Source organism: Stegostoma tigrinum, chromosome 24 (assembly GCF_030684315.1).
Source record: "Stegostoma tigrinum isolate sSteTig4 chromosome 24, sSteTig4.hap1, whole genome shotgun sequence".
NCBI classification, from domain to species: Eukaryota; Metazoa; Chordata; class Chondrichthyes; order Orectolobiformes; family Stegostomatidae; genus Stegostoma; species Stegostoma tigrinum.
This window is the reverse complement of record NC_081377.1, coordinates 38,449,483-38,737,840: the sequence shown is the minus strand read 5'-3', so window position 1 is coordinate 38,737,840 and position 288,358 is coordinate 38,449,483. Positions and strand designations below refer to the sequence as shown.

The 288,358-nt window shown below is 40.6% G+C and overlaps 2 protein-coding genes across 17 annotated transcripts; both read left to right on the top strand.

Moving 5' to 3' along the window:
• Positions 1-41,049: 41,049 nt before the first annotated feature.
• LOC125464831 (CCN family member 2-like) lies at positions 41,050-47,182 on the top strand. The gene is made up of 5 exons (XM_048557652.2): positions 41,050-41,234; positions 41,922-42,144; positions 43,705-43,956; positions 44,306-44,517; positions 45,583-47,182. Exons 1-5 carry the CDS (start codon positions 41,178-41,180, stop codon positions 45,880-45,882), a joined length of 1,044 nt encoding a protein of 347 aa, XP_048413609.1. The 5' UTR covers positions 41,050-41,177; the 3' UTR covers positions 45,883-47,182.
• A 64,601-nt stretch (positions 47,183-111,783) lies between these two features.
• epb41a (erythrocyte membrane protein band 4.1a) lies at positions 111,784-286,966 on the top strand. Of its 16 annotated transcripts, none has more exons than XM_059654380.1 (25): positions 111,784-111,908; positions 116,660-116,755; positions 154,943-154,973; positions 178,549-179,029; positions 182,073-182,288; positions 183,863-183,967; positions 194,973-195,015; positions 199,702-199,777; positions 201,173-201,391; positions 203,612-203,699; positions 208,034-208,186; positions 214,417-214,511; positions 227,502-227,674; positions 231,090-231,179; positions 236,722-236,939; positions 237,944-238,006; positions 238,108-238,149; positions 238,449-238,511; positions 242,747-242,926; positions 256,757-256,807; positions 279,896-280,318; positions 282,415-282,540; positions 285,491-285,592; positions 285,860-285,940; positions 286,862-286,966. In XM_059654380.1, the coding sequence occupies exons 4-25, from the start codon at positions 178,556-178,558 to the stop codon at positions 286,958-286,960; spliced, it is 3,180 nt and encodes a 1,059-aa protein (XP_059510363.1). In that variant the 5' UTR covers positions 111,784-111,908; positions 116,660-116,755; positions 154,943-154,973; positions 178,549-178,555; the 3' UTR covers positions 286,961-286,966. The 16 variants fall into 16 exon arrangements, with proteins under 16 accessions (XP_059510363.1, XP_059510365.1, XP_059510364.1 ...); XM_059654382.1 differs by lacking the exon at positions 111,784-111,908 and adding an exon at positions 112,277-112,401; XM_059654381.1 differs by lacking the exon at positions 111,784-111,908 and adding an exon at positions 112,426-112,642.
• Positions 286,967-288,358: the final 1,392 nt, after the last annotated feature.

The window sequence follows — 288,358 nt, the reverse complement described above, 5'->3', positions numbered from 1 at the left end:
AGGTGGGGCCACTATCCAGAGGAACACAGTCAACATGTGTATGGCAGATAACTCGCATGATATTTTTCTGAAGAAGAGTCCGGACCCGAAACGTCAGCTTTCCTTCTCCTCTGATGCTGCTAGGCCTGCTGTGTGCATCCTGCTCTACACCTTGTTATCTCAGATTCTCCAGCATCTGCAGTTCCTACTATCTCTATTTGGGGAAACTGTTTTGTTTGGGTGGAGGGGATAGATGATAGAGTGTACGCTTGTCCGTCGTGGGTGTGTGCCAACAACACGTGGTTTACAACATCTTATGGGCCTATATTTTATTGATTACTGTCTGCAGCTTCCTGAGAGAAACCTGATGCTGAAAGAAATTGTGGATAATCCTGAAGTAAATAGAAAATGCAGTCAGCATCTGAGGCTATTTTGAATGAGGTAATTTATTAGGCTCTGCAGTATGTAAGTTCAGTTTCGTAGTCAAATTATGTTGCTCCGCAGTGCAAAGGAAAAGCAATATTAATCAGATCCAGACTGGGCCATTACAGCTCATTAATATTGTACAACCCAGTCATCTGCTGTGTCTGGAGATCCCACACTGTGATTCCAGTCGATCCACATCTCCTAGGCATAATGATGTACGGATGGCATGTAGATTCCATGCCAACTCCTGCATGGATCAAAGGCATACGAACCAGCAGCCCTGATGAATATGGCTGAGGTCCACTTTATCCTGTATCAAAAATCTGTGCTGGGGTCTCCGTCCACTGTACGATGAGACAAACAGCAACTCTGCAAGTGTTGGTAGTGCCTTGTCAACTGCCATGTTTCTCACACGATATGTGACATTTTTCCTTATTTATAATTCAAATGATCCGCAGGGTGCTCCAGCAGCAAGGCTTTATCAGGAGGTTCTCCTGGCGGTTGTTCAGTCTCAGATGACGTATTGTCTGGAGTTTTTTACTCAGAAGCTAAATTATGAAGCTCACCATCCACAGCTATGTTGCTGGAGCATGCATTGAATGGAGCATATGTGAATGTTTTCCTGAATTGTGTCCCAGTGCAATTTCACCAACTTTTATATATCCCCATCAATCACTGGGGTGAAACTTTGCAAGAACTCTATCCTTTATGTTTTTACCTGCAGTTGCAGCATTTTGCTTACAGTAAAAATGATAAAAAATATGAACATTGTGCATAATTCTATCATAATACAATACGCCAGTAATTTTTTTTCTAATCATTTGTGGGGCATGGGTGTCGCTGCCTGGCCAGCATTTCTTTCCCATCCCTAGTTGCCCTTGAGTAGGTGGTGGTGACCTGCCTTCTTGAACCGCTGTAGTCCACATGCTGTGGGTATATACCTACAATGCCATTAGGGAAGGAATTCCAGGATTTTGATCCAGAGACAGTGAAGGAATGGCGGTACGTTTCCAAGTCAGGATAGTGAGTGGCTTGGAGGGGAACTTGGAGGTGGTGGTGCTCCCAAATGTCTGCTGCCCGCGTTCTTCTAGATGGGAGTGAATGTGGTGAGGAAGGTGCTATCTGAAGATCTCTGGTGAATTTTTGCAGGGTATCCTGTAGTTAGAACACAATGCTGCTACTGAACATCAGTGGTGGAGGTAGTGGATGCTTGTGGATGTAGTGTCAATCAAGCGGGCTGCTTTGTCCTGGATGGTGTCAAGCTTCTTGAGTGTTGTTGGGGCTGCGCTCATTCAGGAAAGTAGGGAATATTCCATCACACTCCCGACTTGTGCCTTGTAGATGGCAGACAGGCTTTGAAGAGTCAGGAGGTGAGTTACTCGCAACACCATTGAATATCAAGGGACGGTGGTTAGATTGTTTCTTATCAGTGATGGTCATAGCCTGGCATTTGTGGGATGCGAATGTCACTTGCCACTTGTCAGCCCAAATGTGGATATTGCCCATGTCTTGTTGCATTTGAGCATGGACTGCTTCAGTATCTGAGGAGTCACGAATGGTGCTAATATAGTGGAATCTTCGGTGACCATCCCCACTTCTGACCTTATGATGGAGGGAAGGTCATTGATGAAGCAGCTGAAGATGGTTGGGCTGAGGTCATTACCCTGATGAACCCCTGCAGAGATGCCCTGGAGCTGAGATGATTGGTCGCCAATAACTGTGACCATCTTCCAATGTGCCAAGTATGACTCCAACCACTGGAGCATTTGTTCCCTGATACCCCCATTGATTCCAGTTTTGCCGGGGCTCCCTCGTGCCACACTTGTTCAAATGCAGCCTTGATATCAAGGGCTGTCACTCTCACCTCACCTCTGGAATTCAGCTCTTTTGTCCATGTTTGAACCAAGGCTGTAGTGAGGTCAGCAGCTGAGTGGCCCTTGTAGAACCCAAACTGGGCATCGTTGAGCTGGTTATCGCTGAGCAGGCGCTGCTTGATAGCACTGTTGCTGACGCCTTCCATCACTTTACTGATGACCAATGGTAGACTGATATAGCGGTATTTTGCCAGGTTGAATTTGTCCTGCATTTTGGGTACAGGACATACTTGGACAATTTTCCACATTGCCTGGTAGATACCAGTGTTGTAACCGTACTGGAACTGCTTGGCTAGGGGAGTGGCAGGTTCTGGAGCACAAGTCTTCAGTACTATTGCTGTAATGTTGTCAGGGCCCATAACCTTTGCGGAATCCAATGTCTTCACCTGTTTCTTGATATCATGTGGAATTGGCTGAAGACTGGTATCTGTGATGCTGGGGATCACAGGAGGAGGCTGAGATGGATCATCCATTCGACACTTCTGGCTGAAGTTTGCTGCAAATGCTTCAGCCTTATCTTTTGCACTGCTGTGCTGGGCTCTTCCATCATTGAGGATAGGGATATTTGTGGAGGTTCCTCCTCCAGTGAGTTTCTTAATTGTCCACCACCATTCACGACTGGATGTGGCAGGACTGCAGAGCTTAGATCTGATCAGTTGGTTATGGGATCGCTTAGCTCTGTCACTTGCTGCTTTTGCTGTTTGGTGTGCAAGTCGTCCTGTTTGGTGGCTTCACCAGGTTGACACCTCATTTTCAGGTATGCCTGGTGCTGCTCGTGGCATGGTCTCCTGTACTCTTCATTGAACCAGGGTTGATCCCGTGGCTTGATGGCAATGGTTGAGTGGGGGATATACTGGGCTATGAGGTTACAGATTATGCTCAAGTACAATTCTGCTGCTGGTGATGGCCCACAGCGTCTCGTGGATTGAAAATATTTCTGATCCACAAGCTAGAGAAAGAAAGTAAATTAATCATGGCTTTACTTGTAGTTGCAGATCAACTTTTTCAATCTAATCTGTCACTGTAATTTACCTCCATTTGGTTTTGATCTACTGGTTTTGTCATATAAAATGGCAAGATTTAGCAAAATGTGGAAAAATAAATTCAGCCTATCAAAATTAAGTAAATATGACTTGTTTGGGATCTGTTCTTTTTCTGGCTCATGGTGATGTGTAATCCTTTCCAACCAAAGTGCAGCGTAAATATCACAGTCTGCTGCTGAAACTACCTCCAGAGCAAATGTGGAATTAATGAAAAATAAATAAATCAGAAAATCTGCATTTGTGACACCTCCACCCTTTGAAGTATCCCACTGTTCAGTACTATCTGAAAACTCATCAGCCGTGCATTGATATTTCAAATCCAAGTCATTGATACAAAGACAGTAGTGATTCTAACATTTATTGACGGAGCATCTGGCTCAGCATCCCTACTGTCTCTGGCACTAATAAAACTGTGAACAAGTAAGCCTGCATCATTTTCTGCCCCTCACCTGATTTCCATTGCTTTTGCCCTTCCAATGCAGCCTTGTCAGCAACCTAGCAGAATTCAGCATACAATGTCATAGGCCCTCCCTCAATACACATTTGAGAGTTCAAAGTCTTACACAAAGTGCTAACACTATAAAACAATTCTATCCTTATATATCACTCCTCCTTTTCAGCAGGGAAGTAAATCAGTTAAAAACCGAAAGAATTGTGGATGCTGTAAATCAGGAATGAAAACAAAGTTGCTGGAAAAGCTCAGCGGGTCTGGCATAGCATTTGTGAAGGAAAAAACAGATTTAACGTTTCGGGTCTGGAGACCCTTCAAGTAAATCAGTTAACTCTGCTGTATTAATGTGGGAAGAACGCCACAGAGAAGAAAATAAAGACTTGCATTTAAACTTCTACTTTCTTGATCCCAGAATGTCCCAAACTACTTTACTGACTTTTTGAACTCTAGTTGCTATGGTAATGTAGGGATACAGCAGCCATTTTGTGCGCAGCAAGCTCCCAAAATAGCGAAGAGGAAATGATCAACTTTAGTTGAAGCATAAATATTCTATTAGCCTCGCAGACTAATGGGATCTTTTATACCCACCTGAGAGGACAGAAGGAGGGTCTTCCATTGTATAGATGACAACCTGTAAGAGTGCAGCACTCCCTCATACCCTCCCACTATAGTCTCCGTTAGTGCACTCCCTCAATAGTCTCCCTCAGTACACCCCCTCAGTGCATTCTCTCAGTACACCCCCTCAGTGCATTCTCTCTGTACACCCCCTCAGTGCATTCTCTCAGTACACCCCCTCAGTGCATTCTCTCAGTACACCCCCTCAGTGCATTCTCTCAGTACACCCCCTCAGTGCATTCTCTCTGTACACCCCCTCAGTGCATTCTCTCAGTACACCCCCTCAGTGCATTCTCTCTGTACACCCCCTCAGTGCATTCTCTCAGTACACCCCCTCAGTGCATTCTCTCAGTACACCCCCTCAGTGCATTCTCTCAGTACACCCCCTCAGTGCATTCTCTCTGTACACCCCCTCAGTGCATTCTCTCAGTACACCCCCTCAGTGCATTCTCTCTGTACACCCCCTCAGTGCATTCTCTCTGTACACCCCCTCAGTGCATTCTCTCTGTACACCCCCTCAGTGCATTCTCTCAGTACACCCCCTCAGTGCATTCTCTCAGTACACCCCCTCAGTGCATTCTCTCTGTACACTCCGTCAGTGCACTCCGTCAGTACACTCCCTCACTACACCCCCTCAGTACACCCTCTCAGTGCATTCTCTCAGTACACCCCCTCAGTGCATTCTCTCAGTACACCCCCTCAGTGCATTCTCTCTGTACACCCCCTCAGTGCATTCTCTCAGTACACCCCCTCAGTGCATTCTCTCTGTACACTCCGTCAGTGCACTCCGTCAGTACACTCCCTCACTACACCCCCTCAGTACACCCTCTCAGTGCACTCCCTCAGTGCACTCTGTCAGTATACTCCCTCACTACACCCCCTCAGTACACCCTCTCAGTACACTCCCTCAGTACACCCCTTAGCACAACTCCGTCAGTACACTCCCTCAGTGCATTCTCTCAGTACACTCCCTCAGCGCATTCTCTCAGTACACTCCCTCAGCGCATTCTCTCAGTACACTCCCTCAGTACACCCCTTCAGTACACCTCCTCAGTGCATTCTCTCAGTACACTCCCACAGTACACCCCCTCAGTACACCCCTCAGTACACTCCCTCAGTACACTCCGCCAGTAAATTCCCTCAATACACACCCCTAGTACATCCCTTAGTACACCTCCTCAGTGCACTCCCTCAATACACTCCCTCAGTACACTCCTTCAGAACACCCTCTCAGTACACTCCCTCAGTACACTCCCTCAGTGTACTCCGTCAGTACACTCCCTCATTACATCCCCTCAGTGTACTCCCTCAGTACACTCCCTCAATACTTTCCCTCAGTGCACTCCTTCAGCACACTCCCTCAGTGTAATCCCTCAGTGTACTCCACCAGTACACTCCCTCAGTACAGCCCCTCAGTGCATTCTCTCAGTACACTCTCCCAGTACACACCCTCACTACACCCCTCAGTACATTCCCTCAGTACATTCCCTCAGTGCACTTCCTCAGTCTACTCCCTCAGTGCACAGCCTCAGTGTACTCCCTCAACACACTCCCTCAATACTTTCCCTCAGTGCACTCCTTCAGCACACTCCCTCAGTCCACTCCCTCAACACACTACCTCAATACTCTCCCTCAGTGCACTCCCTCAGTCCACTCCCTCAGTGCACTCCGTCAGTACACTCTCTCAGTACAGTTGCTCAGTACAATCCCTCAGTGCATTCTCTCAGTTCACACCGTCACTACACAACCTCAGTACACCCCCCAGTACACTCCCTCAGTACACTCGCTAAGTACACTCCCTCAGTACACCCCCTCAGTGTACTCCCTCAGTGCACTCCATCATTACACCCCCTCAGTACACTCCCTCAGGACACTCCCTCAGTAAATTCCCTCAGTGCACCTCCTCGGTCTACTCCCTTAGTGCACAGCCTCAGTGTACTCCCTCAATACTTTCCCTCGGTGCACTCCTTCAGCACAGTCCCTCAGTCCACTCCCTCAGTGCACTCGGTCAGTATACTCCCTCAGTGCAGCCACTCAGTACACTCCCTCAGTGCATTCTCTCAGTTCACACTGTCAGTACACACCCTCTTTACACCCCCTCAGTACATCCCCTCAGTACACCCCCTCAGTACAGTCCCTCAGGACACTTCGTCAGTACAGTCCCTCAGCGTACTTCCTCAGTCTACTCCCTCAGTGCACAGCCTCAGTGTACTCCCTCAATACACTCCCTCAATACTTTCCTTCAGTGCACTCCTTCAGCACACTCCCTCAGTCCACTCCCTCAACACACTACCTCAATACTCTCCCTCAGTGCACTCCCTCAGTCCATTCCCTCAGTATGCTCCCACAAAATTCTCCCTCAGTGCTGCACTGGAGTGTCTCCCTTGTTTAACAAATGGGGTTCTGGGTTAAGATTTGGGCAAATTGAATATGAAAGTAAAAAGTTTCTGAAAAATCTGTGGAAGACAGTGCCTAGACCAGAGTTGGAGGACTCTGCATTGTTTTGTACCTAAGCAGCGTTTTGGTATTAAAATGGGCATCCTTCACATTGCTGTCTCTATGTGTGATACTGTGTAGTTAAACCATCTGGGATGCCATGGGTAGATTCACTCCATCATTCCTGCTAGTTAGTATTAGTTACTAATACCAAGAGGGGAAGGATGTTCACACCAAGGCTTTGGCAAAAGTTAGGCTCAGTCTAGATAAACTGTAGAAGTTTATTACATTATACTTATTATCTAGCTACATTGCATGTAAGATATATGATGGTCTCTTTTGTGAGATATCAGCCTCAGTTTAACAGTAAGTCTATACCATTGTTAGTTACATTGGCTTAGCACCAAAACATCTCAAACCAAACATCGGTGTAATACAGAACACTTAGGTACTGTTTATCTCCTCCCAGGAATAGTCCTTTATATCTGGATTGATGGAGTTTACTTGCAATATCAGTTAACTCTTTCAGGCACTAATTTCCCTGTAAAATTATTGGCAATAACAATAAAGTTCAAGATGTGTACTGGAGGTGAGTGGATATTATTATGATGAGAGCTTTGAAAAAGAAGGGCAATAGTTACTGAGGTCAAGGAGGTTAATGGAACGTTTAAAAAGGTATTCAAAATTATCCAAAGGGTCGACCACGGTAAACAGCAGAAAATTATTTCCACTGATTGGTGAATTGGTCGGAAGGGAGGTTATTGCTGTAAATGCTAACAGCTAGTTATGATAAGATATCAGGGGCTGGTTTGTTCATTTGGTTGCGGGGATGGTTTGTGATACAAAGTGATGCCTACAGCATGGTTTCACTTCCCTCGCCAGCTGAGGTCACCATGAAGGACTCGCCTTGTCAACCTCTTCCCTCATCTGAGGTATGATGACCCTCAGGTTAAACTACCACCAGTCATCTCTCTCTAATGAAAGAGTAGCCCAATAATCTGGTAAGATGACGGCAGCTCTATCCTCCCTTTATAATATCATATCCTTTTCATATGGGTGCACTATGCCTCCCAATGGATATCCTATTATTGCAAGGCTGGAAAGTACAACTGTGCTGATGCAATTTAGTGCTGGGCAGGTAGAGTACCAGAGCAGGGAAAATCTACCCCGACATATGAGCAAGCAAGCATATGGGTTAGGATCAGGAGAAGGCCACTTGGCCTCTTGAACTTGCTCCATCATTCAATAAGGTCACAGTTCGATGGTCACCTTGAACCTTTCAGGGTCAACTGCATTGGCAACATGTAAAATGAAGGCCAAAAGGACTCAGAATGCTTTCACAATTGGTTACACAACAACAACTTGGATTTATATAGCACCTTTAATGTGGTAAAACTCCCTGGGATGCTTGACAACGGTATTATCAGACAGATTTTGTCTGTTTATGTGGAATTTCATAAAACCTTTGTGGGCCTCAGTTAATGTGGACAATTGTGAATAATTCTGGGTACCATGCTTTCGAGCTTGAGAAAGGGTAGAGGGGAAGTTTATCAGCGAGAAGGGATTCCATTGTGAGGAGAGATGTTAGGATTCTTCTCCTTGGAACAGGGAGCTTTAAGAATTGATCTTATAGAATTTTTTTAAGGCACGGGGATGTTTCGATAGAATAGAAAAGAAAGAAATGGCAAGTAGGTCAACAATTCAAGATGATTGTAAATAAAGATTTGTGGGGAGAAGAAAATAGATGGTTTCACTCAGTCTTCAAGATTTGAGCACTCTATTGCAGAAGATGTGGAGGATCTCTGTGCACTAACTGCTGCCATAGTGGCTTGGCCATAGAGGCCATTACTTATTTCCAATTTTAAGAAGTTGGAGAGTGGCAAGACCTTTCCATGTGAACCTCCTATTGAACCGCTGACTTTGAGAGCCCATACACCTTCCGAGGTATGATGGCCATTAACTGGCTGCTGTTAGGAAAATCCCACGAAGTTTCAGCCTGCTGCAGGATTTCAGGAGCCTGCAGGAAAAATCCTGCCATGGCAATTCGACACTGACACAATGAAGGCAATATCAAGGTGAGCCTTACTTAATTCTAAAAAGTACTGAAACAGTCAGGACACAGTGCTATGGGAAAATGTAACAGAAACAGCGGCAATGTTAAAGATTTATATAGTACTGATGCACATGGCATTGGATAGGTGGTGAGTTTTTTTTAAAACTCATTGATCAGCATTTTGAGTAGATTTGATGTTAATTCTAAGTGAGGGTTGTATTTTGTTGGGTTATTCCAAGTATATGGTACACGTTGCACAAGGGTAGGAAACTGCACAGAGAAATAACTTACTTTTAATGTGAATCACAAGTGCCTTGGTTTGTCAATCGTCCAAGACGCTTTGGGTTTTAAAGATTTAAAACAAAGGCGCATCCCCAAACCACATTTTTTCCTGTCTGGCATCTAAACCTAAATATGTCTATGGGCTCTTCAAACTCCAAAATTGTCCTCGGAGACAATACTTGGTTCATTTGTATTTACTGGAAATGTATAGTGTGGGTATTTGTTGATTATGCCAAGGTACTTATTCTCTAAAATCAGGTCAAAACACTCAAAATGAGAATAAAATTGAGGAAAAATGTATGGAACAGTCTATAAGCTAAAGGGGCCAAAGATTTGGATGTTAAAATGCTGAGATTTCCAGATTACTAACCCGAGAATGCAGTGGAAATTGCAACACCAACTGTGAGGTTAGTCACTAAACAACGAGATTCAAATAAAACTCCAGGCTGTATTTTTCAGATGATCAGGCTGTTACAGACCATGGGTAGTTTCTTTGTAACACAAGATTGCTTTTGTCTACTTTTTGCGATGTGGCAATTTCTAACAAAATCCTCAGGTGAACTGAAAATAATTGGTCAGGTAGACTCAAAGATTGAACATTGTTTTAATCAGAGCAAAAGCAAAGTACTCCAGGTGTGATTGGCTGGGTTTCCTCTCCAGGGGCAAGAAACTGAGGTCAGCACTGTTTCAGGTCCCCATTCCACTCTGGACAGAAACAGTCACTCCCCTGTGGTTTTCTGCTGAGTGGACTACTCAAGGCTGACGGGCAGATACGCCACCCCAACTTAAGGACAGCATTTGCCCTCTCATGGTTGGAAAACCAATCAAATTACTGCCAGTCTGAAAGGAACAGCATGTTGCAAATGGAAGGTAAATAAGAGACTGGATGCTTCACACTGGAGGATTTCACCTCTGACTTTTAAAAACCTTTAATGATAGATGTAGCAGTTACTGCTGTGGGTTGGCTTGGGCTGTTCCTGTACCAAGGCAGAAGTGGGGTTTGGTGGGCAGGGGCGAGTGGTTGGGGACAGTGTCTCTTGGCCTGTCCGCAGGTCTGGCCTCTTGGTCAGTCACCAGGAGGCAGCCGTAAGGCCCCCACCTTCTGCAGGAACCTGAAGGACAAGTGCAAAATTTCTTTTGGCTTCCTCAAATTGGCCTTAAATATGACACCTAATGAAGTTACCTACTGTACACAGGTGAGTAGCCTGCCGTTCCTCAATCCCACTTCTGCAAGAAGGACATGAGGACAGAATGGAGCTGGGAAACCAGTGTGCTGGCTACTCAGGTTATTTTTAGCTCCCGTCCATTTCCAGTTCTCCTGCACCCTGAATATCTGAATATCCTTCCCAGAAACTAAACACATTAGATGTTGGAAGTTCTCATCTGCTTGGGCAGAATCTATAAAAAGAGTTAACACACTTGGTTAATAACCTTTGAATTAGATTTTGCTCAAAGTGTGAGGCATTTAAGTTCAGGTGCTTGAATAGTAACATATGAAAACTCCAACACGGCATGAACTTATTTCGTCCAACACATTGATTGAGGCACCAACCTATTTACAATACAAAATGGCATTAATGTGCTCCAGTTGTTGTTGTCGTTAGTACTTGGCTAAGTTGTGAACTTCAAATTACTTCCTGCATTAAGCTGAGCCACAACCTTCCCAATTTTCCTCAATTCTGCTTGTTTGCTCTTTAAACACAGCCTTGAATTGCTCATGTTTCCTTAATTCCAGTCTCTTTGTTTCACATGTCAGCCTGTTCTCTCAGTCTCCCTCTAATTATTACACTTCTTTCTCAAACTGTCCCACCTTTCTACCCTTTTTATTTCCAACAATGGTTTCATAGAAGTGGACATGACACAAAGCAATTTGTCATTCTAAAGGTCATATTCAGGACAAAACTAAAAAGTATAAGTCACATACAGCAATATCTTAAAATGGACTACAGGTGTGAGGGTGATCTTGTATAGATGTCATTTTGTGGATTGCTATCATGCACTCTTCATTCCTCAATGATGGTTCATTTTTCCTCTCAGTTTACTTTCCTTCCAGCATTGCAGACTGCTCTATCAGCTGTCTAGACTCCTGGCAGAATCCAGACAATTATGTTCTTAAATTCAAGCCATTGACTTTCCCAAGAGTCATTATGACACAGGCACATAGGCTATTCCACCCATCAAGTCCAGGCCAGTTCTTCATAGAGCAAATTATTCTTGTAATCAATACTGAGGATTTTCTCCACTCTTTACTATTCTGAAAGGATTCTCTGATCCCACATCATCTCTCAATGGTGTCCTCTTCACAAATTGGTAGAGACTGGTGAAAAGCTCTGAAGATAGAGTGGTTATTTTTAAAGTGAGAGAAAAATAAATAAATGAAGGTTAAATTTGGAAACACGTGTGAATTTCAGAACTCTGTTCGATTGGAAACAAATCTTCAAGACTCCTCCCTTTGCACATTTCACTTCATACTAGCAGCTGATCACTGACATCTTACAGACATGGGTCAATGCATCACAATCAACAGCAGTTATTTTTAGCTAAAGGTCAGGCTGTTGATAGGTAATGTCAAACAGGATCGTCAGACCAGCAGTCCCAAATGGAAGTGTCATTTCACTGGGGTTCATTGATAAAAGTAGGCAGTGTCAGGCTTAACTGTGTATCTTTTGGAGGAAACGTGACTGCAGGTGTCTGCTGTTGAATGGTCAGACCACCATCGGAGTTAGCATCTGCTCTGCAGTCCTCTCTTGTAAGGAAATAAACAGGAACTTTCTCAACCATGCTGATGAAGCAATCCTTCTCCTTACACAAGATTTGCATTTTGAAATGTTCAGTATAAATGATTAAGCCAGTCAACCATGTGACATTACCATTGCTCAGGCTTGGTATTATCAGCTGTGCTAGCAAGAGAGGCTATGGCTACTCTATAGACTTGAGAACAAAACCAAGGCTAGCCCTCCAGTGCAGTACTGAGGGACTGCTACATGTCTTTCAGAATGAGACATTAATCTAAAGCTGTTTCAGTACTCTCAGGTGGACTTAAAATTGTCCATGGTATTATCCATGGAATAGCGGAGGGGTTATCCCTGGCATCCCGCTCAAAAAATCTTCCCTCAAACAGTACCACTAAAAATAGATGATCTGTTTGTGACCATGTTACTGCCTGAGGGAGCTTGTTCTATGCAAAGTGGCTGTCGAGCTTTCTGCAATTAAACAGTGACTACACTTCAGAAATACTTCATTGGTTATTTCCATTTGTAGGAGGCTGGTTTGGGCCACATCAGTCTCAGCAGCACAGAGCTCAATCCTTGTTCTGGTTGCTGGTGGAGTTGGGTGCCAACCCTGGTGGAAATCTCAGTGCTGTGGACAAAATCGAGAACCTTGCAGTTAAAAAAAAACTTGTCCATCCTAAACAAGAATTCAAACAGCACATAAGTCAATACAAGCTAACCCAAAGAAATACCATCTGTTTCATTTGGAAAGAATGTTACAATCTGGAATTGAATCGAGTTCTAAATTTTGGATTGGGATGATTTGAAAAACAGAGATGCTAGTATTTGGAAAACGCACTCTGTTTCAGCAGAAATCCAAAGTTAAAACCAAATAAATTACTCCACTTTATGACAAGAAATTCTAGCCAACTTCCGTAGATAATATGAGAATTCTTTTGCAGTATTTGTGAAGTGAATCATGTTTAAAACAGCTTACCTGTTCTGCAGTTTGTAATATTGGGTTCCAGCCAGGTCATTTTGACATTGACGTTTTTTTGATCAGTGTTCTGTTTACACGGTGCTGGCAACAAGTCTCAAGAACTAAACTGTCTGGACCTGCCATTCCTCAGCTGGGTGTGTCTTCTATGTCTGACCATGTTTCCTGATACAAGAATTTATAAAGGAGGCCACTTGTAACAATCAAGCCAAATGGTGCTTCTATTCCCCAAGATAGCCTCGTCTAAAAATGGAGTTAGAAAGAAACTGGCTTAAAGGAGCAGAGAGATGGAGGGTCTGGAAATCTGCAGGTCCTGATCACAACACAACTGACCCAAGTGCCCTCTCATGGTGACTGCAAGCTTCTGGAGTCAGTAGGCAACACCTAATAGTCTTTGGGTTGCTGTATGAACGCCTAAACTACCACAAAAACATATTGGGCACCCATCTGCCGGACTCAATCAGAAATTATGACTACTGCCAGCTCTTGTGGGATGCTAACCCAAGGCATCAACACACCCCACCCCTGCCCCCTCACCCTCAATCCTTCCCGAATTGAAGCACTCCCTTTCATTCAGTTGAGATTATTGGCAATAAGGGAACAATTCCAGAACTGTGTGCATAAAAAATAATCACTTGGTTTTTCCATTACAAGGTTTTTTCACAATCCATTCAGTGAGAACCACCAAAGCACACAGTGTTATGCAGCCTCAGGTTGTCGCTCCTAAATGACATATCAGACAATGCCCATTATCCTGCACAGAAGACATTCTTCAATAGGTTGTGAGTAGCAATTAAAATTCCTCACTCCCTAAGAAGAGGCTGTCATGGAGATCATATGCTGGGAGAATATGTGGCACCTGGGTTGTTTGCAAAGAAAACAATGCTTCTGGCTAGTGTTATGATAAATGGGTATGTTGAGTGGGACAATGATTTTCTAAAGCAGTGTTTGTGCTCTGCTGAGAAAGACAGCAACAAACAGTCTTTGATGTGCAATAATTTGACAAGTGGTTAGTGCAGCAGACTTGGAAGGAGCAGTTGATTTTGGGGCTATGCTTCTCAAAGCTCCTCACCACTGGGACCTTTCTCATCCCACATTTGCCAGAAGTGACAAAGGTTTTGGAGTAGATGTGTAGCTCGGGTTGTGGGTGTTGAGTTTGGTTGGCTTGCCGAGCTGGTTTATTGTTCCACAGACATTTTGTTACTGTGCTGGGTAACATCCTCAGTGCAGCCTCTGATGAAGCGTCGGTGTGTCTTCCCGCCTGGCTTTTAAACTCTGGGGTGCGTTGCGATGGATTGCCTCACTTCCGGGTTTCCTCCGTAGTGGAATGTATATGGGATCGAGTTCAATGTGTTTATTAATAGCCTGTTAATAGTCTATTAATAAACATCCAGTTCCATGATTTACCTGGGTGCTCAAAGGATGCCTTCTTCTGCTTTAATACAGATTATATTAATCATTACGGAAAAAAAGGTCCACTTTATAATTGAAGCCAAAGGGAATGTAAAATATATTTTCTGCATTTGACATGATTAGGTTATGTGACTGAATTGATCTCTACCTGTCCTTGGTCACCAGAATAGGTTTCTAATTTAATGAAAGGAAGATAACATAGAAAACGTACAGAATTAAACAGGGAAACGTAAATTGAAAACTGGGGACTAATGATCAATTGTGTTTTTTAAATAGAAAGCCCAGAATCCCTTGGATTATTTCCCCCAATTGTATACCATGCTTGAAGCTTAAATTTACAAAAAAGACATGCAGATGCTGGAAATCTGAAACCAAAACAGAAATTGCAGGAGAAGCTCAGCAGGTCTGGCAGCATCTGTGGAGAGAAAACAGCATTTTGGGTTCAGTAACCCATCTTCAGAACTGTCTGAACAAGGGCCAGTGGACCCAAAATGTTGTCTCCATGGATGCTGCCAGAGCGGCTGAGAATTTTTATGCCTGGATTATTAATTCACAAAGATTATGGTTGCAAGATTTATGGATGAAAGATTAAACTGAGGACCTGGCCGCCAGACACAGGCAATTGGAATAAATGCCTTGGTCACAATAGGTATTTCCTAATCAACCTGTTCAGAGATAACATAACAGAGGAGCAGGTGGGACTTGAATCCTGTTCTCCTGGTTCAGAGGTAGGAACAATATTACAGCACCACAGGAGTCCCAAAATCATCTGCCATCAGTTTATATATTTTCTAATAAACCTGTTCAGAGGTGTTACAGCATTCTGTTGGAGGAGGTAGAATTTGAATTTGAATCAATTCAGAGCAGGGGACACAAGAACCACTCGTCTTGGTCACTGTATCGGATATGTAAATCCCTGAACTCTTTCCTAAAACAGAAGTGCCAATTGTTTATTTACTTATTGCTTGTGGAATTTGCTGTGTGCAAATTTACGGATGTGCTTCCTACATTACAGTGGCTTAACTCATTAGTTGCAAAGTACTTTGAGGTATCTTCAAGTCATGAAAGGAACTATAAATGCAAGTTTTTCTTTAAGTGGTTGTAGTTTTGAACCTGAGAAAAATCAGGTCCATTTATGTAAATAATTTGATGAGATTAGCAGTGGCAATGATCAAATGGTTCTAATCTTTCAGTGTAAATTCAGGAGTGAGATTCTTCAGAGGAGCTTTCAATGCAGTTTCATTGTTTTTGGAAACAAAGAGCTGCAATCTTTTTTGATCAGCCAGACAGAACACAAGCTTCCATGAAAGTGCATTTAAAATCAGCACCCAGGCAAAGACATTGGGAGTTAGAATCATGAGTACTCAATTACAGGAATGCAGGAGTACAGTTAAAAGTGTACAATGTCATTCCTGGTGCCATCTTAAGTACAAAGGTACCTAGATACAAAATCTTAGGTACAAAGTGAAAAAAAGGAAATATAGTCAAAAATTCAGCTTTAAAGTTCTTCATAAGTGATTGCACAATGTTCAGTACCATTCGCAACCCCTCAGAAACGAAAGTAGTTTGTGTTCAAATGCAGCAAGACTGGGAGAAAATCCAGATTTGCACTAATATGTGGCAAGTAACATTTGCATCGAAGAAAGGCAATGAGCGTAGTCAACAGGAGTGAATCTAACTACTGCCCCTTGACATTCAATGTCATTATCATGACCGAATCCACGACTATAAACTTCATGGGATTTTTCTATTGACCAGAAATAGAACTGAACCAACCAAGAAAATAGAGTGACATCAAGAACACTATAGCAGCCAGGAATTCCGTGGTAACTAACTCACTGACTGACTCCCCAGAGCCTGACATCATCTACAAAATAATTTTCCCTTGCCTGGATTGGTGCACTTCCAACAACTTCCAAGAAGTTAACACCATCCAAAATAAAGTAGTCCACTTGACTGGCACTCCATCCCTCAGTTAAAACGTTCCCTCACCACTTATGCACGACAAGATGCACTGCAGTAATTCACCAAGGCTGCTTCAATAATATCTGTCAAACCCATGACCTCTATAATTTAGAAGGACAAGAACAGCAGCACCTGGAGGTACTCCTCCAAGTCACACGCCATCCCAATGTAGAAGTATAACATGGTCCTTTCACTGTCATTGGGTCAAAATCCTGGAACTCCCATCCTAATGGCACTATGGGTCTTTCCATAACACATGTTATCACAGCAATTTAAGAAGGCAGCTCACACCACCTTTCAATGGCATTTAGGGATGGGCAAAAAATATTGGTCCCGTCAATGATACCCACATCACATGAGTGAATTTTCAAAAACATGTTTCCAGACACAAAATGACACCAACTCTTAACTGCCGCCAAATGGTATCAAAAGTCACTCACCTGTCTTCAAGAAGTTGCTCACCACCATCTTCTCAAGGCCATTTAGCAGGTGGGCAAGAAATGCTGGGCCAGCCAGCAATATCCATGTCCCATGAGTGAATATATCTTTGGAGGTGCCACGGAGATCTCACTCTGCCTGAAAAATGAATCCAGAACCAGGAAGAAAGTCAGGATTTAATGTTTCAGATCCCAACTCTTCTCCAATGACAAAGTGCACCCTACTTCAGGTACAGACGTTTTCATTCATTTGTTACTTCATATGATATGAGTGTTGCCCATCCTGAATTGCCACTGAACTAAACTGCTTTGCGAGTTCATTTTAGAGGTTTGTTCATCTGCATGTGACAGAGAGACAGGGGTAAGAAAGACAGTAAAACAGGCAGAACTCGAGAGAGGCCTATGTTTGAGTTGATATTCAAAAGGAATTTTGAACAAATAAAACTTTTGCAAGTTTTGAGGGGTTGAGACTGAGAAAGGTATTTACATATTTCCACTATAATGCACATAAGTCTGCTCACACAGGTTAGTCATGGTATATAGCGCACTGGACTATTACAGGCTCTGGTCCTTTCAAGAATGAATTATTGAGGTGGTGAGGGTGAGGATAGAAATGTTCATCTCCGCTGATACTCTAACATCATCTCCATTGGCAGAGGTGGCATCCTTCAGTTATGTAACTAAACCAAGTTCTATGCCCTCCCCGTAGAGAGTTCTGCACCTGTAGCACCCTGGCTCTTGCCAGTTTTCTGTCCACACTGTCAATGTTTACTTAGCAATCTTTCTGTGGTCACTGTACACCCCTATTACCTATCACATAGTAAACACACACATACACACACACACACACACACACATATTATGACTTTCTGTAGGCCAGAGCAGTCCAATAATTGCTGCTGATTAAGCAAGATGTATTGGCTGTCTTGTTTTATTACCTGCATTAACTTTAGTAGGACACACCTTAAACAAACTCATGCAATATGACTGACTAGACATCTCACATGTACATTTACTCAATAAATATTTACCACCATCTACTAACAAAGGAATCTAAGAAGCTTCAACAGTAAAGAAACTTGCCTGCCCTGAGCACGTTCTCAACAAACACATAAAAAGTTTAAAATTCACATGAATTCGTCTTGAATATTGACATAGCTTATGATAGTTTGAGGGAAACATTTACTCATAAATATGAAATGCAATTAATCACATATGGTTAATAGATTTGGCAGCACTATAGATAAGTGACCCACACATGAACTCTGCTCCTCTAACCATCATAATTTGTTTAATTCATTCAGCCTCCATTCCCCCACCTGTAGCCATTCTTTTAGTCACTGTGTCACTTTTCTTCAAAGTCCCTTGCTTTGACTCATCCAACCTTGATCCTTTGGAAAAAACTGCATCCCGAAAACCCTGTTCTTCAATTATGCTTTTGGGCCTGTTCCAATCCCACTTGAAGCTTGTACCAGACAAGTCAGATCCATGAATAAAACCTGGCTTGATAGATTATGTGCTCACTTTGTTTGTTAAGCTAATTAACATGACATTTTATCACCAAAATGTATTCACACAAAGCTGCTGCTGTTCTTTAACAGAATGTAAGCAGATTCCACAAAAGAAAGAAAACAAACAAACCAAACTACATATATAGATATATTTCATATATATGATAAATTATAAACTTATATTATGTATTATAAATATGCATATATTATAAACACATATATAATTCATTACAGTTAGAAATATCTTAACACAAACATTAAAACAAAGCTTCAACCTTTATCCCAATACTATCAAATGCAGAGACTAAAGGCCAAGGATATTACATTGAAATCACAACTCTTTAAGTTACTAAGACAACAAAATGTGAGGCTGGATGAACACAGCAGGCCAAGCAGCATCTCAGGAGCACAAAAGCTGACGTTTCGGGCCTAGGCCCTTCATCAGAGAGGGGGATGGGGTGAGGGTTCTGGAATAAATAGGGAGAGAGGGAGAGGCGGACCGAAGATGGAGAGAAAAGAAGATAGGTGGAGAGAGTATAGGTGGGGAGGTATGGAGGGGATAGGTCAGTCCAGGGAAGACGGACAGGTCAAGGAGGTGGGATGAGGTTAGTAGGTAGATGGGGGTGCGGCTTGGGGTGGGAGGAAGGGATGGGTGAGAGGAAGAACAGGTTAGGGAGGCGGAGACAGGTTGGACTGGTTTTGGGATGCAGTGGGTGGAGGGGAAGAGCTGGGCTGGTTGTGTGGTGCAGTGGGGGGAGGGGATGAACTGGGCTGGTTTAGGGATGCAGTTGGGGAAGGGGAGATTTTGAAACTGGTGAAGTCCACATTGATACCATTAGGCTGCAGGGTTCCCAGGCGGAATATGAGTTGCTGTTCCTGCAACCTTCGGGTGGCATCATTGTGGCACTGCAGGGGGCCCATGATGGACATGTCATCTAAAGAATGGGAGGGGGAGTGGAAATGGTTTGCGACTGGGAGGTGCAGTAGTTTGTTGCGAACTGAGCGGAGGTGTTCTGCAAAGCGGTCTCCAAGCCTTCGCTTGGTTTCCCCAATGTAGAGGAAGCCACACCGGGTACAGTGGATGCAGTATACCACATTGGCAGATGTGCAGGTGAACCTCTGCTTAATGTGGAATGTCATCTTGGGGCCTGGGGTAGGGGTGAGGGGGGAGGTGTGGGGGCAAGTGTAGCATTTCCTGCGGTTGCAGGGGAAGGTGCCGGGTGTGGTGGGGTTGCAGGGCACTGTGGAGCGAACAAGGGAGTCACGGAGAGAGTGATCTCTCCGGAAAGCCGACAGGGGTGGGGATGGAAAAATGGGCACCCACCCTCCTGCAAAAATTCCATCCCCTATTCCCAATTCCTCCGCCTCCGCCGCATTTGCTCCCACGACAATACATTCCACTCCCGCACATCCCAGATGTCCACGTTCTTCAAGGACCGCAACTTTCCCCCCACAGTGATCGAGAACGCCCTCGACCACGTCTCCCATATTTCCCGCAATATGTCCCTCACACCCCGCCCCCGCCACAACTGCCCAAAGAGGATCCCCCTCGTTCTCACACATCACCCCACCAAACTCCGGATACAACGCATCATCCTCCGACACTTCCGCCATCTACAATCCGACCCCACCACCCAAGACATTTTTCCATCCCCACCCCTGTCGGCTTTCCGGAGAGACCACTCTCTCCGTGACTCCCTTGTTCGCTCCACACTGCCCTCCAACCCCACCACACCCGGCACCTTCCCCTGCAACCGCAGGAAATGCTACACTTGCCCCCACACCTCCCCCCTCACCCCTACCCCAGGCCCCAAGATGACATTCCACATTAAGCAGAGGTTCACCTGCACATCTGCCAATGTGGTATACTGCATCCACTGTACCCGGTGTGGCTTCCTCTACATTGGGGAAACCAAGCGGAGGCTTGGAGACCGCTTTGCAGAACACCTCCGCTCAGTTCGCAACAAACTACTGCACCTCCCAGTCGCAAACCATTTCCACTCCCCCTCCCATTCTTTAGATGACATGTCCATCATGGGCCTCCTGCACTGCCACAATGATGACACCCGAAGGTTGCAGGAACAGCAACTCATATTCCGCCTGGGAACCCTGCAGCCTTATGGTATCAATGTGGACTTCACCAGTTTCAAAATCTCCCCTTCCCCAACTGCATCCCTAAACCAGCCCAGTTCATCCCCTCCCCCCACTGCACCACACAACCAGCCCAGCTCTTCCCCTCCACCCACTGCATCCCAAAACCAGTCCAACCTGTCTCCACCTCCCTAACCTGTTCTTCCTCTCACCCATCCCTTCCTCCCACCCCAAGCCGCACCCCCACCTACCTACTAACCTCATCCCAAATCCTTGACCTGTCCATCTTCCCTGGACTGACCTATCCCCTCCCTACCTCCCCACCTATACTCTCTCCACTTATCTTCTTTTCTCTCCATCTTCGGTCCGCCTCCCCTTCTCTCCCTATTTATTCCAGAACCCTCACCCCATCCCTCTCTCTGATGAAGAGTCTAGGCCCGAAATGTCAGCTTTTGTGCTCCTGAGATGCTGCTTGGCTTGCTGTGTTCATCCAGCCTCACGTTTTGTTGTCTTGGATTCTCCAGCATCTGCAGTTCCCATTATCTCTTTAAGTTACTACTTTACTAGTGTTTTCCAGTTTCTCTTTCTTGAAGTGTAGAATCAGTTTTACAATTCCTCGCTAGGTCTGATGGCATGAACCTTTCTCAATTCTGATGGCCTAAACTTTTTCATTTCTCACAACCTGCAGATTTCGATCCCAAAATCTCCTGGCTTAGAAATTTAGGAAATTAGAGAATATATTGATTTCCTCTAAACTGAACTACACTGAACAAGGACAGAAAGCAAAAACTTCCTTCTGAACTCAACTCTTAATTCTTCTCAACTGAACTGTGGGTTTTCTGCTCTGAAGTCAAAATAAAACCAGAAGTTTTATATGTTCACATCGCCAATCATGTACTCAAAAGTATAATGCTTGGGGTGGGGGTGTTCTCCCAAGCCATTGTTTGCAGTCACATGTTTTCTTGGAACTGATCCACTTAGGTCACTGTTCCAGAATGATTTTCTGACCAATTCTTTAAAAAAAAACCTTTACAGCACTAATCCACATCCATACGTGTCTCCTTTTAAAGCAATCTAAATTACAAAAATGATGAATAATATATTTGGCACATCTTTGACCACACCCCACTCCCATAATCCCTGGTTTTACAATGGAATGAACAGCATACTTGCCTCTAGTCAGCAGCTCCAGGTTCAAGTCACACTCCAGGATTTGATCATCAAAGAAAGATATTTCATAAATGTGTCAAACAGGTTGCGTATTAAGTTGCAAATTCTTCTAATGCACACCAATGGCAATGAGAGGGAGTCCTGGTCAGCAATGTGAAGGAAAAACAGTTGAAGACCACCTTTATCTATAGCTTCAGATGGGAACATGCTTGTAAAAGTGCATGGTGCCCTCACATTTGGACATCTTGAATGAACAGTACACTTTCATCACATTTGTGTTCCCCCATACTACCTGTGGGCAGGCAGCAATCTGAAAGGTATTGTGCAGACCATGCTACATATTAAATCCCATACATTAGATACTCAAAAGAATTTAATGATGCCATTCATTGAAAAACTGGCCACACACAGCACCAACGTTTAAAGGGAATATTGCCTCATACTTAAACCTCTCAGTCCCTTCTCTTTCCATCCTGCAGTTAAATCCAGTTCTTTCCTTCCTCCTGGGACCCATTCAGCGAAGAGATTGCCTGGTGAAACAGTGCAGGTCATTCATGTCCCAAAGATGAATGTGACTTCATTCATGACCATGAATTGATGCACTAAGAGGTCCGATGGCTGTAATATTTTCCAACTGATAAGCCTTGTGGTGTCATTGGTCATATTCTATGAATAGACCCTCTTTTATGTCCAGTGGAGAAATGTCACAGACTGCAGTGTTTACATTTCCAGTGTACAACATGTCACAAGCACCACAGAAAAGCCCTCTGAGAACTATGGAAGGTTTAACAGATGCTCCATCAACCAAAGTTGAACCAAAGCTTTTCAGTTGTCAAAATGACTAAAATCTGCTTGTTTCTGTGGTTTCATGAGTCAGCCCTCTTGGATGTGGCCTCAGATAACCCTTTCTGATTCAGAGTTCAAAGTTTCCTTCATGCACTAGGTGTTAGCAGAAAATTCCACCCAAATTTTTCTCTTCTGTGTTCCATTTCCAAATAAAATCCAAATTTTAGATTAGATCCCCCACAGTGTGGAAACAGGCTCTTTGGCCCAACAAATCCACACCACCCCTTGGAGCATCCCACCCAGACTCATCCCCCTATAACCCACACATCCCTGAACACTACATGCAATTTAGCACGGCCAATCCACCTAGCCTGCACATCTTTGGACTGTGGGAGGAAACCAGAGCACCCAGAGGAAACGCACACAGACACGGGGAAAACGTGCAAACTCCACACAGACAGTCACCCGAGGCAGGAATCGAACCCGGGTCCCTGGTGCTGTGAGGCTGCAGTGCTAACCACTGAGCCACTGTGCCGCTCTCCTTATTTATTTCAGAATTCCCTTCCCCTCCCTCATTCTGGAAGAAGGGTCTAGACCCAAAACGTCAGCCTTCCTGCTCCTGTGATGCTGCTTGGCCTGCTGTGTTCATCCAGCTCTACACCTTGTTATCTCAGATTCTCCAGCCTTTGCAGTTCCTATCTCTGAAACTATTTATGCCTGTATTTTTTTTAACTTTGATCTTTTTGAACTTATTTCTTATTTCTAATATGTGTGTTACATTACTGATTAATAATCTCAATCTTTGTTAACTCAAGAAAGCCTAGTTAATTGATTTCTTACAAATTGTAAGTTAATCTGGGTCCAGCAGTCCAGCAGAAAGGAATCCTTAAATCAACTGACCAAGGGTATAGGTAAATAGAGGCAGGGAGACAGTTCACGACTCCCCATCCGGGAGCTAAATAGTTTGCAGTATCCCATCTGGAACTGTAACAAATTGCAGATCACCTGGGGTCTCGGCATAACAAACTTTATGCCCATGCCGAATAAATAAGTACCAAGGATTTAAAAACTGACTGTAGCCACTGATCTACATGGTTTAGTGGCCTGACACATTAGTATGTAGACAAATGTGCCATGAAGGTCAGTGCTTGAGAACAGGAATTGAACACTTCTGCACTGCAGGTAAAGAAAAGGAATGAAACTCTCTCATTCTGAATGCAGCCAGCCACCATTGGAAGGAAGCAAGACAAAAGAATTTCAATCAACCTACAAGCCAATAATTTCAAATTAAGACTGTTCAACCACCTATGCCAATGCTATTGGTACCGTTCCATTTAACAGTCCATGATCTACTATTCATAAATAACACAGGTACCAATCTGTATCTTTTTAAACCCTTTCATCTTACTTACTTCTTATTCCTAATATGTGTGCATGTGTGTTACTTTATTATTTCATCTTGCATTTACTGAGTAATATTCTCATCATCAGTTAACTCAAAGAAGGCTGATTAAATTGGCTTGGCCAACCAAGGGGGTGCATAAAGAAAGAAGGGGAGCCAGTTCATTGCCCCTTGCCTGAGAGCTAAACGATTTGGGGCATCCCATCTGGAACTGTAACAATTTGGGGAACCATGCACAGAGACTGCTTGCAACGAATTGGGCAACAATTGAGGATTTCAACCCACAATCAAAATGGAAGAATTAGAATGGGCAAGTTGTTACTTCTAAATCAAATTCTTTCAAAAACTGCAAAAGGCTTTTTTGAGTTGTTACAGTATAAGAATAGCCATATTCAATGCCTATGTGTTACTGGTCAAATTAGAGGACATTACATTTGACAAATTAAAAGATCTGTCCCTCAAACAGTGAAAAAAAAGTGAGACATTTAGGATTGGAATTTCAACCAGAAGCCAGCAAACTTGAAAATTTATAGGTGGAAACTGCGGAGAATGAAATGGATATAGGTAGTGGGAGACAAATTGAAGTCAGAACCGAAAAAAGAATAGAAATTCAAGAAGAAAAGGAGCAAAAAAGACAGAGGGAAGAAACAGAAAGAGAGAGAAAAGAAATAGAAAATAAGAAATGAGAGACACAGGAAAGAAAAAGGAGCAAACAGAAAGAATTTGGTGAAAAGTGGCTGAGGAGATTAGCAGTGAACCAAGAAAACTCGAGCTGAGGAGGAGGAATCCTGCTGTGTCCCAGGGAGACACCAGGCTCAGATTTAAAGACAAAGGCAGCTCGAATTGCTCATTTAATTCCCAAGTTTGAGAAGGTGGAGGTAGGGAGATTCTTTGTCTCTTTCTGGTGGATAACACAGCATTTAAAGTGGCCAGTCTAATACTAGTGTTTATCATTGCAGGATAAGCTTTCACAGAAGGCTCAAAAGGTGCCACTTATTATGAAACACCAAAAAAGACTGCTTTAAGTGCATATTAGTTAACACCAGAGGCTTTCCATCAAAAAATTCCATAGTCTCAGGACACGGCCTGTTCAGACATACCTGGCCATTGAAAGGATTAGGCAGCTTTGCTTTTAACCACTGGCACTTAAAACAGAAGCTACTCATGAAAATGTCCATTACATAATTCTCCTCAAGGAGTTTAACGTTTCCACATCCTCCCCAGTAAGAGTACATGTCCAGAAATGGTGCAGTGGCTTGGTGGCTAGCACTGCTGCTGCACAGTGCCAGGAACCTGGGCCCAATACCACCCTCGGGCAACAGTCAGCGTGGAGTTTGCACATTCTGTCCATGTCTCCATGGGTTTACCTTGGCTGATCTGATTTCCTCCTCCTGTCCAAAGATGTGCAGGTTAAGTGGATTGGCCGTACTAAATTGCCTAGTGTCTAGGGATGTGCAGGCTGGTAGGTTAGCAATGGGGAAATGTAGGGTTACAAGGATTGGGTGGGATGCTTTTCGGAGGGTCAGTGTGGACTTGATGGGCTGAGTTCTGTGGACTCTAAGAACAGAGAGTGATTGGCTAAGGCAGGCAGCAGTGAGAGAAATAGGAAACTGAGGGAGAGCTGAAAGTGTAGGGTGCTCTCCTGAGGCCAGAGAGAGTAGTGCTGAGATGAAAGGCGCACCCAAGAGACCTGTGTATTTATTAACCGCCTAAAGGTAGGGAATGTCAGGCCAACTGCTGGAGGCTGCAGGAAAAACCAATGGGATTTACAAGGACACATTCACCCAATGCAGAGAATGGGAGTTAGCCAACAAGGATAGCGGACCCTGCTACAGCTCTGACTGCAGCTGCAAATCCCTGTATGGGCCCTACTGGCTGTAGAGGAGGTTAAACGTATCCCTAGGGGATATCCAAGTTCTTTTATTTAAAGGAAGGGTGGCCACATTCACCAGGGTGAGGTGAGCAAGCCCAGTTAAATCAGGTTGTTTTAAAACGTAAACTGATTAGGTCTAAATGAAAGGCATCCACAAGGGAACTGTTTGTAAAATTGTTGCGACTAACTGAGGGGGCAAAAGGATAAGGACAGGGAGCAAGTTCTTCCCTCCTCACCCGGGAATGCGATGATTTGGAGTATCCCGTCTGGAAATGGAACAAATCGAGGAACCTCACTGAGGTAATGGTCATGACAATAGTGGTCCTCCAACTTCTCTACCCATTCTGCAGACCATTTTGGAGACAGAAGCAGTCCATGCAACCCATCATGTCTATTCTAGCATTCTATAAGAACTTCTAGGTCAATCCCTTCTTGTTGCCTTTTCCTTCCATAACTCTGCAAGTGCTTCTCTCTTCAGATACCTATACAATTCTCTTTTAAAGCCATGATTGAATCTGCCTCCACCAAATCCTCAGACAGCAAATTATAGGTCCTGTGTAAAAATTGCTTTTCCTTACGCTGCCTTTGGTTCTTTTACTAATCAGCGTCCTCTGGTTCTCTGTACTTCTGCCATTGGAAACAGTCTCTCCTAATCGACACTGTCAGATTCCTCGCGCCATATCAGGTGTTAATTTTAAATCTGAGATAGATAATTGGTTTTTAAGCAAAGATATTAAGTGATATCGATCAAAGGCAGATATATGGAGTTAGGCCACAAATCAGTCATGATCTCATTGAATGGTGGAACAGGTTCAATGGGCTGAATGGCCTACTCCTGTTTCTATCTTCCCATTTTCCAAACCTCAATCAAATCTCCTCTAAACTTTCTCTTCACTAAGACAAACAATCCTGGCCGTGGCAATTTTTTCCTCAAACCTGAAACCTTTCATCCCCCGAACAATCCTCATGGCCTTGTTTCCACTGCTTTCATTGTTCCTTTTATCCCATGGGCGTCGACTTTGTGGTCCAGTTTTTAACAACGGGGGTATCACTGCCGGGAGATCCATGTGAGTTAATACAATACTGTACCTGTTAGGAGTCTCAAAGTGTCATTTGTATCTAGTTTTTGGATAGACCCTCATAAACCCTCTCCTGGATTTCCCTTAATCAATCATACCATGGTTGAAGTTTCCAAGCATTCAGTTTTTTCTAATTTAATAGAATTTATGGCCAGGAATGGGAAAGGATTAACTTTTGCAGCAATTATCAATGCTACAGCTAACGGTGGCAGTAGAGTTAATATTCATTGTTAATACAACAAAGTACCACAGATGAAAATATCTGCCAAACCGTGAGATTCATATTGCAATAAGTTCAAGTCTTTGTGGTCTGACAGGCTAAGTTCTAAACAGAAGGTGGGAATAGAAAAAAAGGAACAGTAAACCAACAGAATAAGGAGCAAAATGTGGAATGGAGGGGAAACCAAGTGCTAATTCTGCGGCCACACTACTCTTGTGTACACCCAATGTGTCATCTATATCTTTGCAACCTCTTCCAGTCCCAGAATCCTTCATGATATCTGAGTTCAGTGCCTACAGCTGCCTTGACTCAAAGTTGCAAAATTCCCTCCCTAAACAAACTTCACCACCCCTCCTTTAAAACTGCTCCTTAAAATTAGCCTCTTTGACCTGACCTGTTGCCATTGTCTCCTAATATCTCTTAATGTGGCTCAGTCAAATTTAGTCTGACGATGCACCTGTGAACCAATTTGATTCATTTTTATTACATTAAAGGCACTTTATAAATACAATGTACTGTTGTTGAATGAATATGTGTACGTGAAGCAAACAGAAGTGTGCAGACACATTTCCTACATTGCCAGTAGTAACTTCTTGGAGTCATGCTTTAGTTGAAACTAAATACATGAGAACAGACTGGAGGATAAAATATTCGCTAAGATGTTATTAGCGTCATTGGTACCTCTTCACTGAAATCATTTACAGAGCTGGCATCCATTTTGGATTATTGATCATTTCACTACTTTGCTTTTGTGCATGGATGCTCATGCTCTTTCATTGAAATTTATAGATTGAATAAATGCTATTGACCTGAAACAAATCAGTATTGCAAATCATTGCATCCTTCACAAAATGTTGATTGGACCTCTCTTCTGAATTAATCAAAGCCCAAAGCCTCACAATCTTCCTCCCATTTCAGAAAAATAGGTTACATCCTTTACTATCAGTGCATCTGTAGTGAGCAGTCATTTCATATGGTTTTAAGATGCTGCAAATGGAACAATATCCCCATTCAGGAACTGGGACAAAACTAACAAATGGAATAACAACAAAGATTTGGAACAAAAGGTCTCAAAAGAATCCAATTTCTTTTCAGTGAAAAGGAGAACAGTGTTATTTTCAATGGGCTAAGGTTATTCTTGTAAAGCATTTCATGATTCCCATCAGTATTAGAGCATCCACAATGAACAAAGTACCGTCTGTAAAGAGGAATTTGAGTAACACAATAGTTGCAGGCGGTTAAAGACTTCATGAGTGTGAAAATGGGTACAAATCTCTTTCAGACCCATTCGCCTTCATTGAGTTGCAGACATTCCATGGCAGAAATTGCCTCGTTTGACATCTCTCACATGGATTAGGGAGGCTTTTGTGAGTTTGGCATAGTGTTAAAACAAAGATAAATCTGGAGCTTTGTTCCCTTTGCTAAGAAAGAGAACAATCGGCATGTTTAAAAATCTTGGCTGTGTTGCCCTTTTTTAAAGTCGCTACTGGAAACATTGGTGTAAGAGGGTAAGGGTGGGAAGGTTGAAATTATCCATCATCACCAGTTACTTCGTATCACCCGTGACAATGCTTTACTCTGTGTTTCAGCAGAAATTTTATGAGGCAGTCTTCTACAAACAGCAAGGGATCCTGAGGTCAAACATATTGTATTGAGGATTTTCAGAGTTTACATTCAAGCTGCATCAACTCTTGCAGATCAAAATAATTGATCAGAAATAGCAGTGCAGCAGGAAGCAGCAAAGGTTTTATTATACAGGACAGCGCAAAACATTGCACCCTTCACAAAATGTTGATCGGACCTCTCTTCCACAAAAACTCTACAACACTGCAATGTTGGAGGATCTATCTCTCAGATGAGACATTAAACTAAGATTCCATCTTCTTTCATTAAAACAGAAAGTGCTGGAGAAATTCAGCAGGACTGGCAACGGCAGTGGAGGGAGAAACACAGTTAATATATATATATACAATATGACTCTCCTTCATTCTGCTTCTCAAATGGCGAGAAAAGATCCCTTGGAGATAGTTGGAAGATGAATCTAGGAATTTTCCTGGTGTCCCAGAAATTCACTCCTCAATCTGCCTCACTTAACATAGATTATCTGACTGTTAATTCTCGTGTTGCTCACAGGAGTTGCTATGAACAAATTGGTTGCTACTTTTGTCTACATTACAGTGTGACAATACCATGGCTTTAAGAGGTATAATTTGTTTTGGTGTTTTTTTATGAAGAAAGGTTGAGACAGAGGCACCAAGCAGTCTGCTCCAAGTCCAATAAAGTAAACAGCTCGTGAGGCCTTGGGTTATTTTTTATTAAAGTTGGAACAATAAAAGCAGTCTGAATGGGTGGTTTCAATGTCCAATGGAACCAGGATTTTTAGTTTTAGCCTTCAGTCACAGTAGCTGAGATCTTGCAGCTGGATATGGCAGGTTTTATTCCTCTCTCTGTCACAGGTAAAAGTTGGGGTTCTCTTCCTGTTGTTAGAGTTGTGTGTGAGACAATTGATTTTACTGAATTTGCTTTTCCCAAGTGTGTGTTGATGACATGTTACTATCTTGGAATTTTAATTAGTAGTCGTTAATATGCCTATTATTTTGTTAAGCATTTCAATAGAGTTACAGTTAATTCAATTCTTTTCTTTTTATGATTTTGTCTGTATTTTAATTATAGTCTAAGAATAAAGTGTCTCAGAGATAGTAGGAACTGCCAATGTTGGAGAATCTGAGATAACAAAGTGTGGAGCTGAATGAACACAATGGGCCAAGCAGCATCAGAGGAGCAGGAAAGCTGCTGTTTTGGAAGGGCCCAGACCCAAAAGGTCAGCTTTCCTGCTCCTCTCGTGCTGCGTGGCCAGCTGTGTTCATTCACAGCATATAATCTATGAATAAAATTTGTTTTGTTTCAACCCTGGTAATTTGACCAATTGAACTACATCCAGAACACAATGTCTTGTACTAACCTTTGAAATAAGAAAAAGTTAGGGACTAGACTATCTTTTTAATATCTTGAGGGGGTTTGGTCTGGTCCACAACACAATACTGAATATTTTCTTTGAAAAATATTTTATTGTCTGTAAAACACTTTGAATCATCCTGAGGTAAAGAACACCATATAAATGCAAATTAGTTTTACACCAATCAAACAATAACAGCCAACTCATTGTGTATAAATATACTTTGGCTGGTTTAAATCTGTAAACTACATCTGTAGGAAACATGTAATCTTACTTATTTAATGTCTTGCCTGGGTATATGTAGTGCTAGTTGTTTCAACGCTAATTAAAATATCGTGACTTTTTTTTGTTGAAGCTGATTTAATTTAAAGCCATTCATGACATTTGTCTCCAACATACAATGTGGTTTTCATTCAGGATTCCGAAGTTTTACACAACTATAGCTATGGCTGCCCTTCAAATCTTGTTTGGTGTTTCACTGTAGTTTATTGTCTAGTTCAAAAAACTTATGTTTCATTTAAATAAACATCAGGCCATTGAGCAAAGGGTTTGTTCCATCCAGCTACCTAACAGTGCGCGCTGCCAACTGTGACATTTTGTAATAGGTATTTGTGGTTACTATGTCAACAAGTCAATGAAAAGGGTATTCTGTTACTGAGAAATTGGCTTCATTTTCTGAAGTGATATGTCAGTGTGTGTCTAAGTGATCACTGTGGCCTTGTGCCTTAAGGATAGGCAGTATTCAGAGTGGATGTGATAACATTTTTCTGTCAATGTTAGATGATTTGTTGGGTATTTTTGAGCATGTGCAGTGAAGAATTGAAATGAATTACTGATATCAGTTTCTACAAGCTGCAGAAATTATACATTATGGACTGATATACTGATGGGCTTGTTGTGTCCTAATCTGTTGCTTCCATTGCCCTTGAATAGGGCTTATCTCATAAATCAGTCAAAGTGTTTGGAAGTGACTGATCACTACAGCCATTCCCTTCATTTTTCAAAATTTATTCATTCATCAAATGTGAGTGTTGCTGACACAACCAGCATTGTTTTGCAGTTCGGAGGGGCTTCCGGGATTTTGACTCAGCAACATGGAACAATGATGTAACTCCAGGTCAGTGTGGTTGAGCTTAATAAGACACTTGCACTGACCCCTTCTACATGCTTCCCATTTCCTTCTCAGCGGCAGAGGTCGTGGTTTAGGGAGGTGATGTCAAGGGAGCCTTGGTGCGTTGAGGCAGTGGATCATAGAAAGTGTTGACTGCAATGATGTTGATGTGGTGTACATAAACTGCCAAAAAGCATTTGAGACAATGCTGCACTACACTCTTGTGAGCAATGTTATAGTCCATGGGAAAAAAGCGACAGTAGCTATGTGGATATGGACTTGATTGAGTGACAGGAAACAGACAGCAATGGGAAACGGATGTTCTTCAGGGTGGAAGATTTCTTAGGGGTCAGTACTGGGACATTATTGTTCCTGATGCATCTTAACTATCTAACTTTTAAGCATTGTAAATGCTGAGGAGGTAAGTGTAGAATTTCAAAAGGGCATAGATATGATGGTGGAGTGGTGGACAGGTAGAAAATGAAGTTCAGTACAGAGAAATATGGGATGATTCATTTTCATGAGATACGCATGCAGAGACATTGTAAACTAAAGGAGGAGGTATATGATTAGAGGGACCTGGGTGTTTCTATACATTGACAGTGGTGGGACACATTGAGAGAGCTTTTAATAAAGTTTAATAAAGATAAATATCCCACACTCTATTAAAAGGGAAATACATTACAAGAGCATGGAGATTAAATTGAATTAGTATAAGACAGTACATCAGCTTCAGCTGGAGTACTGCGTTCACTTCCAAGTGTCATGCTTTAGAAAAGATGTGAAGGCATTGGAGTACAGAAAAGATTCACAAGAATGCTCCAAGGATGAGAAACTTCAGTTACAATGAAAGATTGGAGATGTTAGAACTGTTTTCCTTGGAGTAGAGAAGGCTGAGAGGAGATCTTATCAAAGTATGTAAAATCATAAGAGGTTTGAACAGAGAATATAGGGAGAAAATATTTCCATTTGTGAAAGAATTTGGAATAAAGTGGCACACAGATTAAAAGAAATTGGCAAAACAAGCAAAAACAAGATGAGAAAAGCTTTTTCACACAGTGAGCCCTTACAGTTTGGAATGGACTCCAAGAGAGAGTGGTGGAGTCAAGTTCAGTTGAGACATGCCAGAGGAAGTTAAACTGTTCCTTGGAAAGAAGAGCCCATGCACGCATGATGGACTGAATGGCCTCCTAGTGCACTGTATTGATTCTGTGAAATGGTGTCTGTATGAGAGTTGCTGCCAAATAAATGAATATTATAAACAGCATGTTTGCTGCATCCATTTGTTTGGCAGCTATGGAAGGATGGGCAAATGCCATTTTGCTTCCTGGAAATGTCTAATGACATCAGCATGTTATGGGAAATACACTTATGTCCTTCTTTCTAGAATATCTTCAAAGGAATTTGAACTGACGCCTTGACTGGCTTTAAATAAGTCTGTGTCGATGGGCTATACCTTATACAAGACTAGTCAGAGCAATACATTGTAATAAATTATGTTACATATAAAGAAATTGTGTTTCAAGGATCAGTTTTAGTTTCATAGAATCCCTGCAGAGTGGAAACAGGCCATACCGCCCAACAAGTCCACACCACCCCGCTGAAGAGCATTCACCCAGAGCCATACCCTTTCCCTGTAAACCTGCATTTCCTATGTCTAATCCACCTAATTTACATATCCCTGAACACTATGGACAATTTAGCATAGCCAATCCACCTAGCCCACATCTTTGGACTGTGGGAAGAAACCAGAATACCCTGCAGAAACAAAGAGAATATGCAAACACCACACAGACAGTCACCTGAGGGTGGAATTGAACCCAGATGCCTGGCACTACAAGGCAGCAGTGCTAAGCACTGAGCCACCACGCCACCCCATTTCTGAAAAGGGTTATCAGAGACAGCTGTATCTTACACACACTGTTCTGAGGAAGAGTCACCAGACCCTAAATGTAACCTGTTTTTTCCTTCACAGATGCTGTGCGATCTGCTCAGCTTTTCAAGCAACTTTGTTTTTGTTCCTGGCTTACAACGTCCACAGTTTTTTCGGTTTTTATTAGGGCTGCACCTTAGTTGTCGGAGGTGATTACTGGGCGATGATATATTCCATTAAACCACAATACAACCACAATGGTGCAAAGTCATTGTTACTACTGTACAATGCTCATTTATGTAACATTCAGCACTGTATAAATTGAGCCATAAACTGTGAATGTGCAATCACCTGTCTACTCAAAGCAAGGAGATTCCATGAGGAGATGTGGTACAGAACATTGTGAGAACTCTGTTTAATCCCTGGGTTTTATTAATCTACCTACAAATCATCAAATTACAAAATCACAGAACAGAAAAAGAGGTCTTTTGGGTCATTGATCTTCGGCTGGCCCATTGTTAGTGCCAATTAATTTTTCTCATTACCTTGTTTATTTCATCACAGCCAGACAAATCTTTCCCTTCAAGTAGCATCTGGTTCCCCTTTGAATGTTATGATGGAATCTGTTTCTATTCTTCTTTCAGACAGTGCATTCCAGATCACAGTAACTCAGTGCAGCTCCTCATGCTGCCTTTGTTTTTCCATGTGTTCTCTGTTTAATGAGCCTTTACCACATGATATAGTCTCTCTTTCCTTCATTAAAATCATGAAAACCTCCATTTGATCTTCTTCTAACCTTGCTTACTTTAAGGAGAACAACCCCAGCTTCTCCAGTCTCTTCAAAGAACTGAAGTCTCTCGTTGTTGGTATCCATCTTCTAAATCTCTTCTGCACCCTGTCCAAAGTTTTGCAGTGACCGGAACTGAGCTCAAGACCCCAGCAAAACCCAACACTGTCCACTGTCTACAAGGTAAAGTCAGGACTGCAACTGATTGCTCCCTATTTTCCTGGATGAGTGCAGCTCCAACAACATACAAAGGTAAGTACATCATCCAGTCAAAGCAATCTGTTTGATTGGCATACCATCCACCAACTTGAATATTCACTCCCTTCATCATTCATGTACGATAGCAGCTGTGTCTACTATCTACAAGATGGACTGCAGTAACTTACGAAGGCTCCTTAGATAGATCCAAATCCACACCCTCCACCATTTAGAGGACACGGGAAAGCAGATGCATGGGAACACCGCCATCAGCAAATTCCCTTCTGATTAACACACCACCCTGATTTGGAAATATATCACTGTTCCTTTACTGTCGCTGGGTCAACATCCCGGATCTCCCTCCCTAACAGCTCAGTGCTATCCCCACACTACTTGGACTGCAGCAGTTCATGAAGGGAGGGAGCTGCCATCTTCTACAGGGCAATTAGAGCAAGCAGCAGCCATGAACACCCAATACATACTATGAATGCTTAATACTCTGTGAAGGTCTTTAAGATTTAATTGACTGTCTTCTCTTCCTTTCTTAACAAAGCCAAAAGGTTTACACATTTTAAAATTTATTTCTTAACTTGTCCTTTGACCGTCAAGAATCTGGTTAAATGACACCACACTCTAACCCCACTCCAGCAGAATGTTTGCTCCCTGCATCCCGCTTTAATGTTCCACTTCCCACTTCTCCATATTAATTTTCTTTGGCATGTACTATCCATTCTAACCCCTGAGATCTGTTGCTATCCTGCTTTTGGTAGTTACATACCTGAGTTTTATATCATCTGCGCACTTTGACATTATGCCTTGTATGCTCAAGTGCAGGTCATTAAAATTTACAAAAACATTCTGCAGGCATGGCCGCACTGCAAATGATTTATTCTAAAAGATAAGAGTAGGACACAGGTATTGGCACATCACATCCTCCTAAGCTCCAACAATGTCATTCAAACCACTGGGCAGAATTTAATGTAGGCAATAAGGTTCTTGCCTGCTGACTGGAGAGCTGACGAGAGCCCTGTGTTGCCCACTTTCAGGAATTAAGTGCTAATGAGGACCTTCCCTTGAATCAAGGACCCCACAGGCAGAAAACGTGCCCACCCCAACCCAGCCGCTGACAGCCAATTGAAGGTTGGTTACTGTGCATTGTGTAGCAGTGTCAGCTGACAGTAATGCAGCCGTCTAGTCTCAAATAATCGACATATCCAGGCTGCAGATGGGTGAGATGAGGACAGGAGTCATGGCGAAGGTGGTGTTGACAGCAATGGCTAGGAATAGGTCCCAGAAAACACCCACACCCCATTCCTGTCACCTGGTCCTCCAATCAGGTATTGAATGCCTTGAATGAGGGACATCAACCAGATTTGTTTCATTTCAGCTTCCTACATGGCAGGTCCCTAGAGTGTTTCTGGATAAATACCAGTGGCAATAGGATGAGGGTCTGAGATACCAATTTATAAACCTCACAGGGATGAGAAACTCCATATGTCCTTCCATCTCATGGGGTACAGAAGCAGGAAGGTGCAGGAGGCCCCACTCCACACCCTCTAACCCTTGCCATCAAACTTGCCTCAAGCAAGGACATGAAATTCCGCCCACCATTCCCACTCCTTGAAGCCTTGGAGGTTTGACATCAACTTCTGGTGGTACTTCTTCCTCTTCATTCCACCATCGTGGAGACTGTTTGCAGCTTCTACTGATCAGAGCAGCTACATCAAACATCCTGAGTCAAGCCTCCTGTGTTGATCAGATCCACAGTTTAGATGCTTCATGTTATCTGCTGCAAAAAGGACATTGAACATTAAATGCTGTTATCAGGTGAATGGAGCCATCTCTCTGCTTTAGCCTGACCGCAGTTTAGAGGAAGAATGCTATATAGACAGATTAATGCATACAAACTCCAGCGGGAATTAAAATCTTCCCATCCTTGAATCTTTATGCTGACACAGCATAAACAAGGCTGTGGAACAGTTATTGATGTTTACAAATGCTACTTGAATGTGCCCTTGTGTCACCTGAAGCTCTTTTTTGAACAGTTCTGTTGGCATTCTGCAAATGTAGCGAGGCCCACTTCTCCTTGGTCCATCCTGGGGTCAGACATTGCCACAGATCTGAGGGTGAGTTGTAATATTCACAGCTGTGCGGAAAGACCAGACAAGCCGGGATTGTTCTCCTTAGAAGGGCAAAGGTTAAGAAATAATGGACTCTTTCAAGATTATAATAGGCTTTGATTGATTAAATATGAGGAATCTTTTTCTACTGATGGAAGGTCTCTAATCTGAGACAAATAACAAAAGATCCAGAGATCAGAAGAATCTTTGTAATGAATTGTTATAACCTAGGACATACTGCCTGAAAGGATGGTGGAAGCAGACTCAATGATGACTTTCAAAAGCTGATTAGAACAGTTTGCAAGAACAGGGTAGTGTGACAACTAATTCAATAGATCTTCCAGTGGCTATTATTTATTGCCTTGAGAGGGCTGATAGGGCCATGCTGTAACATTGCATTGAAAGACTGCACCTCTGAAGATGTAGCATACCCTCAGTACTGAACCTCTTCTTCAGGCAGAATTCTTCTCTCACAATTTCTACCCTTTTGGGAACTTCCAGGCTAATCTGCCTGTTAAACCATGCCATTACCAGTTTATCCATGGATAAAGTCCAGGAAGGGGCTTGAATGGATATAATCACTTCCACCAGAAGACACTCTCCAATGAGAGAGTAGGCAATGGTCTTCTGGGACTATAGCAACTGTTGCTTTTCGCTACCTGAGTAGCATTGCACTGAAGAGTTCACCTCAAATTAGGTGCAGTTCTCTATGGAGTACAGCTTGATCCTCCAAAAGTATTTTGGTATTTGGAATTTAGTTTACAAAGCATGCTTTAACAGCAAAGACCTAAGGATATAATTCCTCTTTTCTTCATTTATACAAGTGATAAAGATATCAATCGCCTCTGGTCACTTTTTGACTTTCCCTGAAGACGCCGGTTGAAATTCTGATGTTTTGCACAAACAAAAGCTTCTGATAGCTCCCCCAATAAACTTTTCTCATGAGGTCTGTACTCAGGGCCATTCCTCTTCTGAAATAAGGTGCTTCATAGAAGTGATTACCCGGCAAAATTCGGCACCGTGTCCATAAAGAGATAATGTGACTGTTGACCAAAAGACTGACCAAAGGAGATGGTCTAAGAAGCATCTTAAGGGGGTGCAGAGACAGAGAGACGGGGAGAGATTTAGGGACAGAATTCTGGAGCCCAGGTAGCTGAGGGCATGACTGTCAACGGTGGAGCAAAGGGGCAAGTGTGACTCGAAGTGGAGGACCAGACAGAGTTGTAGTATGTGAGGAGGTTACATGGAAGAGCAAGGTCAGGGAGAGATTTGAATGCAAGGATAAGAATTTTTAAGTCAAGATTTTCTCAAGCCAAGATCCAATTGCAAGTCAATATTGACACATGACTGCAACTTAATCGAAGTTAGGATATGGGCAGCAGAGCTTTGAATGGACTCAAGTCAGATAGAAGCTGTAATGTATTTAATAAGGTGGGACATCACAACTTAGCCCAATCCTTTCCCCACCCAATATTTACAATTCATAGGAAGTGTCACTGAATGGAATCAGATACAGGAATCCTGGCTGGAGGGCAACTCCAGCTACTGAGGCCAATTGCCATGAGTTTATAATGGGTCCAATTTTAACCGTGTGAGACAGTTTTGAATAGGCTGAAAACATGCCCTTAAAGCCAAGCAGTTTCTGAAAAAAAATGCATGTACAGCCACATAAAGTCCTAAATACATTATGTTTATGTAAAAAAGAATTTAACTCAGTTAAGGCATTGATTTGTCGCAAATCATATCTATACACCCCCTAGTGGCACTTCAAGCAACATATGGGAAGGAGAGAATAAGACCTTTACCAATTTACCAATTTCAAAATCTCCCATCCCCCGCCTCATCCCATGACCAACCCTCCCTCTCATCTCCACCTCCTCGAACTGACACAACCTGGCCATCTTCTCTCCCACCTATCCGCCACTCCCACCTCACTGACCAATCCCCACCACTCCCTACCTGCACTCAACTATCACCATCCCACCTACCAGCCCCAGCCCCAACCCTCCTCTCTATTTATTCAGTACTCCCTTCCCCCTCCCCCATTTCTGAAGAAGGGTCCCGATCTGAAATGTCAACATTCCTGCTCCTCTGCTGCTACCTGGCCTGCTGTGTTCCTCCAGCTCCACACTGTGTTTTCTCTGGCTCCAGCATCGGCAGTTCTGACTATCTTTGAGAAAATAAGAACTGATGTTTTTATATGTAAACGGGGAAAAACTTCAAGTATACATATTGAGCCTCTGCAAAAATTGCTTCTTCGCAAATAGTGCTGTGTATACAGCTCTGAGTCCAAGGAACCTTGGACAGATTTCTATCATTCACTGGGAACATGCTCAAAACCACAGAGCGATGAGGAATGTTCAGAATGTGTTATGAAAATTAGATTTGCCCCATCAGCAACACCTCTGACATCTCCCCAAAATAACAGCATTCAAACAAACAAATCCGTAAAAACAAACTCATGCACCAGATATAGTTTCATCAACTGGAACATAATGCGAATCACTAATTTCACCAAAGCCTTACTACACCACTTAAGTGGTAATTCCCTACAGAATACTGTCTGTCACCTTAATCTGTTTTCCAAAACATGAAAAGATCTGAAGACGAACTGGAGCTGGTGAGTTCTGGCAATTATTCTGTTGCCTCTGCACTCACTGGTGTGTAGTGGGACAAATATAATCATTTCCTTTATTTCATAGAAAAATTTACATGCTCAGGTGTCTATGTCAATGAATAAACAGAACCCGCCCTTCCTGTAATTACCTTCTCTTTCGCTTTTCAAGATGATAAAATTGTAAGGCAAATAAACAAATTGACTAAATATATCCCTTATCAAACTGAGCAGTATAGACCGGAAAATACTGGCTGCACTTTTTGTTTTCCCTTGTACTAAACTCAAATTGAGTTAAGGGAGAAGAAGTCATTAGCCTGAAACATTATTTCAGTTTCTCTCTCCACAAATGTTGCCAGACCTGCTGAGTTTTTTTCAGAATTCTCAGTTTCGATTTAAAATTTCCAGCATCCACAATATTTTATGTTTTTGTAAATGTCCTTCTTGCTGAGTTTACAATCCCAAATGTGTTCCAGCAACTTGCACTGAAAAAGAAACATGCACATCTGGCGAAGGCAAGACTAAGTTCAACTGTGATGCCACATGCAGGCAAATAGGCTGCATAATGTTTAAAGTTTAGGATGCCACATGAAAAGCTATCATTTTAGTGAGGTATTGGAGGAAGATCAACCAACACCACCAAAATGCTAACCATTCAGAAGAAGAGAAACATGAGAACATTGATGGAAAAAGGAAGAAATCAAAATTTAAAATACCTTAAAGCAATTAAACTCACTGCAGATCGAGGTTAACCTGCTTCAGACATGTAGAAAGTTATATTGAATTTACTGCACAGAGAGAAACCACTCAGCTTCACTGACATTTCTGCTCCACAGGAGCCTCCTCTCTCATCACCTAGCCATAAGATGGAATAAATAATAAATTTTACAAAGGAAATCACTTTAGGCTATATATCAAATTTGAACAATGATATTCAATATGATGTATGCACCCAACCGAACATCAACAATATGAAACACTGAGGTGAGGGATGCAATGTCAAAAACGCTGAGACCGTTAAGGATCTACAGGACCTCTAAATGGTCTGGGTGCCTCTGAATGGTTTTGGGAATTCTTAATTGGCCCAGGACCTTGGATAGAATGGGGACTATTCCCTGATTAGCACAGTGCCCTGTGGCATTTGAAGTGGCACTGAAGCTGCTCCAGTTAGAATGAAGATGAGAATCTGACTGGTCAGTCCAGTCTGTTTTAAATAGAAAAAAGCCTGAGTTTACAAAGCACTTTACAGAGACTGGAATTATGTGTGGAGAAGCTACAATCTGCACAGCAAGTTTCCACAAGTAGCTATGTGATACTGACTAGACAATCTGGGATAATGTGAACTGCAGATGCTGGAGAATCCAAGATAACAAAGTGTGGAGCTGGATGAACACAGCAGGCCAAGCAGCATCTCAGGAGCACAAAAGCTGACGTTTCAGGCCTAGATCCTCTAGGCCCGAAACGACAGCTTTTGTGCTCCTGAGATGCTGCTTGGCCTGCTGTGTTCATCCAGCTTCACACTTTGTCGTTGACTAGATAATCTGTTTTGTTTGAGGATGTTGATTGAAGGGCAATTATTGGCCAGAGCAGGGGGAATAACTTCCCTGATCTTCTTCAGAAATAGAGCCATTGGGTCTTTTACAACCACCTGTGACAAGTGGTGCTAAAGTTTCAACCTCTCAGTCACAGGTGGCACCTCTGACAATGACGCACTCCCCCAGTACTGTCCAGAGAGAGAAACAGGGATTTTTGAGCTCCAGCCCCAGAGTGGGACATGAATCTGGAATCAAAAAGACTGCCAAATAAGCTGACACTCATTTGCATATTTGAATTAAAGTCATATTAGTAGACCATATCAGTAGAGATCTTTAGAGCTAATTAACTGTGAAATAATATGTCCAGTGAAATACGTTTAAACGTATAACCCAGAATTATATCCAAGTTTTAGGTCATTGTACATGATCTTTATGCACTGTTTGTGTGAATGCAATCTCTAATAATCTAAGTCATAGAGAATCTCAAAATGGTTAAGAAACACTCAGTTCAGTTCAGTTCAGATATTTGACAAGCAAAGTGTTATTGCATGATAGGTTGACGTGATCGTACTGCAAAAAAGGAAGACATTTGGCCCATCCACATGTACTGACTCTCCAATACAGTGATCCTTTCAGTCCCATCGCCCCCATACATTTTAAATGGATCTTTTACAAACCTTTACCGGTTTCTCTTTTGAAAACTGTTACCAGTTCTGCTTCCACCACAACAGAGCTTCCTTTTATTTTCTAAAAAAAACGGAAAATCACCGCAGTGTAATCGGTTTTGAAAGGTGAGGTGTGAAGGAAACATTGCGTTGAAGTGGGTTCCTCCTTTTGAAGAAACACCACAAATATTTCAGGTAATGTCTTCTCGGCTGGCGGTTTCATCTGAAACCGCTTTTTGGAAATGAGGAATTGGAAACATCCAAGAGGAATGTGGCCACATGGTGGCCGCTCGGGATGTTGTTGAAACGGCGGTGACCCGCCCTCTGAGCGGCTACATAAAGAGACGCAGTTACTGAGTTGCTGCAGAGTCGGAGGAGCTGGATTGAAATCCATTCGGTCAGTGCTGAAGAAATCAGAAACTACCTCCTGGCTGCAGCAAACCGGGACATCAAACAGAAACACATTAGGTTCCTTTTTAGGGGAAAAAGGCAGTGTCTGGTGAAATGGATTTGACGTTCTGCCGATGTCTAGCGTTGTTTCTTGTCCTCTCTTGGTCTTGGGTAGGTTCAGTTTCCTTTCAGTATCAGCGCTGCCCCGCGGGCGCTCCCTCACTAACCGGCTGATCGACCACGGGTGGCAGCAGCTCACACATTCGGATGTTGCGGAGGGCAATATTGGCGATGATCGCAGCTCCCACTGTACGCCACCGCCCCTGTGTCCAGCACTAGGTTTCCGAGCATTGCGTTAAAAGGGGCTCAAACTCCTCAGATTTTTAACCACCGTTTAGTGTCGCTGTCTCCCAAGTGGGGGGAGCGGGGGGGTGGTGGGGAAGAGGTGGTCAGGTTTGTCAAACAAATTGCCTCTGATTCTTGTAGAGATAGTAGGAACTGCAGATGCTGGATTCTTGTCCCCCTGGTGAACTTGTGCATCTAACTGCCTCAAAGACCGGGATATCGTTTTACACAATGTTTAAAAAGAAATGGTTTGGATGCAGCAATTTTGCAAAATTCATGCAAATAACCAGGTTTTATTAAATGCACACAAAGCCGCGTACTTCCTTTAGATGTCATTATGTTCCATATTTTGTCACTTTAGAGGGGACAAATAATCCAAGTGGGTTTCTGTTTCCGATAATTTGCGTGTCTGTTTGAATAGATGAGAATTTAAGATGTAAAACTTTGTTTCAAATTTTCACCGGCACCATCACACTTTGAACTAAGTGTGTGTGTTGTTTTTATCCTATTCAGGCCGGAGTGGGGGCTGAGGACTGTGAGTTCCCTTGCCGCTGTCCCCCGGGACCCTCCAGCTGCCCTGCTGGGGTGAGTCTACTGACTGATAGCTGCGGCTGTTGTAAGGTCTGCGCCAGGCAACTGGGCGATGTGTGTGACTCCGGGCAGCCGTGTGACCAACACAAAGGGCTGTACTGCCACCCGCCCACACTCTCCAGCAAGCAAGCTGGCATCTGCGTGGGTAAGTTCCTGCCGTACCTGACAACACGCCTGAAGTAAAAGGGCGCTTTCACTCCTTCCCATTAGGAAGTGGTGGCTATTTATAGTGTCTTTTACTTGCTTAGACACCCCAGACGTTTGTGAATTGTTTCAAAGCTAGTAGGATCTGCAGATGCTGGAGAATCCGACATAACAAGGTGTAGAGCTGGATGAACACACCAGGCCCAGCAGCATCATAGGAGCAGGAAAGCTAACGTTTCGGGCCTAGACCCTTCTTCAGAAATAAAATTATAATCACTTTTGTAATGTAGACTCATGAACTAATTTGCCGGCGAAGCACGCTCCCACAAACGGCCATTCAATAATGGATAACCAAACATCATTATAACATTACATCATGGATGGGAAGTGGGATTACAATCGTGAAGTAGTTGTTTTTGCGTGGCACATGCTCAAGAAGGGTCAAAGAGCTTTATTTTCCTTGCTATAGACAGTTTTCTTTTCTCTGAATGTATGGCCCTAAGTGAATGCCATGACTAATTAGCAGGTCTGGCAGCAGAAGAAAGCTATTTTCTGCATTCTGCTGAAGGAGCCACAGACCTGAAAGATTACAAAATTGCAAATAGCTGGAGAAACTCGGCAGGTCTGGCAGCAGCTGTGCTGAGAGGCCAAGTTAATATTTCAGGTCCAGTGATCTTCCTTCAGAACTCTTGAATGATCTGTTTCTCTGACCTGCTGAGTTTCTCTGGCATTGCTTGTTAGAGAAACTGCTGGAGAAACTCAGTGGGCCAGTCAACATCTTTTTCTCCTCATACTTAGATTTTCAGCATTTGTTTTCAAATTAATGGTTGGTTGAGGGATATATTGGCTATGACACTGGAGAGACCACACCCACCTTTCTATGTGTAAGCCTTCTTTTGCACCTGAGGATGGATGGAGGTCTGTGTTTATCCACTTAGTTGATAATCAGTGCCTCTCAAAGTGCAGCTCTTGCTCATTACGTTATTGCAGTGTCAGCTTGGATTGCCTGATGGAGAGCTGCTGTGCTTGTGTAGGGGCCGTGTCCCTACCTCTGGAACAAGAGAGCCAGGGTTCAAGTTCCATCTGCCTTGTGTAATAACATCTGAGCGGTCTGTTTGGAAAATACATAGATTACCTGCTTGTATCAATGAAATTAATGTGAACTTCCTGACTATGCTACCATTTTAAAGTTACAGGCTTTGCTTTGATTCTGCTGAGAGGTAGCAAGTGTTAATGTTTAACATTTCCCTTGGTGTTGCAAGTAGCAGACTAATTATTGAGTTGGCATTGGACTCTGACAGGTTCAAGTGTAATAAACACTTAAAAAATGTTAGGAACATTCTCCACGACCAGCAGCATGAAATGAAAAGGAGTGAATATTGAGTCTGACCTTTATTGCTTCAAGAGGAATTTTGAATGTTAAAGTGTTTTTATGGATCACCTGACTCAAACTGTTAACTATTTCTCTCACCACAAATGCTGCCAGACTTGCTGAGTTTCTCCAGCAAATTCTGTTTGTGTTTGTTCTTTTTCTAATTCCCAGTTTTAATTGTCTTTTTAGCCAGGGAGGGAGCTACCTGTGACCTGGGAGGAGTGATCTACAGGAATGGAGAGACCTTCCAGCCCAGCTGTAAATACCAATGTACCTGCATGGACGGGGCAATTGGCTGCGTCCCTTTTTGTATGGATGATGTACGTCTGCCAAGCCCGGATTGTCCTGCACCCAGACGAGTGAAGATCCCTGGAAAATGCTGTGAGGAGTGGGTTTGTGACCAGCGTCGGGATCACTCTGCCTTCAATGCAGCCATGGCTGGTAAGAGTTAATCCTTCACTAAAATTAGTTCTCACTTTCTCCAGCAATCATTCCCCAGCTGAATCGCTTCCATGGCATCCTTTGTTGTGGAGATATAGCTCTTAATAATATTCACAAGTAAATATTTAATAGACTCAATAGAAATGATGGGGAGAAATAGATTGGTTTACATTAGTGAGCAAACCATCTACTGGAATGTGCTTTGCTTGGATTAGTAGTGATGATTATGTCACTCATTAAAGTCCTTTAATGCAAGGAATCTGTTAAATCATTATTAAGACCTTTTGTTAAAGGTTTGAATGTCCATGAAGTTTCCCTACCTCTTAAATGTTGTTTTTAAACTTTTCAGTTTATAGGCAAGAAGCTATTTTTGGCCCTGATTCAACACAGGTCCGTGATAACTGCATTGTCCAAACCACGGACTGGAGTGCGTGCTCAAGATCATGTGGAATGGGGCTTTCCACCAGAGTAACTAATGACAATAGGAAATGCCGCTTGGAGAAGCAGAGCAGGCTGTGTATGGTCCGGCCCTGTGGCGCCCATCTCGAGAAAAGTATCAAGGTATTCAACTCCTCACAACATGTCAGTTTAACAGTCTACCACGGAGGAACGCCCTCTGCTTTATGTCAGTATTTTAATTGTTGGTTTATTTTGAAACCTGTGCAATAAATACGAGTACAATTTTATATTAAGATCTATAATTTGCTTTCATTCTCCTCTAATTCAAAATTACTGCCTAATATGGCACTAAGTCAGGAAACCTGCAAAGTTCCAAGGGCATTCTTGTCTGTGCAGAATCTAGGAGTAGGCTATTCACTGTTTAATCCCTTGAGTCTGTTACCCCATGCAGTAAAATCACAGCTGATTAGCAACTTTATTCAAATACTCACTTCTGTCCAATATTGCTTTTTTTGGCTGATAAATCCTGTGCTGAATTGTCCGATCTCCACTGGAAATGATGTGGCAGCACTACAATTGAATACAAAACTGAGGAAGAAATTACCAGTTGCTTAGATGTGCTTGTATTCCCTTTTTTTTTATTTTTAGTTTTCACCTGGGTGTTTTACAACCAAATATCAATCTTTGTGCAAAATATGTTGACAGCAGAATCCTAACATCTCCTACTGTGACACGATAAAATGTGCCACAGCTGGATAATTCAGGAAGGGGGGGAATAAAGCAAAGAACTGCAGATGCTAGAAATCAAACAACAGAAATTGCTGGGAAAACTGAACAGGTCTGGCAGCACCTGTGGAGGGACAATACTCAATGTTTCGGGTCCAGTGACCCTTCAGTGGGTCCTGTTCTCTGAAGGGTTACTGGACCTGGAATATTGACTCTACTTTTGATCTTGGTCCTCCCAGCCTGGGGGAGTGGCAAATATATGCCAGGGCTTCAGGTCATTGAAGAGCAAGCAATTTCAGACGAAGAATTGAGGGGGTGGCTGTTGAGCTGATTCACCAGCAGGGGTCAGTACTTTCAGAATTGAAAGGGGAATGATGTGTCTTAGAAACAGGAATGGCTTTGACAATGGAATTTGGTCCAGTTGTCATGAGTTGATGCTCATTGTACTTGCCTTAACATGCCCCCTGGCTATTTCTAATTTGTTTCCTCCTCTTTTTGCAGCAAGGTAAAAAGTGTGTCCGCACTCCAAGGCCAATCAAGTCAATGAAGTTTGAGTTTTCTGGTTGTACCAGCACGAGATCCTATCGACCCAAGTTCTGTGGAGTCTGTACTGATGGGAGATGCTGCACCCCTCACTCCACCAGCACTCTACATGTGGAATTCAAATGTCCAGAGGGAGATCTTATCAAGAAGAAGATGATGTTTATCAAGACCTGTTCCTGTCACTATGACTGTCCCTCTGACAATGACATTTTTATGTCAACATATTACAGGAGAATGATTGGTGACTATGCTGTATAAGAGCAAAGGTTTCCCACAGTTGACTACCTGTAAAAGCACTGTACCATTGTCTTTAGATTCAATTGATATCTGCAGTGATTTACAATACTCTTTCTCCACCAAGGAAAGGTGGATTATAAACCAGCTCATATCCATAAATACTTTGTTCTGAACATTATCCATTTCTGACTAATCAAATGTTTGAAAATGCAGTCTTGCTGAAAGTGAATTTTAAGATTCACCCAATTGCATTGGTCCAAATTGTTTTTGAATTGCTCCCTTCCAGAGCCCTGAAGTGCAGTGATACATTTTGAATATAGGAGTACAAATTACAGGTAAATGCTGAAACTTCACTTGATAAACTCTACTATTATTTTACTATATAACTCTACTATATAAACTATCAATTTTTTCACACAAATAGGTAGCACAGTGGCTCAGTGGTTAGCACTGCAGCCTCACAGCACCAGGGTTCTGTGCGGAGTTTGCACATTCTCCCCGTGTCTGTGTGGGTTTCCTCCGGATGCTCCGGTTTCCTCCCACAGTCCAAAGATGTGCACACTAGGTGGATTGGCCATGCAAAATTGCCCAGAGTGTTCAGGGATGCGTAGATTAGGGGGAGCAGTCTGGGTGGGATGCTCTGAGGGTTGATGTGGACTTGTTGGGCTGAAGGGCCTGTTTCCACACTGTAGGGATTCTATGAAATTGCCTGACCTTAACTGCAATAGAACTACTGAGAAAAAAAGGACTTCATACTGATCTGATTATTGGCATGCTAATGCCCCCAAGCATAGTGCCTAGGTTCATGTAATGAGCCCTAATAATAAATGAACAGCTCAATGTGAGACCAGAGGATTACTTCTACAAAGCTATAGATGAGCTGCTGCATTAGGCAATGGAAAATCATTGAGATGCTCCCCATGATTGTCCATTATGTACAGGCTCATCTCTCTGCTGGTGGTGCACATTCAAAAAATAAAAGAGCTCTAACATCAGTGCTGATCACCTCACAATACAATGGGTTTTATTATATAGAGTAATGCATTAGTGTTCCAGATGGAGTGATAGATAAAAACTTCCCTTTGAATCTGTTTCCATCCTAATCCTTTTGAATAGTGAACCAGCCCAGACACCATCTGATCAATACTGTCTCATGTGAATTCCAAAATATCAATGCAAGAAAGCATCATTTTAACATTCTCATAATCATGTAACTGTAAATATTGTAAATACAAGTGTACAGTTTTATATTATAATATATTGTCACTCACTATTTTTGATTGTAGCAGTTTTTATAGAAGATGCTTCTGTAAGGTGGGCAATGAAGTAAATATTTGTACTTTAGAATAAAAAAATCTATTTTTTATATAAATGGTCTGTATTTATTTTGGATCCTTTTTATTTATAAATGAGTAATAAAGATGTTTTGGGGATGGGTGGTGTTGGTGTGCATGTTAATGACAGTACTTGCTACATATTGAGCCTTCTACCAAACTTCAAGTATAAACACTATTTGCATGGTGACAGAAACAGGAATATGATTTAACCAGATAACGAGAAATGGGATGGTCCCCAATGATATACAGTCTAATTAAACAGGTGTAATCTGCAGAATTCCACTGGTATTCATTCTGGGATCTGTACTTTGACATGCTTTGACTAGTGAATTCCTCACCAGCAACAACATAAAAAGATTGTCTCAAGAGGTGCAACTAAATGTTTGAGAGCAGTGCTACAATTTATGCCCATCCAGCTTCTTAAAGGGACAGTGTCATATTTCATTCACCAGTCCAGCTAATGAACAATGTAGGATCATGATTAAGGCTTACACTGGATTCTTAAGGAGCTGTGTTATAATTCAGAAATCCTTAAGGCAACAGATGGTGATTAAAACTCAGTATAAATCTTTATAGGAACAGCATCACAATTTGCAATCTAGAAGAGCTTGACAATTAAAACCTGTTCCAGCTGCTGAAGAAAAATACTGCCTTTACATGATTATTTTATGACCACGGGATGTTTCAAATCCAATTTATAGTCATTACGGTAATTGTCAAAATATGGCTGCTAATTTACGCACAGCAATGCTTCACACTGAGATAAGCAACTGAGCAGTGTGAACAAGATAAACCAGGAGAAACTCTTCCAATGTGTCAAAAGATCAGGACTGACAGCACATAGATTTCAAGTGATTTCAAAAGAAGTAAGCATGAAAAACAAAACCTTGCTGTTCATCCAGCTCCACACTTTGTTATCTCGGCTTCTCCAGCATCTGCAGTTCCCATTATCTCTGATCACACCTTTCTAAGAAATGAATGGTTTGGCTTTGGAGTGCACTGTCTGGAAGTGCGATGGAGGCAGGTCTAATCAAGGTATTCAAGAAGATATTAAATAATTATTTAAATGTGAAATATGCTCCAGGTTATGAGGATAAAGTAGGTCAATTGCACAAAGTCATGTTGCTCATTCAGACAGATGGTGTGGACATTAATTGGTTAAAGGCTGCCTCCTATACTGTGACAACTTCGTGATAGTGCAGAAACTGCCAAATGTTGTGTTTGTATTTGGTGCAAAACATACAATTTTTACATGGAATATTCTTTAATCTGAATCCACTGTTCAATTAATGGGAGCTATGTTTAGATGGACATAATAGGTAATTAAAACCTTTAATATGTTAAAGAGGGATTGAACAACTAACGAATAAGTGATGGCTACAAAATTTGTTGCTGATGAGCAGAAACCACTTCCACTTTGCACCAATGCAGAACTTGCACAATAATCTAGGCTCAGGATCCAACTGACTGCAAAAAGCCATGTGAGATTCCCTGCAGTACAGCGTCTGATAATGTATAGAGTGTACATTACCCTGAGTACGCGGGAAGGTGCTTAACCCTGCCAATCTTGATTTAAGCGGGTTTCAACAATTAGAGAGCAAAGCATTTACATGTTGCACTGTTGGAGGATTGTTGGCTTAGGCTTGATGAGATAAGTGGCCTCCTTCTGTGTTACATCATTCCATGAGAGCTGTGCTTATGTTTAATTCACAAAAGCATGGAGTTCTCTTAGAGCTAGAGAGAGAGCAATCATTGTCAATCCAGTACAGCCTGATGATGCCTGAATTTTGTACAGCATAAGTATGCTACACAAAGCATTGATGGAGTTATGTCTCAGTTCAGATTTGCCCACCAGATTTACGTAAAGTATACAGTTATATGAACAAAGTATCCTAGGCAATTGTGGTGATTAGTTAATTTAATGGAAATTTAGATTTCTGCTTAATTTTAAAAAAACACACAATTTGCAAAGCTGTTTATCCTGCACTCGACATTTTGCAAGTTTTCCAGCTCAGGGGGTAAGCCAACACTTATATTGCACGAGTAGAAACAAAACTGTTAACTGCCAATCAGCATTAATGAACATATTCTCCACTGCCACTCCCGAGCCAATCAGGGTCCACTTGCCCACAAATCAGCACGCTCTTCCTATGTTATATAAATGGTGGTTTCAACCCTGAATTTGTATTCCGAGCAAAATGTACTGAGCATGATGCAAGACTTCAATAAAATGTCTCTTTTCAACAATAAAGTTCTGTATTACTAAATGATTATTTCTATCTAACAAGGATCGAAGAGATAAACTGAGTGAGAATAGCCTTAATAGACTAATGTCTGCTGTGCATAAGTAACTGGAACTGAGGGGCAGAATGTTAGCAGAGGCAAGCTCTGTGGAGAAGCAATGAAAGCACAACAAGGTAAGTTTAAATCACTTGCCCTAATTTTGCAAATACACACACTGCAATTTCAAAGTATCAGTTTATTATTTGCTCAAGTTTAACACTTCCAGAAAATATCTGCACAACTCATGTATAGTTTTGTTCCCAATTTCTCCTCACTAGAGGTGCTAATTCTTCTTGGGTGGAGAGGAGCTGGGTACTGCCAATTTAGGATTTGAACCTGGGATCTTCAGGACTCTACTGACATAGTAACACACTGAAGAGTGCCTTCACTCATGACAGTGATTATTTGAAACCAGATGAAATAGCACCAGGAGTAGGCAATTTGGCCCCTCAAGGCAGCTTTGCTATTCAATAGGATCATGGCTGATTTGACATTCCTCATGTCCACTTTCCTGCTCTTTCTCCTTAAACCCTGGATTCCCTAATTGATTAAGCATCTTTCTATCTCAGCCTTAAATATACTCAAGGATTCTGGCCCCACAGCTCTCTGGCCAAAGAGTTCCAAAGAGAAACTCTCTGATAGAAGAAATTCCTCTTTAATCCAGTCATAAATTGGCACCGCTTTATTCTGCGACCATGCTCTTTGGTCCTAGACGTCTCCCATGAGGGGAAAAAAATCCTCTCAACATTAGGACATTATTAATGTCAACATATTTGGGTGTGTATATATAAAATCTATCTAAAATCTTCCATATATGTATAAATCCTTTCAATGTATCATCATGTAAATTTCAAAAGCTGCATTTACAATGTAACCAGGGATGAGAAACTTCAGTTAATTGCGGAGAAGAGACAGGCTGGGTTGTTTTCTTTACAGCAGAGAAAGTTAAGCGTTGGTTTAGCAGAGGTGTTCAAAATTAAGAGAGATATTGTTTCATTAAATAAGGAGAAACTTTTTTGTGTGGTACTAAGTCAGTAACCTAAGGACATGGGCATATAGAACTGACAAAAAAAAACAGAAAATCTTGATCTACAATTTTTCTGGATGCTAAGGGTTTGGGGCAGATGGTGGTGTGGTGATGACATCACTGGGCTAAAATTCTGGGAGCTCAGGCTAACATTCTGGGGACATGGGTTTCAATTTTACCCAGGCAGTTGGTGGAACATGAAGCTAAACTTATTGATTGTAAGTATAAAACCACTGTCAACTTTCATAAATATATAATTAATTCATTATGTACTTTAGGGAGGAAGATCTGCTGTTCTTTCCCAGCCTGGGTTATATGCGACTCAAGACACACAGTAATTTGATGGATTCTTAACTGTGCTCTGAAATGGCCTAGCAAGCCATTCAAGCGCAATTAGGGATGGATAACAAATGTTGCCCTTGTTAATCATAGCCTCATCCCCTGCATGAATAAAGACAATAAATAAATGAATAATTGCCACAAGCTGCCATAAAGGTCTCCGTTATAATCACAGTTTACCGTTTTGAGAGTGGCATCTTTGTGATCGGCTATTTATTTATTTTGAAACTCTGGAATTTAAAAAAACATCTTTTGTTACTGACAGGTGCAACTAAAGGTTATGATTTTTAGAAGAGGATTGATAAATGTAATAGATAGTGAAGGTTATGTGGTTTTATGTTCATATTTTGTGTTTTGAGAGAACTGAAAATGAGAAATGTGTTCCTAACGGATGCAGAACTGTTAGAGACTCTCTGTGGTTATTTAATCCCTATTCTAGAAATGAATGATAGTGAGAGGTAGAGATCACTGTACCTCCTATAGGAAGTGATAACAGCTTCTGAGATGTATTTGTGCCTATGTAGTCTTTCTTTTATAATTATCCTTCCTCCCTTCGAGGTTCCCTCAATGCAGTAAATCACAGTAAAGCAGTATTTCTCCTGGTAACAGCAAAGCCAAATATTGTAGAGAATGGAAATTGGAATAAAATCAGAAAGTGATGGAAGTATTCAGCATCTTAAGCAGCATCCGTGGAGCAAGTGTAATGATGACCATGAATTTGATTGTCGGGAAAAACCCATCTGGTTTATTAATGCCCTTTAGGGAAGGAAACTGCTATCCCGGCCTGGTCTGGCCTACATGTGACTCCAGACCCACAGCAATGTGAATGACTCTTATCTTAGGGCTGATAGTTTCAAGTCTGAAACTATCAAGTCTGAAATGACTATTCCTCAGAACTTAAAAGGGTTTGAAAATTTAAACTTTACACAGAAGCACAGGAGAAGCAAACGAAACCAACAGTGCAGGGGCCCAGTTCAAAAGACAAAGGAATTTCTCATTGGGGTAAAACAGAAAATGTAACATGGGTGTAAATTAAGGTATGAAATGGAGAAATGGGTCCTCTCTGTTGAGACCAAAGTAAACAAGACACTTAGAAGACAAGATGTTGGGGTTGTGACACTCTATTTTAATACTATTGTAAAAGGGTGACAAACCACATTGCTTACATTAAACCAGAAGGGCATGTAAAAGAAGTGATAATGGGAACAGTGGTAGTATGGCGCACTGACCTCTGCATCACCGAGGCCAAACGCCAACTCTCCGACACCACCTCCTACCGCCCCCTCGATCATGACCCCACACCCAAGCACCAAACCATCATCTCCAACGCCATTCATGACCTCATCACCTCAGGGGACCTCCCACCCACAGCCTCCAACCTCATTGTTCCCCAGCCCCGCACGGCCCGTTTCTATCTCCTTTCCAAAATCCACAAACCTGCCTGCCCTGGTCGACCCATCGTCTCAGCCTGCTCCTGCCCCACCGAACTCATCTCGACGTATCTGGACTCCATTTTCTCCCCTTTGGTCCAGGAACTCCCTACCTATGTCCATGGCACCACCCACGCCCTCCACCTCCTCCAGGACTTCCAATTCCCTGGCCCCCAACACCTCATTTTCACCATGGACATCCAGTCCCTATACACCTGTATTCCGCATGCAGATGGCCTCAAGGCCCTCCGCTTCTTCCTGTCCCGCAGGCCCGACCAGTCCCCCTTACTGACACCCTCATCCGCCTAGCTGAACTCGTCCTCACCCTCAACAACTTCTCTTTCAATTCCTCCCACTTCCTACAGACTAAGGGGGTGGCCATGGGCACCCGCATGGGCCCCAGCTATGCCTGCCTCTTTGTAGGTTACGTGGAACAGTCCCTCTTCCGCACCTACACAGGCCCCAAACCCCACCTCTTCCTCCGTTACATTGATGACTGTATCAGCGCTGCCTCTTGCTCCCCAGAGGAGCTTGAACAGTTCATCCACTTCACCAACACCTTCCACCCCAACCTTCAGTTCACCTGGGCCATCTCCAGCACATCCCTCACCTTCCTGGACCTCTCAGTCTCCATCTCAGGCAACCAGCTTGTAACTGATGTCCATTTCAAGCCCACCGACTCCCACAGCTACCTAGAATACACCTCCTCCCACCCACCCTACTGCAAAAATTCCATTCCCTATTCCCAATTCTTCCACTTCCGCTCCATCTGCTCCCATGATGAGGCATTCCACTCCTGCACATCCCAGATGTCCAAGTTCTTCAAGGACTGCAACTTTCCCCCCACAGTGGTCGAGAACGCCCTTGACCGCGTCTCCCGTATTTCCCGCAACACATCCCTCACACCCCGCCCCCGCCACAACCGCCCTAAGAGGATTCCCCTCGTTCTCACACACCACCCCACCAACCTCCGGATACAACGCATCATCCTCCGACACTTCCGCCATCTACAATCCGACCCCACCACCCAAGACATTTTTCCATCCCCACACCTGTCTGCCTTCCGGAGAGACCACTCTCTCCGTGACTCCCTTGTTCGCTCCACACTGCCCTCTAACCCCACCACACCCGGCACCTTCCCCTGCAACCGCAGGAAATGCTACACTTGCTCCCACACCTCCTCCCTCACCCCTATCCCAGGCGCCAAGATGACTTTCCACATTAAGCAGAGGTTCACCTGCACATCTGCCAATGTGGTATACTGCATCCATTGTACCCGGTGTGGCTTTCTCTACATTGGGGAAACCAAGCGGAGGCTTGGGGACGGCTTTTCAGAACACCTCCACTCGGTTCGCAATAAACAACTGCACCTCCCAGTCGCAAACCATTTCCACTCCCCCTCCCATTCTTTAGATGACATGTCCATCATGGGCCGCCTGCAGTGCCACAATGATGCCACCCGAAGGTTGCAGGAACAGCAACTCATATTCCGCTTGGGAACCCTGCAGCCCAATAGTATCAATGTGGACTTCACCAGCTTCAAAATCTCCCCTTCCCCCACCGCATCCCAAAACCAGCCCAGTTCGTCCCCTCCCCCCACTGCACCACACAACCAGCCCAGCTCTTCCCCTCCACCCACTGTATCCCAAAACCAGCCCAGCCTGTCTCTGCCTCCCTAACCTGTTCTTCCTCTCACCCATCCCCTCCTCCCACCCCAAGCCGCACCTCCATCTCCTACCTACTAACCTCATCCCACCTCCTTGACCTGTCCGTCTTCCCTGGACTGACCTATCCCCTCCCTACCTCCCCACCTATACTCTCCTCTCCACCTATCTTCTTTTCTCTCCATCTTCGGTCTGCTTCCCCCTCTCTCCCTATTTTTCCAGTTCCCTCTCCCCATCCCCCTCTCTGATGAAGGGTCTAGGCCCGACACATCAGCTTTTGTGCTCCTGAGATGCTACTGGGCCTGCTGTGTTCATCCAGCCTCACATTTCATTATCTGGCATGTAAAAGAAGGTTTGTTTGCGTGTTTTTAGTGTATATGCCTTGTTATGCTGGTGTAATTAATAATGTTTACTGCTTATTTGTATCAACTTCTACCTTTTATATCATTGCTCATTTCTTGAGTGTTTATAACTGTTCCTCCTCTTCACATGCAATTTCTGTACAAAGTTGTGGCTTTCCAATCAAAAGAGTGTATCCAACTCTGATTTAATTGAATGCTGGAATGGTCTCAAGTGGCTGATTGGCCTCCTTCTGTTCCTGTGCTTTTTTAGACCATAAGACCATAAGACATAAGAGTGGAAGTAGGGCCATTCGGCCCATCAAGTCCACTCCGCCATTTAAATCATGGCTGATGGGCATTTCAACTCCACTTCCCTGCACTCTCCCCGTAGCCCTTGATTCCTTCTGAGATCAAGACTTTGTCGATCTCTGCCTTGAAGACATCCAACGTCCCGGTCCCCACTGCGCTCTGTGGCAATGAATTCCACAAGCTCACCACTCTCTGGCTGAAGAAATGTCGTCTCATTTCAGTTTTAAATTTACCCCTTCTAATTTTAAGGCTGTGCCCACGGATCCTAGTCTCTCCGCCTCTCTTCAGCGCAAAAAATATTAAATATTTGATCCTTTCCCTTTTATACAGCACTGTATAGGTGTACTGCTTTTTGAATAAAGGTCCTTGTTTTTTGTATGTTTTACTGTCATGTAAATTTTTTCATTCATTCATGGGATGAGGATGTTGCTGACTAGACCAGCATTTATTGCTCAGCTCTAAGCTAAGATTCAACCACATCGCTGTGGGTCTGGAGTCACATGTAGGCCAGACCAGGCAAGGATGGCAGTTTCCTTTCCTAAAGGGCATTAATAAACCAGATGGGTTTTTCCCTGATAATCAAATTCATGGTCATTGTTACACTCTTAATTCCAGATATTTGTTGAATTCAAATTCCTTCATCTGCTGCAGTAGGATTGGAACCAAGGTACCCGGAACATTTCCTGGATTCCTGGATTAATACCCTAGCAATCGTGCCAGTAGGCCATTGTCTCTCCAGCAGAAAATGACCATCCTTTCTCCTGTTACAGGGATGTTACTTGCATCTGAAGTCTGGTGTTATCGATGTACCCTTGGCTCATTAGCAGTGCCTATTCCCCTCTGAAGGCTTCCAGTCCACTCTATGACCTTAATTACAAAATTGGAATGACGCTCCAGGGCAAAGCTAAACAAAAGTTCCACTTTTAGAGGTGTCATTTTTTGGATGAAAAACTAAGCCAATGCCCTGGCTGCCCTGTCAGATGGACATAGGTCCTATAGTACTGCTTTGAAGAACCTTTCCATGGTTCCCTGGCCTTATGGTTATACCTTAACCAGCATCATTGAAGCAGATTATTTGGTCATTATCTTGTGTCTGTAGGAACTTGGTGTGCACAAACTGGCTGTCACATATATTTTACAGCAGTGATTATACTTCCAAAGTACATAACTTGAGCATTGTGCAGCCACTTATCTCTGCGATTATGGTAGGAATTAATTAATGTGAGTTATTATCTTAAATCTTCCCAGTTTCCTTCTTGCTGGGTTATATTTGTGGCTGCTTTACAAATGGTGTTTCATTAGATGCTGGGAGAAACCAATCAAAATATATTTGTGATGCCTCCACAGGTGAACACCCAGGTGATAGTCCAAACTCCTATACAAAAACAACCAATCAGGCAAAATACTGATAATATCATTGTTTTGCATGCATTTTTAGATGTAGCGGTATAAAGAGAAAAACCCAAGAGAAATTTGTCTTTTTAAATAGTCTTTTGTATAATATTGACATTGTGTTTGTCCTAGGACAATATTTGTCCACCTTCGACTGTTCAGTTACCTCAAAGCATAACCCTCACCAAAACATGGATAGTGCAGCACAGTGGCTCAGTGGTTAGCACCGCTGCCCTATAGCACCAGGGGCCTGCTTTTGACTCCACCCTCAGGTGGCTGTGTGCCCACAGTCCAAAGATGTGTAGGTTAGGTGGATTAGCCATGCTAAATTGCCCGTAGTGTTCAAGGATTGTAGATTAGGTGGGTTATAGGGGGATGTGTCTGGGTGGGATGCTCCAAAGGTCAGTATGGACTTGTTGGGCCTCAGGGCCTGTTTCAAAACTGTAGGGACTCTATGATGACATATTCATCTCTAACAGTTCTAACCTTTAACTGACCCCATCGTTTCACACTGAATTGGTGGCAAAGGGGTGCTATTCACTGTTTTATGATATATGATTCCAAATGGATTGAAAGTTGGGAGCTGTGCTCATTTTCCATTGTCCTGTTGATTTATAGTACTATCTGTTCAGTGGTCTTGGAATTGGCTTAGATGGGCTGAGGAGGCAGCCAGAGGAAGTCAAGGATAAATGAAGACCCGAAATCGTTGATATTACTTTCAGCCCTCACTCACTTATGTGTTGACAATAACAAATGGATGTTTATCTCACCAATAAAGTTTGCCCAGTAGATGGCAGCCTAAACACGCCTGTGATAAACTCACTAACTGGTACAGGGAGGAGTGGGTGTTGAGAGTGTGTCCCTGAAGAAACATGAGCAACCCACAAAACTGCTGCAAGGAAGACTAAATGATGTGGTTGTGGATTGGGCAAATGTTTTTACGACTGGCTGTATATATTTTGAAAAGATACATTCTTTTTTTACCCTGAAAAGCTGTTTGAGTTCGGCCAGTCTGTTCGAGCCTGGAGAATGACAATGAAGCTGAAGGTAGGACACAGCCATGGAGATGGACTAGGGCAGTGCCTCACCACCTCATCACTCTCAATGGAGTGAGCATCAAAGTGAAGTTGCCTCTTGAAGGCACTCTCTCCAGCACACCTAAGCTGGAGGCAGAAGTGGAGTGCTATGTGAGAGATTGTTAATAACATCATCAGTTACAGATGTAGGCCATTCAGCCCATTGAGTCTCATCTGCCATTTGATAAGATGCTTATAACCATGCACCTCCTCCCCCTAGGATATGGGATTGACAGCTCTATGCGAGAAACTAGAGTGCATCATCTGTGATGTCAGATGATACCGGATCTCACAGACCTGAATGAAAAAGGACTTGATGAAGTCCTGCTAAATCAGGTTCTGTAAGTAATGTAAATAAATGTTCATTAGCGTACAACTATATGGTACCTACTCCCCAGCTATTTACTCTCTGCTTTTCGCCCTGATTTCTTAGTTTTTCTTTGGAGTGCTATTAATATCTTTTATGGTGAAGACTGATGCAAAATATTTATTTGGCTCATCTGCCATTTCCTGGTTCTGAAAAGGATTTATATTCTCTTTGGTGTCTCTCTTCTCTTGATAGAAAATTAGAAAGAAACAAACTTTTGAGTGGGGACTACAGATTTCATTGAGGTGACAACTTTGCCACCTTATGTCTCCCACACCTGTCTCTCTACTCCCCGCCCATTACCTATTCTGCTCACACCATCTGTCATGTTGCACCCCTACCCACCCCCCCCCACCCAACCCCAACACTCAATCATGTTACACACTTCTCTCCAAAACATTTCAAAGAGGCTTTAGGATACTTAAATCCTATTCTCAGCAAAATTGTACATGTAATTTTTATAGCATTATTACATGAGACTAGGTAATGACCTGAGTGCATGTTATATAATAAGTGATTTGGAAGGTGATGAAGGAAGAAAACAAAAGGTAACACACCTCCATTTTATACGCTACCCTCATCCACCAATGCCCTACCCCCGATTCACCTGTCACTTTGCGACTGTCACTCTATTTCCTCACTTATCTGATGTCTTAACCCCCCATCATCCTTCTGTTCTCACCAGATGAGACCACATCTAGTGCAACATTGGTTGAGAGAGGGACAAGACAGGCAATGCAGCATTCCAGGATTTAGATGTTTCAGTCGAGATATAGAGGGATGTCAAAGAGGGGAGTTGTGTTACTGATTAGGGAGAATATCACAGCTGTATTGAGAGAGAGCACATTGGAGGGCTCATCCAGCAAGGCCAAATGGGTAGAGCTCAGGAATAGGAACAGTGCAATCACGTTGAGTTTATTACAGCCCTTCTAATAGCTGGTGGGAGGTAGAGAAAAAGATTATATAAAAATGTAAGAACAACAGGGTTGTTGTGGTGCTAGATTCCGACTCCCTCCTGTATTGACTGGCACTCAGTGCCAGGGGCTTGAATTGGGGAGGTTTGGTATTTATTAGGTGCATCCAGGAGGGTTTCTTGAGGCAATATGTAAATTGTCCAACAAAGGAAGAGGCCATTACTGAACCTGGCATTGGGAAAGAGCTCAGTCAGTGGTTAAAGTTTCAGTGGAAGGGAGTATTTCAGAAAGAGTGGCCAAAATTCTGTAAGTTTTAATTTACTTTTCGATAAAGATAAGAATAGTCCTCAGATGAAAGTATTAAACTGGGGGAAGGCTAACTATTACAATATTCGACAAGAAATGAGGAATGTAGGTTGGGGTAGCTGTTTGACAGTAAATCTACGTCTGAAATGTGGGATTCTTTTAAAGGCCAGTTGATTCAACAAAGTCAGAAATCATTCGACACCAGGTTATAGTCCAACAGGGTTATTAAAATCACAAGCTTTCAGAGCATTGTTCCTTCATCACCTGTACATGTGCATGTCCAATGTTTTCAATGTGCTGTCTGTGGTTCAACCTTATATAAAGTTGGCGAATCTGCTACCGTTGCAGGCAAAGCGTTCCATTCCCTTACTACTCTCTGAGTAAAGAAACTACCTCTGACATCTGTCCTATATCTTTCACCCCTCAATTTAAAGCTATGCCCCCTCGTGCTCGCAGTCACCATCCTAGGAAAAAGGCTCTCCCTATCCGCCCTATCTAACCCTCTGATTATTTTATATGTTTCAATTAAGTCACCTCTCAACCTTCTTCTCTCTAATGAAAACAGCCTCAAGTCCCTCAGCCTTTCCTCGTAAGACCTTCCTTCCATACCAGGCAACATCCTAGTAAATCTCCTCTGCACCCTTTCCAAAGCTTCCACATCCTTCTTATAATGCAGTGACCAGAACTGTACACAATACTCCAAGTGCGGCCACACCACAGTTTTGTACAGCTTCACCATAACCTCTTGGTTCCGGAACTCGATCCCTCTATTAATAAAAGCTAAAACACTGTATGCCTTCTGAACAGCCCTGTCAACCTGGGTGGCAACTTTCAAGGATCTGTGTACATGGACACCGAGATCTCTCTGCTCGTCTACACTGGATAAGCATATGGACAACACAGCAGGCCAGGCAGCATCAGAGGAGTAGGAAAGCTGATGTTTCAGGTTTGGACCCTTCATCAGAAATCTGAAGTCCAGAACCGAAACATCAGCTTCCCTGCTCCTCTGATGGCCTGCTGTGTTTATCCAGCTCTACATCTTGTTATCTCAGACTCCAACATCGGCAATTCCTGCTATCTCAGAATCCGGTTGTGACATTTATATATTCCCTGCCTGTCCCCATAATGTTAATTCCCTTCTCAGCCAAAAACCACAATACATAATATCCTTTTATTGTCACATGTGCTCCATTGTGGGAGTACAGCAAAAAATTTTACAATGACTGCTTTCTTCTGGTGACATCTTCGGTACGAGTACTTAGGTACAATTCTTGGATGCAGCAGAGGGATAAAGTAGTTGCTTAATTACATAGTTGAAAATAAGTTAAAACTATAATATATTGAGGGGTTGACATTACAGTGTTCCAAGGTAAGGATTGTCTCCTCACACTGGTCACTATCCAGGACTCGCTGCCTGTGCGCTGCTCCAGGGGCCACTTCCCATGTGCAGCTGCGGGGCTCTTTCTCTGTGCTGCTCTATGTTCGTGGCCCACATGCGGCTCCAGGGCAGTGTGCTGGGGCTCACGGGGCAGGCCTGTAGGCGTCCTAATGCAAGGCCACACTGCTCGCTCTGATCCTCCGTAGGTCCCCATTTGCTCCAGTTCTCCATGGGTCTCAGCCTGTGCTCGCTCCAGTCCTCCACAACTCTGCACCCTGGAATTGAGAGGTAGGGGGTGCAGAAAAGGAAAAAGAGAGGAAAAAAAGGGAAAAGGAGCAAAGTACTTGGCAAGCAGAAGCGCTCTGACTGGAGCATCCTACTCTGCCACCAACTGGGACCTGCTCAGAAGTGACTTTGCTCAGGGATGGATCTCTGGGGAAATTGGGAACTGGTTGGGTCCGTTTCTAGATCCCAAACCCTTGCTCCCTCTTCCTGGCAGAATCTGATTTGAGTCAATGACAAAATTAGAAATTTCTGGAAAAGCTCAGCACCTGAGGAGAGAAATCAGAGATAACATTTTGGTCAAGGAACCCTTCCTCAGAACTGATGGTAGCTAGGGAAATGTTGGTTTATATGCAGAAGATAGGCTGGGGGGAGTGGGTAATGATAACGTTATCTCTGATTTCTCTCCTCAGGTGCTGCCAGACCTGCTGAGCTTTTCCAAAATTTCTATTTTTCTCTCTGATTTACAGCATCTGCAGTTCTCAGTTTTGATTTGTGCCAATGTTGCTGTCACCATGTTACTGCTTTTGGGGACTCAAACCACATTGTTTTATCATCATGGATTCTGCCTACTGTGAAGTCTGGGTGTCGGGTGCCTGTACTGCACTTTTGAGGCTGCTTTATTCAGCTAAACTGTTCCTATTCTGAATCAGCTACATTGCAGACTTTACCTTATCTGAGCGTGGCTATTGCCTGATTCTCAGAATGTTCTGGTTTGTTTTACCTATCTACTAAAATACAGCTGTCAGCTTGCTAATACAGTTCTTCAGTTCTTCTCTTGAAATCTCAATATCATTTGGTATCAGAGTTACATAACTAATAAATTCATTCCCATCATATTACCTAAACAGTTACTTAGTGTGATCTCTCCTAATTGGCCTGAAGATTGGATCTGTGTTCAATTAAGGACAAGCTCTTGAAAGTCAAACAAAGGCCTTTAGAAACATTGAAAATAGGAGCAGGAATAGACCATTTGGCCCTTCGAGCCTGCTCTACCATTCAATAGGATCATGGCCGATCATCCAGCTCAGTTCCCCGTTCCCATTTTCTCCCCATTCCATTTGATTCCTTTTGCCCTAAGAACTATATCGAACTCCTTCTTGAAAATATTCAGTACTTTAGCCTCAGCCACTGGGAAGGGGCAGGAGACTGCTATGAAAGTTTTTTTATTGACTTTGTTAAGCTCACATCAATCCATGAGAGCTCTCCAGTTCTCTGATTTCTCTCCTCAGGTGCTGCCAGACCTGCTGAGCTTTTTTAGCAATTTCCATTTTTGTCTCAGGTTTACAGTTCTTTCCACCAGTTCCCAACGACCAGGCAGTCAAGGACCAGGGGTCACAGTTTAATCATACAAGGTAGGCCTATTAGGGCAGAAATAAGGAAAAATTTCTTCATCCTGAGAGTGAGGACCCTATAAATTCTCTGCCACAGAAAACAGTTGAAGCCAAAACATTTAGTGTTTTGCTGTGATGAGTAACAATATTCAGCTAACTTTCACTTCACAAACATATTTCGAAGATGTAAAAATTTTATCTTCAGTAAAATTGATTAAACTTCTTAATAACCTATTGGCAGGGTACTGAATCAGAGAAATTCTTCACTGCAGAGGGCTGTAGAGACTGGATCATTAAGTATATTCAAGGCTGAGGCAGGCAGGCTTTTTTAAAATCATAAGTGAACTGATGGTTCTGGGAAAAAGGCAGGAAAATGAAGTTCAGGATTATCATATCTGCCATGATCTCATTGAATGGTGGACCAGACTCAATGGGCTGAATGGCCAACTTCTTTTCTTATATTTATGGTCTTATGGCCTTAAATTTGTTTTCAGTATTTGGGTGTCACTCATGAGGCCAGATTTCATAGCCTTAAATAAAATGTTACCATTGAGTAGTCTTCTAAGGTATAATAGAGGACGATTAAAATCAGTCATGTGGAGACAGAACTTCATTTTATTTATATGATATATGAATGTCACTGGAAAGGTCACCATTTATTGCCCATCTCTAATTGCCTTTGAGGACGCTCTAGTGGCCCCCTCGAATACACCAGGATGAATACTGGGCCATTTCAGCCAGTAGTTAAGGGTCAACTACATTGCCATGAGCTTGGTATCACATTTTGGCCAGACGAGGAAAGGACAACTGGGTTCCAGCCCTAAAAGATATTATTAAAGCTGTTTTGTGTTTAACGGTAACATGACATCTTCATGATCATATTTACAGCTAATACTGCAACTTTCTCTACTTGCAGTGCAAGATAGCGGTGCAGTAACAGGGCTGAGTGCAGGTACTTGTCCGAGGCCCATCTGCTTTCCTTCTTTATTTTACTTTTGGTTCTGCTCTTTACTTTCACTTTATTCTCCTTTTGCTTTGGTCTTTTCTTTTCAGCGGTGGGTTGATTGGCAGCACTGGCGCAGCAGCAAAAGAGGGTCACAGGTGGAGCAGTGGATGTGGCTTCTCCCGATAATTGGAGGCAGTGGCAGTGAGGACATTCTCTCTCCAGTCGGGCCCAACAGCGAAGCTCCTCCACCAATTGGGGACAACGATGACGGTGGCAGCGGGCTGTTCAAGAAGGCGGCGCTGGCAAGGCGACATCTGCAGACGAATGGGGTCTCATGTCCCAGCAGTGACCTGGCCTGGCAGTAGAGGCAGGGACTTTTGGCTGCGGGGTGAGTATAGTTTCAGTGGCATCAGCAATGTCGACCCAGCAGCAAAGAGATGGAGCTTAAAGTGGGGCGACTCCCCCATGGGTGGAGATGTCTCCTGGAGCTACTTGCTGGCATGGATGAGGTCAGAATGACCGACTGTGAACTTTTTATTACTTCATTGTTCTAATTTATTCCTATGACCTAAAATGCTGGACTGTTTATTTCTTTAATTTTCAAATTTTTTGTTTCCTAAGATTTCAATCTTAAGTGGCTGTACCGAGGTACCTTTGTACCTAAGACGGTGTTGTAATGCAGCAACTGTAAACTTTTCACTGTATTCATTTGATTACATGTGACAATAAAGCTGATTTGATGCAATTCACATCTGTTGATATTAATTTTTTATTCGTTCCATTTGTTTGTTGTTCTAGATTTGTTTTCGGAATCACAGTGCATGAGACGGCCATTCAGTCCAATGAGCCACATCTGGAATTATTCAGTTAGACCAATTGATTTAGTTTTATTTCCCATAGCCATTCAGCAGAGAGATTTGAATTGGGCTCTTGGGATTAACAGTAACATAACCACTGCACAATCTAGTAACGTAATTATTACACCACCACAGTTCAATAACCGACAACAGTACAGGAATTGACTAATGCAGTAAAACTTCAAAACAAGATTTTGTTTTTCAGACTTAAGTGCAGGGTAGATGATTTTTGCTTGTGGAATGTCTTTTAAACCCAGGGACAGAACTGACCTTTTAGTCTACTGAGACGGAAAATGGCACCAGTCGACATTAAAATAAACTACAATATGGAAAGGAAACCATGGTTTATTTTGAGAAAGAACCCTTTGGGCCTAATGCAAAACTGATCTTGGGAACAAGTGTGGCTCCATGCTGGCTGGAAGTCAGACAGGTTTTTCCCAGTCCCCAGTGTGTGTTTTTGATCCTACACAACATCCCTGGGGCCAGAATACAAGCCTCTTTATCTCCTGGGCTACGCATCACAGACAATGTTACTGGAACAATCAAATCATTTTAATACTTCAGTAATCAACTGAGCTTCATTTTGAAACTCTTAAGGGTTTCATTTCCTCTTGGGATATAATTTTGATTTTAGGTAACAGTGAGTCAGCATCAGCCTATTTTAAACAAACACAGGTTAATGCTGGAGAAATTCAGCAGGTCTGGCGGCATATTAGAGAGAGAGAAACTGAGTTAACATTTCAAGACAGGTATGACTCTTCTTCAGAATCCTATTAAGCCTATTTTACATCACTCCCATACTGTATTTCCAATCAAGAAGGATGGAATAATGTGAGCGACTTGTCTGGTATCACTCACTTTCCACTTTGAAGACAAAATCACCATCCCACCCACCCACTGAATAACTTGTGCTCTTTCATTTCAGTTTGTTCTGTGTTAATTTCTTTACGCCAACAGTTGGATTAAAATAGTACAGACAGAAGTCTAATATAAATGTTTGAACCCAGATTTAAAATTAGAAGTCGGATGAACTTACTTAATTCCACCATGTGAGGGCACACTAACAGCAATACAAACTTTTTAAATTCAGTCACAGATTGCTTTACGCTTTTTAAGATCATTTGAGCTCTTAATTTGGTGAGCTAATTTTTGTTTAGCCCAATTTCCTGCTTTATATGATCTCACCCATTTAGGCCACTATATTAACTTTCATATAGGTACAGCAAGTGATTATAAAGGCAAATGGAATGTTGGCAGTTATTTCACAAGAAAATGCAAATACTTAACTGTCGTTAAGCAGGGTATTGGTGAAATTTCATCTGGAGTACTCCTTTGGTCTCCTTATTTCAAAAAAAGATATATTTACATTAGAACCAGTTCAGAGAAGGCTCATTCAACTCATTCCTGGGAATGATGGGTGTATCTTCTGAAGACAGGTTGGACCTATACCCACTGGAGTTCAGAAGAATGAAAGGTGATCTTATTTAAACTTTTAAGATCTTGTAATGATGGAATAGAGTGGTTATGAGGAGGATGTTTCCTTCTGTTGGGGACAATAGAAGAGTTCAAAATAAATAGAGATACGGCAAATCCTTTTACTTTCAAAAGGTTGTGAGTCTGTGGAATTCCAATCCTAGAAAGAAATGAAAGCTGGGTCATATATTTATTCAAGGGTAGGTGAGATGGAGTTTTGATTGGCAGGATAGTTAAATGGAGGGCAGACAAGAAAGTGGGGTTGCAGCTGGATTAGCCATAGAGTCATATAGCTGTATAGCAGCAAGCAAACCCTTCGGTCTAACCTGTCCGTGTCAACCAGATATCCTAGATTAATCTAGTCCATTTGCCAGCATTTGGCCCACATCCCTCTAAAACCTTCCTATTCGTACACCTATCCAGATACTTTTTAAATGTAATTGTACCAGCCTCCACCATTTCCTCTGGTGCATCACCCTCTGCATGAAAAAGTTGTCCCTTAGGTCCCTTTTAAATATTCCCCTTCTCATCTTAAACCTATGACCTCCAGCTCTGGCCTCCCCTATCCTCAGTCCCTTGAGCCTGCTTTGTCATTCAATTACATCATGCACTCAAAGCCACTGAAGTGCCTTATCCTTTGATACATTTATTTAACAAGAATCTATTGCTTTCTGTCTTGAAAACATCAAATGCACATCTGCATCTGCAAACTTACTGCAAAAAAGATTCCAAACCGTTCCTGCCCTTTGTGTGCTGGGGACAAGGGAATGTGGGGCCTGGTGGGAAAATGCTTTCTGATCGATTTTCTAAACAACACTGCTCTGATTTTTTTACATGTTCTTTATTCCTGCACTAAACAAAGTATTTTCTCTGTATCTACTCTATTAAATCCTTTCAACATTATTAAACCATTAGATCAGATCCTCATGTAACTTATGAAGCACAAAAGAATAAGGAAAGTTTATGCATTCTGTCCTGATAATTTAACATTCCCTTTTTACCCTTTGTATCATTCTGGTGTATCTGCACTGCACCCAATCAGGGCTGTCATATGCTTCCTTGGAGTGCAAAACTGAAAGCAGTTATTCCATACAGGATCTGACCCTGGCTCTTTATAACTCCCTCCTCTTTGTAATTCAGATCTCACTGAGTCATAGATCATTGTTTCATTTGGGTCCTTAGTAAGAGGAGTAAACTGCTAGGGGTCCTCCCAAGACTGGCATCCACCTACTCTTTCTCAAAAGTGTGCTTGCGTACATGTTGAATGAGACACCAATCAGATATAGCAACATTGGGCCTCATAAAAACAGCCTTACACTGTATACATAGGATCACCCCATGAGTGTGGTTTTGGAGAGGGGTCAGGGTCACCAAACTGATCACTGCAGCTGGGAGTTTGCCCAAAATTGTCCCCAGTCCATCATTATGATTTCATTAGAAATGCAGCACGAACTCCAGTTACATGTGTCTACACTATTTCAGGAAACGAAGATTAAAAGGTGTATGTAATCAACACTTGGCTTACTTAGAAGATGCTAGAGTCTCTGTGTGCAAACAAGCTAAGAACGTCATTTTAAAAATGATTTTTCCAGTGCTAAAACGTAGAGTTTATTGTAATTGGAAATTTGCACACATTTTTTTAAGGCAAGCAGCTTTAATTTTAATTTTGTTTTGTTCCACTGGAAGGCATAATCCACTCCCGTGTTATTGCATGTCATTAAAAGCATCACGATATGAGGCTTGGGGTTTCTATCGAAATGAGGAGTAGAAATGTATTTGTCACGCCCTCTTGATCACCACTTGTGCATAGAGCCTTTTATCAGCTTTCTAATGTTCAAAGGCAGTGCCCTATCCTGATTAAGCCAACTGCTTATTTATCTACAATGCCATGCAGCAAGTTACAAATTTCTGGAACAAAGAAATGCATTAAAGAGGTATTGCCTTGAAAGTTCGAGGAAAGGCACATCTGGTCAATAAACAAAATTCTTAACACTTACATTCAGCTCCTGTTCAGCTCATTATATCATAACTGTCTCAGGCACCTTGCCATACAAATTCATTTCAGTTCAATTCTTCTCACAGCTGCTGTTAGCTTCTCTGCTTCCATCCTGTGCTAATTGTCCACAAACATCTCATACAGGTTCCCCATCTGCTCCAGTTTCAGGGCTCTTTTTGCTGTGAAATATCTTAATTTCTTGTTCCATCATGAGGTTTCTCTCCCTCTGTCTGTCTGCCATTACTCTTCACACTTTCTGAAGTTGAAGACCTCATCCAAGAAAATAAACTGCCCACTATTTTACAACAAGAAAATACACCTTATGGCATTTTCAAATGTTTACCCTTCATTAGAAAGAGATCTGATGAAATAGTGTGCCAGAAGCTGCCTGAACTGCTCCTTAGCTCCTTTTATTTTAGTTTGGAGTTTGAAACATTTGCTGCTGAATCGTCTTAATTGACAGATTATCGTCAACACTGGAATCTGTCTAGCAAGGATCTATTCTGTCCTTTTGAACTGAAGTATTTAGTGCCTCTACTGTGCAGACACCAATTTCACTCTCTCATTATCTAAATTTATCCTCCCTATTTTAGAAGAGTAAATCGTCTTGCCAATTCTTGTCTCAGCATTATTCAAAAACCTTTTCCAGCCTTACCATCAGTTTCTGGTCACTATTTGTGAGCATGCATGCATCACAGATCGAGAACAGCACAGAACAAGGACATTTGGCCATTCAGCATAAGAGAGGATGCTGCATGAGCAATTCAATATTCCCACTCCCCTGTCATATTCCCATGGCCCTTTCCCTGTAACACTGCCAATTTCGCCCTTTCAGTTTTCTCCTCAATTTCCTCTGGAATGCATATGCCCCTATCACCCTTTCAGGCAATGGATTCCATATAGTAAGTAACCACCACTTTAAAATATTGCTCTTCTTGTCAATCTTATGTGTTTTTTGCTAATAATTTTATATCTGTGTCCCTCTGATTTTCGACATTTATGTCAATACGGACAGTTTCTCTGTAATCCTGCTGCAAGTAACTCACCTCCTGACTTCCTAGACCTTCCCAGAACATAGAAACAGTCTTTGTGATGGAATACTCTCCACTTGCCTGGATGGGTATTGCTCCAACAATGCTTGAGAAGCTTAATATCATCCAGGACAAAGTCTATCTTTATCTAGCCTGTCCTTTCCTGTTAACATTTTGAAGATTTCAATGAGATCACATCTTAATTTTTTAAATTCTAGACAAATCAAGCCTAATTTGTACAATCTCTCCTCATAATTTAATCCCTGATTTCCAGGATAAAAACAGAAATTGATGGAAAAGCTCAGCAGATCTGGCAGAATCTATGGACAGAAACTAGAGATAAAGTTTTGGGTCCACCAATCCTTCTTCAGAACTCGATATCATTTTCATAAACCTATGTTGCAATCCCTCCAACAGCAATATATTCCTCATAAAGTGTGCTGTCTAGAACTGCTGACAGTACTCTCAGTGGTGTCTAACCATTTGTAGTTGAAAGATGGCATAAAGGATATCTGACTGTTCACACAGATTGTAAAATTACAGTGAATTTACAATCCCCTACATTTACTGTGAACTAAACCTGCTTATTAGGAGATAGAAAATGATTGTCTTTAAAGCCAGTAGCATTGACTCTTCATATTCTGTCTGGTGTTAACGGTGCTACTGAGGAGGAAATAATAGTTATCTGAGGCTCAATGTAAGCATCTCATTTTCTACTTAAAGGCCCAGCAGCCTACTTGACTCAATATCAAGTTCAATAATTTCAGGACACTGAACACTTTCTTTCATATCCTTTATCCATTCCATATGCCACGCCCTATCATCTTATGGGCTGCTTTCAGCACAGCCTATCCATTTTCACCTACTTATGGTCCCCATACTCAGCTTTTCTTCCTGCCAGGCTTACTCTAGGTCAAGTTGACATAAGGAAGGGGGAAGTGTTGGGTATCCTAAAAGACATTAAGGTGGACAAGTCCCCTGGTCCGGATGGGATCTATCCAGGTTATTGAGAAAAGCAAGAGAGGAAATAGCCGGGGCCTTAACAGATATCTTTGCAGCATCCTTATACACGGGTGAGGTCCCAGAGGACTAGAGACTTGCTAATGTTGTCCCCTTGTTGAAGAAGGGTAGCAAGGATAATCCAAGTAATTATCGACCGGTGAGCCTGACGTCAGTGGTTGGGAAGATACTGGAGAAGATACTGAGGGATAGGATCAATTCCCATTTGGAAGAAAATGGGCTTATCAGGCAACATGGTTTTGTGCAGGGAAGGTCATGTTTTACTAACTTAATAGAATTCTTTCAGGACATGACGAAGTTGATTGATGAAGGAAAGGCTGTAGATGTCATATACATGGACTTCAGTAAGGCGTTTGATAAGGTTCCCCATGTCCAATTGGACAAACAGGCAGAAAGCTAGCCACCAGGATACATGAACATCAACTAGCCACAAAAAGACATGACCCACTATCACTCGTATCCTTACATACAGATGAGGAAGGACACCACTTTGATTGGGACAACACATCCATCCTAGGACAAGCAAACAGAGACACGCGTGAGAATTCCTAGAAGCATGACATTCCAACCAGAGCTCCATCAACAAACACATTGATTTGGAACCCATCTACCATCTGCTGAGAAAAAGAGCAGGAAATGACATCACCAATGCAGGAAATGACATCACCAACCCAAGGAAACCTAAACAAATAAATAGAAAGCGGGACATAACACCAGCGCTTCACTGGAGGCTCACTGATGATGTTACCTAGAATGGTGATGAAAGGTCTGAAAACTAACCTTCCAGCTCAGCGAGCAAACTCACATCCAGAACCTCAACCTGAGCTAAAAATCTTCTCAAAACTCACTAGTACTGTGTACAGTTCTGGTCGCCACATTACCAAAAGGATGTGGATGCTTTGGAGAGGGTGCAGAGGAGGTTCACCAGGATGTTGCCTGGTACGGAGGGTGCTAGCTATGAAGAGAGGTTGAGTAGATTAGGATTGTTTTCATTAGAAAGATGGAGATTGAGGGGGGACCTGATTGAAGTCTACAAAATCATGAGAGGTATAGACAGAGTGGATAGCAAGAAGCTTTTTCCCAGAGTGGGGGACTCAATTATCGGGGTCATGAGTTCAAAGTGAGAGGAGGAAAGTTTAAGGGAGATATGCGTGGAAAGTTCTTTATGCAGAGGGTGGTGGGCGCCTGGAACGCGTTGCTAGCGGAGGTGGTAGATGCAGACACGTTAGCGTCTTTTAAGATATATTTGGACAGGTACACGGCTGGGCAGGGAGCAAATGGACACAGAACCTTAGAAAATAGATGACAGGTTAGACAGAGGATCTTGATCAGTGCAGGCTTGGAGGGCCGAAGGGCATGTTCCTGTGCTGTAATTTTCTTTGCTCTTTGTTCTTATCCATCCCTCTGTCTGCCTAACTGTCTTTCTCTGCCTCTGATCTCCACCTCCACCTATTGCATACTTTTTTATCACATTCCCACTCCCATGCCGCTCCCCTCCCACGACCACCACCACTGTTTTCAGCATATATACCACCTTCACTGAGCTACTTTCAGTTCTGAAGAAATCACTGGATCCAAAACATTAACTCTGCTTTCTCACCACAGATGCTGTCAGCCCTGCTGAGTTTCTCCAGCAATTTCTGTATTTGTTGTAGTTATACAGCTTCCTAATTATGGCTGAAAATCTCAGCGGTTTCTGCAAGTCAACAGATAAAACCGAACAGAAGGTCCATTAGGAATTGCAACGACTCATTGTTTTGATGTCAGTTATCCATCTTGGTGAAAGCTCTACTTGGCTTACAACCTATTTTTGCTCTGGCTTGCTGCCCATATGAGAGATTAGAGTTGATTTCAGATTGCAATTTCCAGCAGCTTCTCTCTGAGTACATCTGAAAAGATAAACCTTGTTTATCCTGACATCCTACTAAATTCCAGAAAATTAATGATGACATTATATTCCTTAAAAGATAGGTGTCATTCCTAGATCAATCATTTGAAACATTATACAAGGTGCTACATATTTTTAGAAGAGTGTGAAAATACTAAAATGTGCTGCATAGTATTCACTAGCTCACCTGGAAACGGATGCAAAATTCTAATCTTGTGTTGTCTTTTGGATTTGGCTCAAGAATGACGAGAGTCCTCAAAGATTTAAGATGCAGGCAGCCTGCCAGCCTGCAGGATGTAGTGGATCTAATTCAAATCCGTAACAAAAAAATCTGGTGCTTGGATTAATGTCATTTATATTGGATATGTACATTACTTTGAAAATTAATTATCCCCATACATATGCAATTTTATTTTTAATTCTAGTTATGATGCAGGTGCTGAAAAATTCACAAGTTGGAGGTTTGAGGTGTGTAAGCCCAGTTAGAAGTTTAACGTAGTTTAACTGACCACCCAGGATCCCATAACCTTTGCTGCATTGATCCTGAGTAACCCGTCAATGAACATAATGGAGTAGTAATTGATGGGTGATAATGGGAACTGCAGATGCTGGAGAATCCAAGATAACAAAGTGTGAAGCTGGATGAACATAGCAGGCCAAGCAGCATTTCAGGAGAACAAAAGCTGATGTTTCGGGCCTAGACCCTTCATCAGACCCCTCTCTGATGAAGGGTATAGGCCCGAAACATCAGCTTTTGTGCTCCTGAGATGCTGTTTGGCCTGCTGTGTTTATCCAGCCTCACACTTTGTTATTTTAGTAATTGATGGGTGTTGCAGCCATTATCTGAGAATAAAATGGATACAAAGCAGACCAGTTTCATTGTGATACAATTTAGGTCCAATCTTCAGTGTTGAACCCTTTTCTAATTTCACGGGGCCCACTTTTACTCTGGTGGCTTCCCAAATCAGAGATGGGTCGTCTGTGTTTGTTATTAGGGGCTACTGAAAAACCCTTGATGAAATTATCCAGCCTCAGGAGGACATGCAGTGCTTAACCTAATTTGAAATCTCCTGCGGCCTACATAGCCACCAGAGAAAGACCAGGAACCAGCACAGCTCCTCCAATTTGTCAGGTCTACCGTAACCTAAACCTCCCACTCTCGATCATACCTGACTATCACTTTTATCAAGGGAAGCCACAGGTACACTGCATATTTTTTCCTACTCCTGCAAGTTAATATGGGATAAATATCTTGAATTTATCTAAAAACCAGAAGAACTGCGGATGCTATAAATCAGGGACAAAAACAAATTTGCTGGAAAAGCTCAGCAGGTCTGGCAGCATCTGTGAAGGAAAAAACAGAATTAACATTTTGGGTCCAGTGACCCTTTGTGAGGAAGGGTTACCCGAAACATTAACTTTGTTTTTTCCCTTCACAGGTGCTGCCAGGCCTGCTAAGCTTTTCCAGCAACTTTGTTTTCGTTCCTGGATTTATCTCTTCTGTTCCTAGACAGTCCTATACATCTCCAGAAGATTGCCTCTTCGATGCCTTTTCCCTCTCTCCAAAATGCACTATCACCCAATCAGTCATCATAATTCAAACCTCAGGCACTTGCAGGGGGGAAATTTAATGTTTGGAGGTGGGGGGTGTTTAATTGGTTAGGAGAATGCCAGATAGATACCCCACCACTTTCCAGCCTCTGCCCTAACTAAGTCTGAAGTGGGATGGTTTGTGGATGGCCTTCCATCTCCACAACCACTTGGGGCTCTGAAGTCAGTAGTCAATAGCCCCTCCAAAGGCCTCATCCCTTTTCCAGTGTCTTCAGCCAGTGGTGGGTGGGGCAGCCCCAAAAAGCAAACCTGTCAGGGTTCAAAAAAATCTTCCTTCTGGTTTTAGCTCCCAGGTTAAATCCCACTCTATGGTGAGTCAGCTGATCTCAGCTGAGTGAAGCAGTTCAGACTTTAAAAGTGTGTCCAGATTAGGAGAAGATCTGACTTGTTGAACAATGTACTGCTGGCCTGTGTTTTACTTTTGTAGATCCAGTAATAGCAGCCAAACATACTGTATTTTTGTTTGAAATTTATAACATGCTTTGGCATGTATACCTCAAGTAATGTTTTTGAATTGCATTTATAAGCATCAAAAAGAGCTTCTTCTAAACTGCCTTTGAAGGTGGTGATACTACTAGTTTAAAACTGCAATTTTTTACAAGAACTCCTTTCAAGTTTGCACATAAAACAGAATGCTGTTATCTATTAAATTATACTATACAGCTTCTGGTTAAATGTATGTTTTAAGATCCAAAATGAGTGGATTTTAAGGATACATTACCCTGGAACCTGGCTATTTCTCTGCCATAACTAAAGACAGGCAGCATAAATGAATAAGTTGTTCAGTTCATGTGGCTTTTTTATATTTTATGTCCCATCCTCCATTTGGAATTTTTTTGTTCTTCCTCCAGGTCTATGTACCAACCAATACTCTCACAATCTATCTTGCAACATGGTTAATAAGAAACACAAGGGGAATAAAAACTGAAATAACTGAGCATCGATGATGAGATGCCTGCCTTCCTCAGACCCTAAGATTGGGAGCTTGCTTTGTGGGAAATCATGGCACAAAACCCACTGATTTTTAAAAAAATATATTTACTTTTGCCCCAAATCCAGCATGTTAAGTATTTTTCACTGAGTGCAAGGTTGTTTCCAGAATGTCGCCATTTACAAATTAAGTTGTGCAATACTCATATAGAAATGTTATGTCATTGCATCTTCTGCTACTTTAAACGGCAACACACCAATTGTTTCCTCCCAATCACTTCCTACTGCTTCAACCATATTTGATTGCCCCATGACGCATGAATCTGACCAAGATTAGAGTATTGCTCCTAAAACTGAGAGGATAAACTCTAAGTACTTCAATGGACAATGAGAAAAAGAAATTTACCATTCAATAAGCAATCCCTCTTTCATCTTTAATCTTCAAACCTTTACCCTTTAATGTAACCGTGTGTGAGCTGTCAATTTTAAACTTTTGTCAATATTCCTCTGAAAGTTTTTTCCATGTTTCTTTGTAAATCCCAAATTCACAGCCCTGAATGTTCATCTCTGCTGGTTGGAAGCATACCTGGCACATAGTAAGGTAGTTGTACCTGTTGCAGATCAGTCATCTCAGTTCCAAGACATCTCTGCATGAGTTCCTCAAGGTAGTTGCCTTGGCTCAACAATCTTTAGCTGCTTCACCAATGATCTTGCCTCCAACATAAGGTCAGAAGTGGGGATGTTCGCCAATGATTGCACAATGTTCAGCACAATTCAATCAGATGTTCAAATGTTCAAATGCAACAAAATCCAGACAATATCCAGGCTTGGGTCGACAACTAGCAAGTGACAATTGTGCCACATAACAGCAGTGCAATGGATGTTTACAAAAAGAGAGGCTCTAACTATTGCCACTTGGCATTCAATGACGTTCCCATCACAGATTCCCCATTTCCACATCCTGGGGGTTACCATTGACCAGAACCTCAACTGGATTAGCTATTTAATACAGTGGCTACAAGAACAAGTCAGAAGCTAGGAATATTGTAGCAAGTAACTTGCTCCCTGATTCCCCAAAATTTGTCCACCAACTATAAGGCACAAGTCAAGAGTGTGGTGGAATACTCCCTACTTGCTTGGATGACTGTAACTCCAACAACACTCAAGGAGCTTGACATGTTGGACTTCACTAGTTTCAAAATCTCCCCTTCCCCTACTGCATCCCTAAACCAGCCCAGTTCGTCCCCTCCCCCCACTGCACCACACAACCAGCCCAGCTCTTCCCCCCCACCCACTGCATCCCAAAACCAGTCCAACCTGTCTCTGCCTCCCTAACCGGTTCTTCCTCTCACCCATCCCTTCCTCCCACCCCAAGCCGCACCCCCAGCTACCTACTAACCTCATCCCACCTCCTTGACCTGTCCGTCTTCCCTGGACTGACCTATCCCCTCCCTACCTCCCCACCTACACTATCTCCACCTATCTTCTTTACTCTCCATCTTCGGTCCGCCTCCCCCTCTCTCCCTATTCATTCCAGTTCCCTCTCCCCGTCCCCCTCTCTGATGAAGGGTCTAGGCCCGAAACGTCAGCTTTTGTGCTCCTGAGATGCTGCTTGGCCTGCTTTGTTCATCCAGCCTCACATTTTATTACCCCTGTTAATAACGTTGGGATGCTGATTGCTTTATTAACTCCTCTCTCCAACTTCTTGCCACATTCAGTGATCTGTACACACATACCTCTGGATGCTACTGCTCTGCATCCATTTAAAATTATACCCCTTATTTTGAATTGTCTGTCCATGTTCCTCCTACCAAGATACACCACCTCACACTGCTCCCCATTGAACATCATCTGCCACCTTTCTGCCCATTCTATAAACTTCTCTCATTGCTTTTGGAGTTCTACAACTTCTTCCTCACAGTTGACAATACTTTTAAATTTTGTATACCTGAAAGTTTTGAAATTCTTCCCATGATCTAAAGTCATAGTCGTACAGCACAGAAAAAGATTCTTTGATCCCAACCAGTCCATGCCAGACATAATCCCAAACTAAACTAGTCCCACCTGCCTGCTCATGACTTGTGTCCCTCCAATCCTTTACTATTCAGTAAGTAAGCACTATGTGCTTATCCAAATGTCTTTTAAAAGTTGTAATTGTACCCACATCCATCACTTCCTCAGGAAGTTAATTCCACACATTAACCACTCTCTGCGTGAGAGATTTACCCTTCATGTCTTTTCTAAATCTTTCTCCTCTCACCTTAAAAATGTGCACCCTAGTCTTGAAATTCCCCATCCCAGGGAAACCAGGATGCTGCTGGGTAGGAAAGGTTTTAACTATAAAGAATGGCTGGATAGGCAGGGATTTTTTCACTGGATTGTAAGAGGTTGAGAGATGACTTTATAGAAATTTGTAAAATAATGAAGGGTATCTAGATCATTAATATGCACCAGGAATTGCAAAGGTCCCAGCACTGATTCCTTGTGAACTCCACTACAAATCTTCTTCGAGCATGAAATTTATCCATTGACAATTACTATGTTTCCAGTCACTCAACCAATTTTGTGTCCATGTTGCTAGTGTCCCTTTTACTTCATGAGTTACGACTTCTTTCACAAGTCTGTTGCATGGCATTTTATTGAATGCCTTCTGGAAGTGCTGTTACAGCATTGCCCTCATCAACCCCTTCTGTTACCTCTTCAGAAAACTACAATTAATCAGTTATACATGATTTCTCCTTTACAAATCCATGCTGCTCATCCTAAACAGCCTATCTATGTGCATGTAAATTTTGTCCTGGATACTTGTTTCTAGAAGCTTCTTCATAATTGAAGTTAAACTGACTATTTTATAATTGCTGGGATAATCATTAGAAATTTTTTAGAACATGGGATTGATGCTTGCAAGTCTCCTTTATAGATGGTCGACATGCTTTGAGGAGTCAGGAGATGAGTTACTTTTGACACCTCTCCTAAATTTAGGGAAGATTGAGAGATTACTGTCAGTGCCCACGCACTTTCCACTCTCACTTTCATCAATATTCTCTTTGCATCTCATCCGATCACGATATCTCGTCAAATTTAGGTACCAATAGTCTATCTTATATCTCTTCTTTATTAATTTTGAACTTATCTAGTAAGAGAGTTTCCTCTTTGTCATCAGTACCACTTCCTTGGTAAAATCAACTGCAAAGTATTTACTTAATACTACAGATGATCACCCAGTTTCCATGAATTGCATTTTCATTTTATGTTGGCTGCTAATCTTTTCTGTAATTGCTCTTTGCTTTTTCACCTCCCCTAACATCAACCTGCCTGTAAATTTGTCTTGAACTATATAGACTCATAGCTTCATCTTGTTGCTTGGTTCAAACATTCTCATTCAAACTCTGCAATTGCCTTCTTAGTGAAAACAATATGTTCTTGCTTCTTATTGCAGCTTTTTGTTTTTTTACCTTATCTATTGAGAAAATTTATGATTCCTTTCTAAATCTGCTGGCATAAACCATTCGCAATTCTGATGATCTGAACTTTATCGGAATTCTGTATCTGTTTGGAACAAAACCACTTTGGCTGAAGTGACTGGTTCATTGAACAGACCTGAAAAATGTGACCTTCCTGCTCAGAGAAAATTGTTCTCTGCATCTGAAGCACAGTGAAAAGCTAGTTCGATGCCCTTTGCTCTGCTTATGAACTCAACTATATAAACATTCCACTTATTAACATTGAGCAACATTAACATTGCCTTTTTGGAAACGATATTTTTAGATCACTGTTCCAAAGGACATTCTAGCTCTTCCAGAAAAAAAAACACCTAGAACTGACCAAAATCCATATTCTTCTATTTCAAAATCCAAATTTCAAGTAATAAAAACTTGCATGTATTATACATCATCCATCACAAACTGATCACTGACCATTTTTCTGTGAGGACCACTAAGCTCCTGACTTCATTGCAACCATGATCCAATCAAGGACAAAAGAGCTAAACTAATGAGGTGAGGTTACTGTAACTGTCCTTTGGGCTACCACTGCTGCCAGCATGCTGCTTGTGCAGTTAAAAAGAGTTGGAACTATGACATGGGACAGATTTGCTGCCATCATCCTCTTTAGATGTAGGGATCAATGGTGCCTGTGGGCGTATTGTGGTAGAAGAAAACAACATACTAGTCTAACAAGAAGAGACTCCCCAGTGTTGTACAAGTTGTTTTTTGAATGATCACAACTAGTTACAGATTATATTGACAACATAGGCATTATTACAAAATCTATGTAGAGGACTTGAATGTTGGTTTTAACCCTTTGGAATCCAAAGTTGTTCTACCCATAAATCCACAAGATATTATTGGGGTGATGTTTAAGGCACTCCTCTGTATAAACCCTTTCAGACCTTTACATACACACACAACAATTAACACATTGCTATTTGTGGGGCATGGCTACATATACATTCACTGGTGCATTGTCAACAATACAATACTTAAAGAAAGACTAGTATATTTGTGAAGTCCTAGGCTTGCAAAAAGAATAATCTTTCATAGTCCACTATGTTTGTTGCATGGGAAGAAAAGCATTGTTTTCCAAGTAGCTTATAAATTCAAATGTCCAATGATCACAATTGTCTCAATTTTCCAGTTTGTAGGGCGGTAACTGATACTGAGGCAAGAGAAATGGCATTATTAATCACATGTAAGATAACAAGGTGTAGAACTATAGAACACAGCAGGCCAAGCATCATCAGAGGAGCAGGAAGGCTGACGTTTCGGGCCTAGATCCTTCTTCAGAAATGGGGGAGGGGATAGGGATTTCTGAAATAAATAGGGAGAGATGGGGAGGCGGATAGAAGATGGACAGAGGAGAAGATACCTGTCTTCCTCTGATGCTGTTTGACCTGCTGTGTTCATCCGGCTCTGCGGTTATCCCTTATTTATCACATCATTGTTTTTGTTTCAGGGGCAACTTCTGCAGAATTACTGCAACTTCAAGACTACTGAGATTGAAGTTCAGCAACGTTAAAGTATAATGACGAAGTGTGGTTAATATTTTACATGAACATCCACGACTGTTTGAATTGAAAATTCTATTTCATGCAAGTTGAATTCTATAATGAGAATGTTGAAATTTAACATATCTTATTTGAATTAGAGGACCCCCTTGGTGATTTATGTTGTACCTTGAATTATTCACTTGATCTGTAGACGCTGCCTCAACAGAATGTACTCTACCAATAGTTCAATTAAACAATCAGTTGATCTAGAGTGTCAGGGAATATTCTACAAATTAACAATGAGCTGTTGCCTTTTAAATGGTTTAAAACTGAAATAGTTGTTGTGCCTTTTTCACTTAAACCTTTGATATTAGGAACACTAAAATTCATCTGAGTATAAGAACCACACAGCTTATAATTTGTTCCTCTGTAATTTGGTGCTGAAACGGCCTCCTAATTCTGTTGCTAAATGCATGATACCTTCAGAACAAGTGCAATCATGAATTTTTGTTACTTCTTCCTGTTGTCTCCATCTTGATATACCTTGCATTTGAAATGAAAGGCATTCTCCAGTTAAAAGATCATATTTCAACCCATTTATTATAAAATATGCATATTTATGTCTCCATCTTTTTTTCACCACCATATTTCCTTGTAATTATATGCAGTCCATCAGCATCACTAACAGAGAATACACAGAAAAGAATATAAGGTAATCAATGTAGTAGACAGCCAGCAATCTCTAGCAGGTGTTTTAAAAAGAAATTGCAGGGCAAAAGATTGGTTTAAAGCATTGCTTTCTACTTAGAAGAAACCATTAAAAATTTGGAAGAACACTAACCATAGTGCTATCAATAGAGAACAGCAAAAACTTGCATTCAAATAGCACATTTAATTTAGTAGAACTTCCCCAAGAGTTTCACAGAAGTCTAAGGAGAAAGACAAGGAAGCTGAAAAGGAGAAGCAAGAGAGGCTAACAGAAGGCGAGAGAGACATCACCCTGTTTAACCACCACCCCAGCAATCATTTAGTTGCATCATATTCAAAGATACACCAGAAATTTGACAACCAAACAGCTTTGGGTTGAGTGCAAAGTTTGTATTTGGTCTGCCACAGTCTTCTAATATTTTATATATTTTCTGTTTATTTCCAAAAGGAAGTAATTTTATTTGGACTAAGTTAACTTGTTTTGTGTCTATAGTAAACTGTGCCATAAGACAATGATGGAAATGATATACTCTGTCACTTTTACTTCCATTTGGTATTGCAAGCAAATGAATGAGGGTGCGGATAGAAATCTGCATAAAGCTTGGTTAAACATAATATTGAGTGGCACTGATTTTTCTTTTCCTGTCATATTCTGCTTTTCTTTGTTGGTAAAAGCATATACACTATATGTATCAAAATAAAGCACAGGCAGGGATGTATCATTCAAACAAAATGTTCTTGAAAAATGCACAGTCCACAGTAAATGTGCCAATAAATGGAAAATGCTGAACTATAATGAGCTGATGGAGCTTGAGAATGCTGTTGTTGCATTGATATGAACAGCTGCTCTACTTCCTATTCAGCACAATGCAGTAAACTGATCCATTGTCTGTTCACACTCTCTCTCCACTACCACACCACAACCCCCACCCCATCCCTTGCTGTGTTTCATGTGGTAATACTGAATCAGGAGTATAGACTCCAGCCAGCAAATTCCATTTCATAAACAAACATAATCTGATAATCCTTAAACAAAACAGGTCTAAAACATCCCGTCATTGTAAAACTGACAGTTGCTGATTAGCCTATTTATAATGTTGATGCATTGCTGACTGACAAAGTGTTTATTATTTAAGACAATAGGTTTCACTTATATCCTCGATTAGACTGGAGTGATAGAATCCCTCTTTGATGGTCTGAATTTTGCTTTCTTCTTGTGTAAATGGACTAGGAATAGGAGTACAAACTCTACTGCAGCAAATTAGGATATTGTTAATTAACTTGTAAGCAAACAAGGGAGGCAAAATAGACATGAAGCTATGAGTTTGTCATTTGAAAACATCAGACAGAGCTCATTGGTAACATTCTCACCAGAGTCAGAAGATTGTGAATTCTCCATTCCAGTAATTTGAGCACAGAATTGAGGCAGCACTTAAGTGGAACATTGAGAAAGCATTGATCCACTAGGCTGTCCTCTGAGTGATTATAAAGATCTCATTGACTTATGTCAAAGAAGAGTAGGGCAGTTCACCATTTCATCCTGGCAAATATTTATCAACCACAATTTATGTAAAAGAACATAAAATGCCCTCATGATCACACAATTCTGCTATGCTTCTGCCGAGAAAAATTTGACATGGAATCACGTAAAGAGTTGAGTTAAGTTTTAAAGATGATCTTTAAAAAGTTTTTTTTCTAGATTTGTTCATGGGGAGATGGGCAGCATTTATTGCTCATCTTACTGTCAGTTTTATATTTAAGAGTCAACTACATTGCTGTTTGGTGGCACAATGCCAGACCAGGTAAGAATGACAGATTTCCTTCCCTTAAATTCATTAGTGAACCAGATGGGTTTTTTTTAAATGACAGTAACAGTGTTTACATGAACATTATTAGGCTCTTTAGTCCAGGTTTTTGTTGGATTCAAATTTTAACGATTTACCACTGTGTGATTTGAACCTACATTCGCTGGACATTAGTCTGTGGTTCTGAAATTCTATTCCAATGGCATTACCACAATGCTGCCACCTCCTCCCCTGCAGTCATTCAACAGCAACCAGGCCATTAATTGACTGAAGTCAGGACTTCCACACCCAATTGAGGGGACATCCCACATCTGAGCTCTATGGTCAACCTGACATTTGACGGTTTCCTCAACATAGCAGCACTACATGGAGGAGTGGTCACCGCTGGGGATTGTAGGCACACCCAAAGAAGGCACACCAACAGAGCCCAGACTTGCAAGTATATCTAGCTGCAGACCTCTAATAGTGCTGCACTGAAATGTCAGCCTGCATTTTGTGCAATGAGTAGGACTTGAACCCACAACTTTATGATTCAGAGTAGAAATGTAACCAACTAAGCTACAGCTGACATACCATGAAAGATGGTTTATCAGGTCAATTAAAAATAATTGAAAATAAATTAAATATAGCTTCATCTTTACCTTCTGTGCCTGCCAGGATGATTTTTGAGCCCATCTTATTGCCATCCTTTCTAAAGATTCCAAATTTTCCAAAGATTCTGCTCACACCATACTAGTAATTTAACAGCATCATGCGGTGTTATATACTTCCAGTTGTAGCAGGTGGAAGGCATGACTGTGAACCTATTGTGTAGATCCTGTATCATGTGGTGCTGAGTCAGGTTATGGTGGAGGAAATTCATAACTGCACTTCCCCCAGGCTGGTTAGGTTTGCAGGTGAGCTGAAACAATGCACAGCCCTTGCATGCAAGGTCACATTTGTTAATATTACTTGATATGAAAATCTTGGAAAACTTGGAGGCAGATGTTCGTGGTCCTTCTACTGAGCAGGAGTTTGGGAAGGCAGTTGCATTAGAGACTGAAGGTTGGGTTAAATCAACAGGTCTTGAAGCTTTTGAAAGAGGGGAGAGATGTTTTTTGTTCAAACACCAATTATCAGAAGTGTTACTGGAAGTATATGTTGTCATGTAATCAAAGGAATGAGAATATTACCCAACTCTTATTTAAGTTCATGCAACATAACCCAGAGATGGTAGATAGATGTGTGGAATAAGTTATCATTTGAAAGAGTTTGTTCAGTCCATGAACTCTTATTTGTCCAGATATTAATGCTCCTTTTGGGGGAGGTGAAGCGGTGTAGTGCATAGTGTAACCTGAAGCCAGAGTGTAGCCAGAGGCTCCAGGTTCAGATCCCACCTCATAATTTGAAAGCGTGCCCTAATGTGGAGAAACAAGTTGATTATCAATCTGTAAATTCTTCCAGAGCAGATCAGTTTCTTGGTCAGTCAAGGCCCTGTAGTAACAGCCTATTCATGTTAAAACCACTCCTTAGGCTGGTACTTGTTAAGGGCTTGTGTTATTCTTGTTCTGCAGGACTGTGGCTCAGTGGTTAGCACTGCTGCCTCACAGTGCCAGGGACCTGGGTTCGATTCCACCCTTGGGTGACTGTCTGCGTGTGTTTCCTCCAGGTGCTCCGGTTTCCTCCCACAGTCAACAAGATGTGCAGGCTAGGTGGATTGGCCATGCTAAATTGGCCCTAGTGTTCAGGGATGTATAGATTAAATGGGTTACAGGTCTGAGTGGGATGCTCTGAGGGTTGGTGTAGACTTGTTGGGCCAAAGGGCCTGTTTTCACACAGTAGGGATTCTATGATTACCACTGCATTGAATCCCTACGGTGTGGAATCAGACCATTCAGCCCAACGAGACCACACTGACTCTCCAAACAGTATCCCACCCAGAACCATTCCCCTATTGTAACCTTGCATCCTTGAACACTATGGGCAATTTTAACATGGCCAATCTACTTAACCTACACATCTTTGGACTGTGGGAAGAAACTGGAGGACCCAGTGGAAACCCATACAGACACAGGGAGAACATGCAAACTCCACAAGACAGTCACCCAAGGGTGGAATTGAACCAAGGCTCCTGACACCGTGAGGCAGCAGTGCTAACCACTGACCCACCGTGCCACCCAATGATGCTCTTTAGCTTTCCAAATCAACCTGTTCAGAGATGCTATTACACACCTTAGTAGTAGGTGACACTTGGATATAGATTTTATTTTTAAATCAACCTGTTCAGATACATTGTGACGCATTTAGAACAGGCGGGGCTTGAACACCAGGCTTTTTGGGCCGAGGGGTAGGGCCACTTCCACTTCCACTATCCCACAAGAGCCTTAATAATCCTTCTAAAAAAAAACTAACCTTATTATAATACCAAACACCTGTTTATTCTGCACTAACAATTTAGACAGAATGCATCTGATAAACATCATTTTGTGATAGTGCTAACTGCACACTTCTCAAGTTCGAGGAGACTAGAGGGTTTATTGGCTTGAATCTCAGCCACTCACCTCAAAGATTGTTCCTGATCAACCCGTTCAGCAGTATGATTACACATCTCTAGAATAGCTGTGACCTTGAACCTAGACCTCCTGGTCTAGATAACAAAGTGTGGAGCTGGATGAACACAGCAGGCCAAGCATCATCTCAGGAGCACAAAAGCTGACGTTCCTGGTCTAGAGGCTAGGGACACTACCATTGCACCAATAGAGCCTTTAGAAGCAGCACTTAACCCCAGATCAATAGGATAAAGCTGCCTGTCATTGCTAGGTCTGGAAACTCTCAACCTAACCGCCAGTATGAATGAATGAATGAATGAATGAACCCACTGAACAGCATTACCCGAATCTTGGATGAGTGACACTGAATTAAGTCTCACTCAGTGAATGAATGGCTTCTGTGTGAAATAAGATAGTCACATAGAAATAGGAAGGAGTGGTTGTTCCAGAAACTGTGATCCGTATATATTGGTAGAAAGTGAGGGTGCCTTGTTCTGTTTCCACCTCTTGCTGTAATAAAACTGATGTATAATTGTGGAAAGTATGCATTTTCGATTACAGCTTGTGACAGTTTCATTTCCACAGTGTAACTTATTTATATGATAAATAAAAACATTCACATATTTTGTCTTGTTGATAGTCCTAACTGAAAATGTGAACTATACCCTTTATAAAATTCTATTTCCTTTGTTCCAATAGCATTCAAAAAGATCTTGTTGAAACAGTTAGGTGTTTATTTGCAATGTCAATAGGAATAAATCAGGGTGGCAAAATGGCTCATAGCACCATGAGTTCAGGTTCAATTCCAGCCTTGGGTGACTAACTGTGAAGAGTTTGGATATTCTCCCCATGTCTACAAGGGGTCCCTCCTGGTGCTCCAGTTTCCTCCCACAGTCCGAACATTTACAGGTCAGGTGGATTGGCCATGCTAAATCACCCATAGCGCCCAGAGATGTGCAGGCTAATTGGATTAGTCATGGTAAATATGGGGTTATGAGGATAGGGTGGCAGGGCTGGGAATGGATGGGATACTATTTTGAGGGTTGGAGCAGGTTTGATGGGCTGAATGGTCTGTTTCTGTAATGAAGGGAGTTTATGATTCATTTAAATGGAATTAGACAAGCACATATCATTCAAGGTTGAGCTTGTTCAGTGACAATATGGAACATTGTCACTTAACATTATTGATTAACCAGTAAAGCGTTCAGATAAGGAAAGTAGTATTTGAATTATTTCTCTACTCATTCTATCAGTTAATTAATCTGGAGAGGTCCAATTCTACTATCAAATTGAAGATCCACCTGTTTAGTAAAAAAACCTGCAAATGTTGAGTAAACCGAAATAAAAACGTAGATGGGAATATATCTGACAAAAGAAAAACTAACTCTGTGTGCTGGAAACTTGAATGTTAGTGCAAGAGGGAAGGACACAAAGAACAATGGGTAGAAACCAAAAAACCAGGTAGTCACAGGACAGGCTCAAGAGATTTAACAGCCAATATACAATTTTTTTGAAAAACTGGAGGAAAGTAAAAACTGGTAAATGATATACAAAAATCATCTCAGTGAGGCAATTAAAAGACAGTGAAAGATCAAAAAAGGAACAGTCAGAACTCACAAACATGAGCCAAAAGTGTTTCAAAGCAGAAAAGACAGGCTTTCTACTGCGTTCTTTGAGGTACCCACATAGAACATAGAACATAGAACAGTACAGCACAGAACAGGCCCTTCAGCCCACGATGTTCTGCCGACCATTGATCCTCATGTGTGCACCCTCAAATTTCTGTGACCATATGCATGTCCGGCAGTCTCTTAAATGACCCCAATGACCTTGCTTCCACAACTGCTGCTGGCAACACATTGCAAGCTCTCACAACACTCTGTGTAAAGAACCCACCTCTGACATCCCCTCTATACTTTCCTCCAACCAGCTTAAAACTATGACCCCTCGTGTTAGCCATTTCTGCCCTGGCAAATAGTCTCTGGCTATCAACTCTATCTATGCCTCTCATTATCTTGTATACCTCAATTAGGTCCCCTCTCCTCCTCCTTTTCTCTAATGAAAAAAGTCCAAGCTCAGTCAACCTCTCTTCATAAGATAAGCCCTCCAGTCCAGGCAGCATCCTGGTAAACCTCCTCTGAACCCTCTCCAAAGCATCCACATCTTTCCTATAATAGGGCGACATCTGAACTATTAACCTCTTCCCGGATCCTGTTAAAAGTAAGCCTCCAAAAGAACTCAAAGTCATTACATTTACTTATTTTAGTTCTGAATTCTCCTTTGCAACACAGACCACATGTCAAGCAATTATTTCATTGGGTATTTGTAATGTCTAAGATGGGACGAGTGCACTATCTCTCTCCTTCCCACTACACCATTGGCACAACAATAAATTGTGTAACCTGGTTTACCTGATTCCCTTTATGGGCAATCATACATTTCTCTGTATTGGGTCGGTATGTGATATATATGTATGTAATAGAGTCAAATTTAATAAACATCAAATGATTGATTTATTGAGAGATAAAACTTACTTAATTAAGATACAAAACTGGGTGATATATTTAGTTTGTAATAACAAAAATGAATGCTTATTCCTCTAAACAACCTAACACACACAAACACTCGAAAATCTACATAGCACACAGGGTAAAGAGGAAAAAAGTTCTCTCTGCAATGATTCATTTTGAGACTTTTGTCTAATTAGTATAATTCTTGCAAGCAAAATGTATAATGTTTGAGATAGTAGAAACTATCAATAAGAACGAGGACAGTAGAAAGTGCATTTCTGAGAAGGGTCCAGACACAAAACGTCTGCTTTCCTGTTCTTCTGATGCTGCCTGGCCTGCTGTGTTCTTCCAGCTCTACACCTGGACAAAGTTTGAGATGTTTAGATGGCTGACATTCTGTATATCTCTGGGATCTTTGCTTATCCAGTTTGTTCCAGAAACAGGACACATTACTGTCTATTCCTCCAGATGCTCAGCATGATGGCAATCAGGGTTCAGACTGGACCCACAACAAGGTGTTTGGCAGAAACAGGACAACTGATCAGGGTAACTAATTTCTAAATCCATGACGGTCACCAATATGCAATATCCAAACAACCTCAGAGACAGAAGTTGCAATCCAGGCAAACAAAACAGTCATCACAAGACCTATGACTTTCAAGAAATGCTTTGTTAAACACTATGTTTCAATGTCCAGGTATCAACAATCCTTCAGATTCAACTCTATATGAAAGTATTAAATATGAAGGGTCTTCATAAAACACTCCAGATGTGGATTCTCTATCCTCAGCATGATTGCTTCTCAGACAATGTTGCAAATGGGTAAGGTTTTATATTTCTAATCAGTGTTGGCAACATAGTGTCGAGTAGAAGGTTCAATTAGTATTCTTCAAAACTGTATTGAGTTTAGTTGGAATACATTAGATTATAATTAAGTTGGTGTGAGAATTTGGCAGAAGGGGGAGGAAAGGAACGTTTAACTGGTGAGAGATTAGAGTTGCACTCCTGAACAAATTGGAAATCTTGGCAAAGCACATTTCAAGTCCAGGTACACTGTACGATTTGTTCAGATATGTCTGGAAACTTTAAAATTTTTTTAGTTATACAAATCATTGCTTGTCTCTGATTACAGGTTTGAGAGGTATTTTGCGTGCTAGTTTAGAGTCTTTAAAGGGAGAATCGGATGAAAATAAGAACAGTGGGACCAATTTTGTAGCTGTTCAGGAAAGAATGATTAACAAAAATTATGTCCAGGAAGAATTAAACCATAGATCTAGCATTTGAGGTGCAAATGATCTATTTCCTACTCTAAAAGAATGAAAATTAAAAACAATATATATGTTATGTTTTCCTTATTATATGCTGGTTCACTTTTTTTAACTCATTCATTGGATATGGGCATCGCTGGTGGACCAGTTATTGCACATCCCTAATTGCCCAGACAGCAAGAAAGAGTCAACCACATTGCTGTGGGTCTAGACTCACATGTAGGCCAAGATGGCAAATTTTCCTCCTTAAAGGACATTGGTAACAATCAATGATAATCTACGGTGGTTACATGGCCATCAATAGATTCATTTTTTTAATGAATTCAGATTTCACCATCTGCCCTGGTGGTAGATTCGATTTGAACCCATGTCCCAAGAACTTTGCCTAGGGTACTAAATTACTTGTTCAGTGACTTTACCACTATACCACCAGCACCTTATTTGGTAATTAAATGACTAAACTGATAGCTGGTGCTAAATTGTCTTTGCTACCTTTTGAAGGCTTATGATAGAACATGCTGAAGTAGTGTACTCAAGGCTTGCCCCTTCATTCTTATAGACACACTACAATAATCTATGTTGGAATAAAGCCATATGGAAAACACTTCAAGGACATAGGAAATGACCATTCATGAGAAAAGTCCAAAACAAAGAAGCTAAAAATGGCAAGAATTAAAAATGGAAACAAAATGATCATATCTTATCTCTGCAAGAGACAGACATTTCAGGATCTTTCAATTCAATTTGAATGAGGTCCAATTCAGGGGTTTCAAATATTTCTCTCAATGACAGTTTTTAAAAGTTGTGATATTCTCTGGCATCCACTATAAATACTGCTACACTCCTGGAGCTTATACAAAAGTTTTTTTTTAGTTGAAGGACTTCTGAGTAAATGGATGAGTGAGCACAGCCTCATTGAAACAATAATACAATACAATACCACAATGTTAGAAAAAACAAAGAGTTTTTAAAAATGATTTTAATGAAGGTGGAGATAACAAAGTGTGGAGCTGGAGGATCAGAGCAGGCCAAGCCGCAAATTAGGAGCACAAAAGCTGACGTTTTGGGCCTAGACCCTTCATCAGAAAAAAAAAGCTAAGGCTGTGTCTTAGGCAGAGCGCAGAGGGAACTAAGCATGAGAGAAAACTTTAAGGAAGCTAGGAGATGGGGAGCAGAGCAGTCAGCTTTTAAAAAAATTACGTCTATTAATTAGATGGAGGGGGGAAACAAAGGCAGATTAGCTATATTTGCAAATGACACAAAGATTGTTGGGAAGATATGATATAAGGAGGATGTAAGAAGGTTGCAGACAGATAGGTTGAATGGGTGGACGAAAATCTGGTGGGTTGGGCATAATATGGGAAAATGTGAGGTTGTCCACATTGAAAGGAAGGATAATAAAACAGAGTAGTACTTATACACAAAATGACAGTAGAATTCTGATGAACACAGGCAGTGGTAAGACCTCTTCATATATACTGTCTCTTTAGTTAAGGAAGGATGTATATACATTGGAGGTGGTTCAGTGGTGGTTAATTTGATTGATGTCTGGAATGTTGCATCGATCCTCTAAAGATCATCCCACCCAGACCCATCCCATTCCCATAATATTGCATTTATCTTGGATAATCCAGCTAACCTGCACATCCCTGGATACTATGGGGCAATTTAGTATGGCTAACCAACCTAATCTGCACATCTTTGGACTGTGGGAGGAAACCGGAGCATCCAGCAGAAACTCATACAGATAATGGGAGAACATGCAAACATGCTATTAAGCCACCATGCCGCTACAGTGGTTAGCACTGCTGCCTCACAGCACCATAGACCCAGAGTTGATTCCAGATTTGCGTGACCGTCTATGTGGAGTTTGCATGTTCACCCCGCATCTGCGTGTTTCTTCTGAGTATTCCGGTTTCCTCCCACAGTCTAAAGATGTGCTGGGTAGGTTGGTTGGCTATGCTAAGTTGCCCCATGGGTTATCCGTGGTAAATGTGGGACTGCAGGGATGGGGTGGATCTGCATGGGAAGCTCTTCAAGTGTTGGTGCAGGCTTGTTGGCATAAATGGCTTCTTCCTGCACATTAGGGATCTATGACTTGACAAGGGTGCACGTGAAAGGATGTTTCCTTTTGTGGGTATGTCCAGGACCAAAGGTACTGCTTAAAAATTATGAATCTCCTTTTTAGGGCAGAGATGAGGAGAATGTTTTTTCAGAGTGTTGTGCAACTTTGGAACTCTCTGCCTTAGAAGGAAATGAAAGCCATCAAATTTGGCTTAGGCAGAGGAAGATAGCTTCTTGTAACACAGGCAAATCAAAGGTTATTAGGAGTAGAAGAGAATTTGAAATTCAAAGCAGAAGCAGACCAACTATGATCTTATTGAATGGCACAGCAAGTTCAAGGGCTGATTGGCATACTTCTGCTCCTATTCCGTATGTTTGTACGGGGAGCATTGGTGGAGTGGGATAAAAGAGATGGGGACACACGGACACCCAATGGCCTCAAACTGCTCAGGGCGTCAACTCGTCACCATATTTTCCAGGGCAATTCGCAATAGATAACAAATGATGGCCCAGTACTAATACTTATATCCCAAAAATTAAATTTTAAAAAATGGCCCATTGACTTACTTTAATATAAGTTGCATCTTACACCAAAGTATTTATTAAACAGAAAACAAAGTCCATCAAATAATCTTCATTAAGTGGATAATTCTTAAGAACACTTAAGAGATTTACTCTGTAATGGGATCTTGGAACCATATAGCACATAAGAAGATCATTTAGCCTATCATGAATATGCAAGCTCTTTGAAAGAATAGCCAATTAGTTCAAGTCCTCTGTTCTTTTCCTGTAGTCTTCTTTTTTAAAATTCCCTTTTCAGGCTTTTATTTAATTCACTTTCAAAACTTACTATTGAATATGCTTCCACCATAACTTTGGGCAGTGAATTCCAGATTTATGCAGCTCACTGCTTTGTGTAAATCAGAGATCAGGTTGGTTTTCAATACATTTTAGTGTAACATAAAATTTACATTTGTAATACTGCAAGAGTGATGGGCACTCATATTGCCAGCTGGAATATTTTGATATTTCATATCTACTCTGAATGTATGCAATTGTCAAATCAATTACCAACCTCAAGCAACAATACAGTTTTGAACCATCTAATAGTCAATTAGCCAAAGCTCAGAGAAGTGCTTGCAATGGAAGTTCCAACAAATTTTATTCACAAAATGATCATTAATCAAATATTCCTCCCCCAAACCTAAATAGATAGTAGTCAAGAGATCTAGGATAGCATCAGACCCTGAAGCAATAGATTGGACTCTTCAATTCAGATTCTGTATTATATTTATTATATTTAATAGCTTCATGTCAAAGAAAATTTATTTAAAAATGATACCCTTCAATTTAATTTATATATATGAAGCTCGTATCAACTTTCAGATACCTTTTTCTGAGTCAGTCAAATATAAACTTTAGCATAACAAGCAGACAATAATCTGAATCTCAGTCTTCCTTAATCCTGCTTAATGGCAGCCATTAAATGTTTAATTTATTAAACAAAGATCTTACATTAATACAGCACCTTTTACAAACTCAGGGTGTCCCAAATGCTTTACAGTCGAAGAAATGTAATCCTTTAGTCATATAAGAAAAGACAATATGTTTTCTTTGTCATGATGTGGAGGTGCTAGTGTTGGACTAAGGTGGACAACATCGGAAGTCACATGACACCAGGTTATAGTCCAACAGATTTATGTGAAATCACAAACTTTCGGAGCGCTGTTCCTTCAGGTGAAATCACGAAGGAGTTGCACTCTGAAAGCTTGCGATTTCAAATAAAGCCACTGGAATATAACCTGGTGTCATGTGACTTCTGACATTGATTTCTTTGTAGCAGAGAAGTTTTAAGGGGTACCTCAGAGACGTGGACAAGATTATGAGGGGGAAGGACAGGGTGAAAAAAAGCAGCACTGGGGCTTAATTTTAAAGTGGAAGGCTGGAGATTTAGAAGAGATTTGAGGAAAAACCTTTTCACCCAGGGGGTGGTGATGGTCTGGAAAGCACTGCCTGGGAGAGCAGTTGAGGTGGGAAACCTCACAACCTTTAAACATTACTTGAATGAGCACTTGAAATGGTATTACATTCAAGGCTATGAGCTTAGTGAGGGAAATTGGGACTAGTGTACATAGTAGATTATTTTTGGCAGTACAGACTTGATTGGCCAAAGGGCCTCTTCGGTACTGTAAGATTCTATCATTCTATGAATCAGTCAATTTGTACACAGGAATATCCCATTAACAGAAATAGGACAAGAAGTTGATAATTCTGTCTTTGTTGTGATATTAAGTATGGAATAAATATTGACCAAGACACTGAGTAATTTCCCTGCTCTTGTTCGAATAGTGACATGTGATCATTTATATTCACCAGAGAGGCAGATGAGAACCTCTGCTTCACAAGTAATTTATACAACAGCACTTCAAACTGTGCAGAACTCTCTCAGTGTAGCACTGTGGTGTCGTCACAAATTATGTGCTCAAATTTCTGGAATGAAAATTGAATCTGCAACTTTCTGACTTCAAGTCAAAAGTGCTGGGACTAAACCAAGGCTGACACTCAAAATTGCCCAAATATCATTATGCATTTACCTGTAACAAAAACAGCTATTGCTGGTGGTGAAGTTTTGACAAACTTATTATCTTGGGTCTGACTATGAGAAGGCTGACTGTCCAGCCTGCAACAAATTAATTCTTTATGATGGTACTGCCCACACACAACTAGGTGGGATTTTGAGCTGTGATGAGGAAGGAAAGAGATTTAAAGGTCATTGAGAAAAATGGAATGAGTGGGAAAATGCATTGAAACATAAAAGATAGGTACAGGAGTAGGCCATTCAATCCTTCGGGTCTGCTGTACCATTTGATCTGTTCATGGCTGATCATTGAGTTCAATACCCTGATCCTGCCCGTCCCCACCCCCAAATCCATTGATCCCTTTACAAGAGCTATATCTACCTCCTGCTTGAGAACACGCAATGTTTTGGCCTCAATTACTTTCTGTGGAAGTGAATTTCACAGGCACACCACTCTGGGTGAAGAAATTTCATCTCATCTCTATCCTAAAATGTTGGCTCCTTGTCCTTAAAGTATGACCTTTGGTTCTGGACTTCCACAGCATTCTTCCTGCATCTAACCTATCTTGGCCTTTTAGAATTTTATAGGTTTCTGTGCGATGCCTCCTCACTCTTCTAAATTCCGATTAGCATAACTGATTCAATCTCTCCTCATATGTCAGTGTTGCCACCTCAGGAATCAGTCAGGTAAACTTTCAGAGCACTCTTTCTATAGCAAGAACATCCTCAGATAAGGAGACCAAAACTGCACACAATACTTCAGGTGTGGCCTCATCGATGCCCTGTACAATTGCAGCAAAACATCCTTGTTCCAGTACTTGAATCCTCTCACTATCAAGGCCAATATGCAGTTTGCCTTCTTTACTGCCTGCTGCATCTGCATGCTTACTTTCAGTCACCGGTGCATGAGGACAGGTTTCATTGAACATTCCCCTCTCTCAATTTACAGCCATTCAAATGATAACTTGCCTTCTTATTTTTGCTACCAAAAATAATCTCACGTTTATCCACTATATTTTGCACTTGCCATGCATTTGCCCACTCACTCAACCTGTACAAATCACACTGCAATATTTCTGCACCCTTCCACTCACATTGTTGAGGAGTGACCATTTGAAGATGGCCTTAAAGATGTCCATTGAGGTACCAATAAGGCTATTACTTGGTTTTGTGACATCATCCTCTAAATAAATAGTAATACATAATATTTGTACTAATTCACTTATCAGATCACATTCAATCCTTTTCAGAAATTAATATTGCACTTAAAAATTAGTACTTTGTAATGTCTCTGGCTTTAGTGTTGTATAATTGAGAGATATCATCTACACTCAAAGATCCAAATAGCCTACTGCTGTTCCTATACTTCTATGTATTGGTTGTCTCAATCGCATTGGGTGGTTGTACAGTTGTCCTGGGCGGTTTATTAGGGCTCACCGTTGCTATGGGAGATCAAAGTCAGGTGGATGAGCAATGAGGTCCACAATGAGAGAGTGTTTTCTGGTGAAATTTTTTCTCCTGAAAATCCTTCTGCCATAGGTTCTCAGCTGTTACTCCTTGATGTGATGCATTTAATAATGTGTGGTAGTGTGAGGAATCGTACGACTCTGGGGAATCAAAGAGGTAATTCAATAAGCTCGTCTTATTGTAGCCTACAAATAGCAACTTCATTTAAAATGAACCTGCACCGAAATAACTTAAGCCCTTCTGGTATAAGAAATGTATGTTCAGCTCAGGAACACAATGTTAATCCAGAACAGTAGTCACAAACTCTTTAGCAATTTATATACATGGAATTCAAAAGGTTATACGAGCATGTCAGAATGTATTGTGTTAGACACCTTTCACAGGAACCTACTAACTCTTTACTGTTGATAATGGATATTTCCAAGTTTCCTGAAATTAATCAACAATTAAATGAGGGAGAGTTGCTTTCCACTGGCCTAAGGCTGCCAATAGGAAATGCCTGTAGGCAGAGACTAGCCTTTTCATAGAGGACTTCACAGCAATACTTTGCCTATTTAGCAGTTGGATAAACTGCATCTTATTGAGTTATTGAGTTGCTCCTGTAGGGATTACTTAAATTAAAATATTTTGGTACAAGGTGGATTTAAATCAGACATTTCCCAAACCTAACCACACTTCAGTTAATGCACAAACAAAACTATTCTTTACTGAACTTGCTCTTTGCTGGATTACTCATGTAGGAATATCATTAGGGGCTTGTAGGGTTAAATACAAGGCTAGTGCAAACTGTTAACATTTATAGATAATAAAATGTGAGGCTAGATGAACACAGCAGGCCAAGCAGCATCTCAGGAGCATCTGGGAGGTGCAGTTGTTTGTTGCGAACTTACCTCCCAGTTGCAAACCATTTCCACTCCCCCTCCCATTCTCTAGATGACATGTCCATCATGGGCCTCCTGCACTGCCACAATGATGCCACCCGAAGGTTGCAGGAACAGCAACTCATATTCCGCCTGGGAACCCTGCAGCCATATGGTATCAATGTGGACTTCACCAGTTTCAAAATCTCCCCTTCCCCTACTACATCCCTAAACCAGCCTAGTTCGTCCCCTCCCCCCACTGCACCACACAACCAGCCCAGCTCTTCCCCCCCACCCACTGCATCCCAAAGCCAGTCCAACCTGTCTCTGCCTCCCTAACCGGCTCTTCCTCTCACCCATCCCTTCCTCCCACCCCAAGCCGCACCCCCAGCTACCTACTAACCTCATCCCACCTCCTTGACCTGTCCGTCTTCCCTGGACTGACCTATCCCCTCCCTACCTCCCCACCTATACTCTCTCCACCTATCTTCTTTACTCTCCATCTTCGGTCCGCCTCCCCCTCTCTCCCTATTTATTCCAGTTCCCTCTCCCCATCCCCCTCTCTGATGAAGGGTCTAGGCCCGAAACGTCAGCTTTTGTGCTCCTGAGATGCTGCTTGGCCGGCTGTGTTCATCCAGCCTCACATTTTATTATCTTGGAATTCTCCAGCATCTCCAGTTCCCATTATCTCTGTTAACATTTATAACTAGCTGCAAAAACATGGTGGAGCCAGGCTTGAATGATACCTTTTTCCAAAAGGCCTTATTCCCATGTGATCTGATGTCATCATGACATAGTTCTTAATACATGTGTAGCATCATTAAGGTATTGGTACAGTAATCTTTGCTCCAGAATTGCTCTATTAACAAAGCTATTATGCTACCACATCCACTGAATATTATTTATTCTTTATTCGCACAGATGAAACTGGGTCGAACTATATATCTGGTTGGTATTGATGGTGCTGACTTACAAATGTTCGATATACTAATGATCATATAACGAGATTCCATAATTTTATTAATTTTAAAGACCCAACATGCAAATATTTTCTTCTGGTTATGAATGGCTATTGTATTCCAACTTGTGTACAGACCGACTTATGAACGTACTAAAAAGTGAGTCCTTCATAACCCAGGGACTGTCTGTATTGCAGAACAGCCCCTATAAATCAGTTTTCAGGTGACTTTGTGATGTTGCACGTTTTATGGTCTACCCAGATGAGAAATTGATGCCAGTATTTAGTGCCAATCCAATCACTATGCCAACCATTTGCATGTTAATCAACTGATGCACTGATACAAGTATTACAATAAAACTGTAGACCAAGAGTATGCATCATTACTATATGACAATGATTAAAGGCTCTTTTTATAGATACCCTTTTGTCATATCTTCTAAACTTTTTTTTACTGTGGCTTAAAAACAAACCATCCCTAGATAACTTTAGTATAAAATGGGAAGGATATTTTCCAATCTAGGCAAAATCAAATCAACTTTATCTGTAGTTTTATGTTTACTGGATAGGAATGGCAACATCTGAACCATTAATGAATTGAATGGTTCTCAGAAAGAATTTGAGCTCCTGATATGGGGATTCTTCTGTCAGAGATTGAGAAATTTCAGAAGTCTCCTTTACAATCTTCTATCTATAAAACATGTCTATATTAATATCAGATTTAGCAATCCTAACTGATGTATGACTTGATCATCCCACACTCATTTTCTATTTGGGATATTGAGTTTCATTACCTATGTAATTTGTTTGGTTAGTGTACCTTATGTGTTCCAAAGTATTTCCTGACTAACCACAGTTCAAAATGTCCCTTCAGCAGATTAATTATTAAATTGTTCCTTTTCAAACCATTTTTTGCCATCTACCATCTGGAGCCACACAGTGCAGCAAGAGTGGAATTATTGACTGATCAAAGATCAATAAGTGAACAATAAAACTGGAAATGACTTAAGGAAAATCCTGGAGATGTTGAGCTTTAGTAACTATGAGCGGAATCTTAGGTTTTTTTTAATTGGCTAACTCAGGTCAAGTTTGGTGGAATAAAATTCACTGTGATGCTAGATTAAAATCTAAAATAGACCAGTTACCTCACAACTTAAGAAATAAATTATTGTGAGGTTGGATGTGTTTTCTTACCGTATCTGGCCAAATTCACCACTATAACTGTCGGTGTTGGCTGAGTGGCGAGTGTCATGTTGTATCTCTGTCCCACCTTACCACAATCCATTCCTGGAAGAGCTCGCCACTCGCTGGACATCTTCCATAACAGCAGCATTGTGTGTGGCCACATCACCTTCAAAAGGTGGAGTGCTGGCATCTGGCATTTACCTTGCTTGTGGTTGGTGACTGGATGGAGATGGATAATAAGGGTAAGTTGGCATAGAGGTATGTGGACAGAGGTGCGGACGTCCTGATTGATGGTATAAGGGCACAGGGATGATGGCTGATCTCAGAAGTCAGACAGGGGAAGCCCATCACCATAATATGTCTGCCTGGTCAGAGATCACCACGGGGTCACTGCCCCTGTCCAGGGTACAGAGGATGAAGATATGTGCCAAAAAAAGGTCAATGACCTTCTTCCTGCCACCAAGAAATGCACCATCTTCTGCTCTCTGCTACCTTAAATTCACTGCATCTCTGCTACTGCACTCACCTCCCAGGTAGGTGTCTGTTCCGACACCCACTCCATTGCATGTGACATCTTCCCTCACATTCCTCTTCTCCCTCCTTCTTCCCACTCTACCAACCCTGCATCCCTTTCACACTGCTTCCTCACTCCCTCAAAATACCTCGACACCAGAGTGAAGAACTGTGCCATCTATTTGTGTCCAACCTATTTGTCCCCTTTACATCATTACAGGGGAAGTCATCTTGTGACGGGGTGAAGTGAAGATGAACCAATGGAGGCTCCATTAACCTAGATTACTCCCTGTGACAACACTCCGTGGTCGCTAAGGATATGTTATGGTGGATATATACAATGTGCCTGTGGGAGTAGGATCAGCTGATGGCACTAGCTTTTAGCCTTAGCAGTGAGGAGTTGCTAAGACCCCAAACATCACCCTCTCCCTTCTCAGTGTCCATTCTATCAATGCCACAGCAACACAGAGGTCATTTGGAACAAGTGATGAGCTGAATCTGCCAGGCACCTGCTCAGGTTTCCATGTCAAAGTTTTCCAACAGCTAGTTTGTTTGGCTTGCTTCATAAAATCACAACCCATGGTGAGTTAAGTGGTTAACAAGGTATTTAACAAGCAATAAACAGTATCAATTGGAAACTCACCACCCCCTGTGCTGAAATCATCATTATATTTTCACACTGAAGAATAGCTATTGCATTGTCACCTCAGAAGTCTTCTGATGGTTTATGCTTGGTCCTTTCCAGGTATTTATTGACATCTAAGTGGCAGACATGAGCTTCCATATGTATGCAGGTAACACTCCTACTTTTCAAACAGCCTTTGGCCATTTGCCTTAATATCTCCATATTCAGCAATAGGAAATGGAAGATCCTAATTACCTTTCTGTTTAGCGCTTTTACCACAACAAAGGTGCTGTATAAGGGCAAGTTGTTGTTGGGATACAAGCAATGAATTAAATTACTTTAAAATGAAATGTTACTTTTATTTCGATAGAGATGCCAATGTGCAAGTTTGAGGGCACATCATCATCGAGTTTGAAAAGAGTGAAAGGAAAGGTCAGGTAAATTGGAAAGTAACGCATAATGATGCCAAAATTAAACTTTAAACCTGAAGTGATTAGAAGAATGAGGGAAAGGCAGAAATTATTGCAGTATTTGTCAGAGTCTGAGATGTGGCAATGTTCTTGTAGTCTCCAAACATTAAATAAGAACATAACCAAAATTAAAATAATGGAAGGAACTAAAAACATTTAATGTAAAAGGTATGACTGTGTGAGTAGCACCAATTATATATAATTTTCTTTTGTCTATAGTAATGCTGCTTTCTTCTGATCCGAAGCTATAATTATGAAAGAAATCAAGAATAATAAGACAAAATATTATGAATATACAAGCCCACACACCATGTGTGGTGTATAATCTTAGCCATTTTCATTATACATGTGAGCTGGTTGAGTGATGCATAATTATCATGAGATGACTTGTAGTCTGCAGCACTTAACTGAGATCAATAGTATCTTATTCTGTATCCTTACAGCAGGCTGCTGGATTGTTATCCAGATGTCAGTACGTGGGTGGTCAGCATGATATAATTGAAACTTTCTATTTAACCTCTTCCTGCGCATATCTATATTTATTTTTCAGAAACATGACATGTTGCAATAAATATTATAATAATAGGTGTTCTCCTATGTCAGCTGTGGTTCAGTGGTAGCACCGCTGCATCTGTGTCAAAAGGATAAGACATCAAGTCTTACTACAACTGGCTTGAGCAAACAAACTATCCTAGGCTGACATGCCAGTGCAGCACTTCTTTCACTTAAATCCCTGTCTGAGGGGAAAGATTCCAAGGTGCTATTTGAAGAAGAGGAAAAGATGTCTTCCAATCTCCAACACTTGTCCCGGAATCAAAATCTGAAACAGAGTATGTGATGATCTCATTGCTGCTTGTGGGTCTTTGGTGTGTGCACCTGGCTTCTGTGTTTCCTACATCTCTCAGGGGCTACACTTAGTTGGTTGTAAACTATAAAAATCTCTCCGGGAGAACATTTCTGGTCTTCAAACGATTCACTACTGCACGTACCTTTAAACTCCCATATACTAGATTAATATTTTTTTAAAAGTGCTTATTTTTCAAGTTATCTAACAAAACTCACATGCTGACAACATCAAAATGAGTTCAGCCATGTTATTTTCCATTATCCTTCTATTTACTGCTGCCACGCTTTTAAGGTTCTCTGGTACTATGTACAAATGCTAAGGAAATGGCTAGATAACAGTGGCATTTAGGAGTTGGTTAACTCAGTTTACTAGTGCACCATGCAGACTGATACCGATAGTGAGGGTTCAATCCCAATATTGGCTGTCATATCTCCTGGAGGTCTACTTCCCCACCTTGCCATGCACTTGCAAAATGGTGCCAGTCAAGTAGTGTGGAACCAGTTTTATCTCCTAATGAAGTGAAATTCTTATCAACCTTTGTGGGCTGTGACCAATTACTTAATTGCATGAACACAAGAATAATCTAGTCTAACTCTCCATCAAGTCATCCATATTGTTTTAAAACAATCATCAAACTCTTGGAAATTGGCAAAGTTTTTAATTGATTTACTCACAAAGAGGGGTCGATTTCCCCATTGTCTGCCCATCTGTTTCAGGGGCCCAGACAGTTCACACACAAAATTCCCACTGTTTAATGCACTGATATTTGTGACTTCAGAACATTATCTTAGTCTCAGCATACCCTTAGTGCAAGAACATTCTTTTGGAAGAGGCTTGCGAACAGATGCGGAAGTTGCAGGTCCATTGGCCGTCAGTGGCAGTGCCAGACTGGCTACTCCTGCTCTTCTTGTAGAAAGAACTTACCCAGGAGATTCCGGAAGTGGCATATCAAATATTCCAAAGACCATCTCATCTGGAAGTTGTTCATGAGCTACAAAGTTCCAGAATAATCCTTCTGCTACTTGGACCTCTGTGGTGCAAAGAAAATGAAGTGAGATATGTTTTTACCACATTTGGGATTTGTTTCCATAGTATTTATGTGTTTCTGCCTGCTTACAATAGAAAACTCCTGTGCATAAAGCACAAACAAGCCTCATGGCTAGCCTGTAAGAGTTACTGACATATCCTATAAAATTCCGCTCACCCTCCAACAGGCAGTAATGTTATGTTATAATTCGATATGGAAATATATAACTCCAATAGTGATATCACCATCACAAAAGTAATACTCTATTTCACTATCCAGAGAAGAAGATAAGTGACATTTTTCCATGAAGACTCTTGCCCTTTAATTCAATCAGATAGCAGCCTCAATATCCAGCCCAGCACTTAGCATGCACTGTTAATGGTGGCCTGAAAAGATTTACCTCTAGGCTTTATTACCCATGAACTTAAGCATTACTGCCACTGTTCTAGTGGTCAATAGCTGCCATAAATGTTGTTCAGATGAATAATAGGCATTTTAAATTGAGCGTAATATAAATAGAATTCAGGTAACGATTTTTGCCATCAGTTGAAATAAAGAAATTTGTTTTGAAAAATCATGACATTAAGCTTATCGTTTAAGTGCTTAAGGATGTCAGTGATGACTGGAATTGTGTCACAATACAATAGTTCAGCCCAGATCTGCATAAAACTCAGGATTTACTTCAAAATCCAATTAGAGTAAATATATCTGCATGATTCAAAGACCTGTCACTCCCACTGCAACTTCTATTTTCCCAGAGCTGAAAACATAGAATTAACTCTGTTCTGTATTTTAATCCTTGCTCACACTATCCCTAAATACAAACTTTTTAACCTTTTGATGCAGTTCTAAATTAGTTATTTTGTGCAGTTTTACCTGAATTGTATTGAGTCTAGTGAAATAAATTTCCTGTCTCTGCAAGAAAAACAGCATGTTTTGCTACTGCTATCTAAGCTGTCCACAATACCTGGCTAGTGAGATGAAAAGGACAGTGTTGTAACAATGTTTTCATTTTCATGCCTCTAATATGACAGCCATTTACTCAGTTGAACATGTAAGAAACTCATCCAAAAGGGACAGAAAATGTTGGATTAATTTCACAAATATCTGGAGTGGAATTTTGTTATGGGCGCTATAAAATCAGTTCCTATGGTAAATATTTCAAGTGCGACAGATTGTATTAAATACCTGATTTAAGATAAACCTGCATTTACATAATGCCTTTCATAACCTCAGGATGTACCAAAGCACCTAACAACAATTAGGTGCTTTTGAGATAAGCCTTTCACGTAAGGAAACATTATTGCCAATTTGCTCACAGAAAGATATTTTTTTCTATTCATTCATAGGTTAAGGGTGTCGCTGACTAGGCCATTTACTGCCCAGTCCCTAATTGCATGGAGGGCAGTTAAGAGTTAACTACATTGCTGTGGGTCAGGAGTCACATTAGGCCAGACCGGGTAAGACTGGCAGTTTTCTTCACGAAAGGACATTAGTGAACCAGATGGGGTTTTCTGATAGTGGGCATTGTCATGGTCATCCTTGACAATTTTCATTGCACTCTTAATTTCAGAATTCAATTTCCACCATCTGCCATGGCAGGATTTAAACCTGGGTCCCCATAACATTGCCTGGGTCTCAGAAGTAACAGTCCAGCAATAATATATCACTAGCTCGTTTGCCTCTGCTGCAAAGGGAATGAGGTAATGAGCATATTTTTTGTTTCTAGTAATGAAGACTTAAATAAAGTAACAAAGAGTTTTGCATTTGCCAGAGAACTTTCTGGCTGTTTTTCAAATATTGGGACCTCATGAATCAGAGAGGATAAATAGGATCTCAACTTAATATCTCATCTGAAGGTCCACACTTCTGTAAGTTGTAGAACATCAGGTGTGCACAATAATTCAGTCTTTTCTACTTGATATTTTATAACTGGCCTGTGTGATAGGTCAAGACTCTTAATGTCAGATCCTTCCAAGATTGGAAGAGTTGGTTTACTGCAATCTCATGTAAAATTATGGAAGTGATAATTAGGAGTAAACTTGAAGATTACCTAAGCAATGATAGAACATAGAAAAAAGGAGTAGGTCAAACAGACCATTGAGTCTGTTCTGCCATTCAGTATGAACATGCCTGATCGTTGTACTCAGTACCCTGTTCCCATTTTCTCTTCATACCCCTTGATCCCTTTAGCCCGAAGAAATACATCCAACTCCTTCATGAAAACACTCAATGTTTTGGCTGCAACTGCTTTCTATGGTAGGGAATTCCACAGGCTCACCATTCTCTGGATGAAGAAATTTCTCCTCATCTCAGTCCTATCCCATATCCTTTGACTGTGACCACTGGTTCTGGACTGCCCCATAATTTATTTATAGGCTTCTATGAGAATCCCTCACTTTTCCTTCTAAATTCCAGCAATTATAGTCCTAAATGATTCAGTCTCTCTTCATCAGTATTGCTATTCCAGGATTCAACCTGGGAAACATCTCTCCAAAATCAGAAGATCCTTCCTCAGATAAGGAGAGCAAAACTGTGCATAGTGCCATTTCTGAAGAAGGGTCCAGACCCGAAATGTCAGCCTTCCTGCTCCTCTAATGCTGCCTGACCTGCTGTGTTTATTCAGCTCCACACCTTGTTATTACAGTGCTTCAGATGTGGTCTCATCGACACTCTGTAAAATTGCAGCAAGACATCACTGCTCCTGTATCTAAATCCTCTTGCTATGAAAGCCAACATACTATTTGCCTTCTCTATCACCTGCTGCAACTGCATGCTTACTTTTGACGACTGGTATACAAGGACAAATAAGTCTTGTTACACATTCTCCTTTCTCCATTGCCATTCTGGTGATGATTTGCCTTCCTGTTTTTGCTCCCAAAGTGGATAATCACATATTTGTCCACATTATGTTTCATCGGACATGTGTTTGCTCACTCCATAATACTCTAGTATGCAGCAATTAACATAGATTCAGGGGGAAAATACCTTGCCTTATTAATATCCATGAATTTTTTGAGTGAAAAAATCAAGAGAACTGTGGAATGCCCTGCAGCATATTATGTCAAGATTTCAAAAAGACATTTTCAGTGAAAGTATCACTTGAAAGGCAGTAACTTAAACTGAAAGCTTTAGGCTGAACTTTAGGTGTGGAATGCACTCATCCCTGGGCTATCTGAATACCCAAGGATGCCGACATCAGACTCCTGCTCATTGACTATAGCTCCATCTTCAACACCATTATCCCCTCCAGAATGATATCAAAGCTCTGAGACCTTGGTCTTGGATTCACCCTCTGCAACTGGATCTTCAGCTTTCTCACCCACAGGCTGCATTCAGTGAAGACAAATAACTGCACCTCCTCCACAATAAGATTCAACAGTGGAGCCCACCTGCCCCTGCCAAGGCTGCAACCTCAGCCCCCTACTGTATTCCCTGTACACTCATGATTGTATTGCCAAATTCTGAATGAATGCTATCTACTAATTTGCCAAAGACACCACTGTGGTTTTTTTTCTTTATTCGTTAACAGGAGGAGAACATCACTGGCTGGGCAGCATTTATTGACCATCCCTAATTGCCCAGAGGGCAGTTCAGAGTCAACCACATTTCTGTGGGTCTGGAGTCACATATAGACCAGACCAGGTAAGGGTGGCAGTTCCCTTCCCCTAAAGGACATTAGTGAGGCAGATTGGTTTTTCCAAAAGTCAGCAATTGATTCCTGGTCATCCTTTAGGTTCTTAATTCCAGATTTTTCTTTTGTTAAATTCAAATTCCACCATCTGCCGTGATGGGATTCAAACCCAGGTCCCCAGAATGTTATCCAAATCTCTGGATTAACAGGCCAGTGATAATACCAGTAGGCCACTGCCTCTCCTCGGTGGTAAGACTGATATCTAACAATGATGAGTCAGAAAACAGGAAGGAGACAGAGGGTTTGGTGATGTGGTGCAACAAGAACAACCTCTCTCTCAATGTCAGCAAAACTAAAGAACTGATCATTGACTTCAGGAAGAAAGGAGGAGAACATGTCCCCATTGGCATCAATGGAACTGAGGTTGTGAGAGTGAAGAACATCAAGTTCCTTGGAGTGATGATAACCAACAACCTGTCCTGGACTTTCCACATAGACGTGACAGTCAAGAAAGTACAACAACACCTCTTCTTCCTCAGGCAGCTCAGGAAATTTGGCATGTTCATAAGGCCTCTCATCAATTTTTACAGATGCACCATTGAAAACATACTGTCCGGGTGCATAATGGCCTGGTATGGTAATTGCCCTGCCCAGGACCATAAGAAACTACAGGAGGTGGTGTGCACAGCACAGACCAGCATGGAAGCCAACCTTCCATCCATGGACTCCATTTACATGGCTCGCTGCTGAGGAAAGGCTGCCGCAATCATCAAAGATCCATTGAACACCTGTAATACTCTCCTATAACCTCTTCTGTCAGGCAGAAGATACAGAAGCTTGAACACTCGCACCAGCAGGTTGAGGAACAGCTTCTTCCCAGCCACTTTTAGACTGATCAATGGGCTCTTTAACTTCAAATAATGCTGAACTTGTTAATGTTGATCTTGCCTAGCGCACACTCTGTGCGATGTAAACTCTATGCCTCTATCTAAGTTTTTTTTTCTCTCTCTCTATGATCTATATGTCCTTGCTTACCATGATCCGTCTGTACCACTCATAAACAAAGCTTTTCACTGTACTTATGCACATGTGACAATAGATAAATCAAATCAAAATTGTCTGAAGATTTAAAACAATGGATCATTGTTAGAGGAATTATATCAAAGTGGAAAAAAATCTGATTTTCGGAGGACTAAGGTTGGAGAAATTAACATTTTCAGCATTGAAAGAATGCATCTCTGAAGTGAGTTTATAGAAGGATAGACAATTAAATCATGGGAGAAGGTAAATTCAGAAATTGGCTTTAAGCTAATTTGCAAAGATAGCAAGCTTCAAAGTGGCAACTGGCATACTTAGGTCTGATTCAGGACATTAGTATTCATATAATGAGTGAACATTACTTTGGAATGGACTGCAATACAGAATGATGCAGGCAATAACAGGAATAATTTGATATAATTTGGTGCTGCTTTGGTGTTACTTATATGTTGGAAAGAATAAGATGGGCTGAATGGATGTCTTTATTTGTACTTTGATTTAAACTTCGACTTAGCCAAATAAATAAATTAGAAAAAAAGATGAGAAGCTATTTCTTGTTTTTATCCCTATTTAAAACAGTAACAGATGGTTCCTCTTTAAGCTGTTTCATATGTTTTATTTAAATATTGCAAGCATTTCCTTGAAAGAAGGAGTCAGAAAGCCCCTTGTATTCATTAAATGTTTGCTTCTGCAGTGTGTAGATAAGGGAAAATGTAAAAAACATTTCCTCCCAGTGTTTTAAAATTCTGGCAATATATCAACTCCCAATGATGAGTAAACCAACTGTGTCCAACATAGCTTTTAAAACTGCATAATATCAGTTGTAGAACTGACATTTTTTTAAAGAAAATCTATTTTGGATAATATCCTGAGATGATGATGGAAGTAGCAGTTAAGGTTCAAGAGAAAAAATATCTTGCCTTTAACTGTCATACTTTGGAAATTCAATCCAATCTGTATCTTTTTAAAAATATTGTTACACTTGATAATTCAAACATATTTCTCTGTACAATGCAAAGTATTTGATGATTTTTATTATATTGAGTGCCTTGCCAAATTTTATTCATTTTGGGCACTGCAGCAGTAGTAACAGATGGAGCCCCAGTCCAATGACTCAGCTAATTTGAATATTCAATGTGCAGTGCAGATTAATCCATTTACTTAATAGAAGTGAGCAAAATACCAGTGAATCCGAATAGCAAGGCAAGCCTGATACATCCGAATGTGTATAATTTTAAATAAAATTTTGTGTTGATCGTAACTTACTCTTTCTCAATGCTTAATTTCCATCTCTATTATAAATGAAATTTAACCAAACTTTAATGCAATGGGTTTGATAAGTGCACAGGCCTAGCCCTTTAGCCTTTTGACTGCATAACAAATGAAATCACTCAGTAATTATTTCAAGAACTTTCAACCCTAGCGTTTTGGGTGTGATATCATACTACAACAACACATTCCAGAATTCCTTCCCCACGGTGCCACTTCCATACTTCTTGGCAGCAGTCTGATCCCCATGTGCAAATCTGTGTCAATTATGTCATTTGGCTAATTGATAGCAACAATGATCATAATAAGCCCTAATTCTGTTCTGGCTGACATCTGCACAGTTCATTTTTCAGCAAATGTGGCTGGGTGATATTTGTGAGCCCAAATGTCATCTAATTTTTAAAAATATATTCCTAAATTTTGCGTGTCCCAAACTTGAGGTTAATTGTAGCAGGTTAAATTGGCTAAGATTTGGTTTGCGTGGCTCAAATCACACTTGGTCATGCCTTAGATTACAGTTTTCTGGAAAAAAAAATGCATAAAAGGTTTGTCTGGCCCATTCTGCATGTGTCTGGTCTTTGAGAGAACCATCTAATTAATCCTGCTCCCTCTCTGTAACACTGTTAATGCTTTTCCCTTCAATTATATATCCATTTTTAAAAAATGTTATTATTGACTCTGCATCCACCATCAAATCAAGGTAATGCATTCCACATCACACATAACTCGCAGTGTAAAAAAATGTTTTCTCATATCACCTCTGGTTCATTTGCCAATCACTTTTAATCTATGTCTGCTGATTACTGTTTCTTCTACCGGTGTAAACAGCTTCTTCTATCAAAACCACTCATGATTTTGAACAACTCCCTCAAATCTATTCAAAGGATAACTTTAGCATCTCCAATAATTCAACATGACTGTTTAGTTTGTTTTTATTTAACTGAATGCAACACCATTCAATTTCAGGCAACATATTTATTTGTCCAAACCATTTCACTTTTATAATCAACCAAAAAGTGGATCCTTCTTCATCCTCTGACAAAAGTAATGAATGCAATTCTGCAAATACTAATTTATATTCTATCTTTGATTTGAGTTTATTTATTGTTATCACATGTACCAAGTTACAGTGAAAAGTGTGTTGTACAGACAGATCGTACCAAACAAAGTGCATCAGGATAGCAGAACACAGTGTTACAGCTGAAGAGATGGTGTCGAGAGAGATCAACATTAACATTTGAAAAGTCAATTCAAAAGCAGTGGGAAAGAAGCTGTCCTTGAGTCTGTACACGTATTCAATATTTTATACCTTCCACCCAACAGAATAGGGTGGAAGAGAGTATAAATGGTCTTTAACTATGTTGGCCGCTTTCCTGAGGCAGTAGGAAATACAGATCAAGTCAACCGATGGGAGATTGGTTTGGCGATGGACTGGGTTGTGTTCATGACTTTCTGTAGTTTCTTGAGGTCTTGGGAGCAGCAATTGGCATAACATGCTGTGATGCTTCTAATTAGATGCTTTCTATGGTGCATCTATAAAAATTGGTAAGAATCTTTGTGGACATGCAGAATTTCCTTAGTCTCCTGAGGAAGTATATATTCAGTAATTCCAAGCTATTTTCTCCGCATCAATTATCATGGCTCTGTTTTCAGCAAAGATAATCAAAAGATCAAGAAAAAACAAAGCAAAGGAAATTAACTGCTCATAATTCATTGCAATTGCTTGTTTTTCATAGTTGATTCTGATGGTGTGAGGTTTTCTTTAATTTCAGCATCAAGACATATGTCATAGCCTTCGTGAATTAATTTGTTGGCATGAAGCAGCATGGGCTGGATAATTGCAAGAATGTTGGGCTTGATTTTCTTCTGATTAATTTCCACGGCCAATGTTCCTTAGCTGGATCACTTGCTTTGGGAGGATCCAAAGCAGAATTGGTGCTTTAGCTCCCAGATCAAAATGATATATTTTCAAATTTGAGGCTTTTTTAAAAATTCACACAATGATTCTAAGATTCATCCACGTGAGTGCTCATTGCAGGCCTTTCATTGATGGAAGTCGACCACAGGATGTTGGGGTACAGTGTGGACAGTATCAACTTCCACCACAGATTCATTGTTAAGAAGTTTTTCAAATGTTGTTTCCACAAATGTAAATGTTTTTTGTGTAGCATAGAGGTGAATGCTGAATATTGTGGTGAATTTTTCAGATTATTTGTATACTGATTTATATAATTTGGTTAAACTTCCTGTGCTGCACTTGAAAGGAGTTGCTGATATGAGTTGGTTCTTCCATCCCAGATAATTGATTGATTTCTCAAAATCTTTGTTTTCTCAGTGAGACAACTGATGGGTTCTGTACACTTTTCAGAAGAGTTGTGCTGAACACCATATTGACACGGTATTCAGAGCAGGTTGATCATGATACTCGTTTGTCGCCAGCTGCCATTTTGAAGCTCAACACTTAGCTATTGCTTTCACTTAACCTTGGACAGCTACACATACGTTCCATTAAGGACTTCCCATCCGCCCTGTTTAAAGTGATCACCAACTTTAAACACTTCGGTTGCTATTGAGGTTGATTTGCTCGCCGAGCTGGTTTGTTGTTTTGCAGACGTTTCATTACCGTGCTGGGTAACATCCTCAGTGCAGTCTCCAATGAAGCGTTAGTGTGTTTTCCCGCCTAGTTTTTAAGCTCTGGTTGCTGGTTGAAGTCTTCAAGCTGTTGTTCTGATTTGTCAAGTGTTTGGTATTTACTATTGCTGTTTTTTTAAAGTAACAAAAGCTTAAAGAGTTAAGAGGCTACATGAAGCATGTCCCATTTAGGAGAGTGATAGTGCCACACAACATGATGTAGGGTATTATCAACGTGAAGGTGGAACTTCATTTCTAGAGGGACTGTATGAAGGTCACTCTTACTGATATTGTCACGGACACATGCATCTGCAGTGGCAGGTTGGTGTAGATGATGTCAAATCTGTTTTTCCTTCTTGTTTGTTGGCTCACCATCTGCAGCAGACCCAGTCTAGCAGCAATGTCCTTTAGGATCCAACCAGCTCAAACGGTAGAGCTTTCAAGTCACACCTGGTGGTGGACATTGAAATCCCCTGCCTTTCATGCTTCCTCCAAGTGTTGTTCAAATGGAGGAGTATAGACTCATCAGTCAAGGGAGGACAGTGTGCGGTAGGTTTCCTTGCCTGTGTTTAACTTGAAGTCTTCATGGGCTCCAGATTCAATGTTGGGCATTCCCATGGCAACTCCCTCCTGACTTTTTATGACTTTGCTGTCACCTCTGCCTGGTCTGTCCTGCTGATGGGACAGGACATATCCAGGGATGGAGAAGACGATGTCTGGGACATTGTCTGTAAGGTATGATTCCATGAGTGTGACTATGTCAGGCTGTTGCTTGGATACTCTGTGAGACAACTTTCCCAATTTTGGCAATCGCCCCCAGATATTAATAAGGAGGATTATGCAGAATCGGCAGAGCTGTTTCTGCTGTTGTCTTTTCCAGTGCCTGGGTCGATGCCAGATGGTTCATCTGGTTTCACTTATTTGTTGAGGCTTCATAGTGATTGATACAACTGAGTGGCTTGCTAGACTATTTTAGAGGGCAGTTCAGAGTCAACAACATTGTTGTGGGTCTGGAGTCACACATTGGCCAGACTAGGTGGGGATCACTGAGATAAGTAAAGATATATTGGCAATGGGGGCTGCCCAATGAATTGGCGCAGAGATGGCCGAGTGGTACTATTGTTAGACTGCTAATCTAGAGACCCAAGTGATGCTCTGGGGACATGTGTTCAAATCCTACTACAGTGAAATTCGAATTTGATAAAAATCTGGAATTAAGAGTCTAATGATGACCATGAAACCTTTGCCAATTTTTGGAGGAAGAAAGAATCTGCATCTGCTTGTTATATATTGTACCAGTACCAGGTAAGTATTGCATAATTAAACAGGCAAGCTGAAGCTCACATAGCACAGGAATACATCAGAGTTTGAGATGATGTCATGAAACCATAGGGCTGATGCAGAGTAAATTTGAAGGAAATTTGCTGTCCTAACCTGGTCTGGCCTATATGTAACCCAGATCCAGAGTGATGCAATTGACTCTTAACTGCCCTGAGAGCAAATAGGGATTAGCAATAAATGCTGGCCTAGCCAGCAACACCTGCATCATATAAATGAATTTTTAAAATGCTCAGCCAGTTGATTCTGGGTATGGAGGGTTAATCTTATGAGGAGAGGAAGAATAGATTATGTTTGTACTCAGCACAGTTTGAAAAGAATGATAGGTAAACTTATTTAAACATACAAGATTCTTAGGGGGATTATAAGGGTGGTGCAGAGAGGTTGTTTTGCCTTGAGGGACAGTCCAGGACCAGAGGACATAATCTCAGAGTCAGTGGTTGCCTGTTTAAAACAGAGGTGAGGAAGAATTTCTTCTCTCAGATGGTCATGAATCTGTGTAATTCTTTATCACAGAGGGCTATCAAGGCTGGGCTGTTAAGAACATTCAATGCTGATATAGACAGAATCAGTGAGGGAATTAAGAGTTATGAGGTAAAGGCAGAAAAGTGGAGTCAAGTTTTATCAGATCAACTATGATTGCATTGAATGATGGAGCAGGCATGATAGGCTAAATGGCCTATTTGCTACAGTCTTGTCCTGATATTAAATGCAAATTAACAAGTGACTTGCAGAAAGAGAACAAGATGAATAACACAATATTATGTTTCTAAAACAAGTCTACATATTGCATCTTGCAAAATGTGAATGTAAATTGAAAATAATTTTGTTAGGAATTGAATACAAACACATCTATCATGTTTTTAATATTTATACTTTTAAATTTGATTTTTAAACATGGAAACAAATGAAGAAAACGGGCACCTGTAACAACAAATTACAGAATGGCCACATGATTCACAGGCCTGTTGTATATTGTACAGGTACCACTGATGCATAATTAAACAGGCAAGCTGACGTCCATACACTACAGGAACACGTCCAGAAGTCGCGATGATGTCATGAACTTTAGGACGTTTGCTGAGAAATTTTGTCAATGACATTTTCAACCCTCAGGCATTCTATTGTTTTGGGAAACAGAATAACGACTATATTTGTTTGCAGTCTGTGCGACTGATGTTGGAGGAGGCGGTATTATTGTTGGTGGAAGCAGGTAGAGTATCATGTTACACAACACTGACAGGCAACAGAATCCCAACTGAAGCTGCATTACACAATGGATATTGTGGCATTACCACCGTGTCACAAGGGTCCGGTGACAGATTTTCTAACCAACCTGTTCAGAGCTGTTGTTACACACCTCTGGAGCAGTTGGGACTGGACCTTCTGACTCAAAAACTAACGAATCATACTACTGCTCCACAAAAAATGGGTTTACTTCTACATTTTGCACCATTTTGATATTTTCTGATCAACCTGTAAATACACATCTCTGGAGCAAGTGGGATTTGAACCTCGGACACCCTGACCAGAAAAAGGGGCACTACCACTGCATCACAAGTACCCCTACAAAGATTGGGGGCTTCACTTGGACATTTCGCACGTGAGCAATATGATTGAAAGTGGGTAGTGAAAGTTGTTAGTCCTCACTTCTCTCGTTCTGATACAAAACATCTGCATTGTATTACAATATTGAAGGAAGGTTTCTAATTTAGAAACAAAACTGAAATTGCTGGAAAAGCTCAGCAGCATCTGTGGAGAGAAACCAGTTTACGTTTTGGTCAAGCGACCCTTCCTCAGAACTGAGGAATTTAATCAACCTGTTCATATGTATTGTGACATACCTCTGGAACACTGGTGATTCGAACCCAGGCCTCCTACTTAGAGGCAGGGACACTACCATTGCACCACAAAAATTTAAGTCTATGATAGAAGACTACCACACAACATGCACAGGAGGGGCGGGGTCATTGGCTCCGGGGGCCGAACCTGTACGGAGTGAGCGACGGACAACAGACCATTAGAGACGACTACTCTTCTGTCAATCATCAAGAGGACGGCCAATCGGTGACGGAGGCGGTTAAGTAGGAGGCGGGCACTAGTTTGGCTCCGGGGGTCGGTTGCGAAGAGGTTGTTGGAGGCCGGGAGAGGGATTTGGAAAACAAATAAAAAACAAAAATAAGTACAGCTTTCGGACCTGTGTCAGGTAGGAGTTCTCCTCACATCGGCCGATATCTTAGGGGCGTTTGGTAATGTTGTCATGGCGATTTTGTGTTAAAATTTCTAGGTTTGAGGTGAGTAACCAGGGGCCGGCTGTGGTTGCTAGGGTTTGTTTTCCCTGCTCACCTGTACCGGCCCGGGGCTGACTTTTCCCCCTCTTACTTCACGTCGATATGTATTATTTTCGACCTCCGATTCTTAATGGGAGATTTTTGGAATCTTGTGTTTGAGATGAGGGGGTGGGGGAAAGAGTTAAGGAAACAGCAGCATTGCGGAATTTGCACCTCGGTCCCTCCTTCATGCAAAGGGAGGGTGATCCCAGGCACGATTCCCAACAAGAGTCACATCAGACTCGAAACATTTACCAACTCTGTTTGTGATTCCACAGCTATTGCCAGAAGTGCTGAGTTTCTCCGACACCTTCTGGCTTTTCCTAAGAAAAATACAGCTTTGGGGGGTACCCCAGCTTCTTTCGGATGGTGAGAAATTCTGCATTTGTAATTTCCCTCCATTACTTTAAGACCATGATTGTTTTTTTTAAAAAATAGCAGAAAATTATTGCAGTCCCTATTATTCGTACATTGAAGAAATGACAAACCGGAAGGATAATCTGGCAGGATTACGCAAACCGATTGATATCGGACAATCGTCGCATAAAAAATTTTTGCAAAAATCTAGCTTGATCATTACTGGATGTGAGTTTGCTCGCTGAACTGAAAGGTTAGTTTTCAGACGTTTCGTCACCATTCTAGGTAACATCATCAGTGAGCTTCCGACGAAGCTCATTACTGATCATTACTGTAACGCAGAGCTGTATCTGTTTATCTTGCCCGTAGTAAGTTCCTCCATCAAAACATGAGAACTAATTTTGAAAGGACAGTTCTGAAAGTAGAATCCTTTTGGAGAACTGCCTGTTTCTTTTTTTTTCTACATGTATCTTGCACAGAGCTCTGAACTCAAATGTTTAAATATTACTCGTTTCTCGGAAAGCTGCCATGAAATAACATGGAAGGTTGAAAGCGTTCGTCGAACGTACAAATGTGATATGTTATTCTTATTGTACGTGTTAGCATTACATTCTTATTCTGTGAGTTAAATATTTATGTAAACATTTGCGTATTCCTGGCAGTTTTTTAAAAATGAGATTAGTGAAATTCTAACACGCTGCCGTCTGTTGTGTGTTGATAACAGGCTGTCTTGATTTCGTGGGCTTATTCCTTGGATCCTCTCAATACGTTTAGCCTATGTTTAGTTTGAGTGGTAGCACTTTTGAGTTAAGTTCTTTTAAAGCACATCATAAATTAGTACAAATTAATAATAGTATTGTTTAAGTTGAGTTGAGTTTCCGAGGTATTGCTATCTTAAAGTTCACGTAATCAAGTTGTATTGAGATATTCGTTGAACAAGTTTTTAGAAAAACTTTACCGGGAAAGTTGAATACTGCAGATGCGGGACATTTGAATTAAAACGTGTTGAAAATACTGAGAGTTTGACAGCATCTATGAAAGGAGAAAATGTTAACATTTCAGATATGTGAGCTTTCATTTGGACTGGCAAAAGTTACAGATGTAATACTTTAACACAGACTGTCCTTTTTGACCTTGTGGCATGCACCTTTTGCTCAAAACTTATGACATCTCTATATATTTGAACTGGTTCTCTCCACAGGTGCTGCTATAACCTATTGAGTATTTCCAGCATTTTTGTGTTTTATTTGGTAATACGTTGTTTGTTTTGTTCACATGTAGGTGGTACAATGACATCCAACTCCTATGAGTTTATCATCACTGTTTGTTTATATATGACATCTTAAATACTATGACATTTCCCTTTTCAGTCTCCATAAACAGAAACAAGATTGACCAATCACGTGTTTTGTACAATACACTAATATACAGAGTCATACAACATGGAAATAAGTCTAGGCCTGAAACGTCTGCCTTCCTGCTCCTCTGATGCTGCTTGGCCTGCTGTGTTCATCCAGCTCTACACCTTGTTATCTCAGAATCTCCAGCATCTGCAGTTCCTCCTATCATGGAAATGGGTCCTTTGGCCCAAATTATCCATGCCAACCAAATTTCCTACACTGAATTAGTCCCATTTTGCTTCACTTGACCCAAATCGTGCTAAACCTTTCCGATTCATGTACCTGTCCAAATGTCTTTTAAATGTTGTAACTGTATCTGCATTTATCACTTACTCTGGCAGCTTGTTCCATATTGCACCACCCTCTGCAAAAATTGTCCCTCAGATATCTTTTTAAATCTTTCCCCTCTTAAAACCATGTCCTCCAGGTTTGGACTCCCCTATCCTTGGGAAAAGACTTTGTCTAGTCACCTTATCCATGCCTCCCATGATTTTACAAATCTCTATAAGGTTACCCTTCAGGTCTCTACATTCCAGAGAACAACATCCCAGCCTATCTGGCCTCTCTTTATAACTCAAACCTTCCAGTCTTGATAACATACTTTTAAATCTTTTGTGCACCTTTTTCAAAGTAATAACATGGTTCCTATAGCAAGGTGACCAGATCTGTATGCATTATTCCAAATGTAGCCTTACTAATATCTCCCAAAGCTGCAACATGACGTTCCAACTCTTGCACTCAGTGGTCTGACCAATGAAGGCAAGCGTGCTGAAGGTTGCCTTCACCACCCTGTCTACTTTTGACGCCACTTTCAAGGAACTATGTACCTCTACCCCTAGGCCTGTCTGTTCGACAACTCTCCCCAGGGCCCTACCATTAGCTGTGTATCACTACAATGCCTGCTGATAGGTAATTCAAACATTAGTGATTATTTTATAGCAGATACTCTCAATGTTCTTTTTAAAGATGAATACATAAATGGTGTAATTATTATATGAAGTCTAATGAAAATGATTTGAAAATGCTCCTTTTCAAACAATGCTCTTGCTTATGAAAATATATTAAGACAGAAGCATAAGGATCAACATTTTACATGAATCTTATTCAAAACATGTTGAACTATAGTCTGGGTATATTTAAAAGATTTGAAAACAATTAATACTTTTGAAAATATTTTCCTGTCTGCTGATAATATGGAGGTTTAGCTCAAAAACACAGTACAAGGTACAGAAATAGACTAATTAGTAGATAGTGAGTAAAAGGCTACAAAAATGAGTTCAAGGTAGTACTATACTTATGGTTCGTGCTTACGCACATTTTAAATATATCTGAAGTTTTGTGAGAGTGAATAGTAGGATGTGTCATTGGACTAGTAATCCAGATGCGGAATAATGATCCAAATTCAAATTCTGGGGAATTTAAAATTCAGATACCGGGATTAATCTGAAAGGAAAAGCCAATATCATTAGTTATGACCATGTATCAGATAGATTGTCATAGATACCCATTTGGTTTGCCAGTATCCATTAAAGAAATTAGATTTCCTTTTTCAGTCTAAATTTCATATGACTCCAGGTCTACTGGAGGATGTTTGACCATTGAATACTCCCTAAAATGGCGTAGCAAACCACTCATTTATCTCTCAAGTAGCTCACCTCCACCTCCTCAAAGCAACAGAAAAGACCATAAATGCTATTCTCATTAGTGATGCCCATGACTGAATACTAAATTACCTTGTATATTAATCTCTAATCACTATATCAAGAATTGGCAGACTTTATGTACCTCTGAAAGGTTTGAAGAGCTATTTTCTTATCAATCTGTTCATAGATGTTATTACACACCTCTGGAGCAGGTGGGAACTAAACTCAGGTGTCCTGGCTCAGAGGTAGGGATACTGCCACAACACCACTTGAGCTCTGAAAGATTTCACATGTCATTCAGATTATTATAACTACTTCCTTTCCAAAATTATGACAAAGATTTCAATATATTGTAATGAGTAATACAGTAATAACTTAAGTTTTTAAGTTACAGTTGAATGAAAAAGTAAACCTGAATACTAGCTAGATTGAATTGCATTATTTATTTTTAGTAATGGTAGTGAAGTATTTAAAGTATCTAACATTCAAAACTTTAGAAATATAATTAAACACATTCTTTTGTTAATGACTGATACAACAACCTATTTATCAATTAGTTTAGTGGCTGAACGATCATTGGATAATTTTCAGTTTTTTAAAAATTCATTCATAGGAAGTGAGCGTTGCTGGCTAGGCCAGTATTTATTGGTCATCCCTAGTTACCCTTGAGAAGCTGACGATAAGCTACCTTCTTGGACTGCTACAGTCTTATTTTAGGTTGGTAGACCCACAATACTGTTAGGAGGGGAGTTCCAGGATTTTGACTTAGTGACACTGAAGAAAGGGCGGTATAATTTCAAGTCAGGATGGTGACTGGCTTGGAGGGAATCTTGCAGGTGGTGATGTTCTCCTGTAACTCTTGTCTGTGTCCTTTGAAATGGTAGTGGCTATGGGTTTGAAAATTTCTATTTAAGGAAACATGATGAATTTCTGTTGTGCATCTTGTAGGTGGTACAGAGGTAGGAATTTAGTCACTGGTCCACAAGATCCTTACCAAATATTTTTCATCAACCTATTTGGATATGTAAAGGGGATATTTGGGACTTGAACACAAATCTCTTGACCCGAGTGAAAACACCCGTACTGCACCACAGAGCAACGCGATTCAATCTAGCATGCATATCTAATAATAAAACTTGTCTTCTAACAGTAAAAAAATCCAGCTTCTTTTCATGTATATTCTGCTCTTACAAACACTTTCTTTTAAATTGTGTTTTTATTTTAAAGGAATAAGTTTCAGCAAATAAGGCAGTCTGTGAACTATTCTGGCACATTGACAAGATTCTCCTTCAGATGTAAATTATTATCCTGGATAATGACTGTGTAAGTAATAAGATAATCAACATTGTCTGATATTTGGTAGTGTTGTTCCAACAAAATGTGGAAGATGTCATTTCCATTTTATATTAGAGATAGTAGGAACTGCAGATGCTGGAGAATCTGAGACGACAACGTGTAGAGCTGGATGAACACAGCAGGCCGAGCAGGAAGGCTGACGTTTAGATCCTGGACCGTTCTTCAGAAAATGATTTTCTGAAGAAGGGTCTAGGCCTGAAATGTCAGCCTTCCTGCTCCTCTGATGCTGCTTGGCCTGCTGTATTCATCCAGCTCTACACCTTGTCGTCTCCAGTTTATATTATCTTTGTTTTTTTTAAAAAGACATTGAGCCACAAACTATTGAAGCAGCTATTCAACAGAATACATTTAATGATCCTGTAAAACTTCATCACATTTTCCCTCCAAAACAATCTAGATATAAGGGAAAAAATGTAATTTTCAAGTTTTAATAATGGGACTGATGGTTAATCCATTGTTTTTGACCTCTAACGGTGGTGCAGTATAACACACAAATCTAGTCTAGTGACTTGTCATTTTAATCAGATGTAAAAGGTTACAACTCATTTCTCTTCTTGGACTTCAAATCATATGTATTTAAAAGGATTGCCAGCTCTTCAAATTTCTTACGTTTTAACTACTTCAATTCAAAATATTAAAGTGTGATATCCATTTCAAATAATACCATATATTTGGACTACAATAACTTTTTAATGAAATGCCCAATTTAAGCCCCAAACATCAAAAAGCACTTTTACAGTATATTCTGTCATTATTAGGTGATAATTATCTAATGTTAAGTATTTGAAATTTATGTATATTTGCTGTTGACTTTGACGTTGGATTGTGCATCTGAAGTAACTTTTTTCCCTTTTTTATTTTCCATAAAACTTTGTGGATGAAAATTGGAATATATGGATGCTGCATGATGACCTTTGTCATTTTGGTGAGTATGGAGGTTATTATTTGAATGAACCATCAGAAGAACAGTGGGGGAAAACATGTTAATGTTGTAGTGGAAATGTGTATTGTTCTGACTTTTAGTGATGCTATAAATGAAGATTTGGTTGGAGGGCATGAATAAATCAATTGTAAATGTGTCAGTCAGATTGATTTATCAGTTATTGCACCTGAACATTTTTGTTGCAGTGAATCTCAGTCATCTCTGTTCCGTGTTTGAGCTGGTCTTTATTTAATTTTTGACTCCTGCTTCTCCATCCTGTTTGGGTTTGGGACTGCCAAAAAACAATTTCCAACTTCTTGCATTTAATATCGTTGCAATGCTGTGATCCAAGTTCAATGTTAACCCTAATATTTCCTGACTCCAGGCTTATAACCAAGTAACTTTGTTTGAGATGATTCTGTATTACTGTATTAATAATGTGAATGTATTTTTCCCATCTTGACATGTAATTTCTCTCTCCTTTCTTGCTTTATGCTCTTCTTTTAATACTGTCTTGTTCTGACCAATAATTCAAAGCCACGTATGAGACAAATTTGTAAATAACACACTCTCACGCTTCAGTAAAACATTTTAGAAAAATGGATTTGTTGGTAGATTTGAGGAGGGGTATTAATATTAATGCACTGAATGTGGTATGGGGGACAGGAAGGCAGGAAATAGAGGAAGTAAAACCAAGATAACCATGTACTGTAGAGATCCATTGATAAATTTGTTCTTGGAAGTTGGCAAAATGGACAAGGCCATCTTTTGTTTTCTGCAAACTAGTGCAATTTCTGTGGCTATGGTGGTCCCATGATGGTGTTTGGTAGGAAATTCCTGGATTTTTGACTCCATAAACATGAAAAAAATGTGTAACTGTTAAGTTAGGAATGTCTCTGATCCTGACATGAAATTGGAAGTGATGGTGTTCCACACCTTTTGCAGTTCTTGTCCTTCTCTGTGGTAGAAACTCAGTACTGTTCAAATAAGGTTGATGAGTTACTGCAGTATTTTTTGCTGGTGCCACAGTGCTGGGAGGAAGTACGTTGAATTTAAGGGGTACGCTGTTGACTAAGAAAATTGCAGTGTCTTAGGTTGTGTTAATTTAAACTACTGCACCTGCACCCATCTAGGCAACCACATCTCTAATTTGAATCCTGTAGATAGGGGAGGAAGCACGAGGGGAGCCAGTGGTTGAAGCTTTCCCAGCCTCAGCCATGCTCTTGTAGTAATTACATTGAGAAACAGGACATTAATAAACTTATAGAATTACACGTTAGCCAGACCATTGTGAATAGAAAAGCAAATGAAGCTTTATTTCCAGAGGAGTAAAATTACAAAGTAGGGACATCATGTTCAACTTGGTCTGAATTTTGGTCAGACCAGAACTGCATACAATTATATTTATCATATGATAAAAACAGTTAAATGGCACTGGAGAGGGTACAGAGAACATCTTATGAGGATGATACTGGGGAATAAGTGGATATACGTACTTTGAAAGTCTTGACAGGCTGGTTCTTTCTTTCCCTTTTGATAAAAGAAGGCTGAGGCAATGACCTAATGAAGGTCTTTAAAATGATGAAAGGTTTTGATGCGTAGATACAAAGGGAACATTTTCTCATGTGAGCAAGTGCTTAACTAGGAGCCATCGAAAAGATAGTCACCAAGAAATTCAGTAGGGAATTCTGAAGAAATCTCTTCATGTGAAGATTGGTAAGAACTTGGAAATTGCTGAAGTGAGCTGAACAGATCATTTAAGGGATAGCTAAACAAGCATGTAAAGGAGAAAGGAATAATGATTACAATGGTAGATTAAATGAGGAAAATGGAAGGAGGCTTGAGCAAAGCATAAACACCAATGTATACTAGTTTCTGTGTAGCTGTGTTAGAACAAAGAACAGTACAACACTGAAACAGGCCTTTTGGTCATGAGCCTGTGCCAATATATGATGCCTTTCTAAACAAAAAACCTTGTACTCAAAGATAATGAGAACTGCAGATGCTGGAGAATCCGAGATAACAAAGTGTGGAGCTGGATGAGCACATCAAGCCAAGCAGCATCTCAGGAGCACAAAAGCACAAGATGCTGCTTGGCCTGCTGTGTTCATCTAGCTCCACACTTTTTTTTGTTATAACCTTCTACTCAATGCAGTCCATATTCCTCTATTCTCTGCCTCTTTACCTATCAGTAAAGATACCTCTTTTTAATGTTGTTATTGTATCTGCTTTTACCACCTCCTCTTGCGGCATATTGCATTCCATAAGCCCCAGCAATTTCCTTCCGCGCCTCCTTCAGTCTTCTAGGATCGATCCCATCAGGTCCTGGGAACTAGTGTATTTTAATGCTTTCAAAACACACAATACCACCTCCTCTTTTATATCAACATGCCCTTGAATATCAACATATCCCTTTCTAGACTCACCGACCATCATGTCCTTCTCCTTAGTGAATACCGATGCAGAGGATGTGTTAAGGACATCCACCCACTTCCCTAGCTCTCAGCATAACTTCTCTCTTTTGTCCTTGAGTGGACCTGCCCTTTCCCTAGCTCCCCTCTTGCTCCTTAAATAGATACAAGATGCCTTGGGATATTCCTTAATCTTGTTTACGAAGGACATTTCTGGCGTCTTGTTGCCCTCTTAAAACTTTAAGTTCTTTTTGCTTTATATTCTTCAGGGGCTTTGTTTTCAGTTTCCTAAACTTTATGTATGCCTCCTTTTTCTTTTTGATGAAGCTCACAGTATCTCTTGTCCAAAGTTTCTGAATCTTGCTGTCCTTATCCTTCATTTTCACAGGAATGTGCTGGTCCTGAACTCTCGTTATCTGGCCTTTAGAAGATTCCCACATGATAGATGTGGATTTACCCACAAACCATTCAAATCTACATTCCCCAGTTCCTGTCTAATATTGTCATAGTTAGCATTTCCCCAATTTAGTACTTTCATCTAAGCAGTACTCTTATCCTTATCCTTGTCATATGTCCATGTAATCTTTTGACAACTGCTGATCCAGCAACGGGCTGGAAGCTACACTGTTCACTTCAACCACTCCCGTTGGATTTGTTTGTGACAGGAGTTTATGTAAAACATAGCTGGTGTCTAACCAATCAGCATGACTATAAGATACGGGAGTAGAATTAGGCTAGTGATCAGAGATAATGGGAACTGCAGATGCTGGAGAATCCAAGATAACAAATTGTGAAGCTGGATGAACACCAGCAGGCCGAGCACAAAAGCTGACGTTTTGGGCCTAGACCCTTCATCAGAGAGGGGGATGGGGAGACGGTTCTGAAATAAATAGGGAGAGAGGGGGAGGTGGACCGAAGATGGATAGAGAAGATAGGTAGGGAGGGGATAGGTCAGTCCGGGGAGGATGGACATGTCAAGGAGGCAGGATGAGGTTAGTAGGTGGGAAATGGAGGTGTGGCTTGAGGTGGGAGGAGGGGATAGGTGAGAGGAAGAACAGGTTAGGGAGGCGGGGATGAGCTGGGCTGGTTTTAGGATGCAGTTGGGGGAGAGGACGAGCTGGGCTGGTTTTGGGATGCAGTGGGGGGATGGGAGATTTTGAAGCTTGAAGTCCACATTGATACCATTGGGCTGCAGGGTTCCCAAGCGGAATATGAGTTGCTGTTCCTGCAACCTTCGGGTGGCATCATTGTGGCACTGCAGGAGGCCCAGGACCGCTTTACAGAACACCTCCGCTCGGTTCGCAATAAACTACTGCACCTCCCAGTCGCGAACCATTTTAACTCCTCCTCCCATTCCTTAGACGACACGTCCATCCTGGACCTCCTGCAGTGCCACAATGATGCCACCTGACGGTTGCAGGAACAGCAACTCATATTCCGCTTGGGAACCCTGCAGCCCAATGGTATCAATGTGGACTTCACAAGCTTCAAAATCTCCCCATCACCCACTGCATCCCAAAACCAGCCCAGCTCATCCCCGCCTCCCTAACCTGTTCTTCCTTTCACCTATCCCCTCCTCCCACCTCAAGCCGCATCTCCATTTCCCACCTACTAACCTCATCCTGCCTCCTTGACGTGTCCGTCCTCCCCGGACTGACCTATCCCCTCCTTACCTCCCCACCTATACTCTCCTATCCACCTATCTTCTCCTCTATCCATCTTCGGTCCACCTCCCCCTCTCTCCCTCTTTATTTCAGAACCCTCTCCCCATCCCCCTCTCTGATGAAAGGTCTAGACCCAAAACGTCAGCTTTTGTGCTCCTGAGATGCTGCTTGGCCTGCTGTGTTCATCCAGCTTCACACTTTATCTTATATGCAGAATTAGCAGTCAGATAAAAAGGGAGTTCCAGCCCTAAAGTCTCAACATAGTGATCCTTGCACAGCAATCAGTGGTTACGGACAACATAGAGCCTGGCATTGGAGGAGTGGATCTTGACCTTGCTGTGACTTTCCCTCCAGATTTATCACAACTTAAGATTTTATTGTTGCTGGGACTGTTGAAATTCTTTGCCAATTTCCAAAGAATCTCCTCTTGGAAGTGGCTGCTTTGATGTAAATATTACCCAGGCCTGCAGGATATCTGGGTCCTGCTGTATGCTGGCTTGATCTTCATTTATAAAGGAGTTGTGAATGGATCTAAGTAGCGGTGATCAGCTTCTCAGAGTAGCAGCTGCAGATGGTTGAGTGTTGATGATCTGGGGGTGTGTAATGATTGGCCTCTAACAACGATGAACTTCTTTCAAAGTATTCGGCAAGACTGTTTTTACTGGAATTATTTTACTTTTGAATTGAGCTTTGCTAGGGCACATTGGTGCCATTTTTGGTCCATGGCTTACTTGGTAAAGCTGAATTTTGCATTCCTCGGACATTCAAATTTTTGTGTCCATGTCTGTGTGAAGGCTGTATTAAATTCTGGACCTGAAATAGTTCTTATGGAACTTGAACTGAGCATTCAAGTAACAGCAAAGTATTGCAGATATTGGAGACCTGAAATAAGAACAGAAAGTGGTGAAGAAACTCAGCAGGTCTGGCAGCATCTGTGGGAGAGAAATAGTTTCAAATTCAGAATAACTCTTCTCCAGGTTTGGACTTGTATTGAACTAAAAATGTTAACACTGTTTCCCTCTCCACAGATGCTGTCAAAGTAACTGAGTTTCTCCATCGCTTTTCATTGAATTTAGGATTGCCAATTACAGGTTGCACAATGGCATTATTTATAACATTTTGATCACCTTGCTGATGATTGTTTGAAGGGTGACAGGTTTGACATTGAGCAAGGTTAAATTAGTCTTGGTTTATGCCATATATCTAGATTGTTGTCAAGTTTTCACATTGCCAAGCTGATGCCTGTTTTATAAGTGCACCAAAATGGGTTGTGATGCATCCTTTCTATTTGACATGACCTCTCAATACGGCAATACTTTGCTCTAACTCATGGGACAAATATGCAACCGTGAAAAGAGAGGATTTATTTATATTCTTTTCATGAGTTAATTTATCAAATCCAGATTAAAATGTTAATGAGTGTGGAATTTAACCTTCAAAAAAATGCATCAATTACCAAAAGGAAAACAAAGAGTTGAAAACCTGTTAAAATGTAGCTGTCAAACTTTTGAATCACTTAAATACGTAGTGTCTGGTATAAATAATCAATAATTTATTCACCCAGTATTGGACATAATTCAACTGAAATGGTCCAGCAAGTATTTTTCTGAACTCTGTATTGATGACTAGACCTAAAATTTCAGAAGACTTCTATCTGATAAGAGAGAGTCTTTCGGTTAAATTCATTTTGTTAAAATGAATAGTCGGGTACGGTTGAAAATTCATCTAATGTGTGGATTCCTAGGAATGTGGTATGCACCATTTAATATGCATCCTATAGCCACAAGATGGCAGTACAGGAGAACAATAGTGACCATGCTGTATGCATATTTGGGATGAACAACGAATGTGTCATCTTTTTTGTTGTCCATTTTCTCTGTGTGCCTTCCTCTCTGAGTTTGAATTTAAACTTTAGGACATGGGACAGGGTTACTTCTAATAGTCGTCAAATAACTAGTGTTCACATATTACTTTGATAGTGAAAGTTGGCAGAGAACAACTTTGCTGATCTTAATAGTGTATATAAAAATATATTTCCAGCTGGATAGAATGAGGAGAATGACCTTTAGCTCAGCAGTTTCCATCATTTTGTCACTTCTAATGACCAAACCAAGATTATACCATTTAAAGACTCCCGATGACCATCCTGAAAATGTAATTTTTTTGCCAAATTAGGATTTATCCAAAATGTAAATGTCATCAACAGAAGAGTGAAGAGGTCGTTTATAAGAAGAACGATTTCTGTTAAGAATTGTGGGTCTTCTCTTTGGCACTGACAAGTTAAAGGGATTCTTGAGAGTTTTCAAAATTTATGATGAGAAGTAGGAGCACAAGGAGGAGCCAATTGTCATAAGAAGTTTTAATCTAAATTTTCTGTTCAATTTGTATAATGAAGTGTTTGATAGACCAGGACTTGAGTATTTTTGCAAAAATACACATCAGCACTCTTCATGTGTAGTTTAAAATGTTGTTCCTCTTTACATAGTGATAATGGGAACTGCAGATGCTGGAGAATCCAAGATAATAAAATGTGAGGCTGGATGAACACAGCAGGTCCAGCAGCATCTCAGGAGCACAAAAGCTGATGAAGGGTCTAGGCCCGAAATGTCAGCTTTTGTCCTCATGAGATGCTGCTTGGCCTGCTATGTTCATCCAGCTCCACACTTTGTTATCTTGGTTCTTCTTTACATAGGTGTTTTTGCAAATATCACAACGAGTGGAAAACTTTGTTTTTCAACAATATCCTTTTTGCATGCTTTTTATGTTCCTTTTCAAACAATATTACAAAGAACAAAGAAAATTACAGCACAGGAACAGGCCCTTCAGCCCTCCAAGCCTGTGCTGATTGAGATCCTCTGTCTAACCTGTCATTTATTTTCAGTTCCTTTTTTGAAATATATGACCATCTCCACTGTGGAAGCGGATTTTAAAGCCATCAAAATTTCTTCAATTTCTGCAAAATATTAAACTTGTGCCACTAGTGCAACAGGATTTTGGTATGAAGATAATGTTTTTTCAAAAAATACAGGTTACACTTACATTAAATTTAACCCAGATTTTTCTCATTGTCTTATACATACCACGAGAAACAAATGTTTTGCTTACATAGAGTTAAATTCAAGAGACCACTTATTCCTAATTTCTAAATAAAATGTAATTTAACAAAACTACTTTCAGATTAGCAGTCCGCACCTAAGCTTAATTTTTGGTATTGATTTTTAACCTACGCTGAAAATGCTTAATATCGGAATCGAACTCAATTTTCTGATGTGAAACAAAGAACCGTCATTGCTGGAGTTCTGAAACAAATATAGAAACCACTGGTGAGACCCAGCAGGTGTGGTAGTATCAGTCGGAAGAAAAGAGTTAACATTTGTGAGTCCAGTGACTGTTCATCATAACTGTTAGCAGCTAGGAAAACGTAGTATTTATGCTGAAGATGAATTTATCAAGGTGGTGGGGGGGGGGGGGGGGTAGAAATGAGTGGGGAGAACACATTGCGAACAGAAGTTTCTTTTTAAGTTTTGGTTTGACAAAGTTTTTTGTATATATCTTTCTCAAGCTACAAATAAATATCTGATGCAAAATGTACTTTGGATAAAAATGCTGTTCTCCTCTACACTAGGGAGACAAAAGGCAAACTGGGTGTTTGGTTTGCGGAACACCTACGTTCTGTCTGCAAAAATGATGCTTAGCTTCCTAGTTGCTTGCCACTTCAGCACATCACTGTGTTCCCACACCAACATTTCTATCATGAGCCTGCTGCAGTGTTTCAATGAGCTTCAGCATAAACTTGAAGCACAGCATCTCATTTTCCAGGACTCAACACCAAGTTCAGTCCTGGTCCTGTTAATGACACGTGTTGCTTTTAGAACAGTCATCCATTCTCCCATCCTCCTAGGCCCATTATAACATTGTGGGTTGCTTTCAGTATAGCTCATCCATTCTGTCTTACTCTTATCATTTATTTAGCTTTTCCACTGTTCTGGCCTCCTATCTATTGCACACCTGCACACACCAACTTCATGCATCACCAGAAACATTTTTTTCCTTAGCTGCTAACAATTCGCCAACAATATCTGTATTTATTTTCATTGTGGAAGCATGTTTACAGCATCATCCTTGAAGACCAGGTATGTTTCCCAATAACTTGCACATTTCTGTGTTTTTAGTTTCTGTGTTAAATTATTTCTTCTCAATGATTACATTCCTTTCCTGAATGTATTTTGCATCAGAGTTTGTAGCTTGACAAAGATATTTTCAAAGATTCAGCAAACTGAAACTATAAAGCCAAATTTGCAACTAGGTTATTGGGATATTTTAGAATTTTCTTTCAGTCAATGCTGTGTGCGCAAAGGCAAAGACAAATGCTGGAAATTTAAAAAAAAACAAAGTGCTGAAAATATTCAGCAGATCAGGAAGCACCGAGGGGAAAGAAAAACAATTAATGGATCAAGTCAATGACCATTCATAAACTTAATGACTGATCATCAGTATGAAAAATTTACTGTCTTCTAGGATTTTGTTTTATTTGCTCATACTATATGGAATGAAATTTTGAATAAAAATAGCATTGGGAAGGTACTTTTTAGAGTCCCAGGAAATACACTGTTTTGCTCATAGGATTTCTATTTATTGTTTTGTCCGAAATTTCACTTCAAGGTTTACCGAATAATTCCTTTGGTTTTGAAATATTTTTGTAAAATTTGCGAGTAGTGGCTATCTGGAGTTTTAAGATATTTAGACTGTACTCATGAAATTTCAGATAAGATTACAGTAGTAGCCTGACTTCTGCATATTATACAGTATTACAGGATGCTCAATTACACTCATTTTCTACTGTATACAGATGCTAATTAATATCTTTTCTAAGGTAGCTTTGTGCTGCATTCTACCTTACCAGAGAGTTTTCAACTTGAATGCTGGAATAGATCTTCTAATTGCAGCATTAGCATTAGCTAAGTTCAAGTTCAATAAATTATAGACTTGTTTGCCGGCAGTATTCTGAATCATAAATCATGTCTAGATTTAGTGGCATACTTCTGTATAAGTGCATGGAGGGAAGTGTGTGTATGACATGCATTTCCCTCAGTTTCTGATTACACACACTCCTTCAATGTAAAATTCAAGTTCTTCAAAGGGCACTGTTCAAAAATGTCAGGCAACAAAGGAGGTTTTGCTCCTATAAGACAGAAAATAATTGCATTTATTCCTTCATGGGATATGGGTGTTTCTGGCAAGATTAACATTTATTGTCCATCCATAGTTTTATTTTGGAAAGGTGGTATTAGTGAGCTACATTGTTGATTCACGGCAATACTTATGGTGAAGGTACTTTCATTCAGCTGTTGGATTGAGAATTACAGGATTTTGACTCAGTGATTACATTTCCAAGTCAACATAATTTGTGATTTGGAGATTGGGATGTTCCTATGTCTTTGTCCTTCTAGGTTTGGAGTTTGGGCAGTGCTTTCACTTAGATTCTGCAAAGATACATTGTAGAGTGTGTGAAATAGACATCAAAGATAATGAGTTAGTTTAATTCCCCTTTTTTAACATAAACTAGGTTTTATGGAAATATTTCTACTAAGGAGAGGGGGAAAACTGAGTGTTCCTTAAACAAGAAATCAGCAGTTTGTTTGGAGAGTCCCGATATGGTATTCATATATGGGCTCTGATTGGACTGAACTGTTGGGCTAAATGAATGTATCTCATTCAGGACTCCTGTATTCATAAAATAGGATGTCAACAAAGCACATTTTTTTATGTATCTATTGAAGTGGTGTTTTTTTTTGTTTTTGAAGTTGGGTTTTTCCCGTATTTTGTTTCTCTTATCCAGCATTTCTCAATTGAGGAACACCTATTATGCAATTACCAATGTTTAACATGTGATCTATAAAGTTATTTCACTATTTACTACCTGCCATTTTGCAGTTTCAGTTAAAAGTTGACGAGGAAAACAAACTGCAACTTGATATGGTACTTTGGCCCATGATGAGCATAAGCACATTGTAAAAATTAATCTTTTCTTAATTTTTATTTGCTATTATTTGAAAGAAATTTCTTAGTGGATTGGAAAATAAAGTGATTGGCTATAACCTGACCAATATAAATGAACATGTGAGTATAGTAGAACAAGGAACCCTCCTCCTCCTTTTCTTGTGAATGATGATTACAGAATTGGTGTAAAATGGTTTAGTATATGAAAACTCACTTCCCATGGCAAACTGTACATACTACTTGTGTTTTATTATATCAAGTCCCTGTTAATTGATGGTCACCAAAAGATGTTACTTTTGCAGTACTTTATGCAGCATTATGCTACATAGTTTTCATTCGGATTTCTTTCTCTGTTTTATGTACAAATTAAGAACAGGAGTAAGCCACTTGGCAGCTCAAACTTGCTCTACCATTCATTAAGAACGTGGCTGATCTGATTGTAACTTCAAACCTGCTTTCATGTCTATCTGTGAAAACTTGTCATCCCTTACATTGGTTTTAATTTTGTTTCAACTATCCCATGAGCTACTTGTTTTAAGACCCTGGGATGAAGTCTCTTGGGACCTGGGAACGTGCCAGTCTGCAGCCCTGACAATTTACTGAATTCTCTGGTCATTGTGATTTTCCTGAGTTTTTCCTTCCTCTCTGCTTGCTGATTTGTACCTACTTCCAGGATGTTACTTGCATAGTGAAGTTTACTTTACTTTACTTTTTTTTGCACAATTTTCTAAAATTAAATTGACCCATTTATATAACATTTTAAAAGAATTCTCGAGTCTGATTTCTGTAGCTGAGCTAGAACAAATTAAATACAAATAGGTGTTGTCTCTGATACCCAATACATCTGTGTGGAGAAAAAGCAAATAAATGTACTTGGTTGAGTACTGGAATAATTACAACTGCTAGCTTCTGGTTAAAACTTTCAAACCAATAATATCCTGTCCTTTCAGATGGTTCAGACCTCAGATCCATTTAAATGGCCAATTAAAAGCCTAGTCAAGGGTAGCTCATCAAGCAGTCTGTGATCCACGGAGGTATCCTGATGGTAAGGGCCACCCTCCCATCAGTACCAACTCACTTCCTCTCAAACCCCTAGGCTGTAGTTAATTAATTGCTGGATGGCTGAAAAATGCACCCAGTAACTCCACAAATGGTTGAGAGATGTAATTAGCATTGGCTTTGAGCTGTGCCAACTAAATCTGGGTCAGTTGAGTGTGACCCCCATCTTTCATTTAAAATCTCAAGCAATTACCATTTGTTCTATCTAGAATGTGGAAAAAATTCTTTCACATGTAATTAACATTAACAACTTGTATTCATATAGGGCCTTTTAATGTCACTAAAATATCAAAGAAATAAGACAAGTGGTCAAAAAATAGGGTTTAAAGAAATATTAATGGAAGAGCATATGTAGAGAAGAACAAAATTCCAAAACTTGGGTCTAAGACAATTGAAATTTCTACAGATATTTCAGCATTATTTTGCTAGTGTGGTTTTGGCCAAAGATCTTCTCTCTTCGACCAAAATCAACTTCTTTGCCACTTTTAAATCTTCATGATCTCCATCTTCATTGTTACTTTTGTGGATCATTGATCGAATTGACAAATGTATCTAATAAAGAAATACAACTAGTATGCATACTGATTTAAAGCCATGTTTATGATTACAATTTTTCCTAGAAGCTAGTTCTATTTAGTGAATTTGATCTGTATTATTCAATCCTAACTGAATTCTGCAATCGATATCTTTTGGGTTTCTGGATTATTGACTTAAAAGCTAATGTCAGATGAACTGACTTTATGCAGAACTGCACTGAAACTAAATTAGGGTACCATGGTTGCGCAGTGGTTAGCACTACTACTTCACTGCTCCAGGGACCCAGATTCGATGCCACTCTTGGGCAACTGTATGTGTAGAGTTTGTACATTCTCCCTGTGTCTGCGAACATTTCCTCCCATAGCCCAAATATGTACAGGATAGGTGAATTGGCTGTGCTAAATTGCCCATAGTGTCACCCAGGAATGCGCTTGCTGGCTGGATGGGTTAGCCGTGGGAAATGTAGATGGCTGGGATGCTGTTTGGAGGGTTGGTGTGGATTTGATGGTCCAAGTAGCCTGCTTCTATACTGTGTCGGGATTCTGAGTGTTTGGGCTCCCATTTTATAGAAAATGTTTGAAACATGCTAATGTTAACAATCAACGTTGGCCGTAGACAAACATGCCTGATATTGTAAACTGTAATTACTGCCATGCATTATTTGCAATTGTGTGTTCAAAATTTTGACCTCCTGTTTCATTCACCACTTCTCACATATTTTCTATTCTTATTTTTATAAAGTTTAAGAGCCTTACAGAATACGCTAATGTTAAATGATTTAATGAATTTACTTCTTGACAGTGTGCGACTGATTTGGATTATCATACAGAAAGCCAGCATGTACTCAATGGGCTACATAGCTGCCTTCTGTACCATAATATACAAGGTGGTTTTCTAGATCAGTATGTTGAGGAATCAACTAGAGTACAGGCTATTTTGCATCTTGTAATTATACAATGAGAAAGGACTAAGTACTAACTTTGTAAAATATCCTTTAGGGAAGAGTGGATATAATATGGTAGAATTTTACGTTTAAGTTTGAGAACAGTGTCGTTCAAGAAGAATCTAAGGTCTTAAATCTAAGCAAGGAAGCTGTGATGGTATGTGAAGTAGGCTGGCTGTGACAGATTGGAAAAATACTTCATAGTAGGCAGGCAATGGCTAGGATTTAAAGAGTACATGGTTTACAACACGCATTGCTGTAAGACACAAAACAAAGTGAATTAACTGTAGTTAACGGGGGAAGCTGAAGATTATGTATTAGATTATAACAAACTAACTTTAACTTTATGCAGAACTGATGTAAACTCAGCATTTGGTCTCCTATTGTATAGAAAATGGGCCAACTGTAGTTAACGGGGAAGTTAACAATTGTATCAGATTAAAAGTGAAGATTAATAAAGCTGCCCAGTAAGTACTAAGATGGGGCCATTTTCCAATTCAGCATAACAGGACATAGAACAATACAGCACAGAACAAGCCCTTCGGCCCTCGCTGTTGTGCCGACCTATGAACTAATCTAAGCCCCTTCCCCACACTATCCCAAGGATCTGATTTAAGAAGAAGGAAAATTGTACATCAATACAAACCAGCAAGAAGCAAAAATGGACTGTAAAAGCTTCAATAGGATGTAGAAAGGAAAAGATTAGTGAGGACAAATCTGAGTCTGTTACAGGCAGAGATAGGAGAATTTGTAATAGAAAATAATGGAAATTGTAGAGAACCTAAATAATTGCATTGTATTTATTTCATGGAGGAAGAATTGGACAAATTCATGGGGCTGAAAGTTGACAAATCCCTGGCACTCAGCAATCTACATTAGTGTTGAAAGAGGTGACAATAAACAAGAGTTGATGGATTGGTGGTCATCTTTCAAAATTCTATTAATTCTGCAATATTGCTATTAGTTTTCACAATTGCAGTTACAGCCTTGCTATCGAAGAAACGTGACATTGAGAAAACTGGTAACTGTAAACATCCAGTAGTTGAGAAAATGTTAGAATCTGTTGTGAAATGTGTGACAACTGGACATTTATATAAATAATGATCCAATTAGAGAGTCATCAAGGATTTATGAAGGGGAAATCTTGTTTGACAAACTTGTTAGAGGGTAATTTTGAGGATGTTAGCAGTAGAAGAGATGTAGGGGAATTAGTAGATGTGGTGTATTTGGATTTTTCAGAATGCTTTCGATGAAATCCCATACAAGACTCTAGTAAATACAACTAATGCCCATGGAATAAGAATAATATGCTGGTGTGGGTTGAGGATTGGTTAACAGAAATAAAAATTGGGAATAAGAGTAAATGGGTCATTCTCAAGTTTGTAGACTGTGACTAGTTGGGCATCACAAGGATTACTGCTTGGGCCCCAATCTATATAAATTAGATGTGAAGATCAAATGTAAATATAGGTCAAAGCATTTTGAGGATGATGCAAGCAGCTTCATTGAGATTTGGAGTGGGCAAAAACAAAGCAGACAAAATAGAAGTGTGAGAAATTAATTTTGTGAGGCGGAATGGGAATTTAGAGTATATATTAAACAGGTGAGATGTTGGGAAATACTGATGTGTAAAGGAACTTGGTTGTCTTGTTCATATGTCACTGAAAGATAGCAGGCAAGTGCAGCAATCAGTTGGGGAGACAAATGGTATGTTGCATTTATTGCAAAAGGATTTCAACATGTGAATAAAGATGTTTTGCTTCAATTGTATAGGACCGTGGGGAGACCACACCTAGTGTATTGTATGCAAATTTGTCTCTTACTTAAGGAAGGAAATACTTCCTTAGTGCTGTGGCGTTTTAACAGACTGATTCATGGGATGGTGGAAATGTCCTATTGTGGTGACTGGGCTGTACTTTGTAGAGCTTAGAAGAATGAAAGGTGATCTAATTGAATCTTATCTTATTTGGAAATGCTTAAAGGGCTTTATAAGGGGAGACCACTTGAGACTTGCAGTTGGATATGATAATTCATGTAGTTGTATGCCACTGTATATAAAGTGGTAAGTAGCAATTGTATTTCAATTGTCCACTTGACCGATCATCAGCATTGCTCTAAGCATAAGCCGTCTGCATACCAAGCTGCATTGTCTTAACTTGCAGAGTTAAGACTGACGTCTAATTTATGGCCCTGTGATGTAAAGTGCACAGTGCCAATCAGACCATTCATGGGCTGGGATGCAGATGCAAATACAAATACAAACGTATAACAGCTGATGCCTTCACATCAAGCAGTCTTCCAACTGATCAATCAGCTGATTTACTGAGTGGAACAAGGATTTTTCAATGTCTGGTAGTCCATCCCCCATCTGTCTGGTTACTGTCTACTTGCTGTCTGTTGAGTAATTATAATTGAATTGCTGTCTGATGTCAACAAAGAAATTTATACAATAGATCCTTTAATTGATCTTTTTATTATTTCCCACTATGTATTTGTGGGGATGGATCAGCAATTATAAACAATTACAGAGCTTTCGTTTAATAACTAAAGGAACAATACCTTGATCAGAAAATTAGTGTCACTTAGGGTAGGGTGACTTTTATGACTTGGCTGACTGTTTCCGTTAAATAATTGGAGAATTAAAAATCTTAAAATTCAGTCTAATAACCACGAACAGAACAATGACTTTTAAAAAAATCACTGTTTCCTAATGCAGTCTGCAATAGCTATCCAATTTTGGAAGTTAAATCATTCAATCGAGTAAATCATGACTGGTGACAGTAAACAGCTCAGTTGTCATGAGCTTCAAGGTTAATGTTGTTTCCAAATTTTGCATAGAGCTAGACTTTAAAATCTGATAATACCTGTGGAAATTGTCTCCACGCTATCTAGACAGATGCCTTGCAGAAATAGTACCTAGACAATGAATTAGTAATGCATCTGAGGAAGGGTCTAGACCCGAAATGTCAGCCTTCCTGCTCCTCTGCTGCCTGGCTTGCTGTGTTCATCCAACTCCACACCTTGTAATCTCGGGCTCCAACATCAGTTCCTGGTACCTCTGAATTAGCAATGCTGTAGTGCACCTTTTATTTATTTTATAGCTACACCCACTGTTGCGTTCCCACAGGGAACGCAAGTTTCAGGATGAGTTAATTTGTATTGATAACATGAACCACTTGAAAGCAGTGTTACCAAAGGGAACCAGATGCTTTCTTGGCTGGAAAATAGTAAGTGGGAACAAAACACTTCATGTATGAGTCAAATTTGGACTCAACGGCAAATTATTAATGCCTTTAGGAAATTTGCAAAGTAGCAGGAAATGGGAGTAGAGATAATCAGCAAGATGTGACTAGTAGCGTCTAGCAAAGATCCATGTTGAAGCCTCAGCTATTTACCACATTTACTGATCACTTTTGATGTGATAGAAAAGTACATTTTGAGATTTAACACAGAACTGGTATGGTAGTAGACAGAAGCAGAAAATTGCAAAGAGACATTTGAGAGATTAAAAGAATTAGTGAAACTATATAGCAAGTGCATTTTAGTGTAGGCAAATGTAAGATTGCCTTTTTGGACCTAATTAAAAATAGATCATGATGCTTTCTAAATAGCTAATTAGCTAGAAATGAAGGTCTGAAGAGACTTGGGGATCTGTGTTTGGATTATTAGATATCAAAAACAAGTAAAAATAATCAAAGAAAAGCTAGTGCAATGATGCCTTTCATATTTGGAGGATTAGTTTCACCAATACACTGGTGGCAGCATTCCTTTTTGTTTTTAAGACCATGGTTTGTACTGAGTGGTCAATTTGTGTTAATTGTCATCTGATGTGGCTACACAAAGCTCCAGTTAAATCACACCTGGAATACTGTCAGCATTCTGAGAATCATACTGTAGAAGGATATTCGAAGGGAGTGCAGCACAGGTTTATCAGAGTGATACCTGGGTGTCATGGATTAAGGTACAAAGAGGGATTACATGAATTAGGATAGCATTCCCTGGAATCTAACTAACAATTTGACTAAAGCCTTCAAGATGTTTAGGGATAGGATAGATCAAAACTGTTTCTCCTGGATGGGGATTCTAGAATTGGTGTATCTTGGATAAGAGACAGATCTTTTGAGTGAATTAGGAAACACCTCAAACAAAGTAGTTCAGAACATTATTCTTGAAATACTAGCTATTTCCTTAATGAACCTATTTGGAGGTGTTACTCTACACCTCCAGAACAGGTGGGATTTGAATCTGGAGCTTCTCACTCAGACATAATGTAACTATCTTGGTGCCACAAGGGCTCATCTTCCTCAAATGATAACTGATACTATATCAGCTGCTAATTTTAAAACTGATGGATTATTGTTAATGAGAAGTACTAAGTGATATAAGACAAAAGTGGTTGTATTGAATTGCGGCATAGATCAGAACAATGTCAAGGGGCTAAATGATCTGTTTCTGTTCCTATGATCCTGTCTTTTTATATGAAAATTTCATAGGGGTGAAAATGGTCAAATTATTAAAGCCTTTAGGAAATTTGCAAAGTAGCAGGCCTGTTTACCTGTTTGCAAATTGTGGGAGGGGTGATCAGAGAGTTTTCTTCCTAAAAGTATCCCATTCCATCTCAAGAATAGTGTAACTGAGACTTTGAGGCCTTTCCTTGGGAATTGCATGTCCAGTGAGGTAAAAGTGATGACCACTCCAGCATTGATATCACTGACACCACATTACTGTCCATTGGCACACCACATTAGATGCTGCAAGCCAGGAACTACACCTCACGTTGATGATTGACTGTCATCACTGAGGACACAGTCTATAGGATAGAAAAGCTAACTTAGCACTTTGTCATAGAAGGTAATGCCTACAGACCTGGTGAATCTCCACCCAAAGTTTGGCCCAGACAATGTATGTATTAAGTGAAGCAGGACATCCACTAGTGCTAGAGAAGGTCAACAATTTTTGTGTTCCCCAGAGCAAGTTGCACCATTTTCTCTACTATCTCATACTTACATGGCCACAATTCACTTTAACTCTGCCATAGCACGTGCTTCTCACCCAAGGTTCATGGACTCTCATATCCCATGCGTTACTTCCAATCAACAGCTCTCACCCACTTCTCAAACTGCCCTCGGCACTCACTTTTACTCAGTCACTGGCAGACCTCATCTCTCCTGCTGCTACATTACGACTAATTGCTGCAATTGCTGTTCTGTTCACTTCAGTCATAATTCGTCCCTTTGTTTCATTGCAAGATAAAATGGCCCACCCCCTAGACTAATGGCTCAACTGCACCGTGACTGAGTTACCTGTAATCCAAGGATTCGTTGCACTTAACCTGTAGGATTGACTGTGGCCTAATTCCTGGACTGTAAGGGCATGGATCCCTTGATCTATTGGACCTATTGCCTGACAGACCATGGCCAATCCTGAAAGTGAAACACAACTGGCCCCTTGACTGACTTGGGTTGGGGGAGCTGAACTGTGCAGAGAATCATAGAATCCCCACTGGGGAAACAGGCCCTTCGGCCCAACAAGTCCACACCAAACCTCGGAGCATTCCACCCGACCCATCCCTCTATAACCCACCTAATCTACACATCCCTGAGCACTGGACAATTTAGCATGACCAATCCACCTAACCTGCACATCTTTGGTCTGTGGGAGGAAACTGGAGCACCCGGAGGATACCCACACAGACACGAGGAGAATGTGCAAACTCCACACAGTTGCCTGAGGCTGGAATTGAACCTGGGTCCCTGGCGCTGGAAGGCAGCAGTGCTAACCACTGAGCCACCGTGCTGCCCCCAAAGAGGATATAGAAATTCCAAACATGAATACAAGCCGTCTCGAACCCATCCATATTGAATTTTTAATGGAGGCAAGACACGTTGCAGATGCTTGGTCTGCTCTTAGGAGATGTGGTAGTTATTCAAACCTCTGAGGATGGGTGCCTCCATTTTAGCAAGGTTTCTATCTTTCCCTTTCTCATCTTTTCCCTGGTCTTGTGAAACCCAGCTGTTAAAAGGAAATGGGGAGGACTGTAATCATAAATCAGAATAAACGTCATAATTTAAAGCATCTGATCTCTCAAACACATCCATTCCCAAATATACCTATTTGGCTCCTTACTCACCCCTACACACGCAACAATTCCTGTCTGACCAACAGCTGGCTCTCAGATGGGGAACCTACAGAAAGGGAAAACCAAAATTACTTCCCTTCTGTACCATTCAGGAAAACGGCACTCTTTGATTTGTCAGTCATACTGCCCTTTTTAAGTTCACGTCAGTAATTATCAGGGCCCGTAAAGACTAGGAGATGACAGTGTCAATTCTTGGTCACTAGTTTACATTGTTCAGGTTCTACATGGTTATTAAAATTAACTACAAGATAGCAACAATTTTTCAGTTATTGTGCTTTCAAAGTCATAAAATATCTTCCTGCTTTTCTGGAAGCAACAGAAACGTTGAGAGGGTTTGCCCCTTCTGATAGTTATTTAATGATCACTGCTAGTGGAAGCACGCTTACCATCTGAGTACAGAATTGAGGTTTCTAAAGAAATTTTGCTAATAAACTAGCCACAAAGTTACAGAATACTGAATGCTTTGAAAACTTCTCACTTTTACAAAAAAAAACTTTTCAGTAAAGGTAGTGGCTTTTTCCATCCGAGTTATTTGTGTTTTCAAGGATCATGCTGCGAGTTTTCAGAAGATTAAATGAAATTGTCAAATTTCTGAAAAGGCTCTGCATTTTCTTTCTAAAATTGGATGTAAATCCACCTAATTAGTTTTGGAAAAAGTAGTGTTTTGGTTCCTCTGTCTTTTACAAGAAGTCCTATCGAACTCGCATTCACTAGATGTCGTTCATATTTAGTTACCTTTTGATGTTTGTAATAAGAAATTTTAAGGAAAAATGAGAACTAAAGGAGTGAATAATATTAAACCAGTTCTGGCAGTGTAGTTGAGTATTGAATTGATGGACTTTTGGGCATGCAGTTTAAAGTGGTTAAACATTGCCTCTTCAAATATGCATGTTATTTATCTTTTCAAACTTGTATTGACTATTCATTTGAACATAGTGGCTTTAGATAGTACAGGAAGTTTAACTTTTAAATACTGAATCTACAATTTGATTAAAGTTAACTTAAAGATTCAATGGCTAGTGTGGAATTAAGCCGTATAAAGCAGGGCTGCATTTTCTGATTGTGCTGAGAGCAGACACAGTGAAGCACAGAAGATGAAAACACCTGGTAGACTGGATTCCCAGTGCCATGTCTGGCACCAGTGAGTTTCACGAGATTCCTCGGAGGGGCATGATCCCATCCGTTTGTTAACCTTGGTCAAAATTGTTTAAAGAAAAAATTGAAACTGTTTTAAGGAGCATTTTGGGGAAGTATCTTGAGGACACCACCATTGCACCACCCCTGGACCAGGAAGCCCAGGTTCAAGTCCCATCTCTGAACAAGTGAATTAGAAAAATAGGTTAATTTTATTTTTAATAACAGAGCATGTTGAATGGTTTCTGGGACAAACCAGGTAAATGGAGGTGGAAAGCTAATTTTCTCACCCCAGAGAATTAGGTTGCCATATGAAAAGGTGCAGAGACAGTCATTGGTACACTGGTGCCATCACATTAGTGCAGGTTGTCAGGATAATGGTCAATTCGTGCTTGAGCATTTCATTCTTGAGCTAACATCTTCCCTTTTGGCTTTGCAGCTCCATGAAGGGAGAGGCTAAGACAGCCAAACATAGTTGTGGGCTGGGGATGGGGGATACAGTGTAAAAAGAAAACAGCTGTTGGCAGTTGGGGTCAGAGATAATGGGAACTGCAGATGCTGGAGAATCCAAGATAACAAACTGTGTGGGGCTGGATGAACACAGCAGGCCAAAGTTGGCAATTGGAGCATGACTCTCAGATTTTGGTCACAGTGGCAAAGAAGACTGTCACTCTTCACAGGACCAAAGTATCCTGTTTCAGGAGGGGGCAAGGAGTTAGACACAGGTCATACCCTACCTTAAGTTGACCAAGAACCAAGGCTAGAGAAGATTTCATCTGGCTAGGCAGATTATTCCCAGAGATCTGTGCTCTTGCTGAAGACCTTGTACCAGACAGCATTACTCAGTCTGTCTTACCCCCATCAGGCACAAAGTTCAAGTAGCCTTGAACATCTTCACTCATGGTTCATTTCATTGTGAAATGAACTGTGGACCTTGGTGCCTTTTCACAAAAGCTGACATGTCCACAACATGTTGCTGCTACTGATGTCCTATTTGTTTGAGCTGGACAGTGCATTTGATTCCAAATAGCTGCTGTTCACAGGCTGCTATAACATATGCCACCTGCTTATTAGGAAAGCTGTTAAGTCGGCCATTGGGTTTCTGAAGATGTGGATCCTGTAGATGGGTGGTACCCTGTCTCACTCATTGTCCTGCACTTCGCACTGTGTGGCCCCAAGGGGAGGTATTGAAGCAGAAGCAGGTAACGGTCCCAAAACCTGTTGTCCAGGCTTGGAAGGAGAATATGCCCAGAAGTATCTCAAATTTAATTGCCTGTCTATGCTGGATGAACTGATCTTTTAATTCATTTGTGCAATGCTAATGACTCTCAAGTGATGCCCTGAGTTCAGATGCTGATGCAGCAGGAAAGTGTGAGGAGACTAAGAATAGCACTATATATTATAAACTTGTTTTGATCTCTCCCGCTGTCTCTCCTTTATCTAGGTAATTTCATTATCCCTTTTGTCACATGAAAATATTGACTCCTGGACATATTTATGCCTAGCTTCTATGCCTGTCTTACATAGGGTGTAATGTCAGCCACTTTCTCTGAAACTAACATTTCTAATAATGCCAAGGATATAATCTGATCTGATAGGGAGCTCTTTGGGTACTCTTTGTATGCAAAATGGCCAATTGTCTTTTACTTTTCTGCTTCCTTTGTTTATAAGCCACTACATTATCTAACATTTCTATTATTTTTAAACTTCCACATCACAAAAATTCAAATATCTGCAGACTTTTTATGAGCACAGAAAAAAATCACTATATATTTGCTGTCTCATGGTCACCTAATGTCATGTATGTTTTTGGGATCTTTCACTGGCTTTACCATTGTTTCACCTTAAGCTGTTTGTTTGTGAATACATTTATTTGTGTCTTTGTATTTCGTTTACTATTTGCTGCTTTGTTGATCTAATTTGCTAGGAATTTAATCTCCAGGCCATTTTAAAAGTTTTAAATAATCAGTGAGATGCTTCCTATTTAAGCATACAATTTCTTCGTCAAACTATGGTTGCAAACTCTTAGATAGTTGAAGACATTATCCCACACTTTGAAAATGTTATTGCAAGGTTTGGCCCTTTATAGTGTCTCTGCTGATGGTTTTGTCTTGCAAATGGCTGCATAAGTAGATCTAGAAGATTGCCCAAAAGCAGGTGAATGAAGTACACAGCCACAATTCCATTAGCAGCTCCAGCATTTGCTTGTTGACTCAAAGACATCACTTCCAGACTTATGAATTCTGAGCTGCGTGATTACAGCAAATTTTATCGATTTCTCTACCTAGCTCTATCATCATCTGTTTCTTTTTGGACTACATCTAACAATGAAACCATAGATTTGCAGTTCCAAAGAAGTAGGGTTGGAGATATGGAAATGAAGCTTGAATATCAGAACAAAGAGAATGCAAGCAGCAGAAAAGTCATGTGGATGTATGTATTGCTCAGAAGAGAAAAAGACCATATGACATGACCATAACAATGCTCGTTCAGTTGGAAGACTGCAAAGATGGTTGGGAGACCAATGAGACGGAAGTCAGCTTCAGCAATGATTTGAATAATGCAAGTAATGATTTGAGTTTAGGACCATTTAGTCTTCATTGTTGCACAAAAGGGTATTGAAGATAAAGTCTCTCCCTGAACTTCAGTCAGAGGTTTCGATCATTTTTAAATTTGTGTTCTTTCCACAACCAGTTTAACATTTTCCATATACAATTGGAAACTCTACTTGCAATCTAAAAAGACACATGATGGTGGTAATAGTTAGATATTAAAGTCTATAAAATTAGCTATAACCAATTTGAAATGATGCCTTTGAGTTAACAAGCAAATACTTGGAACTGTTTGGAGAATCGAAGAAAATGAGGAGTCCTCTGCTTCCATGAATTTATACATTGTCCCTGTTTTTGAAAATAGCCATGTTACTTCTGTTTGTAGGATTTGCAGCCAGAGCAATCCTTCAGAAAACAATGAACACTTTCCAGTACAAAAGACTGCAGTAGTGATACCAGATACTCGTAATGCTTCAAACTACTGAAGCTGTTCCATGTTAGCTTGTATGAGCAGAGTTGCCAAAGTCATGTTCTGGCCTTTGGAAGTGTGTGGACAGTGTAAAAGACCCAGGTAAAGCACGCATTCTGGTGCTATTCAAGCAAATGTTTTCTCCCAGATTGCTGACCTGTAGTGCTTGAAGATCAATTCTCAATGCCAAGAAATATCTCAAATACTGCCTGGATAGGCAACTATGCATCAAGGACTCCCAGGTAGACATTCATATGTGGATAACCTCCCCTTCCACTTTAATTTAAAGAAAATAAACCTACAACTGTACCGGTGTGAGAATTTTTTAATACCAACCAACTGTTAGCATTTCAGTAATATAATTCTGTGCTGTAAATCCATGCCCTTTATCAACCATGTTTAGATTGGCCAAATGTGGGTTTCTAAGAACCTTTACAGTCTGCAGATGTAAAGCTTCTGTTTCATCAACTGGCCTGCTTTTTTCCCAAAATGAAAGAATTTGTATGTATATGTACTGCACTATCCAGCTGTAACCCCCTGCCCCAAACATGCATAAACAACCTTCTCAATCTCCTTTCCCCTGCCTTTTTAATCTTAGCCACCGTGCTGTATAAAACTTAATATATTAGGGGATAAATCTCTCTCTGCCTGTGTTTGCAGCATTATTTCAATGGATCTTCTACCTTCTAAACTTCCTTTCCAGGTCTGTACTCCACAAGTAGTATTTCTGAATATGATCCATTTTATAGCTTTTTTAAAAAAATCTTTGATAGTGCAATCTAGCCCACTTTCCTGAGGTCATTGTGTTATAACATTCTACTTTGGATAGGATGATTTCATTTGTATTAAAAGCTGTTTGCGATTAAGACCCTAGTTTTCACCTAGAGTTTAGCCATTGAGCCACATGAGTCATCTCCACGATAACAAAGTGTGAAGCTGGATGAATACAGCAGGCCAAGCAGCATCTCAGAAGCACAAAAGCTGACATTTTGGGCCTAGACCCTTCATCGGAGAGGGTTCTGGAATAAATAAGGAGAGAGGGGGAGGCAGACCGAAGATGGAGAGAAAAGAACTTAGGTGGGGAGGGGATAGGTCAGTCCAGGGAAGACAGACAGGTCAAGGAGGCGGGATGAGGTTAGTAGGTAGGAAATGGAGGTGTGGCTTCAGGTGGGAGGAAGGGATGGGTGAGAGGAAGAACAGGTTAGGGAGGCGGAGACAGGCTGGGATGCAGTGGGGGTGGAGGGGGAGGGGGGGATGCCTCCCAAAACCATCCCAGCCTGTCTCCGCCTCCCTAACCTGTTCTTTCTCTCACCCATCCCTTCCTCTCACCTCAAGCCGCACCTCCATTTCCTACCTACTAACCTCATCCCGCCTCCTTGACCTGTCTGTCTTCCCTGGACTGACATATCCCCTCCCTACCTCCCCACCTCTACTCTCCTCTCCACCTATCTTTTCTCTCCATCTTCGGTCTGCCTTTCCCCTCTCTCCCTATTTATTCCAGAACCCTCTCTCCATCCCCCTCTCTCTGATGAAGGGTCTAGGCCCGAAACGTCAGCTTTTGTGCTCCTGAGATGCTGCTTGGCCTGCTGTGTTCATCCAGCTCCACACTTTGTTATCTTGGATTCTCCAGCATTTGCAGCTCCCATTATCACTGAGTCATCTCTACTCTGCCTTTTCTTCCCCATGATTTACTCTTTCTCTGGTTACAGTAGTATAATATTCATCCATCCAATTGACGACACATTGTCTGCAGTTATCTTACTTCTGTCGATTCGTAACAGATTACTCAATTTCCCCTTTAGGTCATCTCCCCTAGAATCCCCTTATCTGGTTCGCTCTAAAACTTTTTATTATAATGCTCTGGTGAAATATCTTTTGTCATTTCTAACATGAATTGTGTTTCTATAAACAGTTGTTGCTCACCATTCCATCTTCTCAGTGTCATTCTTATTACTGTTATACCTGAACAGATTATCGTATTGCATCAATATATCAGGGGCCCAAGGTAGAATTACTTTCTTTTTAGATCCTATCACAGCCACTGATTTTGAATTTCTTTATTCAAATGATTAATAAAAATCTGGAATTGAAACCTGGTTAAAGTAATCATTGTCTTGAAACAATCATGGATTGTCATAAAAATCCACCTGGTTCACTAATACCCTTTAGGGAACGAATTTGCCATTCTTGCCTGGTCTAGCCAACGTATTATTTCCAGAACCACAGCAACATAACTGACTATTACCAGTCTCCAAAGCCCCTCAAACTGCAGTAGAAAAGTAAAAAAGGAATAAAATCAGTGAGACTACTTCTCATCAACTTGTGTAATAGAAATGATAATGGCAAACCCAGCCCTAATAATCCTACAAGTTTGCTGTACCAACGTTAGGGGACTTGTACCAAAATTGGGACAGCAGTCCTATTGGCTAATCAAGCAACAGCTTAGTTTAGTTCCTTTTCAAAGAACTATACCTTACAATGGGACATAGAACAGAACAGATTTCACCGCTCATACAGACCATCAGCATAATTATATTCCACCACAATCTTCAACCTTATGGCCCAGTGTATCACTCTCTCTACAATTACTACTAAGTCAAGGTATCAGCATGAATTTAATGCAAAGTGCAAGAGGGCATGCCAGGAACAGCACCAGGTAGACCTAAAAATTAGGTACCAATCTGGTGAAGTTACAACACAGTACTACTTAGCTGCTTCTGTTGTTTGGCATGTTAAGTGATCCCACAAGTAATGGATTTGATCAAAGCTCTGCAGTTCTGCCACGTCTTAGTCATGAATGGTTGTTGACAATTAACAGGAGGAGGAGATTCCATCAGTAGCCCAGTCCTTGATTTATGGGAAGCTCAGTACATAGTACAAACGACAAGGCTGAAGCATTTACAACTATCCTCAGTGAGAAGTGCTGGTGATTCAACTTGGCCTGCTCCTGAGTTTCACAGCATCTTGGATCTCAATCTTCAGCCAAATTGATTCATTTGTTATGTTATTAAGAAATGGCTGAAAGTGAATGGATACTGAAAAGCCAATTGACCTTAAAATATCTTGACCCCGTACACCATAATTAGCTGTACTGCTGGACGAGCTGTTCCAGTACAATTACTTCACTGGCATCTACCTAATAAATGGAAAATTGCTTATCCACAAAAAAAATCTATTCCACCCATCAGCCTCCTATCAATTATCACAAGATGTAGTTAACAATACTGTCAAGTGGCTCTTAAACAGCAACAACCTGCTCAGTTTGGGTTCCCTCAGGGTCACTTAGTTTCTGGCTTCAATACAAGTGTTGGTCCAAACATGGACAAAAGATCTGGATGTTAGAGGTGAGGTGAGAGTGACTGACTGCCTTTGCCTTTGACTTTCCCTCCATCATAAAGTCAGAAGTTGTGATGTTCATTGGTGCAAATAATATTGAACATTGCACATTCTTAGATACTGGAACAGTTATTGTTCATTTGCAGCATTTATGTCAGGAAAATACCATTTCCAAGAAGAAGGAAAAATCCTAACCATCTTCCCATGATATTCATTGTCATTGCCATTATCAACTTTCAACTGTCAACCATTACCAATACAATCACCATTGGCCAGGAACTGAACTGGACAAGCCATATGAACACTGTCTACAAAAGCAGGTCAGAGGCTGGGAATTCTGACGTGTGTGTAACTCCACTCTTGACTCCCAAAGTCTGTTTATCATCTTCAGGGCCCAAGTCAGGAGAATAATGGAATACTTTCCACACAGCTGGATTATGCAACTCTAGCAATATTAAAGAGGCATCCAACAACTTAAACATTCAGTTTTCTACTATCAAAGCAAAGTGGCAGCAGTGACTACTACGTGAAAGATGCACAGCAGCAATTCACCAAGATTCCTTCAACAGCACCTAAACCGACAATCTCCATTTCCTGAAAAGACAAGGGCAGCAGATGCATGGGAACACCACCATCTGCAAGTTCCTCTCCAAGCCTTTCAGGAACCTGACTTGGAATTATATCACTTCCTTCACCGCCACTGGATCAAAATTCTGTAACTCCCTCCCTAACAGGGCTTCGGGTTTACCTATATCACAGACTGCAACAGATCGAGAAGGCAGCTTACCACCATCTCAAGGGCAATTGGAGATGGCAACAAATGCTAGTCTTGTCAAAAATGCAACATCCCAAAGAAAGAACAAAGAACAGTAGAGCACAAGAACAGATCCTGCAGCTCTCAGCGCCTACGCTGCTATGTTTTGCCCTTCCGTACTAAAACTATCTTCACTTTGCATTCAAGAGAGGAAGGAAGGTAAAAAGACACTGAATTATGCTGGAGTGCTACTCCAGGGGTACAGATTACCCTCTGGTAGAAATGTGTATGCCTTTATTTGTTACAGTTGATAACTTATTTGACTACAAGGGATTCACAGCTGAGCCAGAACCTGTTCCCACCTAACAACACATATGCATTTTCTGGCCACTAGTCTAGAACTGGCAGTTTGGGTTGATTTTTTTTTGTTTTTACCTGTGCCCTTGTCCTCCAAGGCTTCTAAGAATTATTATAACCCTGTTGTTATTCAGTCTGTGATCAGCTGGATGTGAAAACCAGGGAACAACAAAGATTTATTCATTGGTGTATGTGGATTTTTGAATAGATAATCAAAATGTAATGTCACTTACTCCCAGTTTTCATAATAAATCTATGATTACAAATACATCCTCACGAGTTGTAAAGGTTGGGGATTAATTTAATTGCCACCTTAGTTCTGCTGTGATCATTATTGCTATGGTAACTGTTTGGGCTTCTAAAAGCAGGTGCCATGGTTGTTTTTGTTTCTTCATCAGCCTTTGCTGCAATACAACACAGACGTTCAATTTTTGCTCTATTGTCCTGCCCCTCCCACTGGTCAACTCGATACACTCTAATTGATGTTTAAAAATGCTTCTCTGGTTAAGAACCATTTGTAAAGCTCTAGATCTACTAATACGATCCTCATTTTATTTCCGTTGTACAGCATTGGAGTTGGTATGGAACCAAGATAACATTCAATATCAAATTCCGATATCTCTTTAGGTATGGATATTTTAATACAAATGGGGAACTAACCTGACCTACATATCTGTACATTTATTAAGGTTGACTGTGAGCTAAACCCCAACATCAAAGCACGTTATTTTGTTTATAGCTGCCTACTTTTGCTTGATTTTAAAAATGTGCCTTTTGTAGAAGGTAGGTGAAGATATTAAAATCATCATCTCTAGTGACGCTTATTCGTCAACCTCACACATACACTCGGCATTTTTCCGAGATGCTAGAGACTTGCATTTGGTTGTACCATATTTCTGGTGCTGCTGCCTTCAGATTGGAGGAGTCGGAACGAAATAAGAGTGGAAAAAAAGAAGCAAAAATGGGAAACATTTTGCCAATAACCTTCAAATGGCTTATATGTTTACAAAATAATTTGCAGAATTTCTTATTATAAAACTGTAATATTACCTGCGAGGTGGCTACTTTTTAAAGGGCAAACCAAAGGAGGAACGCAAACATTAAGATACTATTTTTGAATACATCTTGATGGACGTAGTGGAACTGGAGCACTGACACCTGGTGTAGGAGGTGCTGGATTTTCAGTGCTACGTTTCTGAGCGGTTAACATATAGTACTCTGAACCAAGCTATTCGGAGTGCGCTGCTTGCTGTTGCTTTGGCATACTGCACAATGTTGTATCTTTTTGCTCAATGATTGGGTACAAGGTGAGTTAGGTTAACGTGATTGGTGCGTTTGAGTCACTAGCTCCTTGTTTTACATACTCTGATCCACCCACAATAGAAACTGATACTTGCCATGAGTTTGGAGCTTACGTACGATATGCACATTGTTTGAGTGAAACGTGATTTACAAGATTCTTGTCTGCTTTTCTTGTTCTTTTGAACCTGTCTCTTTCTGCAAAACAAGGTGAGCTACCATGAGTTTTGCTTTGCATTTTGAGCGTTCATCCTATTCATTCTGGTACTTTGTTGTGATCTTTTTAAAGAGACGCCATTTTGCACTGTGGTATTAATTGTGCAAATTCAATGAAACATCCTTTAGGTAGTTTATACTCCGGAGAACCTATTTACTAAATAGAATGAAATTGATTTTATTAAAATTTTATTGGTGTTGGAATAGTTTCTATTCAAGAAATATTTTCATCTTCCACGTCCTATGGTAATGTGCCTAAAGATCACTCTAAACTTCTATCGGGTTCTGTAAATTTAGGATTTAAAACATTTGTAATCAGCTTGTCACTGTCAAATACGCTAAGGTCACATGGAACAGTTTAATGCCGTTCCATTGCATATGTTATCTTTTTGTTCTGGCCCTGAATCGGTTTTTATTAAAACAATTGTAATGTAGTTCTACAGACGATTAACTTTAGCCCTTGATGTTGGCATGGCAAAGCACTCGTCCTATGTATATAAACTTTAAAAAAATGTTTATTATTGTTTGGAAATGTGATGTATCGGGACTGGTCAGTGTGATCGGCACGGGGGTCCTCCTTTGTCTTGGTTTCTTTTGTGCCTGCAGCCTCTCGCTCTCTGAAGAGGAGGATGGGGGTGGGGAATCTTAATTCTTTGGTGTTAGCTGCCTTTTGAACTGTTGTATTAACCGCAGCTTTCTTGTGGGATTTATACGATTTGATTTCCTGATCTCAGTAGCCTGTACTTGCAAGGTGCACTTATTATTTAAAGCTCAAATTACCTTGGGCATGATGTCAAAGTGCAGTTGTGTTATGGTGAAACCCACTAATGCAGTGTACAATTCACTAAAAAAATGTTTACAAACCTTGAACTGTCTCTACAACATCTAATAATGTTTTATCAGTTTTCCACCCAAACTGAAGAACTGTTCCGACCTGTCGGACATCCGTTTATTGCTGCAAGCACAGTGTACTTATATTGCACCAGAACTACTCTTTACTCATGCCTGAAATTTTAATACAGTATACTGTACTGTACTAGTAATAGCAATGAAATATGTTAGAGTTAACTTAACTTAATCCATACGATTGGAAAATTCTTAAGGGAGTTACAGATGCAGCTGGTGTTCGTGTTTTCCACAATCTCTCACGGTAGTCCCAGATCCTGTTTGCGTAATCAGGCACTGCCCGCACCCAGTGAAAATTACTTGTTTCCGCTAATTGCAGTGGCTTTGGAAGGCCCTTCTAATTGCTTACATTTTCATAGGTGCAGACGCAATATCATTGAACCATAAAATGGTTGCAGAACTGAAGGTGGTGTTGGGACCCAGTTTTCCCTGCGTGGGAATTTTTAATAGGGGTGCAGGTAGCTTTTTGGAAAGCAAGGGAATAAGATGTTGTCAAGGATAATCGGATGAATTATGCTATCACTAAATGGTAGTGAAGAGGTGAGGGGTCTGACTTATCGACTTCAGATCTTCTAGCCCAGAGCCAAGAACACCACCGAGCCACAAGGGCCTTCAAGAACTCCGTAAGTAGGTACTATAGTTTCCTACATCAATTACTGAAAGATGAGTTGCCCTAATTGCCCTGAGTAGCTTGCTAGGCCATTTCAGAGGGTAGTTGAGCATTAATTGCCTTGCCTTGACTTGGAACTGGACCCATGTGTTGGCCAGACATGTATGGATGGCAGTTTCATTCCCTAAAAATTAATGAACAGGATGTGTTTTTTTTAAAACAGCGGTTTCATGATCATCAGATTTTTGTTAAATTCAAATTCCACCTGTGATCGAGATAACCAGTGTGGAGCTGGATGAACACAGCAGGCCAAGCAGCATCTCAAGAGCACAAAAACTGACGTTTCGGGCCTAGACCCTCTGCAGTTTCCATTATCTCTCCACCTGTGATCAAACCTAGATCTCCAGAACATACCTGAGATTTTGGATTTCAGATCAAGTGACAATACCACTTGGCTACCACTCTATTTTCATTTATTTAAAAGCAGCTTAATCTTAAGTGTAGGAACAACCCCCCCCCCCTTATAAAAATGCCTAGTTTTACTAATGAAACCTATTTTCATTGTATTAGTTAACAATGAATAAGGCCATGCCTCAAAGAACACAGTGTAACGGAAAAAATGTTGCTTAATTGTGCTGTTATTTGAAAGGCTTGACACTTGACATGATGATGTAAATTTAAGCAATGCAGTTTGGATGTAATTTCCTGATTTATATGCAAAGCAGAAACTCCTCTTTCACCCACCCTTATATTTTTGCTTTATATCTTATCAACCTGTAATGCACCATAAGTTTAAATGTCTATCATCCAACAAGTTGTATAACTAACTTGTATTCCTTGGGGTAATATACGATGATATAAGATGCTGTTGATTTGTTTTTTTTAACCATACGATATGTACTGCTATGCTAATGTAAGAAGTCCCTCTTTAGTCAGTGTGTTCCAATATTGGGCTATTGTGCACCTATGGAAAATTATCTTTTACCTCATCTTCTTGAATTCTTGTCGGTTACATATTGACAACATTGGCATTTCTTAGTATCCATATTTCACCTTTAGTAAAACAGCTCAGCCATTCCTCATGGCTTACTTTTTCCTGTCATGATAGTCAGCAGGCTTCGTCATGTCAAGGGCACAATCCAGTATCAATGGAGAGGCTTGGGTATGGTGATTTGGGCATTTGGGGTGGTCACAGTCATGATCCACTGATCATAGGGGCAAGGTATTGAATGTCTAACAGTGTACTACCCATCTTGGTTCATTCTGCATGTTTCTGGGCAGTTTTCTCCTGGAATGGCAGAAGGGGAGAGATTTTGAGTAAGATGAAAATGGGTGGCACAGCTGTTAGTGATGTTGCAGATGGAGGAAAAATATTTAGTCATTTCAATTGAATGAGTAGGCAGCGCAGAGGGAATGCAGGGTCGGTAGTGTTGGTTGAATTCAGTGTGATCAAAAGAAGTTGCATGCAAAAGTAAGAGTGGAAGAGCATGAAACTGCATGGGAGACCGATGCAGTAGAGAGAGAAGATAGTGCTGTTACCTTGACAAAGTGGAGAAACTTTCTGCTTGAGATTGTAATTCAGCCATGTGGAGCACTGACCCAGGTGGCAACTTCGGCCCAGGATGGCAACAGTCTGGTGGTGTGGCCTCACTGCTAGCCCTGAGACAAGATGGTGGCTCTCCTTCATGTCGCCCCACTCACCAGGATCTCTGATCGCTGTCCGCACAGTGGGGTGCCAGTTTTCCCTTCTCTGCCATGTTTAGGACAAATGTCAATTACTGAACGTGCTTATCTGGGTACAACAGATGCTGCCAGTATCATCAGTGAAGATTTATTTAGGGATATCTCAGCAGTGGTGAGTGATAGAATCAAGCTAGAATTGGATGAGAGTGTTGCCATGGAAAGGGGTTGTGTAGTTCATGAGGCCAGTTTGGGATGATAGGGCAGAAAATCTTGCTGAATCTTGGAGGGAAATCACCTATAAAAGTTTGAAATTTGACACTTAACCAAAATATGAAAAAATTTAGCTATATAGGGCTGAATCATCTTTTCGTGTGAATTAAGAGGAAATTATCTAATTTACTGATGGGACCAAATTGAGGTGTGACATATTGTGAACGACTGGAGGAGAATGTAGATTAGTGGATAGGGCAGCAGAAGGACTGTCCACATTTCACTAAAATGTACGTAGCAGAGGGGAACAGAAAATTGAGAGGGGAGGCTTTGCGGATAAACCAATGATTAAAGGAGGTAACAAAAACAGATGAAAAGCTGTTTTTGTTTTAAATTCAATTTTTGTCTAGATTGTAAACAATGTTGGAGGACGTAATTATTGGCTGGGTATAAATTAATGGGAAATATAGTTATAAGTTTGCAGTGTTCCAAGGATATGATGTTAGTCATGAAAAGGGCAGTAGATTCCTTCAATATTATAAAACGTTGTAAATAATGTATTGAAAGATTATTTCCTTTTATAGCTGATTTTTTAAAAGCAAAGGTAAAGTCTTTAGAAATGCTTGTTTGAATGTGGCATTTGGTCTCAAAACTGAAAGAAAAAGGGAAACCATTGAAGAAAAATTCTTAGGCTTTTTACATAGGAAATTCAGATATTGACAAAGGAGAAATATAAAAGTATATGGGAAGTAACGAAGAGTGTAGGATTAGACTGTTACATTTAGGAAAACCCCACGCTGAACAAATTGAACTGTTTCTGCTGTGTGAAGAAGTGTTATTGATTGTGTTACAATATATTTAAACTTGTCTACTGTACTAATTGGTTAATTTGGTTTGACTTTTCATATTCCTGTGTAGGAGAACACTGAAAGTGTTGTAGCAAAATTAATTTTCATTAATTTGTTGAAAAATATCCTAAATGACAGAATAAACTTGTAACCTCAAGATATTTTGGACATATTTTGGACCTGTGGAATTGAAAATGCTTAATTTTTATTCCATTGTAAAATTATACACTCAACTGAAATTGAAATGCTGTCCAACAATGCATCGTGGTTTGTTATAAATGACCCTGAACTACTGCAACTTAGGTGTGTATTTGAATTGCTTTACTGGATAAATTTGTTTTCTAGAAAGCAATCTTTTGCTCTAAATGGAGACACCTGACTTTCCAATGCTACACAAAAATTTGGTGCCCAGTTAGAGTAACATTAATCTAAGCACCTACAAAGGACCACTTTTCTATGTTTAAATAATGGTGCCAGCTTATACCCTGTTCTGTTAACATTCACTGGTTGCATGTAGCCAAACTTGCACCAGACTTTTAGTATACACACTTTCTTTTGGGATTTGTGCTCCAAGAAGTATCCTTGAGTGATTTTGTACTTGGAATTCTCTCTTCGTAATCCCTAAGCGTTTAGCCTTGGGGATTTGTGTTCCCCTGATATCTTGACAAAGTTAATAACAGGGTTTGTGAACAACAGATCTTTCTGATGTCAATACAGTCTAAGAAATAGATTTAGGCACCAAAGATTTTTATAAAATAATAAATTTTGTGACAGGGTGGAGTATGAAGAGGTTGCTAGTTTGTAATCGATTGCAAAGTACAGTGTGGTTACACTTCTGAAGTGCTGATATGAAATCACAATGTCTGGCTCTGATTTTTGTAGTTATAAGAGTACTTTACATTACCCGTCACATAAGAGGCAGTGTTGATATTATTTTGGCCCCTGTGTCTACAGGGGAAAAAGTGATGGAACTGTAGAAACTTATTACTGCAGAAATGTAACATCACTGTGTGCATTTATTGAGCAATGATGGCTAGTGATAGTGATTAATAGTATTAAAATTTTAAAGCACAAATATTAACTATGAACCTCAATACACCTCTGTCAATTCATGATTGTAAGTAAACTTGGCATAAAATAAATGATAAATTTAGTCATTTTGCAATCTGTTGAGACGCTATGTCCTGACATTTTATTTTGCCATTGGTGAATTGGTATGTTCTGCAAACCCACAACCTTCCTTCTGGTAGAATTTAACAACTAAAAGCTTTGACTTTTGTTTTTGTAGGGGTATAAATGAGCTATATCATGCTCTGCTGTGCAGTATTGTGAAACAAATTTGTCATTTTCCACTTTAGAGTAGAATTGTTCCAAGGATGCACTTACAATTATGCAGTCTGTTCAGTAGAGTTTCTTTGTTGTGCTAAGCTTGAAGTATTATCGAAATGCAGCCCTTGTTTTCATTTTTGATACCTGATCCGACATTTTGAGCAAAGCAGTCTAGTCTACTTTTGAAGTAATGTTGCACCCTCATGCACAATTTGAGCTCCAGGTTCTGTGTTCGTGAGACATAGCGTTCACTGCTCCAGTACTGAAGTTGTATCATGGTATTGACAAATGGCTCCATCACCGACCCATTTCCTGTTCGGACCAGTGTTAAGCAGGCTGTGTCATTGCCCTAACGCTTCTTGATCTGCCATGCTGCAGTGCTTCGCCTCATCACTGACAAGTTCCCCAGTGGAGTGGAGCTAACCTCCAGAAACTGTGGGAAATGATTCAACCTCTGCGGTGATGTGCAGCATTTCACGGACACTTGAGAATCACTTGCCTAAGACCAAAGTGGAAGAGGAACATCCAAGAAGGTTTGTGACTTGCCGCCGGGAAAGAGCAGAAGCTAGGTGAAAACAGCAAAAGGAGTGCACAACTGTACCAGCGACCCATCCACACATTCCTATGACCGTCACCTTCCCCAAGTATAACACATCTACAATAGCTGCATCAGTCTGTACAGGCACCAAGGACCTGCCCTGAGAGTGGAAAGAGGTCATTTCTCATCTGCGAGGGACTGCTAATGATAACTGAACTTTTGGAGTGTGAATGTATTGAAATACAATCAAGTTCATTTAATTGGATGGGCCAAATGACCTAATTCTGCTCCTATATGTTATGGTCTTATGCATTTGATGTCAAAACCTAGAAATTCCATGATCAGTAATTGTTTGTGAGGAAAGACATAAATCACAACTCCACAATCCAATATCAAAAGAAACAAGAAATAAAAATTTGGGTAGATAAATAAAATATAATCAGAACTAAACAGCTTTTCAGTAATAAGTGGTCAGCATCATGGAATACTTTTCAAAGAAAAATCAGAATACCATATGTTTTTAAGAAAAAGCAGCATAGTGATAATCTATTGTGTATTACATGACATAGCATCTCTATGGTTATAGAACAGCTTATTCTTTCTGTTCAAATGAGAAAATTTATATGCAACTGTAGGTATGAAATCTAGGCTAAAGTGGAAATATATACACGTGATGCCGTCCATCAAAACTGACATCCCATTTTCTTTACCGCAATTAATCATCAGTATCATTTTAGATAAAGCAGATGTGCTGAAATCTACTTGATCTACTAGCTGTGAATTATTTTTGCAGCTTTATTTTGATAGAATCGCTACAGCTCAGCAAGACCTCTTTTCTCACTCCTCCCAAGGAGAATGGTATTTATAGCCTGTTACTCTTTTAACAGCTGTTATTTAGCTTGTGTAGAGCAATACATCTGCCAATTCTTTGCTTTAGACAACACCCAGTTGTGAATAGTTGGCGTGTATTCCACCTGCAAGCATATATTTCAGCAGTTTAAAACTAGATGGTTGGAATTAATTTTCTGATGGCCCTGGGTATTAATCTGTTAGTAGTTGCTGATTTCTGCCAGTTAGGGGCTAAACTAAACTAAATGGATTTCTGTTCATCCCCTGAAATTTGAGCTTAACAACATTACAGCAAGTCATACAAGCATATAGTATAAACTTCAAACCATAATTTGATTGTTGTTTAAAAGTCTCTTAAAAATGGTTCATATTGTTGCTCAATTTTGGAATATTTATAGGTGAAGCAACAAGGGCGATGAGCATTAAGCCAATTTAGGTGACAAGTTGAACATTAATTGTTTTTCATTGCAATAATACCTATAGTTTTTATTCCAGTTACAGGATACTAACCGTGGATTTTATTGGATCACCTTTGCATTGTCACCTTCTATTGATCCTACTATGTGCCTCCTGGCTAGGTTTCCTAGTATTCATTATATATTTAAACTGTTATTACACTGATGCTATAATTTAATTTCTGACTCAAGTTTAATTATATTTTAGAGTCTTGTTTTGATCAACCTGTTTTGACATGTTAAGGCACATCTCTTGACCTGGGCCAAGGTAGGGACACTTATCAGTGTGCTACGTGACCCTTTTTTAAATTCATGTTTCACCATCTACCCTGGTGGGATTTGAATCCATGCCTCCAGAACAATAATTTGGGATTCTGGATTAGTAATCCAGTGACATAACCACTACACCACCACCTCTGCTTTAGCTATATTTTATATTTGATTATATTAGTATTTTTTATGCTCATTTTGAGGGGCACCTGCATAGTTGCCTTTGTGCTCATGCCAGTGAGTCAAGCAAGCCTTAGTCCTATTGGATTATTTAAAATTGCCCACCCAGGCATCTGCCTTGATGATACATCAATGAGTTCATATATGACTGTAGAATTGTATTCTGATATTACTCCTAATCGCATCTAGAATGAAACCAGCCAAACTCTGGCATTTGAAGTTTACTTCTGTAGATTTAACTGGTATAATGGGGCAGGAGATTATGCTTTTAATTTGTCAAATCACATTTTTTGGAAAAAAAATGTTGTCAGCCTCAATGAACTGTAACTGATGTTCACCATCAGTATTTTTGCATCCATGCATTTTGTTTCATTGGCATAATCACTTAGCTCAATAATGGTTAATGTTGAAAATGAATAATAGTGAAATATTCTCAGGTGGAGAGTTTGTTTTATGGTTACATTTTGTCTTTATTCTAGGACAGGCTGTTCTTAATAATGCCCTCTTTCCTGGCAGTGAGTATTATATGTTTAATAATGGAGTCTTTACATGTCATGAGCGAGGAAACGGTTCCATTCTACAGCACAGTAGTTTGACCAAGTATGTTAGTAGCTGGGAGATTTTGCACACATCAGATTAATAGTACTGTAATCCTTGTTTTGGTAGTTCTGAAACAATCACCCAAACATTAAGGACTTGAAGTTAAGATGTAATTTTATACTAAAATATTTACTACAGTGTTTAGAAAACTATATTACTCAGAAATTTATTTGGTGTAGTAGGAGCCTTGCTTTTCTGACCTTTGAAACTTCAGATCTGTAACATGAACCTCTTGATACCTGTAAGCTGAGCCAGCGTAAAGTATCTAACGATCCTATTATTTGTGGGATTTTTTGACTCGAAGGGGAACTGATTCGTGCTGTGTAAATCTGATAGCAGCTGTGTCTCTATCATAAACTTGTTAGCTGTACTTAGAGCCTGAAACGTTGATCGTTAGATTTTTTGCAGTACCTCAGTCAACTGTTCTGTGTCCCATGTTGAGAGGGTCCTGTGTTGTAAACAGGATAAGATGATGAAACTCAGAAATATTGGTGGAGGAAAAGACAGCAGTTGGGAGACTATTTACTGTTAAATGCACAGTGGTAGAAGTCTATGGTCAATGGAAAGAAATTCTCTTATACATTTTTAATATTTCATTAATCTATTGTGTGGCTCTTGTAAATCCATGCTGACTTATGATTGATTAGTGCTGTTCAACCCCTAAATCTAATTATATGTCATTTTCTACATGGAAGCAGTCAGCCAAGTTGCATTAAATATTTTTTAGAATTGTTGATGTAATTTAGTTGTTGCTTATTAGCTCCTCGCCCTATTCCAATGAGGTAGGGATATTCAGTGGCATTACCCTGTTCACTTATTTTTTCCCCAACTCTCCACCTCACAACTTTTTTTCTATTCACTTGGACGCTGGCATTGCTGGCTGGGCCAGCATTTATTGCCTGTTCCTAGTTGCCTTTGAAGGTGGTGATGAGCTGCTGTCTTGAACCATTGCAGCCCAAATGCTGCCAGTAAACCCACAATGCCATTAGGAAGGGAATTCCTGAACAACTTGTACTAAAAACAAATGGTGACAGTTCTGCATGTCAGTAATTTCCTATTATGTTAAGCAATTCAACAATACATGCAATGTCTTAAAAGTGCGCAATATCAGGATGTGGCCACAAGCCAAAGATAGATTTGATTGAAAGGCATATTTTGCAGGGTTTTACTTCCTACGTGAGCTGGAGGGGGAAAATATTGGTCAAAACCTGAGTGAGGGAAGTTTCTCTGTATAATTTGTCTTTGACCTAGGTGCTTCTTGTATGAAATTAATGGTTGTCACTGGTGATGTAGGATGGTACATGTGTGACTTTCTGACATATTTGCATGCTCCCAACAAACCTAAAATATTTTGTCATGCCAATAACATGCTTTTTCAGGAAGAGACTGAGTGGATTCGGTGTTCCATCAAAAACTTCAATTTATAAATTAATGATCCTCAAATCTTACTTGGAACTTGTATGGACTGGGCCTTATTTACAGTTCTCACAGTTGTGTTGGATGTTTTGCTTTTCTCATCCATCTTGCCAAGCTAGTGGCTATTTGAGATGCAGCTAAATACCTGTTATAGACTTGGCACCTTTTAATATCAGAACACAGTTATTGTAAGGTGCCATATGTTGTATTAAAATTTCTTCCAGTAACGTCCTCTCAAGTTTCTATAAAAATTGGAAACCTCCTGAGTATATTGACTATTGCTGCTATTTATCTTTCTCTTCTGAACTTTATTGATCTTAGAACATAAATTTATCATTTTATTCAACCATAGGATGTGTATGTTTTTGGCAGGGCCAGCATTTTTACAACCTCTAACTGCCCTTAAAAAGAGCATGTTAAACTGCCACTTTTTGAACCAATTTGCCATCGACATAGTGTAGATACACCCACATTCCAGGTTTTTAACCCATTACATCAAGGGAACAATATATAATTTTAAAATGAAAATGGTGTTTGACTTGGAGTGAAAGTAGGTAATTTGGCATCTGTTTTTTATATAAGGGAGCTGCTTCGAAGTGTAGAAGCAGGCCAGTTGGCCCATTTTAAGTTCATATCTACCGTCTGAAGAACATCCCCCCCCCCCCCACCAACCCTCTGCTTGTAACCCAACAGCTAATCCACCTAGCTTGTAAACCTTTTGACACTGCGAGTGCAATTTAGCATGGCCAATCCACTTAACCTGCACTGTGTCATAGAGTCATGGAGCTGTACAGCATGTAAACAGATCTTTTGTTCCAACTTGTCCATGCTGACCAGATATCCTAAATTAATCTTGTCCCATTTGCCAGCATTTGGCCCATATCCCTTTAAACCCTTCTAATTCATATACCCATCCAGATGCCTTTTAAATGTTGTCATTGTACCCACCTCCACTGTCCCCTCTGCCAGCTCATTCCGTACACCCACCACCCTCTGTGTGAAAATGCTGCCCCTTAGGTCTATTTTAAATTTTTGACCTCTCACCTTAAACCTATGCCTTCTAATTTTGGACTGCAACACCCTCAGGGAAATAGCCTCAGCCTATTCAGCCTCTTCCTATAGCTCAAATCCTCCAACCTTGGCAATATCCTTGTGAATCTTTCCTGAACCCTTTCAAGCTTAACAACAACTTTCCTACAGCAGAGAGACCATAATTGCACACAGTATTCCCAAAGTGGCCTAACCATAATCCTGTACAGTTGCAACATGACCTCCCAACTCCTAGACTCGATGCACTGACCAATAAAGGCAAGCGTACCAAATGCCTTTTTCACTACCCTGTCTACCTGCAGGTCAACTTTGAAGGAACTATGAATGTGCAGTCCAAGGTCTCTCTTTTTCCAGCAACACTCCCCAGGACCCTACCGATAAGTGTATAAGTCCTGTGCTAATTTTCCTTTCCAAAATGCAACACCTCCCATTTATCTAAATTAAACTCCACCTGCCACTCCTTAGCCAGTCAGCGCTCTGATCATAGCCCCATAATACTCTGAGGTAACCTTCATTGTCCACTACAGCACCAATTTAGGTGTCATTTGCAAACTTACTAACTATACCTCCTATGTTCATATCCAAATCATTTAGCCAGCCAAATCACCCAGCACCGAGCCTTGTGGCACACCACTGGTCACAGGCCTATAGTCTGAAAAGCAACCCTCCACCACCACCCTCTGTGTCTTCTACCTTTTGAGCCAGTTTTGCATCCAAATGGCTAGTTCTTCCTGTATTCCATGTGACCTAACCTTGTTAACTAGGCTACCATATGGAACCTTGTTGAATGCTTTAGTGAAGTCTTTATAGATCATGCCCACCACTCTGCATTCATCAATTCACTTTGTTACTTTTTTGAAAAACTCAATTAAGTTATTGAGACACCCTTTCTCATGCACAAAACTATATTGACTATCATTATCAGTCCTTGAGAGGAAACTGGAGCACCTGGAGGAAACCCACACAGACACTGGGAAAATGTGCAAACTCTACACAGACATTTGTCCAAGGGGGTGTCCCTGGTGCTGTGAGGCAGCAGTTGTAATCACTGAGCCACTGTCCAGCCCTACTGTTGCTTGAACGAATCTTGGAGAGTTTCTGCAACCAGGCATGTACATGGCATGCTTTCATACTCCAGAGACGGCCCTTTTTGTATAGTGGGTGTGAGAAGACTAGAAATAGGAACAAGAATAGATAATTTGCCCCCTTGAGCCTGCTCCATCGTTCAGTACTGTCACAACTGATCTTCTGTTTCAACTTCATTTTTCCACCTACCCATATCATTTCCCTAAGTAATCAAAATAATACCAATCTGAGCCTTGAATATATTTAACCGGTGAGCATCTACAGCTATCTAGGGTAGAAAAATGCAAAAGATTCTCAATCCTTTGAGTGAAAAGCATTCTTATCTTACTCTTCAGATACTTATCCTGGAGTGTGCCTCTGTATTCCAGATTCCCCACCGGGGAAATAACCAATGCCTCTGAACAAAAAAAAATGAACTGAGGATGCTGGAAATCGGATACAGAAACAGAAATTGCTGGAAAAGCTCAGCAAGTCGGTCAGCTTATGTAGAGAGAAAGCAGAATTCATGTTTCAGGTCCCCAGTGACACTTTTTTTTTGAATTAATATATCTAACATGTCAAGCTGCTTCAGAATAGTTCATGTTTTCGTCAGAATTGCCTTTGTTCTTATGCGTTCAATTTCTTTAGCCACTCATCCGAGGAACTAGTCTGTTGAGCTAGCCTTCAGGGAGATGGGAGGTGAGTTACTCAATGGCGGGAGATTTGTTTGAAGCCAAGATACTTACTTGGCTAGTTTAACTTTTTAGTCAATAGTAATCTAACACGATTGTACGTCATTCAGTGATGGTGATATCATCAAAAGTCAAAGGAAATACGTGGATAGTCTCTTGTTGAAGATGGTCATTGTCTGGCGCTTGTACAATGTCAACTTTATTTGCTGCTTATCGGTCCAAGTCTGAATGTTGTCTCTAAGCCTTGCTACATATAGGCAGACACTGCTTCAGTATTTGACAAGTCATGTATGGTACTGAACAATGTACGAGCTCCCCACTTGGCTTTTGGAAGGATAGGTTATTGGTGAAGCAGTTTAAGATTGTAGGGCCGAGGGCATTAGCCTAAGAAACTCCTGATACAGTATGGTTCCTAGTGTTGAGATGATTGCCACCCCTCACCCGAAAACTATGGAAATCTTCCTTTATGTCTGAAAAGTTAGTGGTTTGGGACCACACAGGGATGGTGTAGTTGCTGTTTTCATAGTAGCTCAGTGGTTAGCACTGCTGCCTCGTAGCACCAGATGCCTGGGTTCGATTCCACCCTTTGATGACTTTGACTGATGGATAATGATGGGATAGTGTAGGGAGAGGGGCTTAGATTAGTTCACAGGTCAGCACAACATTGAGGGCCGAAGGGCCTGTTCTGTGCTGCATTGTTCTATGTTCTATGTTCTGTGTCTGTGTGGAGTTTACACATTTACCTCGTGTGTGTGCGTGTGCGTGCGCGTGCGTGCGCGCGCGCGTGCGCGTGCTTGTGCGTGCGTGCGCGTGCGTGTGTGTGCGCGTGTGCGTGTCTGTCCGTGGGTTTTCTCTGGCTGCTCTGGTTTGCTCCCTCAGTCCAAAGATGTGCAGGCTAGCTGGATTGGCCGTGCTGAATTGCCCATCGTGTTCAGCGATGTGTAGATTAAGTGGGATATAGTCGGTGTGGACTTGTTGAGACGAGGGACCTGTTTGCACACTGTAGGGATTCTGTGGATTAGGATAAAGGTATCAGTCCACGCCCTGAAGAAATTGCTCTGATTCCATTGACTTTGCAAGAGCTCCTTGATATTGAATACAGTCCATCTCACCAGATCTCCTGAATTCAGCTTTTTTTTCCCCTGATTTTTGGAATAAGGCTATAATGAAATCTGGAGCCAAGTAATCATGCTGGAGTCCAAGTTGAACATCATTGAGCAGGTTATTGCTGAGTAAGTGCTGCATGATACTTTCCATTACTTTGATGATTGGGAGCAAGCTTATTTGACCAGTTTGGGTTTGTCTTACTCTTATGGACTGGAAGATGTCTAATAGATAGTGTGCTGTAACTGTACTGGCTCAGGGTATGGCTAGTTCTGGAGCACAAGTCTGGAATGTTGCCAAGGCCTACGTTCTTTGCTGTAATGGATATTTTGGCTGATTTTTTTTTGTGTGATCTCACAGAATAAATTAAATTGGCCAAAAGTCTGCATTTGTGATGATGGGGACCTGGGATGAAGGTAGATATCCAAGCCTTCAGAAAGGATATGGAAGAGTTTCTGGAATGGCTGCAGAGATGAGCGATTTCATTAAGAGTACATTCATTCATGATGTGTTAATGACTTAGAACCAAATTTAACATTTCCAAATTTGCTGATTGACACGTCTAAGGGGCTTTGTGAATTGAGGAGTATGCATGGAGGCTTCGGGATAATTTAGATAGTGAGTGAGTGGACAGACACATAGCAGATGTATTATAATGTAGATAAATGTGAAGTTGTACTCCTCTTCAATGTGAAAAACAGAAGGGAAGAGTATTAGTTAAGTGGTGATATATTGGAAAATGTGGATTCTGAAAGGATCTGTTCTATGCTAATCAATACAGAAAAGGGCAGACGCAGCAAGCAGTTAGGAAGGCAACTGGTACATAGCCCTTCATTGCAAGAGGTCCTGAGTTGGTAAGTAGAAATGTCCTACTATAGTTACATGGAGCTTTAGTAAGACCGTATCTGGAGTATTATGTACAGTTTTTGTTTTCTCATCTCCGGGCAGATGTGTTTGCCATTGAAGAGCAGTAAAAGCTCACGAAGCTGATGCAGGACTGTTGTACAAAAAGAGTTTGGCTCTCTTGGCTTGCATTCACTGCTGTTTAGAAGATTGAGAAGGGATCTGGTTGAAATGTATAAAATTTTAACAGTGCTAGACAGACTACATGCAGGGAACAAGGTATAGAGCTGGATTAACACAGCAGGCCAAGCAGCATCAGAGGAGCAGGAAGGCTGACGTTTCGGGCCTAGGCCCTTCTTCAGAAAATGTCGGGCCTGCTGTGTTCGTCCAACTCTAACCTTTATTGTCTTAGATTCTCCAGTATCTGCAGTTCCTACTATCCCTACATGCTGGAAAGATGTATTCTCAGATTGGATTGAGATGAGAGAATATTTCTTTATTTGGATAGCGGCCAACCTGTGAAATTTACTGCAACAAAAAATATTGACAGCAGGATCACTGGGTATGTTCAAGAAACAGATTGATAATTAGATAATAAAATAATTAAGGGATATGGAGAACTATGGTGTTGAGATAGAGAATCAGCTTTGATCATATTGAGAAGTGGAGCAGCGTTGAAGGGCTGAATAGCCATCTCTTGGATCCTAGTTTCTCTGCAGGAGGGCATTCGGCAGCAGTACCAGGCATATCCTCTCTGATGAAGGGTCTAGGCCCGAAACGTCAGCTTTTGTGCTCCTGAGATGCTGCTTGGCCTGCTGTGTTCATCCAGCCTCACATTTTAATATCTTAAAGATTAGTTTTCACCTGGTGAAACTGCAATGCTTTTCATTCCAATCACAGTTAGAGATACACATGCTTTTGCAACCGGTGGATTGGATCCAAATTCCCAAGCTTTTCCAATACAGCTACAGCACTGGCATCGCCTGACAATATGGAAAACTGCTCAGCTATATCCAGTACACACAAACCAGGACAAATCCAACCCAGCCAATTACTGTTCCTTCAGTCTACTCTAAATTGTTAGACCAATTAAAACGCTAGTATGTCACCTGAGTAACTACACAACTGGCACTGAACCTGTCTCTCCCAACCTGACCTGACTACACCATCAGCTTCACCATCTTGGCCACTTTGCCTGCCCAGCAGTCCACTTACCTACTTGCCCATCAGTGCAACATTCAAACTGGATGTTGCTAGTGTCACTCTTGCAAATTTGTCTGCTTAAAACATTGGATATTTAATTGTTCCATCATTGGTGACTGTGCTTTCAGCTGCCAAGATCCTGACATTTAGAATTGCCTTCCACCACCTCTTCTTTGATACATTCTTTAAAACCTGTTTCTTTGAACAATCTTTGTATCATCTCTTGCAACTCTGTTTTAGGTTTATAATGCTCCTTTTAAAGCCTTTAAATGTTTATTTAGAGGTGATAATGAGTAGTAGTAGTAGATGCAATGTAACCCCGAATGTTTTCCAAGTATTTATTCAATTTCCTTTCAAAGGTTTCTGTTAACTCTGCTTCTCTCATCTTTTTAGGGAGTTCATTTTAGAACCTAACTTCAAAAATTGCATTGAAAATTTGAAATTGTGGTGCAATTTGAATTCATGTTTTGAATTATTAGTCTAGGTCACTTATTAGTAACCTAACCATAATGCTATCATGCCCCATAACTGAGCTAATAGATAAGAGTAGTCCCCTGCCCAGTTGTACAGTTATACTAAGGTTTTGGGTGTTGCAGCCACTGTTGAGTTTCTCAATATATAATTAACATGGCCTTGTTTCACGAGGTACCTAGCTGTCAAGCATTGCAAGTACATGTATGTGACTATTAGAAAGTGTTCAGTAGAAGTGATGCTGTGATGTAATTTTTTAAAGTGACATTAATGTTTTCTAGAAGATGTACAAGACATTGGAGGCTACCGTAATAACAATATTGTGCACTTTTTCCACTTGGGGGCAGAAATATTTGAATGGTCTTGTTGTTTTGAAATTTGTGTTCTTGTGGTTTAGGTTCATTTTCACCTGTTGGAGATGTTTGCAGTGGACTGATGTGAAATCTTAGTGCTGGTATCATTTGAGCTTTCAGTTATTATTTCACAGCTCAGAACTGATAATGTCGATGTTTGAGATTGTCCAGATTTTGACATTGTGTTTTACCAGTAAATTGTTGAAAAGCCCTTTTTTCTGCTGTTACTTGTTTGGGAGTTGTACTTAGAAATTTTTTGTTGACAGTAAGCAGGTGACCATATGATATTCACAATCTGGAAAATAATGTTTGTCATCAGTGGGCTGTGCAGTTGTTTTGCACTCGTGCATACATGCACATGATTGTACCAAGAATCTTATGCTACGTAATTCATTTTGGGAGCTGAACAAGTGGATTGACCTGAAGCGGGTGTCTGGAGCAGATTGTTCTGTAGTCTGGAGAGAATTATGTCTGGTTTGTTAATCCTCTGAGGAGTGCAGAGTTTTTATTATTCCTATAAGTTTTCTTTCCTCTTCTGTCCTGAAGACAACACCCTTCTCCTTGGAAATGGTCAACAAACATTGACTAATCCGTGAGATCACATCCATTTGGCCACTTCACTTGTACATACCGTTAATTAACTTGTACAGATACTTTATCATATAACTCAGACTTGCAGACCTTGTCTTCTGGCTCTGAGGTAGGAACTGCATGAGCCCAACATTACTTCCCTTAGACAAGTTTAGACAGTGAATACTGGCAACTGTTAGGTCATGGAAATCATCACAACTGAACTCAAATTTGTCGTCTTCAGCTACCCTTGCAAACAGTGTACATCCAGGACCCAATAAATAACCCAGTTGCTCACTATCTTTTCTAACTGAGCTACTGGGGAGCTTGCAGTATAAAGAACAAAGACAATTATAGCACAGGAACAGGCCGTTGGACCCTCCAAACCTGAACTGACATCCTGCCTGGCACAGCTTAAAATCCCCTATCGTTCGGGGGAATCGTATCCCTCTATTCCCATCCTATTTGTGTATTTGTCAAGACAGCCTTTAAAGGGCACTATCATATCTGCTTTCACTACCTACCCCAGCATTGAGTTACAGGCACCCTCCACCCTCTTTGTTTTTTTAAAAAAGGCTTGCCTCACACATCACCTTTAAATCTTACCCCTTGCACCTTGAACCTATGTCCCCTTGTAACTGGCTCTTCCACTCTGGGGGAGAAAGCTTCTGACTAACCACTCTGTCCATGCCCTTCATAATCATGTAGATCTCTATCAGTTTGCCCCTCAACCTCTGTCGTTTCAGTGAGAATATGCCAAGTTTCTCCAACCACTCCTCATAGCTAATGCCGTCCATACCAGGCAACATCCTGGTAAATCTTTTCTGTACCCTCTCCAAAGCCACCATATCCTTTAGTTGTGTGGCGATCAGAATTGAACATAATATTCCAAATACGGCCTAACTAGGGTTCTATAAAGCTGCAACATTACCTGCCAGTTTTTGAACTCTGTGCCCTGGCTGATGATGAAAGCATGCCGTATGCCCGGTTGACTACCTTCTCCACCTGCGTCGCCACTTTCAGTGATTTCTGTATCTGTACATCGAGATCCCTCTGCCTGTCAGTACTTTTAAGGGCTCTGTATTTTACTGTATATTTTCCATCTGGATTAGATCTTCCAAAATGAATTACCTCACATTTTTCTGGATTAAAACTCCATCTACCATCTCTCTGAAGTCACCAACCTATCTGTATCCTCTGACAGTTCTCGTTTCTATCTGCAGTTCCACCAACCTTTTGTGTAGTCTGCAGACTTACAAATCAAACAAGTTACATTTTCCTCCAAATCTATTTATATATAATGCAAACAGCAAAGGTCCCAACACTGATCCTAGAGGAACGCCACTAATCACCAGCCATCCATTCAGAACCACACCTTACCACTGCTACCCGCTGTTTTCTATGAACAAGCTAGCTTTTTTTTTAATCCATCTAGCAGGCTTACCTTTGATCCTGTGTTACTTTACCTTCTGTATCAGTCTGCCTTGAGGGACCTTGTCAAAGATGTTACTGAAGCCCATGTAGACAACATCCACTGCCCTATCCTCATTGATCATCTTCGTCACTTTCTGAAAAAACTCAATCAAGTTAGTGAGACACGACCTCCCCTTCACACAACCAAGTTGCCTTCTGGTAATACACACACTTATTTCTAAGTGTGATCAAATCCTGTCTCGAGGAATCCTCTCCAATAATTTCTCCTACCACTGATGTAAGGCTCACCGGCCTATAATTAGCTGGATTATCCCTGCCATCCTTCTTGAACAAAGGAACAACATTGGCTATTCTCCAGTCCTCTGAGACATCCGCTGCAGCCAGTGAGAACACACAGATTTCCCTCGAGCCCGGCAATTTCCTCCCTTGTCTCTCAGTATTCTGGGCTATATCCCATCAGGCTCTGGGGACTGGTCTACCCTAAAGTTTTTCAAGACCCTCAATGCCTTATCTCTTTTGATCTCAACATGATTCAAGCTATCTACACACACTTCCCCGGACTCCTCATCCATCAAGTCCCTCTCTATGGTGAATGTGAACGCAAAATACTCATTTAATACAAAGAACAAAGAAACCTACAGCACAGGAACAGGCCCTTCGGCCCTCCAAGCCTGCGCCGATCAAGATCCTCTGTCTAACCTGTCATCTATTTTCTAACGGTCTGTGTCCATTTGCTCCCTGCCCATCCATGTACCTGTCCAAATATATCTTAAAAGACGCTAACATGTCTGCGTCTACCACCTCTGCTGGCAACGCATTCCAGGCACCCACCACCCTCTGTGTAAAGAACTTTCCACGCATATCTCCCTTAAACATTCCTCCTCTCACTTTGAACACATGATCCCTAGTAATTGAGTCCCCCACTCTAGGAAAAGGCTTCTTGCTATCCACCCTGTCTATACCCCTCATGATTTTGTAGACCTCAATCAGGTCCCCTCTCAATCTCAGTCTGTCTAATGAAAATAATTCTAATCTACTCAACCTCTCTTCATAGCTAGCACCCTCCATACCAGGCAACATCCTGGTGAACCTCCTCTGCACCCTCTCCAAAGCATCCACATCCTTTTGGTAATGTGGCGACCAGAACTGCACACAGTACTCCAAATGTGGCCAAACCAAAGTCCGATACAACTGCAACATGACCTGCCAACTCTTGTACTCAGTACCCCGTCCAATGAAGGAAAGCATGCCATATGCCTTTTTTGACCACCCTCGTGACCTGCGTTGTCACCTTCAGGGAACAATGGACCAAAACACCCAGATCTCTGTTCATCAATTTTCCCTAGGACTTTTCCATTTACTGTATAGTTCGCCCTTGAATTAGATCTTCCAAAATACATCACCTCGCATTTGCCTGGATTGAACTCCATCTGCCATTTATCTGCCCAACTCTCCCGTCTATCTATATTCTGCTGTAGTTTCTGACAGTCCCCTTCACTATCAGCTACTCCACCAATCTTAGTGTCATCAGAAAACTTGCTGATCAGACAACCTACACCTTCCTCCAGATCCTTTACATATATCACAAACAACAGTGGTCCCAGCACAGATCCCTGTGGAACACCACTGGTTACAGGTCTCCAATTTGAGAAACTCCCTTCTACTACTACTCTCTGTCTCCTGTTGCTACCAGTTTTTTTATCCATCTAGCTAGCACACCCTGGACCCCATGTGACTTCACGTTCTCCATCAGCCTGCCATGGGGAACCTTATCAAAAGCCTTACTGAAGTCCATGTATATGACATCTACAGCCTTTCCCTCATCAATCAACTTTGTCACGTCCTCAAAGAATTCTATTAAGTTGGTAAGACATGACCTTCCCTGCACAAAACCATGTTGCCTATCACTGATAAGCCCATTTTCTTCCAAATGGGAATAGATCCTATCCCTCAGTATCTTCTCCAGTAGCTTCCCTACCACTGACGTCAGGCCTACCGGTCGATAATTACCTGGATTATCCTTGCTACCCTTCTTAAACAAGGGGACAACATTAGCAAGTCTCCAGTCCTCTGGGACCTCATCCATGTCTAAGGACGCTGCAAAGATGTCTGTTAAGGCCCTGGCTATTTCTTCTCTCACTTCCCTCAGCAACCTGGGTTAGAGTCCATCTGGACCAGGGGACTTGTCCACCTTAATGTCTTTTAGGATACCTAACACTTCCTCCTTCCTTATGTCAACTTGACCTAGACTAGGCAAACATCTAACACTAACCTCAACATCCATCATGTCCCTCTCCTTGGTGAATATCGATGCAAAGTACTCGTTAAGAATGTCACCCATTTTCTCTGAGTCAGCGCATAACTTTCCTTTTTTGCCCTTAAGTGGGCCAATCCTTTCTCTAGTTACCCTCTTGCTCTTTATATATGAATAAAAGGCTTTGGGATTTTCCTTAATTTAATACCTCATCCATTTCCCCTGGCTCCACACATAAATTCCCTGCCCTGTCCTCGAGTGGGCCAGCCTTCTCCCAGGTGACCCTCTTGCTCTTCATACGTGTATAGAAAGCCTTGGGATTTTCCTTAGTCCTGTTGGCCGACGATTTTTCATGACTCCTTTTAGCTCTCCTGACTCCTTGCTTAAGCTTTTTTTAAAACTTTCCTTGTATTCTGCCCTTGCTTCATGTGTTCCCAGTCTTCTAGCCTTGATAAATGCTTCATTTTTCTTTTTGACCAGGCTCTCAATATCTCTCATTATCCACGATTCTCTTAATTTGCTATACTTATCCTTTATCCTGATTCTTGAATACCAGATGTTGATTTGCCCTCAAAACTCTGCCTCCAGTCTATATTCTTTAGATCCTTTAGCCTTCCCCCAATTTAGCACCTTCACCTGACATCTACACTTGTCTTTACCCATCAGTGCCTTAAAGCTTATTGAATTGTGATCACTGTTCCCAAGCTGCTCCCCGACTCGGACGTCAACCACTTGGCCAGGCTCATTCCCCAATACTGGGTCCAGTATGGCCTCTTTCCCAGTTGAATTGTTCGACATACTGTTTCAAGAAGCCCTACTGAATGCTCCTTACAAACTCTGCCCCATCTGTGCGTCAAGCACTAAATGAGTCCCAGTTAATATATGGGAAGTTAAAATCACCCACGATAGCAACCCTGTTACTTTTACATCTTGCCAAAATCTGTCTGCGTATCTGTTCTTCTATCTCCCGCTGGTTGTTGGGAGGTCTACGGTAAACCCCAAACATTGTGATTGCACCATTCTTGTTCGTCAGCTCTACCTACATTGCCATGCTGTATGAGCCATCCAAGGTGTCCTGCAGTACAGCCGTGATAGTCTCCTTAACAAGTAGTGCAATCCCCCTGCCCCTTTTACATCCCTCTCTATCCAGGCTGAAACGTCTGTAACCTGGAACATTAAACTGCCAATCCTATCCCTCCCTTAACCAAGTCTCTGTAATAACAATAACACCATATTTTCAAACAATAATCCAATCTTAAGTTCATCTGCCTTACCTGTTACAGTTTTTGCATTGAAACAAGTGCACTTCAGTCCACCAGACCCACTTTGATCAGCAACCACACCCTGCCTTCTCTTCCTCTGAGTCTTACTGGCCCTATTCTCTCATTCCCTTTTCAGTCAATTCACCTTTGCTTTGGTTCCCACACCCTGCCGAGCTAGTTTAAATCCTCCCGAGTGACACTAGCCAACCTCCCATTCAGAATATTTGTGCCCCTCCAATTTAGATGCAACCTGTTCTTCTCGTATAGGTCCCACCTTCCCTGGTAGAGATCCCAATGGTCCAGACATCTGAAACCCTCCCTCCTACACCATCTCTTTAGCCGCATGTTGAATTGTACCATCATCCTATTTCTAGCCACACTGGCACATGGCACACGGAGTAATCCCAAGATTGCAACCTTGGAGGTCCTACTTTTTAACTTTCCACCTAACTCCCTGAACTGCTGCTGCAGGATCTTATCACTCATCCTCCCCAAGTTTTTAGTACCAATATGTAGCACAGCCTCTGGCAGTTCACCTCGCTTCAGAATGCTTTCTGCCTGTTCAGAGATATCCTAGACCCTGGCATCAGGAGGCAGCATTCCATCCTGGAGACTCTCTTAAGTCGATAGAAGCACCTATCTGTGTCCCTAACAGTAAGTGTCCCCTATAATTACTGCTTTTTGTCCTTCCCTTCCTAAGAACAGAGCCAGCCGTGGTGCCACCAGTTTGGCTGCTGCTGCTGTTGCTGTTATCCCTGATAGGTCATCCCCCGTAATGGTATCCAAAATGATATACTTGTTAGATGGGTGGCCAGTGGTCCTTCCCCCTCTCTCTCTGCCTGCACCTTTGGTGTCACCACATCTCTAAAACTACTGTCTATGATGCTTTCCACCACCCTCATGCTCCTAAGTGCATCCAATTGCTGCTGCAATGTATCCATGCGGTTTGTCAGGAGCAATTGGGTGCATGTCCTGTGGATGATGTCTGAGATGCTGGAAGTGTCGCGGATCTCCCACATCTCTCAAGTGCAGCATTTAACCCCATTGACTGACATTTCTATCGCCAGTCAAGCTGTAAAAGCCCAGGTAGGTCTTCCCTCACTCACCTTCCCTAGATCCTCTCTGGATCTCTTCCTTTCCCTTGATTCTCATCCTCACAATGGTGTCTGTCAATATATGTACTTACTTTGTGCTATTGCCTGCTGTGTTAGCCATCCGAGAGGTCCTCCTGTAGTACAGGATATTCTCCTTAGCAATCTGTTTGTCATTTCTCCTCATGAATTTTTTTGTCATCTGTTATGCTTCATATGCCATTTGGTTTGTTAACATTGTAATAAGCCTTGTAAGACTGTCAGCCAGTGGATCTCATTCTTCCTCTCTCCCCACCAAGAACAAAACTCCTCGCAAGAAAAGGACCTCAGTTGGAATTTCCTGGCTATTTGTACTCCAACATAATTGAGGCGTAAAGCAACTGTGCCTATATTGATGCATTTGGGTTTAAATGGATATTATGAAGAGGAGCACAAAGACTAGACGTAATTTTTGATTATTTCACAACTCATCACAGCCATTGACCATTTTTATTGGATACAGCGCAATCTCATCTTTCTATTGTTTCCAGCAGCTAGCGAAAGAAACAAACACTTGGTTTTAGACCTTTTTAAATATTTCAGTTTGGTTATTAATGTTTATAGTTTAGCTGTATATCAGGAGGTAGAAAGAAGAGAAGTACAATAACCAGGGAAGTAGTAGTAAACAACTGCTCCAAGCTGACAACTGATGCACATCATCCTAGGGTCTTAAAAGAAGTAGTAAACTGTTAGATGCATTGGTATTCACTTTCTAGAATTTGCTAGATTCTGGAAAAGTGCCATCAGACTTAAAAGTAGCATATGTAACACTGCTGTTTAAAAAAGGAAGATGGCAGAAAACAGGAAATGATAGGCCAGTTAACTTGGCATCCAAGTCCAGTATTAAAATCAGTTATTAATGAGATTATAGCCGAGCACTCCAGCAAAACTATGTCAAGAAGAGTCAGCATGGGTTTATGAAAGGAAGATAACATTAGCCACTTTATTAATGCCCTTTTGAGGGTGTAACACATGCTATAGATAATTGAGAATCTGTTGATATTTGTACTTCTGTACTTTCGGAAGACTTGTGATAAGGTGCCACATTAAATGTTATAGGGTAAAGTAAGGGCACGAGTGGAAGAGGTAAAATACTAGCGTGAATGGTGTATTGTGCTGGAAATTAAGCCCCCCTCCCATTCCTGGAATTGTCACAAAAGTGAACGATTTTATCCAAGTACTCAAAAATTCCCAATTTACCTTTCTTTTTCAACCATAGAAATTATGGATCAGGTTTCTGTACTTAAATCATTATTTGTAACAAGTGTAGCCTAGCTAGAGGTAAACAACTATGAACTATTGATGTGTAACTCTAGTTAAAACTCTAACCTCCTTCTAAACCTCCTCCAACACACACAGACAAAACAAAACCATTGGAAGGCAGTTTAGTGGTTCCTGTCCACAGCATTTGCCAAGGTGATTTTTTTTGTTTTAACTTATCTGGTCTTGCTATCATCAATCTCTCTCTTCTTCAGATACTTTCACTTACTTGCAGAAGGCACAGAGCATCTAGTTCACCAGTTTTAAACAACAAGCCAGAGAGTTTATAAGCAATAGCTTGCAGCAAGTGTTGAGGAAAAAATATATTTGCTTTCTTCAGGCTTTGAGTAGTCTGTAATGCAGAGGGAAATATAGCACTTCTTTTCTGGAGGTCCAAAGCGTTCTGACAATATCACTTACACCACAAACTATTCAGTGACCCGGGACCCAACCACATAGTCGTTTAGCCAGCAGAAGGCCTTTGCCATCAACAGTTGGTCACTACTCTACTCTTCAGATCAGTTGACTACTTGTTGCCTGCCAGCTGAATGTCACGTTATACACCCTTCCTGATGTGAGTTAACTGCAATTAAACCTTGCCGGTTGGTTTAATGAACATTGCAAACAGCAGGTGCGGGTAGCTTGGTAATAAAACGTACAACAATCCCTTTGCCTTTGGTTTTTAAGATTCCAGACTTTGCTTCATGATTTTAAGCAAAGTATTAACTACACTGACTTTTTATAAAAATTGAATAATTTTCTGTAATGTAATGAATGCAATTTTCAACATAACTGTAGGAAAGCTATTCTCTTTAAAACGAAGTAATGATCAGTACACATGCTGAAAACTAATTTAAAATAATGTGAATTTACACTGTCATCGGTAAACATTGAATTCAATGCCCTCTTTTACTTTCTGCTACATTTAAATTATATGGTGCCAAATAATATTTTCTTCTATACAATGCTAATTAATTAATTGCATTAATTAAACTTTGATTATTTTTAAAACTCAAGAGCAAGATGACTAACCTACATCTTTGAACAACAAAATCTGATGCTCTTGATTTGTTTCAGTTTTGTAAAGTAGTAAATTCCTAGAATTGAGAGAAGCAGCCATTTGATACTTGATGCATGTTGAGTGAGTAAACTGAGCTGAGTGAAAATTGTTGATTCACAGTATGAATGGATTTGGGGCTCCTCTTCATCATAATGAAAGTGTGAGTGGTTATCCATATCCACTACCTTTTGTGAAGTTACAACCAGTGATATTGATATACTTCTCAACAGTAATTTGCATCCATGTTATTGTGCAGAGAAAGAGACGTGGACTCAGTACTTAATTTAACTTGGATGTCATGAGGTCAGTTAAAAACATCGTCTCGGAAGAGAAGAATCTAGACTGTCCAGTGATCAGTTCTAAGTTCTTTTTATTAGTTTTGGACACTGTTACACTAAATAGATTAGTGGGCGCAGTAAAAGTAAACAACATAGTTACTACGTGGTCAAAAAAGAGGACTTGGAATCTTTTCAAATCATTATCTGCGTATGGATGCTAACAGAGTAAGCATTCGCTGTGTGTTCATCAGTGCTGCTTCAATGTGTAAAGAACTTGGCACCATACAAATTTACATGTGTGTAGCAGTTTGTTTTAACAGCTGAAAATAAACTTGGATTTTGCCAGATGCAAGGAATTTTTTTTTCCATTTTTAATAGAGCAACTGTGCTGCAATAGGCTTTATGTATAGTGTTATTAAATAGTTTCCGATGTTTTATGTGTGCTAGAATATAAATAATAAAGCAGTTCTGTAAGTTTTTTCGACTGATTCTATTGAATTTAATATTTTGCATTAATAGAATATAAACATTTTAAATGGATAGATTTGGTAAACATTTCATTTATGAATTTTACATGTTACATGAGTGCATTCATCAGCCATAGTTTTCAACATAGCTGTAGGAAAGCTATTCTTTTTAAAATAAAGTAATGATCAATACACATGTTGAAAACCAATTTAAAATAATTTGAATTTACACTATCATTGGTAAACATTGGATTCAGTTCTTTTACTTTTCGCCACATTAAATTATATGGTGCCAAATAATATTTTCTTCTGCACAATGCTAATCTTGTTAAAGTACTCATTGCTTTTGTTCTTATAATTGGCTCTTGAAAATTGCATAATTGGTAGTATTCTTGATATTATGCATTCTGCTGTTGTACATTCTCGGAGATTTGTCTTGCAGCTTTTATTTGAAATCAAATAAGATTGTTCTGTAAAGGAAAATATATTAATACAGAACCAGGGAGGTAGAAAATGTAAACAGACAGCTCTGGACCGGAAACGTGGAATGCTGTGTTATTGTACTGAAAGGAAATGTTCATTGTTCAATTACAATTCTTAAAAATCCATGTTGAGACACTTCACACAAGATATGTTTTCTGTAATGAAAAATGGAGAAATATTCATTGAATGCTGATTTTATGTATTGGATAGAGCTTGGTAAATTTTATGAGTATATTGGAAAAGACCTTTCAACCTTTGATATATCTTGAATATTCTAGATATAATTTGCATATGTTTTGGGTTTTTTAGGAAATGTTATTTCCATTTACTGAATTGTTGCTTACAGATTTTGCATAGATAGGGTTCTTTATCATGGACCAATCCACTGGAACTTGCAGTTACATTATAATTTAGTAAAACATATCCAACAGAAAAAGTACCTCTTTACAAATGTACATTCAGCATACTGATATTTTATGTAGACTTTGTTTGTATATTTAGCAAAGATGTGTAAAAGCCTACTTATGAACTTTCTAGCAACAAATTGTCCTATAATTTTAGCCGTTGACAATTCTTCATCACTCACCAATAAAAATTGAGACTAGACTTTATTTTTTAATGGCTAGTGTCACCCGTGGTGCGTTTGTTAACATCATCAGCTGAATCAGAAGGGCACAAATTCAAATTGAACTTGCGCTCAAGTTTCATTACTGAGGGAATGCTGCACTGTCAGAGGTGGTACCTTGCAGTTGAGTCCTTAAATGAGGCCTGTCTTCCTATCAAGTAGGCTAAAAAAATCCCAGAGCCCTATTGAAAGAAGAGGAGGGAGTTAATAATCCGTGTTCAGGGCAACAGTAAATACCTTTTGTATTGGCCATTTTCACATTGCTGTTTATGGAGCTTCCTGTGTGCTAATTGATGGTCCTGTTTCTGACACAACTTCCGTAGTATTTCATTGCCTTTTAAAACACTTTTGGCAGGCCCTGTGGTCCTCAAAGACACCAAATAAATTGAAGTCTACTTGTCTTTTCTCCGTAGTTTTTTTATGTCAGTGTACGTTTGCATGTGGCAGGTTTGCCATTGTTGTAGGGCATTGAAGTTGAGATGAAACCTGGAGGTAATTTGTTCCAAGTATGCCTTAAATTGACAGCTCAGTGAAGTTAAATTATTACAGGCTGCATTTTGACTAAGGTAGTACCTGTTACAGATAGTAAGCTGTGGTTTTGTTTCTACCCATTAAGAATTCAGTTCCCATTATCACTGATACAATTTTAACCTCCCTGCGAAGCCTTCCTGAGATGCTGCTTGGCCTGCTGTGTTCATCCAGCTTCACACTTTTTGTTATCTTGGATTCTCCAGCATCTGCAGTTCCCATTATCACAAGAATTCAGGTGTTATTCTTTTTAAATATTGATACTATTTCCTAGCTTTATGGTTTATGGTCTGAAACAAAAATGTAGTAAATAAGAGGCAAGAGTGGGCTATTAGGTGCACCAACCCTGCTGTCCCATTCAACATGATCATGTCTGATACTTTACCTCAATGCATACCCCAATTTTCTCCCTATATCTTTTTGCTGCATTTAGTTTCTATGAATTTTTTTTTTAGATTACCTACAGTGTGGAAACAGACCCTTCGGCCCGACAAGTCCACACTGACCTTTTAAGCATCCCACCCGGACCCATCCCCCTATAACCCACACACCCCTGAACACTACGGGCAATTCAGCATGGCCGATTGTTAAATTTATTCACTGTCTTCATCTCCATGTCTTTCTGGAGTGGAGAACTCCACAGGCTCATCACCCTCTGAGTGAAGAAATTTGTCCACATCTCAATCAGAAATGACCTACCGCCTATTTAGAGACTGTGACCCCTTGTTCTGGATTCCTGGCTGTGAGAAAACTAATCCCTGCATTCAGTCTGTCCAGTCCTGACAGGATTAGAATTGTATATGTTTAAATGAAATCCCTCACATTCTTATTGACTTGAGTGAATACTGACACAGTCAACCTAATATCTCCTCTCGTACAACAAACCTGCTACCCCAGCAATCGGTTCAGTCACTGCACTCCCTTTTATAGCAAGAAATTTTTTTTTTTAAGGTAAGCAAACCAAAATTACACACAATACACCAGATATGAGCTCACCAAAGCCCTGCAGAGCTGCAGTTAGACTTCCATCCTCCTATAGTCAAACCCTCTTGCTGGTTGCCTTTCTAACTGCTTGCAGCACCTTCATGCTTATGTTCAATGACTGGTCCCTTTTGTAAATCAACTGTTCTCATTCTGTCAGATTGACAGCATATTATTTAAATCCTATCTTTCCTATCAAAGTGAACAACTTCAGATTTTTCTAAATTAAACTGCATCTGCCATGGAATTCTCCAGCATCTGCAGTTCCCATTATCACTGCATCTGCCATGTGTTTGCCTACTCACTCAACTTATCTAAATTTCTCTTTATTCCTCCGAACCACTCACGTTCAAACCAATTATCCTCTAGTGATTTGGATTATAAATATTTGAATCTCTGCCATTGAATTTGTTTTGAGCTTTTACCAACTGATACTTCTCCTTGGCACCATTTCAACCTGTTATTCCATTTGTTTTCCCACGTAGATGTCCTAGACAACAGCATTGGCCATTGAGTAACTGTTGCCATAAATGAATCTTTGCTTTTGAACAGTCCTTGGATGTGTAATCAATCACTTCTTGTCAGAGCATGGGGTCACCTTACAGTTCATCGACCTGTCACTCAAAATGATAGTTCAGTGTAGATCAGCACTGTTCCTCCCTTTAGCTTTTCCAGTATTCGCACACATCTATTAGAAAACCTTTTTGCATAATTTCTTCGATGAGCAGTCCAAAATACACGTCACTACTATAATGCTATAGATATTTTTAATCACTCTTCTCAGAGATGTTATTCTACATCTTTAGAACGAGTGGGATTCAAAGCTGAGCATCTTGCTCCCAAGGTAGGGTGCTGCAACTACATCACAGAAGCCCTACTAACTGTACACTTAAATTGAAATTGAGATCTTGTCATTAAAGAAGAGGACGAATTAAAATGCCTCACACCCATTTTCCAGCATGGTTCAAAAGTACCAAAGTACTCCAGGTTGAAGTTGGTAATCACTAGGATTTCTAGCTTGAATCAGTAAGCAAGTTAGTTCTTCTTGTTTACTTCAATCGGATCCAATTCAGAGTCATGCAATGCCATGATAATGGGTTTCTATTGAGCTGAGTCTTTAAAGTGGAGATTAAAGCATACTGGTTTTCCAAGGAGAGTTTGTCAAGGTAGTATCATCTGTGAAAATATTTGTATAAGCATGTTTCCCCCTCCAGCTCCTGGTCCCAGTTTGTAAGTTGCCTTTCAAGTGAAAGATCTTATTTTTCCTGGACGGTATTATTTCATGAAGAACTTGGGAAAGAAAACTAAATTAGGATCAAAATTTCCAGTTTTAACCAGCAATTTTTTTGGTGGGGGAATGGGGTAATTTTATGTTTAATTTTTAACATAAACCATCTGTGGTATACTGTTTGTGGCATTAACATAAGTCAGTCTTCAAGTTCAAACATTTTATTGTATATTGGCTTGACTGATATGGTGGATATGCTGCTTTGCATGTAAATTTGCAGTAATATTAATGCCATTACTTAGTCTGAAAAGCTGTTATTTAAATTGTATGACTTTACTTCCTCCTTTCGTAATTCTGTTTGTTATCTTGTTTACAAGTATTCTGCAGTGTTTGCATCTTACTTGTAAGTGGATTTGGAAACGAAGTTTATGCTGCTTTTTCTGTTCTTTTGTGTACTTAAATGATCTTTAAACATACTGGTTAATGCCTGCAAAACCTGAGTGCTTCTCTCTGGGCCAATCCTAACAAATCAAACTTGGCAATTTTTAAGTTTATCACATCTGTGCTTAGTATTTCCTTTTAAGTACACAAGATTGCAGAACACCAATGTAGTACAGGTTGAAATGCCAAATTATGTCAGCTGTTTGTACTAAAAAAACTTGTAGTGATGGATATAAATCTTATTAATTATGGCACTCTACCACCCAATGGTGGTATTAGAGTACCAGTTATGATGTCTGTTGAATAAGACATCAGACATGATCACAAATTTTGGTTGTGTAGAAGTTATGAGGAAATTAAATGAGGCTCCTTTTTAACACAAGTTTGTGTCTCACCTCTACCATTGCATAAAAACAATGGTATATGTGTGCTGATTAAAGTTGTCGATAGTGAAACTAATATCTACCTTTTTCTGATGAATAGTACAGCATTTGGCATGTTGAGTCTGTGCACTAATGGTTGAAAACAAGCATCTGTGTGTATGTCGTGGGGGGGCGGGAAGGGTGGTGGGCGAATTGTTTAATGTTGATTCATTGGTATTTTAGCATTTAATCTGCTTTTTAGGAGTGCACAATAAAGAAGTTAGTGCCAGATGCACAGTTGTTTTTGACAGCATAGGGAGTTCATTCAAGGGAGTTCCCTACTGTTGTGCAGTGTAGGTGATGACTGACCATATGATGTGGTCCCTTTGGGAGACGAAGTGAATTTGTTTGGTACCGGTTTCCATAGAGTTTGGGTGTAACTACATAACTTTTAAGATACACGTTTTTAAAGTAAATTTATCTTCACAATGTCACCCAATTTTGTTACTGCAAAAAGAAAATTATTGTGAAATTTGTAGTTTCTCTCAAATTACCCACAGATTAATGCATGCAAACTGTATTTGATACTCCAGAGTTTTCCAGATATTTCCTGAAAAAGATTAACAAAAAAATCACAAAAATGCCTTGTGGTATGTCTACTTTATTAGAAAAGGTGATTGCACGATATATTCTTTCCAGGAATGGTTTGTTGCTTTGATTTGTATACTGCTTTGTTTGTGACTCTGTTAACTTATCACTGGCTAACATTTCTTCTACTGGTTCAACAGTTCAGAAATTCATTTTAGTATGTTTATCTCGGAAAGCATTGAATTAAGTCTGAAGAATCATAATATACTGTACTTTAGCTGTAACTACCCAAAACGAACTTTTGTATCTTATCATGCTTTTAAACTTTGTTTTTAAATGCAGCTTCATCATGGCCACAGAAGTTAGCTCAAGCACTGCAAAAGGAAATCCCCATCAGCAGCATTCAACTTCTGAGCAACAAGACCCTCCCAAGTTTGACAAAGCAGAGAACCAGCCAAAGGAGAATCAGCAGCCAATAGACGTAGTGGACAAGCAAACAGCCGCAGTACCAGTCAACGGTGGTCCAGCCCACAAAGAAGAGGCAGAGAAGGAGCAGTCCTCGGGCAGCAAAGGATTGTCTCGTTTCTTACCCGGCTGGCTCAAGAGACCCAAATCTCAGATTTCAGAAGAAGAGATTGGAAAAGAAACTGGAGTGGCTTCTGTTGAGGACAACACTGTGCAACTACAGCAACAACAACAGAATTCAGTAGAGCAAAAAGAAGAAAGAGGACAAGGGGCCCCTATTGCTGACCAGGAGTTGGATGATAATATTGAGGAAGAAGCAACTTTAGATTTGCATTCCCTGAGTAGTGTTGAGACGCAGGTAACAAGTGTTTCTGTCATTTAATCCATTCTTAGGTGGGAAACTTGTATTCATTGCTTTAAGTTTGTTGATTTAAGATTGGCATCTATTGTTTTCAAAAGTGGTTCTATGTCCCAAGGGAAGCTTTACAATAGCAACGTACAGAGCTTGGAAGAAACATACATCATTCTGAAAGGTGTTCTAGAGACAGAAAAAAAACCCCTCTCTTTTGGTTTATAAGTTTTTATTTTGGCTGAAGCACTGTAATTTTAAAGTAAGTGTCAATGCTCCCAAAAGTTATCCAGATGGATAAAAGTTATCAAAATTACTTAAAAACTTAGAAATGTAATTGTAAATGACAAAAGAAATCTGCCATATTATTATTGCTTACAGCAGTTCCCCTTGTTTACGATTTAACTATTTTGCTTTCTCTTCCGAATTGATCTTCTATATAAGAAAAGCTCCTACTGTCCTTTTTTTTGAAAATATGTGCATGTTTAAGAAAATTGGTTTTCAAGTTTTATTTTGATTCCAAGCTATCAGAAAATTAGAATGTACATGTATACAATGCAATGGCTGATGGGTGTGACTTGTTTTTGATTTGAATTAGTGGTTTACTTTTTGATTTTCAAGAACAAAAAGAGCAACTTCTGGAGAGAACATTTTTTTTCATCAGCTATTTCCTAGAATATGTTGAGTTGTTTTTGCGTCAAAATATTATGTTGCAGATCAGCTGGAGTTTCATCTGTAAATAATATTTGGAAAACAGTCAACTTTCTAAAAATGACCATTTTTAGAGTTCCATTTAACTTGGTCAAAGCCCTGGGGTATGTCCACTTTTTATATGCAGTTTTTCTTGTTTTAAATTATGTCTGCAGAAATTTGGAAACAGCTGTTTTTAACACAGTGGCCACATTGGTGGACAGATCTTTAAAACAGAACACTATTGGTTGTTGATTGCTGTTTGAAATATATTTACTTGAGTAGAAACATAGTTGTCTGAACTTTATTTATTCACAGCCAGCAAGGCTCTGTGGTATGTGACCATCTGTGTGAAGAGTCTTGATGTTTGCAGTCTAATTTTCAACAGTCTTTCACCAGAGGCTTGCACTTAAAGTGTTTAATATATTTTAATAAAATGCATTAATATAATAAAATTATGGTATGATTGAAATTTAAATTAAAAGTTAGCAAAGATCAATTTGCATTCAGGTGATCCCAGGTCTCTCTCTCTCAAATGACCTCATACACTTGTAATATTAATTACCTTTCCATTGAACAGCTGGAGAATTGGCAAGTGAATTTGTTAGAATAATTCAGTCGAAAAACATTCAGACTTGTAAATTGTTGGTATGCAGATGTTTGAGTTTTTAAAAATGTATTCACTGGTTATAGGCAATGGTTTGTTGCCCATTCCTAATTTCCTTTGAGAAGATGGTGGTGAACTGTGAACTCTTTGGTGTAGGGACACCCATAGTGACGTTAGGAAGGGAGTACTATAATTTTGAGTCAGCTATAGTGAAGAAATGGTTCAAAGTTGGGATTGTGTATGGCTTGGAGGGGCATTTTCAGGTAGTAGCATTTTCAAAGTTGTTCAAACTTGTAAAATGTGAGAAATAAATGTTTGGTCATTTAAATGAGTACAGTTTTATTTTATTTGGTATTTTAGAATGATGGATGCATGGAGTATAAAATTTAACTTGCTACCTCCTGAGAAGATCATTTTGGAGCAAACTTAGAATCACAAGTTTTTTCACGGTCATTAATAACATGAGCAGGTTTTGGAGTCTGACAGTCAATGAATCATTCATATATTGCCAAACTTCTGCTGCCCTGCAGTCTGAGTTGGTGTAACAGTGATGCCAGGAACAAATTACTGCAGATGCTGAAATCTGTACTGAAGACAACAAATGCTGGAGCTTCCTGCTTGCATGTGCAGGTGTTCGACCTCTGTGTGCTGCAGTGTTCCAGAGAATCACGGCGCAAAGTGCGATAACAACATCTCAACTTTTGACATGGCACTTTACAGCCTCCTGGACTTAATTTTGAATTCAACACCTCCAAATTGTGAAGCTTTACTTGTTACGTTATGTTATCATGTTCTGTCTCCCCTCACCCCACCCCAGTGGTGCTGTCTGTCCTTTCAAGTCTGGCAGGAGACACGCCATTGTTCTGCCATTCTTACATTCCAGTCACTTTTTATCTGAATTATCAACATCTTTTTCTCCACCAGCACCCCATGCCCACCATCCCCACAACCACCCCCCTAAACTGTAGCATAAATGCTGTCCCCTCCAACATTTCACTTCAGCTCTGCAGAAGAGTCGTCTAGACTCGAAACATTAGCTTGTTTTCTTCCATCGGTGCTGTCTGACCCACTGTGATCTCTAGCATTTGTTGTTGTCAGCAACAGTGATGCCATATTAATTTGTTTTATTTTCTGTCCACATCACGCTTTGCAACCAGACAGATGCTGCAACAATAAGATATTATCTAGGGTTTGGAAATCTGAATAAAATATTTAATTTTGTATAAAGTTATGTCTTTTAACAGTTTTGTTGGAAGTAAAAGGTGGATATTTTGGCTATGTGTGTGATGCCAATCAGTTCTCAATTGTCTAAAAGTAATTTACTGTTATCTTGATAAGGACAGATTTTATTCTATACATAGAATGCTACACATTAAAACTCAGATTACTAGATTATACTTTCAATTTGTTTAAAACCTGATACAGATCCATATTCTTCATAGTTCTGTATAAGACGCTCAAAGAAATTAGATTCGGTGCTTTGCAGTGAAATCCAAAAATTCAGTGGAAAGTACTTGCTTTTTAAACACTCATTGCTATTACAGATTTATGGTGATGCTTTCTGTCAACATTTATTCCTGTAATTCTAATTTTTGAAGTTAGTTGGCCCCTGTAGGATGAAATGCTAATGCCCTTTTCCTAACTTAGTTTATAAACTCAGTTGCAACTGTACTCGTATTTTTAAATATGATGTCTTCAGCATGAATTGGGAAAAATATGTTTGCTGGTTAGACTCTGATTGATTTTGACTTGTAGCCAGCGCAAGAAGAGAAAGAAGATTTTGCTCCAGAGGAAGATCCAGTGATTAAGGATGAAGTAAAGCTAGAAACTCCTGAAGAGAAACAAGGTCAAAGTACAGGGCTAAAAACTAGTGAAGTTTCAAAACCATCTCTGAAGATTACCAAAAAGCCTAAAACCATGCGCTGCAAGGTGACTCTGTTGGATGAAACTGAATTTCAGTGTGATGTTGAGGTAAGAATATTGCACTCATTCCAGCATTCAATATTTTCTGTGTAACTTTTAACTATTGATAAAAAATTATAACAGTTAGTTTGGAGGAAATTCAGTACAAACCCACGTGCCCTATAATTTACAAGTCTATATGTAAAGTAACTAAGCAATAGTATTTTACTTTTTTATATGTGCATATACAAGTGTGAAACAAATGTTTTATTTGTGTTTTCCCACCTCCTGTTTGGTCCTCATGCACCATTTCCCTACTGAGAGGATGGGAAGGGAACCTGCCTCCAGGTATTTGTCTTTTGCACCATTTAACTGGCTACTAGGTGTGCAAGGACGCTCTGGGGTAATCTGTCTAACTTTTTCTTTCATCTCTGCACAAAAGCCTTTGAATCTTGCTGCTACTAATTGGTAATGCTTAAAAGTTTGTAACTGATATAGGTGAGGTTGCAAGTTCATCTCTGTATGAGGCACTGCTATGTCAGCTCTGGCTTGGAACACCCAGCTGGCTTTGTCAGTGGGTTCACCTAAATTGTTTTTACTGAAAGACACACGCAAACCGCAATGTTTGTAATATGGAATACCATCATGGTTTCAGGAAAAATGCTTTGGAATAGGCTAACTTAAAGCCAGAGGAATTTCAAGCTTGGATTTTGAACAGGAAGGTGTTACTGAATTTGTCACGACTCCTTTATAGCTTTGCAATTCTTGGAAATAATGAGTTATGTTAGAATTAAGAGGTTTAGTGTTTTGTTTGTAAAAATGTTTGTAAATTTTTCAGTATTATTTACTTGTTTGGTATTTTACACAATGCAGGTGAATGCCTTTTTAAAAAACCAGAATTAATTTATCTTGATTGTATCCAGGATAGAGTAGAGTGGTTTCAGTTATTATTGGATTTGCAGTATTCTATTAGTCATAACAGTACCAGTCTTCTGAAATTAAATTTCCTCTAGTTTCCTGTGGATGCAAGACCCCAGAGCTGAACTGCCCACAAAGTGCAAAATAAATGCTTGAAGTGATCCTGGCATGGCCTAATAGTGGATCCTATGAACTGTTGTTAGCCAGGAGGTGCATTGATTCTGCCAGTTCATGGGAACCAGTGTTTAAATACAATAGCTTACTGCCAATGCAAATAAATGTCCAGGTCACCAAAATACGTTTCATAGTTATAGTGATAAGATATTTTCATTTGCAGATGTTTATGTGGGAATGTGATCTCTCAACTAGTGCTGTGTCACTAGGCTCGTTCAGAAAATTTAAACAGATTTATTTTGAAATTGTTATAGTATCTGCAAAGGCTCCACCTATCAGGGTTTTGCTCCAGAATTCTGTAACTCAAAACGCCTTTAAGCATTTAATGGAACAAAATCTGTTGGGGGGGGGGGGGGGGGAAAAACTGAACAAAACAATCCTAGTGGCAACATTCATAATTATACTCATAACTATAATGCATGTGCAGTACCTAGTAACATGGCTCCTGTGAGTTTTAACATTTTTGAGATTTAAAATTGTTTAATAAGTCGATACGTAAAATACCACAAACTGACAGTTTTAGTGAATATTCACAATTTTTTTTATTGCAGAGACATTCCAAGGGACATGAACTCTTTACCAAAGTGTGCCAGCATCTTAACCTATTGGAGAAGGACTATTTTGGTTTGGCCATTTGGGATTCAACAAGTCAAAGAGTAAGTGCATTTAGTTTGTTTGCAAACATGAGGGAAATTGATCACACTATTTGTTTCTGTAAGGCAGTTGTCCAATGCCGTGTGATATAACAACTGCATTCAACATCGTAGTTTATTATTTCACTACCCTCCAGAATTAGATTTAATTGCTCATCTTAATTAACACATTATTTGTTAGTGGGCAATGTAGAAAACACCATGGAATGCTGGGCTCATAAGAAATTTAGAGCATTGTGAGATTGCCTCATTCTTGGCTGCATTGATGCTACAGCTGTAAGGCAAGAGGTATGTTGAAAATATGAAAAGGAACTATTTCTTGGAAGCAGTTATTTCCCTGTGCTTCATGTGATTGCAGAAGAAAAAGCTTGGCTAATTATCCTAATTCGGGAAAGAAAAAGGTGGAAATTAAAAGCAAGGTCTGAACATAAGACAAATAGATTTTCTTTTAAGAAGTAGTGACCCTACAATATGCCGTCAGGTCCAAAAGGTCATCTGGACCCCTCGGTAGTTTAGTTGAAATAGATGCAAGGACCTTGAAGGAGTTATCAACAAACAAACATTTTACTTTGATGTACAGATTACACCTTAGAAAGGAGCCATTAGTTCTATTGTGCCTGCCCAACTCTTGAAAGGATTATCCAATTAACCCACTTGCCTATTCTTTTCTCATTGTTTAGCAAATTCTTCCTCCTCTTTTTTTGAAATCCCCTTCTTCATGGCAACATGTGGCAAATCAGAGCAACTCACTGCATAAAAACACAATAATAATAAAACTCTCATGGTTTTGAGCACATATTCCCAATTCCCCATTAACTCTCTCTGTTCTAACTGTTCTGCTGTTGCATCTAGGCAGCATTGTAGTGAAATGTGAGGCTGGATGAACACAGCAGGCCCAGCAGCATCTCAGGAGCACAAAAGCTGACGTTTCGGGCCTAGACCCTTCATCCAAAAGCATTGTAGTGAATCTGTTCTCTGCCACCTCGAACATTTTGATATCCATCCTATAGTCTGGTGGCTAGAATTAAATATTACAACTGTGGTCTAAATAGTGATTTATAGATATTTAGAATAACAATGCTGCATATTCTGTTGGCTTACCTTGTATTCTGTTATTAGTTATTTGCAGAAATATTGTTAATTGTTTCCTTTTAGAGTGAAAGTATCACTGAAAAGCTAATAAAATATCAAGTACACCTCAAAAACTTGTTTAAAACGATGCTCACAGACACATAGTTTCACAGAGGAACAAGTTAAAGACAAATAAAAATTTCACAATCCTATATTATGAAACAAATTTTTTACTTATCACAACTTATCATCATACAACGCTCGTCAAAAAGCAGTCCTCAAAATAAACCTTGCAACTTTATATGGCTCACTGATGAGACTGCATTTGAAACGCAATGTGCGGTTTTGGTCTGTATACCTTCAAACAGATGTGCAGAGGCAAAATTAGCACAGTTACAGATCCTGTTGCTGGTGGCAAGACATGCGGAATGAAAGCAACGTTAATGAGCATAGAGTTACAAATAAGTTGTTGGATTTGATGTGGATGCATATTGAGATTACCCGCTGGATGTGAGATTGCTCGCTGAGCTGGAAGGTTAGTTTTCAGACGTTTCGTCACCATTCTAGGTAACATCAGTGAGCCTCTGATGAAGCTTCATCGGAGGCTCACTGATGATGTTACCAAGAATGGTGACGAAACGTCTGAAACCTGACTTTCCAGCTCAGCGAGCAAACTCACATCCAGGAACTCAACCTGAGCTACAAATCTTCTCAAAACTCGCTGAGATTACCCGCTGGATGTGAGATTGCTCGCTGAGCTGGAAGGTTAGTTTTCAGACGTTTCGTCACCATTCTAGGTAACATCAGTGAGCCTCTGATGAAGCTTCATCGGAGGCTCACTGATGATGTTACCAAGAATGGTGACGAAACGTCTGAAACCTGACTTTCCAGCTCAGCGAGCAAACTCACATCCAGGAACTCAACCTGAGCTACAAATCTTCTCAAAACTCGCTGAGATTACCCACACTTGAAATTAACCAAGTTCATGTGAAACAGAATCAGGTTTGCAAGGATGCAATCCATCTACTTATACACACATTAAAATAAAATCTAAATTCAGCATCCAGCTCGTTTTTTGAAGGGGTTAAGTAATTTGATTAGAAATAAAATCGTGTTAAGTGAACATAGTTATTTATTTGAGAGGATGCAATATTGGCCTGGGCATGATGGTTCTATGCTGATAGGACAGGTGTTGAGTGTTGTTGACAGAGCCAATGCAATATAAGGAATTGAATGAATTTTGTGAAGATTTATTTGATTTTTACAGGGTAACTCATCTATGCGGAACTCACCTTGAGAATAAACGGGTGGAGTATGCTCTATGACGCATTAGAGTTGTTTGTTTACCTTCATTGGAAGAGTGGGGCTTATTAGTCTAATTTGTCTTCATTTCATTGTTCACTGTGTAGGTATTTAGAATTTTTAGAAGAAATTACTGCATTCTTTTAAAGTTTAAAGCACTGTTTGCAGAGGTTCCATGTTAAGTAGTTAATAAATTTTATGTATTTCTTTGTCACATGGGTAACTGGATGAAAGAGTAAGCACCTTTTACAGGTCTGAAATTCACCCAGTAGTTTTGGAGGTTCATAGGACACCATTGAACTTGTTGGATGAGGTACAGATGGCAAATAAAGGGCAATAAACAGACCAACTCCCGATGTTGAACATAATTACCATTTTCTTTTGTTCCTGCATCAATTTTTTTTGTCCTTAGAGGGCTGCAGCCTCACACACTACAGATCCTATGCTCACCAATTATTCATGCTGATTTTTACAGACCTTTATTTTGGGAATGCTCAACAGCTGAGCCAACATACATATGCATGTGCACTTGCAGGAGGGGTCACTGAATTTTTATTGTGTATGAAAAGCAAACGGAGTTTGTACCCAGCTGGCATCTGATCCTAAACTGATTTTATTTTTGCTTTAAACACTAATTATTAAGTTAGCTTTGACAGTCTCCAAGTGTAAAGTTAAATCTTGGATTTCATTCATCCTGAAACTTAACTGGTGATTCGAACTGGGGAGCTCAGAAATAGAGGGAGGAGGATGGGGCTGGTGGCAGAGAGTAAGTGAGATGGAGATAGGTGGATGCAGGCAAGGGGCTATTGTGGTTGGTTATTTGGAAGATGGAGCAGATGGGTGAGTCAGAAGATGGGCAAGTTGGAGGAGGAGAGATTTTGAAGCTGGTGAGGTCGATAGTCAGACCATGAGCAGTAAGCACCTTCAATGTCAGGATGAGGCTAAACATAAACTGGAGAAACAACACCTCGTATTTCACCTTGCGAGCTCATAGCCCAGTGGCCTGAATGTTGACTTCACCAGCTTCAAAATATCTCCTCTGTCAATTTCTCACAATGAACAACTAAAACCAATAAAACGAGTGGCATGATGGCCAGGTGATTAGAGCTGCTGCTGCACAAAGCCAGGGACCCAGGTTCTAATCGAAGAAAGGTGACTGTATCGAGTTTCCACATTCTATCCAGGCCTGCATTGGTTAGTTGATTTGGCTGTGCTAAATTTCCCTGTGGTGTCCAGGGATGTGCAAACTGTGTGGATTAGTCCTGATAAGTGTGGGGTTATGGGGATAGAGTAGTGGACTGGGTCTGAGTGGGATGCTGTTCAGAGAGTCAGTGCAGACTTCATGGTCTCTTTCCACACTCCAGGGATTCTATGATTCTAAGTCTGTGGATCGAAAGTCCAACACACGAGAGAAAATTGCATGACTTTCTTGGATTGTTTTTGGCAATTATATCATGTTGTCAACTAAAGCAGACTTCGGTTTAGTGACTAATCACTTGAACTTGGGCTTTGCTTGAGTTAGCAGCTTTTGTCCTGGCAGAAACTTTGAGATGATTTCTTATCCACTCTTGTTGGAGAGAAGCATATCTAGCTTGTTTGCAGGCTTTTGGATGTTAAAGTCCATCTGCTCTCATCTCTCAGTCCTATGAAAAACTGGTAGTTAAAGCCAATCGAAAGCTGTTTCTTCAGTTTCTTTTTAAGCAGTCCAAAGACACCTGATGCCAGCTAGTCTGAGTATAAAATCCAACTTTTTGTAAAAGTTGCATGCTCCTGTGTCACCAATGAGTAAACATCCCTGCTTTGGGTTAGAAAAGAAAAAGTAATAATTTGAAGCTTTTCCAATTTATATTTCACATTAAATGTGCTGATCTTGCAAGAAATGGGCAACCAAGTTGCAGATGAGTGCTAGTTTATGGAGGACAGAATGTGAGAGACCATTTAGTGTATTGGAACAATTGAGTTTATGTATAATGATAAAAGTATGAGTGAGTGTTTCAGGAATGGATAAACTGAGGTAGATGAGGATGAGTGATGTCAGAGATTGGAAATGGTCTTATTGATGGCATGGATATGATGTTGGAAGATCCTCTTGTGATCCAATTTGACGCCAAGGACAAAAAGAAACCAGCTTTAGCTCGGACTATTGTTGGGGAAAGTCGTAAAGTTGAGAGTTTTTAAAAAAAATCTTCAAATTTGATTGAAAACAATGGCTTTACTCCTCCAGGTATTTATTTGGGTGAAGTTTCAACTGTTCAACTCTGGATCAATGACCTGCTGTGTTCCTCCAACTCCACACTGCATTGACTCTGACTCCAGCATCTGCAGTTGTGCTTCTTTCATAGTAACCATAGCCAGTGTGGGAATTGAATCCATGCTGTTAGTGTCACTCTGAAGTGTACCCCAGCTGTCCAGCTAATAGACCCCTGTAAGGAGGATCAAATTTGCATTGAAAGCAGTTCTGATTTCTGGGATGAATGTGTCTTATGAGGAAAGCCTGTACCCATTGATGTTTATAAGAATGAATGGTGATCTTATTGAAGAGTAAGATTCTGATGGGAACTTAATGGGGTTGATGTTGAGAGCATTTTTCTTCTCATTTGGAATCTATGGATAGGAGGGCTCATTTTGAAGACGAAGGGCCTCCACTTCAGACTGATGTGAGGACGTATCTCTTCTCTGAGGATCATTAATCTTTGGAATTCTTTTCCATAATTAAAGTAGTGGAGCCTAGACCTTGATATCTATTCGAGGCTTACCACCAATGTTTGCCGTATTGAATGTTTTTTCCTTCAATTTATTGCTAGCCTCTACTTACCTAGTTGATCATGTTTGCCTTATCCTGTTCCTTATTTATCACTGGGGTACATGTTTACTGTGAACTTTCAAACATCCTTAATTTTTCCTCCACCATCTTTACTGCTAACCTCCTTTCTCAGTCCAGGCCTGTGAGCTCTGCCCTCACTCCTTAGTAATTACCTTTATTTAAGGTGAGTTCACTTGTTTCTGACCCGTATTTCTCCCTTTCAAACAGTGCTAAATTCTACCATATCATGGTCACTGCTTCGGGGATCTTTTTCATGGGCATTAATTATTAATTTGGCTCATATCCTGATTCTTAGTTGGACCCACAGCATATTGTTTTTGGAAACTATGAACAAACATTTATAAGGAAACAAATTGCTTTATAATCTGGATTTAATTAAAAAAAGTGTAAATTTTAGAAGAGTAAACCTTTTTTCCCCCTCCACCCAAACATTGATGAATAGAACTCTCGCTTCAACGTTGAACAGATTTTTCGCCGCCTCTGCCTCCATGCTTATTTCTTTAATTGTGAGCCTAACCTTCCCACTACTGACACCTTCTCCCACCTCCAACATACCCCCCCCCCCCCCCCCCCCCCCGCCCCCGGATAACCCCAAGGCCTCCTACCCTCCCTTGACTTCTTCATCTCCAGCTGCCGTCGTGACATCGATCACCTCAACCTCTCCACCCCCTCACCCACTGAACCTCTCACTCCCACAGAATGTGCAGCCCTCTTTTCCAATCCCAACCTCACCATAAAACCCGCGGACCAGGGAGGCACAGTTGTAGTATGGCAAAGTGACATTTACATCACCGAGGCCAGGCGCCGGCTCTCTTGACATCTCTTCCTACTGCCTCCTTCATCATGACCCCATCCCCGAACACCAAAACATCATCTCCCAAACCATCCACAACATCATTAGTTCAGGTGACCTCCCACTGACAGCCTCCAACCTCATTGTTCCCCAACCCTGCACCACCCATTTCTATCTCCTTCCCATAATCCACAAACTTGACTGCCCTGGTCTCCACCTGCTCCACCGAACTCACCTTATCTTGATAATGGGAACTGCAGATGCTGGAGAATCCAAGATAATAAAATGTGAGGCTGGATGAACACAGCAGGCCCAGCAGCATCCCAGGAGCACAAAAGCTGACATTTCGGGCCTAGACCCTTCATCAGCTGATGAAGGGTCTAGGCCCGAAATGTCAGCTTTTGTGCTCCTGGGATGCTGCTGGGCCTGCTGTGTTCATCCAGCCTCACATTTTATCACCTTATCTTGACTCCATTTTCTTCCCCTCAGTCCAGGAACTCTCCACCTACGTCAGTAACAACACCGACGCCCTCCACCTCCTCCAAAACTTCCAATTCCCTGATTCCCAACGCCTCATTTTTACCATGGACGTCCAGTCCCTATGCACTTGCATTCCCTATGCAGATGGCCTGAAGGCCCTCTGCTTCTTTCTGTCCCGCAGGCCAGACCAGTCCCCCTCCACTGACACCCTCATCTGCTTAGCTGAATTCGTCCTCGCCCTTAACAATAACAACAACTTCAATTCCTCCCACTTCCTACAGACAAAGGGAGTGGCCACGGGTACTCACATGGGTCCAAGCTATGCCTGCCTCTTTGTAGGATACATGGAACAATCCCTCTTCCAAAGCTACACAGGCAGTATCCCCCGCCTCTTCTTCCATTACATTGGCTGTTTTGGCGTGGCCTCATGCTCCCACGGGGAGCTCAAACAGTTCATCCACTTCACTAACACCTTCCACCCCAACCTTAAGTTCACCTGGACGTTCCCTGATACCCCTCTCTCCTTCCTGGACTTCTGTCTCCATCTCTGGCATCCACCTGAAAACCGATACCATTTCAAGTCTCGATCATGACCCCACCCCTGAGCACCAAACCATCATCTCCAATACCATCCATGAGCTCATCACCTCTGGTGACCTCCCACCCACAGCCTCCAACCTCATTGTTCCCCAACCCCGCACTGGCCACTTCTATCTCCTTCCCAAAATCCACAAACCCACCTGCCCTGGCTGACCTATTGTCTCAGCCTGCACCTGCCCCGCCGAACTCATCTCCACCTATCTGGACTCCATTTTCTCCCCCTTGGTCCAGGAACTCCCCACCTACGCCTGTGACATCACCCACGCCCTCCATCTCTTCCAGAACTTCCATTTCCCTGGCCCCCAACACCTCATTTTCACCATGGACGTCCAGTCCCTATATACCTGCATTCCTCATGCAGATGGCCTTAAGGCCATCATCTTCCTGTCCTGCAGGCCTGACCAGTCTCCTTCCACCGACACCCTCATCCTCCGAGTCGAACTCGTCCTCACCCTCGACAACTTCTCTTTCGATTTCTCCGACTTTCTACAGACAAAGGCAGTGGCCATGGGTAGCCACATGGGCCCAAGCTATGCCTGCCTATTTGTAGGAGACGTGGAACAATCCCTCTTCCGCACTTACACTGGCCCCAAAGCCCACCTCTTTCTTTGTTACGTTGATGACTGTATCAGCGCCACCTCTTGATCCCAAGAGGAGCTCGAACAGTTCATCCATTTCACCAACACCTTCCACCCCAACCTCAAATTCACCTGGGCCATCTCCAACACATCCCTCACCTTCATGGACCTCTCTGTCTCCATCTCAGGCAACCAGCTAGAAACTGATGTCCATTTCAAGCCCACCGACTCCCATAGCTACCTAGAATACACCACCTCCCACCCACCCCCCTGCAAAAATTCCATCCCCTATTCCCAATTTCTTCACCTCCCACCGCATCTGCTCCCAGGATGAGGCATTCCATTCCCGCACATCCCAGATGGCCGTGTTCTTCAAGGACCACAACTTCTTGACCACTGCGGTGGGGGGGGAGAAACGCCCTTGACCATGTCTCCCGCATTTCCCGCAACACATCCCTCACACCCCGCCCCCGCAATAACAGCCCTAAGAGAATCCCCCTCATCCTCACATACCACCCCACCAACCTCTGGATACAACGCATCATCCTCCGACACTTCCGCCATCTACAATCCGACCCCACCACTAAACACATTTTTCCATCCCCACCCTTGTCTGCCTTCTGGAGGGACCACTCTCTCCGTGACACCCTTGTCTGCTCCACACTCCCCTCTAACCCCACCACACCCGGCACCTTCCCCTGCAGCCGCAGGAAGTGCTACACTTGCCCCCACACCACCTCCCCCACCCCCATCCCAGGCCCCAAGATGAGTTTCCATATTGGCAGATGTTCACCTGCACATCTGCCAATGTAGTATTCTGTATCCACTGTACCTGGCGTGGCTTCTTCTACATTGGGGAAACCAAGCGGAGGCTTGGGGAATGCTTTGCAGAACACCTCTGCTCGGGACACAATAAACAACTGCACCCTCCCGGTTGTGAACCATTTTAACTCCCCCTCCCATTCCTGAGATGACATGTCCACCATGGGCCTCCTGCAGTGCCATAATGATGCCACCCGAAGGTTGCAGGAACAGCAACTCTTATTCCACTTGGGAACCCTGCAGCCCAATGGTATCAATGTGGACTTCACCAGCTTCAAAATCTCCCCTTCCCCCACCGCATCCCAAAACCAGCCCAGTTCGTCCCCGCCTCCCTAACCTGTTCTTCCTCTCACCTATTCCCTCCTCTCACCTCAAGCCGCACCTCCATTTCTTACCTACTAAACTCATCTCGCCTCCTTGACCTGTCCGTCCTCACTAGACTGACCTATCCCCTCCCCACCTCCCCACCTATACTCTCCTCTCCACCTATCTTCTCCTTTATCCATCTTCAGTCCGCCTCCCCCCCCTTATTTATTTCAGAACCCTCTCCCCATCCCCCTCTCTGATGAAGGGTCTAGGCCCGAAACGTCAGCATTTGTGCTCCTGAGATGCTGCTTGGTCTGCTGTGTTCGTCCCGCTTCACACTTTGTTATCTTGGATTCTCCAGCATCTGCAGTACCCATTATCTCTCCATTTCAAGTCTACTGACTCCCACAGCTACCTCGAATACACCTCCTCTCACCCACCGTCCTACAAAAAGGCCATCCCCTATTCTCAATTCCTTCGCCTCTGCTGCACCTGCTCCCCGAGATGAAGCATTCAACTCCTGGACATCCCAGATGTCCTTGTTTTTCAAGGAGCACAACTTCCCCACCACAGTGGTCAAAAATGCCCTCGACTGTGTGTCTCTTGCATTTCCTGCAACTCATCCCTCTCACCCCCTACCCGCAATAACAACCAAAACAGAATCCCCCCCCGTCCTCACGTACCACCTCACCCCAATCTCCGGGTCCAACGCATCATCCTCCGACACTTCTGCCATCTGCAATCTGACCCCACCACCCAAGACATTTTTCCCTCCTCACCTTTATCTGCTTTCCGGAGGGTCACTCTCTCCGTGACTCCCTTATCCACTCCATACTCCTCACCAGCCCCACCACCTCGGCACTTTTCCTTGCAACTGCAGGAAATGCTACACCTGCCCCAACCCCTCCACCCCCCATCTCAGGCCCTAAGAAGATCTTCCACACCAAACAGATGTCCACCTACTAATGTGGTATGCTGTACCTACTGTTCCTGTTGTGGCATCCTCTACATTGTGAAAACCAAGTGGAGGCTTGGGGACCACTTTGTGGAACACCTTGTTTGGTTCGCAACAGACAACCGCACTTCCCTGTCGCGAACCATTTCAACTCCCCCTCCGACTCCTTGGATGACATGTCCATCCAGGGTCTCCTGCATTGCCACAATGATGCCACCCGAAAGCTGCGGGAATGGCATTTCATATTTTGCTTGGGAACCCTGCAGCCCAATGGTATTAATGTGAACTTCGCAAGCTTCAAAATCTCCCCTCCCCCAACTGCATCTCAAAACCAGCCCAGCTCGTCCCCACCTCCCTAACCATTCCTCCCACCTCTAGTCCCACCCCCATCTCTTACCCACTAGCCTCATCCTGCCTCCTTGACCTAACCCCTCCCTAACTCCCCACCTACATTCAGCCTTACAGGCTCTAACCCTGTCTCTTTGACCTGTCTGTCTTCTCTCCACCTATCTACTCCTTTTTATCCATCTTCTATCCGTCTCCCCCTCTCTCTTTATTTCAGAGTTCCCTTCCCCTCCCCCCATTTCTGAAGAACAGTCCAGACCCGAAACATCAGCTTTCCTGCTCTTCTAATGCTGCTTGGCCTGCTGTGTTCATCCAACTGTACACCTTGTTATCTATAAATTTCAGAACATTTGTTACTTTTGTGAATTTCTCAAAAATGTAGATGTTAATTTGCCTAACTAAAGAATGACCTTGCTGAAATAGTGGTTTCTACATCCTTGGAACATGTATAAAGTCTGTTACAGCCAAGATTTACTTTTGGAGTTTAGTCACTGTTGTAATGTAGGTAAACATGGCTGTTAGTTTTATTCACAGCAAAATCCCACAAACTGCAATTAGATAAATAAACAAATAATCTGTTTTGATGTTATTGGTTTTGAAGTCTGAAAAAAATTGTGTTTTTTTTTGAATGATGCCTTGGAGTATCCAGAGGCCAGTTGAAATTCTTCATTTCGTATAAGTGCGGCTTTCAATTCTTTCTTTCTCTCTCCACTGATACCAGTAGACCTGCTGAGTTTCTCTAGCACTTTGTTTTTATTTCAGCTCTCCAACATCTGCAATACTTACATTTATCAAGTTTTGTTGTCTTTTGGCAATGATAAAGAGATTTCCACAGTGATTATTTTTGAGTATTGTTCAGAGGTTTATCTAGCATGATGCACGTTTTTACTTGTGTTTGACAAGTATTTAATGTAACTTTCATTTTGTTTCAGAGTTGGTTAGACCTCACCAAAGAGATTAAGAAGCAATTACAAGGTAAGCTTGTTTTTGTGTGTAGTAAAGTTTAATTCATCTAAAACTATGGAACTAGATTAGTCAACAGAGGGGGGGGGGGAAAAAAAGGACTTCTTCCCAGCAGGATTATTTTGTCTGATGTATCCTGAGACGAGAGGGGTCCTGTGCAGAAAACATGATAAAATCTAACCATGTGATTAATATAAAATAATATTAGCCCATGAAGTATGTTTTATATGAATTTGGTGCAGAAATTTTAATGATTACTTTCTGCCTGTCTTGGATTCTTCCAGGATGGTTTATGTCAGATTTCTTAAAATGAAATGTTTTGTAACTGTGTGTTTGTGTGTCCTTTGAGTTGCTCTTCTTATGTAAGGTTTATGTACATTTATGCTACCTGTTTTCACAGGGGTTTGTATTAACAGTAATCCATAATCAGGGTATTTTTAATTAAATTGAGCATAATCCTACTGTAATAACAACTGAGGAATTAGAAGAAACCTGAATAATACCTGGTGAACAAAAAAATTCATTATTACAACCCAAGGTACAACAAACCTGTTGTTAACCGGCACCTATGGGACCAGGAGTGTACCATTTGATCAAATGCTCTGATTGATCAAGGGGAGCACATAATCATTGCAAAAGTGCACAGTAAGTAATAGAAACGTAATGCAGGGGGTATATGCATCACTGTTATACTTTATTTACAGCATAACTTACTTAAATGAAAACTTTGCCTTGAATAAAACTTAGAGGCAGACAGCTTTCTCATTTGCACCCTCAACTGACTACTCGGACATTATGGAGATCACAATAATAAGGCAAACTTGCGGTATTTCAGGTATATAATTTATGTCAGTTTATTGGGAGTGCTGGTTTGTAAGATTTCAATAAAACAAAAAGTTTGCTGTGGTTTGTGAAAGAATAAAAATGTAATCTGTTCATCCCCTGACTTGGAGGTGAGGGAAGGAAAACAGTTAATAATAATAAATAGAGATGAATGATTGATTGATTATTTACCATTAAAATGCTTTCATAAAAGTTTGAACAGAGTGCAGATTTACAAATCAGGGAGCAAACAGGTTGCATATCATCAGTGTTCCCTTTTAAGATTTGCATAGATGTTCAATGCACTGTGCAGTGGGGCAACAAGCCAGTCTTGTTAAAGTAAAATTAAAGTGAACGTCGGCTGATACCCAAGATGCTGGATTTTAATGTATGGATGATGTTGGCAGGAGCAGGGCGCTGCATGAAGAGAAAACTTAGATATTTTCAATATTGAAAATGTCTGATTTTATAGATGTGTATATATGCCTTATATCATGAAGCATAATGGCGCATCGAAGGTTTGCACAATGCACTAGCTACAACATTGGCGTATTTGGTAAAATAACATGATCAAATTTCTAGAATGGGTATTGGCATACAATAACTTTGTCCAAAGAGGTTTACTAAAAATTTCCTTCTGTTATGAGACAATGACTTGAATTTATATTGTCCCTTTCATAGACAATGAACAGTTAAAGTAAAAATTGCTCTAAAATGTTATTTTTCTTATTTTTGGGTCAAAACTACTTGAGCATTAAGTAACATCCCTTCTACTTCTGTACAGTATTAAGTGGGTGCTGCAATTTGTCAGAGATGGTATACTTTGGAAAAGGCATTTAAATCAGTGGTCTACCTGTTTGTTAAATGGAAAACATCCCATGATAATTCATGGCCTCACTTGAAGAACAGCAGGAATATTTCCCCAGTGCCCTAGCAATATTTATCCAAAACCACTAAAGCGGTTAACTTGTCAATATTGTTTGTTACACCTTGTGGAAAGGTACAGCTCAATACAGGCCCTTCGGCCCACAGTGTTGAGCCAACCTATTATCCTACTAAGATCAAACTACCCTGCATACCCTACATTTCGTTATCCTCCAAGAGTCACTTAAGTCTCTAAAGCATCTGACTCCACTACTACGGCCGGCAGTGCATTCCACATGCCCACCACATCATATAATAACTGTGTATTTCAGAAGTAATTGGCTGTAAGTGCTTGAGGCATGTAATGACATGAAAGATGCAGCTAAATGCAAGTTTGTTATTTTTCTCCTTTTAAGAAGGGGTTAATTCCTTGTTGGAATGTAGTTTCATTCACTGTCTTGCTCTCTGTTCCGCATTCAAGTGGCGATTGGATGTCTTGATTCACAACAGTGTGTTCAGCTGTTTAGCAGCAAAACCCTTATTTCATTTTCACTTAACTACGCAAATAAATCCTACCCTTGTTATACTCTCTTCTACCTTCTAAAAGACAGAAGATATAAATATTTGAAAACAGGCACCAACAGATTCAAGATTAGCTTCTTGTCCACTGTTGACAGACTTTTGAATGCACCTCTCATATGCTAAAGTTGATCTTTCTTTGCACCTTCTCTGTAGTTGTCACACTATATCTTGCATTCTGTTCTGTTATTCTGATGTAAGGTCTGATTTGACTGGATAGCACATAAAACAATACTTTTCACTGTATCTCAGTGCATGCAACAATAATAAATCAAACCAAAAATCACTACTGATTACGATTATTTTTGGTATTTCTCTCCCTGGACTAGGTCGTCTTTCTGCTGTCAAGAAAAGGCCACTTAACCCATCTAGCAGCTTGGCTGGGTTTATCAAATAACATCAGAGATAGTAGGATCTGCAAATGCTGGAGAATCTGAGATAACAAGGTGTAGACCTGGGTGAACACAGCAGGCCAAGCAGCATCACAGGAGCACAAAAGCTGACGATTCTGATGAAGGGTCTAGGCCCGAAACATCAGCTTTTATGCTCCTAAGATGCTGCTTGGGCTGCAGTGTTCATCCAGTTCCACACTTTGTTATCTCGGATTCTCCAGCATCTGCAGTTCCCATTATCTCTGATCACAGGAGCAGGAGCCTTCCTGCTCCTGTGATGCTGCTTGGCCTGCTTTGTTCATCCACCTCTACGCCTTGTTATCAAATAACATTTTATAGAACATAGAACATTACAGCACAGTACAGGTCCTTCGGCCCTCGATGTTGTGCTAACCTGCCATACCGATCTCAAGCCCATCTAACCTACACTATTCCATGTACGCCCATGTGATTATCCAATGACGACTTAAATGTACCTAAAGTTGGCAAATCTACTACCGTTGCAGGCAAAGCGTTCCATTCCCTTACTACTCTCTGAGTAAAGAAACTACCTCTGACATCTGTCCTATATCTTTCACCCCTCAATTTAAAGCTATGCCCACTCGTGCTCGCCGTCACCATCCTAGGAAAAAGACTGTCTCTCTCCACCCTATCTAACCCTCTGGTTATTTTATATGTTTCAATTAAGTCACCTCTCAACCTTCTTCTCTCTAACGAAAACAGCCTCAAGTCCCTCAGCCTTTCCTCGTAAGACCTTCCCTCCATACCAGGCAACATCTTAGTAAATCTCCTCTGCACCCTTTCCAAAGCTTCCACGTCCTTCTTATAATGCAGTGACCAGAACTGTACACAATACTCCAAGTGCGGCCGCACCAGAGTTTTGTACAGCTGCAGCATAACCTCTTGGTTCCGGAACTCGATCCCTCTATTAATAAAAGCTAAAACACTGTATGCCTTCTTAACAGCCCTGTCAACCTGGGTGGCAACTTTCAAGGATCTGTGTACGTGGACACCGAGATCTCTCTGCTCATCTACACTACCAAGAATCTTACCATTAGCCCAGTACTTTGCATTCCGGTTACTCCTACCAAAGTGCATCACCTCACACTTGTTCGCATTAAACTCCATTTGCCACCTCGCAGCCCAGCTCTGCAGCTTACCTATGTCTCTCTGTAACCTACAGCGTCCTTCGTCACTATCCACAACTCCACCGACCTTATTAACCCATCCTTCTACGCCCTCAGCCAGGTCATTTCTAAAAATGATGAACAGCACTGGACCCAACACCGACCCTTGCGGTACACCACTAGTAACTGGTCTCCAGTATGAACATTTCCCATCAACTACCACTCTCTGTCTTCTTTCAGCAAGCTAATTTCTGATCCAAACTGCTATATCTCCCACAATCCCATTCCTCCACATTTTGTACAATAGCCTACTGTGGGGAACCTTATCGAATGCCTTGCTGGAATCCATATACACCACATCAACCGATTTACTCTCATCTACCTGTTTGGTCACCTCAAAGAACTCAATAAGGTTTGTGAGGCACGACCTACCCTTCACAAAACCGTGCTGACTATCCCTAATCAAATTATTCTTTTCTAGATGATAATAAATCCTATCTCTTATCACCTTTTCCAACACTTTACCAACAACTGAGGTAAGGCTCACTGGTCTATAATTACCAGGGTTGTCTCTACTCCCTTTCTTGAACAGGGGAACCACATTTGCTATCCTCCAGTCATCTGGCACTACTCCCGTAGACAATGATGAGTTAAAGATCAATGCCAAAGGCTCGGCAATCTCCTCCCTGGCTTCCCAGAGGATCCGAGGATAAATCCCATCCGGCCCTGGGGACTTATCTATCTACACCCTCTGAAGGATTTCTAACACCTCTTCCTTGTGAACCTCAATCCCACCTAGTCTAGTAGCCTTGTTGTTCTTGATTGCTCTGCTTTTTTTTAGAAAATAAAAAGCCTATGATTCAATTGTATCCTACAGCACAAGGAAGATATAATAACACATCTTTGTATTCTAGGTGGACCTTGGGATTTTACATTCAATGTGAAGTTTTATCCACCTGATCCTGCACAGTTGACTGAAGATATAACAAGGTAAAACTCATTATTAGTGAGAAATAAACCTTTAGTGTATGCAGCTTCTAATGTATTTCCTTAACTAGATATTACCTTAAATTTTAGAATGAAATGCAGGGAAATTCTCCCATTTAGTCTGTCTTGAATTTTGTAATTCTGTGCCCCTGAGTTTATTGAATGGTGAAGCAAGCCCAAAATGGTTCTGCTGCTGTTTGTATTTTTTAGACATTTTTGAAAAGTCATTTCAAATTGGAGGCCACACTCCAGATCCTACCTACTCAAAGCTTGTGGGATGCAACACGTGAAGGAGAAGCTCAGCGTAGAGAAGCCAGGAAATTAGACTCAAGCCATATAGAACATCAATTCAATCAAAACTGGAATATCACGTCCATTTCTAGGCACCACACTGCAGGAAGGACATGACTGTTTTAGGGAGAGTTCAGAAGAGATTTACCTGAATGGTGCCAGAAATGAGGAACTTGAGCCATGTGGATAGATTGGAGAAACCTCTATTTTAGGCAGAATAATCAAAGATGTGAAAGTGACATTAACATGAAGTGTTTATATCAAGCAACGGGCCTACAACAAAGGAGCACTGATTAACAAATGGAATAGTAGACATGGGAGAAAAATTTTACAATAAGGATATTTATGATTTAATATTTAGCTCTACTTGATAGAATGTTGGCTGTAGAGTAGCCTTTCAAGAGGAATTGCATAAATATTTGAATGAGTGAAGAATTACAGAGATACAGGGAAGGAGAAGGACCATCTGTATTTCATTGACATTTGTATTTGTATTTCTTGGTTCTTTGAAATTGCCAGTGCAGATTTTGATGAGTTAAATGGTTCTGTTTTGTGCTGTGTGATTCCATGATCATTACTGCTTATACTCCATACACATAACTGCAAGCGTTTGAATACCATTTCATCTGTTATTTCTGTTTATTTTTGTTATTCATGGAATGAAGGCATCGCTAGCTGGGTGAGCATTTATTGCCCATCCCATTAAAAGTCACCCACATTGCAATGGATCTGGAGTCACATGTAAGCCAGACCAGGTAATGATGGCATCTTCCTTCCCTAAGGGGCATTAGTGAACCAGATTTTTATTTTCTGACAATTGACAACAGAGTCATGGTCATCGTTAGGCCCTCGTGCCAGATTTACATTACTTTCAAATTCTGCCATATGGGAGCAGGATTTGAATCCTGGTCCCCAGAAATGACCTGGGTCTCTGGGTTAGCAGCCTAGCGATAATCCGAGTAAACTGCCACCTCCCTTCAATTGATTAAATATTTAAAGTTAAATTTAAATGTTGGTCATGTGGAACACATTTGATGGACTTTGTGTTTAAAGTTTTGGTTTTCAAGCCTGTAATGATGCTCAAGTGTTTGTTTATGTTTGTTCCAGATATTACCTGTGTCTTCAGTTGCGTCAGGACATAGTTACTGGATGTCTGCCGTGTTCATTTGTTACCCTGGCCCTGCTGGGATCATACACTGTTCAGTCAGAGCTGGGTGAATATGACCCAGAGTTACATGGAACAAATTATGTTAGTGAGTTTAGGTTGGCCCCAAATCAAACAAAGGAATTGGAAGAGAAAATTATGGAACTTCATAAAACACACAGGTATGTATTCTTATTTGACAAAAAATACTGTTTACGCCAATATTTTATAATTTGCATGTCAGAGCACAGGGGTTAACAATTCCAGTGATTGTAGAAAAATAATCTCCACTAGCACATCTTGGAGAAATTAAACCATTATGTAAGGTAGGAATATGACTATTTTACCAACGTGTCATCTCCCATCTTGACAATTAATAATGTCTGCAATTTTGGTGTGCTATCAGAACTCACTATTAGTGAGTTTCATGTTTTTATATCATACCAGAATGTTGATAAGAAAGTGAAGGTAATCACCTGAAAACTCTGAATTACATATTATGATGTAAAAGTAAAAGAGCTTTAATTTATATAATGCCTTTTAAGATCTTGCGATGCCCAAATTACTACACAGGAATTGAAATACTTTAAAAAGGTAATTATTATTGTAATATAGAAAATGTAGCAGCCAATTGTGTTGAAGATTCCATGAAAAATAAAATGCCAGCAGGAAAACTTTTCTCGTACTGGTGATTGAGAGAGAAATATTAGCAAGGGTTCCAGTGGCACTCTTCTGCTCTTACTCGTTTAATGTGTAACATCTATTTTGAATGTTCACCTGCAATGGCAGATGGTAACTTGGTTTGGCAACTCATCTGAAAGATGGTACCAGTACAGTCAAGAGGTTCCTGTATACTGCATTGTTAATCTAGATTATGGGCTCAGTTCATGGAAGTGACACCTTCATCAGAGTCCGATGATTGTGGGGACATGTATACTACCACTGATGTTAAAATTTTATAAATGATGTTCAGCTTTTATTATGTGAATCAAGTTAATTTTCTATCCACTTTGTATAAGTGACTATTGTTTTTCAACTGTGAATCAATTTTCTGGTTTCCAAAAGATGCCTATTAATCAACTGGCTGATACATTTATAGAATGGTACCACTTTGAAGCAATTGTTAACTTTTTTAAGATGGTCTGTCTATTACTACTTGTACATCTGTCTTGGACTGCATCCTGTTTTCCCTTTCTCTTCCCATGGTTGGCAACATTTATAATGGTTTGGAACTAACTGCAAGTTTTTTTTGGGCATAGTGGGTCTTGTTCATAACCAATTTGGCTTTACACCCATGTTAAATAATCAAATTTTAAATTGAGAGCTAACCCCTACATTTGCAGATGCTGTACTTAATAAATACGTTTGCTTTGTATGTATTTAGCTTATTAGTTTAATCTTATGTTTCTAGTTCTTTGTGGACATATTCATAGCTTAAGAGTATAAAAGTTTTTTTTTGCTCTTAAGCAGTCACTATTTAATTCATTTGCTGTCAGTTTTTAAGCATGCTGCTTTTCCCAAAGAATAGTTATGCTAATTCCTAACTCTAATGATGAGGTGATTTCACGCATATCCCATTACTTCTGTGTCCTTAATTCACAATAGCAGTTGCAGACTGCTACATATTACCTATCACTTTTACCTATAAACTTAACACACTAATCAGAGGAGTGTTTTCAATTAATGTTATCAAAAGAAAAAAGAAGCATTAAAATATCTTGATGTCAGAAAACCTTGCTTCCTCCTCTCATTGCCTTTTTAACAATTCTTTCTTTATTTCCTTGAATGTTTTTGCAATACGCTGAATGCATTTTATGGGTTCTGGTCACCTTCGGGTGCTTTGTCAGATTGACTGAGTATTCTTGGCATGTGCATCTAGACTGTTGGCATTAGTGAGCATGCATTTTCCAGACAAAAATGTGGCCGGTATTGTATTCCCTAAACCAAATGCGCTGAGATCAGTTTTAACATCCCTCATATTACCTTCTGATATCAACGACTTCAACACAGACTATAGGTGATATTGGGTTTCTTTCTGTTTTACAATACAGTTATTCATTACCTAAACCAAATCATCAGGGGAAATGATCATATGTTGATGATCTTATAATGCCTACTGCTGACCTATTTATTGATTAGTGAGTTTCATAGTATTGTTGCTGTAATGCTGCTATGAATAACTATCATAGCCAATTCTTTGAATTCAGAGACTTTAAACACATTGCTGTCTAGTGTTATTAGTGCTTCCCTTCAAGTACAAATAAATTTGAGAACAATGTATGGTTAAATCAGAGTTTGACATTTTTCAGAAGTTGCTAGCAGTTTGCAGTTTTTAGTTAACATTTGAAAGGTTTGACTATTAATGTGCCCTGTTTTTGGCTTTTGATAATATTTTATTTTAGAGCTATGACTCCAGCACAAGCAGATTTGCAATTCTTGGAGAATGCAAAGAAACTTTCAATGTATGGTGTGGACTTTCATCCCGCTAAGGTACAAAGTCTGTTTTTATTTGTAATTCTTCAACCACTGTTAAACCTAATACTCGGCTATTTTTATAAAATGTACTTGGCTTTTTAATCTATATGGTTTAGTTCAGCCAGTTTCAACATGTATCTCTGACTTCCTGTCTGTTGTATCTAAAAGTTTGTAGCTAGTAGCATAAAATATTATAAATCAGCCTTGTTATGAATTATTGCTTGAATATATTGGGTCTCAACTTCTACTTCCTTCATCTTCTGACTTTAACTAGTTTTATATAAGAATAGAATTAGCAGCAGAAAAGCACTAGTTTTATAAACGTATTGATATGCAGAAATCTAACTTTCAGTTGCAGGTGTTTAGTTTAACAACTGCAATAGTTTATCAAATAAACAAACTATGTTTACATGCAATCATAACCTTTTTCTAATGTTTGTTATTTGAATGAATATTCAATTGGGATTAGTAATCGTCAAACTCTATTAAATCCTTTCAGGTCCGTAAGTGGAACTGCATCTGCCATTTGCGTTTTCATTTAATGTTTATTAGATGTAAACAATCAATAAAAAGATATGCAATTTTGAGATATTTTGTTGTAAGCAGTGGTTACAGGATTTTAACTTGTTATATGTATTGCTGTCGCCTTACTTTGAATCGGTGCTAAATGATAACGTAAAGAGAAGTAACAGTATATCATGCACAGGCAGAATATTCTTACAAAAATGGATAAACTTTAAATTTGCAGATAATGTAACAAAAGAGTAAATTACGTGTTTCGCTAACTGACTTGGAGCCATTGTTCAAATGATGCTCCTTTCTCATTGCTGCTGCTGCTGCTGCTGCTGCTGCTGCTGATCAATGTGTTTAGACGCTGTTTCGGGGGGAAAAGACTGGCACTCTTCCACATGTCTGGTAGTTGTGCTTAAGTCTATTTAAATCTGATTTCACTTCAACATTTTATTTATCCTTTTAAGTGTTTAAAAAATGTATAACAAGGTAAACAGGAGCCATTTGCTCCTGAGCATGTTTACGTTTTAGAGGATTTTGTTTACGGAACTTACTTGAAGTGGATCCATATCTTACAAGAGATGGAGGTGACATTAAAGATATATTTTAAATTCAGTTAACAATTCGTTCTATATATGACTTCTGGCCAGTTTTTTTTAAAATGGTGATGTACCTGAGTTTGTGAATGCAGAGAAGGAGTGCTTATATGTTTTTCATGTCAGTGAGCTATGTATGCCCAATTATAACCTCTTACACAGCTGCTCCTCCTTTTACCTCACTGTTGGTTGCAGGACATCTTGCCACACACTCAAGAACACCCTCCTTAAATCCTCCTACCTCTCAACTTCTTTTAAAAATTTCATAGCCTGACTTTTCAACCAAGCTTTCTGTTTCACTTTCTAACCTCTCCTTCCAATGCTTCACCTTTGTTTTTGGAATCCCTTGGAATATTTTTAAATGTAAAGATGCTTTATACATTTATTTTTAAATGTGATAGTGGTTTTTCTCTAAATCTGTAATTACTAATGTTTTGGTGGCAGTGCAAGATGTCTGCCTGTTTATGGAAAATACATTTTCTGTGGTTCTTATACAATAATCGTCTTTGCATAATCAAACATGCAATGCTCTTGGTGTGAATAAAGTATTTATGTCTCCCAGAAAAAGTGTTCCACAGAGCTGTAATCACAGACGAGAGCAATAAGAAAGGGAGGTGGTTGCATAAGTGGTGATAAACATAGGATTATTGTAAATGACCAAAATTTAAACTTTTAAACAATAACTAAGAGAAAGCCTTGTATTTTCTGTCCCTTTATGATGTAGCAGATTGTAATACTTTACCATCTTTAAATTGTATACGTATGTGGGTGATCTCTACATCTGTGTGAGATGAAAACTAAACCTCAGGTTTCTTCCGTTTATGAAGAAGTTCCTGGTTTTAACTTTACCCTGGATATTCATCACTGAACTTTTTCAGCCCAGTTGCTAATACTCATTTCCATGTTGCCTGGCTATTTAATGTCCTCTTAATCTATGATATCATGTTTTATGTAAACAAACCCAAACCAGATCACCACAGGGAGGGGTGAGGAATAAGAAGCTGTGCTTTAAGTGAACGTTTTCTAATTGATTTTTTTTCCTGCATTTGTTAACATAGGTTCAACATCAAGTGGTTATTCATCTATTTCTACCTCGTTGCTTTTCTTTAACATGTTTGAGTAGGACCTTTAGGAAGTAACAGAATAACTTTATGGCTGTTCAACAAGAAGCAGAGTTTCAATGACTGAAATTGTGCTACAGTTTTTATGTTTGGATATTTTTGTTTCTGTTGGCATTACTACAGAATCTGCATTTTAGTTCTGTTTCACTTAGAGGGAAACACTTGTATTTATCCAGTTTGATTAGGATCAAAACATGTTGAAATGATGGTACCTTGCTGGTGTTGTGTTGTGATTGTTTAGTACTTCAGGTGATTCATAATCCCTTTACCATGTAAGAAGCTTTTATCCATTGAATCCCAGTGACATTTATAAACGCACTGCTTTTCCGTACTGGAAATAAGTAACATGTAGTTTTTTTTTGTTGCATAGTATAATTAACAGGATGTGAAGCCATTCTAGTCAGAGCAAGATAAATGTGGCAAAGGTCAGTTGGAGAACTATTTTATGTCTTCTGGAAAATCTGTGTAATGGATGCTAATTGGCTATGTATCGGTGGACAGAGTTGAGTTTCACAACTGAAATTTATACTATGTTCCTTTGAGGGCTTGTGACTCTTCAAATTTGTCAATTTTACTCCCACTAATTTTAAAATGGTTTACTAGTCATATTCCACTCCAACATTATAGTTCTCTTCTTTCATTGCCCTTCTCAACACTGCTCTCTTACCTATCCCACCTGTCAGTGTAAGGTGCTCGATGTGTTTGTCTGGAAAGCAAGCAACAAGTTAAATATTTAAAAGCACCCTTGCTATAAAGTGACAAGCCAAGATGCTTTGCAGGATAATTATAAAACAATTTACAGTATCAGGCCACCTAAAATGAGGTTAGGAAAGACTACCTAAGGCCCAAGGGGGGATTTGTGTCTTTAAAGGAGGTGAGAAAGAGAGATGGGGAGATGTGGCTGGGGAGAGGGAATTAAGGAGCTTTGGGCATAGGCAACTAAAGACATGGCCATCAATGATGGAGGGATTTAAATTTGAGTGAAGAAGAAGCCAAAATTGAAGGAGGGACAAGCCCATGAGGGATTTAAAACCAAGGATGAGAATGACAAAATTGAATATTTTCCAGACTGGAAGCTGATGTAAGTCAGATAGCCCATTGGTGTTGTGTGATTGTGATTGGTGAAAATTAAGATAAGGACAGCAGAAGTTTTGGATGAATTCACGTTTATTTAGGGTGGATGATTGGAGGCCAGCCAGGGTATTATTCAAATTAGCAAATTTACGGGCAGAATTGTAGGGATAAGAATAGGTGGTCTTTTGATGGAGCTAGTATGTATTCAGAAGCTCAGTTTATGATGAAATACAATACCAAGGTTGCAAGGAAGGGAGTCAATGACAAGAAAATGGAGTTCACGATTGGGGCCAAAGATCATATCTTTGGTCTTCTAAGTATTTGATTGGAATTTCTGTTCAACTACTAAAGGCAAAGAGTTTTGGGATATAAAGTGCTAGAACATAGAACTGTAATTAGCTTGTGAGAATTTTGGAGCAGTGCATGAGTTATTCTTGAGATTATTAAAACATAGGTGAAGTAGTGATTTTTTTTTTCCCTTGGTCGTCTTGGTACTAACACACTACCTAATAACTCTGGATAGTCTGCAGTCCTGAAATGAACTGTAGTAAACACTACAATTTTTAAATGTTTTCTAGTACTGTGATGTTATTTAATTTTGCCATCCCTTGCAAATCTAAATATCTAATCTAAGTTATCATATTGTTTCCATTAGATAAATACTGTGGTCTTTTGAATACTTTGAGGAATTTTTGTGGTCTATCACCTTGCGTGCCAATGCATTACTATTTCTATAGAGTGAATTGTTTCTTAAATGGATCTGTGCAATAAAAAGGTACATTCTAGCTTTTAAAGGAAGTAAAAGTGAGAGTGAAAAATTTAAGGTGGTGTTCTTGCATCTGTTTAATTGGGTTTACCAACTATGATAGTCATATATTGGGGCAACATCTTCTAAAGAGCAAAATATTGTTTCATTGCACTTTTTTGAATAGCACAGTTACATAATGTTGCCCCCTCGTACTATTTAGTAGGAAAACTAAATCAGAATTTTCTTTCTGACTGGACATGCTTTTGGCTTTCATTAATCTTTTAATTCTCTTGTCTTTAGGACTTAGAAGGAGTGGACATCATGCTTGGGGTATGTTCAGGTGGTCTTCTTGTATACAAAGACAGGCTCAGGATCAACCGTTTTGCCTGGCCGAAAGTTCTCAAGATCTCATACAAACGCAGCAGCTTCTTCATTAAAATTCGTCCAGGCGAGGTATTTGTGTACTGACGTTCATCAGGAATTAGTTTTGGAAAAAAATTGTTCATTTTTCCTAAATTCAAATGTTTCAGTTTTTTTCAAAAATATCACCATGTATTTAGTGGTAGTAAACCAAGTGCTTCTTAAATGTACCTTCAAAGTAGAGGAGTTAGCAACAGTTTTATCTTAACTCAGAAATTCTGCTCGAATAGTGGCCATTGATGTCAATGGTAGCATTTAATCCCATTCCACATTATGTTGAGCTGGTGGTAGTGGGCCTTTGTCTTGGACTGTTGATTAACATTTTTGATACAATTAAGAGGTTTATTAGGTCATTTCATAGGGCTATTAAGCATTGCTCTTGTTTTGTGTGACGCTAGAGTTGTAGATGGGGCATTCCAGGTGTGGAAGAGTGTTTTCCACTTGTGAGGAATCAGATTGAACCACTTCAGTTTTCATAATGATCTAATACCTTGGTTACTTTTATTGATACAGTATTTTTGTTTTCAGGTTTTGTAAAATTGAAACCAAATTCACAAACTTAAGTGGTTTTGAATTTGTATTCTCTGGAATTTTGGTCCGGATTTCTCAATTACTAATCCAGCATAGTCTCCAAATAAACAAAATGTTAAAACGCTTTTCTACACTTCACTGTGCAGGTTTTGATAAGTGCTATATTGGATACTTGATTTAGTGTGAGGTAGGACATGGGTAGCAGAGAATGGATGATCTCCATTTTATAGAAAGTAGAATGTCGAAGGCTGGTCAGTGGTAAATTGAAATAGTCTGGTGAAGCACTGAGGCTCTGAATGGGGGTTTTGGCCGAAGGTAAATTGAAAAAGGGATGGAAGTGAATAAATGTTTATGTGCTAAAAATAAGTGGTCTTAGTGCAGACTTGTGGTTGAAAAGTCATTCTGTGTTGAATATGACGTGAAGGGTTCAAAACAGTTTGGTTCAGTCTTGGACAATTTCTCAAAGGCTTTGGCCTTACCAGTATTTAGTTGGATATTGAATGAAATATACAAACAAGTTTTCAGCATTTTAATGAGAAGAGAGGGAAAAATAAAGTGTGTGCAAATAAGGAATGTCATTGCTAGTTGAGATTCTGATCCATTCAAACAAATTGCAAGCAACACCAGCTCTGAAACAATTCAGTCTTTCCTTCTGCGAACTATTTGCATTGATTCATAGGCTTTTCAACTCAAGGGCACCGTAAAGCAGTTACCAGCCAACTAAGCACTTTTGCAACACAGTCACAACTGTGATGTAAGAAAAAGCAGTAGAAAAGTTTCTACACCACCAGCTTCCGCAGTTATAAGTTCACAACAATGCAGCTCAGAAACTGGAGGAGCAGCACCCCATATTCTGCCTTTTTGGAGCCTACAATCCAATGGTCTGAATGTGGACTTCATTAGTTTCAAAATCTCCCCACCTTGGCCTTAGCCATGACCAACCCCCCATCCCCCCTTCCCCGCCTCCTTGACCGTCTGTCTTCTCTTCCACCTATCTGCTCCTGACCAATCCCCAACGTCGCCTACCTGCACTCACCTATCACCATCCCACCTACCTTCCCCAGCTCCACCCCTCGGGTCTCTCTTTATTTCAGAAGTCCCTTCCCCCTCCCCCATTTCTAAAGAAAGGTCCTGACCCAAAATGTCAGCTTTCCTGCTCCTCTGATGCTGCCTAGCCTGTTGTGTTCCTCCAGCTCCACACTGTATTGTCTCTGACTTTAGCATTCAGAGTTCCTATTATCTCTGACATTTTTATAGTGTTTGGCCTTGAGTGGTCCAGTTTGATCAGTTAATTTTCAATAAGCCACAATTCCAATGGCCGGTATGTTACATCTCCAAATCCACATTATACTGTATAAACGTTACTGCTTCTATGTTTTGAATGTAGTGTGAGACTGTGTACGTGTGGCGCCATCTATCCTTTGATGGGAAAACATGAAAGCAGGTTACAAGTTTTGAAGGCTTTAGAAAATAATGTGACACTGTCTACTGTGGAATAAATATATCTACAAAAAAAAGACTTGTAATATTACACTTTATTTGTACGATTCTAATTTTCCCCATTATTCCCTTGTCAAAATTCTGGCAGATTTCAATTGGTGCAGACTGCCTTTTAATACTTATTTTTTCAAATGATTCTTCTTTTCATGCAGCAGATTGTCTTTGCATCTGTCTCTGGACTATTTGCCTGTTCGTCTTAGTGCTGTCTTTGGTGCTCATTCTGTATTTTTAATTGGAGTGGATGGGCAGCAAACAAGATTGGAAGTTTTGGCCCCATAATTTTATTTTTGTTCTCTTTGAAATCGCCAGCTGCATCAGCATTGCTTGTGAATGCAGAAGCCATTTGTTTTTATTAAAATGCTGATTTTGCTGAGAGCCACTTGTTGATTATTGATCAAAATTGTGCTCAGTAGCTTACAGCTACAAGCAAAATACTGTAAACCTGAGATTAAAATGATTGATCTAATTGAATTATTTTTAAGTTGATTAAATAGTTCCCTTTTTCCTCAGATGTACAGAGACCTTAAAATGAGAGCCAGGCAAAGAAGGGTAATGTTAAGAAATATGTTTTCCCTTTGACACTCAATGCTGTTATGATTGCTAGAACTCCACTGTGCTGTTAGCATTGGCCAAAAACTTAACTGGTACAGCCATAATTAATACTTTGATCGCAAAAGTGGCAAATAACCTGCCTCCCAACTCCCGAAAGCCTCGTCATCATCTCAGTGGACACAAGTTAGGAGTGCTATAGAATATTGCCTACTTGCCTGGATGAGTGCTGTTTCTATAACGCTGCAAAAGCTCAACACCATTAAGAATAAAGTAGTCATTTGATTGTCACCAAGGCTGTTTTAGCAGCATATTCCAAGCCAGTAACCTCTACCAACTACAAGAAAAAGGCTAGTATATGCATGGCAATACCACCAGCTGCAGGTCATGTATCATCTTGACATGGAACCATATTGCTACTCCTTCACTGTTGCTGAGTCAAAATTGGAAACAGTGACCACAATATTGTAGAAGTTAGCCTTCCGTTTGAGAGGGAGGAACTTGGATAGATAATGTCTGTTCTAAGGTCAAATAAGGATAATTAGAAAGGAATGAGAGCAGAGATGGCTATAGTGTACTACGAAAAGCATTTAGCTGCAAAGATTGTTGAAAAAATAGTCCATCGCTCACAGTAAAGCCATATTTTAGGGAGGGGATAAGCCAATCATGGTTAATGAGGGAAATTAAGAATAGCATCAGATTGTATTATTTTGTTTCAAAGTGTCAAAGATAAGTGGTAAGTCAGAGGATTGCACACGTTTTAGAAACCAACAAAAGATTACCACAAATAATAAAGAGGGAGAAAATAAACTTTAAGGTTAAACTTGCAAGTAATATCAAGATGGACACCAAGCGCTTCTTGAAATTTATATAAAGAAAGAGAGAGAAGCCAAAGCGACATAGGCTCTTTAAAGGAGGTGGCTGGCTGGGAAAATGTAATGAGGAACCAGGAAGTGGCACAGGGGTTGAATGAACTCTCTGCATCATTCTTCACAGTAGAAGTCCTGAATAGCAGTCAAAGATAACTAAATTTCAAGTGGCAAAAGGAGGAAATAAATACATTAACTATCATTGGAGCAAAAGTGCTAGGGAATCAAATGAGGCTAAAGATTCATCGGTCTCTTGTACCTGATGGGATGTATCCTAGGATATTAAAAGAAATAGCGACAGATAGTGAACCTTCCAAGACTCCTTAGTTTCTGGAAAATCCCAGAAGACTGGAGAACTGGCAATATAATATCTTTAGATATAAAGGGAAGGAGGCAGAAAATGGTAAGGAGAGATTAGTTACCTTAACACTTACTGTTGGGAAAATTTTAAAGTTCATAATAAAGGCTGTAACAGCAGAACTTTTGGAAATACATAACATAATCAAATAGAGTCAGTATGCCTTCATGAAGGGGAAATCATGCTTGACAAATTCACAAGAATTCTTTGAGGAGGTAACAAGCAGAATAGATAAAGGAGAAGCAGTGCACGTAATATGTTTGGATTTTCAGAACACTTTGAAATAAGATAAGAGCACATGGTGTCTAAGGTAATATCTTAACATGGATAGATGATTGACTGACTAATAAAAGACATTGAGTCGGGAGAAGGGGACCACTTTCAGTAATAGCAACCTGTAATTAGTGGCGTGCTGCAGGGATCAGTGCTGGGACCATATACTATTGACTTGGAATGAGGAAAGTGAACGGACTGTAGCCATGTTTGCAGATGACACATACAATCTGCAGAGGGATGTACACAGGTTAAGTTAATGAGGGGAGAAATGCTTGGCAGATGGAATATAATATGGTGAAATTATGCACTTTGACAGGAAGAATCGAAGATCTGAAATATAATTTAAATGGAGAGAGACTGCACAAATCTATGATGTAGGGATTTGGGAATTTTTATCTAATAATCTCAAAATGCTAGCATTGTAAATTCAGAAGGTATTCAGAATGGCAAGTGGATTGTTGACATTTATTTCAAAGGGTGTGCACTATAAAAGTAGGGAAAACTATACGAGGCCATAATCAGACCACAGCTAGAACACTCAACATTTTGGGACACCTTGTGTAAGGAAATATGCACTGGCATTGGAGGCAGCCCAGAAAAGGCTTGTGTGACTTATACCATGTTTGGAGGGACCACCTTATAACAAAAGGATGAGTGGATTGGGCCTATATTCATTGGAATGTAGAAGAATGAGAGGCGACCTTATTGCAACATACAAGATTTTTAGGATACTTGATGAGTTAGACAGAAATATTGTTTTCCCTTGTAGGAGCATCGAGACCAGGGGCATAATCTCAGAGTAAGGGGATTGTACATTTAAAACACGGATGATGAGGAATTTCTTCTCTGAGGGCTGGGAATCTGTGAAATATTTTCCACTGGAGGCTGTTAAGTCTGAGTCAGTACATATATTCAAGGCAGAGATAGACTTTTTTTTTAATCAGTGAGTTGAATTGAGGATTATAAGAAAAAGACAGGAAAGCAGAGTTAAGGATTATCAAATCAAATTATGTCGTTGATTGGCAGAGCAGACTCAATAGACTGAATGGCCTAATTCTGCTCCTTTTGTCTTATGGTTTTGTGGCCATTGCGTTAATCCTTAACTGTGCTGTAGATGTACTTAAACCACGTAGGCAGATTAGTTCTAAATTTTTATTCATTCTGTTTTTCTAATTGCCCTGTTCAGAGAGTCTGTTGCACATCTCTGGAGTGGTTGGTACTTGAAACCAAGTCTCTTGATTCCGGGGTAAGGACACTAACCACTTAACCACAAGAGGGCATCCCCAGCATACTTCTAGAAGACGGTTTCGCAATAGCATGCACTGCTAATACCTTGGTTCCACAAGTGTGGGTCAAAGATCTGACAGCTATGAGGCTGCTGTAAATTGTGCAGTTTTTCTTCAGACGAGTGTGGCCTAACCACCTGATCCTACATGCTCAAGTTCTCACTTTGAAAACCACACATGGCTTTTCCTTAGGAAAGCTGTTTCATTTACGAGGTTCCTTCCTGTCACCCTAAGGTTGCTGCCAAAGGTCTGAGGCATCAAAGTGGGCTCACAGTGAGAAATGTCTGATCCTGGAAGGCAAATAATTATCACCAGCTAAAGGGAAATTAAAAATGGACCATAATTGCTAGCCTTGCCAGTGCCATTCACATTCCATGAACAAATAAAAAGGATATGAAAAGGTATAAATTTGGGACATGCTGTCTCAAAAAAGTTGATGAAACTGGGTCGTTTGGAATGTAAAAATCGGGATTAAAGAATTTTTTGACGATTATATATTAACTGAAATGAAACAAAGGCAGGTAAACACAGATCAACAAATGTTGTGATGAAATGAATATTGCATACTTGCATTTGAAATTTATTCCAAAAGGCCTGTTGTTGAGAGATTTTACCATTAGTCCACTGAAAGTTCATTATTTGCGATTTGTGTGCAATTTATTAATGTTACCCTCTAAACATCTGAATTTTTGCAATACCAGCCAGGCACTCCTGATAGTACAGGAAAAATATCAAATGCAGAAGGTGGGCAGTTGCCTCAGAATTTGAGGGAAGCTCTTGAAATTTTGAACATTTGCTGTATTTTTGAATATGTGTAATTCATGTGACATTTTTGTAGGAATATGTGTAACTGTTCAATGAATTGTTGGTTTTTCTGACTTCTTCGTTTTTCAGGATCAGTGTGAAAGCACTATTGGATTCAAACTGCCCAATTACCGGGCTGCCAAAAAGTTGTGGAAGGTATGCGTGGAAAATCATACCTTCTTCAGGTATGTATGCAGCACTTAATGTGAAAAAAGTCAGGAAGAAAAACTGCTATTCCAGTAAGTTTAAAAACATTTAAAGACCGAGATATCTCAATCATTCTCACTAATAAGTCTCCTTCATAAATTCAATCCTGAGTCAGTAATTTAATGACAGAAGCTTTGAAATTTCCCCACATAATCTAATATGGAGTACTTCAGAATAATTCTTGTAATATTATACTTAATCCATCAATGTGTAATTCATAGGTGAACAGAGAGGGAGATATCACTGCCATGTCAATCTCTACTATTTGTGAAATATGAATTTTGGAGTAATTTTGTCATTTGTACACTAACGTGAATTCTGTCAGTTGAACTCAAAGTTAAAGAATTGGTTGATGTAATTTTCTGTTTCAGAAGTGTGATATAAGTTTACAACTATTATTATTTTTGGAAAATTGGCTTCTAAAGTTGAGGTAAATAATTTTGTGGTTTTCAGACTGATATTTGTTAAGCAAGGTGTCTGAAAGTTGTTTGGGACAGTGACCTAAAGACAGTTTTTCCAAGAAATGATGCAACATTTTAAATGACACCCTGCCTTCTTGGCTAGATAATTGCTCCATGTTGTGTTTTTGTGATCTACCTGATTTTTCAGTACCACCACAATAGGTGAGCTCCAGCTACTGTCTCAGTTCAATAATGCTGTTATCCATAATAATGCCATTGATTGCTTCTCTCACTTGTGGTGTTTTTGTGTTGGATGTATATGGATGTTTATGGGTAACATATGCCCTATACTGACACCATGTATATAATCAGCTTTCCTGCTCCTCTGATGCTGCCTGGCCTACTGTGTTCCTCCAGCTCCATGTTGTGTTACCTCTGACTCCAACGTCGGCAGTTCTAACTATCTCTGATTCCCCCCACTGCATCCCAAAACCAGTCCAACCTGTCTCTGCCTCCCTAACTGGTTCTTCCTCTCACCCTTCCCTTCCTCCCACCCCACGCCGCACCCCCATCTACCTACTAACCTCATCCCACCTCCTTGACCTGTCCGTCTTCCCTGGACTGACCTATCCCCTCCCTACCTCCCCACCTATACTCTCTCCACCTACCTTCTTTAATCTCCATCTTCGGTCTGCCTCCCCCTGTCTCCCTATTTATTCCAGTTCCCTCTCCCCATCCCCCTCTCTGATGAAGGGTCCAGGCCCGAAACGTCAGCTTTTGTGCTCCTGAGATGCTGCTTGGCCTGCTGTGTTCATCCAGCCTCACATTTTATTATCTTCGAATTCTCCAGCATCTGCAGTTCCCATTATCTCTGATTACTGGACTGTCAGCTTTTGAATTTTCAGACTCTAATTCATTTTCAAATTTCCATGATTTCTTATTTCACTCCCTATTTCTCATATCACAATAAATACAGTTTTGTCCTGATTCTCCACCCTGTCGTAGTATTGTTTTAACATATTAACATGCGATATTTGCTGATTACCCAACCATCTTCAGCTGCATCCTCAATGACCTTCCTTGCATCCTAAGGTCAGAAGTGGGGATGTTCACTGATTGCACAACGTTCAGCACAATTCATGATTCCTCAGATACTGAAGCAGTCAGTGTTCAAATGCAACAAGACACTGGACAATACCCATGCTTGGGCTGATAAGTGGCAAGTGATATTCACATCACACAAATGCCAAGTTATGACCATCACCAAAAAGAGGCAATCTAACCAACACCCCTTACATTCAATGATGTTATCATCACTGAATCTCCCACTATCAACATCCTGGAATTATCATTGATCAGAAACTCAACTAGACTCCCCACATAAACAGTGGCTACAAGAGAAGGTCAAAGTTAGGGATACTGCGACAAGTAACTCACCTCTTGACTCCTCAAAGCCTCTCCACCGTCTAAAAGGCACAGGTCGGGAGTGTGATGGAATACTTCCCACTTGCCTGGATAAATGCAGCCCCAACAACACTCGGGAAGCTTGACACCATCCAGGACAAAGCAGCCCACTCGACTGGCACTACATCCACAAACATCCACTCCCTCCACCACTGACGTTCAGTAGCAGCAGTGTGTACTGTCTATAAGATACACTGCAGAAAGTCAACAAAGATTCTCAGGCAGCACCTTCCAAAACCATGAACACTTCCATCTAGGTGGACAATAGTGGCAGACATTTGGGAACACTGCCAACTTCGTGTTTTCCTCCAAGCCACTCCTCATCCTGACTTGGAAATATATCGCTGTTACTTCACTGACGCTGCGTCAAAATCCTGGAATTCCCTTCCTAATGGCATTGTGGGTCAATCCACAGCAGGTGGACTGCAGCGGTTCTAGATGGTAACCCACCATTGACTTCTCAAGGGCAGCTAGGGTTGGGCAAGAATTGCTCGCCAGCCAGCAATGCCCTCTCGTGTCTGTGATACTTAGTACGTAATTCACATAGTTAAGCTTCTGCTATATTTGATAAGGTGCAATGATTCTTTCATGGTTCCCCAGAGACCGATAACAATTCTGGTACCAAAATTCTGAGCCTTGGGGCTGAATCGGAGTTGCATCAAGATTTTTACAGGATGAGCAAGTTTTCTTGCTGCATGTTACAAACTGTATATTAATTACATATGCCATCACTGTGACATGTCTCATATCAGATTCCAGCCTCCCTTGTGCACCCACTATTCCTAGAACAACTTGTCACTCAGCTGATATCTAGCGAAAGAGGCTTATCCCTTGTGCCTGCACATCTTTAAAAGGGTGCTGTGCTAGGTATTGTCACTCCAAAGCTGCCCTATGTGGTCAAGAATGGAGTTGGAAAATGGCAGAGAAGAGGAAGATGGCACTATGATTCTCCAACAGGGATCCTGGTGGATGGGGTGGTGTAAAGAAGGGCAGTCCTCATCCCAGATGACAGGCAGGGGAAGTTGCCTTGCCGGATCCTGACAGCAGAGCTCGTCACCTAGGACAGTGCCCCTTCTAAGGTGGGGAGGAATGATCAGTATTGTTGAAACAAAGTGACTTTCTGTTGTTGCAGGGTAAGTGTCACAGCCTTCTCTAGCTCTCACTCTGCTGTGAAGCACCCACTTCCCACAGAAGCCACCTCCCTAACCATTGATGATTTATGTACTGAGGCCTCAGAAGAAGCACTGGCAAGGCTACCTCCTTCCCCACGTGCCAGTTCAGATACTAACATCTTCGTGGATATGTTGGGCTTTGAGAGTCGTGGAGGACAACTGGATGGGCACTTCGTTGCTACATCTCTGCAGTTGGCCGAGGAAGGAACACTTTAGACTGGTGGGACTCATGACATCCGAAAGTCAGGTACCTGCTCAGCCCCAGGTAGGAAAGTATTCTGTAGCGTTGGCAATCAGGAATTTCAGACCACATGGACAGGAGCAGCAGACAGGTATGCAGTATGCATAATAGAAGGTGTCATCAAGCTATCAAGCAGCACCTGCTCAGCAATAACACGCACAGAGAAGCCCAGTTTGGGTTCTGCCAGGACCACTCCGCTCCTGACCTCATTACAGCTTGGTTCAAACACAGACAAAAGAGCTAAATTCCAGAGGTGATGCAAGAGTGACAACTCTTGACATCAAGGCTGCATTCAATCTAGTGTGGCATCAAGGAGCCCTAGCAAAATTTGGAATCAATGGATATTAGGGGTAAACTTTCCGGTGGCTGGAGTCATATTTGGCACAGAGATGGCCATGGTTGACAGGGATCAGTCATCTCAGCTCCAAGATATCTCTGCAGGAGTTCCTCAGGGTAGACTCCTAGGCCCAACCATCTTCAGCTGCTTCATCAATGACCTTCCCTCTCTCAAGGTCAGAGGTGGGACTTTTCAGTGATATTGCGCAATATTCGGCTCCATTCAGAACTTCTCAGACAGTGAAGCAGTCCGTGTGCAAGTGCAGCAAGATTTGCACAATCCAGGCCTGGCCTGTCAGGTGGCAAGTAACATTTACGTCATTCAAATGCCAGGCTATGACCATCATCAGTATGAGACAGACAATCTAACCAATGTCAGTAGTGTTACCATCATTGAATCCTGTGCTATCAACATCTTGGGGGGCGCGTGTTACCATTGACCAGGAACTGAACTGAACTTGCCACATAAACACAGACTGCAAGAACAGGTCAGAGGCTGGGAATACTGCAGCGAGTTGACTCATCTGACTCCCCAAGGCCTGTCAATCATCTACAAGGCACAAGTTAGGAGTGTAATGGAATATATCCTACTTGCCAAATGCATTACTCCAACAACACTCAAGAAGCTTGGCGCTACATCTCCAAGTATCCATTCCTGTCAGCAATGACGCCCAGTAGCAGCAATGTTTGCTATCTACAAGATACACCACAGACATTTACCAAAGATCCTAGGCAGCACCTTCCAAACCCAAGACCACTTCCATCTAGAAGGACAAAAACAGCAGAAACATGGGAACACCAGTACTTTCTAGTTCAACTCCAAGCCACTAACTAACCAAATTGAAATGAGGATGTCCTGATGGTGGACACGTCTCACCATACCCTCATTGCCTCTTTCGAAGTCATGCTTACTGTTTCCCAGTCCATTACAAATACAGTTGCCCCCTTCATCAATTGGAATCCTCCCTCCCTCCCAAGTCTGCAACTCCCTGTCCTGAAAACTAACGTGCCGAGTCTCCTTCCCAGTGCAATTGCCACCACACATACGCAAATGCACACACAGATCTTTGCCATCAGTCTCTCTGGAGAGACCTGATGGACTAACTGTGTCCAACTCTGTTGAGCAACCAAGCCAAAATAGCCCCAGAAGAGAAGTATCCAGACTCTAACTACTCACCATTCTCAGGATTTAAATAAAAGAACTAAATGTAATATCCTTAAGTTTGTAGATGTCCCATTAGGAGGATGAACTATGAGAAGGAAGCAGAGACACATTAGTGTGATTTAGCAGTGTTCAGTGAGTGGGGAAAATGTCCAGCAGATGAAGCATAATATGGATACAATCTGCTTTGACAGCAAAAGAAGAAGATAGATTATTATCTGAATGGCAATCGACTGGGGCAAGGGGTCATGCAGTGAGGCATGGGACAAGCTTCCATGCCAGTTGCTGAAAGTAAGCATGCAGCTTCATCAGGCAACAAAGAAAGAAAATAGCACATTGGCCTTCATAGCAAGAGGATTTGAGTACAGAAGCAGGGATGTCTTGCTGCAATTATACCAGGTCTTAATGAGACCACATTTAGAACAATATGCAGTTTTGCTCTCCTTATCTGAGGAAAGGTGTTCTGGCTATGGAGGGAGTGCACAAAATTTTATACCAGACTGATTCCTGGGATGGCAGGACTGACATTTGGAAAGAGAATCAGTTAGGACTATGCTTGCTGGAGTTCAGAAAAGAAGTGTGGGGGGCACGGGGTGATAGTGGTGGTTGGGGTGAGAGAATCTCGTAGAAACTGATAAAAGTCTGACAGGACTAGACAGAATTTATGCTGGAAGGATGTTCCCAAGATCAGAGTGACCAGACCAGGGACCACAGCCTAATATAGGATAGGCCATTTAGGACTGAGGTTAGGAGAATTTTTTTTATCCAGAGTAGTGAACCTTTGTAATTCTCTGCCACAGACAGCAACTGAAGCCAAAGCAGTGAATGTTTTCAGAAGGAGTTAGATATAGCCTTTAAGGCAAAGGAATCAAAGGGTTTGGGAGAAAGCAGGGACGGGACTGAGTCACATAACCAGCCATCATCATGTTGAATGGTGGTGCAGGCTTAAACAGCTGAATGGTTTACTACTGCTCCTAATTTCTATGTAAACGCAGATTTCTAGGTCACATCGAATCTCTCATCGGAATGAGAATCACACCGGAACTATTATTTATTTTTTATTCTTTCACTTGTAGGCTTTTCTTGAGCCAGGTCATTTTGTTTGATTTCTGTCTCTTTGGAGTTCAATGTTTTTAAAATGTCATTTCCCATTTCTCCACCCTCCTCTTTCTTTCCAGTTGGCTCTTCCTTTCCACTCATCTTCCAATTCTAGAGTTTCCTTTAAATTTCTCTTTTTTTATCCTTTAAAAATTTGCTGATTGCTGCAGTCTTCAGTGGATTTCCACAAGATCCTTCAATTTGTTATGATCCCAATTTATGGTAATACCGGACAAGACAGATTCAATATGAAACCTGATGTGACAGACCATAACTATTGTTTCTGCAATTTGGCTACTATGTGGTCAGTATCTGCAGATATACCCACAAGGTTATCAATGGAATTTCGAAAGAAAAACACAAGTTTGTTACAAGGAAGAAAATCAACCCAAGATGGAGAACAGGGAAAAAATTTGGCTGAAAGAGCTGAAATTAGATTAGACCCATGAGCTTAACTTCTGTAGAAGAGAAAATGCTTGAATCTATTATTAAGGAAGAAATAGCAAGATAGTTGGATAGAAATTGGCAACATAGGTCCATGAAAAGCAGGCCATGTTTAAGTAATTTACTGGGAATCTTTGAGGACATTATGAACATAGTGGAGAATGGGGAACCGATGGATGTGTTTTATTATGATTTACAGAAGGCATTCGACAAGGTGCTGCACAAAAGGCTGCTGCATAAGATAAAGGTGCGTGGTGTTACAGGTAATGCATTAGCATGGATAGAGGATGGGTTAACTGACAGAAAACAAACAGTGGGGATAAATGGGTGCTTTTCTGTTAGGAGATCAGTAGCTAGCAGTGTGCCTCAGGGATCAGCATTAACACTGCAACTGTTTACAGTTTACATACATGATTTAGAATTGGGGACCAAGTGTAGTGTGTCAAAGTTTGCAGATGACACAAAAGATGAGTGGTACACCAAAGTGTACAGAGGACACTGAAAGTCTGCAGTGGGATAAAGATAGGTTAAGTGAGTGGGCAAGGGTCTGGCAGATGGAGTACAGTGTTTGTAAATGTGAGGTCATCCATTTTGGTTGGAATAACAGCAAAATGGGCCTTATTTATATAGTGAATAATTGCAGCATGCTACTGTGCAGAGGGACCTGGGTGTCCTTGTGCATGAATATAAGTTGGTTTGCATGTCCCCCAGGTAATTAAGGCAAATAGAATCTTGTCCTTCATTGCTAGAGGGATGGAGTTCAAAAACAGGGAGGTTATGCTGCAGCTGTGTAGAGTGCTGGTGAGGCCACACCTGCAGTACTGTGTGCAGTTTTGGTTCCTTACTTGAGAAAGGATGTACCGCACAGGAGGGGAGCAGAAGAGGTTTACTCGGTTGATTCTGGAGTTGAGAGCATTGTTTTCTGAGGAGAGTTTGAGTAGACTGGGACTATACATATTGAAGTTCAGAAGAATAAGGGGTGATCTTATAGAAACATAAAATTATGAAGGGATAGACAAGATAGAAGCAGGGAGGTTGTTTCCACTAGTGGGTGAAATTAGAACTAGGAGGCATAGCCTCAAAATCAGTGGGAGCAGATTTACTTCTGAATTGAAGAAGAACTTCTTCTCTAAAATGGCTGTGAATCTATGGAATTCCTTGCTCAATGAAGCAACTGAGGTTTCCTTGTTGAATTTCTTTTTTAAGGCAATAGTCAATGGATTTTTGAACTGTAAAGGAATTAAGGGTTATGGTGAGCTGGTGGGTAAGTGCAGCTGAGTCTGCAAAAAGATCAGCCTTGATCTTATTAAATGCGGAGCAGGCTCAAGGGGCCAGATGTCCTACTCTTGGTCCTATTTCTTATGTTCTAATGTAAATGAGTGATTCCTTACTCTGAGATTATGCTCTCAGGTCCTCGACTCTCTCACGAGAGGAATCACAATATACACATCTATCAAACAGCTTAAGAATCTTGTATAGTTCAAGCAGGTTGTCTCTTATTGAGTTCAAATGAGTATAAGCCCAACCTACTCAACCTCTTCTCATAAGAAAATAATTGGTATTGAGAGTGTGAGCCTTGTCAGGACTACCTCCAATACCAACATATCTTTCTTTCAATAATCGCACCAAAACTATTTACAGTATTCCAGGTATGGTCAAACTAATGCCATTTAAAGTTTTAGCAAGACTTCATTTATTTTGATTCTCCAAACCCTTTGAAATAAAGGACAACATTCCCCTGAATATCCTATCACCCACTGAACTTGCATACTGGCTTTTTGATTTAATGCATGAGGACCCCCAAAACCTCCAACCCCTCCCTTTGCTGCAGCTTTCTGCAGTCTTTCTCCATTTAAAAAATATTCAGCTCCTCCTCTTTCAGCCAAAGTGTGTAATCTCACGTTTTCCTGCGTTTGTATATAACCTGCTGAGATTTTGACTCCTCATCAGCTGCTATATGTCACTGGCCCAGTAATGATCTCTGTGGCACTCCCCTAGTTATATGGGACTTTTCAGGATGGCACCCTTATCTCAACTTGGTCTTCTATTAGTTAGTCAATCCATATTAATGTATTACCTCCAAAACCACACGCTGTAAGTAGCTTAAATGCGGTATCTTTTCGAAACCCATTGGAATTCCAAACATACTAGTCCTACTGATTTACCTTTATCTATCCTGCTTGATACTCTGTCCTAATTCTTTACTTAAGTAATGAACCAAACTTGTCCAATCTTGTAAATACAATGTTGTAATCTTGGATTTAGGTAGGAATCAGCCTTTTTATGATGCTGAATTTGAGCTCAGAAGAATGAGTGACAACCTGGTTGAACGATATAAGATTCTTAGGGGACTTGTCAGGCATGATCTCCTCTTCATGAAGTCGAGCTGACTCAGCTTGATTATGTTATGTGTTTGTAATTGCCCTGCTGTTATATCCTTTATAATAGATTATAACTTCTTCCAAATAGAAGATGTAATGCCCACTTGTCTGTTAATAATTTGTTTTTTTTTCTCCCCCCTTTAAAATAAGAGTGCTACATTGGCAGTTTTATATTGTATGGAACTTTTCAGAATCTATGGATTGGTTGAAAAGTGCTACCAGTGCATCCACTATCTCTTCACCAATTCCTCTGATGATTTAAATGCAACTCATTGGGTGCAGGGAGGTTATCTGCCTTTAGTCTCATCAGCTTTCCTAGTGCATCTGTCTCTAGAGGTAGTTATTGTATTTATTTACTCCTGACTTTGTCCCTTGATTTAGTATTTTTGGTATATTATTAACATTCTTCTACCAAGAAGACTAATACAAAATATTCATTCACCTAATCTTCCATTTCCAGACTTGCTTTTATTATTTAGCAGCTTTGTTCTCCAAGGAGTAACAGAAACTTTGGCCCTTCTTCCATTTTATATCTTTAAAGAAGGTACTATAGTGTGTCTTTAAAAGAAATTGCCAGCTTACCTTCAGTTTATATTTTCTCTCTCGTTTGGCTTTTAAAACTTTTTAAATCTCTGGTTTACCCTTCTTTTTTGCTACATTCTATCTTTTATTTCTTTTAACTTGATTCCATTTTTATTTTCTTTGGCTAAACATGTCCGGTTTAATCTTTTTGTAGAAACATTATTCCTCACAGGGCCGTATCTTTGTTGTGAATCATGAACTACATCTGCTGCTTTTCATCACCCAGTAATTTTCTACCAAACTCCTTACCAAGTTCACTCTGTCCTAATTTTTTACTTAGTGATGAACCAAGCTTGTCCAGTCTTGTAAACAAAATGCTGTAATCTTCTATTTAGATAGGCATCAGCCTTTGTTATGATGCTGACTTTGCAACTCCAATGCCCAGAGAGACTTGAAACTAGACAGCAAAGGCAGCAGCTGTGCACATTACTTCTGGGTCAGACAGCAGTATAGGTTTCTTTTTTCATTTGAATCACTGCCCATGTGGTCACTTGCATTTGTCTGTCTGTCTGCCTCCTTTTTTTAAAGTGCCATTGTTTTGATCTATTTCTCCCCCCCGCCCCCCCCCCGCCAAAGTTCCAAAAATAATGTAACAGCTTATAAAACAGTAATTACTGCTCCAAGAGTTTGAGGAAATCAGCTCCAGCACTGAAAATCCTCAAAAAGGAGTAGCTCTTTTAGCCACATGATTTTATAAACGTATCATCTATCTTGCCTTTTATAGCTTTTCTTCATAATTTTTTGTTGACCTTTTAAAGATTTCTCAGTCTTCTAGTTTCCAACTAATTTTTGCCATTTTGAATGCATTAGCTTTCATTTTGATACCTCCTTTATTCCTTTAGTTACCCATGGCTGATTATCCCTTCTCCTACAGTCCTTCTTTCTCACTGGTAATACTTTTGCTGAGCACTGTTTAAAGCTGGGGTGAAAGTCCTCCACTGTTTCTCAATTGTCCCATTCCAATCTTTGCTCCCAGTCTTCCTTAACCAACTCCATGCTCATCCCATTGTAGTCGCCTTTCCTTAAGCATGAGATACTGATATTAAATTTCACCTTCTCACTCTCCATCTGTATTTTAAAATCAACCATAATGTGATTGCTCCTTCCAAGAGCATCCCTAACTATGAGATAATTAATTATTCCTGTTTCATTACACAGGACCATCAATAGGATAGCTGGCTCCCTTGTGGGTTCCATTGCATACTGTTTGAGGAACCTATCATGGATACGTTCAATGAACTACTCCTCAAGGTTGCCTTGCCCAACTGTGTGGCCAATCAATATATAGATTAAAATTCCTCCTGATAATAGCCATACCATTTTTACATTCATCAGTGTTTTCTTTTGTAATTGCTACCCCACCATGATACTATTATTTGATGGCCTATAGACTACACTTATCAGTGACTTTTTACCCTTGCTACTTCTAATTTCTGCACTGGTTCTATGGAAAAAAAGATTGAACCAGTATCATCTCTCTACTGCACTGATGTTATTTTGAAATATCAGAACTACACCACCAATGTCCTTTCCTTCTGTCTGTCTTTCTGAATAGTCTGAAACCTCTGGATATTTAACTCCCAGTTGTGACCACCCTGTAACCATGTCTTTGTAATGGCCACTAAATCATACCCATTCATAACGATTTGTGTTGTTAACTCATTTACCTTGTTTCGAATGCATTCAGGTAAACTGTTCTGATGCTGGTTTTTATTTACTTTTGTTTTGAATTTTACCACTTGCACCAGAAAAAAAACTTTGTTTTTAAGCACTCTTTCTTTTTCTGCCATTACATGGTTCTCACTCATCTTAGTGCTACATTGCTCAGCTGCTTCTTGTTTTCTTTTATTTACTATCATGATTCTATTTCTCCTTAAGCCCTCACCCACTCTAGCTATCTCAGAGCCTCTCCTGAGGTTCCCACCTCCCTGTTAAAGTAGTTTAAGTTCTAAAACCTAGATAAAAAGGAATTTATTCTCTCACAAGATAGTAAATAAGTGGATATTTTTATCACTGAGGCTAGGTCATGAAGAATATTCAGTGCTGAGATAGACAAGTTTTCAATCAGTAGGGGAATTGACAGTAAATGGGGCAAAAAAGCAAAAAGTAGAGTGGGGATTAAAAGACCAGTCATAATCTTAGAGTTATGGAGCAGACTCACTGGGCCAAAAGGCCTACTTCTGCTCCTACATCTCATGGCCTTATACTGGGGGCGAAAAAAAAATCTTTAGAAGAATAAGGTAAGTATCATTGTGTGATAAAACAAAATATCTGGCTTTCTAACACTGGATAGACTGAAAAGTGCATCAGCAGCTGTCCAAACATTAACCAACAAGATCTTTGGGATATTACACAACTATGTTGTATGTCTTGATGATTCAGTTGTGTTCTGCCAAACCTGGGAAGAACATTTACGAAACCTGAACAAGTTGTTTGATTACCAAGAGCTAATTTTGCCATAAATTTGACTAAAAAATGTTGTTACACAGGATTATTTAAGAAATACAAGTTAGTTGAATAGGTAAAGGAATTTCAGTATGCTTTTGACAAATTGAAAGCTGTGCTAAGTGCTGCACCGGTTTTAGCACTTCCAAAATACATGAAACAATTTCAACTGGCTGGTGATGCCAGTAAACCTGATATTGATACTGTGTTGGTAAAATTAGGATTGAATGTCCAATCAGTTATTTTTTTTGAGCAAGCTAATTTTTTTTATATCAACAATAGTACTCAATGGTGGAGATAGAGTCACTGAGCTTAGCTTTGGTTCTGCAAGGTTCGCTTACTGTGACGGTCAGTCAGTGATCATACTCACAAGGGACTGCCAATGTACTTTTAGCCAAACCATATCAAAACTACTTTTCACTGTGTAAGAACTGTTTGTAATAGTCTAGTTGCAAATTTCAGAACTAAAGTTTCAACAGGGGATTACCCTCAGCAGTGGCATTAGACATACTCAAACTTCAGTGAAGGATCACCCTGTTTCCTCCTAAAGTTCCTTGTTCAGTTGGCATGGCTGAACTTGATTAATTTCCAGCAACCTTCTGAATTCATTTGGGGCTATCTGATTTAGTAAGTGTCTCTTCATGAGACCTTTTAAACTGCTAACATCTCAATCAACAGTTTGACCTGGACTTCACTTTCCCCTTTTTTATATCCTTTTAGATAGTTCAATTTTTTTTTCCCCAGAATTATTGGACTCTTTAGTAAAGGCACTGCTCTGATTAGTACTGTATTATACACACTAGATGTCACCAGGTTTTATTATTAATTTGTGCTGAGTTAACTGATCTCAACTGGTCATTAGCTGTTGATGTCTATTTTACCTTGACATTGTGACTAAGGATGCAAAATATTAGTCAGTCATCTTACTCGCCATTTGTTATCTGTCACCTACTGAAAAAGCTTGCTTGGGAGGCATTTTGCGTGTGTGGACCGGATCAGGATCAGGCTTGATCTCATAACCTGACAACACTTACAGTCTGGGCTCAGAAATGAAACTTACCAACTTGGTAAGGTCTCATCAGATTGCAGGAATCATTTTCCAATAAGTAAGTGTCCTCACTTTCAGGGGTAAAAATGAATGACTGACTGGGAGGCAAGTAGAAGAGTGATATTTGCACATCATTTAGAAGAATATTTTTGGAGGTTTTGCTTGGGATATTTTACTTTTTGTTTACTTCACAGACTAACAACACCTGAATCCACAGCGAAGAGCAAATTCCTGTCCCTGGGTTCCAAATTCCGTTATAGTGGTCGAACACAGGCTCAGACCAGAGAAGCAAGTGCTCTAATTGATAGACCTGCACCACGGTTTGAGCGAACTGCAAGCAAAAGGGCATCCAGAAGCCTTGATGGAGGTAAAATTGCCAGAGACTTCACATTTTTGGATTGCATCTGCAAGTTAATGTAATTAAGTTGTAAATATTTAATCACTGCACTGTTTTGTGTTTGTGCATTGAACTACTGTAGATAGTTAGAGCAAATACAGCAAATTTTATTAAACATAAAATTTATGTAGCTTTCTAAAAAAAAAATAGTTGCATGTTCAATCAATTTCTGCAGTTTGGCTTCAGGCTCAGTAGTTTATATATATGTGATGAAAATTGGTATCCCACTGTAGAGCGTAAAATTCTGCTACAGTTTGGAAGTTCTGATTGATGATTTGATGGCCTTGCCTTCGGCTTTGTATGAGGCCTTCCTTACATAAGGAGGCAATCTTTATACAGTTGTATAAATATTTAAAATCATAGATCTTCATTTTTTGACAACCAAAATGTGCAAGAAATTGATTACTCAAATGCTTGGCTGAGTACTTGAAAGCTACAAAGAGTATCTCATTTAATGGAGCAATTGAAATAAAGCTCATGAGTTCCTTTTCTATGTCCATGTTTTAGGGATTGGCAGAAAGTTTACATCCTCTAAAGAAAGTTCATGTTCTTATTTTGTCAGGGTTTAAACACCAATTGCTAATCACTTAGAAACTTCTTAAGATGTAGGATTCGTCCTTAAGTTTCAAGGAACAAGTAAAATTATTTTCTATCTACTGACTTCTTCGTGGATCATTTTAAAGTGCTGCACTAGCATTTCAAGAAGTACTATCATAATGGGTAATTACTTATTCTACAGTCATTTGTAGCTAAACAAATTTTTAACTTTATTTTACCAGACTTTGATTCATAAGTGCTCATTCAATATATATTGAGAAACATGTTTGTAAGGAGATCTCGGTTATCTGTCAGGATAAAAGGGCGTTATGGTAGGTGATTTTAAAATCTCCAATGTAGACTGGCATTGCCATAGTGTTAAAGGCTTAGATGAAGATAAAGAGTATAAAGACAGTAGGAGTATACTTAACAGGAAAATCAGGAGGCCAAAAAGGGGACATCAGATAATCTTGGCAAGTAGAGTTAAGGATAAAAAGGTAACAAGGGAGAGAATAAGACCCACTAAAGATCAGCAAGGCCACCTATGTGTGGAGCTGTAGGAGATGGGGAGGTACTAAACATGTATTTTGCATAGTGTTTACTGTGGACAAGGATATGGAAGATTTGGAACATGGGAAAATAGACAGCACATCTTGGAAAACATTACATATTACAGAGAAGGAAGTGCTGGATGGCTTAAAATGCATAAAAGGTGGATAAATCCCTGGGATCTGATAAGGTCTAACTTAGAACTCTGTGGGAAGCTAAGGAAGTGATTGCTGGGCCCCAAGCTGAGATATTTATATCATCAATAGCCACAGATGAGCAAGACTGGAGTTTGGCTAATGTGGTGCTGCTTTAAGAAAGGTTGTAAGGAAAAGCCAGGGAACTATAGACTGGTAAGCCTGACATTGGTGGTGGGCAAGTTTATTGGAGGGAATCCTGAGGGACAGGATTTACATGTATTTTGAAAGGCAAGAACTGATTACGGATAGTCAACATGGTTTTGTGTATGGGAATCTGTCTCACGAATTGGGTTTTTTTGAAAAAGTAACAAAGAGGATTGAAGAAGGCAGAGCATTGGACGTGATCTATATGGACTTCACTGAGCTGTTTGACAAGATTCCTCATGGTGAACTGGTTATCAAGGTTAGATCACATGGAATATAGGGATAACTAGCCAATTGGACACACAACTGGCTCGAAGGTAGAAAACAGAGGGTGGTGGTGAAGGGTTGCTTTTCAGACTACAGACCTGTGACCAGCGGTGTGCCACAAGGAACAGAGTTGGGTCCACTGCTGCTTGTCATTTTATATAAATGATCTGGATGTGAACGTAAGAGTTATGGTTGGTAAGTTTGCAGATGACACCAAAAATGGAGGGGTAGTGGACAGCGAAGAACGTTACTTCAGAGTACAACAGTATCTTGATCAGATGGGCCAATGGACCGAGGAGTGCCAGATGGAGTTTAATTTAGATAAATGTAAGGTGCTGCATTTTGAAAAGGTAAATCAAAACAGGACTCATACTCTTAAATGTAGGTAGGAGGATGGTGGTGAACAAAGAAACCTTTTAGTGCGAGTTCATTGTTCCTTGAAAGCGGAGTCACAGGATAGGATAGTGAAGATGACATTTGGTCTGCTTGCCTTTTATTGGTCAGTGCATTGAGTATCGGAGTTAAGAAGTCAAGTTGAGGCCATATAGAACATTGGTTAGGCCACTGTTGGAATTCTGCATGCAATTCTGGTCTTTCTCCTATAGGAAGGATGTTGTGAAACTTGAAAGGGTTTAGGAAAGATTTACAAGGATTTTGCCAGAGTTGGAGGGTATGAGCTATAGGGCAAGGCTGAATAGGCTGGGGCTACTTTTCCTGGAATGTCAGAAACTGAGGGGTGACCTTTACAGAGGTTTATAAATCATGAGGGGCATGGTTAGGGTAAATAGACAAAGTCTTTTCCCCAGTTTTGGGGAGTCAAGGTTTAAGGTGAGGGGGGAAAGAGTTAAAAGGGCCCTAAAGGGCAATTCTGTCACACAGAGGGTGGTGTGTGTCTGGAATAAGCTGTCAGAGGGAGTGGTGAAAGCTAGTACAATTACAACATTTAAAGGCATCTGGATTGGTAATGAATAGGAAGAGTTTAGCGGGATATGGACCAAATGCTGGCAAATGGGCCTAGATTTATCAAGGATATCGGCTCAGCATGAACAAGTTGGATCAAAGGGTCTGTTTCTGTGCTGTACATCTCTATGACTATGTGTAGAAGTACAAAACCTTTTTTTCCGTTAAGTGATTTGATCAAAGTTAGAAAATAAAAGATTGAGCTGAGAAGAATAGAGTTGTATTTGGTCCCAAACTAAAAATTTTTGGACTAGTAAAGTTGAGTTGGATTGAAGTACACTTGTTAAAGATTAGGATTTTATGAATTAGTTTTAAATCTTATTGTTGAACATTTTTTAAAACAAAACAAGAAAAGTAATGATTTGGGGTCACGCATATAATTTTATAGCCTCGGGGGTTATGTTTGGTGTTCATCCAGATGGGACAAACTGTAACTAATTATCTTAACAAAACTGAGTAGCATAATAAAAAAATTAAATCCTATTTGGTAGCAAAACAGGATGTACTATTCAGAATTCCAAATTTAATCACCACTTACCTTGATCTCCAGAGGGAATTTTTCAGCTCTATTGTGAAATTTCAAAATTTAATCCGATATTTTGTATCTTCGTTCAATTACTATTCAATAAGAAAGAAAATTTCATGAATTTCAAATTACTTAAACCACAAATTTTGAAATTATTCTGACCAAAAATACTTAAAAATTGTTAACATGTGCACATTCTCTCCAGCTAAACGTAAGTTTCCAAAAACTTCTGTTGAATTACCACTGGACGAGGATCTTGAGCCCAGATGCATTGAAGCACCCAAAGAGCAGCCAGGTACCAGTTTGTTGGCTTAAAGCTCTGCGGTGTTCCTGTTTCTTCACTCTTTCCTTTTGCAAGTTCCCTTTGAAATATTGCACTGACCACTTGAACACTTATTTTATCCTGTGTTTGATTTGCTAAGCATGATGGTTTAAGATCAGAGCTCTCACCTAGATCCAAATTTGGTGTTAAGAATATTTTCTGTAATCTAGAAAAATAGGTTAAAAGTATTTTGTGTAATCTAGTGTGATTGATTTCAAGTGTTTTAACTAGTAAACCAGCCAAGAAAATGAAAACCCACACTTTAGAAAAGACCTAATTCCTTGGACTTGAATACTTTTGCACTGATTTTTTGGAGAAGTGGGAACTTGGATTTAAAACATTTATATTTGATTAGAAAGTTGCCTACAATTTTATTGTGTATCCACTTAAAACAATAAATATTGCAGAACTTTGTCCAATTTGATATTTGTAAAATGCTAGCCTAGTTTCCCGTTTCATTTAAAAGAATGAGCTCCACCTGAATTTAGACTTTTTTTTAATTGTTATACCTGTAGTTCACTACAAAAGCAAGAGAAATTTAAACGTTCCTTGTTAATGTTGTTCTTGGTTTCTAAAATAATAAAAGGAAATTTTTGATCCAAGTTTGATTTTTGCACATTAGAAAACATAATTTGAAAAGTTGTATTGCAAATGTTTTGGTGGAGAGGGTACTTAATTTTTTAATTAAATCTGTGCAATTCAAAATGTGTTAGATTAATATCCTTGAGGCTGACATGATCAGCAAGCATCTGATAGACCAAGAAAAGTGTCAAGTAATACTTGTGTTTTAAATTCAAGATATTTTTATGAATATTCTCCAAGTGAATGTTCCTGAATGCAAAATCTTGACATTTATACCTGACACTGCAATTTTATCATAATTCATTGCTTCTTTTGGCAAAAGCCTATTTAAGTAAAACAGTACCTGTGGTGGTCTGATACATAGGATGTGCATCTGGAGAACTGTGTTCAATTTTTGCCTTTTTTCAAGGAGAGACATAGATGCATTGGATGCAGTTCAGAGAAAATTCAATGGATTGAACTGGGATGAGCACTTTATTTTATGAGATACCTGTGAACAATTTGCTATTTACATTATAGTTTAGAAGAGTGAGATATTGTTAAAACAGAAGATTCTGAGGTGGGATTAACAGAGTGTGTCCTCCATGTGGGTTTAGAACAATGAGGCAGTTTCAGAACAAAATATCTTGCATTTAAAATGAAGTTGAGGATTTATGACTGTCGGCAAGACATTATTCTTTGGAATACTCCTCCTATTTGGGTTAGTTCTAGAGAGTGAAAGGGTGCAAGGAATAGACAGGAAAGTACAGTTGAAGCCATAAGCAAATCAGCCATGATTTCAACCATTTTATTAAATAGCAGAACGGGCTTGGGGAATTAAATGGCTTACATGTGCTTCTGTTTCTTATTCATACACTCATGATATTAACATATTATAAACATTTATGATTTGGTGATAAATCATAACATTTAAATTAATCTATCTTTACTTTTGATCTTAACTTTCACTAAATAATGGTACCTTATAATCTAATTTTGCATGTTTTATGCAGTATCTCGTATGCAAAATTTAGCAATTTTTTTACAGAATTTGCTGTCTGTTAAATGTAGTCATTAACAAGGATACATGAAGATGATTTTGAATGAATATTTTACTCAATTTTGGGTGAAGGTAGAAGTTTGGTACGGTCAAAGTGTAATGCATGAATTCCAAATATGATTTTACAATGAGTTAGTTTAGAATAGTTTGGAATTTTTATGAAGTTCATAAAAAGTGAAAAATGTTTTTTATGATGATCAAAACTTGAATTTGTTAATATTATGGTTAGTTGTGATTTCCTGGAACTTTATTCTTTCCTTTCCCTTCCCACCAGTCCCAAATTTGAAGTTTCTTCTAATCAAGTTTAAATTTATTAAAATTTAACCTGTTTTTCTAATCAACGTGTTTAATGATGTTATTACACACATCTGGACAAAGCAGGACTTGAACTCTGGCCTCCTCGTCTAGAGGTAAAAATAATACCACTGCACCACAAACAGGCTCTCTAACCAAATTTAAATTTGCGACCTGTTTTCTAATCAACCTGTTGAGAGCTGTTAAAGCACACCTCTAACCAAGTTTAATTTGTATGTTTTTTTATTTAACCTATTTTTCTAATCAACGTGTTCACAGATGTTATAACACACCTTTGGAACAGATGGTTCTTCAACGAGCTTCCTGGTCCAGGGGTATGGACATTACTGCTGCACCACAAGAGGATCCCCTTTTCTTGTAAATTGTCAATGGCCGTTATTTATTTATTTCATTTTTCTCACTAACTTGTTTAGAGATGTTGTTACACAGTTGTTTAGCAGGTGGGACCTGAACATGGGCCTCCTAGTCTAGGGGTAGAGCATTACCACCATGCCACAAGCGGAGCCTATCACCAGATTGAAATTTTATAATTTTGATTCACTTATTTTTCTAATCAACCTATTCAGAAATGTTATTACACACCTCTAACCAAGTTTAATTGTTTTTATTTAACCTATTTTCTTAATCAGTTTATTCAGAGATGTTATTAAGCACCTCTGGAGAAGATGGAACTTGAACTGAGCCCTCCATGTTGAAGGGTGAGCATACTACTACTGTGCCACAGGAGGGCCCAATCTAGTTTAAATGTTCAGAGTATCCATTCAAATCATCTGGTGCAACACTTGCTGCACAGCATGCGATTTGATTATTTCCAGAAGGCCTTTGATAAGGTGCTACACAGGAGGCTGCTAAATAAGACAAGACCCATAGTGTTGGGGGTAAGATACTGGCATGGTTAGAGGATTGGCTGAATGACTGACAGAAATCAGAGAGTAATGATAAACGACCTTTTTCATAATGGCGGTGAGTCACTAGCAGAGTCCCACAGGGGTCCGTGTTGGGACCACAACTATTCATTTTGTACATTTACAATCCGATGAAAGAACTGAGGGCATTATTGCTAAATTTGTAAATGATACAAAGAGGGACAGGAAGTGTTGAGGAAGTGGAGAGACTGCAGATGGTCTTGGACAGGCTAGAAGAGTTGACAAAGCAGCAGGTGAAATGCAATGTGGGAAAGTGTGAGGTTATGCACTTTGTTTTATCATTGAGAATAGAATCTTCTTGGCAAGATCACAAAGTTATTTTTACTAATTGAGCAATCAGGGAAACTCAATTTGCAATGGTTTTGTTCGTCATTATGTTATTGAAACAAGCAGTTACCTACAGGAACATCAGCAGTGATCTCACAGGCACTTCAACTGCATAGGTAGTGAGTAAACCCGCCTGCCACAGATGATGTCATAGAAAACACAACTGTAATGTAAAAGAAGATGTATTTGTTTGTTGAGCCAAGCTGTTATAGGTTAAACAAGTTATTGTACCAGAGCTAAATAAATTGCTTCTGCTTAGGTGTTCTTTGTTCCCTTTTTAGTGTCTTATTGTATCTCTCGAGCAACTGAAGGCACTCTCACAATTTTTCTTCATCTTGCGTGACGACTACTTCCAAGAAAATGCTTGTCATGTAGATGTGAACTTTTCAATAAGGTTGCAAATAAGAACTGGATTATTTTTAATTGACTGAAAAATTGAAAGTTTCTTCACCCAGAGGATCGTGAGCCTTTGGACTTCACGACCGCAAAAATCTTTGAGGCCAAAACGTTGCATTTTCAAGAGGGATGTAGATTTCACTCTTCTGGTTATAGGGATCAAGGGATTTGGGGGAGGGTGCAATAAAGGTATTAAAGATTCACTGTAATCATATTGAATGATGAAACAGGCTTGAGAGGTCAAATGGCCTACTCCTGCTGCTATCTTATATATTTCCATATTTAAGAACATAGAACAGTACTGCACAGTACAGGCTCTTCAGCCCACGATGTTGTACTGATTATTAAACACTTTTATTTGTTTAAAATATTGAATGGTATTGAACAGTATGGAATAGTTGATATTTCTGTAGAGATCAAGAAATCCAGGAAACTTTCAGTCTAGAAGTTTATTCCTGATAACTTTAAAATACTATTTTTCTTTTAAAATTTTGAATTAAACAACATAACTATCTAGGAAACAACAACCTCTATTAGCATAGTACCTTTAACATTACACAAAGCCCCTTGGCATTTCCTAGAAGCATTATCAAGCAAAGTGTAACACTGAGCACCATTCTGTAACATTACAGAAAATGGACAGAAGTCTGATTAAAGATGTAGGTTTTTAAAAAGTATTTTAGAGGTAGGAAAAAAGGTTGAAATGTGAAGAAACTCTCAGAAGGAGTTCCAAAGCTTAGGACCTAGTCAGCTAAAGGCACGACCGTCGAATAGTTAAAATCAAGAACGTATGAGGGGCCAGAATTGTAGAAGTGCGCATATATTGGAGGACTGTGAGCCAATGGGAATTTACGACTTAAAGTGATCATTGTTAAAAAGTTAATTAATTAGACCACATGTTATGTAGCTTACTAAGCATTGGATTTAAAGGCATAATGAAAAGAACCAATATAGTCCCTGCACGCTCCAGTGGTGCAGTGTTGTTTCACTTAGTCTGATTTTAGCCTATATGCTCAATTAATATAAAGTTGGAATTCTAGAATTTTGTTTACCTCAGCTAGTGGAGTATCTCTTCCTATTTTACCTGGAAATGAAATTGTTCTTTTCTGGTTAGCACTACAAGCATAATGACACTTTACATCTTCATTTAGATCAAGCTTTTATCGTCTGATTTAAAAACCCATCATTTGGAACCTTAACTGATAATAAGATGAAAGTGTGTCAGCGATTTTGAAGAACTGAGTATATAAATAAAATAATGAACTGCTGATGCTGGAGACCTGAAACTAAAACAGAAATTGCTGGTGAAACTCTGCAAATAGAATCATAGAATCATAGAATCCCTTCAGCATGGAAGCATGCCATTCAGCCCATCAAGTCCACACTGATCCTCCGAGAACATACTACTCAGACTCACCCCCCCACCTCCCTATCCTATCCCTATAACCCTGCACTTACAATGGCTAACTCACCTAGCCCTGCACACACTGGACACTATGGGCAATTTAATATGGTCAATCTACCTAACTCCCCATTATTGGACTGTGGGAGGAAGCAGGAATACAGGAGGAAATAAAAGCATGGGGAGAATTGTTTCTCTTCAGAGAAAACAGACTCAACATTGACTCTGCTTTCTCCACACAGATGCTGTCAGACTTGCTGAGTTTCACCAGTAGTTTCTGTTTTAGTTTAAGAATTGATTACTTTGAACCTGTATGCAGAAAATCTTTAGCTGAGCGATACATTTTGTGAATAAAGAAACCTGTTTGTATCTAGCTGGCATTCACATTCCTGAAGATATTGATTGCCTACTCAGAATCTCTTGGCTATTTTTGCAGGTTTCCTGCATGTAAGAAAAATAAATCCCCCATAAATGTTAAACTATTGCTTGTATAATAGCATTGAGGGACATTGATACATTTGTTTATAGCTGCAGTGGCTGGGACTCCAGACAGAAGCCCGAGGGCAGTTACTACCTCTGCGCCAACCATATCTCAGAGTCATTCAGTGGAAGCTAGTAGCCCACCCACAGTTGAGACAACTGGAGTGACTGAATCGAAAGCAGTTAAGGAGGAAGTGAAATTGGAGGTAAAACAAGAAGAGTGCCTCATTGAGAAAAAAAGATCAGAACCAGTCCGAGAGGTTAAGGTATGCACTTTGAGATGAACTTTGTTTGTTTTGAAACATAATTTAAATATATGATATAGGGGTGTGGTTAGTTCTTGATGTTCAGTTGCAGTCCTATTCAGTTATCTCTTTTTTTTTAAAAATTAGCCTTTACTGAATTGTTGATTTGTATTTTATAGTACATAAACCGAGGACTCTGTTAAAGCCTGGTGAAGAAAGAAGAGCAAACTTATTTGGGGTTCAGATAATCCTCCTTCAGATAACCATGAACATATTCTCCAGAGACAATTGGCTTAGTGACAAAATTCGTATAGAGTAATAACAGTGCATATTTGTATTAGCTGTAGCTCCATTCTATTGCAGCAATTATAAAATTTAAATGGTACCTTACCCCATGGCTTCAATCTAGGCTGTTACTGCCAATTTTGTTGTCAAACACTTCAGTAGGATTGATGCTGCAAGATGAAACTTAAATAATTGCTGGAGGCAGGATGAAGATGAGTGTGTTTTCTCTTGATGCAGGAAGAACAAAGCAACAGATAATGCACTGGGAGGTCTCCTTTCTTAAAAGATAAATGTTAGTGCTGCTGCTGTCAAAATATTTTATCCATCATTAAAAGACTTAACCTTGAATTGGTGCCCAATTCTTACTGCAATGACTGTGCAGAAACTAAAGGTGAAAAGATCTAGAATGGAAAATGTTTCTGTATGTTCAGAGTATGGCCAAATTTATTGCCATTTGCTGCAGTTTTATACATGAGTATTTACAAAGTAAGTCCACATTGCAGCTTGGATTGTAAAATTATCTTCCCGTTCATGTTGAAATCTGAAATCCAACAAGAGATAGAGAAAAGATCTGCCGAAAATTAAAAGAATACAGTCAAAAGTATAATGTTTGTGCAAGATAATATGCTTCTGACTTGTTTTGAGAAGCCTTTACAAATAACCTGTAAGTTGTATTCTTGAGATTATATTACTTTTCTTTAAATAATATTAATTCATAATTTATTTCATTAATGACACAGCAGGCCATCACACAGGCGACTGAGATCACATCATTTCCTGCTGCAGCAAATGAAAAATCACAGGTTTGTCTCCATAAGTTGGAATAAAAATTGTTCAAATGTATGTGGTTGAAGTATGGACAAGGATTACTGAACGCCACTTTTTTTTTGCAACATCTAAACAGCAAAAGCCTGATGGAGAGGAAGAGGTTGTCCGAATGCGCAAGGTTAGCATTTTCTAGTATTTTAATTAGAAGACTGTTTGGGAATCCTTGTCTTTGTAACCCAGCATCAGTTTCCTTATTTCACCTGTGATGTCCCCTCATCAGATGGTGAATTGCTCATTCTGCTTTTTGTTTTGGTGATCAAATCTGGTGTGTTCTTGTGGATCCGTGATCATCCTGTCTAGATTCTGCTGCGCTAATGGAATTTTTCTTTTGACACTTTTTATTTGCTACTTTGCAATGCCACAAGAACAACGTTTTAATTTTTGTGCTTTTCTTTTTTCCCTTCTTTCATTTTGCAGAAGAGATCAAAGAAAGTTGAGGGTGAAAACATTTATGTCAGGCATAGCAATTTAATGTTGGAGGTTTGTATGAACGGAAAGCTTGTTATTCATCAAGTTGTCTTTAGTCCAAAGTTCTGTATTGCATTCACACAATGTTGCATGTGCTGCACGTAACCAAAATGCAAGTATTTTTGCATTTTTGTGTTTTTTTTAAGTGCTGTCTCTTTATAAGCAAGCTACAGCATGTTTTTATGTTTATTTTTCTTTCAAGTTGCTTGAAAGTATGGTTGGGAAAGTGGTCTTATGAGATGATCCATTATGGAAGTCCAGTGGATATTTGATTATAAATTGATATTGCCTTTATTATTTTATGACCAGTATACAGGTGTTTTACTAATGTTTGTTCACAGCAGTGAAATTCTGTGAATAGAAAAGCCAAATTTTTAAAAAATGCACTCTTCAAAATATGGTGATTCTCGAACCACAGTGGCACTTTATGGCTTAAAAAGACAGTGTTCCCTTTGATTTGCTTTCAGTCTTGAAACACAATTTTACCTTTTGATGTATCATCCCAGTCCACTTTGACAACTTGATGGGTTAAAAATATACTTTGTTAATTGTACATAAAATTCAATGGGCCAACAGAAGAATGATCACTTTTGAGTTTGATATGTACATCTTGAATACTTTATGATATTGTTGTTCTTTTGTACTCCTACCCTAGAGAGTGGAGGTACTTTGAAGATTTAAAACACATTCAAGAAGTTAGAGCGGTATAAAGTGACACCGAAGATCCAACAGCTCCCATAATAGACTTTCCTTTTACATCATGTCGTAGGCTGTCCATGTGAATGTGGTAGATATGCATTAATACTGACTTAGTTTGCATTTGCAAGTGGATTTACAGAATAAGAAATTCAACTTCAGTAAAGTCAGGGGACGACCAAAAATTAATCAAAGAAAATTGAAAATTTATGAGCATGTTCTTTAAAGGATTTAAAGTGAAGAACATGTCAAAAGAACTGAATAATGTAGTTAATGTGGAATGGAAATAGTGAGATAAACAGAAAGTGTACAGTCAGAAGGAAAACATCCGCAGGTACCAAAAAAGTTGCGTGGTCCTTAAATTGAGGTAACTACACATTGCCAGTACTTCATTGATTTCTGCCCATTTTTAGCTGTTATCCTGAATCTGCTGATTGATGCTTTGTTTCCTTGGATATTTCTCTGGGAAATTACAGTGTCATAGAGAATGAGGCTGACTACTGAACTGTGCAAGTAATTGCAGCTTAGTCTAGTCCATTCCTCATTCAGCATTAACGTGGATCTTTTCCAAGAGCGATCACAAAGTAATGATGAGGAATTGAGGACCTAAGCATTGAGGCTACTTTCAACCTTTTTCTTGGTTGAAATCTACTAAAATAGTGAAAATTGGAGTTGAGCCTAGGATCCTCCTGGGAGTATTATCATATTGTACGCTGCTTTTCCTAATTAGCTTTCCAAGGGACCAGTTGTATCTTATAAACACATAGCAGTAATGATTCTTTTCTTAAATTCCTGATGTGCTGCAAATGACCATTTCATATAGAGACCAGCTTCTTTCCTACAGATTAAACTTTTTATACTGTACCAGCATTGAATGGAAAATAAATTTAAATTTTTGTGCTTAGTATTGCTCTTCCCCCTTACTTGGATTAATTTGTAACTGTGGACAGATTGAACATACAGATAAAATGCTTTTAGATCAGGGTTTTAATATGCAATATCAATTTCTCATAACCTAAATAACTGCAGGAATGTTACAAAACATAGAGAAAATAATACTCAAGTTTGCAAAAATTAAAATTCACAAGGTACTGATGGTAAATATCAGGACATGTCAAACTCAAACTTTTATGTTCATTCTTCTTCACTGTCTCTTTATGTTGCAAGGCACTGCTTTACCAACTTCCTAGCCATAGGCTTATAAAGAGAACGGGAAGATTTTGTGTCGCTTCTGGTCTTGTCTATGTTCCATTTCATCTTTATTCAAACTTTGTTGCAAATTAATAGTGCAGTTCACTGGGGGGGTAGAATTAGTAGTGATACAGCAAACGAGCACACCACACAATTTAGAAGTTTTTTTATTTCTTTCTGGTTTCCATATTGATTGATTTTCAGAGTATTCACTACTGACCAGTTCACTACAAGACTTTGATGTTTTTGCAGAGATATATCCTAAAATGGTTAGTCAAACCTATTTCATTTTGCTTTCATTGCAAAGATGGGAGGTGTTAAAATCTCTTTAAAGGGATTCCCTCAACTATGGAGTAAGTAAGCTAATGACCTCTACTGGAAACTGTGGGCATTGACTGGGAGTATTAAGCTCAGTTGTGATACCAACACTGGCAAAGTTCCCGTCAATATTCATTCGAATTCGTACAGGATTAATAACCACCGGAGCAAGGTTCTGGAGGGCTGCCAGTACCCATGGAATTATAATAATTTTAAAATCAAGATAGTGTGAATACTGGAAATCAAAACAAACACAAAATGCTGGAGAAATTCAGCAGTTCTGGCAGCATCTGTTGAGAAAGATGTTCTTCAGAATAGTCATTTTGGACTCAAAACGTTAATCCTGTTTCTCTCTTGGCCCATGGAATTATATCCCAGAATAAATATCGTCTCATCTCTCAAATCTCCCTTCAATCTCTTGCTTAAAGGGGAATATATCCCATCCGCTCCAACTAAACACTGTAGCTGAAATCTTTCATCATTGGAACTGTTCCAGTAAATCTTCTGTGCACCTTCTCACAGACCCTAAAGTCTGGTGGTCAGAACTGAACACAGCATAATGTGTCCTCATTACCTCAATTGAAGATGACCAAGATCCCATTTACCAGTTGGTCTCAGTACACCCTGTATGTTCAACAACCAATACACATGAACCCTCAGGGTCCCTCTGCCCCCACATGCTCCATAGAACAATCTATGTTGCATTCCCCTGTCTCTTCTGGTAAAATGCATTACCTCACGCAACGGTATTAGCATCCATCTGCCAATGACTTCCTCTGACTACCAAAGGCCAATGGGCAAGTACAAAATCAGTATCATTCCCGTTGTGCACCACACCTCCAACTTTTGAATCTTTGAAAAGTTACTGCTTTCAAATATCCAAGTCATTTGAATACAGGGAAGGTCATGTAACTTGTATGTCCCCCCCCCCCCCCCCCCCCTTCACGAATTCACTTATCCACATGACACTTATTGCAACTGCAATGTTTGCTCATTCACTGTATTCCAAGAGGAAACATGCATGTGTGACGCTGTTCAGGAACACACACCCCCAAAAATGGTGGGGCTTCACTGTGAAAATACAGTGATCCTAAGCTCTGATCCACGTGGAACACCACTATTTACCATTTATCTCATTCTTAAGCAAACGTTTTATTCTTATTGACACTGATCTTCCTGTTCCACAAGCCTCAATTTTTGTTAACCAGCCTTTTATATGGAACTTTGTCAAAACACTTTGTTCATATGGATAATTCATTCCTTTCATTAACCTTCGCTTCAAAAATCCATTTCAATTAGACAAGCGCTACCTATCTTGCTCAAATCTGTGCTGGTGTTCCCCACTGAACGCGATCCTCTCCAAGCTGCTGTTGAATTTATTGCTGGTTAGTGTTTCTAAAAGCTGAACTGTAACCAATGTTAAACCAGCTGTCCTGCCATTCCCAGGAATATGTTTACAATTTTTAAACAAGGATGGCTTGTGTGGAGTTTGCACATTCTCCTCGTGTCTGTGTGGATGTCCTCCGGGTGCTCCGGTTTCCTCCCACAGTCCACAGATTTGCAGGTTAGGTGGATTGGCCATGCTAAACTGCCCGTACTGTTCAGGGTTGTGTAGCTTAGGTGGGTCATACAGGGATGTGTCTGGGTGGGATGCTCCAGGGGTCACTGTGATCTTGTTGGGCCCAAGGGCCTGTTTCCACACTTTAGGGATTCTATGATAATAAAGGAACATTTTTTGGATAGAAGGGAAAACAGATAAAAAATAATGCTCCTCTTTGTCTGTATTAAGTTACAATAAAGAACAATGGCAGTAGAAGCCTAACTTGGGGGGAAAAACAGTTAACTACCTTAATGGATTAAAAAAAATCCATTTTAGAAATAAAGTCAAATTTATTGTTTACGCTTAATTAATTATCAAAATAATGAATTACCTAAGTAACCTGGTGGTCCATTTTATAAGGGGCTGGAGTTTTCTATTTCATTAGACTCAGTATTTCTGAAATTTAAGATCCTCTCCTTTTTTGCTTATTTGTTTATAATAGGATCTAGACAAAACTCAGGATGAGATCATGAAACATCATGCTAGTATTAGCGAACTGAAGCGCAGCTTTATGGAGTCTGTACCTGAACCACGCCCAAGTGAATGGGATAAACGTCTCTCGGCACACTCGCCTTTTAGAACATTGAACATCAACGGGCAGGTTCAGTCTGGTACAGAAGGAGTAAGTTTGATTTTTATTTTCTCTCTGCTCAAAACGTTTTATTCTGTTGCTGTTTAGTGGAGAATGATCTTAAAGAGCTGTTTGAAATGATGGAGTTGGCACCAGGAAGCAGCCAGAATCCAGAGCAAGAGGGCGTAATCTTAAAATTAAAGCTATTCCAGTAAGCAGAAAAATTAAAGAACCCATTTTACTTCCAAGTTCAAAGGTAGTGAAATTTGGAAAATAGAATTCGACAAGGGCTGTTGATGTTGGGAATCGATTGAGATTGAGATTGACATGTTTGTTAGGTAAAAGTCTAATTGAATATGGGTCTTGTGGTGTCAGGTTAGTGTCCATACCTCTGTCCAGAAGGCCTGGGATCAAGTCCCACCTGCTCCAGAGGTATGTGATAGTAGTCTGAACAGGTTGATTAGAAGTATCTATAATTGATGTGGATTAAAAATTAGTAAATTGAGTCAAGATGCAGATTCAACTAAATGACCAAAGAGACATGAGAGGCTAAATTGTCTATTCTGTTCCATTTGAGCAGGCACACTATTGATAGAGGTTTAGAAGCAAATGGATTGAATTTTCCTCAATCCTGAAGCAAAGCACTAAGTGTAATGAACCCCTAAAGATGATTGGAGGAACCTAGAAATCGAGATCACTCTTTAACTTTATAGTTGCTTGTAGATGTTCTTGTTTAAATGACTCTCATTCAAACTATATTATGTTAAATTAGGCTAAAGATAGTATCTGGTTTCGTTCCTGGACCTGTTAATGTATTTATTATAAAGTTCATGTTTCTGTAAGCATATTAGTAACTCTCTCTTCACTTGATTAAATCATCTTTAGATTTTTTTTTCTTTCCACACTATTTTAACCTGAAGACTTTAACTAAATAAAATTCCAAATTCAGTTTTTATAAACTACTTAAATAGTCTGAAAGATTTTATTCTAGGGCACAAGCCATTATGCAGAATGACAAAAAATGTTAATAATACCTGTACAGGATACTTTGGAATACGTTTTATTATTTTCATCAATGTCAACACTCCTTTTTCTTCATTTAACCCAGATTTCAGTTATTGGCAGGTGCACTTGTGCATTTAAAAATTCCCACCTTTTTAATTGTTATTCCTTTCCTTTCCATTTTATTGAAAACTAATGAGATATTGCATCCTTTTTGCTCAAAAAAAGGTTGTAACCCTTGAGTAAGAAATATAATTTTTAAAAATTACTTTAGCAATCCCCCCAGATATTACATATAATCCTGAAAACACAAAATTCTGCTTTTTGGCAAAGGAGCCTTTTGTGGAGGCTAGGGCATTGGGATTTTGTGATGAACTGGATAAATTACATGGAGCTGTGCTTCGGCAAGTATTTTAAAAATACAATTAGTACTATTACTATTCGCTTGATAATTTGGACCTGAATATTGCTGATACAGAGTAGGAGGTCGGAGCTTTTCATCTCTCACTCATTGCGACAGAATAACAAAAATATTTAAAGGGAATAATAATTAATACTGCCTGAAAGAGGGAACTAATTGGTTAGCAAATTAATTCTGATTGACGGAAGCATTATCATAAACAATGTTCCAGGGAACAGTTAGCTGCCAAACTTTTGGTTTCAGTTCAAACCAGGAAAGTTGACTCTGATCAAAACATTGCTGTGGTGATCATAACAAGGAATGGCTTTTTCATTGCCAACCACACACTGTAGCTTTTCAATGCCATATGCTTGAATATGCAGTATGTAGATTCTAGAATGTGTAAGTGAGCCACGGTTGTGAACTCAACTGATAATCTTAATTGTTAGTGTTATTCTTAGCAGAATTGTAATTGTTTATCTATCAAGTGTTGTTCAGTGGTGGAATCACATCTGTTAATGAACACTATGTTCTGAGGTTTGCCAGCAAAGGCGGGTTGACTACAGTTAATACTGTGCCTTTGCAAAGATCCAAAGGGACTTGCTGTTTAATACTATCCACCAGGCTATGGGACATATGCGCACATAGCTAGCAACACAGCTACACTGATAATCATAACATGTAATTAATTTGTGTGATAAGCAGCGCCTTGTGGTTGTACCATGAAGTTTGTCATTGTCGTTCACCACATTGACATGGAAGTCATGGTAATGACAAATGGCCCCACCACTGACCCATTCCCCATTCAGATTGGTATCAAGCAGGGCTGTGGCTTCGCCCAACCACTGTTCTCAATCTACTTTGGTGCAATGCTTTACCTCACCATCGACAAGCTCCCCGCTGAAGTAAAGCTACCTTACAAACCTGTGGGAAATCATTCAATCTCTACCTCCTTCAAGCCAAACTCAAAGTCACCCAAACAATGTCATCAAGCTGCAGCACGCAGATATTGCTTGTGTATACACAACCTCCGAGGATGTACTCCAGACCATTGTCGCCTCCTTTTATGGATGCACATGAGAGCATGGGTTTCATCCTAAACATCTGCAAGAGAAGGTCCTGCATCGACCCAGCCCAGCATTGTGAAGCAGTCCCTTGATCATCAAAGACCATGGAGCGGCCTTGGAGAATGTTGACCACTTCCAGTACTCCGGAAGTGTCCGGCTGACCAGAGCAGCAATTGAAGAAGAGATCCAACATTGCCTCCAGTGTGCTAGTGTAGCCTTTACACTTCTCAAAAGGGTGTTTGAGAACAACGACATGCATTGGACACCCAGCCCATGATTTACAGAGCTGTGGTGGTTCCTGCCCTGCTGTTGGCCCTGGACTAAGCAGACACCTGAAGGTATTGGAGCAGTACCACCAATGCTGCCTGTACAAGATCCAGCAAATCCACTGGGAAGAAAGGCACACCAACGCCAGCATCCCCACCATCGAGTCACTGACCACCCTTGATTAGCCACGATGGGCTGGGCACGTCATCTGCATGACCGACATGAGACTCCCCAAGCAGGTGTTGTACTCCCAGATTCAAAACAGTCACGAGCCCCAGGTGGACAGTGGAAGTGCTTCAGTGATACCCTCAAGGCCTCACTGGTGAAGTGCGACATTCCCATGTGTACCAGGGAATCACTGGCTGAAGACCCTCCAGTGTGGTGGGAACGTATCTGAGAAGGCATTGAGCACCTCAAGACTTGCCATCGTGGGGGAAAAATATGGAAGCCAGGTGAAAACAGCAAAAGGACAATGCAGCCACACCATTGCTCCACCCCTTCCCATGACCATCACCTGCCCCAAATGTAACTGAGCCTGTGGTAGCCGTATCAGTCTGTGCAGTCACTGTGCAGACTCACTCTGTGGATGAAAGAGAGTCATCCTCATCCACAAGGGGCCGCTGATGATGGTGAGGCAGAGTTGAAAGCAACAGTCTCAGGCCCACTCAATGAGATTACATGATATACAGTGACAGTGATCTTAACACGGTTGCCATTCTCTTGCAGGACTGCGTCTCTCTCTGCCCTGTTTTGGCATCGGTCTTGTGTGTGAAGCTTTTGGAATCCCAATACATATCTTGACGAATACATTAGGAAAGATTCACCTGCAGATTTATAAATTAGCATATTGAGGAAAGGGAGCTTGTTTGACTGCTTCAGTTCAAAGTTCATCGGGGCAGCACGGTGGCTCAGTGGTTAGTACTGCAGCCTCACAGCACCAGGGACCCGGGTTCGATTCCAACCTGGGGCGACTGTCTGTGAGGAGTTTGCACATTCTCCCTATGTCTGCGTGGGTTTCCTCCGGGTGCTCCGGTTTCCTCCCACAGTCCAAAGATGTGCAGGCCATGCTAAATTGCCCATAGTGTTGAGAGGTGTGTGGGTTACAGGGGGGATGGGTCTGGATGGGATGCTTCAAGGGATGGTGTGGACTTGTTGGGCCGAAGGGCCTGTTTCCTCACTGTAGGGAATCTAATCTAATGAAATCTAAAAAATGGAGCATGTTAAAATATATATCGAAATTGTACACCGTCTTGATGAGTGCAAGATGAAAAGCTTCAACAGCATGTCCTTTCTTGAACAGTGAGCAGTAATTTAAAATAATCATGGTTAAAAGCATCCTTTTGAGGACATGTCTTTGAAGAATGCAACATCTCATTTAGTATTTTGCTTTCCCATGCCTTATATGGCATCCCAAGCCACTCTTTATTCTTTCGGCTTCAGTCCAGTTTTACTTTGCTCCCTAGATGGAAAATTATTTGAGTATGGTGCAGCAAGTTTGGTCTTTTGAAATCAGCGCCAGTAACTGCAGACAAGATAGTATTTCTCTTCTGCTTTATGCCTTTAGAAATTTATCAAACTTATGCCATATCCTCGTTTTACAATCTAAGTTCAGCATATCATTTTTTTTTTCAAGACTGGCACCTTCTAATATGACAACTTTATCCTAATTCTAAGTATTCAATGGAGTGGACTTAATGTTATGGATGAGTTGGAATCAAGTCTGAAGGGATTCAGATTCTTTGGGATAAGTTAAGTGTAGAGCTAGGAAATGACATGATTAACAACTTTGAGAAGAAAGTTAAATGAAAGATGGGGTCGGAATGTAAGATTTTTGACTGGGGGTTAATGATATCAGTTTGGACGCCAGTGGACAGGTCTGATGAAGTAAAACTATTAATAATGAGATTGAGCTTTCGACGAAAGAGAAAAAGTTATGTGGTCAGATTTGCGTTGAAAATTTAATTGGTATTAGGATGAGTTCAAGAGCTGAAATTACATAATTGAGAAACTCCTTAGTGATGGAGAACTTAAATATTGCTAAAAGAAGGCAGAAAGTCAAAGTGTTTCATCTTGTACTCGCCAGAACTAGTACACAAGACAAATTTGTAAAAAGGGATACCACTGCATACATCATGAGAAGAGGGTGCCATGCTAACCTGGAGATACAGCCTGAACAGTAAACTGTCGATCTTAATTTTCCAATGATGTAAGTAGAATCTGATTGGCCAGAGTGGTGCCAAGGGATTCAGCTGACATTAGATATTTCTATCACCTTTTTTTTTACATGAAACAGGTGCAATGTGAGTATAATTTTGTTTGCCTATATCAAACAGGGTCCTGTGTAAATGAGATAATGGGAACTGCAGATGCTGGAGATTCCAAGATAATAAAATGTGAGGCTGGATGAACACAGCAGGCCAAGCAGCATCTCAGGAGCACAAAAGCTGACGTTTCGGGCCTAGACCCTTCATCAGAGAGGGGGATGGGGGGAGGGAACTGGAATAAATAGGGAGAGAGGGGGAGGCGGACCGAAGATGGAGAGCAAAGAAGATAGGTGGAGAGGGTGTAGGTGGGGAGGTAGGGAGGGGATAGGTCAGTCCAGGGAAGACGGACAGGTCAAGGAGGTGGGATGAGGTTAGTAGGTAGCTGGGGGTGCGGCTGGGGGTGGGAGGAAGGGATGGGTGAGAGGAAGAACCGGTTAGGGAGGCAGAGACAGGTTGGACTGGTTTTGGGATGCAGTGGGTGGGGGGGAAGAGCTGGGCTGGTTGTGTGGTGCAGTGGGGGGAGGGGATGAACTGGGCTGGTTTAGGGATGCAGTGGGGGAAGGGGAGATTTTGAAACTGGTGAAGTCCACATTGATACCATATGGCTGCAGGGTTCCCAGGCGGAATATGAGTTGCTGTTCCTGCAACCTTCGGGTGGCATCATTGTGGCAGTGCAGGAGGCCCATGATGGACATGTCATCAAGAGAATGGGAGGGGGAGTGGAAATGGTTTGCGACTGGGAGGTGCAGTTGTTTGTTGCGAACTGAGCGGAGGTGTTCTGCAAAGCGGTCCCCAAGCCTCCGCTTGGTTTCCCCAATGTAGAGAAAGCCGCACCGGGTACAGTGGATGCAGTATACCACATTGGCAGATGTGCAGGTGAACCTCTGCTTAATGTGGAATGTCATCTTGGGGCCTGGGATGGGGGTGAGGGAGGAGGTGTGGGGACAAGTGTAGCATTTCCTGCGGTTGCAGGGGAAGGTGCCGGGTGTGGTGGGGTTGGAGGGCAGTGTGGAGCGAACAAGGGAGTCACGGAGAGAGTGGTCTCTCCGGAAAGCAGACAGGGGTGGGGATGGAAAAATGTCTTGGGTGGTGGGGTCGGATTGTAAATGGCGGAAGTGTCGGAGGATAATGCGTTGTATCCGGAGGTTGGTAGGGTGGTGTGTGAGAACGAGGGGGATCCTCTTGGGGCGGTTGTGGCGGGGGCGGGGTGTGAGGGATGTGTCGCGGGAAATGCGGGAGACGCGGTCAAGGGCGTTCTCAATCACCGTGGGGGGGAAGTTGCGGTCCTTAAAGAACTTGGACATCTGGGATGTGCGGGAGTGGAATGTCTTATCGTGGGAGCAGATGCGGCGGAGGCGGAGGAATTGGGAATAGGGGATGGAGTTTTTGCAGGAGGGTGGGTGGGAGGAGGTGTATTCTAGGTAGCTGTGGGAGTCGGTGGGCTTGAAATGGACATCAGTTACAAGCTGGTTGCCTGAGATGGAGACTGAGAGGTCCAGGAAGGTGAGGGATGTGCTGGAGATGGCCCAGGTGAACTGAAGGTTGGGGTGGAAGGTGTTGGTGAAGTGGATGAACTGTTCGAGCTCCTCTGGGGAGCAAGAGGCGGCGCCGATACAGTCATCAATGTACCGGAGGAAGAGGTGGGGTTTGGGGCCTGTGTAGGTGCGGAAGATGGACTGTTCCACGTAACCTACAAAGAGGCAGGCATAGCTGGGGCCCATGCGGGTGCCCATGGCCACCCCCTTAGTCTGTAGGAAGTGGGAGGAGTCAAAAGAGAAGTTGTTGAGTGTGAGGACGAGTTCCGCTAGGCGGATGAGAGTGTCGGTGGAGGGGGCCTGGTCGGGCCTGCGGGACAGGAAGAAGCGGAGGGCCTTGAGGCCATCTCCATGCGGAATGCAGGTGTACAGGGACTGGACGTCCATGGTGAATATGAGGTGTTGGGGGCCAGGGAATTGGAAGTCCTGGAGGAGGTGGAGGGCGTGGGTGGTGTCACGGACATAGGTGGGGAGTTCCTGGACCAAAGGGGAGAAAATGGAGTCCAGATAGGTGGAGATGAGTTCGGTGGGGCAGGAGCAGGCTGAGACGATGGGTCGACCAGGGCAGGCAGGTTTGTGGATTTTGGGAAGGAGATAGAAACGGGCTGTGCGGGGTTGGGGAACAATGAGGTTGGAGGCTGTGGGTGGGAGGTCCCCTGAGGTGATGAGGTCATGAATGGTGTTGGAGATGATGGTTTGGTGCTCGGGTGTGGGGTCATGATTGAGGAGGCGGTAGGAGGTGGTGTCGGAGAGTTGGCGTCTGGCCTCGGCGATGTAGAGGTCAGTACGCCATACTACCACTGCGCCACCCTTGTCTGCGGGTTTGATGGTGAGGTTGGGGTTGGAGCGGAGGGAGCGGAGGGCTGCCCGTTCTGCGGGGGAGAGGTTGGAGTGGGTGAGAGGGGTGGAGAGGTTGAGGCGGTTAATGTCTCGACGGCAGTTGGAGATGAAGAGGTCGAGGGAGGGTAGGAGGCCTGGGGGTGGTGTCCAGGAGGAGGACTTGTGTTGGAAGCGGGTGAAGGGGTCAGTGGAAGGAGGGTTGGGTTCCCGGTTGAAGAAGTAGGCATGCAGGCGAAGACGGCGGAAAAACTGCTCTGTGTCCGACCGTGACTGGTATTCGTTGATGTGTGGTTGTAGGGGGACAAAGGTGAGCCCCTTGCTAAGGACTGACCGTTCGTCCTCAGTCAGTGGGAGGTCTGGGGGGATGGTGAAGATTCGGCAGGGCTCAGGGTGGCTGTCTCCTCTGGGGTTGCAGGCTGTGGGCGGAGCGATGATGTCGTCGGCCGTGGGCGGGGTTCCGTCGGCGTCGACCGTGGGCGGGGTTCTGTCGGCGTCGACCGTGGGCGGGGTTCCGTCGGCGTCGACCGTGGGCGGGGTTCCGTCGGCGGTGGGAGGATCGGGGTGGGCGGCAGCAGCTGAGGTGAGGGTGGTGTGTGGGCTGTAGTACCTGGACGTGGAGGTGGTGACTGCAGCAGCGGTTCCGGAAGTTCTGTGGCCGGCGGAGGCCGATGTGACGTCATCGGTGGGGTCTCCGGCCGTGTCCTCATGGTCAATGGCGGCGGGTGCATGGTGGGGGAGGGGCAGGGACAGAGTCGGGATTTGGGAGGCGCAGGAATCCTCTTGTGGGTGGCAGGGGCCAGTGAGTTGGTTGTACTTACGATTTTTGGTGTCCAGTAAAGCTGAGTGGAACTGAGTGTTCAGTCTGTGGATCCTGCGGAGGATAAAAAACAGCAGGGGTCCTTTGCAGGTCTGGGAGAGGGAGGCTCTGAGCTGGGGCAGGCTGGATTGCAGTGCCTGGAGGTGCCGGCGCATGGCTGCGAGTGTCTGTTTCAGGACTCGCAGGGAGAACCGCTTCTGAAGGGTCTGAATGTTCTGGGTGTAGAGGTGGTCACGGTTGGGGCCAAATTGGGAAGGCTGAAATGTGGACTGTAGTCCCTTGGGGATGATCTGGTTCCGTAGGCAGGTGCTGAGGAAGGTGATGTGGCTGTGGTACCTGGTTTGCTTCAGGACATGGTCGAGCAGTTTCAAGGCCGAAGAGATTACAAGAGAGTTGCAATGGGAGAGAGATTCCCTGAGGTTGGTCCGGAGGGAGGAGGGTAACTTCTTCAGGTTAGGCATCCCTGGCAGAGGCTTCGCAGTGAGGTTAAAATAGTATCAGAGATAATGGGAACTGCAGATGCTGGAGATTCCAAGATAATAAAATGTGAGGCTGGATGAACACAGCAGGCCAAGCAGCATCTCAGGAGCACAAAAGCTGACGTTTCGGGCCTAGACCCTTCATCAGAGAGGGGGATGGGGGGAGGGAACTGGAATAAATAGGGAGAGAGGGGGAGGCGGACCGAAGATGGAGAGCAAAGAAGATAGGTGGAGAGGGTGTAGGTGGGGAGGTAGGGAGGGGATAGGTCAGTCCAGGGAAGACGGACAGGTCAAGGAGGTGGGATGAGGTTAGTAGGTAGCTGGGGGTGCGGCTGGGGGTGGGAGGAAGGGATGGGTGAGAGGAAGAACCGGTTAGGGAGGCAGAGACAGGTTGGACTGGTTTTGGGATGCAGTGGGTGGGGGGGAAGAGCTGGGCTGGTTGTGTGGTGCAGTGGGGGGAGGGGATGAACTGGGCTGGTTTAGGGATGCAGTGGGGGAAGGGGAGATTTTGAAACTGGTGAAGTCCACATTGATACCATATGGCTGCAGGGTTCCCAGGCGGAATATGAGTTGCTGCTTGGCCTGCTGTGTTCATCCAGCCTCACATTTTATTATCTTGGAATCTCCAGCATCTGCAGTTCCCATTATCTCTGATACTATTTTAACCTCACTGCGAAGCCTCTGCCAGGGATGCCTAACCTGAAGAAGTTACCCTCCTCCCTCCGGACCAACCTCAGGGAATCTCTCTCCCATTGCAACTCTCTTGTAATCTCTTCGGCCTTGAAACTGCTCGACCATGTCCTGAAGCAAACCAGGTACCACAGCCACATCACCTTCCTCAGCACCTGCCTACGGAACCAGATCATCCCCAAGGGACTACAGTCCACATTTCAGCCTTCCCAATTTGGCCCCAACCGTGACCACCTCTACACCCAGAACATTCAGACCCTTCAGAAGCGGTTCTCCCTGCGAGTCCTGAAACAGACACTCGCAGCCATGCGCCGGCACCTCCAGGCACTGCAATCCAGCCTGCCCCAGCTCAGAGCCTCCCTCTCCCAGACCTGCAAAGGACCCCTGCTGTTTTTTATCCTCCGCAGGATCCACAGACTGAACACTCAGTTCCACTCAGCTTTACTGGACACCAAAAATCGTAAGTACAACCAACTCACTGGCCCCTGCCACCCACAAGAGGATTCCTGCGCCTCCCAAATCCCGACTCTGTCCCTGCCCCTCCCCCACCATGCACCCGCCGCCATTGACCATGAGGACACGGCCGGAGACCCCACCGATGACGTCACATCGGCCTCCGCCGGCCACAGAACTTCCGGAACCGCTGCTGCAGTCACCACCTCCACGTCCAGGTACTACAGCCCACACACCACCCTCACCTCAGCTGCTGCCGCCCACCCCGATCCTCCCACCGCCGACGGAACCCCGCCCACGGTCGACGCCGACGGAACCCCGCCCACGGTCGACGCCGACAGAACCCCGCCCACGGTCGACGCCGACGGAACCCCGCCCACGGCCGACGACATCATCGCTCCGCCCACAGCCTGCAACCCCAGAGGAGACAGCCACCCTGAGCCCTGCCGAATCTTCACCATCCCCCCAGACCTCCCACTGACTGAGGACGAACGGTCAGTCCTTAGCAAGGGGCTCACCTTTGTCCCCCTACAACCACACATCAACGAATACCAGTCACGGTCGGACACAGAGCAGTTTTTCCGCCGTCTTCGCCTGCATGCCTACTTCTTCAACCGGGAACCCAACCCTCCTTCCACTGACCCCTTCACCCGCTTCCAACACAAGTCCTCCTCCTGGACACCACCCCCAGGCCTCCTACCCTCCCTCGACCTCTTCATCTCCAACTGCCGTCGAGACATTAACCGCCTCAACCTCTCCACCCCTCTCACCCACTCCAACCTCTCCCCCGCAGAACGGGCAGCCCTCCGCTCCCTCCGCTCCAACCCCAACCTCACCATCAAACCCGCAGACAAGGGTGGCGCAGTGGTAGTATGGCGTACTGACCTCTACATCGCCGAGGCCAGACGCCAACTCTCCGACACCACCTCCTACCGCCTCCTCAATCATGACCCCACACCCGAGCACCAAACCATCATCTCCAACACCATTCATGACCTCATCACCTCAGGGGACCTCCCACCCACAGCCTCCAACCTCATTGTTCCCCAACCCCGCACAGCCCGTTTCTATCTCCTTCCCAAAATCCACAAACCTGCCTGCCCTGGTCGACCCATCGTCTCAGCCTGCTCCTGCCCCACCGAACTCATCTCCACCTATCTGGACTCCATTTTCTCCCCTTTGGTCCAGGAACTCCCCACCTATGTCCGTGACACCACCCACGCCCTCCACCTCCTCCAGGACTTCCAATTCCCTGGCCCCCAACACCTCATATTCACCATGGACGTCCAGTCCCTGTACACCTGCATTCCGCATGGAGATGGCCTCAAGGCCCTCCGCTTCTTCCTGTCCCGCAGGCCCGACCAGGCCCCCTCCACCGACACTCTCATCCGCCTAGCGGAACTCGTCCTCACACTCAACAACTTCTCTTTTGACTCCTCCCACTTCCTACAGACTAAGGGGGTGGCCATGGGCACCCGCATGGGCCCCAGCTATGCCTGCCTCTTTGTAGGTTACGTGGAACAGTCCATCTTCCGCACCTACACAGGCCCCAAACCCCACCTCTTCCTCCGGTACATTGATGACTGTATCGGCGCCGCCTCTTGCTCCCCAGAGGAGCTCGAACAGTTCATCCACTTCACCAACACCTTCCACCCCAACCTTCAGTTCACCTGGGCCATCTCCAGCACATCCCTCACCTTCCTGGACCTCTCAGTCTCCATCTCAGGCAACCAGCTTGTAACTGATGTCCATTTCAAGCCCACCGACTCCCACAGCTACCTAGAATACACCTCCTCCCACCCACCCTCCTGCAAAAACTCCATCCCCTATTCCCAATTCCTCCGCCTCCGCCGCATCTGCTCCCACGATAAGACATTCCACTCCCGCACATCCCAGATGTCCAAGTTCTTTAAGGACCGCAACTTCCCCCCCACGGTGATTGAGAACGCCCTTGACCGCGTCTCCCGCATTTCCCGCGACACATCCCTCACACCCCGCCCCCGCCACAACCGCCCCAAGAGGATCCCCCTCGTTCTCACACACCACCCTACCAACCTCCGGATACAACGCATTATCCTCCGACACTTCCGCCATTTACAATCCGACCCCACCACCCAAGACATTTTTCCATCCCCACCCCTGTCTGCTTTCCGGAGAGACCACTCTCTCCGTGACTCCCTTGTTCGCTCCACACTGCCCTCCAACCCCACCACACCCGGCACCTTCCCCTGCAACCGCAGGAAATGCTACACTTGTCCCCACACCTCCTCCCTCACCCCCATCCCAGGCCCCAAGATGACATTCCACATTAAGCAGAGGTTCACCTGCACATCTGCCAATGTGGTATACTGCATCCACTGTACCCGGTGCGGCTTTCTCTACATTGGGGAAACCAAGCGGAGGCTTGGGGACCGCTTTGCAGAACACCTCCGCTCAGTTCGCAACAAACAACTGCACCTCCCAGTCGCAAACCATTTCCACTCCCCCTCCCATTCTCTTGATGACATGTCCATCATGGGCCTCCTGCACTGCCACAATGATGCCACCCGAAGGTTGCAGGAACAGCAACTCATATTCCGCCTGGGAACCCTGCAGCCATATGGTATCAATGTGGACTTCACCAGTTTCAAAATCTCCCCTTCCCCCACTGCATCCCTAAACCAGCCCAGTTCATCCCCTCCCCCCACTGCACCACACAACCAGCCCAGCTCTTCCCCCCCACCCACTGCATCCCAAAACCAGTCCAACCTGTCTCTGCCTCCCTAACCGGTTCTTCCTCTCACCCATCCCTTCCTCCCACCCCCAGCCGCACCCCCAGCTACCTACTAACCTCATCCCACCTCCTTGACCTGTCCGTCTTCCCTGGACTGACCTATCCCCTCCCTACCTCCCCACCTACACCCTCTCCACCTATCTTCTTTGCTCTCCATCTTCGGTCCGCCTCCCCCTCTCTCCCTATTTATTCCAGTTCCCTCCCCCCATCCCCCTCTCTGATGAAGGGTCTAGGCCCGAAACGTCAGCTTTTGTGCTCCTGAGATGCTGCTTGGCCTGCTGTGTTCATCCAGCCTCACATTTTATTATCCTGTGTAAATGTTGCTTCTAGCATATTAATTATTTTTAAAAGGGGCGGAAATAGAGACAAAGGGAGCTCTGTGACCTAATTCATCAGCCAACACGTGAACACAGGCAGGCAAAGAAATAGCCTTGTGTTTTAACAGCACTGATGTACAGTTTTCAGGACGACTGGCAGATTGTGGTCTGCAATATTTGGGAAAAAGCCAAGAATTGCATGTAATAAGAATGGAATTTAATTTAAACATTATTCCCAAGACCGAGGAAAAATACCAAAATATAATGCAAATAGAACTTAGCTTAACTTTGTAATCTGTTGAGAAATTATCTAGCACATCTGAGAAAAGTGCTGAGTATTTCAGAAAAAAATTCCATTCTCAATTCAAATTGAGCTTTATCACTGGTCACATAAACTAGAACCAAGGCTGGAGCCAGAGTGAACAATTTTAACATTAATTTGTAGAAATCTGTTCCCACAAGATATACTTAACCAACTGGATTATTTTGCAGCCGTTAACCATCTCGTGCTGGAGACTGAGCTGAATAGATTTCATCTTGATCAGCAAATATTGTCATTCTATCCTTAAAATTCTATATATGTCAACTCTCAGATCTTTCCTTTAAGACTTGAATTTTGGGTAAAAAGCATACAATAAGAATATGAAATGATAAGACATCTATTTTCTTAATTAGGAAATGTTCTTGCCTTTTTAAATAAATGCAATTAAAAGAGAAAGTAAGCAAAACTTCCAACAACAGTTACAAGCTGTGACATAGTAGTCACATAGTAGTGTGACATTTTAAGGAAAACTAAAATGGAAGTGCCCTGTCTAAATTGAATACTTCTGATTATTACCCATATGTTACATGATGGAAATGTTTTAATATATTAGGAAGTCTGTATACTTAAGTAATTCACAGCTGTGTTGCCATTGAGTGCTTACAAGAAAAATGTACTCCAAATGTCTAAAATAACTAACTTTATATATGTACAGGCCATGGTGATTTCAGGCCTACGCCCTGAAAAGAAGCTTGGTGGGCCAGAGGTAATGTTGTTACAATTGTGCTGTGATTGCTGATATTTTATTTGCTGAAGCGGACTTCATCAGTGCTAAACTTTATTTTAGTTGCTTGACAACAGACATTAGTTTTTCTACTCTTAAAATTCCCAAAACTAACAGGGAAGATTTCCACTGCTGCGATTTTCAGAATGCCTACTAAACAGTGCATGGCTGGTTAAAGGCTGCATGAAGAAATAGCCATATGCTTTCAAAAAAAACTACCAAAGTGCAAGTGAACCCTATTCTGTTACAATATTTTTACATTTTATTCTTTTTTTTCCTTTCCTCCTTGTTCCCAAAAATACACCTCACCCTTGCTATCATTCCCTTTTTAAATTATGAAGTTTAAAGATAAAAATCCACATAGAAAAAATCCTCAAGCCCAAATCTTTACTACATTTTTTTAATTTCTTCCCCTGCCACATTGTTCCCTTCTTTTTGCACACCATTTTTATTTCCAACTCAGTTTTTCATCATGCATTTGTTCATCTCTTTTTCTCTTGGTCTTCTATCATGAAAGCAGACAAAGAAAATGCCTCTATTAGTACAGGAAGAAGATAAGATAGAAGGAAAACAGGAAACAACAGGGACTGCATTTACACAAGAAAACAAAGAAGAAAGCTCCCAAAGAGTTTCCATTCAGATTCCTGATGACAAACCTAAAACTAAGCCTTGTCACCTCTATTCTGTCGCATTTCAACGCCCTCGCATTCCTTTTGTAATGTCATTCCTTATAGTTTGTGTTCTGACAATTTGGTGGCTTATCTTTGTATGATCACAAATGAACTTTTATTTGAATCTATAATCTAAACAATGTCAGGCCTTTTTTAGCAATATTTTTTAATTCTATATTGTACTGATAAATTTCTTTTCTTTTTAAAATGAAAACCCCTGTCTAATTTATATTCCCTAATTATTACTCTTGAGAAATATGTGTTCTCTGTGTTATTTAGTTCTATTATGTTGCGTACAGTGCAATCCTTGGAATGATTTTCCTCTTCATTTGTAAATCTGTAGCATGCTGTGGCCTTTGTACTTTAATACCGTATTTCTAACAGTTCTAACTCTCGCCAAAACTGCTTCATATGTCTCATACCCTTTAAACCAAGAGGTCTACCGTATTTATCTAACTTCCGCCTCCAGAAGTTTTAAAAAAGAGAGATTGAACTTTCTGAATTTATGTAAAATTTAGAGTACTTGAGGGTTCTGTTCTTCTCTTCTTTGATGCCACAAATCCCTTTCAATCTGTGTCAGTCATACGTATTTCATCATTCTTGTTTTTAAATGGATAGTTTAGTTTTATATACTGTATACATTTATGTTAAAATGGTGCTATGCTGTAAACAGTCAAACTTAAAATCTTATTTAGTATTTACAGAAAAGTCATTTTGTTCAGCTTTAGTTAATTGAGAAGGGCAGGTGAACAGCCAAATATTCTCATAATCCTGTGTAAATTCATTGCTCTGACTGCATTTAATCAAACATATACAAAAAACTCTTTAAATTGCTGCTTTAGAATGCTAGTAATCCTGAAATTATTTATTGAAGTATTACTGTATCAGTATTGTATTACATTGATATTTCCAGATGATGCTACAGTTTACACGTAGAAAAAGGTGTAAAACATGTATTCAAGTGAAAAGGATATTTTTGAAATGTTTTGCGGGATGTTCCCATTGTAATTGTAGATAGGTGTGTGCACAGAGACAAGAATATTTATTTTATTTCAGGAGCATTCCTTTTTACTTTTTGATTATGGAGTTATTTAAAATATAGAATTTCATTTTGTTTACAAATGATTACGCATTTTCTGCCAAATACACACAAATGTAACTTTACTCTGGATTCTGCTTCAAAGGCTCACCAGACATACCTAAAAATGAGACATCAACCTGGTGAAGCTAGCCAACAGGACTAGTTACATGCCAAAAAGCAGAAGCAGCAAGCATTAGACAGAACTAAACAAGCCCACAAAAAAGGATCAGATCTGTGTCCTGCAATCTTGCCACATCCCATCATGAATGGTAGTGGACAGTTAAACAACACACTGGAGGAGGAGGCTCTAAAAATAGCCCCATCCTCAATGATGGAAGAGTCCAACACAAGAGTACAAAAGATAAGGCTGATCATTCGTAGCAGTCTTCAGCCAGAAGCACTAAGTAAATGATCCATCTCCACATTGTCCAGTGATCATAGCATTACAGATACCAGCCTTCAGCCAATTCAGGTCACTCCATGTAATATCAAGAAATGGTTGGAGACACTGGATTCTGCAAAGGCTATTGGCCCTGAAAATATTCTGGCAATCGTTCTAAATAAAAACCAAAATATCTGCAGATGCTGTAAATCAGGAACAAAAGGTGGAAACTTGCTCCGGTATTTCCTGTACGTAACAAGCAGGATAAGTCCAGCCCAGCCAGTTACCGCCCCATCTGTCTACTCTCAAACATCAGTAAAGTGATGGAAGGTGTCACCAACAATACTATCAAGCAGCACCTGCTCAGCAAGAACTGGCTCACTGACGCCCAGTTTAGGTTCCATCAGGGCCACTCAACTCCTGACCTCGTTACAGCCTTGCTCCAAACATGAACAAAAGAGTTGAATTCCAGGGGTGAGGTGAAAGTGACAGCCCTTGACATCAAGGCTGCATTCAACTGAGTGGCATTCAGGACCCCTAGGAAAGCTGGCATCGATGGCTGTCGGGGGGCAAACTCTCCGCTGATTGGAGTCATAAACAAATAATGTTCCAGAAATTCTAGGGATAAGAGGGTCAAGCGTGAAGGAGGAACTGAAGGAAATACTTTATTAGTCAGGAAATAGTATTGGGGAAATTGGTGGGGCTAAACCCTGATAAGTGTCCAGGGCCTGATGCTCTGCATCCTAGAATATTTAAGGAAGTAGGCCTAGAAATAGTAGACATTTGGTGATCATGTTAAAGCATTCTATAGACTCTGGAAGAGTTCCTGTGGACTGGAGGGTAGCTAAGGTAACCCCATCTTTTAAAAAAGATGGGAGAGAGAAAACAGGGAATTGTAGGCTTGTTACTTAGACATTGATGATGCGAAAAATGCTGGAAGCATTTGGAAAGCAGTGACCTGATCAGTCCAAGTCTGCATAGATTCACTAAAGGGAAATCATGCTTGACAAGTCTGGAACTTTTTGAGGATGTGACCAGTGCTGTGGACGAGAGTGAATAAGTGAATGTTGTGTATCTGGACTTTGAACAGTCTTTTGACAAGGTCCCACATACGAGATTAGTAAGCACAATTAATGCTTATGGCAACAGAGGTATTATACTGACATGGATAGAGAACTGGTTAGACAGGATGCAGAATGTTGGAATAAACATGTCCTTTTCAGAGTAGCAGGCAGTCATGAGTGGGGTAACACAGGGTTCAATGCTGGGACCCCAGCTGTTAACAATATAGATTAATGACTTGGATGAAGAAATCAAATGCAATGTCTCAATTTGCAGACAACACTAAGCCGGGCGGAAGTGTGCTCTGTGAGGAGGAATTCTAAGAGGCTGCACGGTGACTTAGACAGGCTGATGAGTGGGCAAATACTTGGTAAATGCAATATAATGCAGACAAATATAAGGTTTTTCACTTTCGTAAAATTAGAAACACATTATTATCTAAATGATGGCGATTTAGGAAAAAGATGAGGTGCAACGAGACCTGGGTTCCATGGTGGAACAGTGACTAAAGGTTAACATGCACGCGCAGCAAGCGGTGAGAAAAGCTGGCCTTCATAGCTAGAGGATTTGAGTACAGATGTCTTGCTGCAGCTATACAGGGCCCTGGTGAGGCCACAGCTTGAGTATTGTGTGTAGCTTTGGTCTCCTAGTCCGAGGAAGGACATTATTGCTGTTGAGAGAATCCAGCGAAGGTTCACCAGAAAGAGTGGATTGTCTGGGCTTGTACTTATTGAAATTTAGAAGAATGCGGGGGGAATGTCATTAGAAACGTATAAAATCCTGATAGGACTGGACAGTCTAGATGAGGGAAGAATATTCCCGATGCTGGGGAAATCCAGAACTAGGAGTAACAGTCTAAGAATGACATCGTTCAGGACTGAAATCAGGAAGAATTTTGTTTGATATTACTCTTGAGAAGACCCTTAGCTTTTACCACGTCAAATATACATAACTGCAAATTGCTTACTGCCTGAGAGGGTTGTTTGACTGATAGTGATGAGATTGGGTGATTGTTGATTATTTGGGAGGAGAGGATGAAAGTGGATAACGGTTGTGTGGAGGATGCATGATATTGTAAGTGTGCAGCCTTAATTTTCCAAAATATTTCTACTTGGTTATACTCTTGATGGTTGGTTTTGAGAGATGGTGAATTAGAATTTTATATCTGATAAATAGATTTCTTTCATTCATCTCTGTGATATAACAAAGTACGAACAAATTGTCAATTTAGGATCTCAATAAGAATTTAAATTCAATCTGCAACCCAAAGTAAATAATAAGCTTGAAACATACAATGCTGTTAATTGAATGTGACTACTATTGTAAATTACATTCTTCCTTTACTAAACTGTGTTGGTACGTTTTGTGTGGTTCCCAAAGAAAATTAACTTTATTAACATGGGTGAGACTTAAAGGGAACTGTAGATGCTGGACAATCCGAGATAACAAAGTGTGGAGCTGGATGAACACAGCAGGCCAAGCAACATCTTCTGGTCAAGCTGCTTGGCCTGCTGTGTCCATCCAGCTGCACAATTTGTTAACTTTATTAACGTGCTTGGTATTGAAAGATGTGGTTTTAAGCAAGATATTTTTAGCCTAACTCAGCCTTTATTTTCAGTCCCTCACAGGATGTACCCTGACTGGCTATGCCAGCATTTATTGTTTATTCCTAATTTCGCTTCTAAAGGTAGTAGTGAGCTGCCACCATGAGGTGCTGCAGTCCATGTGATGTTGATACACCCGCAGTGCTGTTAGGAAAGGAGTTCAAGTGACTCAGTGATAATGATAAAAGCTGTGTTATAATTCCAAATCAAGATGGTATGTAGTTTCTAGGTAGTAGTGTTCCTATTCATTTGCTGTCTTTGTCCGTCTGGGTCACAGAAGTCAGATTTGGAAGATGCTGTTGAACGAGCCTTTAATCAATTGCTATAGTGCATTTTGTAGATGGTATACACTGTTGCCAATGTGCATCATTGGTAGAGGGCGTGAATTCTTAAAATGGTGAATCAAGTGCCAATCAAGCAGGATATGTTGTCCTGGATGGTGTTGAGCTTCGAGTGTTGTTGGAGCTGTATTCATCCAGACAGGTGAAGAGTGTTCAAACGTATTCCTATCTTGTGCTTTGTATATGGTGGATAAGCATCAGGGTGTTAGGAAGTAATTTACTTGCTGCAGAATTCTTGGCGTCTGACCTGTTCATGTAGCTGCTACTTAATATGGCTGGTCCAATTCAGTTCCTATTCAGTGGTAACCCCAAAGATGTTGACAGTGTTGGTATTGACTTCGAGTACACCTTGCTCATACATGAGTTATGAACCTTAAAGGAGCATGCTCATAACTGTACTTCTATGGGGTGCTCTGGAATATGTGCTTTTTATTTCTACTTGGTGAATTTTCTATGGTTGTGTTCAAAATGATGTAGACATTTGCGCTTTAGAGTGGAATAGAGCAGAACGTGGGTTAAGTGCAAGATTTAGAATACATAAGGACTGATTCATGTTTTTAATTCATTCATGAGACATGGGCATCACTGGCTGGGTTGTCATTTATTGCCTGTCCCAGTTGCTCTTGAGAAGACAGTGGTGAGCTGCCGCCTTCAACAGCTGCAGTCCATGTGCTAGAGGTACATGACATTCCTGTTAGGGAGGGAATGTAAGATGAAAAGTTGGTTCAAGTACAATTTAAAAAAATGATTTGAGGAAGTTGCTCTTTATTCATAAATAAAAAAGTTACATGTTATTTTAGCTTAATTGATCATACCTAGTGCAGAATACTTCAAACTATAACTTGTAATTAAGCAGTCTGTGTCAAATTATACTTCATGAGGGCATGCTAACTGCAAGAAAGAGTTAAGATCGTGCTTAAGGCTTGACTTTCTCAATTTGTGCTGTCGAGTTCACCAGATTTTATTCACTTGTTTGTGTGATATAAATAAGATTCTTTTGAAGAAGTTGGAGAAGAAATTAGTTGACTTCCCTACTAAGCATATCTGTAGGTAGACCAGAAGAAAATCACTCTTTTGTGCAACAACTGCTGTAATTAGAAGAACTTTGGAAGTATGAAGTGTTCAGCAACTGTGGTTGTGCTTCAGGTTAAGTTACCATATGTTCAAAAATTGAGTTGGAATGCAATAGTGGGAGAGCTGGAGGCAGTGTTGTTGAAGTAGGAGCAAACAATATAGCAAGGTGTAATGTATAAGGAGAGTGTGTTGGTCACTTCTTAGCACAGAAATATCTACCAAAGAGTGCTTCATATTAGAAGTATCCTGTATCAGACAGTGGATCAGAATGTTATTTATTACGTTGAGATTCTTGGATACTTGATCTTCAAAGTTAATAATGCACTGTCAATTAAATAACACTGAGGAGTAGAGGACCACCGAGCTGCCAAACTTAAGATTTCTTTGTAATGAAACAAAGAACTGTCGCGTTTTGAGAAGATTTGTAGCTCAGGTTGAGGTTCTGGATGTGAGCTTGCTCGCTGAGCTGGAAGGTTAGTTTTCAGACATTTCGTCCCCATTCTAGGTAACATCATCAGTGAGCCTCCGACGAAGCGCTGGTGTTGTATCCCACTTTCCATTTATCTGTTTAGGTTTCCTTGGGTTGGTGATGTCATTTCCTGTTCTTTTTCTCAGGGGATGGTAGATTGATTTGGAGCCAATGTGTTTGTTGATGGAGTTCCGGTTGGAATGCCATCCTTCTAGGAATTCTTGTGCGTGTCTCTGTTTGGCTTGTCCTAGGATGGATGTGTTGTCCCAATCAAAGTGGTGTCCTGTCGTGGGTCATGTTGTGGCTAGTTGATGTTCATGTATCCTGGTAGCTAGCCTTCTGCCTGTTTGTCCAATGTAGTGTTTGTCACAGTTCTTGCAAGGTATTATGTAGATGACGTTCGTTTTGCTTGTTGTCTGTATAGTGTCTTTTAATTCATGAGCTGCTGTTTTAGTGTGTTGGTGGGTTTGTGAGCTACCCTGATGTCAGATAAATAGAAAGCGGGACATAACACCAGCGCTTCGTCGGAGGCTCACTGATGATGTTACCTAGAATGGTGACGAAACGTCTGAAAACAAACCTTCCAGCTCAGCGAGCAAACTCACATCCAGAACAAAGAACTGTGGATGCTGGAAATCTGGAACAAAACCATAACTTGCTGAGAAAACTCAAAAAATCTGGCAGCATCAGAGGGAAAACTAAGTGAGTGTTTCAGGTCTAGTGACCCTACTACAGAACTAATAGTAGCTAGGAAAAGGCAATACATATGCTGACTCCAGAGGTTGGGGTGGGAGTAACTGAGATAGAGCCTCGATAGAGAGAGGGAGAGAAGGAGTTAGGCAGACAAGGAATGGATCATGATAAACCAGGGAGAAAGAAAGGCTGCTAATGGCGACCTTAAGTTGGTGACAATTCAAAGCCAACCAATTTTCACCCACTTATGGTTCCCATAAGCAGCTTTCTTTTTCCCTGGCTTATCATTATCCTTTCCTTTGCCTGCCTGTCTTTCTGCCCCTCTGGGTTCCATCTCCATCTATCACTAACTTGTTTAACACCCCCATCCACCGCCTTCAGCATTTATACCATGTATTCTTGCTACTACTAGTTTTGAGGAAGGGAAACTAGACCCAACACATTAAAGATAACGAAGTGTGGGGCTGGATGAACTCAGCAGGTCAAGCAGCATCCACAAAACCTGACGTTTTGGGCCTAGGCCCTTCATCAGAAAAGGGGGTTGGGGAGAGGATTCTGAAATAAATAGGGAGAGAGGGGGAGGCAGACTGAAGATGGATAGAGGAGAAGATAGGTGGAGAGGAGAGTACGGGTGGGGAGGTAGGGAGGGGATAGGTCAGTCCAGGGAGGATGGACAGTCACGGGGGTGGGGGGGGGGGGGTGAAGTCAGTTGGTAGGAAATGGAGGTGCAGCTTGAGGTGGGAGGAGGGGATAGGTGAGAGGAAGAACAGGTTAGGGAGGCGGGGCCAAGCTGGCTGGTTTTGGGATGCATTGGGGGAGGGGAGATTTTGAAGCTGGTGAAATACACATTGATACCATTGGACTGCAGGGTTCCCAGGCAGAATATGAGTTGCTGTTCCTTCAACCTACGGGTGGCATCATTACGGCATTGCAGGAGGCCCAGGATGGACATGTCGTCTAAGGAATGGGAGGGGGAGTTGAAATGGTTCGCGACTGGGAGGTGCAGTTGTTTACTGCGAACCAAGCATAGGTGTTCTGCAAAGCGGTCCCCAAGCCTCCGCTTGGTTTCCCCAATGTAGAGGATGCCACACCATGTACAGCGGATGCAGTATACCATATTGGCGGATGTGCAGGTGAACATCTGCTTGATGTGGAAAGCCATCTTGGGGCCTGGGATTGGGGTGAGGGAGGTGGTGTGGGGGCAGGTGTAGCCCTCCCTGTGGCTGCAGGGGAAAGTGTCGGGTGTGGTGGGGTTGGAGAGAAGTGTGGAGTGGACAAGGGAGTCGTGGAGAGAGTGGTCTCTCCAGAAGGCAGACAAGGGAGGGGTTGGAAAAATGTCTTTAGTGGTGGGGTCGGATTGTAGATGGCGGAAGTGTCGGAGGATGTTGCGTTGTAGCCGGAAGTTGGTGGGGTGGGATGTGAGGACTGGGGGGATTCTTTTGGCGGTTATTGCGAAGGCGGGGTGTGAGGTATGAGGCGCAGGAAATGCGGGAGACATGGTCGAGGGCGTTCTCGACCACTGCGTGCGGTGGGGGGTGGGAGTTGTGGCCCTTGAAGAATGAGGACATCTGGGATGTGCGGGAGTGGAATGCCTCATCCTGGGAGCAGTTCTGGCGGAGGCAGAGAGATGGGGTTTTGGGCCAGTGTAGGTTCCCCAACCCTGCACTGCCCGCTTCTATCTCCTTCCCAACCCTGCACTGCCCGCTTCTATCTCCTTCCCAAAATCCACAAACCCGCCTGCCCTGGTTGACCTCTTGTCTCTACCTGCTGCTGCCCCACCGAACTCATCTCCACCTATCTGCCCCTTGGTCCAGGAACTCCCTACCTACATACGTGACACCACTCACGCCGTCCGGAACTTCCAATTCCCCAGGCCCCAACACCTCATTTTCACCATGGACGCCCAGTCCCTATACACCTGCATTCCCCACGCAGATGGCCTTAAGGCCCTCGGCTTCTTCCTGTCCCACAGACCCGACCAGTCCCCCTCCCCTGACACCCTTATCCGCCTAGCCAAACTCGTCCTCACCCTCAACAACTTCTCTTTCGATTCCTCCCACTTCCTACAGACTGAGGGGGCGGCCATGGGTACCTGCGTGGACCCAAGCTATCAAGCTATGCCTGCCTCTTTGTAGGTTATGTGGAACAGTCCCTCTTTCGCACCTACATTGGCCCAAACCCCACCTCTTCCTCTGTTACATGGATGACTGTATTGGCACTGCCTCATGCTGCTAAGAGAAGCTCGAACAGTTCATCCATTTCACCAACACCTTCCACCCCAACCTCAAGTTCACCTGGACCATCTCCAACACATCCCTTACCTTCCTGGACCTTTCTGCTGCCGTCTCAGGCAACCACCTACAAACCGATGTCCATTTCAAGCCCACCAACTCCCACAGCTACCTGGAATACACCTCCTCCTACCCACCTTCCTGCAAAAATTCCATTCCCTATTCCCAATTCCTTCGCCTCCACCACATCTGCTCCCAGGATGAGGCATTCCACTCCTGCACACCCCAGATGTCCTCATTCTTCAAGGGCCGCAACCTCCCCCACCCCCCCAACAATGGTCGAGAATGCCCTCGACCATGTCTCCCACATTTCCTGCACCTCCTCCCTCACACCCCACCCTCGCAATAACCGCCAAAAGAGAATGCCCCTAGTCCTCACATACCACTCCACCCATCATCAAATAGCAGAATACTGTTAGCCTGTGCATGTTACTGTGATAGTGAAAGGAAAAGAAAATTGTTGTCATTAGGTTTGTATTTCAGACAATAAATGTATGTTAAAAGACTCTTGACTTGAAAACATTTTATAACGTCCGGATACAACACATCATCCTCCGATACTTCCGCCATCTACAATCCGAACCCACTGCTAAAGACATTTTTCCAACCCTACCCTTGTCTGCCTTCCGAAGAGACCACTCTCTCTGCGACTCCCTTGTCCGCTCCACACCCCCCTCCAACCTCACCACACACGGCACTTTCCCCTGCAACCGTAGGAAGTGCTACACCTCTCTCACCCCCATCCCAGGTCCCAAGATGACTTTCCACATCAAGCAGATGTTCACCTGCACATCCGCCAATGTGGTATACTGCATCCGCTGTACACGGTGTGGCGTCCTCTACATTGGGGAAACCAAGCGGAGGCTTGGGGACTGCTTTGCAGAATACCTACACTTGTTTCGCAGTAAACAATTGCACCTCCCAGTCGCGAACCATTTCAACTCCCCCTCCCATTCCTTAGACAACACGTCAATCCTGGGCCGCCTCCAGTGCCATAACGATGCCACCCGAAGGTTGCATGAACAGCAACTCATTCCACTTGGGAACCCTGCAGTCCAATGGTATCAATGTGGATTTCACCAGCTTCAAAATCTCCCCTTCCCCCACTGCATCCCAAAACCAGCCCAGCTCATCCTCGCCTCCCTAGCCTGTTGTTCTTCTCACCTATCCCCTCCTCCCACCTCAAGCTGCACCTCCATTTCCTACCTACTGACCTCATCCCGCCCCCTTGACCTGTCCATCCTCCCCGGATTGACTATCCCCTCCCTACCTCCCCACCCATCCTCTCCTCTCCACCTATCTTCTCTATCCATCTTCAGTCTGCCTCCCTCTCCCTATTTATTTCAGAATCCTCTCCCCCATCCCCCTTTTCTGATGAAGAGTCTAGGCCCGAAACATCAGCTTTTGTGCTCCTGAGATGCTGCTTGGCCTGCTGTGTTCATCCAGCCCCACATTTTGTTATCTTGGATTTTCCAGCATCTGCAGTTCCCATTATCTCTTGCCCAAAACATTACCTCTACTTTCTCACCATTGATGTTGCCAGACCTGCTGAGTTTCTCCAGCATTTTCTGTTTGATAGTTCTGAATTTTAATCTTCCAAGTTCTGAATTTCCTTGTTGTCTTGCAGAATTTAACTGACATGTAGCATCTATAAAACGTATTCCACAACTTGTGAAGCTGAATAAGTTGTAGAAGTAGTTCACCCAATTGATCTGCATTAATATTCAAGGAGTATCATCAAATAGCAGAATACTGTTAGCCTGTGCATGTTACTGTGATTGTGAAAGGAAAAGAAAATTGTTGTCATTAGGTTTGTATTTCAGACAATAAATAAATGTTAAAAGACTCTTGATGTGAAAACATTTTATAAGCAATGTTTAATTTTCTTCCTTTATTCTTTTGAGATGTGGATGTTGCTGGCTGAACTAACATTTATTACCTATCCCTTTTCGCTTGACGCGAATGGCTTACTTAGCCATTTCAAAGTTGAAAGTCAACCATATTGCTGTGGGTCTGGACATACATGTAGGCCAGACCAGGTAAGCTTGGCAGATTCCTCTCCCTAAAGGACAATAGTGCACCAGATGGATTTTTGCAATATCTGATGATAGTTATTATAGTCTTTGCTATTAAAAGCTAGCTTTATGTTCCAGATTTATTGATTTATTGATTGATTGATTGAATTTGAATTTTAAACTACCATGGTGGAATTTGAATCCATCTCCCAACACATTAGCCTGGACCTCTGGCTTATTAGTCTACAAGTTTATCACTGGAAGAGAGAACTACACAAATCTCTATGATAAGTATTCCTTGTAAGTGCCCACCCGTCCTGCCCCACTGGTCTTCCGCATTAACAAATGTTTCAGTGGTGGTGGATTCATCAATCCAACGTTCATTAGATTCATTGAAATCTGGAGTGTAGATTGCATTAAGGATGTTTGGAACTGAGGAGAAAAGCAAAAATAGTTTGAGGAGATCTACATTTTGGGGTAATAAAAGAGAGTTAGACAACAAAGTACATCTTTTTAAAATATTTTGTGCCTTGGTTGTAAGAGATCACTGTAATAATAATTTATTTCCAGAAAAAAGTTTTTAGCAATTTGTATTTGCACATTTGATTTGAATTTTGAATATTTAGACTGAATCTTATGGTCAAGAAGCTTATCCAGAGTTTGATCAATTAAAGTACGCCCGAGACTGGCTAATAACATCATAAAATCCACTATTGGGATATTAACAACTCCTATTTTCTCAAAACTTTATTTTTCTCTTCTATTAATCATTGAGAAATAATCAGATTATTACATTAATATGTAGTTTGCACCTTTTAGTTGTATCCTGTTGACTTCAGATGGTAGTACATAAATAATTTGCAAAGACATTGTCAAGGTTTATAGATGCGTGTTTCAGAATGGTACCATGCAATTCTTGTAACAAATATTTCAGATAAGCAGTTTTCCGGACCCAACTACATTAATTTAGAGTAAGTTTGCAATATGCTTTATCTTTCAGAATGAGACAACATACAATTAAACCCTTTCAGTGGAACTTTGTATGTGCCTGGATTTCACTTTTACGTATGTAAGAAAAATAAACACATCATGAAAACCCAATTGCAGGCTTATTGTTTTCTTTTGAATTGTGCTGATTGTTTCAGCTTTGTTTACTATGTGTTCCTGTTGCCAAATCGGTATGGTGTAACCGTGCAGTGTTATGGCCATTTATGAAAAATATATAAATATTATAAAACCAATATACTGCTGGAATAAGTTAAAGTTATAAATTAATCAGGTTGTTCCAATGACCACTTAAATCTTCAGAGAAAACCTTTTTTAAACAAATAATCAAGCTATTTTGTCCAAAATTAAGTGATAATATGTTACTACAATTTTGTTTTATGTTTAGTTGTGAGGAAGAAAATCGTATGATTAGCATTTTCTTTTGCTTATGGATATTTTTGTCACTATTGTACCTTTTCGTGGTGGTCATTTCACCCTGGAAAACTTATTTGGATTATTTGTATCAACAGATTTTCTCTGAAAGTTTAGGATGCTGATAGAATCAGTTGATTGGTGGAGCAAATTTATAGCAGATTGAAAACCTTGGATATAAAGTTGAGTAGTCTAGTTTAGACACTAAGCTTATGTAGACTGTAACGTTTAAAATAAACGTTAAGTATTGCTGTACATTCTTTGAACAGTTTATTGTACGAATTTTCTACATTAGCTTCAGTTGTTTTGGTTGTAATTCAGTAACAAGTTGAGAGAAGGACCGTTGAGTGGCATTCCATATGTTTGGTGAGACCATTGAAGCATGTTGGGGTTAGTTGGTTTGTTCACACCTTCACGTCAAATTGATTTAGATTGAAGTGTGCAGTCTTGTTGATGTCTCAATGAGAAAGACCATTCTGTAGAAATATATATGCTTTTTATTTCAAGATAGAAATTTTTGAAGTGACCGCAGTTTAATCATAATGACTAAAGAGTATTTTATGTTAAGTCGATTGTAAATACATATAGCCAGATGATAAAGCACAGATTTAAATCTTGAAGAAAACAGTGTGCACTTCCACCAGTCAAATTGTTTACAGACTATCAATTTTTATTGACTGTTTAACCAGAATCTTTTGAGCAGTGCTAAACTACTGTACAGTTAATGTGCGAGTACAGAAGTTCCATTCTCTCACTACTGTTTTTAAATTTAAAAAAAAGTTGCCCCAGAGTGTAAAGTGACACAAAACAGGCGGTAAATGAAGTATAGAAAAATGAGGATGTATGAGAATACAAGGTACACGTCTTGCAAGTGAAAAATTTGTGTTATTTACCAAGCATCCTAAATGATTGTACTTAGCTGTATTTAAAATAGTTTTAATGATAACACAAACATCAGTTTGTTGGAACTTTTAGAATGTTAGATAGTGTTCATTCTTGTTAATTGAGATAACCTCTTACAAAAAATAAAACCTCAGTAAATAAAGTTGAGCATTTGGGTTATAGTTCTATTAAATCATCTGTACCTTTCTCTCATGAAGTAAATAAAACTAATCTTTTTGGCACATACTTGCTAAATCTTAATTGAATCTTTTGAACTATAATTTTATAAGTGCTTGATTGCAATCTCTAAAGAAGACTTTTGTAGTGCTAGTAATCCAAAGCCAAAGTGTTTGCTTCCTCTAGTATTATTAAAGATTTCTGGCCTAATATCTCAACAGTGAGCACCATAAGAATTATAGAGGAGGCTTCGCAAAATTCTTATGTCTTATTAAACTTGTTGCTGAACAATACCTGTTTATGTGCCATATCAGTGCATTTCAGTACAGGTCAGATCTGCTATACTTTGATTTCGCCTCTGTCAGTGTAGCTAGTTAGAACATTTTAAGTACCAAGCATATGTGATGTGATTTGCCCTAATCAGTCCCTGTTTATGTTGGGAGACTGAAATGTTAGTTTGTACCAGATTCTTTCAATGAAATCTTCTGGATTTTTGTAGGTTATGTACCTGCAATTTATAGGACGACTGCTTTAATAAACTCTGTGGGTCTTCTTATATTATTTTGTGGTCGTTAAATTTATGTAACATTATTATCTGCTAACCAGATGCAATCAAAAGTTGCCTGTAGTTGAGATTGTATTCTAAAACATAGAATAAATGATAGTTGTTGATTGTTTGCACCTCAAGATTTTCAAATGGATAAGACTAAATTTTATTTATAGCTGTTTAACTCAGCTCATTCTGAAATTGGCCTTGTAATTAAAAAGATACATTGTCTATATTTTCTGAAAATGTTTTGCAATGAAACTGTAGTTATTGGATTTGTTACGGTGAGCTGAAAATCATTATACTTCATACAGAAAAATTGCTATGTATGAAAGGTGCCTTTTTGTGCACACTCTGAATAGCTTGCAATTATTTATCTTTCAGTTTATACAATGATTTCTAACGACCTTGGACAGGGTTGTAATTCACCTCAATTGTTCATTATTTATGAATGTAAAAATATATCTGTCACTGGCCATTTCCAAAAATGGTATAATTGATGAGTTGTAGAGTCCATCAGAGCGCACCAGTTATTTCTGTAGCGTTTTTGTAATTGCCTGATCTGCTAATGTTTGTTTTCTGCTGCAAAAGGATAGTTTGAACTACGATCCTTGAAGAGATTCCAAATGGAAATTAAAGGGAGGAAAGTATCCTGTATGCATTTTCTGAAAATTAATGTCTGGATTAAATTACAGTGGTGAACTTATACAAAATGTAACAAACAAATTTTCTAACTAAGCATTTTGCTATAGCATTTCTCCTATGTACTTTCACTATGTTCAATACCCAGCAGTTGAAACTACAGTAGTTACTGGTGAGTGCTCCTAAGTGCTATATGCAGTGCAGTTTTGTGTTTAATTTTTATGGCTTTGTAGCTGACACCTTGGCTGTAAAGATACAAATGAGCAGTGATTTGTTTTTGCTTTGAATGAAGGTAATAGGCACAGTATCCTTGTCTTGACCTACTTAGGCAGCTGTTCAAGATGTTTAAACAAAGCATGTACTTTGTATATATAGGAGCACCTGCACATAACCTTTGAGCAGAATTATTATGCAGAAAAGTTTTATTTAGCATTGTGGATTTATGTACAAGTACGTTCTAAGCATACTGCATTTTAACAATTTATATTGTAATATACTGCCTTTTTAAATGATTTTATTTGGGCATAATAACTCAACTATATTGCTAGTATAATTGACTGTCAGAGAAGGGCATCAAGTTTTGAGCCAGGCACTCTGAGCAGGAGGACCTAATATTTTAAATATCATCACCTTTCATAATTAAATGCATTTTTCAATTTGTAGATACCTTTGCAAAACTGCTGTCTATGTACGTCAAGGGAGAGCCTTTATTTTGCTTTGGAATGGTTTGTTTTCCTTTACCACAGAATTTGAACTAATGGCAAAGTTTTGCCAAGTAGCATCACCTTTAGCTTGCTCCATTGCATCTCTTAATCCCATTTTGAGACCTTTACTTCAGTTGAAGCTTCATTAATTATTCAAAGTCGCATGATCACCAGAAGGACCTCAGGTTACCACTTATTTTACCTAGAAGGGTTAAAATACTTGTGAAATTGCAGTGTCCATCTGAATGATGAGTTTTTTAGACACATAAACAGATGTTGTTTGGTCAAGTATTTGGAGAGTATGTACAACACTATAAAGTCACTCGTCCCCATGTACATGTCTTCTGTAGTACTGAATGTCAAAATTTGATTATGCAATGCATAACACAGTTCTTTTGTAGGCAGATAAAGTCATTGATTACAGATGGCCTTTTATTTTAATGTTTTAAGCATGAAATGTGTAGTTGATTTAAACAATTGAGGTTTGTTTTAATTATACAAGGACTGTCAGAGGAGCAAGATTAGCCAGATAAATGCAGTATTGATTCAGACTAACCTCTTAATGCTTTAAAGTTTTTATGTATTTTGATACTTATTTGTTCTTGTTTTAGTGTTGGGATTTCCATACTATATTGTGTCACTCTTAAATGACGTAACGTAAAACTTAATAAGCTTCTACGCTTAGCAGTCAGCCTGATTGAAAAATTGCCATTGCAGTCAACTTTAAAGAAATGCTGTACCAAATTGATACAAGGCATTTTAATGCAAGCAAGTTAAAAGTTGCTGTAATATACACTTTGACTAAATTCTAGTCTGGAAACAAATGCCAAACAGGTTTAGGAATATTGAAAATAGGAGCAGGAATAGGCCAGTCAGCCCATTGAGCTGACTGCAGCATTCAAACAGATTATCAATCTGTCATATTTTCCCACCATCCCAATATCTCTTAATTGTCCTTATTATCTTGATGAAATCCAATATTCTGTCTGTAATACGATCTGTTAATACACTGTTTCACAGATTAATGCAAAACTTGTACAACTGCTGGAAGGATATCAGATAACCCTTTAGTTCTAGAATATTAAAATACTTTAATTAATCATTCTTAATTTATTTTCTAAAATTATCGCCTGTGGTCAACTTCTTGTCCAAGTCATTGCATTTCCTACTGAATTTTGGTGACGTGATTTAAACAAAATCACTGTTTTTAAAAAAAAGTTCTGAAGATGTAGTATCAGTTGGACTCTGACAAGTATATTTACTGTTGATCTGTTTGACATTCCTATAGCGTATTTTGTTTCAGAACGATCATTTCAAGATGACTTCTATTATGCGCAGCTAACCTCAAAACAGTTGTAACTATAGTAATTCTAGAAACTAGACTAGGAGGCTACTTGTACTTTGTGCTCTATAAATTTAAAAGTTAGGTGTATATGTGTGATTTTTGAAATAAGAGTCCAATAAGTGCCAACATTTAGTGTTATAGTACCTACACTGTAATCAATAGAGGTTTGAGATATTGACCTTTTGTAGATGTCCCAAAATAAAATTGATGGGCACCCAAGTATTTTAAACCCCATTGTTGTGGTGTATGTTTACCCAGCATAAAGCAAAAATGCACTTTATATTGCTTTCTGCAGGTTTGTAATTTGGCCCCTTTCACAGCATGCCTGCCTGTTATATGAATGTTCTTTCAAGCTGCAGTATCTCTTTGCCAGCAAATAGTAGCGCCAATGAACAAAATACTTTCAACCAACTGATTTTTAAAAAAGGACCTTCAGTAAAAAGAGTCAACAATATAGATGGATAGTGTCTCCATCAAATAAGCCTGAAAATTCAGAAAGGGATACTGAAGCTTCAATAATTCTGTCTAGTTCATCTATCTGTTTTTGATCCTTTTAAAAAATTTATTTTGAAGAAGATTAAGGACCTTCCAGGGAGCATGAATTGAAATAGCTATTTATTCCAAAACCAAATGTTACACTTTTCAGTTTTACAATTACTCTGTAGCTTTATTGCATCTTTGAAGGCATCTGCTGAATCACAAATGATACCTGTTTAAACTCTGGAATCTGCTCATTTATGCTAATCAAAAACTGTTCACATTTCATTGCTTTTTTTGTGACATTCTGTTCCAATGAGCAAGTTGCATCATGCAACCAAGCCTTTTCAAGAGAAGGGAAGCAAATGAAAAGCGTGTCTTGTTTCAGTGTTATGATTTAACCCTTAAAATTGCAATAACCACCCTTAAGATATCTGAACTCTGCTCATTCTGACTCCTTGAATGTCTCTGTTATTGCTTCACCATTGTTGGCTGTCTTCAGCTGCTGAGGTCCTATTTGAGTCCTAAGACTCTTTTCCAATACTACTACTCCTTTTATTTCTCTCTGCTCCTTTAACGTGCTCCTTAAACGTACCTCTTTGACCAAGTTTTTAAACATCTCACTTCATATCTCCTTGTATAGTTTGATGTCAAACTTTGTATGATAACGGTCCTGTGAAGTGTTTTGGGGCTTTTTATGATATTAAAGGCCCTGTTTTAATACAAGTTGATGTTGTTATGGAACTAATCACTTTCTGGTATCTATAACTGCGTTTATTACTTTATCTTCCTTTTTCTCCCTCCCACTCTTTCCTGCTGACTGCCTAGAAATTAATAGAAGGCCTATATGGACATTGGTACGCAAATGAAAAACCAACACTTTTCCAGGCAACCCACTTCCCATATGCAACACCTGAGAAGACCATGCGTGAAGGACAGAAACAGACTCCAAATAAATCTGCTTTGCTTTCCTCTAGTTCACACCCTCAGGTGCTATATATGTTTTATTCTTTCAGTGTCTTTACTCTTCCATTCTTCTTCCTATCACAAATTCTCAGCAGCTGGTACTTTGTAATTACTTTTTTTTTACCAATACCATTCAGTTTTCTGAAAAATAGCACAGTTCCTGTGAAGGTAGTGTTTCAGTGTTTGAACTGCTCCTTTCTCTCAACCTTTATAAAGGTGTGAGAGGCGTTGCGAGACTGGTCTTTCTCCCCTCAAATGAAAAGTAAAATGCTTGCTAATGGTTAAAGGCCCTATTTGAAAATTATTATGTTTCATAAAATTCAAGTATCCATTAACAATTGGAGTTTTAACATATAACTATTAGTTTGCAACATTAATATGCAATACTTTACTCATAATGTGGCCGTGGGCAAACTTGCACCCATGGTCAGTCTGATTTATTGTCACTTTGATCTGTTAAATATTGTTTGCAATGTTGAATCTTGTCTTGCATCTGAATGGAATTTACCTCCTAGGATTTCAGAAACATAATGTCTTTTACAGCGATTTTAAAAAAAAACTTTCAAAGGCTTCCTATAAGGAGCCTTAACACACAAGTTCGAAACTGTAGATTTCTCGTTAGGTGTTTTCTGAAACCTCTTTCGTATTGCTTTTCCTCCTTTGGTTTGGTATTTATTAAATCCTCTTGCTTGATGCTGATATATTGCATTCATTTGGGTACGGTTTATGAAGTGGGATGCAATATAAATATTAATAAAACATAGTGTTTGAGGTTAATTATGGTAGATGTTGGCATGGTTTCATAAATTCTTTTTATTAGGAAAGCATGTTGCTTCTATTGCTTTCATTAATATTCTATCTGTATCCTTGGTCTGAATTTGAAGTTCATGCAACTTGTAAAATGTCAGAATTTGAACTTCATGTTACCTAATAAATGGAAGTAAAAGAAGGCTATTCACCACTTTGAAACTGTACTGCTGCTCAAAAAGAATATGATATGATTGGGACCTTAAAACCACTTTCCTGTCTGTCCTCCATAACCCTTGACTCCTTTACCAATCAAAAATCTTTCTAACTCAACTTTGAATATATTCAATAACCCCAGCTTCCACCCCGGAGAAAAGAATTCCAAACATTGATGACCGTCTGAGAATAAATTTATCCGCATTCCCAACTTAAATTTAAGAGATGCTTTAATTTGATGCAGTACTCTACACGAGAAAAGGCATTCTCTTAGCATCAATCCTGTCAAGTTCCCTCGATCTTGTGTTTCAATAAAATCATTTCTCATTCTTGTAAATTTCATTTGAGTAGGAGGCTCTGCCTTTCTTCAAAAGACAAATCCCTCATTCCAGGAATCCACCAAATGAACCTTCTCTAAATTACTTCCAGCGCAAGTATATTTGTCATACACTTTGACAAGAAGAATCAAAAGACAAGCAATTTTTTAATTTGGAGAGAGACTTCAGAAAAAGTGCAGCACAGAGGGAGCTGATTTTTTTTCTGCAAAATAGGCAGGGCAGCAATTCATTAAGAAGGTAAAAGGAATTTGGGTCTTTATTGTTAGTGGTTTTGATTTTAAAAATGGTGCAGTCTTGTACAATGTTGTTTCCTGTGTTTAGAAAGAGGTACACTGGCATTGAGCTCAAAAGTGATTCTGTTGGTTGATTCCTGTGATGAAAGGGTTGACTTACCAGGAACAGTTAAGCGTGCCAGGCCTTTATTCATGAGAGTTTAGAAGTGAGGGACGATCTTAATGAAACATATAAGAGACCTATGGAGGTTAGATCACTTAAAATGTTTAAAGAGGTAGATTATATTTTTGAAATCTCAAAGAATTGTGAGCATTGAGGAACTGACATGAAAGATGAGTTGAAGCTGAATGGCCTAATTCTGCTCCAATTGCTTGTGTTCCTTTAAGCAAAGTTAACTCAGTACTTGGTGTGATCTTAATGTCTTGTTCAGCTGTTCAAAGCGTCCTTACTTTATTCATCTTGCAATAAAGGCCAACAAGCTGTTTAAGACCAAAAGCCATTTTGCTACTCGAGTCTGTGCTAGTATTCAATGAGAACATGGCTGATCTAATAATTCTCAACTTTTCTGCTTCTGCTCATAACCCTTTATTCCCTTATTAAAAGTCCATCTCCGCTTTAATGACCCAACCTCAACAACCCTATGTGGAAAAGAATTTCACAGACTCTCAACCCTCAAAAAAAGAATTTCCTCCTGATTTGTGTCTTAAATTTATGACCACTTTTATTCTGAAATTACACATTTTAGTCCTAGGCTACCCCATAAGTGTAGGCAACTTTCCGCATCTACCATGTTAAGACCCTTAAGAATATTTTATGCCTCAGTGATTGGTCACCTCTCATTCTTTTATCTACTAATGAGTACAGACCCAGTCCACTCACTGTTTCGTCATCATTAGACAATCCCTTGATACCTGGGAGCAGCTTCGGGAACCTTCTGTGCTCTGCCTCTAATGCCACTGTACTCTGCCTTAAATAAGGGGCCCAAAACTATCTCAATACTCCAGCTGTGGTCTCACTAATGCCTTGTATAGTTTTACCCGAATCTCCCTTTGAAACAAAGGTGTGCATTTTATTTGCCTTCTCTATTACCCTCTGAACTTGGATGCTAGCTTTTTGAGATTCGTTGTTAGGAACTCTCACATTCCCCGATTCTGTAGCTCTGTTTTTGTTCTCCATTTAAATAATATTCAACTCCTCTATTCTTGCCATATTGCATAACCTCACATTTCTCTATATTGTATTCCATATGCTAATTTTTTGCCCACTTGCTTAACCTGCCTGTATCCCTCTGCAGGCTCTTTGCGTTATCCTCATCACTTGTTTTCCTCCTATTTATCAAGTGATATGCAAACCTGGTATATAGTATATTTACTAGCCCCATCCAAGTCATTAATGTTTATTGTAAATAGTTGTGGCCCCAGCACACTCTTTACATCCTGAAAATGCCTCCCTTATCCCAGATTTTTGTTTTGTGGAATTAATTGCCTCCCTAATTACTTCATCTACCTGCGTGCTGAATGTTTGTGATTTGTGTATTAAGGCACCCTGATCTTAAGACTTCTGTGGTATTTTTTCATTTGACTAATATTCTGCTTTACTATTGTTCCTGCCAAAGAGGACCAGCTTGTATTTTCCCACATTATTCTCAACCTGCCAAACGATTGCCTGTTCACTTAACCTATTGATATTTCATTTGCATACTTTGTTTTCTCTTCACAAATTACTTTACTGTCTATCTTCATATCATCAGAAGTTTGACAATAGCATTGGTTCCTTCATTCTGTTCATGAATGTAAATCCTAAATAGTTGAGGTCCAGCATTGATCTCTGTGGGAACTGCATTAGTTAATTTGCCATCCTGAAAATTTAGTTGGGCTGACCTCTATCCATACTATCCCCAACACCATGAACTCTTATCTTATGTAGTAGTCTTTTATGGGGCACCTCATCAAACTCCTTTTGGAAATCCAATGATACTACACCTCCTGGTTACTCACTTTCTACCATTCCTGTTTCATCTTCAAAGAACTCTACTACAAAGCTGTGTTGACTCTGTGATAGTATTTTGGTTTTGTAAAGGTCCTGCTAGTTCCACTTTAATAGTGAATGCAGTATTTTCCTAATGATGAGTGCTAGACAAACCAGCCTAATATTTTCCTGCTTTCTTTCTCCCTCCTTTCATGAACAGAGGTGTAGGTCTTTGCTGCAATCTTGTTAAAACCTATGGAATTTTCGAAGATTTATAATCCCCATGTCCACCATCTCTTGCAACCACGACTTTGAAGACATTCAGGTGCAAGCCATCAGATCCATTGGACTTAACAGGCTTTAGTTTCATTAGTTTTCCCATTACATTTTCTTTTGTAAACTCAGTATACTTGCACATTGAAATGTGACATAATTATAGAGTAAAATAAATAAAATGTAATTATATATTTCCTTTTCTAACTTCCAGAAGAAGTTAGGTTCACTGTTCAAAATGTAAATTTACAAAGATTACCACAATGTTCTCACATAATTGAGAGTTGACTTCTTATTGCAGCTAGAATTCAGATTAATTCAGCACAATGTTTTCTCCATTTAACATAGTGCGAGAAAATGGTAGGAAGTTTCTGTCATCAGTGACACCTTGACTCCATGACAGTTGTGTTTGCCTTTATTTTTGATTAGGCCTTCTGCCACTTTTTTTATAGAATATGGATGACAGTTTGAAATCAGACCTGGATGATGAGTCAGTGTGTGTAAAAGTTGATTACAAGACAAAAGTAGAGGCACTGAAGCTGGAAAATGGCTTCAGCATGACTCAAGTGGCCAACCCAATGGAGCTTCCACAGGGACGGGACTCTATCCCTTTCTCTGTGATTAACAGCGAGGAGGAGGAGGAGGAAGGATTGTACCTCTTTCAGAGCAAGGAGAAGGGGCAAAAGCGGTCAGAGATAGGCCTGAATATGCAAGCTGAGGCTTCAGAGGAGGTTACAGCAAAGGCCCTCTCGTGCTCTGCTGCTCCTCAACTAAACCACCGTCTGATGGAAAGGGAACTGAAAGACCAGTCTTTAAAGATAAATGGCGATATATCTAATTACCGTGACCCTCCTCAGCTAATTCGCTGTTTTCAGGTAAAGTTGAATGTAGGAAACCCCAAGGACCTTTCAACTCCACCATACTGATCTATTTTTCATCATTAAAAACCAAGACACTGCAGCATGTTGGTTTGACATAAACAGCTGAGACAATCTGACTATGTATTTAGATATGTTCAAAGTGTAATATATATCATTTATCCATTTTTATGGAAAGCAGAGGGGAGTTTGATATTGGCTTGCTTCAGTGTCATTGGTTTCTAGACACTGGTAAATTTTGGTGAAGTACTTTTCAAATGACTTGCAATCACATTTGGGAACACAACAAATGTTGCCTTTTCCTAATCTATTTTTACGTTTTAACCCTAATCTACTCCTTGTGCTAATATTGCCATTTGCATGGTGATCATTAACAACATGTATGAAAGGTGGTGATAGAATTGCTTAACACTGTCTTATTTCCACTAAGAAAAATAAAAATCAAGGAATAATCCTTCCTTCTTGACAGGAAGTGGGCAGCATTTTCTGACACCGATTTATTCATGAGTCATGAATTCTGTTTTTGTTGTTTTTAGGTCCTTCTGTTAAACTGCAGTATCATTATTGGCTTTTGTCAGGACCCTGCAAAATTGTAAGATTGTTGCCATGTATTTTATGCTAGTTCTCTCTCTGTTTTGTCTAGCAGTTTCCATCACTAAATTGAAGAATAAGAAATTTGGAAATCACATTTATTATTGAAATTAGTTTTATTTCCTCACTGGATTTGTTTTCACATTTTCTAAGTGTGTCATCGTCATCAATAACAACCATTGCTATTAAATGTGTTGGTTTCTGTGTGAAACTTACTCATTTATCTAAATCTTTTACAGTGACTGCAGTTGTCTGGATTGTTAGGTAATTCCTAACATTGCAGTTTAAAAAAAACTTCCATCTTCAAACAAGGCAGTTGATAGTCAAGTTAATTTGGATATTTGTTTCCTTCATCTCGCAATAACAGATGAGCTTATAAAACATTCGACCTAGCACTTCTATTTTTTTGGGCTAAATCACTCCATGAAGCAAACAACAATGACTGCAACAAAGTAACTTCCAAATTTCCATTTGGTTTTACCAGACTTCACATTTTTCATCTATGATTTTTTTTAAATGTAGAAGATTAATATTAAAGATCTGCTAATGGTTCTTGTGGGAAGGAAATCTTCTGTCTTTATCTGGTCTGGCCTACATGGCACTGCAAATCCACAGCAATGTGGTTAACTTTTCCCTGCCTTCTTAAAATGGTCCAGCAGGCCAGTCTGTCATTCAAAAGCAATTAGGATTGGGCAGTAAATGCTAGCCTTTCTAGTGACACCCACATCTCATGAAAGGATAAAGAAAGAAATTCTGGTGACTGGAGGTCACTGTTTTCTACTGATTCTAAACTTAGAATTCTGATGAAGAAAAAGCACGATCTGTTACTAACTGCTAGATGTTATAAGTGGCTGAAAAAGACCTTCAATCTCAAAGGTACTTTTTTTTTCCACTAATTACATTGGTTTTATGCTTCATATCCAAGTCTTAGAAACTGGGAACAGTAAATGTATAAATTGCTTCCTGTATTTGCTTGGAATCTTGTCAAATCAGCATTGCTAAATGTATGTATTCATGAAATGTGCTATTAGATTGGAGAACCATCATCTTTCTGGTGTATACGTAGAAAGATCCAACAAAAAATATGTGAGGATGAGTAGTGAGAGCCAGTAATATTCATGACAAAATAACTGATCAGTGTCAGAAATGCTCCCTCATCAAAAGTAATCCAGTTTTTTTAATTCAAGGCTGAAATAGCCTCGGTGGCAAAATGATAAATTACAGGTTGCTACAGCAGGGCAATTCTGATCCAGTTGCAGCACTGATTTTCAAGTGCATGGTGCCGCTAAAATGCAATTGAATATTCCCAGAAATAATTTGGAATGGGTAGTAAAAGTAAACTGAAGAGATTTTCCTGCTCTGCTGTTGAGATCTACAGTGCTACATTGTAACCACACTGCATTTGTTTTGCCATTGTCAAAAGTAACTAACACTTAATGCTGTTATCATGCTTTTTCAAAAATTTTCATTTGATATGATTACTGCTTTTCCATTTCCTATAGCCGCCACTTGTAAAGACTCAAACTGTAACCATCTCTGACATGCCCAACTCTGAAAGCGAGATTGCAACAAATGAAGTTCCTGTTGTTCACACTGAAACAAAAACCATCACCTATGAAGCAGCGCAGGTTTGAAATTACTGTAATGTCAGCTTTTGATTATAGATTGAGAATTTAAAATTTGTATTTTAGTTTGGCCTTTTTTTTTGTTTTGGAGGGGTTTTGGTGGAAGATGTGCGTCGTAACTCAGAGCTCAACCAGTGAATGAGCTAGGCCATATCAATGCAAACTTACCCAGATTTGAACTTATTGTTAATTAATATCAGACCTCAGGGATCATCAGTTGGCCTCAGTGCCTATATTAAAATAGTGAAAATTAGTCCCAGTTCATGTTCGGAGTTCACAATCCAATAATTCCTGTATGTTTACAACGGGTGAGCAATGTATCAGTGTCAGCTGTGATGGCCTGTCAGGTAACCTGTGGCCATTCAGTCAGGGCCCACAATGTTGCTGCATTGCACTGTGACCATGCCCATGGCAAACAGCTATATAAGAGACAAAACCAGAAGTTGCTGGAAAGGCTCAACAGATCTGACAGCATCTGTGGAGAGAAATCAGTTAACCTTTTGGGTCCAGTGACCCTTCCTTAGAACGATAGCAATCTGATCTGATTTGCTGTTTGTTGTCCCTTATTGTTTTTGGAGCTTTGCCATTTTAATGTTAGTTATGTTCCCTGTTCATTATCCTTTACTGTCAAACTGGTTTTTTTTGGAGTATTTCAGTCTTTCAGTTGGTCCTCGAATAATACTGGTCTACAGAATTGGCTATTTTAATGTGTTTCTCTCATCCTGCATAATATATAAAATAAACTCTGATAAAACTCTGCTGCCTTTTTCCTAACCTTTCAGTTTTTCAATTCACATCCATGTATTCAAATCTCTCCTTACCTCTGCAATCTTCTCCAGTGCTGTGACCCTTTTAAGAACATGACATGCTTCTAGTCCATTATCTATTGTTGGCTTTCTTTGCACTAAAATTGGAATAGTGCCTTCAGCCATCTAATGCTCTGAAAGTCCCTCCCTAAATCATACTGCCTCTCCATCCTTCTATTAGACTTCCATTTTGAGCTATTTATAAATGTTTATCTAATTATGCCCTTGTGAAGTTCTTTTGAATGTTTTATTACAATAACAGTAGGATAATTAGAGGTCTACAGCACAGGAAAATGTCCAATAAGTCTGCATTGGTCAAAAACAACCTAACTATTCAAATTCCATTTTCCAGAACTTGGCCCATAACTTTGTATGCCTTGACACTGCAAGTGTATGTTTAAATATTCGTTAAATGTCATGATAGTTTCTGCTTCTAGCACCCTTACAGGCAGTAAGTTCCAGCTTTCCACCACTCTGGGTGGGAAATAAAATATTCCTCACATCCCTTCTAAACCTCTTTCACCTTGCCTTAAATCTGTATCACCTCATCATGGATACCTCCACCAAGGGGAAGATATTCTTCCCGTCTACCCCCTCTATGTCCCTCAAAATTCTATACATCTCACTCGTATCTCCCGTTAATGTTCTCTGCTCCGAGAATAGCAATCCCAGGCTTAATAATCTCTCTTCATATCTAAAACTGTTCTGCCCAGTATTAGCCCAGTACTAAATAACTGACAATGATGTAGTAACGTACAAAATAGAAGCAGATCACTCAGCTCCTTGGGTAAGCCCTACCGTTCAATAATAATATGGTTGATCTGCTTATGTTTTGTTACCATGTTTTGAATTCCACATTATCACCTTACACCACCACCACTACCACCAGCGCACACCCGCTTCTGCTGTGCCCCAGATAAACCTTGGTTCCCCTGCCTAACAAGAATCCATCTCTGTCCATCTGCCCATCTCTGCCTTAAAAATATTCAGTGACCCTGCCTTGACCATCTGCTGAGGCAGAGAATTCCAAAGTTTCACATCCATGTGAGAGGAGAAGATAAATCCTTCTCTGTCCTGAAAGTGCAAACCCAAATTTTAAGACGGTACACCCTATTTCATGATTGACTCACATAACATCCTTTCCATGTCCACCATGTTAAAACCACTTAGGTTCTTGTACACTTTTGTCAAGTATCCTTTAGCACTTGTAAACTCCACATGAAACAAGCTCAGTCTGTCCAGCCTTTTCCTCAAAGGAGAACCCACTCATTCCAGGAATCAATCAAGTAAACCTATACTGAGCCGCATCCAATATATTTACGTTCATCCTCAAATAAGAAAACCAAAGCACAGTTTTCGAAATGTGGTCTTATAAATGCCTGGCATAACTGAAGCATAGAATCCTTACTTTTACATCCCTCTTGTTATAAAAGTTAACATCTCATTAGACTTCTTGATTCTGTGCTATACCTACATATTAACCTTATGTCTCACACAACAAAACATCTAAATCCCTCTGCACCTTGGAAATTTAAAGCCATTCTCCCTTTAAGAAATACTGTATTTATCCTGTCAAGGTGACCAACATATCATTTTCCCACATTATACCCCATCTGCCCAGTTCTTGTCAACTTACCCATCTACATCTACTTGCAACTTACTTATGTCTTCTTCATAGCAAACCTTTTCCTACATATCTTGGTGTCATCGGTGAATTAAGTCATCATACCCTTGCCCCATCCCTCCCATCTAAGTCATTGATTTAAGTTGTAAAAGGTTGAGAACCAGCAGAGACATCGGTATGACTCCATTCATCACATGTTAACAAGCAGACAAAAGCCCATTTAGGCATACATGCCAGCCAGTCAGTCTTCTATCCATCCTGATATTTTAATCCTTACACCATGAGCTTATATTTCCTGCAAATGTTTTATGTGGCATTCTGGCAGATGCCTTCTGGAAATCCAAATAAGGTAACTACAGGCTCCACTTTATCCCCTGTATCTATGATCCTGTTTCATCCGTGTTGTAGACTAGATTAGCTTTTAAAAAAATAATCTTAGAATGTGGGTGTCAATGACTGTGTTCACAACTGTAAATCCTCTTTAATGAACATTTTTTTGGAATAATTTTGAAACTTTTTGCAGGCAAATGATGGTAATGGTGACTGTGAACCTGGGGTATTGATGAGTGCTCAAACTATCACATCTGAGACTGTCTCCACCACTACAACCACTCAAATCACAAAGGTACTGAAAGGACATTAAAGAATCTTGAGAATTTCCTTGGAACACTTGATATTGTGTGATTAAAATCTTTCCTACAGTAAAGCATTTGTAAGGTGTTTGAATTTAAATTAGGAGATGTTCTTATTGTGCAGATAAATTCACCAGTGGTATTCTCCAACCAGCCATGGTTCAATGTTCCAATTTAAAGTGAAAAAAGCTGAAATTTATATATCAAAATGAATGCTTAAATAGGATAAAATCTAAGCTGTTTTTATTTCATTTCCTCAGACTATTAAGGGCGGAATGTCAGAAACCAGGATTGAAAAACGAATTGTAATCACAGGAGATAGTGATGTTGACCATGATCAGGTGAAAATGCTTGTTCTTGACTTGGTAGTGAGTTTCCTGTTTACACTTGTATTTTTCTAAAATTTTTATTCTTTTTCTGTCCAAAAGTGTTATCACACACAACTCAGTGTCTCCCACCACCAAAGTCAACATAACTTTTCTTTGGCTTGTTTCGAACTAGGCACCACCACCAGTAAAAGCATCAATGTATCGAATAGAATATTTACAAGCAAAGCCCATTATGAGCAATGAAAACTGTCAGGCTTCATTTTTAAAAAATGGTCTTGAGTCAGGAATTCAATGTTCAAGCCAACAAATAATGTGATGGACCTGATCTTGTTAGTGAATAACTATGGTTTTATAATGCAGTCTAAGCACAACTGGTAAATTATTAATTAGTTATCTCTGGAGAATTATCCCCAATTTTAAAATTATTTCCTCACAGTTTAAACCATGGAGTGACCTAATATGTCTTCTCCACCAATATCAATATTCATCCCCCTGTTAGAATGCAAAAATAAAGTTGGAATTCTTAAGGCCGTTTCTTAACTATGTCTTCTCCTCCCTTAACCCTGAATAAGTCGCAGTCGGATGATTTCTAAGTATAGCATTGCAATCTTTTAACCCTGCGGTGCAGTGTGTTGTAGCACTGTGATGCACCTGTACCATGTGCATTGCACTCATTTACATCTGCTTCAGACTGAAATTAGCAGTTTAATCTGAGTTTTTTTTCTCTATGTTGCTTGATTCAAGGCACAACATTTTAGTCAATGAATATTTTGCATCAGTCCTTTTTAAAAATTTTACTGAACACATTGAAAAATGCAAACAAAACCTACAACTAATTTATGTATCTCAACAGTGTATGAGAGCAATGTAATTATTAGGCAAATAAACGGATATTTAGTAATTTGTTCCATATTTTAACACTCATGTTTACAGGCTTTGGCACAAGCCATCAAGGAAGCCAAAGAGCAGCATCCTGATATGTCAGTGACGAAGGTAGTGGTCCATCAAGAAACAGAAGTGGCTGAGGAATAAGACGAGGTAAATTTTTTACTACTTACTTTCGACTTTGCTATTAGAGATTTAAAGATTAATTGACAAGTACACACGTTGCTTAAGCAGCAGTCAAATTTGGTGCAGTTATTGAATTAACATGCATTCAGTTTTCAGCTGCTAATGTGGAAGACTCCGCTTTATGGTGGGGGTGGGTGGACAGAGTCAGCATGAAACAGAGGGACTTGGTAGAAGGCCACTTTGCAGCCATAACACATAGGCAAGTTGGGTAAACTGGTTGCGGTTGGGACTGTCACCACTCACCTCAGGAGCTACCAGCAATCTTGGTAGCAAAAGATCTCAGTAGTGGGCGCTGTCCAAGAGTAAGCATGGAGAGTGTGAATAGCTACCACTGAAAGTACCACTCCAGGGTTTTAGTGGTAATTGATCTGAGAGCTAGAGAGGGAATTAGGGGGCTTTATCTGTAGAGTCAGAGTGTTGTACAGCATGGAAACAGGCTTCCGTACCAACTAGGTTTCCTCAGCTGAATTTTCCCATTTACTTGTGTTGGTTTGTATCCCTCTAAACCTTTCCTATTTTATGTACCTGTCCAAATGTCTTTTAGATGTTGTAATTGTACCCACCTCTACTACTTCCTCCGGCAGCTCGAGGGCAGTGAGTGCAGAAGGAGTGCTTTTTTTCATCTGAGACATAATTAGCCTGCCTATTCCACCAATCCATGCCACCTATGTTGATGTGTAGGCAGCATATTTTCCTAGCTAGTATGTCTAATATGACTCTGCAGACTTGCTGAGTTTCTCCAGCACGGTCTGTTTTTATTACTGACAAACTTCACCATCCTTTTTAGATTATTCTTTTAAATATAATGGGTGAGCTACCAATTTCAGCATGTCCAACTAATGTATTATGGGGTCAGCAGAAGGAATACATTGAGGAGGTAAGCTATGTGTCCCCACAATTCAAAGTAGATGGGCATGTAATATCGCAGTCTGTATCTTGAATGTAGCAAGGAATGTCATCCAAGGAGACCTCAAATTAAAGACTTGTCTTTACTTGTCTTTACTATTGAACATTGGTACATGTATATTACAGAAACCTGGTTTGAATATTTTCATCTGTTAGCTAATCTAGATCTTTAGAAACACAATCTGCTTCTACACTCCACTTTGAACAACAATCTGTGCTTTCGGCTATTCCGCTTCTGCAGAAGGCTTATGGATAAAAGAGTAGTGTAAAACTTTGTTGTTACAAGTTCACTAGATGCTGTTATCGAGGCACAACTTGCCACGCAGCCTAAAGCATGCTCTTCCTCAGGGAGTGAAAATTAACAGATTCCAAATACCATCAACGTTAGTTGAGCAATAACATTGTGAATAAAGTAAACCACTTGACCAGTTTTGTGCAGATTGCTGAGACTTG

Excerpts from the sequence above, each read along its gene's own strand:
- LOC125464831 (XM_048557652.2), top strand. The coding sequence starts at position 41,178 with ATGGATTTGACGTTCTGCCGATGTCTAGCGTTGTTTCTTGTCCTCTCT. Across the intron at positions 43,957-44,305 it reads CTTCAATGCAGCCATGGCTG|TTTATAGGCAAGAAGCTATT; the intron begins GTAAGAGTTAAT and ends TAAACTTTTCAG. Across the intron at positions 44,518-45,582 it reads ATCTCGAGAAAAGTATCAAG|CAAGGTAAAAAGTGTGTCCG; the intron begins GTATTCAACTCC and ends CTCTTTTTGCAG.
- epb41a (XM_059654380.1), top strand. The coding sequence starts at position 178,556 with ATGGCCACAGAAGTTAGCTCAAGCACTGCAAAAGGAAATCCCCATCAG. Across the intron at positions 182,289-183,862 it reads AATTTCAGTGTGATGTTGAG|AGACATTCCAAGGGACATGA; the intron begins GTAAGAATATTG and ends TTTTTATTGCAG. Across the intron at positions 238,007-238,107 it reads CAGCAAATGAAAAATCACAG|CAAAAGCCTGATGGAGAGGA; the intron begins GTTTGTCTCCAT and ends ACATCTAAACAG.